Source organism: Camelus bactrianus, chromosome 28 (assembly GCF_048773025.1).
Source record: "Camelus bactrianus isolate YW-2024 breed Bactrian camel chromosome 28, ASM4877302v1, whole genome shotgun sequence".
NCBI lineage: Eukaryota > Metazoa > Chordata > Mammalia > Artiodactyla > Camelidae > Camelus > Camelus bactrianus.
This window is the reverse complement of record NC_133566.1, coordinates 12374168-12586199: the sequence shown is the minus strand read 5'-3', so window position 1 is coordinate 12586199 and position 212032 is coordinate 12374168. Positions and strand designations below refer to the sequence as shown.

Sequence of the window (212032 nt, the reverse complement as noted above, 5' to 3'; positions counted from 1 at the left end):
GACTGCAGGCAGCAAAAGTCTCCCCAACAGCAAAGTCTTAATTGAACAGAACTTCCTGCCTGTGTAACAGGAATGACATCAAGAGGAAAAGAAAGTAGTCCCGTGGGCGAAGAACCTTGTGAAAGAGAAAAGCATTTCCTCTCTTAAGACGCAGGGAAACTGAGGTTCACGCCCCAACTGGGCAAGCGTCCGAGACGCGGGGCCTCCCCACGGCGCCACGGCGCCCTGGCGCCCTCTGCTGGCCGCGCAGGCGATGCGCCCCATCCCGCCGCGCGGGGCCCCGCGCGCCTGGACCGGGGTTGGCAGCACCCCTGCGCGGAGAGCGCATCCCGGCAGGCGCCTGCGCAACCTGTCGCGGGGGTCAGGTCTTCCTCTGCTTAGGCTGTGGGAAAGGCTGAGATAGTGCCATTTGCTGCGTTTGTCACTGTGTTCCTAACCCGTGGGCTTCGGAGACCGCAGCCATCCGTCCACGAGTTGTGAAGGGGATCAGGCTGTCCTGCTGCCGACGTGCCCACAAGACCCGGGTCTAAGGTGCCGGTTCCGAAAAGTGGCCATGACGTCAGTCTGCCGGGACTCCAATCCCACTTCCACCGCCTGGATTGGTTTATTTATTTAAACACCTTTATTGTGGTGTGGTTTCTGTACAGTAAACCACACATATTTCAGACGTACAATGTGATGAACTTTGATAGATGTAGACACCCATGAAACCACCACCACAATCAAGACAGCTAACATTTCCATCACACCTCTAGAGATGCAAATTTTGCATTCCCATTACATCCCTTCCCACCCTCTGGTGATTTCTTAAGCCCGCAGGCAAGTCACAACGCCGTGCCTGTTTCTTCCTCTGTCAAAATGGGGTTAACAGAAGTGCCTGCTTTGTCGGATAACCCATAAGTGAAATGCTTCTTGGCAGCCAGTAAGACACCTGTGAACACCGGCCTTTATTATTATTACATTGTAATACCGATTATTTTTTACTCTGCTGTTTATTCTTACTGTAACTATTATTTTGCACGTATTTATGTTACTGCATTCACGATGACAGCTAACATTTACAGAGCACGCACAACACATCAGAATTTCTTCTACATGCTTTCTACTTACTGATTCATCCTCAGCTCTGTGAGGTGGGCACGCTGGGGCTTTCCATTCTGCACATGAAGGAAGAGGCATGGTCTGGTGCTGGAGCGGCTTCGGAGGCAGAGAACCTGGGTTCAAGGTAGCCAGTCTCTCTGTTCCATCAGTCCAGCGGTCCATCCCTAGAATCCAGTGAGAATAAACTTCCTTGATAGGGGGCTGGTAAGTATTAAACGCAGTATGTGGAAAGCATTTCGAGCCCTAGTTGGTATTTCTGTGAACATGGTAATCCCTAGATTCCTTATGTAACCGAGTTCGCATGTAGAGGAGCTTCACTTAAAGAAAAATATGATTCTATAAAAAAATGTAAGCTTACAAATTTAGAGAGTGCTCACATTTTTGCTTTTTCAACAAAAGAATAGAGTCCAGGGCTTATTTAAAAAGTGACTCTCAAACTTTATGTGAACCAAATTAAAAAAAAAACATGAAAACACAAAACACTGAAAAAAAATGTGTATAGATCAGAACAAAGTAAAAGAAGGGTATATTTTACTACATAATCATAAGTAAAATAGAAAAAACAGAATAAACTGAAAAAACGTGGGCAAGTGTATGAATGATAAGGGTTTCCCTCCTTAATGCTCATTAGAAAGAGGGCCAAAGGAATTGGTCAGGAAATTCACAAAATAAGGGCTAATTTGTTCACATGCCCAGTGAGTGAGGAAGTGTTAACCATCACAATCCCTTGGCACTGCCAGGTTAGGACACTGACGATGTGCCAGGCTCTGTGCTAACCTCCTTAAATCTGTTGCCTCGTTTATCCTCTCAAGGAGCCTATATGTTCTCCACTTTAAAAATGAAGACATTAGGATGGAAGTGATTAGGGAATCCATCCAGGGGTAACGCAGTTGGAAGAAATGACCCTGGAGACACATCACTGCTTCATGACGTTGTAGCGTCACCATTACATTTTGGACATTGTTAGGTTCCCAAAAGAGTCCTTGTGCTTTAGAGGTGATAGATATACTGAATAGATACTGAAGTATTTATGGATGAAACACTATGATGTCTGAGATTTGTTTCAAGAAATCCAGTGCAGGGAGACGGGGAGCACATGAGAGAATTGATGGAAACAGATGGAAGTGTTCCCGGGAGTGAAGGTCAGGGAGCCCATCACACCATTCCCCCTATTGTATAAATATGAAATTTTTCCCCAAAATAAGTTTGAATGTTAAAGTAGTTAAAAAGAAGCTTAAAAAACAATCCCAGCTAACTCTCAGACACTTGAGCAAGACTGTCTGTGAAAGAAAGACACTTTCCCCTTCTAGCAAGGGAAAAAGACATTTGATTTCCTTTTTGTTTTTGTTTTGTTTTCAAAATAAGCAGCCTTTTCTTTTCCTGATTATTTGCTCACTGGGCAAATTCATAAACACATGAAATTATTAAAAACAGTATTTACTAGCCTTTTGGTGTATACATGAATATTTACATAGAGTTGATCTTGTAATACAAGCCTAATTGTTCCCCAATAAAATACTGATCTATCAACATATCATGGACATGATTACAAGCCAATAAGCATAGAACTATATCTTTTTTATTGAGCTATAATTGGCAGATAACATTATATTATTTTCAGGTATGCAGCATAATGATTTAAAATTTGTATATATTGTAAAGTGATCATCTCTCATCATATGTAGTTACCATTTTCTACTTTTTTTTTCTTGTGATGAGAACTTTTAAGACCTACTTTGTTAGCAACTTTCAAATGCACAGTGCAGGATTGTCAACTATAGTCACCACCACTATTTTTAACAGCTGCATAGCATTCCACTGGATAGATGTATTATCCCCCCCCCTTTTTTTTTAACGAATCCTTGCTTTGTGAAGGTGCACTTTGGCAAATGTGGTGCATTCATCTGACAATTTGCCTTGGATAAATTACTGGAAATAGGATTTCCAGGTTAAGACATCTGATACATCTCTCCAAATTTCCCTCCAGAAAGCTTGTGGCTGTGACTCAGATCATGTTGGTTGAAGATGCCAGAGCATGCAGTGTTTATTCTAAGGTGTCCCAGTGGAGAATTACAAGCTTATGCTCCTATTTTGGTAATAGAAATGGAGAATTTCTTGTTTTGTACTTTTTTGTATGTTTCGAAGGAGATGATCAGCAGTGGGAACGTGGGGCACGGGGCACTGGTGAGATTGGCTTGTGGTTCCTCTTGTCCACGTTTGAGTTGAGAATCTGCACGATGGCTTCCAAGCAATCGGGATGATCTGACCCAATTTTATTTGTGTCTGTAGTCTGAGACTGTGGCCGATTTCGGTTCCACAGCTGCAGTGCTGGTCTCCCTGGGGGACTTTGCCCAGTGTGGCCCCCAGGAGACTCAGGGTAGCCCAGCATCGGGCAGGAGCCCCTCCCAGCACTGTCTCTGCCCTGCTTCTTGGGGTGTGGTCTGAACCAGAGAATCCAGAACGTGTGCTTTGCCTGGGTTCCTGGAAGCCCCCATCACACACACACACACACACACACACACACACACACACACACACACACACACTCCTGCTCCATCCTTCACCTTCCAAACCAAAGGTTTGAACACACACTACTGTATATAAAATAGATAAACAACAAGGACCTACTGTAGAGCACAGGGAACTATATCAAATTCCTTGTTTTAGTATATAATGGAAAAGAATCTGAAAACAAAAATTATATATGTGAGTATATTTGTAACTGAATTTGCTGTACACCTGGAAGTAACATTGTAAATCAACTACACTTCAATAAATTAAAAAGAAAAGAAAAGAAAAGAAACCCTGCAAACCACCAGCAGGCACACCCTAGACCCATAAAGCCAGTGACATCGCAGGCCGCCCACGAGGCGCCCGCTACTGCTCCAAGTGCCCTGCAGGGGGCGCCCTGGCATTTGTCTTCGATTTCAAAGGCTTTGTAAAGAATTGTAACCTAGGTTTGACATAGAGCAATAAAAATCGATGCTGACAATTCACGTTGGAGACAGACTCGCGCGCTGTTTCTACATTCCTCCCTCTTGCTTCAGAAACACAGAATATGATCCTTTAGAAACACAACTCACAGCCTTGGGCTTCTTACACCACTGGACGGGTAAGCGTTTTTGTTGGTGACTCTTCTAGAGATGTCCCACCGAGGAAGGAAAAGTGCACAAGGAAATCTCACCTTGTCATCCCGACCACTCTCTACGACTGTAGCAGCAGGTGGGAGACAGGTGTCCCCTGGTAACTGAGCTCATGAGTGCGGTACAAGCACGGTTTCCCCCAGCACTGAGCCCTCTTTCCCACCCGCTCCTTTAATGATAATTTGGTTAGACTTTAGAGCTTTGTAGTCACTTTGGTGCTTTGAAGTGTCTTTTGGGGTTTAGAGGATGCGCCTCTGGTCCAGGTTATGACTTCATCGTTTGATTCAGAGCTTTTCTCCTCCTCGTCCCCTCTGGGGGGAGATGGGAGCTAAGCCTCTGGTGGTTGGAGTGAAGGAGCTGGCGCGGTGAGAGGTGTCCATATTCCTGGCGGCAGCTGGGGGCAGCCCCTCCCAGGGGCATCTCAGCTGCTGCCCTAGTTCGCTGCCCACAGGACTGAGGTGATGGATGGTGAACCTTCACGTCCTACCGGTGGGGAGTTCACACCTGGCTACCCTTCCAGGCGGGAGAGATGTGGGGGCCTCCCACCACACACCTAGATGTTTGTGCTCTTCGTGCCGGCAGCTGCCCCCTCCGCTTCCTGCCGTGGTCCACCCTTAGGTCCGCAGGCACACTCGGGGTCCATCTTCCCACTGCTTGGGAGCCGGAAGCCCTGGTGGCGTGTGCACACGCGGGGGTGGGAGCACGTCCATTTCCTGCTCCACTTGGCAGTGCCCACCAAGCCACCTCTTCTTAAATTGACTCTTATCTAGTTCAGAGGCACAGGGGCCGTTCAGTAAATCCACCAGCCAAGTGGACATGTAGCAGGAATTGAAACCCAGTCCCTCTTCCTTGCTGGCACTCCAGGTTTTAGGAACAACTCTCTTGGGGTCACCCCCTCCAGGAGAGTGGAAAAGAAATAGGTTCTTTTCATGAACCAAACACTCCTACCAAAGGGACCCATGACTTCTCTTTAGACACAGAATGGTTGTCTGCGGGGGTGGGGGTGGGGGGGGTGCTGGTCGTGGGGTGGGGCGGTAGGACCAGCTCCTCTGTAGCATCCTTCCCTCTTGGTTGCCTGTGGCTGGAGCTGCGTGCACCTAGGTTCTGGGGAACCAAGCACGTTCTCTCCTCAGTCTCAGGCTCAACTGAAAATCAGGGCCGAGAGGAAAATTCCTGCTCAGATTCCTTTTTCAGCTCTTCAGACAAGGAAGACGGAAGGCTTCAGGTGACACGGCCGGCACACCGCGACCAGAGTTAGGGCCCCGATCTGGTGCTCTTCCCAGCATTGGCCAGGGAGCCGTGATGCTAGAGGCAGCCTCCACTCCCCTCTGTTCGCCCAGCTCTGACCCTGCACCCCTGTGAGTCAGTGTCCGGGAAAGAAAGGAGGTGGAAAGGGTGGAGCAAAGGCTGGGGGAGGCAGAGCCAGATTTGGAGTAGTCCTGACCTGGGTTGGAGCCGGCTTTAATGGGAGAGAGCTCTTAAGAGAGCAAGTGGGAGAGACAAAGCTCTTGAATGACAAGTGCCCGACTTTCAAATTACGGAAACTCAGAGCCGCAGAACTGCCTTTGGGGTCATGGCTCAGCAGCCTCGTGACCTCGGACAAATTGTTTATCAGAACTGAGCCCTGGTTTCCTCACCTGCACCAGGGGGACAATGTGTCTACACCGCAGTGCACTCCAAGTTAGATTTAGTGTATGTAACCAAACGGCAGAGGACCCTCAATAAGAGGTGTTATCCCTCCTTGCAAAATCATCAAAAGAAAAGTGGATTTTCATAAAAAACTCCCCAAAGTCCTATTTTTATATTAAAAAAAATTGGATCAGGAGGAAGATTTCTAAATGAGACATCTTGATAAATTTAACTTTCTTAAAATAAAGAAGATTCTCACGCACAATAACAGAGGAAAAATATCTGAAATATGAAAAGAACTTATAAATTTCAAAGAGAAAAAACAAATAGAAAAATGGGCAAATGATATATAAACCGGAAAACCAAAACAGGACAGGAAACCAAATGGCCCAGACACATAGGGAAACTCGGTGTCGCCAGCATGGAGGGAAGTGCGATATATTGTTTTATACCCATCAGATTAGCAAAACGCAAAGACTCTGACAATGTTGGCAAGATGCTGCCGTGAAGGGAGCGCTCCTCCACTGCTGACGATACTGCAAACTGGTCAGATGGCTGCGGAGAGCATTTGGCAACAGCAGCAAAGTGGACGATACTCAGAGCCATCCTAGGTATAGCCTAAAGAAATCCCCACGTACGTGAGCACAGACACGTGTGTAAGAAGACTTATTGATGCACTGTTTGTAAGAGAGAAAGTTTGGAAACTAAATATACTATTGGATAGAAGAACGTTTAAGCTGTGGTATGGATCGACTATTACTCACCTTTTAAAAAATGAATTTGAGGTACATGTATTAACAGGGGAAAACTTCAAAGCAATGTTGATGGGAAGTTTCATAAGATGACGCACAATATTAGCGATAGGGAGTAAAAATATAATAATGTACAAAACAGCACTGTGTATTATTTATGGATATGCACTGTTGTTATGAAGTTGTGAACGCAGCGGCTGCCCTAAGGGAAGAAGACAGTGACATGGGCGGGGTGGGCCACATCAGGTGCCTAGTTGTATCCATAAGTCTTTCATTTCTTAAAAAAGAAGAAAAGGAGAAGGAGGAGGCGGTCTGAAGCAAATGTTACAAACTCTAATCTGGGGATGCTGTGTGGTCGCTGCATATATGCTGATTGTATCATTCTCTGTATTTTTTTTTTTACATGTATGAAATGTGCTACAATTAGACCAACTTGAATGGATACTGAGTTTCAGCTACGGAAGGTGAACAAGTTCTGAGGACGGATGGGGGTGATGGCTGCACAACAGTGTCAGTGTACTTGGTGCCACAGAATGGTACACTTAAAAATGGTAAAAATCAGGTCATGTACATTTCACCACAATTTAGAACGTGAAATCGATCCGACTGCGTGTGGCCCTTGCGTTCCTGTGCTCCGTGGATGAAACAAAACAAAATCTCTTTGTTGTGAGATTATCATCATCTCATTCTCCCCTAGCTCTAATGCAAGATCCTTTGATTGTCACATGCCATTCTAGGCTTACACTTTGGGGAACAGCGTGTCACTGAGCACCACCAGATGCCTTTGATTCTACGTCCCAGATAACTCTCCTTATTGACTTAGGTGGTTTTTGATCCTGGATCTCAAGTAGACCTGGCTTCCCACATAGCTGGCTAGCTACCTAGTAAAATGTAGGGAGAAGCATCTTTCTTTTTCTCTTTTCTTCCAATGATTGATGTAGAGGTTACTTATATCACGCTGCGTGGATGGATTTAGATAAGGCATTAGGCAGCAATGCGTTGCCAAAATGAATCAGATTCTGATTATGGTGGTGACTTCGTGCCTTGGGTTTTGCTCTGGTTGTTTGAGGGAGTGGCTTTCTAGAACAGCTGTCTGAATTGTGCCTTTTGTTTTAGCTGGAACCGTGAGCTAGAATTAGTGGTGCGTGATGAATTTTCCCTTCCTTCTCTCTCTCTGTCTGTCTCTTTCTTTCTTTTCTCTCTGTCTCTGGTGTTGCTGCCTACCATGCACAGGATAGACTGCAGAAAATTAAAACAAAACAAATTCTGCTGATGATATGCCCTTGTTTCTTCTGGCCAGGAAGCCCTGATTCACTCACCACCTCACCACTATTACCATGTGTGAATTCACACGTGAAAAGGCAAGTCTGTTTACTCCAAGCTGTTCCCGGAACAAAAGAGTTTATCTATATTTACTCTCTTGCCTGGGCTCACTAATCAGATGCCTTCCTTTACAAAAATAAGGAAAACAAACAAAAATAACACCAACAAGCAAATATTGCAGAGGAGAAAGAGGAGCCCTAAGGTACCCGTTGGGGGAGTTCAAAGGGAAACCGCTGAAGATCAGAGAGGTCACTGCCGCTGGAAATAAGCACCACAGGCAGGGATCACAGAGTATTTTGAAGAAGAAAATAAGAAAATTTAGCCAAGGCCAAGGTAGGGAGCTGTTCTGCCTTAGAGATCTCAACAGAGGGACTACTTATAAAGACTTTTAAGAAAGGCTGTATTTTCAGTATCTTTATTCCTGTTTTCAAACAAAATACTGAAATCTGACTGACAAACAACTCCACACATCCCTTGTAATAAAACCCATTTTCTTGTTGCCATTATTGGGACTGTTACTAGACTCTCCCCCCAACCCTAACTTTTTCTTTTAATTGAAGTAGAGTCAGTTTACAATGCGGTGTCAATTTCTGATGCCCAGCATCATGTTTGAGTCTTACCTGCACATGCACATACTCCTTTTCATATTCTTTTTCATTAGTTTACTACAACATACTGAATATAGGTCCCTGTGCTGTACGGTAGAAACTTGTTGCTTATCTATTTTATATATAGTAGCTAGTATCTGCAAATCTGCAACTCCCAATTGATACCCCAATTTTTCTCCCCCACTTTTTTCTAACAGTTAATTCTGGACTAAAGCGATACTGTTGATTTCTGTATTTTTACTGTATAACTGGTCAGTGGCTATTAGTTTTAATCTTTTTTGGCAGATTCAATTATTTTTCCTTCATAGATGATTGTGACTGAAAATAGTAATAGACTTTTTCTCTTTCCATTATTTATGGTGCTTGTTTCTTTTTCTTGCCTAATTGTTAGAATGTCTAGAATTTTGTTTATTAATAGAAATGAGAGTAGATATGTCTCTTGTGTTTTACCTTTAGCTATGATATTGACTATTGTTAAAATTTTAAAACCCATTTTAGATTCAAATTGTTTTAAATTAAACTTTCAGGCCTAGTCACTAAAAATTTGTATCAGAAGGTGCTTGAATTTTATCAAGTCTTTGGCACATTAAGATGGGCCCTTTCTCCCCTGGCTTTTTGATGTGATTAAACATACTAATACATATCTTTGTATTAAACCATTTTTTTTGCAATCCTGAATACCCAGTGTAATCTTATTTGGTAATGTGTTACCTTTATCAAATTTTGTTTGGAATTTTCATTTATATTTGCAAGTGAATTTCATCTTTACTTTTTAAAACTCTGTGCCATGGAAATTTTGCTGGTTTTGTAACATGAATTGTGAAACTTTCCATCTTTCATTGGCTCTGGAAGTGTTGACACAGGCTGGTAACTGTTTCTGCCTGATAGGTTTGTATACCTTGTCCATCAAACTGTCTTGAGTACAGCGTCACTTTGGTGGTGATTCTTACAGTGTGTTTGTTATTTCGATCACATTTATTAATCAATTTGGTTTTAACATTTTTTCTTTAGTCTGTTTTGCTAATTTACAATTATCTAGAAATTGTGGACTCATCAAAATTTTAGAATTGATCATCCTAGAGAGACAAAAGATAATCTTTCTAAAAGCACTTCTGTCCTAAATGTACACACACTGTCGATCTTTGTTTCGGCTCTAACTTTGTTCTTTTGCTTTCATTTTTTTCCCTCCTGCCTTCTGAGGAGGCAGACATCCATCTCACCTTCTACCCCTCACACAGCTTGAATTTATCAATGCAAACATTTTCTCTTAGTCAATTAATTTCTCTTTTTTTAAATCTGTAAGTCTTTCTACCTTTCTTTTTCAAATTTATTTGTGACTATTGATTTTTTCCCCCTGAACTTCTCAGGATAAGTTCTTAATAACTTAATTCAAGTACTTTATCTTTAAGAAATAAAGAATTGCCCCCCCAATACAGGTTTGGCTGCTTCCCTGAAGTTTGATATGTGACAGTCTTCTGACTAATATTTAAGTTTTGATTTTTAAGTCTTTGCCCTATCAGTTTTATTAAGATCGAATTAACATACAGCCTTATATGTAATACAGACCTCTGGCCGGGCCGCTCATTACATAAGAAATAAATAAATATTCCCCGAATTTCGATTTCTTTCTTTTATGTAGAGACCACGAACAAAACTTCATGTTTATGCCTTTAAGCTTCTAACTGGACCACAACTGGCTGCTTTGCTGTCATTTTCTGCTCCTTTAACCTTGTCTGTGCTTTCTTAATTATCCCTGATACTCTTTTTCTAAAATTTACATTCTTGTGCAAAGCTACTATCCATTGCCTGTGAAAAAGTGTCCAAAATGAGTAAGAAGAGTGTCACTTGCATTTTAAAAAGACAGCTCCTTATGCTGGTAATCTGGGTTCTTTCTAATGTGACCCCATTGTACCCTGTTTTGTTTCAAATTCCACAGTCATCATTAGTTCTAGACCTTGTGGTAGCCACGGACAGAGCATGGGTGACTTGGGTTCAGATCCCAACCCAGGGACATGGTATCTGGGCGACCTGAGGGATACTGCTTGGCCTTCGCTTTCTGATAGGTGAGATGTAATAGTGCCCACCTGTGGCCGTGTTTTGGGATAAAAACAAGAGCCCGGGACACTGCAGGCTCTCACACTGTCGCTGCGGCTGTTTTTATCATCAGCACCAGTCCGGCCCCACGATGCCACAGACAATCTGTTCCTTTCTCCAGTCTGTGCCTCTGCTCGGTCCCCATCTCTGATGCGTCCCTCACCTGCCTGTGCATGCTGTCCCCCAGCATAGAGCTTCTGCTAGAATATGGTTCTCAACCTGAGGAGAGGGGATTTGCCCCAGGGGACATCTGGTAACATCTGGAGACATTTTTCCTCGTCATCACTGGAAGGATTTGGGTGGCTCCTGGTATCAAGTGAGTACAGGTCAGGAACATTGCCGAACATCCTACAATGTACAGGGCAGCGCCCCCAACCAGGATGCTCAGGAATTACCAGCCCAAATGTCAATCGCACTGAGGTTGCAAAATCCCCAGAGCCACCTGGGGATTTTCCTCCAGGTGTGGTCACCTGAGGATTCTGATGTGCCCTGTGGAAATCAGGCAGAATAAACCAGAAGGTTTAGCATAACCAGAATGTTTAGCATAACCGCCCTGGAATGGGATGAGGGCATCTCCTGAACGAAGCTGCTCTGGTTTCTCCAACCTCTATTGACTTGTCTTTGGTCTCATTGTACCAGCTGGCAGGATGGCTTCCAGGAACATTGCTGGTCTTTGATTGTCTCCTGTAGGAAGGGGAAGTGAAGGGAGACGCTTACCTGGGGCGTGAGCTGCTCTGTGAAAGTGAATCTGCTCTCCCTGCCCCTTCTGTGCACTGAGCCCTTTGGGATCCGAGGCCCCATCTGGGCAGCTCTCGGCAGTGAAGGGTTTGCACTTACAGAGCTGCTCATTGGTTGATGAGCACAAAAGAAATAACTCTTCATTTCACCAGTGGGACTGGTAAGATGGATTTAGTGACATGCAATTCAGACTTTCAAAACCACAAGTGGTGTGTTATCTCCTGAAAGCAGTAAATAACAAAGCAAAGCAAAAAAAAAAAAAAAAAAAAAAAAAAAAAATCCTGAAAAAACCCCTTTTGTCTCCTTTCTTAGAACATTTCCTTTCTCAGAAAAAAAAGGTGCCACAATCACTTTTTCTTGTAAAGTGGTAACTTAAAGCCACCCTGGGTCGCAATCGCTGATTCGGCTGGTCTCTACAAGACATTATATCTAAGGTGTAATTTCTTAGTTTTTTCACCCTCCTCCTCATCTTCTCCACGGCTCCCCCACCCACCACACACATATGCACGGTTATTCTTCTCTACGTGCTGAACAAACACAGTATTTTGCTGCTATTGGGGAGTGTTTTAATTTGCAAGCACACTTTTTCCTTTTCCCACAAGGAAATAGTTGCTTAACATGTACTATCAGAGCTGCGTTTCATTTAAAAGTGGGTTTTTGTGTCTTTCATTCCCCACTCATGTGAAGTTCATCTGTGGGAACCCGTATCCCTTTTCCCCTTTTCTTGTAAGGATAGGCTTAAAAAAATACAAGTTTTAAGATGAACAAGTGGTCATGAATTGATTTGCTAAGAGTGACTTCTCCATGGGATGGAAGAAAAATGATCATTCCGTCCACTCTGTGTTCTTAAATCGTCTGCAGACTTAGAATGAGATTTCAAATATAAATAAATATAAATACCTAGGGACTGTCAGTTCTCTGTCAGCAACTAGTTGGAAATGTACTTAATTTTCCACCTAAATGCATCATTTTCTTCTCCTTTATCTTTTGGATACATTTTCGTTTATCTTCCTTTCCTGGGTCAATTTAAGTTACGTCCCTTCCCTGGCCCTGAGTTTCCTCAAACCTAGAATGTGGGGTTTGGACTATGTTTCTGCAACCTGGCTTCCCAGATGAATCACCTGGAGAGCTTACAACAATACTCAGTGCCCTGCCCTCAGCCCCCGTTGATTCCAATGGTAGACAGGCATGAGACCCTCGGGCAGATTGCTTAGATTATTTCCAGCTTTAAAATTCTGTGCTCTGACAACACCCATTTTGGCGAGGCTGGTGAAATCGGCAAATCATTGATCTCAAATGGGATGATTAGGTTGGAATAGTTACAGATAGCAAAAAGTTTCAAAATGTACCTAACTGTTGACCCAGCAATTCTGTTTCTAGGCATTTATTCTTAAGAGAAAAATTATTTTGTACCAAATAATTAGTTACAAAGATATTGACTTCAGTGTGATATAAAAGAGAAAAATAAAGATCAACCTAATTGGGCTATGTTTAGATAGTGGTATGACCATTTGGCGGAAAACTGTGCAGACATTAAAAATAATAATTCTATAAAAATATTTTATACCATGAGAAAATGCTCATGAAACTAAGTGAGAAAGATAGGTAATAAAATAATCTGATTTGGGGTAAATCATTATACATATAATAACATTTGTAAGGTTATAGAGCAAAGTGATGACAATAGTCAACTTTGGGTGGTGGCATTAGAAGTAATTTTGATTTCTCTTCTTTTTATTTATTTGTATTTTTCTAATTTACCTATGGTCATTGTATACTATTGTTTTACTTTAAAATATTTCTTTCATCTGGCTCCTTCAGGATATACATGTTTCCTCCTTAAGGTCTGCCCTCTGCCTTCGTTTTACAAATTGCAACCCAATAGTGCTTAGCTACAAATCCAGATCTGAGTTTGCCAGGGGTACTGAGCTCAAACCAGCCTTATGAGTGGGCTCCGCTCTGTGTCTTGCTATCAGATCACCCAGAAATGGAGGAGACAGATTCCTAATCAAAATCACAGTTCAAACAAGAGCAACAAAAGTGCTCAATAGATGTGTGCTCGGGATGTGGGACCAAAACAGGACGTTCCCAGCTGAGGGGGATGCACAGAGCCTCCCCAGGCCAAGGGGCATTGGAGAACGAGGCTTTCCCCAGGTGGACACTGCTGCAGAGATGATGGAAACACACACTGGGATGTTCAAGTTCATGGCATATTTGGGAAAAGTAGAATATTTGGGTCTGAGTGTCAGATAGGGGGAAGAATATCAAAGAACTGAAAAAGAAATCCCGATCCTTACTGTACACTTGGGAATAGTGCAGTTAGGGAAAGGTGCTCCCTCCTCTGACCAGACTCAGGCTCAGCCCAGGCCAGGGAACTGGTTTGGTTGGATTTCAGTTTCCACCTGCTCCATCGACTGGGCACACTTGTGCAGTGCACAACCTGGGCAACTGTTCCCACAACAGCACTGGGAGGTAAGGATATAGAAGCTCAAAGAAGTCAGTAGTGTCTCCGAAACCCACAGCTGATTTGGAGCAGAGACATGCAGCCGAAGAGAAGACTCTTAGGCAATGAATTTGGACAGTATTGTAAGGACCCATCACTGGTTTTTGAGAAGGACACTGAATTGAGTACAGTAAGATTAGGACAAACATGGAGAATAATTAGGAAGCTAGTGCTATATTCCCGCTGAGTGGATGAAGGCCTGAGTCGGGCCGTGTCAGTGAGTGATGAACAAGCTGGATGGGCATAGTGTGTGTTGCGCAGGAGCTGGAGGGACTGGCAGGTAGGGTGACATTAGGAGGCGTGAGAAGAAGATCCGCCTAGATATGGGTCTCGACTGTCAGCCTTTGCTGAGTTGGAGTCGTGGGAATCCGTAAGAATCGCTGGAGAAAGAAGTGAGGGCAGATATTTGGAGCTTATGGGGAGAGAAGTTGGTGAAGAAACTTCGAAAGAGCCATCAAGGTGGCAAGAGGGAGACCAAGAGGGGAGTGAGGTGATTCAGAGGCCACGGTGGAGTTTCAAAAAGGAAGCGGTCACAGTGCCAAGTGGTCCCAGTGGAGGACAGAATGGCAGGTTTTCGGTTGCCTTTTAACTCGCAGCCCAAGTAGTTCTGCAGAATCAGACCTGAGTGTCCAAGGAGCAGGGTGCGGCGGGGGTGGGGTGTGAAGGCTGGAGCAGAGCCCTCTTCTAAGAACGTGGGCAGGGAAAGGAGGGGGAAGCAGTGTCATAGGAAACGAACATCAAAAGGCTTCAGGTATGGTGGGGAGCCTAGAACGTGGTAGAGACTGGGTGGAGGAAGTTGAGAGAGACAGATGCAAGACAGGGAAGAACCTTTAAGAGGTAAGACTGCATCCTGGGCTGGGGGTTGAGAGATCAGCACACAGATGGAGGGGCTCGCTATAGACACAGAGGCATCCTTCTTAGCAAGGAGGGAGAGTCTGGGTAGAGATCCCAGGAGCACTTGAGTTGGGAAAGAGATGGACATCAGATGCTGTCCATTTTCTCAGTGGCTAGGACGGGGGACCAGGGGCTCATAGCCAGAGGTTCCATGATGGGTGTTCAAGCCAAACAGAAGGTCTGAAGGATGCTACCATGGGGGCAGGAGGGAAGCGAGTTTTGGGTGAATAGAAGGGTCCATCGGCAGTAGGGCAGGCCTCCCACAGCAGTGGGATAACACACGTTTGTTGATTTGGTGAGAAGGGAAACTCTATCCCCTGCTAAAGAGAAACTTAAATGTTTCTCTCACGAGTGCATCTCCATGATATCACACAGTGTCTGGCCAGAGCAGGTGTTTGATAAATACCTATTTAATGCATAAACAGCTGCTCAGTAAAATAAGTGAGCCCCGCCAGCATCATCTGATAACCAGGGGGGAAAACAGCATTAGAGAAGATGCAGGGTCCACTGCCAAGTGCAAGTCCCTTTGTGCCCGTGAACTTCCCCTGGTCACTCTTGAAGGAATGAAGAGGGAGATACCATGCCTGGATGCACAGACACTTTCCACTTCCTCCGTTTGGTCAGTTTCCTCTCCTCCATCCAGTTTCCCAGGCACAGGGCAATCTTTCACAGGCCCAGACGATCCCTGTCACTCGGGGGGGGGGGTGCCTCCCCAGTAAAGGTGACCCTGGCCCGGAATGGTAGGTACACAGAACCTTCTCCGGCCCAGCTCAGCCGCAGTGTGAGGCCATCACCCCCGTCCCGTGCCTGTTCCTCATTCGAGGCTGGAGCTGCTTTTTTTTTTTTTTATTGAGTTATAGTCAGTTTACAATGTTGTGTCAAATTCCAGTGTAGAGCACAATTTTTCAGTTATACATGAACATACATATATTCGTTGTTGCATTCTTTTTTTTTTAACATTTTTTATTGATTTATAATCATTTTACAATGTTGTGTCAAATTCCAGTGTTCAGCACAATTTTTCAGTCATACATGGACATATACACACTCATTGTCACATTTTTTTTCTCTGTGAGCTACCATAACATTTTGTGTATATTTCCCTGTGCTATACAGTATAATCTTGTTTATCTATTCTACAATTTTGAAATCCCAGTCTATCCCTTCCCACCCTCCGCCCCTCTGGCAACCACAAGTCTGTATTCTCTGTCTATGAGTCTATTTCTGTCCTGTATTTACACTTTGTTTTTGTTTGTTTGTTTGTTTGTTTTTTAGATTCCACATATGAGCGATCTCATATGGTATTTTTCTTTCTCTTTCTGGCTTACTTCGCTTAGAATGACATTCTCCAGGAGCATCCATGTTGCTGCAAATGGTGTTATGTTGTCGGTTTTTATGGCTGAGTAGTATTCCATTGTATAAATATACCACATCTTCTTTATCCAGTCACCTGTTGATGGACATTTAGGCTGTTTCCATGTTTTGGCTATTGTAAATAGTGCTGCTGTGAACATTGGGGTGCAGGTGTCATCCTGAAGTAGGGTTCCTTCTGGATACAAGCCCAGGAGTGGGATTCCTGGGTCATACAGTAAGTCTATTCCTACTCTTTTGAGGAATCTGGAGCTGCTTTTTGAAACAAGATTTTCCCTTTCCCTTAATTTCCCAAGTTAAAAGGGAATTTAAACTTTCCCTTTAATTTCTCTTCTCCAATTTCATGCCAATCTATTCTCTTTGGCTTCATAATGACTCCTCCCACCCCACACTCATTTCTCCTCTGCTCTTTGAAGAAGCGTGAAGACCCTTTTCCCTGCCTGGAAACAATGTCTGTACTCTCTCTGGCTTCCGGCTGGGACATCTGTCTGGGGACCAGTGTTCTCAGCCACGTGGCTGATGCTCCTCTGAGCTCGTCCTGCACGAAAGTTCATGAATCTTGTTTCCAGTAATGGGTAGTCTCAGTTTTGCTCAGATTCCCTGTGCTGGGTTACACATTTCCGAGGCCACTTTTGGGGTGTTTTCCGAGTATCTGGAGTGGCCCTCACTGAGACTCTTCTAGAAATTGCCTCCTTATCTCAGCCTCTCCTCTGGATAAGGTGTCTGGCTTTCTCTCTAGCTCTCTGAACCCACAGTTCCACCCCCAGCCCTCTCCACCCTTCTGAACGCCTCTCAAGTCCATCACCTCCCCTGGTCCTTCTGAAGGCTGTGTTTTAGAATTTATGTCTTAGAATGGGCAGGAAAAAAAGGAAAAATTTTTTCTACTTCTTTTGCTGAAAAGCAAAAGTGACAGATACATTATGACACCTCAAAGTGACAACTTCAAACCCGGAGTGTTGAGAAACAGAGGCGAGTCCCTCTGAACCTGAGGCTCAGGAGCCCTGTCACTGTGTGAAGGAGGCTGTGCCTTCCCCTGCAGGCTGGGGGCTTGCTTCTGGGGCCCTGCTCCTTTGTTTCGCAGGTGTCCCCCTCCCGGTGCCGAAAGGCGGCAGTGGGCTGCCGGGAATGATTCTCTGGGATGGCGGATCTGTGATGTCTCTGCGGGCTTGTGGCCCATGGGAACGTGTGCAGCTTGGTGAAGACAAGGCAGGTTGGACCCCTGAAACTGCCCCTGTGGAGGCCAGCAGCAGGGCTGTCTCAGTGGAAAGTCAGGGCTTTGAAAGGTCACGCATGGCCAGCACCCCGGGCAGGCTTAGAAGAAACCACATCCTTCTCTGAATGAGACATCAATGTAGAATCAAGTAACCGCTCTGCCCCGGGCCCACAAATCGGACTGAGGTTGGATGGACCACAGCTGCTCTGTGACCTTGACCTTTCACATCTGGTAACAGGTGGCCACACCTGTATCAGTCAGCTCGGGCTCCATAACAAAACACCACAGACTGGGGAGTGCAAACAATGGGAATTTATTTTCTCTCAGTTCCAGAGGCCGCAAGTCCGAGGTCAAGGTGCTGGCAGGTTCAGTTTCTCCTGAGGCCTCTCTCCTTGGTGTGCAGGTGGCCGCCTTCCCGCTGTGTGTGCAGGTGGACTCTCCTCGGTGTGTACCCATCCCTGGCATCTCTCTTCTAGCAGGGACACCAGTCACAGGGGGTTAGGGCCCAGGCACGTGACCCGGTTTAACCTTAATTGCCCGCGGAAAGGCCGTATCTGCTGATACAACCATATTCTGAGTTATGGTGGGGGTGAGGACTCCAAACTGTGAGTTTTGGGAGAGACACGATTCAGCCAGAAAGCCACCCACAGTGAAGTCAAGAGTGCAGGCCTGAGGGTAGCAGGGAAACACCAGGCCCCTGATTCTGGGTTTATGGGATTTAAGCCGCCCTCCCCTGTGGCCCTGCCCCGCCTCGAGGACATTATGCTCAGTGAAATTAGCACAGAACTGTATGAAGCGCGTGGAGGAGTCAGATCCCCAGAGACAGAAGGTGGGGGGTGGGGGCCGGGGGTGGGGGCCACGGGCGGGGAAAGGATCGGGGATTATTGTTGAATGTGGACAGAATTTCTGTTTTGCAAGATGAAAACAGTTCTGGAGATGGAGGGGGAGCTGGTTGCGGCGCAGTGTGAAAGTACTTGGTGCTCCCAAGCCAAACCTCAAAGACGGTTTAAGGGGTAAATTCTCTGTTAGGTATATCTGATCACAGTAATAGGAAAGAGCGTGGGCGGAGGCGGGAGACCGGAGTGTCAGCCGGTCCCCTCCCCCGACCCCACATCATTATCTTACTTCGTTAAGCTGCAGGTGTCTGACCTGCATCACGGGGCGGGGGTGCTTCCCACTGCAGGATCGAAGGGGGCAGCGAAACTGAGGTTCCTGGCAAAGCCTCTGTCCTGTAGCAACATTCAGCCCGGGAGAGCTAACGACAGTGACAGCAATGGAAGGACAGAACATGCCATGTTCCAGGGGCTGGCGGGGTCTCCTTCGGAATGATTCGTTTCTGGATGGGGTTGCAGTCACCAGACACCCACCCTGGGCTCAGAGAGTTGGGCTCTATCACATCGGAACCTTTGGACCCGGGAGACTCCCCGCAGAGTGTGGAGGCGTCCCATTTCCAGCACTCTCGAAAAAGCCTGTTCCCTTGTCACACATGCAGCGGCAGGAAGGGCGTGCAGACCTCGGGGGACTCTGCCAGCCACGGCTGCTTTCTCAGCTCTGACCTCCACCGCCGCCCAGCGGGGTCCTCGCTCAGACCGCGCTGCCTGCCCGGGCAGTCCCGAGGCCGACCGTTCACTAGACCTTGACCTCGTGTCTGGATACACATGGCCCTTCCCAGGCGCCACAGTGATCCCAGACTGGGCCCAGTGAAGCCCCCCAGCCCTGGCTCTCCTGCCCACCTCACCCCCACCCTGTGCTTGAACACTTCCTGAGGCCCCGAGATGCTTCACTGTCCTGGACCTTGGCTGGCAATCCGATACCTCTCTGTGCCTCAGTCTCCTCTACCGCAGGGTGCTAATGACACCATAAGCTCAGAGCTGATTTTGGCATGCAGACGGGGGGAATAGATGTAAAGAGCTCAGCTCAGGGCCTAGCACGTAGAAAGGTCTCAATAAATGGCAGCCACTGTAACGGAGCCGTAGTACTGACTGCCACGTACAACACCCTCTCTTCCTACCGCCTCTTATTTTGGTAAGAGGTTGTGGATGTTCTTTGTGTTCAGCTAGTGCATTTCGCCACATTGTGCGCATTGATCTCAGCAGCTGCTCTGAGCACAGAGGAACGTTAGCCTCGCCCTCGGGATGTGGGACATTCAGGTGCAGCTGAAGAGACGACATCTTTGATTCTGTAGGAGATGGTTGTGGATCTTCTCAGCTCTGCTTGGAAGGTATGCGTCGTGGTTGTCACATGCTGATGTTACAGTGTATCAGCTGAACACCTGTCCTCGTATGACAGGCTTTCTGACCCGAAAAAGGGTAGTTGGAAGCCACTTGTCCAATTCCCCAGTTCCTAAAAAGACTACTTCCCAGTATGTGGTGATTGAAAGAGGGACATGAACGAAATCTACACTGTAACTTTTCTTCTTTATAAGCTGTCAGGTGAGTTTAAGTCAGCTGAAAGACTGACCTATGAGTAAATCTCTGGAACTGACTCTCGTTGAACACGAGGCAATGTGTTTAAAAGTGAGACATGGGCGGTCTTTCTGTCCATTCCCTCACAGCTGTCTATTAAGGGCTCTGCAGTGGTCGGCCTGATGCTTTGAGCCTGGGGGGGTCCCTCCGCCTTGGCTTAGGTCGGATGCCTGTCTGCGCACTCCGTGTGCAGATGGATGGCCCTTGTGGACAATTCTTGCTCCTGTAATCTGAGAGCAGGTGGGAGGCTGTGACCATGGCGTAGAGATTTGAGAGCCCACTGAGCCTTTCTGGGAGGGACTTCTGCTCCTCATTGGATGTCCCCTCGATTGGCTTTGCAACTCAATATGCAATTTTGCTTTTTGGTCCAAATTAGATCCTTAAATAATAGCACACTTTTCTTCATTAAAAAAATCCTTTCCAGTTATTATAGAAATACTACCCACTTCATCAGTTCAGTGGGGGCGGGGGGTGCTTGAGGCCACGGCGTTCCTCCGCCACACGGTCAGTGTTGGGAGTGGCCGCTGCTGCCAGGATGTGCTCATTGGCCTCCGAGGTGCCCTTTTGGGTTTGCCCTCCAGGCTCAGTGTTCGTTTTTCTCCAAGTACAACCTCTGTGCTGAGGACACTGGTCACAGCCTACACTCCCACCTAGACAGTCTTGCGCAGGGTCCCCACTGCCTCCCTACCTTGGAATCCCTGGGAGGAGTCTCTCCAACCGTAGAAACTTCAGGTTTCTGTGCAGCAAAGTCTGCTGCCTCATAGTGGTCGCCCTTCTACCATCGAAACAGAAGTGAACCTTTCGTGAGCACTGTATTCTCCTCTGAGGGCAGTGATCCCCAGCTCACCTGTTACCACATCCCTGAGGACATCCGCTGACCTTACAGAAGAGAAGAAGTTCTGTTCCAAGATAACAATTTCTCTTCCAGGCGAGATGGGGCTGGAAACTTCTCTGGGTTAAACAAATACATGAATAAAACCCAGGCTGTACCTGATTACACAAAAGGTAGCTACTATGTGTGATATTTTATTATGGTCCAAGCATACATTTTCTCACCTATCATTGCAATGATCTCAGGAAGTTGTAACAGTTGCCTCCACTTTATAGGAAACTGAGGTTTAGAGATGCTGCATGGCTTGCCCAGGATCACACGGCTGGTGCGCAGTCGGAGAGGTGCAGGCACAGGGGGTCTGGGCTCCAAGCCGCGGCTCTTATCTGCTGTGCTGGTTTGCCTTCCAGGTCCTCGCGCGGCTGGCTGGCTGAGGCCTGGGGTCCCTCGAGATGTTTCCTGTGAGATTCTGCAGGGGATTCTGTCTCTTGAGGTGACTGACGAGGTAGGTCAGGTTGCTAACTGTCCAGGGGATGTGATGTAACATAACGTGCATGGGTGGTGAACAGGTTTTTATTTAAAAAAAAAAATCTGAAAAGGAAGAAAAACCAATTGAGCTCTCAAAGAAGGTTGGATGTGTGTATGTGAAGTAGCTAACCTGGAATTTCTGGGTGCCCAAAACAGTGAGAGAAGCACTGTGGTCAGCTGGGCAGAGGGCGCTGCCTCCGGGGTCCCGCCCTGGGACTCCGAGGTTAAGAGCAGCTCCAGCTCTGGACATGTTAGTGGCCAGAGGGCTTTGTGTCTACGCTTATGTTCAGGGGCAGAGGTGATGTCACTGCCAGATGAAGTCAACTCCTATAAATGCCCTTCCCTAATAGGAATGGAAAAATCTTCCTTTCATTAAACAATATATATGAAATCAAATAGCCCCATGGGGTTTGATGTTCTTGTTCTATTTTTAGGGTACATGCATCATGAAATTCCTTTACCTGAAGGGGTTGCCAGTGCAACCAAAGGAATTTCTTCTCCTTTTTGTAGCTACATATTGTTCTGAAACATACCAACCTTCCTGGGGTTACTTTGTTGACAGACACTCTCTGGGACAGAGATGTGGTGGGTGGGGCATGCTGGGACCCCTTTCGGGGCTGCTCAGCTTGCCCCTCAGGGATCCATCTTACCCTGAAGACTTGGCCCCCACATCCCTTTGCCAACTTCCCAAGGGCACGTGCCATGACTGGTTTTTGTGTGGGTGTGTTCTCTGCTACTGTGAAACTCATCCAACAGCGTTTGAAAGATTCTACCCTGATCCATAGATCCGTCCAGATATTCATGGACCACCTCACCTGTCTTTAAGTGACGATTTCCCAAACATGCTATTGTCTCATCTTGCGTTTAGGAGAGAACCTCCTGGCAGTTGTTAACTCTGGGCTCCTCCAGGGCGGTCACCCAGTCTGCTCTCAGATCTTGAAGGTCTCCCGTTTTCAGTTGTCTCTGCAGTGAGAGCCCAGGTGATCTTTAGAAATAGGTCTGGCGCATTGCCCTTTCCCTCCGGCAAGTCTATTCTAGCCTTTGCGATCACAGTCGTCTCCTTCTTCCTCTCTTCTCCAACTCAATACTCTCATGTCCCCTTTCATCAAACAGACCAAAGTTCTAACACTACACCTGTTCTGACTACAGGGCTGACACTTTTGTTTTGATATATTTTTTTAAAGAACACCGTGTTTTTCTTAATGTCTCAGTCAACATTGTCCCTAGAGACAGTGCAAACCGTTTGGAATTTCCTTTAGGTTCTTGTTGAGGTTTTTGTTTCTTTATGTTGTTTTAATCTCAAGCCCAAAAGGCAGCAGACTTACTCTGTGATAAGGTCATCCATCCTTTTTATAAACATCCTCTGGTAACAGTCGCCTGCCCCAGGGGTTGATCCCGCAGCCCTGGATGGCTGAAATCCACAAACTTTATCAGAAATGGTGCAATCACCGGTCCAGAGTTAACATAAAGCTGTGGAGCAAAGAGAGTTCTTCCTCTGGGCTCGAGGGTTTGCGTCAGGCTTCCTGTACCCAAGAGGTAGTCCTGACAGCAACAACCCCTCCTAAACTTTATAAAGAGGAACAGAACGTGGGTGACGAACCTAGTGCTGCCGCCTCCCGCCCCTGCCCGTCCTGGTGATGACACTAGAACACACGTGCCCTGGGGCTTTCACAACTTCTCCTCCTGGCTGAGAAACAGAATAAAGGGGAGGAACATAGATGGGCGTCTGCCTAAAATCTCACCAACTGGTCATCCTCTGCTCTTTGCTTTCCAGCCCCTGGTGGTGTGGGGTGGGGAGTCTATGGTCTTTAGGCTCTTCAAGACCCATCCTTCATGCTGTTTTGGGAGCCTGCCAGCTCACACCCGGAGGTTTAGAGGTGAAATGAAATGCCACCAGCATTAGTCAAAGGGCTTGGTTTCTTCATGTTTGGCTTTGACTCTCAGATGTCGCGGTTGTCACCAGCTTGTCAGTTTCCCGGGTGACACGGTGTGTTTGGAAATGTTATCCCAGAGCCCTCCTCCTGGGTATGTTCTACATGGCTGATAAGGGGACCCTAAGGGACCCACAGCTCCCTGAGTGAGGAGGTTGGGTACAGAGAGAGATTTTTTTTCCTCCAAGGACACGGCGAGCACAGTGCCACACTTACCACTGAGGGAAAGATTTCATCCAGATGTGAGGATGTTCAGCAGCCGAAGACACTGAGAAAGACCTACAAAATAGTTGGCATCTTGGCAAGGCTGACCAGAGACCTTCTCCTTCTCTCTGGCATTTCCTTGTCTATGTCCCTTCCTCCAGACAAAGTAGACATTCCCTGTGACCTTTGGATGGCAACACCACGTGGGTCTAGAATGTACTGGGTCCTGGGCTCAGAGAACAGACAGTCCATCCTCTTTATTCACTGATTCCATATTTGTGAATTTGCCGACTTGGCTAAAATTTATCTGGATCCCCCAGAATCAACACTCACGATGCTTTTTCAGTCATTCACAGACACACACAGAGCAGCAAAAAACCTGAGTGCACGTTCTCATTTGGTATGGAATAGGTGATGCTCTGTCTTATCGCAGCTCTCATTCTGTAAGCAAAGGTCCTTTTCATGGTTTATTTGGTGACTTTTTTTTTTTTTGCATCTTTGAGGTTTTTTTTTTTGTTGATTTCATGACTCAAATTGACCCCAGGCTTAACCCTGCAGTGCTGTCTAACATCCCTAAGTGCAAGGAAGCCGGGATATGCTTTATGTGTGTGGATATAATAGTACGTGTGTTAGATCAGCTTCGTACAGGTGTGAGTTTAATGTTACTGGATCAACAATCTGTATTAACTAAGGTGTATTTAAGTAGAAACACATGAAAAATAAGATTATGTGTTGACTGGTTCATGAAAATGTTATGACCAATGGTTTGCAGAAACCTAAGCCCGTGTATCACCCAGGAGCAATGATCCGGTATTTGCAAATCAGTGTTGGTGGTGACATTATGGGACATAATTACTGTGAATAATGAGAATCAACTGTATTTGACTGGGATGTGAGTTGTAAAGGCTGGAATTTTCCCCCCTAAATTTTATAGGTATCAGTGGGGTTAGTGATATGATAATGCTACGAGCTTGGGGCATTTTGGGCAAATAGGATGCACGAAGGATAGGATTGGATGAAGTATGTTTTGGAGAGGTTTCCAGTAGAAAAGGACCAAATGGATGTTAAAGGCATCCGACTCCTCTGGCTGGGTATCAGAATAAAATGTGAGTAGAGAACGATTTGGATCTTTGGTGTTTAATTAAAGGTGAATTGACTTTAATTTCTCCTTGAGGTTTTAATCATGGAGGAGAATTTAAATTGGGGGCTTTTTGGTTGCTAGGATTGGGGCATTATTATATCGTCATTTGGGCTTGTTGTTCAGTTTCTGCTGGTTTATATGGATGTTGTATTGGGCATTGCTTAAGACCCGAAGGGGATTAAGCCCAGGAGTTTTTGCCGTCAGATGCAGATATGTGTTGAATGTCCTGGGCTGACCCACTGCAGAGCGGTGTGGCAAACTTGCACTTCTCTCTCCTGAGAAGGGAGGAGCGGTGGGTGCTTTCCTGAGGAAGAGCCTTGAAATGTGGAAGGTGGACTTCCTTAGTAACGACTGGTCCCGTCTCCCAGAGGGGATGGTCCCGCCCGAGGAGCTTGGAGGCTTGACAGCTAAGCCCAAGGGGCTCCGAGAGCTGACGCTTGGGGGCTGTGAGGTCTGCCTCCTCCCTCCTCCTGTCTCCCCGAGGGGCTCTGTTACGGACAAGCATGGGTAGTGTTTGCCTTTGAAGCAGCACCTGCTGAGGGGATGGAGTCCTTGCCCTGGAACTCTGTCAGGGCGGGCCACTCTGTACCCTCTTCTGTCCCCTCCTGCTTTCCCCGACTCTGTCACACAGCAGACACGTGCTCACCTTGCCCACATAATTGGGAGGGTGAATCAGGCTCTCATGGTTCCGAGGCTTGTGTTTAAGGAAGGAGGTCAGAGGTTCTGCTTTTCCCTCCAGTCCAGGTTTACTGTGAAAGCTGGCTGCACGTCTTGTCCATAGGAAGCGTGTGTGCATTATCAGTGGCTGGGGCCTGGCGAGGGTTAGGGTCCTGGAATCCCCATCAACAAGGAGCCCAGGGTGGAGCCGAGACTGCGATGTCAGAGGCATGATGATGATGGTGGGCCCAGGGGTCCTACGTCACTCGTCAAAGGGCTAGAGAACGAACTCGGTTCAACCTGCCTGTGGTTTAACTTGCAAAGCCTCTGAGCTGCAGAGGAAGTGATGCAGCTCCGACACAGCTGCTTGCTGCTTTGGATTCCCCAAGTGGGCGTCTGGTTTAGTGTTTCACGGATATCTGGGGCTGGTATCCTGCCCTGGACAGGGGGAAGACAGCGATGGGGCGAGGCCCTGACTCCTGGGCCTCAGAGGTGGGGCTGAGGGTTCAGCCTGAAGCGAGGACCTGAGGAGGCCAGGGGACCCTCCATCCTGGAGGTGCAGGGAGGCGTGTGGCCCTGCAGGACTGCAGCCTGACGTGTGCACACCCGGGCAGCTGCTTCCACCGGGGAACTCACTGTGCCTGGGGCAGGGAGGCTTCCGGATCTTCCTTGTTAGGGAAGAGAGAGTTTTCTACAGGCAAGGGTCTCAGTATGTCAGTTCCTCTCCAGGGCTGAGCCCATGACGGGGCAGACTCCTGGCTCGTAGCACAGGCTGAGTTGGAACAGATAGATGATGATTTCACGACCAACCTCTTCTCAAACACCTGTTAACACATAGCCAGGTGATAGGTAATTTTTACGTCTTCTCTGTATTTTCCACTTATGTATATATGATGCATTATATTATAAATTATAGGTATTGTATTTTATAATGTGCTATATTTTTATTATGCATTATGACATCTTATGGTTCATACTCATTTTCTACTTATTATTATTACATATATCATGTTTATATTCAGAAAAAGATTAATTTTAAAATAAATAGGGTGTAACATCTGGGATCCTGCAACAGGCAGAATTTCCATGAACTTCTGAAACATTTCACAGGCAATAGACATTTAGAACTAACGAGCTAAATTTTTCAGAGGAGGAGGAATGTTAAGGCTTTGCTCCACTCCACTGAAGTCACATCAGAACTGGGCACAGCCCTAGGCCCCAGGGCACGCGTATTGCTTCACCGTCATCACTTGCCGTCTCCGCACACACGGTGGGCTCCATCCCCTGACTCTCAGGTGAACCTCCGCTCCCCAGGTCGGTAGCTGTGCCTCTGCCGTTGCCGCACCACGAGTACTTGTCAATCCCACCCTAGTGGAATTTCAAAGCAATTTCATGGCTATGTAACTGGCTTTCATTGAAACCATCCCTTTGTATGTGTGGCACGTGTAGCAATGAACATTTCCTTCACGTGCAAGGTTGTTCCATGACATCTTTATTCCTGATCCCACCAGAACATATCAAAGCCTTCTAGGAAAATGACACCAGCAAAATGGCAGAGCAGGAGTTTTCTATTGTCCTTCCTTCAGAGAAGAACAATTTTGACAACCACTCATGGCTATGAGTGCCTGGTGGAAGTCTGTGAGTCCAGATTTTTTTCCTAATATACACACACAAAAGTCTGAGACTGGACACATGGAAGAGGGTCAGAGGAACAGCATCACTTTACCCACATTGCCCCTCCCCCAGGGCGGCACAAATCAGTGCCCAGAGAGGTCTTCCTGGCCCGTGATTTTTCCCAGGTGCATGAGCACTTGTTCTCTCAGCCCAGGATGCCCGCTTCTTCCCCCCTCACTCAGATTTCCGAGGTGTGCTGGGTGACAGAGGAGCAGCGAGCAGCTGGGACAGCAGCGGCCAGGGCTGGCAGAGGGCGTCAGAGGGACCAGAGCCAGCTGACCGCTCTGCAGGCTCCATGGGGAAGTCTGCCCAAGAGTCACTGGGAGTGCCTGACCAGCAGGTCCCCCCAGCTGGCCCTCAGACACCCCCAGAGCTCTGTGAGCCTCACTTACACGGGACCTCCCTTCCCCTGCCCAGTGGCCGGCTCCCTGTGCTAACTCTGAGGGCGGTGGGACGGGGCCTTAGCCGACAGCCAGCGGGCACACACAGGATGCTGGCTGGACTCTGCAGGAGCGGGACGAAGCACACAAACTGGGGCCCTTGGCACCAGCCGCGGGAAAGCAAAGGGGAAGCTGTCAGCACCTGACCTGACTGTGGAGGATGGATAGAAGGCGTGTAATGTTAACCCGGCCCCCGGACAAAAGGAAATGAGAGGTGTGGAGCAGGCATAGCCATAGAAGGTCTGAGAGAGCCTCCGAATTCCTAAAAGCGCTGACAGAAGGTGTTTATCTCCAGAAGCCAGTCAGTAAAGACTCGAGGAAGTGACTACTTCTTGAAATGCAAAGACAATAAAGCCAGACTTCAAGGAACATGAAATTCCAAGGAAACATGACACAATCAAAGGAACACAACAGTTTTCCAGTAACTGACTCCCAAGAAACAGCGAGCTGTGATTTTCCTGGCAAAGAACTCCAAACGGTTGCTTTTTGGAAACCCAGTGAGCCACAAGAAAACCCAGAAAGATTATTCAGTGAAGTCAGGAAAACAAAGCATGAACAAAACAAGAAGTTTACCAGGGAGATAGAAATCATAAAAAAGAACCAAACAATTTCCAGAGATGGAGAATACAATAAATGAAATGTAACAAAGAACTGTCTAAAAGATAACTAGCAGGGTAAAGGACAGAAACCAAAAACTCACAAGCAACAAAGGAGCAAAAGTTGAACTGTATCACCTTCTAAGACGTATTAGCAAAATCATATTTCATTTGGAATTTGTTTGAAATATCCCAACACTTTCCCTGGGATTAAAATACAGACCTACTTATATTCAGTCCAAAGCTCTAACCAAATGTTGCATCTGACCTGCAATTTGGGCTGCTAATTCTACCCACTAATAATGCCGATCATGGAACTCTTGCACTGAGTTTGGATTGCGTTTCAGAAGCCTTCTCAACGTGGTACTCCAGGGAACCATTGCCGAAGGACCGGAGTTGATGACAAATTGGAATCTGTTAGTCGTTCTTCGTTTTCTGCAGCCTTCCCCTTTCCATTTGAATCAGCTGACCACATTACAGGCCAATGAGTCGTAAGAAGAGGACTTTGAGAAACTTACCGGGGAGGTCGTCGAGTGGCACTTCGAGCCACACACATGGAACGTTGGATCTGGGTTATTGCTGTGAAGAGGGAGATGAATGGAAATCCGGGAGGATGCAGGCTGCGTGTGCACGTGGCCGGGATGAGTGCAGGGAGCAAGGAGGAAGCAAGAAGCAGGTGACATCAGAATGTGAGACGCAGGGAACTACAAATAGAGGAGAACCAATTCACAGGGATGACTTAATTTAACTTTGGGTGAGGTGGATTGTTTGCTTCAGCAACAAACTCACCTGCATTTGGCTTTCAGACAGTCAGAAATAAAAGCTTGGGCAGAGGAAGGAACAGGTGGGGCGAAGATGTGCGTCTGGGAAGCCGTCTACCAAGCAGGGTTGAAGGCCCAGGTGAGAGACGTTGTGAGTGGGGACAGTGAGCCTGTGAGGGAGAGAACTCAGACGGGGGGCTATGAGCGAGTCAGGAGAGGTACCCACGGGTCAGTGGTGGGGAGAGGAGGACAGCAAAATGAAACTCAGAGGAGAGTTTCTGGGAAGTACACGGCTGCTGAGAAACATAGAATGTAAACGTGGAGTTTGCTTCGTAAGTAAAGAGCGATTATAGAGGCAGAGCGATTAAAAGTGCCAACAGCAGTAGGAGAGAGATCTGACAAATCACTGACTGCATTCGACCGCACTGAGGTTATCAGTGAGCGGAGAGGGAAAGCCTCAGGGCTCTTCCCAGCCCCCTTTCAGACAAGCGTCTTCCCATCATTTCCCGTTATGCACCCATAATTCCATGGAGACAAGTCTTGTGCTGGACGATAATCACCTCCCCGCACTAGTTTGCTCAGACCTCTTCTCACCTGGCCTCTCGTCAGCATTTGGCACTGTTGACCCTCTCCTTTCTTGGACCCTTCTCTTTTTAGGGATTTTGGTGAGCAAGCCACTCTCAGCTTTCCATTAGCTCCCTGACTGTACTTCTGGGCACCTCTAGCCTCCTTTTTTCTCCATTGTTGCTCAGTGTTCAAGTTGCTCAAAGATTTATGCTCATCTCTTTTTTCTTCTCTCTTCATATGCTTTCTCCGACCCCACCTACATCTATGATTAAACTGCCACTGAAATAATGACTCGAATGTTTGTGTATTCAGTCCTAGTTTTTCTTTTGAGTCCATTTATTCAGCTGTTCACTTGACTTTCATTCAAGTGTCTCGAAGTCTCTCGCAACTCAACATTTCCCAAACCAAATTCGAGTTATCCTCCTCACACAGCAAAACAAGCAAGTGGTCCTCTTTTCTGTGCCACAGCTTAGTCAGGGGCACGGCCATCCACTCTGATGCACAGCCTGGAAAGCTCACTGCTTCCCTTCCATCCATCCTCTCACCAAGTCCTGCTAACGTTTACCTCTTAGTTACTTTTCTCCACCTCTGCTACCACCACCTTCGTCCAAGCTACCCTCACCTATCACCATGTCTACTGAAATCGCTTATTGCAGGTTTTGCTAATTTAAACGTTGCCCCCAAGCTCTTTGAGATGCCACCTATTGGGAAATAGGGTCCATGTTCTGGGCCCTTGAATCTGCGTGCACTTGGGACAGCACTGTCTGATGGGGAGCCATTAAAGTAGCCCTGTGTGACCTCAGAGCTGGGGCATGAGAGGCACACAGCTTTACCTTGCTTGCTGGAGCTCTCGGGCTGGCGACCTGAGGAGATGACACCACCATGCTGTTAGGAAGCCAAGCCACACAATGCGGTCACATGTGGGCACTTGGGTCGGCAGACCTCGTCTTCGTGTCCTCTCCGCCGTGGCCACACAAGTGAGTGAGCAAGCCTTTTGGACGATTCCAGTCTCTGGCCATCAACTCACCTCCGGCTTTTGCCTTCCCAGTGAGAGCCTCAGACATTACAGAGCGGCGCATGGTAGAGCCGTGTGCACCGCTGCTCACTCCGCCATGCTTGCGTGTCCCTCCCCATGGCCTGAACACGGTCCAGAAGCACTGGCTCCATCAGCATAATCAAAAGGTCGTTCTAAGCTGATAAACTGGGAGGTAGATTGCTGTGCAGTAACTGTACCTGAAACGCTCATCTCCACATCCCACTCATCTCCACATATTTCTAATTTCTTCCTGACCCTGCTGGGCCCAAGTAACCTCCCTACTTAAAACTCTTCTGTTGGGTCCCGTGGCTCAAAATGCTTCACGTGACCTGAGGACCCCACCGTACGCCCTGTTTGCCAGCCCCGTGGCCCTGCTTTCAGCTCTCGTGTTGGCTTGCTCCTCCTGCCGTAGGGCTTTGCACCGCTTCCTTTGCTTGCAATGCTTTCCCCTCCTCTCTGCGCCCTGTTCGTGGCCGTTCCTCCTGCAGGTCACGCATCCATGATGCTTCCTCAGAAGGACCTCCCTTGACGGCCCAGCTCTAGGTCAAATTTCCTTGTCGTATGTTTCCATAGACCCCTGCACCTCTCAGCCTGACAGGCGTCACCGCCAGGGATGTTGGACTTTATTTTGAAGGCAATAGGAAGCCACTGAATGATTTTCAGCAAAGGAATTGAAATATTAATCTGGCGATAGGACATAAAATATACTGAAATGAGAAGACCGAGTACGTTGTACATTTTTTGAGGGGGTATATATTTGATTGGCATCTGTTTCCTGCAACACACTCCCCTGGGGCAGGGATGCGTCTGTGTCTGCTCTCGGTGGTATTCTTGCTGCTTTGCGTGGGTCTGTGGTCTGTAATTCAGGGAACACTCAGTGTTTACACTTCTGGATGAATCAACAAAGCCAGGGGTTATTTACAAGGCCGATGCTTTTAGCCATTGTCGCCCACTGCCTAGCTTTAGGTCATGGGGCAGACAGGGAAATTCATTACAGATCTGTTCCTGAGGAAATGACAGTCTTGCTGGGAAACAGGATGGGCACGTTAATCCGTCTGTTATGAGACAGACTCTCTGCTGAGTGCTTCACATAAACTATGCCAACTATGCCTCGGAGAGAGACACGCTCTTCTCATTTTACAGATCAGAAAATGAAAGCTCAGGCAGGGTTTGAAACAAAGACTCTGCTTCTAATAACTGGCCTGAAAACATGAGATTTTTCTTGGGAAAAAATATTTTGGTAAGAACAAAAGTGGGAAATAAAGAAGGACCAGGTTTTCAGGCCAAGGCCTTGTGAGTTTATTTGGTCAACAGCAATGATCTACTAACTGATTTTTAGCAAGAGATGGCTGTAATCAAAGCTGATCGTTCAGTAACATGACTAGCTCTTCCACCATAAATAATTGGAAAGGTGGACATTACCTGCAGGAAAATTTAATCCAGGCTTTGAACAGCAGGCACTGTGCACTTTGAAAGAAGGAAAACTGTTTAGGTAACTTCACATCACTGGGGCTTTTTGCTTGGAGGCGTGATCCGAGCTATGGTGCAGGGCAACCACTGAGCTTGAGGGAGAACCGTCCAGCTCCCATCGAATCCTTAGAAACTGTGGCCCCGGCCACCAGCTTGACTGAAGTCCTATGAGGGACCTCAAGCCGGAGCCACCCTGTGAAGCCACTCCCTGGTTCCTGACCCCCAGGAGTCATATGAAGAAATAAATCAGATTCTTGTTGTTTTAAAAGTTTAAAATCAATTACGGAAGTTGGTTTCAGGAGAACTGGACAGGACATTGAAGAAAAACAATTTTAAGTAGATGACTAAAGTGACTTCCTGAAAACACATGCGTGAGGTCTCTGTGAAGTTACCTTCTTTTTCCCTCCACAAGCCTCTTCCGTTCCTAAGTCTAAATTTTCTTGGAATGCTTCAAAATATCTGGACTTGATCTCAGAAGATAATCTGCCGTGAACATTTACAGGACTGGAGAATTTGAGCTAATGATGTCCATGTTTCAATTTTTACCAGCCCCAGAGGAACTTCCGGAGTTGTAGCTTTTAGAAGATGTGGGGCCGTGAAGGAAAAGGTTGCCATTTATTTAAACAGGAGGAAAGAGCAGGATGAGGACCTACAGCTGGGCCTTTCCACTTACGCTCCTTCAGTGTTAGTGGGCGGGGCTGAGACCGAGACCCCGGGGAAGGAAGGCCAGCACACAGGGGAGTGTGGAGCGCACAGCCCACACGTCACACACCCACTGTGTCAGAAGCCAAGGCGTCTGTGTGAGACTCCAGGGAGCACAGGCCACTGCGAGAAGGCATCATGTCAGGATGAGAACACTTGTGATCAAGGCAAGTCTGCCCAAGGTCATGGAGCCCCTGCCCGAGGTCCAGCCTGGGCCTCGCCCTCTGCTCCCCTGAACCCTTGCCTTTCCTACTGCAGTGTCTGCGCTCTGGGTAGCCTCATGTGGGCCATCCCACTGCCCACAGAGACGTGTCCCCAGGAGGCCTCTCAGATGGCATCAAAGGCAGCGTTTGTCATCAACCATTGCTTTCTATGATAAAACACATCAGATACGTGGACAAAGATCTGTTGAATGTACAGAACGAACATGTGAAAGGGAAGATGTTTTACCTGATTAGGCTAAGGAAGGAGTGCTTTTAAGAACTGTGGAACAATTTCTAACCTAGAAAGTTGCCTCTGATAGTGGAAACCCAAGAGATAAACCAGAAGCAGCTTTCTGATTGCAAAAGGCCTAGTAAGCAGGGCTAGAAGTTCAATTTTTGAATAAAAGTCATTTCATACCAGCGAGCACCCCTGCCTTCCACCTCCTTGCTGATAGAGTCACAAAGGAAGTAGTGATAGACATGTTATTGTCAACTAGTGATTATCTACTGCTGCATAACAAACGACTCTAAAATGTGGGAGCCTAAGCGATGGACATTTCTTATCTCATGCATTTTTTTGAGAGTCAGGAATCTGAGGATGCCTTAGCTGGGGGGTTCCACTTCAGGGTCTCCTGAGACAGAGTGACCCTGAGATCATGAGCCCCAGGAATTAGCAGACATCACAGGGGGGACTCTGGGTTGTTAAAGAGTTGCAGAATTGGTAGTGGGTCGGAACCAAGTGTTCTAAGTCTCCAAGATGCAAGGAAGATCAGCTAACTTTTCTTTTTTGGCAAGTCACTGAGACTTTTGACATTTAAAAGCTTTACTTTAGGTTTGGGTCCAGAGCTAAGATGTCCACTCCATGGGGACAGAACCCACATTCAAACACACAGATAAGATCTTAAACACATCAGGCATATCTGACTGTCCTTTATGATTGGATTACCACATTCTGTTGATTCTTATTTTGTGGCTAGCTTTATTCCACTGATAAATTTAAAAAGCTAAAACTCCAATCTGTTTTTAGAAACAATAAACAGTACGCATATGTAAACTAAAAACGTGACGTATATTGTATATATGTATTTACATGCAATGTATATGTGCAGTCAAACTGAGTAATTCTACCTAATTAAACTGAAAAAGGAGGAAAAAAAGATCTTACACACACGTGTGGGCGTACCACGTACACACACACACACACACACACACACACACAAACAGACACACACACACAGACACACACACACACACAGCAAACACATTTCTACTCTTCCAGCCAGTCTGGTCTTCTCATTTCAGATGAATAAGTCTGGCCAGCTTTAATCTCTCCTTTCATGTCACTGAATGGTGAGTTGCCACAGTCTGCTCCTCAGCAAAGAACTATTTCCTTCCATCTGTTCTGGGGTTTAGGAGAATCACCTCCAAGTCGTTTTTAGTGGGTATGGCTGGCACCATCAAAGATCTTCGGGACTGAGGAGAGAGCCCTAAAGAGGCAAGCTGTGGTCCCTCCTGGGCTCCTCCAGGCTCCCCCTGCTAGTTGGGTGCTTCAGCAGGAATCTCTGGTTTCTGCATTTTGCAGAGCCCTTGCAGAGAGAGGGGTTATTAAAGAGAAACTTCCTGAAGCCCCCCATGGCTGCCGAGGCCCCTCTATCTTCCATCAGATGTTCCTTTCTTTATTACAAAAACGGGTGGACCTTGACAGATGTTGGCCCCGCTGGACTTTATGAAATGTCTTGAACTGTTAATGGAAACATTGAAAACATTAGTCACCCTGATAACAGTCAGTTATCTAAGTGCCAACGCTGAGAAAATCTTTGAAAGACAGATTGCACGGCAGAATTGGCTCAGGTTTCTAACCACTGTCCTGCTGCCTTAATGCTCATATGATGATAAGGGATATCGAGAGATCTGGATGTAGAGCAAAAACATAACTCAGCCACACCAGGAACTCCTGGGCTGGTGCTGAGCAGTGCAGAGAGGCAGGGCTCTCTGTTCCACTCTGTTCCAAAATTCCACTCTTGAAAAAAGGGTATACACTATAATTTCTCCATAACCTGCTCTGATTTTTAAAAATATTCAGATTGTTGCAAATGTCTAATTTCCACTCAAAAATTTCAAATTTGGAAAAATGCTACATTCATATCTGCCCCCTCCAATTTTTTGTAAAGCGTATGTCCTTTGAGATCAGTAGTGGGTCTCAGACATCTGTCCCGGAGTCCCATCTAATGTGGACACATCAACAGAACTGCTTGGTTTATTGTTTAAGTGTATTTTCTCCTGTTCTCCAGCCAGGGGGAAGAAATGATAGCTGACCCCGTGTAAAAGTATGCTCTGTGTAAAGATTGTGTAATAGATAACTGGGTTTTGCTGCAGAATTTCATCTTGTCTGTAAGGCAAACTTAGGTAAGAAGAAAAGATGGATTTGGCTCCCTTGGTGAGACTGGAATCTGGAAGCAACTATGAAAGAAAATACATTTTGAAGTTTTTTTTTTTAAAGTGAAGTTTTACAGCGGGTTGAGGATATGATAGGGCAGAGAGGTACCAGTGCTCATTACTGTGGTTGAGCCCCCGTACCGATTGTTCATTTACCATTGATAACAGTGCCCTTTGCACAACAGATTTGGAGAGGTTATGAAATATGCCCAAAGCCGCACTGTTAGGAAGAGGAAAACTTTGTATTGAAAGCTCCTGCTCTTCCTACTGTTACCAGAGAGTCCTTTGGCAGATGGTACATTTCGATCATTTGAAAGTCACCAACATTTTGTAAAAGAAAATCACATGATGATTAAAGTTGCTTTATTCAGAATTCTAATAGTTGCAACGTGTGTCCACAGACCTGTATTGCAAATGCCCAAGACTGGCCAGCTGGACACGTGGGAAGAGGCCAGTTATGGATGCTTTGGATTCTGGCTTTACCTTGAACAGGCTGTTGCCTCAAGTAAGGTAGTTAGTCAACCTCTCTGAGCCCCTGGTAAGCCTCTAAGGAGTGCAGGGGACAGCATGTCCAAAAAAATCCTTGCACACAGAGCCTGGCATTCACTTACCGGCAGCACCCAGAACGCATCAGAGTTTTCCAAACATTGACATCGGGACATCAACAGTAAAACTTGCTGTCAGAAATGTGCGCTGTTGTTCTCAGAGCTGCAGCTTTTGCAAAGTTGCAGCCATCAACTCACTATAAGGGCACTGAGTGACCCGTCACCTAGATGGAGTCGGGGAAGTTTTGCTGAGACTATCACCCACGGGGGAGATAAAATCGAGTTGAGAAAATGCGACCGTCTATGGAGAGAATGTTACAATTGGAAGCAGCTTCATCAGAGGTCTTTCAAGTAGGCGATGTGGTGAAAACCGAAGTTGGTATTTAACAGTGCACTTCATCGGTTTCAGCTTATCAGTGACTGGTTCCTGTGTCTGAACTGATAAGGAAAATGGGAGGTTTTTAAAGAAAGGTGCCTACTGCATTTAGCATAGAGTTATTAGAGAAGCTGTTTTTTGGGGTTAATAATCTTGGTTGGTAGAAAGTTGAGGAAGAAAGCTCTCAGTCAGCCTCACTGATGGTAAGTGCCTTTCTTTGTGTGTGTGTGTGTGTGTTGGGGGGGTGTTGAAAAATGTTTTATCTCAAAGCGAATGGAATATTAAAACAAAAATTTAGGTTAAAAATAATCATTGCTCTCAATTTTCTGTCTATGAAAAAGGCAGTATTACCAATGGGAAAGTCAAATTACAGACTGATAAAGTCTGTTGAAGTTTTGTTTGCATAACATGGAACTTTGACCTCTTGTATTGGAAAACAAATGGCGGAGGGTGTGGTGGGTTTGGAGGGTCCTTGTACAGTGCACGGTACATACAAAGTGCTCATATGCCAGCATTATTCTTGCTGGAATCCACCAAAACCCAGAGGTAGAATCTACTCAGATGATGGAAGCGGGAAAAGAGCTCAGGAAGTAGGGAGATGCTGAGTGAACGGGGCGAGGGAGACGGATGAGGTGCAGGGAAGAGGGGTCGGGCCCTCCAGGAGAAGGAAACCCAGGCTGGAAACGTGATGGGGATGAGGAGGTGGGCTGTGGGGGCCAGTCTGGTTTAGGGGAGGAAGGGAGTGAAGAACTAAGCTCACATGTGGCATTGGTGCCTCTGGTTAGTGGCTCCGTCCGTTTCCTTCCTCTCTCAAGGCTGCCCTGCAAAGTGTGAAGACTCAGGAGAGACAGAGCTGGTCCCCAAGGCCCTGCCTGCCGAGTGTCTGGGGCAGAGAAGTGGGAGTTGTGTTTCCTCCGGATGTAGCAGTTCTTGCACCTCCTTGATGCGCGACTCTAGGACACGCATCTAAGCTCTTGAGTTCTTGTATTCCTTGTAAAACCAGCATATCAGGACTAATGCCAAGTTCAGAGGGTGGTTTCAAAAGGTGACGTGGACATAAAGTGACAGCTCAGGACCTGTCTGACAGCAAACACTTAACGATGTCAGTCTTCATCACTGTCACTCATTTTCCCCTTTCCTGCTCTGGGGACGCCCATCTCTGTGCCCTACTGCCCGCCTGCCGTGGTTGCTGGTTTGAATGACAGAATCCCCAGCAGGACATCGGGTTCTCTCTGTTCTTGAACAGACCGTTTAGATGAAGAAATTGGTCCCAATGTGTTTTCTTAACTAGATGCCTCTGTGTCTGGAGATGTGGACCAACAGCTCAAACAGATCTGGGGTGTCTTTGGTTTTTAGATTCCTGCTTTTTCCAGAAGAACTCTTCGTCTATGTCCTTCAGTATTTGTCCTGTGATTATCAGGGTCTATATTTCTGTGCTCGGCCCTCCACATTTCCCAGTTTTCTGTGAGTGCAGAGATAGAAAACTGCAAAGGGGAAGGTCTTCAAAGTTTTGGGTGACATTGATATGCAAGGGGAAGGGCACCCTAGTGGCAGGAACACGATGCAGGGCAGTGTGGTGCTGGAACCGTGTGAGTGTGCACCTGTGTGCATGTGTGTGCCTGTCCTAGGGTCCCAGTTCAGGGTGGAGGGAAGGGCCCCTCTGGTCTGGAACAAAACATAACAGCAACCAAATCCAGTTCTCAGAAAGAGGAAGGAAAAGGGTTAGGCGGGTTGTCTGCATTCTAAACAGGCACTTAAAATTTTTAAAAATTCTGTCTGGTAAAAACCCTTACCATGAGCTCTACCATTTTAACAAATATTTACATGTACAATCCGGTAATTTTCACTGCCTGCACAATATTGTACCGTCGATCTCTAGAAATTATTCATCTTACGTAACTGAAACTATGTGTGGGTGTCCATCCTCTCTCCATTTCCTCCTCTCCAGGCCCCTGGAAACCACCATTCCACTCTTTGGTTTTGTGTATTTGTTTTAATATTTGATGCAAGTGGAATCGGGCAGTATTTGTCCTTCTCTGCCTGGCTTACTTCACTTAACACAGTGCCCCCCAGGCTCAGTCTGAATACCCTTCCGTCGTATACACGTATCAAGTAAGTGTGTAACTAACACTTTCTTTATCCACGCGTCTCTCGATGGACATTTAGGTTGTTTCCATGTCTTGGCTGTTGTCAGTAGTGCTGTAAGGAACACGAGAGCGCAGGTATCTCTTGGAGATTCTGATTTCAATTTTTTTGGATAAATACCCTGACGTGGGCGTGCTGGATCCCCTGGTATTTCTATCTTCAGCTTTTCCAGGAATCTTAATGTTTTCCATAGCAACTGTATCACTGTGCGTTCCCACCAACTGCACAAGGGTTCCAATTTCTCCACATCCTTGCCAACCCTTGTTATCTCGTGTTTCTTTGGTAATAGCTCTCCTGACAGGGCTGAGGTGGTATCTCACTGTGGTTTTGATTTGCATTTCCCTGATGATTAGGGAAGCCGAGCATCTTTTTATGCACCTGTTGTCCATCTGTATGTCTTCTTTGGAGAAATGTCTATTCAAGTCCTCTGACCATTTAAACATTGGGTTATTATTATCATTATTATTTGCTATTGAGTTGTATTGGTTCCTTATGTATCTTGGAAATCAATCCTTCATCAGATATATGACTCTGCCTTCCAATCCTTCATCAGATATATGACTCTGCCTTTTCACTCTGTTGACTGTTTCCACTGCTTCACGAGATCTTTTTAGTTTGATGTAGTCCCCCTGTCTATTTTTCTTTTGCTTTTTTATCTATTTTTCTATGCTTTTGGCTGCACGTCCATGAAATCATTGCCAAGACCAGTGTCACAAAGCTTTTACCCTATGTTTTCTTTTAGGAGCATTCCTAAGAACTGCGATCAAATACAGGGGAGAGCGGGGAAATGAGGTGACAAACAGTACTTGGCAAGGAGTGAGGAGGCGCTGGCTTGTCTGGGGCACGGTCTCCTTAGCACGCTTGTAATAACATAGCAGCAGCACCAACAATAACTATTTACTGAGAGTCTGCTGTATACCAGACCATGAGACAAGTGTTTGCTATGCACCATATCCTGTGGTTCCTGTGATCATTCTGTGAATTAGTGACAAAACTCAGACCTGGCTGACTCAAATCCTGTGCATTCAACTCCCATGTCATGTAATGCTGGTGAGAGCTTGGGCTCACTATGCAAGACTGAAAATGAGCATGAGAACAGTTGGGTGATGGAACCCCAGGTCCAAAGGGACAGGGCCCTGATGGAAAAGTACAAAATAAAGATGGTGTCCCCTTTCTTTGACAGTGTAATTGAGATTTAGACAAGAGCTATGACTTATTCCCAAGGTGGATGGATAACTTTGAATGTCAGCGACCGCAGACCCTATCCAAGACCACTTATGTCTTTTGACAACTTCTTCAAACATGGTTTAAGTGTGAACGTTAGGTGTCTGTTTCAGCCCACTCTTAGCTGGGGATTGAGACATCCTTACCCCTTCCTCTCAGAAGCCTTGTAGTCAAAGGGGCTTAGGGATCTACCTCTGCCCACTGGCGCCTCCACCCTCTTTGCTCCCCTGCACCCAACTAAAGCTCTGAGCGGGATGACTTGTCCCCGAGGAATGGGGTACATCTGATGTCACTCTCCCCACTCCTCACTCTCCCTGCCCACCTCCAGGACGATTGGTGCTGACTGAGCATTTTCTAAAAGTCCTCTTCACTCCGGCGTCTTGGGGGATCAGAACCTATCAGCTGCTTTCTGCTGGAAGGTTGGCTGAAAGAACTCCATACTGTGCACTGGTATTCGAATGTCCTTCAGTTCACCAACAGCAGTAACCTCAAACTCTAAAGAAAACCTTGACTCCCGTGTTCAGGAGGGGCACATTTCCCTGGGTTTCACTACTCGGTAGGAATGGTGAGCGCAGGTCCCCTGATAGATTCTGGGTTGGAATGTTCAAAATTCCTTTATCTTCATTTCAAAAAAAATATTTTTTGAGCATTGGGAGAAAGAATTTTTCCTCCAACAAGTCTCTGTTAGATCACTGCTGACAAAAACACCAATTTTTAAAAGGTACAGAGAAATGACTCAGAATAGGAATTCCTAAGAAACGAGCCTGATGCAAAGTGATTAAGCTTTTCAAAATGTGATCTACATTAAGCTTTATGAAACTAAGATATTTTAAATCATGCAACCAAACAAATAACCTCCGAATGGATTTGGCTCCTGCTGTCATAAGGGAGTATTTTGAGCAACTTAGAGGTTTAATTCAAGCATGGCTCCTGTGGGTTTGCTTTTCTGTTTCTCTGCCCTACAGTATATGTTTGTTGCCGCTTTAATTCTTTCTTTCTTTCAGTCTGTCAGTGATGGTTTGTGCCTCCAGCCTCTGGGTCAAATCCAGGAAAAATTTCTCCCACTTTCTATTTCTATTTTGACCTTTATAATAAAAGCATCCTTAAACTTGACATTCTTATAAAGAAAAAGATTCAATTCAGTAAAAAAAAAAATTACAAATTCATCCTCATGCTTATTCAACAAGAGACCATTCATTCATTTGTTCGTTCAGAAGGTATTTATTGAGGACCTGCCCTGGGGATACATCAGTGAACAGAACAGAAAGTCTGTGTGTGGTGAATAATAATTATGTAGTACATTAGAAGGTTATAAAAGCCATAGAAAAATAGAGCGAGGAGGTTGGGAATATAGGGCTGGTTGAGGTAAAAGGTAGATTCATTAAGGGGAAGGTGAGGGAGCTAGTCACACAGCAGCCTGGAGGAAGAGAATCTCAGATAGAGTAAGTAGCTCTGAGGTGAGGGCAAGCTTGGGGTGTTCAGGGAAGAAAGAAGAGAAGAGTGTGGAATGAAGGTGGGGGCACAGAAGGATGTGAATCAGAGAGGTGTGAGGGCTAGCAGACCACAGAGGGGGAATGACTAAAAGGATCATGCTGGTTTCTGCTTTGAAAACAGATCCTAAGAGGGCAAGGGAAGGCCCAAAGAGATGAATTTGGAAGTTTCTCAATAATCCAGGCAAAAGATGATGGTGGCCTGGACCACCAGTGAGGGCCATAAGCAGTGGTCACAGACTTGGCAAGTAGATTTAATGCGACTTTGCTGAAGGATTGAATGAGGGGTGTCAGTGAAAGAGGTTTAAGGAAACCGCCATGGATTTTGATCTGCGCAGCCGTGAAGATGGAGTTGCCATCCGCCGTGATGAGCGCTGTTGGAAGAGCAGGCTTTGGTATGAAGAGTAGAAATTGATCTTGACGGGTTAATTCTGACATGTCTAGGACACAGACAAGTGGAGACGTCACGTCGGCAGGAGCATGTCTGAGTCCAGAGTGCAGCGGGGAGAGTCTGGATGGCAGCTTTAACTTTGAGAGTGTCATCAGCCGTATAGAAGATGTGTACACCCTGGAGACTGGACCACATCACATGGGGTATGAGTGTGGACAGAGAAGAAAAGACGTTTGAGCTCTGAATCATGCAGTGGTGGGAAGAAGAGATGTGAGGAGAAGCCAGTGGCGTCCTGAAGAAAGATGAGGGAGGAAGTGTTCCACTGTGACAGACACTTCTCAGGGCTCAAGGAAAGGTGGAGACTGAGGACGGACACTGGCTTTAGCAATTATGTGGACGTAACTGGTGACATTGACAAAAGCATGGTGCCATTACAATCCTGACTAGTTATTAGAGTTTTATGGTTTCAGATCTTACATTTAAGTCTTTAACCCATTTGGATTTTATTTCTGTTTGTGGTCTAAGAAAGTGATTCAGTTTCATTCTTTGGCACGGAGCTGTCCAGTTTTCCCAACACCATTTATTGAAAGTACTGTCATCCCCACTGTATATTCTTGCCTGCCTTCTGTTAGATTGATTTGTTTTATCATTATATAAATCCTTTTTTTCTGTCTCTTGTCACAGTCTTTGTTCTATAGTCTATTTTGTCTGATATAAGCATTGTAGGGTCCACTTTGGTCTCTCATGCTCCTTTACGGTTAATCGAAGGCTCTCATCTCCTCGTCCCAGACAATCACTCATTAGCTTTACGGTTTTAGAACATTATGTAAATGAGATCATATAGTGTGCACCCTTTCACACCTAGCTTCTTTCACGCAGCATAATGTTTCTGAAATTCATTCGAATTGCACAGATCAGTAGTTCCTTCTTTTTAATTTCTGAGTAGCATTCCATCATATGAGTATAAAAGTTTATCCATGTACGTGGCGATGGTCGTCCAGAGTCTATGAGACTGATGTGAGTCTCTTTGTAGGCACACATTTTTTTTTTTTTTAATTTCATTTGGTTAAATCTTTCGGGGAAAAATTCCTGGGTCACATGATATTTCTTAGAAACTGCCAAGCCACTTTCCAAAGTCATTTACCATTTTACGTGCTGATCAGTAATGTGCTGGGGTCTCTTTGCACCACATTCTCACCAGCACTTGGTGTTGTCAGTCATTGTAATACTACACACGATGCTGGGTCTCCCTGTGATCTTAGTCACTTTTAAGTGATTTCTCTAATAAGTTACCTTGGAACATCTTTTTTTTTTTTTTTTTTTTTTTTGTATTTGTTCAACATTGATACATTTTCTCTTGTGAAATATCAGTTTAACTCTCTTCCTCATTTTTTAACAGGGCTATTTTGTCTTCTTTATACTGACTTGTAAAACTTATTTCTGAACTAGACACAAGTCCTTCATCAGATGTCTAAGCTGTGAGTTTTGGGTCTGAGACTTTGGTTTGACTTATTCCAATTGTAACGATGCCTTTGATATAACGGTTCTTAATTTTGATGAAGTTCAAGTTATTTCTTTTTCTTTCATGATTGATGATTTTTGTATTCTAGTCTAAAAAATATTTGTCCTACTCCAAGTTATTAAGGTTTTTCACTATGTAACTTTCTACATATATGATCCATTTTGATTTTATTTTTGTGTATCATGTGCGATAAAGATTTATTCCAGATAGATGGCCAATTTTTCCATCATCATTTGTTGAAAACACTGTGCTTTCCCCAGAGACTTATACTGATGCTTTTATGAAAAATCAACTTGCCTTACATGTGTGAGTCTATTTCTAGACTCCTTTGATCTTTTGCTCTATATATCTATCTTTATGCCAGCACCACACTGTTTCCATCATTGTGGCTTTATATTAAATCTTATAATCAAGTTGTATTAATTCTCCAGTTCTGTACTTATTTTTTAAAATAATATTTTGGCTCTTTTAAGTAATTTAAATTTCCATGTGAATCTTAGAATTCTCACAGATTTACAGATGATGATTCTAATGCCGGGGAAAATAAAGGCCACGCTGACCCCACGACAAAGGAAAGTGTCCATGAGATAAAGGCTGGCAAATGCTGAGCACAGCAACAGATGCTCTGGAATTAGCAGGGGGTAGATTATATGGTGGGCATAAGCTATTAGTCTCAGAGGGATCGTGGTTATAATTTAGTCGCTTCACATGGGCAAACAGTTAAGCTAGCTGGCTGGTTTCCCTGTGGCCAGCACCCTCACTCCCTCCTTCTGTCTGTCCTCAGACAGCGGTGCCCCTCCTGGCTTACTCAGCTGCTCACTCCTTTCTCACCCCTGGAGTTTCCACAGGGCCTTCCAAGGTGACTTCGTCCCCATCACACCATGAGGCTGGACAGGGAGGACAGGGTTTCAGGGGAGAGCTATAAAAGCATGGCAGAAAGTGTGCTCTCCTGTTCAGATTCATACATAAAACCTTTATTTTTCAGACTGAAAACTCCACCCCATAGTTGGTTGTGCTGGCTCATTCAATGAACACTTTTGGGCCCCTGCTTTGTACTGGGTGCCGTTCCAAGGATGTGAGCTAGTGATCAATGGACACAACTGACAGAAACATCTTTCCTTCTGGAGCTCGTATTCTAGCGGGGGAAACAGAACAGAAACAGTAAACACGGTGTGTAAGTAGAGTCTTAGGAGATGATGCGCGCCCTAGAGAAGGACCAGAGCAGGGCAAGGAGATGGGGAAAGAGGGAAAGATGGGCAATTCAAAATCAGCCAATCAGATACTAAACAAACGCTTGGGCACCAATGTCCATAATGGCATATTCACAATAGTCAAAGGCAGAGGCAACCCACATGCTCATGAATGAATGAATGGATAAACAAATTGTGGTATATTCAGACAGTAGAATATTACTCAGCCATTAAAAAGAATGAAGTGCTGATATATGCTTCAGCATAAGTGGACCTTGACTACATTATGCGAAATGAGCCAGGTACAAAGGGCACTTATTGTTTGATTGTATTTATATGAACTATTCAAAATAGGCAAGTCCATAGAGACAGAAGACAGGTGGATGGTTGCTAGGGACTAGGGGGAGGAGGGATGGGGTAGGTGACTACTGATGGCACAGGGTTTTAATTTGATGAAAATGTTTTAGGTCTAGATAGATTGTTGGTTTCACAACATTGTCAATGTATTGAATGCCACTGAATTGTCACTTTAAAATGATTAATTTTATGTGATGTGATGTGATTTAACCTCAATAAAAAAGTTCAGGAGCCAAAAAAAAAAAAAAAACATAGAGAAGAAAAGAAACTTGAGTAGTCAGGCTAAGCATTATTGAGAAGGTACCATAGGAGCACGGGCTTTGAGGAGGTGAGAAAGTCAGCCTTGTGCATCACTGGAAGGAGCCATCTAGACAGAAGGAAGGGCTAGTGCAGGGCAGGAACTGTCCTGGTACGTTCAAGGAGGGCACAGGATTGGAAAGGAGATGCCAGGTGGCCTCAGGTTGTGCGGACACCATAGTGGAGGTAAGGGTGTTGGCTTTTCCTCTGGAGGAAGTGGAAAGACATTGGAGGTATGTACGATTCAACTTAGGTTTTAACAGGCTCTCTGGAGCCTCTGTATTAAGGATAGTCTGCAGAAGGGCACGAGTGGAAGCGGGGACAACCATTAGAAGCTATTTTTAAAATCCAGGTGAGAGATGATGGTGGCTTGTTCAAGGGAGGTGGCGGTGGAGGTGGGAGGGAGTCCTCGCAGGTAGGATGTTCTTTCAAGGTGGAACCAATAGGATGTCCTGGTGGACTGCATGCCAGATGTGTGAGGAGGAGAAGAGTCAATCACATATGGAGAGTTTTAGCTTGGGTAACCGGGAGGATGGAGTGACCGTCATTGAGACAAGGGAGACTTAAAGGGGCAGGGAGGGGGGAGGGATGGAGGAGCTCAGCAGTCTAGTCCTGGATATAGATAGTCTTTGTTATTTCCAGTTTGTCCTTGAATATGTACCAATTGCTTTGAGTTTTTGAAGGGGAGAGTTGGGTGAGGCCAAAGGAAGGATGGAGGGAAGGAAAGGAGCACTGAGTGCTTGTTCTTGTGAGAATTACTGAGTGAGAACCTGACCCACTTTAAGTCACATAAATTTAACAGGACAAATATTTCCTGCTTTTCACATGGTTACTGTAAGACCAGGTCACCACTGGCCAGCCCTGCAATGTTAAGACATTCTATCTCAATTTAGCTATGACACCAGCCAAGAAGATGAATAAACCTCACAGGATATTTTCTAAGTTACAAAATATTTGGATGCTATGGTCCAAATGCAAGCCCCTAGATGTGACTCAGGCAAATAAAAGATAAAAGTTTTTGTGTTTTGTTTCTTAGTAGAAATTTCAGAGAATTAGATTATAAATAAGGATATGCAAGATTTCAAAAGTGTCACCCAAAAAACAGAAAAAAATGTATGGCCAAATTAGGTTAGATTAATTTTGAAAATGAAGAGAGCTTCTGCAGAAGCAGCCAGCAGGCACCGGAAGATTTCTGCTTAACTTGGCAGAATCCGTGGCCGCTCAGAATCTTTGTTTCAGGTATTTATTAAAAGCCTTGCCTTTCGCATATTGTCTTGCTAAGTTACTATCAACTTCTAGAGTTTGATGTTGGATGGTGTCGGCATGGTTAGAAGCCAGAAGGGTTTAGTTCTTGACAAAGAAGAGGCTTAAAGGAAATTAGAGTTGCTTATTCTGTTTTACCAGTCACAACCATAAGAAGGAAAGCTTCACTGCTCTAATCTCTCTCTCTTTTTTAGCTGATATTAGAAAAAAATAAAAGAAAGCCTTGGCTTTGAGGTTCAACAAGCCTGGTTTCAACCCCAGCCACAACTGGGTGAACTTGGTCGAATTATTTAACCAGTCTCATCCTTGGGTTTTTATTTTAATCTGTAAACTTTGAAGGATGCTGATGATAAGTCCCATGCAGTGTTGTATTTTGAATGAAGGGGCCTAATTGTTGAATGATTGACTGAGTTATTTTATAATAATATCTTTTATTTATCATAATAGCTAGACTTCATTAGATGTTTCTGCAAGATTTCACGATGATGATATTAAAACTCTAACTGAAACCTTATTTAAAACTAAGAAACCAAGGTAGCTGTGGCCTCGTCTAAATGAATAAATGCCCAAATTTAGTAAAAATTTTTAAAAGATGTTTTAGGATACAAAGTATAAGTTTGTACTCAAGTATAAGAATGTTCAGGTTGTATTATTTCATTTATCACAATGTTCTCTCGAGCTGACAGTGTCTGGGCACTGTACCAAGCTTGCCTGCTCCTGATTCTGTGGTCTCAGTGTCAAAACTCATGATCTTGATAATAAAAAGTTGACAACTAAATCAAGAATGGCAATGAACAGATCTAATCTCTCGAATGCACACCAGATGTCTCGTGGTAAATCTCCCAGCAGTGACAAGACTTTGCACCTCTTCCTCTGAGAGCACGTGACTGATGTCCGTGCAGACGGGGGTGGCTGCTCAGGCGCGTTGCCAGTCACAGTGCTGGGGGGAGGGTGAGTGTAGTCAACTGACTCCAAAAACCTTCTAGAACTTTGGCAGCAATCTCCTTTCTCAACCTTTCTCACCTGGTGGTGGTACGATTTAGTGATTAGTAATCTAACCTTTGGAGCCAACCTGCTTGGGTTCAAATTCTGGCTTCGCCTCTTAGCAGAATGTGACCGGACATATTGCTTGTCCTCTCAGTGCCTCAGCATCCTTGTCTGTAAAAGGGTGACCGTAAGAAGAGGCCTGCCTCCTTGGGTGTTTGTGAGCACGAAGGAGTTAATACGTGGAAGTCATTTAGCACTCTGTCTGGCATAGAGTGAGTTCCAGAGAAGGCTTAGCTTTTATTAGTATATCATTGTGCTGGTCTGGAATTAGTTCCTGAATCCTTCTGGGATGTGGTGAGTTTTAAAAGTGAGTTCAGTTTACTCATGCCTGAGTCATCCCAGCAATGCATAGCTGAAAGCAGATTTTTGCGGTGAACGTTTGTTTTACATGGACCCTGAGAGTTGAGAGTCCTGGTTTTCCTTGTCAATTCCCTTCAGGCAGCCTTCTTCCTCGAAGCCTCCCTCTATTTCTCTGAATTCCTTAGGAAAACTTCCTTTCTCCATCCAAACCTGCGAGCCCTGTAGGGACTTGCATCCGAGGAGTTGGAATCTGTTTTTGGATGAGACTGTGTCACATTCTGTACCTGAAACAGAACATTTGTGAGATCCTATGAAGTCCTGTTTGCTCCCACTTTGCCTTGGAAGCTCTCTGACAGCCTCCCTAACCCATGGCTGCCTAGCGAAGTGCCAAGGAGTATCTGGAAGGGCAGCATCAAGTTCCCAAGACTGCAAGATCGTTTAGAACTCAAAGTGCAGTAATATCGGGGTGATAAACAGCTAGCATTAGTCAGCTTGAGAAACTGATGCTAAAACGGGTGGAGATGATTTGAATACTTCTAAAGAATTATTCAATGTACTTTCATGTTTTAAATATTTATGAGCCAGAGTCAAGGGTTCTTGGTACATGATACATCAGCGTTTTTGAACAAGTCATGAATTTTGGCTAAAAACCAAATTTCGGGGTGGGTGGAGCGGCGAGTTGAAGGATGTCTTTGCGTGTCACCCCTTTGAAATAAAAGAGAGAGTGCGTGCACGTGAGGAGTCTGCAGGGAAGGAGCCACGAGAGCCGGACACTTCACAGCTCAGTCTTGACGTGGAGTTCGTTCCCTCTGCCCTTCATTTGGGTAAGCATCAGTTACTTATCTCAAATTTGTAGTAAAAACTTTTCCACACAAGGAATAAAAAAAGTGTCAACGATTCATGCTTAGAGGACACATGCTTTTCTGAAATATATTAAGGGTTGTTGTATTCATTCAGTATTTGTCAGTTTCTACATTGGTTTCATCCCTCCCTGGAATTTTTTAAGAAAAAAATGATATAGTTAAGTTATTCTTCTGCTGAGAGGGGGAAAAAAGGTATGCAATTATTTTTCACAGACTTTCGACTCTTCTTAGAAAGACTTTGTTGAATCCTGGGGACCAGCTGGGGCAGGGACAAATTTTAGAGGGTTTGGTGTAGTGTTTAGGGCAATTATTTGATGACTTTCCTGTATTCCCTAGTTGCTTTGTGATGACTATTTGCCTGTGTCCTTGAGCTGTGGGTCACGCAGCTGGTAGCCTATGTGGATGTCTGTGGTCTCAAATCAGTGTTTATAATATTGTGTTTTCTAGGGTCTGTTGAATTTTATGGTTTTATTTTTTTCAAAAATAGAAATTCATTTTCTTTCCTCTTAATGTAGCTTCTTTCAGTACATTCTCATGAGACTATGAAATAGCATGGCCATAGTAAGTCCTGCATGGTCCAAAGGTCCAGTAGGAATAAATGTGTCTGAAGCCTGCTCCCAAACATATTTATATATACTAAACACCTGTGAACGATTAATTCTCCTGGGGGGTATTGGGCAAGTAAAGTCATGGCTGTAAAAATTTTGCTTGTGATTTTGTATGATTTGTTTTTCAGAAGAGATACTGACAATTCTTTCCGACTATAAATCTTAGGGAGCACCATCAGCCACCTAGGGGAGAATTTCACCCTCCTGTGTCACAGATTCAATCCGAATCATCTCGAGAATCAGTTACCAACACTTGCTCTGGATGAAGAAACTGAGAATGAGAGTTTGGGTCTTGGCAGTTCTGATGGTTTTCATACCTTCCACGTCAGCTAAGTTCAGTAAGCATTGCTTTTGAACTGAAATTTACAATTCTTTACATTAAGTAATTCCAAGGACTTTTGCCTTGCTTTAAACTGCTTGCTGCCAGTTGCTCCAGCTGAATGGTAACTTGGAAAATTCATTTATGCTCTACAGTCATTCTTTATCACCAATCTATCAGGACAAATTCTTCATAACAAACATGGCATAATTTTAATTTTACGTATTCAAATACATCAAAATTTAACATGATTCTTGCACGTGGAGGCACTGTAAGCATTTGTTGACTGACAACATGCTTTGTGTAGGTAGACATGGCTGCTTCTCATTGGAGCAATGTGGGGGATTTAGCCCCAAATTAAGTCATTAACCTGTGGTACCCATTAGAATCATCATTCTAAGTGAAGTAAGCCATGAAGAGAAAGAAAAATACCATATGATATCACTCACAAGTGGAATCTAAAAATAGAAAACAGAAGACACTAATGAACTCATCTACAAAGCAGAAACAGACTCGCAGACATAGTGAACAATCTTATGGTTACTGGGGGAAAGGGGTGGGAAAGGATAAATTTGGGCGTTTGAGACTTGTAAATGTTAGCCACTATATTTAAAAATAGATGAAAAAACCCCCAAGTTTCTTCTGCACAGAACAGGGAACTATATTCAATATCTTGTAACAACCTTTAATGAAAAAGAATATGAAAACGAATATATATATGTGTATGTATAGGCATGGCTGGGACATTGTGCTGAACACCAGAAATCGACACATTGTAACTGACTGTACTTCGATTAAAAAAGAAAAGAATATTTCACAAAAGATCATAGCTCATTTACTTATTCTTTCTCAGTTAAAGTATCACCAAGTATGACCCGGTTTCTAAATTTAATCCTAGAAGAGGATATTTAGAATACAGAAATTATAATCTTTATATACGATCATTCCAGGATTTCATATCTATATAAAATATCTATATATATTTTTTTTTTTTTTTGCCATTTGCAGGCAAATCTTCTTGGGGCCTGGAAAATGAGGCTTTAATTGTGAGATGTCCCAGACAAGAAAAATCTCAATATCCTGTGGACTGGTATTACTCAAAAACCAACACAATTATTCCCACCCAGAGAAGAAACCGTGTAGTTGCCTCAGGGGAACGTCTGAAGTTTCTCCCAGCCGAAGTCAGCGATTCTGGATCTTATACTTGCATCATCAGGCGGTATTAGCCCTCTTAACCCTGCTCCCTTGTCTGAGTTGCCCTCACTTCCCTTCCCCATTCTACCTTTGTGGAACAATTGAATATATAAAGGGATTTGAAAAAAAGAGCACTTCTAGGAAAAACCCTCAGGTTGGGGTTTGGGTGATGGTGACTAACTGTTGGGATGATTAATTGCAGGGGTTAATTTTTAGCTCAGTTGGAAAAAGACCTAACTCTTTTAGTGACCAAGAGAATTGAGAGCAGTCGCTCATGTGGGGCTCCAGATCAGAACAGCCCAGCGCAAAACACAGGAACCTAGGAGCTGGGCATGTGGAGGTCTGCAGTGTGTGTCAGGGGCTGTTTCCCACTCTTGTCGATCCGAGGGGCAAGCCCCGGAGGGTAACGTGAGACTGTGTGCCTGCAGGTCACTTACCCTACGTGTAAACTGTCAAATGTCTGTGATTTTGTGCCTGTTTGGCACATCCAAGGTGTCAGGTGAACTGTCGAAAGGCAAGATGTGTATAGTTAGGTGCCTAGATTCTGAGATCAGACAGGGTTTGTTTCAAATTCATGGTCTGTCACTAGTTAGCTGTGTGTTGCCAGCAAGTTACTTCTCTATCTATAAACCCACTTTGAAGGACAGTTGTGAGACTAAAGTGAGGTAGTGTTACCACTACGAATGGTAACTCTTAATAAATACTCATTGTCTTTAATTATATTGGTTCTCCCTGGGCATTACAGCACAGACAGTATACAAAGAAACAGTGAGGAAGTCAGCTTTAGGGTTACTGTAAGAGTTATGTTTTATCTCAAATGTAACAAAAGTATTTAAAACCCTAAATTTCAGTGATTAATTTAAACTAAGAATCACTATAAAATAATAACAAGCATACATCACTTGTTTTAAGAAGAAAAGCAATATTAAGTAAAAGAGTTGCATGACGTTATTTCATAACGCTAAGTGATTTAAGAAAAGGTTTTTGGCTTATTTTAATAGTCCTACCTCCAATAAGACGGGATATGTGAATGTCACCATTTATAAGAAACCACCAGGTTGCAGTATTCCGGATTATCTGATGTATTCCACAACATCTGGGTCAGAAAAAAATTCCAAAATATATTGTCCGACAATTGACCTCTACAATTGGACGGCGCCTGTTGAGTGGTTTAGGGTAAGAGATGCGTGGGACACGGAGTAAAGTCACACGATGAATACAGACGTAAGGAGAGAATTATTGCATATGGACTGGAATTGTGTTTCAGAACTGTGCCCTTCTTCGAGGATCAAGGTACCAAGCACACAAGTCATATCTGCTGATTGACAACGCGACTCGCCAGGACACCGGTGATTATACGTGCAAATTTATGCACAATGAAAATGGTGTCAGTTACAGCGTGACAGCAACCAGGTCATTCACAGTTATCGGTAAGCTGCCAAGTTTAACAAACTGCAAAGCTTGAAGAAAGATAACATGAGAGATATTGAGCCCTTGTCGGTCTGCCTTTGCTTCATCCTCCTCCCCGAAATTCCTCTTGTCTCATCTTATCTCACATACTCACCACTATGACGCAAGAGATTTTCTAAATGCGCTATCAAGATTTAAGACAGTTTGGAGGGAAATTACTCTACGAATCCAAAGCTGTAACTGTTCTCTCCTCTATGGTTTCATTTTTCAAAGATTAAGTGAGCTGGGTGCTATTTGGAGAACAAGATTAACTCTCCTCCTCCCAACTTGTTGTCAGAGGTTCTGCAAATAGAAAAAAAACCAATCTATTTAGTCTCTATTGTAATTAACTGGATTAGAAGTTTAGTGAGAAGTTTTATGCAGAGATACGCAGATATCATTGGGTGGTTTCCAATCTTGATTTGCTGTGCATTCAACATCATCAGTGACCTCAAGTAGGTCATTTAATTCTAACTTCTTTCTTTCAAATTTACTTTATATTCTGTAAAAGTCCTGTCAAGGGGCAAGACTTCACAATCAAGCACGTCAAATCTCCAAGGAGTTGGGGGTCTGGTCTCCTCAGCATAGCTCGATCTGTGGATGCAGGTGAAGCGGCTCCTGAATGGGTGGTGGAGTTCTTAGGGCAGAGCAGCAGTGGAGAGAAGGTTTCCTGTGGGGTTTTTCCAACAGTGTTCCACTGCTGTAACACGGACGTGGCAGGCCGTACTTCTGTCAGTGCCTCTTGCTGCTTCACAGCAAAGCCCGCAGCGCTCCTTGATTACACTGTCCTGAAATAAGTGAGAATCAAAGGGTGCGGGAATGCAGCCTGGCCCCAGAAGACCCCCTTTCACTGTCTCTAGCCATCAGTGCCACGGGGATTAGAACCTCCTGAGACAGTGGGCCACGTGGGCGGAAAGGCGTGAGCAGAAGTGTGGACTTAACATATTTATCATTTTCATGAATCTTTGGAAATCTTCCCTTTAGCACGATGCTTGTTCTCCAGAACTGCAACTAATTTAATAGGTTGGACAGCCTTTCTTTTAATGATTGAAAAAGAGAATAAGAAATGACAAAAACCATCACAGGTTGTAAAAGGAAGTATTACTTGAATGTTTTTGTTACATTTGTGTGTGTGTGTGTGTGTGTGTGTGTGTATTTGTGGCCATGGGTCACTGGCAGAAAAATGTGAGAAACATCACTATGAAATAGGACAGAAATATGAAAATACAAGGTTTACAGTGATGACCACCAATTGCGCTCCTAGTATTTTTATTCTCTTTTCATCTTTAATTTCAGGTGAGCAAGGCTTTTCTCTGTTTCCAGTGATTATAGCCCCTTCACAAAATGAAACAAGGGAAGTGGAGATTGGTAAGAAAACTTGAATGCTGTCAGTGTTGCATGGAAAATCCTTCCATATGACCCCTGTTCTGAATTCCCCAAGCGGTGGGGTGGGGGGCGGGGGTTGCGGGTCAGGCCATTAGCATAGCAGATCTTGAGGATTAAATGAGACGTCATGTTTGGAAACACCCACCTCAGGCACTCGCTAATAGTAGGAGTACGTGGCCACAGCAATATTCAGCACTTCCATCTGTGCTGCACTTTGTAACTCACGCTGCCTTCACGTGTGCTGTCTCGTTTCCCTCTCACTTTTATCCAGGCGGTAGACAGTGTCCCCACTGTATGCTTGTGGACACTTTGGCTCAGATAGGACGCACCCAGGGGCGTGGACCATCAGTGACAGAGGGATGAGGAGCCAGACTTTATGCTCTGCCCATCTCTGCCTTTCCTGGCTCCCCACTAGAAGTGGGGTCCCACTCAAAGTTCTCAGCATGTAAAACGAGACCACGCTGACCACCTCAGGGTTGGTCCACGGATTTGCAGCACGTCCACAATCTTCCCTGCCTTTGCCCATGTGGTCCCTCCTTCTCATCCCTCAACACTATGCTCAGATTTCACCTTGTCTGTGAAATCCCCCACGCCAGCCTCCTTGCCTGCCAGAGGGCAGGATCAGAGCCACCGTCCGATCAGGTCCAGAGGCACCTGTGGCAGCCCTGCTCCCTGCACTGACCCTTCGCTCCGTGTTCCCGTGCCGCTTTGTCAGTCTTTCTGCTAGAGCACTGGACCACCTTGTGTTCTCATCGTTTGTTTATGGCACTGTCACCTTCCAAGGGACTCTGAACTCCTCATACCCCTCCAGACACTTGATTCTTTTTTTTAACGCCTTTATTGTGGCCTGGTTCCTGTACAGTAAACTACACATATTTCAGATGTACAATGTGATGAATTTTGATAGATGTATACACCAATGAAACCATCACCACAATCAAGACAGCTAACATTTCCATCACTCCCCAAGAGGTGCCAATTTTGGATTCTCAATTTATCCCTTCTCACCCCTTCGACCCCCTGGTAACCATAAGTTTGTTCTCTATGTCTCTGAGTCTGTTTCTGTTTTGTAGTTTAAGTTCATTTGTGTCCTTTTTTTTTTTTAAGTCCACATATAAGTGATATCATATGGCATTTTTCTTTCTCTTTTTGGCTTACTTCACTCAGAATGATGATCTTCAGGTCCATCCATGTTGTTGTAAATGGCATTATTATATTCTTTTTTATGGCTGAATAGTATTCCACACATATATGTATATGTGTATATATATATATGTATATATCCATCTTCTTTGTCCAGTCATCTGTCAATGGACATTTGGGTTGTTTCCATGTCTTGGCATATGCTTAATTCCTGACCCAGGAACTAAGGGCTCTGTAAGAGATGGCTGAATGTTGTCCCAAGGCAGGAAGCAGGTAGCCCTTAAGCTTTCAGTTCTGAAAGGAGGAAGTCTCAAGTTACAGCAGTGAGGATGGAGAGGGCTTTTACTGAACAATTAAACACTGGCATTGTAGTTGAGTCAGGTAAAAGGGTTTTACCCACTAAGGCATCTCTCTATAGAGAGATGAAGAGAATTCTGTAGGAGGAGAAAGGTGGGGAAGGGAGCAGTTAAAAAGAAATAGCAATTTAGAGTAAAGGGAAATCTTAGATTATAATGTAGTATCGGATAAACCTCTTTAGTTTCTGCTGCAGGGGAGAGGGGAGAGGGGAAAGGGAGCCGAGCTTCAGCCTGAGCTGTGGGATGAAGGTGATGGGAGACGGGGGAGGCAGAGAAGGTGCAGACGATGAGGGAGGGAAATGGGAGTCAACTCATGGCACCTCTAGGTGTTCGATGAGTGTTTTCACACTAAATTTAAATTTAAATTCATTGCACTTAAGTACTACTTGCAGAACTTAATTTTATTGATGCATTTCTTTCCTTCTCATCTAGGAAAACCAGCAAACATAACGTGTTCTGCCTGCTTTGGGAAAGGCTCTCAGATCATGGCTGAGGTCCTGTGGCAGGTGAACAGAAGCAAGGTTGCAAACTTTGGTGAAGCAAGAATCCAAGAGGAGCAAGGGCAAAATCAAAGGTATTTTAAAATTTCAGTTAAAGCATCCCCTCCCTTTCATGAAAGTTTGCAACTGCAGTGTAAGCACTGAAAGTAACAGGTTGCCTTTTTAGTTCTAGCAATGAGCTGACTTGTCTAAACACCGTTTTAAGAATAGCAAGTGTAAAAGAAGAGGATTTGTGGCTGAACTACAACTGTCTGGCCCTGAATTTCCACGGCTTGGCCGTGCACACCGTACGACTCAGGAGGAAAAATCCAAGTAAGGCGTGTTTCTGAGACTTTGGTCACCCAAGTTTGCTGTATCGACTATGAGCGGACATCATTTTCTTAGAGAAAAGCATGTTGAAGTGTGGTTCCAGGGGGACCCATCAAGACAACAGAGGGGTCCGGCTCATGAATCGTGCTTCTCCTCTTCAGAACACTGAGCACTTGTAGCCTGGTCTTCTTGGAACATTTCCGTCTGTCTGGTTACCTCTCTACGGGGTCTGCCTCCTCCTCCTCCTCCTCCTTCCCACTCCTCTTGTTGGTTCCTCCTCAACACCCATCTGCTTCCTTGGCCATCCTTCTGCTTTCTGATTCGTTAGCTCTCTGTCTCACTGTGTGGGAGGGAAAACACACCAACAGTGAGCTGTGAACGTGTCCTTTCGTTACGTTTTATAACTGTCGTTAACATAAACATGTTCCTTTTTATAATTTGTATTTTTTTTTGTCCTAAAGAACATGCATTTATTTTAGTGAGGCTGACAAAGTGGACTAAAAGTAAAGTGTGTAATTGCTGCCCATTCCAGTAAGAAAATCTTAGGAGCTGCTTTGTAATGATAGTTAAACAATTTAGGTGGAACTCAGGGGAAGTCTGGTAGCTCAGCCCATTGCTTTATTGTATCTGTTACTCAACACGCAACTGAGGTACCACCTCTTCTGAAGAGCCTTCCTTGACCACCAGTTTGGAATACATTGTCCTCTTCCTTCTGTGCATTCCTGCAGCATCCTGTCTCCATCACTGCACTCACCACACCCTGCTCTACGTGACTGTAAACGCCACGAGGGCAGGGATGGCATCTCACCCATCTGTGTGTCCTCAGGCTGTGGGGCAGTGCTGGGCACCAAGCATGTGCTCAATGAATACTTGCTGAATGAAAAAATGAACACACACCAGAGTTATCCAGGAAGGCTGTTTTTGTACACTTCCCTTTCTCTAGCTACAGGCTTCATGACACAATAAAACAATAACATACTTATGTTGGTTAAATCGAACAACTTTACTCACAGATTAGGAAGGGCAAATTAGTTGTGTTAGTTTGCAGTTTTATCTAAATCTAGCATGCTTTTACTGATTTCCTCCTATCTTGATGCAATAGCATATAATTAGGCAAATATGAAACTGACTACTCTTCAATGGATTAATTTCAGACCTATATATAATCTCTCAAAATGTAACATCCTCTTTTGCAAATATTCAGGGCTACAAGGAAGCGGCAGGTGGAGAGAAAGTCCTGTCTCTGGTGTAGGCAACAGGAAGATACACCGTAGGGAATGCAAAACAGAAACGAAGCCATCAGTCACTGTGGTTTTTATCGCCAGCACACCCAGACATCGTTACACCCGTCAGTGAGGACACGCTCCCACTCCCAGGGGCACGCTGGTCTTCTCCCAAACCTTCCATGTCTCACTGCACGCACTGATGGCAGCAAAAATAGTTTGACAAACATTTCCTTCCTGGCGCCTGTCAGTTCCCTCACTTGTTTGCTTGTCCAGGTAGAGACACCTCGTTTGTTAGATGGAGCATTTAGTCCAGTGGGATAAATGGTGGGGAGAAAAATTTGATATTTTAACACTTGTCACTCCAAGTGCCACTATGTAGAAATTACTCAGTGTGTCTGTCAGTGAGTCAAAGGGAGAGCTAAACTCCCAGACTATACCCCTCAGTGGGGGTGTAGCCCAGATTAATTTGGATAAACCCACAAAGGCACAATATGATTGGGAGAGATGAGAAGACAGACCACCAGTTTGATATGAGCGTTTAGTCTCTGCCTGAGGTGGTGCTTGGGATGTTCTTTGTTTTAATTCAAATTTAACCACCGGTTTGTAAGTTTTTATAAAACAAATGGCAACGTGACTACTGCCGATGATTTTAAATGCTGTCGTGTTTCTTGTGTCACCAGGATTCTGCCAGTTATAGCTGTGTCACCCCAGGACATGTGGATCGTGTTGAGATGTTATGTCAGGGCGACGTTCGTGGTGCTGGTGGGCACGGTGGACCCCGCAGGAAAGCGGAAGCCACGCCCCCCCCCCAGCTTTGTTTATCTCGTCCTTACGCCCACTCTGTGCTTACGTGCTCCTTTTATGAATGTTCTCCGGGTCCCTGTGCATTGGAATTGTTTTCACGTTACATGTACTTGGTGATTTCGCTTCTTTCAATTTATCTGCATTTGCTACCGTCCACCTATTTTTCTTCAAATCAACATGGTTACACTGTTTCAGCAACTGTGTAAATTAAACTCTTTTGTCACAGCTGCTCTTGAGGGTCACACCAAATTCCTTTATTTCTAATCACAGAATAAAAGAAACTACAGCATTGTCTTGAACTTTAAAAACAAAAACTCAAAAACGCTGTGTCCTCATGGTGTTAAATATTATTAAATACTTGATACCCATAATAATAATAAGAGTACACATTTATTCATTGCTCCCTACACACCAGGACCTGTTTCATTTTTTCCCATCTAATTTTTCATCTATTTTATCAAAACCCCAAGAGGAAGAGACTTTTTAGACATGAGGAAACTGGGGCAAAGAGAGGTTGGATTAGTGACCAAGTGCATCGTTACAGAGGCAGGATTCAAACGCAACCAGTGTTTCCTGTTTATAAGCACTTACAGAAAGTATTCAATGTTTGGCCATCACATACAGGAATTATTTATACGTTTATAAAGTCTCTAACATTTAGGAAGATACTGAACATCAACTGCCTTCAATGCCTTGGAATAGCGTCTTCTATTTGAAAGTAGCCAGTCGCATGTGTAACCACTTACCAACAACCTCCACAAGAAATACGGATGCCCAGTGTGCACCCAGACAGCCCTTTAAGTAAGAGTGGACTGGGGAGGAATCCTGCTGAAATAATTGACTTAGGGAGTATTTATCATTTAAACTGATGACAGCAGACATGGAGCTCGTGGCCAGTTTTCGGTGTTGAATGAGTTCAGCTTGGTCATTCTTGCCTTCCCCGTGCTGGAGACTCAGGGAGCCGAAGGAATGGATGGAGGAATTTGCAGATAGGGGCCGGTGATTTTCTCTGGCCAAACTGGCAGCCCAAGCTTTGAGACCAGATGAACATGAAAAGAGAAATATGTGGCCCAGTCTCACGTGAGAGCCCTCGCCCAGTTTTCTTTAAGTGGGACTGTTTTAAGATTGGAGAGTTAACAGTTCTTAAAGAAGGACGTAAACGTAAAGGAGCCATAAATCCTAGTGGTAAGCATGGTTCTCGCCTTCACTTTGTCTGTATCTGATACACGGAAGATGGGGCCACCTTGCACACATACGTTGTGAAGCAATGAGTAAGGATAAAGGCTCAGTGATGGCTAAATAACGTTCCCCAGAAGGGAAATCCAGGGTCTAATTAGGACCTAAAACCCAGTCATTTGACTTCATCAGCTACGCATTAGATTTACATGGCTCTTGTTTCTTACCTGCTCTCCTAAGTCACCAACCCCAGATGCAGTAAGTCCCCAAGACTTGTTGATTCTTCCTTCTCAATGCCGCCAACACCAGGCTTGTCTGTTCCTCTCTCATTATCACACGAGTCTGGACCCCACTCACCTCTCACCCCCAATACTGCAGAAACCTCTATCCCATTCAACTCTGAGTACCTGTGGTCCTTTTCTGCAGAGACTAACCCTCCACTGCCATCAGATTAATCTTGCTAAAAAACCATGCAACGCTCTTCATTGGCTCCCATGACCAGAATAGAGACAAACTGCTTCAGCTAGAGCTTCGAGTCTGATCAGAACCTAGTCCTGGATCCACTTTTCCACTTATATATTCCAGTAATTCCCCAAACTGGATTCTCCCCCTTCCTCAGAAAACTCCCTGCCATCTCTGACCTTGGGCTCAGAGCATCCTCTCTTGCCAAGAGTGCATTTCTTTTCCTGCAGCCACCTGAACCTTACTCATCCTCCAGGGGCCTCATCTTACAGGGAGCCTTCATTGCCCAGACCATCATGGAGTGAGCTCTCCTTCCTAAAAACTCTGCTCGCTAAAACTAATGCTTTCACTTCCTGTCTTAGTTAAGTTTACACGTGTCTCTGCATCTCTTATGCTTTGAAAATCTCCTACAATGCCTCGTCTTGTGCCTTGCACAGAATTGAGGCTCAGTAAACATTAATTTACTGATTCTTACAACAGCCATGTAAATTCCATGTGGGCACCCTTTGTATGAATCTCTTGTACTCCCAATGGAAGCCAGAATCCATGTTTTCGTTTATTTTCTTGTTTTAGTAATAATAGTGATCATTTTTCTCCTCCCTCTGTCTTTTGAATAGTCGACCAACAGAGCACCTACTACCTACTTGCAGGATTTGTCATATTATTATTGTTAATCAATGTCTTGGTGATAATTCTGAAAGTGTTCTGGATTGAGATTATTCTGCTCTGGAGAGACGTAGCTAGACCGTACAAAACTAGGAAAGGTAAGTGGCAAGTTTCAAGTTTTCTTCAAAAGGAAAGGTCCTATGATGGCTGTTGGTTACTTGTCTAATAACTTCTTAATAGCTATGCTTCTAAACCCAGGTTCCCTTTTGCTTGCTAGCATCTTACCAATAAACCTTTTCACATCCACTCACAGGACACTCTCCATCTTGTCTTGTCGTTTCTCTTGGTTCTGAGATTCATCTCAACAGCTCAAATTCACCCCCCCCTCCCCAGTAGGATTTCTATTCCTACTAAATCCCCAATAATAAAATCTGCTCCAACCCCAGAAAGGGCATTTTGGAAAATGTGTGTTGGCAAAACTTAATGGAAGTCAAAACATGAACAAAACTTTTTCCTGTTTTCCAGACGTGAGCAGGTGCACAGCATTCTTTCATTTGGCTGCAGATAAACTCTAGATTCTCCACGTGGGTCCCTCAACTAGAGATAATTGTCTGACCTGTGGGAAACTCAGATCGCTTAAACACTTCTACTCTCTTGCCACTGTTGGCCTTTGGCACTTTCACTTCCCCGGGAGAAATTCGCTTCTCCATGGGGAAGACAAAAGATGACGCTGAATTCTGTCCAACACAGCAGAAAGCCCCTTAATCCATGACTGTCAATACTTATTAATAAATTATCGATCAAACTTGATGATATGGTTGGGACTAAACTGGTCAGGCTCTTGCCTGTTCTCTGTTGTTCTGTCTGAGACAATAAGAAGGGGGACTTTGGGACCGAGACCGATTCCCTGATGACATTTGACAGCAGTGGACTGTTTTCAACATCTCTGGATCCCAGAATAATTGCGGGGATGAGATGCACTTGCCAATGACCACGAAGCTCCCTGAAGAACGTCCACCAAGACTCAGATGAGAAGTTTCTAGGGCTGAGTTGTAAAGTCGTGTTTCTTGTTCTCACTTTCAGATGGGAAGGTCTACGATGCTTATGTGATCTATCCACGGAACTGCAAAAGCGGTTCGGAGGGGGCCGGCTCTGTGGAGTACTTCGTGCACCAGATTCTGCCTGACGTTCTTGAAAATAAATGTGGCTACACGCTGTGCATCTATGGGAGGGACCTGCTCCCTGGAGAAGGTAAACTTATCACCATACATCAGGGACAGAAGTTCACTCTGCCCCTAGCTCACTCTATGTCCACGTCTAGGATAACTCACAGTTCCTTAGCCTCTCTAGAAGATTTGGAGGAGGACTTAAAACCCAGAGAAGTTTGTCCTAATACCCAGAGGCACTGGCTAAAATACTTGAAAGGACTCAGAAAGTCTTTGTGGTTTTCCTTATATGGGTGAAACGTCTGCGAACTTACATTCTCACAAAAACAAACAGAATCGTGTTTTCTGTTTCTTAATATTCCTAGCCGATTTCAAGTGCTTCTGACAGTTGGGTCACAATCCCAGCATTTCAGTGGTCATTCTCCTTTCTCTCCGTATTTACGTCAAGTACCTATGAACCGTCCTTCTAACCCTTCCCGGATTCCTGAGGGACCAAGAAGCATTTGGAATGTAAATGAGTCAGGGACATCGTGAGCATCAAGTCCTTCAACGTTAATGTTTAGGAGACTGAGTTTAAACTGGCATTCTTAGTGAATAGAGGGGTTCAAGTGACTACAGGATTAAAGGTCCACACGGCAGGCGAATCTGGTTTACCCTGCAATGTTTGGGTCACGTTAATGGCCTCGTACCAGCCTGGGAGACATACAAAGTGCACAGTTCAGGACAACGTAAGCAGAGTCTCCCTGGAGGTCCCCCTCTTCCTCAGCTCTCCCCACTGGTTACCTGTGCAAGCAGAGAGGACTCTCGTGGTGCTCAGATGCTCTCTGCATGTTCAACCTCTGCTCATGAGGCTGCAGGTGTTGGTGACATCACAGATGGTGACATGCAGACGGTGACATCATAGCAGGTGACCAATCTCATTTCTAGTTACAACCCTCCCCAGCCAAACATGAGTGCCAGGTTGCTGGCACTAAGCTTCTGTTGCCTTGATTGTGCTGTATTTCATTTGGAAAGATTTCCCACCTCCCCTCTCTCAAGTACGTCCTCTGAACTTGCTTCAACCAAAGTAAAACAAAATCCAATAAAACAACACCAAACTTCGCTCTTCCCTTAGAAAAAGTTCATGACGGGCTCATGCAGTGTACTTCTTCCCATGACAGTTACTTTCCATCTGTTCCTTCAAATCCACTCTGTACCCTTCTCTATCCAGTGGCTCTGCATGGCTGACCCTCATGGAATCCATCAGCCCCTTGCCCTCTGCTCCACGCTGGGTTTGGCTAATAAGAGACACTGGCAGGCGCTCAGAGGGCAGGACGCACCCCTGCCCAGTCCGGATGGGGTTGCCAGGGTAGCTGTGCACCTCTCCGCTGGAGCCCTGGCTCCTGTCGGCCAGCCCTCCTCAGCCACGACACAGCTTGGGCACCGTAACCGCTCCCTCCCGTTCACACGTGGTGGGTGGCCCTGGCTCCCCGGTATGCCCAGTTGTGGGGCTCTGCACCATTCCTCACTGATTTCCCTTGGCTCTGCCCACATCTTCACTAAAGTCTCTTTACTCAGTCCTTTCGAGTGTGCCATGCTTTCTCTTAGGATCCTGACTGACACAAGGTGTTTGTCTGGCACTGTTTGACATTCATTTCCTTACTGCCGACTTCGTCGATTGGCGGTCTTTAGCCACCACTCTGTAAGAACATCTTGAGTTGTTTTGTTCATGGTTGTGCCTCCTTAATCACGCTGGTACCTCCTTGCCCTGAGAACTGAGTGTTTTACATGTTCTCAGCCCACCCAGAAGTGAAGTGAGTCACAGTGAACCTGATGCTCTACAAACATTGACTTGATGAGGGAATCCGATCTTTCTTAAGATTTCTCTAGTCTGATCAAATCAGCTTCTAAAACTGAGACTATGGGAGGGGGCGTGGATTGGACCCAGGACTCCCTGGAGAATTAAGTCAATTCGGAGAAGCAAGGGTTCCTGAGTTTGTGCTCTTTGATATGAGAGTTAAAATTCTAAGTCCTTTTATAACATGGAAGCTAATATCCCAAGAAGATAGTATGTAGCTAATGAGCCTGAATTCCAAGTCTCCTGCTGAATCTCTCAATGTTCACCTTGAACTGAAGGACTCTGTTTAGTTAGGACCCGCCTGCCTGGGAAAGAGGAGGGCGTGGGGTTGATATTCTCACAGTGAAAGATGTAAGATGACACAACAAGTCCTCTATCCGTGTACACGCCCACCTTTCTGAATAAGCGACCTGATCAGTATCAGAATCTCACACCTGATTATAACAATAAGAGTTTTTCTTAAAGTTCAGAATATTTATGATCAAAGCATTAGACTTACAGACACAACACTGGGACACCCTGTCTGTGTCTTTTGTTCCTAGATGCAGCCACTGCCATGGAAACCTGCATCCAGCAGAGCAGGCGACACATCTTCATCCTGACTCCTGACATCGTGCACAGCAAGGAGTTTGCCTACGAGCGGGGGGTCGCCCTGCACAGCGCCCTCCTCCAGAACGACTCCAAGGCCATCCTGGTTGAGATGGAGGCTCTGTGCCCGCCCGGCGGACTGCAGCTGGAGGAGCTTCAGGACTCCCTCAAGCACCTCGTCAAAGTGCAGGGGACCCTCAAGTGGAGGGAGGACCACGTGGCCAACAAACGGTCCCTCAATTCCAAGTTCTGGAAGCACCTGAGGTACCACATGCCTGTGCCAAGCAAACCTCCAAGAAAGACTCCCAGCTAGGCATCCTTGAGAGCCCAGGGGCGGCGGCCCTTGCTCTGATGGCCAACATGCCTGGTTTTGTAGGTCTGAACCCCTCGCAGCTGGGTCACAGACACTGTACCCGATGTGTACCAGAGAAGTAAAAATGTCAAGGGTGTTCAGAGCTCAGGTTTCATGCACTAACTGTATTTCCATTTCCCTGACTCTGGGTGGATGTAAAATGTCCAGAGATTTTTATTCTCAGCCCCTCTCTCTCCACCGTATATTCTCTCCCCCATCTTCCTTGGCTGGTCCTTCTCCATCATGGCCCAACCTCTTCTCACTACCTCTTCCCCTCTCTCTCCTTATTCCTCATCAATATTTTACATGTTGAACATCAAACTGAAAGTTGTAGAGTTAAATTTTCAGGTAATCTTGAAGAACACTCAAATCCCCTCGAACAGAACATTGGTGCTAAGCTTTGTTCCAAACATGCTAGGATTTATTAGACATTATTTGACCAGATGCTTATGTTTTATTGTATCAATATTGCTAGTTTTGTTGGAGTTTCTTCCCCAGTTACTCGATTATCATTATGATCAGTTTTTTTTTACAATCTTTTTTTTCAGTTCTAAAATTTCTTTCATATATTTTTATTCTCTTTAGAGATTTTTTTTCTCACTGAAAAAGTTACAGAAGAACAGAAAGTATAATAGAAGAAAAATAACAAAAATTATTTGTGAATCCATCATCCTAAGATTATGACTTTTAAACATTTGGGTAAACTTGCATTTTTAAAAAATGTTAATTTGTAATTCAATGCACCATATATATAGCAGGGATCACACAATGTGTAGTCTTTACACTTTTATCTACTCAACATTATGATAAAAGCATTTGACGTGTCATTTAAATTTTAACATTTTGAAACACTCATAGTGTTCCATCTCATGGTTGTGCTGCAGGTGATGTGTCCAATTTACATGGTCATCATTATAAATGATTCTGCCATGGCCATGCCAGTACATATCTCCCAATTAAAGCAATTTTTTAAAAATTTGATAAACTTCGCTTGTTGTAATTTTTCTATGAAATGAGTAGCACATTTTGGCAGAACTGTTTTGGTAAAACTGAAGTTAATTTGCACAGCCAAGGCTACTCTCTTAAATTCCTTACCGTTCACATCCCTCTGGGGGCTCAGCCCATCAAAGCTAGGGCTGAGGCACCTACAGGCTGCGAGTCCTATCAGAACTCAGATTTTGCACGTGGCTGGAGATCCTACTCTCAACTGAGATGCTGTGTAAAGTGTGTGATTTCGTATTTAACTGCAAAAGGAGGCTGCGCTCCAGACCCTTGAGTGTCGTCTTGAACTCACTGCCGTTCAATTCCTTGTAGAATCTTACCTGGAAAGAAATCATCTTTCTGGAAGGTTGTCTAAAGGATCTGCAGTTATTTATGCCTCTCGATATCCTATAACGTAAATCTATACCCCCGGCCGCCCCAGGGTGCGGAGGGGCCGCCCCGGGGCGCTCACTCTCCGGCCCGCAGGTCGCCGGGTCACCGCCCACCGCCCGCGAGCTCCCGGGACCCGGGCGCGCCGCCGGGCCTGCAGCCCCCGCGGCCCCGGCGAGGCGCCGGATTTTCCAGCTGCGCGCCGTCGCCCCCGCCATCGAGCCGCTCCCGGAACCCAAGGGCGGGTCTCAGGGCGGAAGGAGCCGATACCCCGCGCGCCGCCAGGAGGGCGCACCCCGCCCCGGAGCGCCCCGGACCAGGAGCGCGCAGGACCCCAGCGCCCCCACCGAGGAGCATCCCCAGGCCGGGGAATCCCTGCCTCGGAGGGCCCGCAACCCGGAGCATCCCCACCGAAGAGCGTCGCCAGACTGGGAGGACCCCCGGCCCGGAGCATCTCAGACCCGGAACACCGCCCCGGCGCGGGCCCCGGAGCAGCGCCCCACCCGCAGCCGAGTTTCGCCAGACGCCTTTTCTCTCCGCATACTTTCTGTTCCTTTTTCTCGTTTTCTTTTTCTTTTTCAGCCTTCTCCAGTTGTCTTATCTGTTTCATCACACTTGCGGCTCCTCTCCTTTCTCGTTCCGCGGAGCTAGAGGGGCAGCGGTTGCTGCTTCTCACCTCCCTTCTCACCTCTGCCATCGCGCCCCGTGTGAAGGGGGGACAGCCGCCCCGCCCCAGCCCAGGGACGCCCGCCTGGAGGTAAGGGCAGACCTGCCTGCCACCACACCCCCTCCCACTGCCCCCTGCTGCCGGCCGGGGGGCGAGGGGCAACCCAGCCTCGGGGGCAGGGTGTGTGTGTGTGTGTGTGAGTGTGTGTTTGTGTGTGTGTACACGAAAAACTGGTGATTTCAGCGTCATCAACTTTCCCTGATAGTATAGTTTAGAGGTTAAAAACAGTCCTCCCCCCAATTTTTTTTCTTCTGGAAAGGTGAGAACAGCTAAGATAAGTGATGGTTTTCATGTATTAAACACTTAACTGGTGTCTGACACTGTATAGAAAACTTTAAGATGCATTATTGTCACTTACTCCTCCTACAGGCGGGATGAAGAATTCTTCCTGCAAGGAGGTAAACGCAAGCACAGAGATGTTCAGTGGTTTATCCAAGGGCATCCAGCTGCTGATCAATAGAGAGCAGACTCACACCCAGATTTTCTTGACTCCAAGCCTTTGCCTTGATCCGAGCTGCCTCCAGGAGTTGGAACCCCTTGGGCTGCATGACAGTTATCAGACAAATCCCCGCGGAGGAAGTCCGGTCAGAGATAGGCACCTGTCCCCGTATTACAGAGCGCTGTGCAGTGCGGGGATGGGGGCGGGGGGCACACTTCTCAATCCAAGGGTCTTGGATGGGCTGGGAGAAGGTAAATTTGGGGGAAACTGGGTTTGAGAGGTTCTGGGATAGTTGGAGAGCTTCCTTAAGCAGGCAAACATTGAGGCAGGTTGCAAGGACCGCGGGGACCTGGCAGCTGGAAGTGGGGAGGGTGGTTCCCCAGCACGACTAGCACAGGCATGCGGGGGGGGGGGTACAGGGGTAATGACAGCAGACATTTGTGTGACAAGGACTGTGAGACGCAGATGTCTCTCCTGGCCTTGAGAAACCTAATTCCACACAAATTCTTTTTCCCTTAGAGTGGAAGTGTGTGCGTGCGTGCACGCTTTGTGTCTGTGAGATGTCCAGGATCACCTTTCCCCTCTTTGCGTTTGGCTGTTTTGTCTCCTTAAGGGATGAATGAAACGCTGCAGAGAAAGAATTACGTTCAAAAACCACTGGTGCTGTGCGGCAGAAATTAAGGACACTTCATAAAAATCAGGGGGTGGCTGTAACTCAGTGTTACTGCGCGCTTTGCATGCACAGGTCTCGGAGTCAATCCCCAGTATCTCTATTAGAAAAATCCCAGTTAATTAGAAAGGAAGGGAGGGAGGGAGGAAGGAAGGAAGGAAGGACGAAAGGAAGGAGCCCTGCTGGTATGATTCTCATCAGCAGGTTCTCTTAGGAGGCGCTCAGTTACATGTCTGTAACGCTAATCAGAGTGAGGCGATCTCCATCTGTTAGTGTGTGAGTCAGTGTAATCCTCTGCAATTTGAACTTGAACATTTCATCTGATCGAGTCTCAGGCTCTTGATCAGAAAGAACTTTGAAGTGGCCTAACAACTCCTGAACTTCTGTGAACTGTTTTTTCTAGAGAGAGGTCACTTTTGTTCGGGGTAGGGTTTGTGAACGGAAGTCCGGCAGAGCGAGGGGCTCAGGAGCTGGACGTTTGGACGCTCGGGGAAGGGGTGGTGTTGGAACTGTGCAGCCCTGGGGGCAGAGAGAGTGGTCCTCTTGTATCTGACCCTTGCCCAAGGTCACACAGGTTTTGGAAGAGAATCTTTTTCATTAAGAGAAAACTTCATGCCATTGGGTGATTGAGGGTAAGTTTGTGAGTATTCTTTGTGTGTGTGTTTGTGTGTGTGTATGCATATGAACATATGTATCTACATATATACACATACACATATTCATGCACATATATTTATGTATCTTAACTATTAGGTATTGTTATTAAATGTATATTTAAGATATTTTAAATTTACTTTTCTTAAATTTAAAAAAATTTATTTCTTATTTATTTATTTTTTGAGGGGGGGAGGTAACTAGGTTTATTCATCTATTTGTTTTTAGAGGAGATACTGGGGATTGAACCCAGAGCCTTGTGCATGCTAAGCATGCGCTCTACCACTTGAGCTATACCCTTTCCTGCTAAAATTACTTTTAAGTATACAAATAAGTCCCCTAGATCAGGGTCTCCCTACCTTGGCTATATCTTGGGATCACCTAGAGGAGTTTACAAATCACCCAGGCTGTACTCCAGATGTCTGGGTGGAACCTAGCCACCATTGTTTTTTTCCAAGCTCCAGGTAAGAATGAGTGCCCCAGTTGTTAAAACATAACTTCTCAGGATGTTATGATTTAAGAAGCATGTCATAGGTAGAAGGTTGTCTTAATCTTTCCACGATGGATCAGATAATCACCTAAGACTCCAAACTGTATATATTTTATGAATTTAATGCATTCATCAATTCAGCAAAAAACAAACAAAAAAGCAAGCCTAAAATAATAATATGTCAGCTAGTGATAAGTGTTATGAGAGCAAAACAAAGCAAGCTGGGAGAGCAGAGACAGAGAAAGAGGGTGGTGTGCGTGTGTGTGTATTTGCCCTTGAGCAGATGTTAGATTTTCCATAAATTGCTCAGGAAAGCCCTGTACCTTATACCTACAGTATCAACCAACTTTAAAGGAAAGACAGGATTGTTTAACTAATGACAGAGAAATAAGTAGTAGCCATTTGGGGAAAATAAGTTAAGTTAGACCCTGTCATCATACCAAACAGCAAAATTAATTGTTAATGGATAAAAAAATGCAATGCAAAAAGCCCACTGAGCCATACAAATGAAGAAAACACAGGTAAGTATCTATCAGATTATTGAGGGGAAAGGAATGTTCTAAATGTGAAAGTTAAGGAAAAATCACAAAGCAAAAGAATGATAGGATTGACTTCATAAATGTAAAATCGTCCATCTGTGAAGACATCAAAAGAGGAATTGAAAAGGAAAACTAAACACGTTGGGGAAAACGCTGAACATTTAAGAACTGGACAAAAAGCATGAAGACAAGGAAATGAAATAGCTAAAATACATGATGAATATTTTACCTCATTTATACCAATAAAAAAGCAAACTGATAAACCATGAGATACCATTTTACCCATTTAAATGCCTAATTAGATTTAAAGACTGAGAATGCTCGGTGCTCATGTGGATGTGGTGGAGAGAGACTGTGCTGCGCTGCTGAGGGGGTGTGAATTCTTACAACATGTAAGAATGCATTTTCATGTTTAAAAATGTGTGCTTTGACTTATAGATTGTAGTAGCACCAAGAAGAGAGTAAGAAATGTAGACAGACAATAGCAGGTCAGACACTTGGCCACCTTCCCATCAGTTCTGGGAGCCAGTGTTGTTACCCCCTTTCATGGATAAAGAAATTGAACAGAGATGGTAAGTGACTGGCCCGATGCTATTCAGCTGGTAAGGAGTGCAGTGAGGATTCAGATCCAGCCAGTTTGGCTCCAAAAGCCATGCTCCAAAAACTGACTCGTAGCCTTACACGGGGAGGTGGCCAGGGGGGTTATTTTATAGTAAAATACGTCTTGTAAATTGAAATATCTGTATGAAAGAGTATTGCGTGGCAGGTAAGATGATGTTAACCAAGAGTATTTTGTGACATAAGAAAAAGCTGTTTGATTAAGTAGGAACTGCAAGATATGAAATTATTTAAATATTTTATTTGAAAATATATAGAAAAAAAAAATACAAGAAAGGACCAAAGTATGGTGCATGTTGAGATTATTTGCTTCTTTTCCATCTTCATTTTGTAAATGTCGTACAGTGGGCTTACAGTAATCTAGAAATCAGGAAAGCTTTTAAAGAAAGAAAGAGAGAAAGAAAGAGGAGGAGAAATTTTAAAATTACAGAAAGACCGAAAAAAATGGTATCAACCTCAAACATAACACTGAAAAAAAAACACACACACTAAAATTCCTACATGCAAGAAATGTAATATTTATATTCTCCAACATAATATCTATGACATTTCTCAGGATAACTTTTCCTTTAGAAATGAGTTCCATTATTTAATATCTTAATCTTTTAAATCCACAAGTACATTAAAAATTATATATATACACAGACACACACAGAGCAGTGCAAATATCAGCTAATCTGTATATTGGGATCTTAACATGTTTCATATTGAAACTGAGAGTTAACTCAGAAGAATGCTGAATTTCTCATAATAACTTTATCTCTTAGTAGACCCTGAAAATTAAAAAAAAAAAAACCAAAAAAACAGAAAAACCCCAACAGTGCCCTTTATAAGACTGTGTCGACCTCAACCAGAGGAAACGACACTTTTCATTTTACCCGAGGTAGGAGGATATAGTTAATAATAAAGTGTGTGTGTGTGCACGTGTGTGGGTGGGGGCTGATTTCAAACCACAGACATATTCTAATTTGGTGATGAATGGCTGGTACTTTCCATATGTACTTATCCCCTTTGTCTTTACATTATTGATTATTATCTCTTGGAAATTACATCAAATGCTTGGTGATGTTACTCACAAGGGTTGATGTAAATGGCTTGGCACCTCAGCTATTAAATGTTGTCAAGGGTCTGGGCACTAACCGTGCTCTGTTTTCATATGGGAGGTGAGTGACAGCTGTTGGGAGAATTACTGGGGGCTGAGAGGCTACCGTGCATCCAGGAAGCCTTCATAAATATATTTGCTCATTTAATCACTTAATACTTTTGGAGTTAGGCCTTCTTATCAACCCCATTTTGTTAATCAACAGACAGGCTTTGTGACTTCTAAGTATCTTGCCCAAGGTTGTGCAGCTTGTCAAGACTGAAGCAGGAATCCCAGCCCGGTTTTGTGCATCCCAGAAACCAAGCTCTTTCCATCCTGCTGTGCTTCCTCTGTCCAGTGGGGCTAGATGTTTGGTACACAAGGGACATGGGATTATTTATGAAATACTCAGACTCGGTGGCTGAGCCCCAATATATCCTTCTTACACTCTCTCTCAATTTGTAATTAGTAGAACAAGTGATGGTTTGGAGTAGGATCGAAATTCAGCAGATTTGAGTTCATTGAGTCGATGTAGATTAGGGATCTGGGTTGTAGAAAATCCCCATTTTGTGCCTCCATTTTCTAGAATAAACACTATGGTCACGTGAGTGTAAACTCGAGCACACACACACACAAACACACACCCCTATTCCTCTTTAACAAGCATTAACGAGTGCTTACTATGTGCAAGGCATTGACTTTGGTGCTACGGTGATGAACAAAACAGACTTAGTTCCTAACTTATGAAAAACTTAGTTCTGAAGAAAGGAGATCGATATTTTTTTAAAAAGGCAGCTGGCACACACACACACACACACACAATTCTACATGGGCAGACCGTTCATTCATAGGATGGATTTTCTGGAAACACTGTTGTCCCCCACCTTGACCTTGGAGGTAAGATTCAGTTGACCAGGACAAAAACACAGCAGACTCTGTTGTATTAGAAAAATTGCATTATTTAGGGATTTCCCAAATTTGTTGCCTTGAAATGTTAATCATTATACATGGTTGAAAGTACTAAAGAAAACTAGTGACTGGATTGAGGGATGTGAAAATTTGCTGGGCTGATTTTCAAAAGCTTGTTTGCCACAAGACTTTTTAAAACCTCCTTCATCAGACAGGTGTGCTTTTGTCTGAGATCCTTGGCTGAACTCGTCTTATTCTGTTTTCCAGAGAAACCATTGGAAGCAAATCCTAAACATGCATCGTACAGAAATACCTTTGGCACTTTTGGTGCTTACGTTTTTGGGCACTTCAGGTAAGTCACTGTAATCAGTCACAAACATACTCCGTTGGTAGTCTAGAGGGAATATCAGAGCTTTGCTTTTTTAGGTGGAGGTGACCACTGAAGATGCTGAATTTTTTAAAATTTGTGATTTAGAATTTTACTTTAGAAAGTTGCCAGCCATTTGGTACCCCTAGCCTAGAGAATAAAAGATTCATAGGAGTGGGGTCAAGGAAAGACTCGTATGGGGTCACTGATAAAGAAAAAGTTCAGCTCTGTGAGTTTACACAGAGAGAAGAGGATGTGAACACTTGCATCACGAAACTGTCTGAGCTGAAAATTTGCTTCATGCTGTTTGCAACCGAAGAGATCACAGCCATCTTTACTACTGAGTTTTAGAAAGTTTTGCACACTTAATTTCCGCCCCGGCATGAAGGCAAAGATCCACCTACTTATTTAGGTAATGAAGAAACGAGAATACCTTACAGATCTTAAAGAAAATATTCAAGTTAGAGGGAGCATATAAGAAAGAGATTGGGTGGACCAGGAAGGCAGGCAGAATTTGTATCAGGTGTCAGGTACCCATTTCAATTCATCAGCTGTCACTGCTTGGAGCTCATTCAGAAGGATCCTGAGGCCTGAGCAGGGATCTCTGAAGATGAGTTCCATGATTGATTGACAAGGTCCTCACAGGCTTTGGGAGGAGAAAGTAGGGGCACAATGATTGGTTTGTCGTGATCTACTGAATGGGAGAGGGAAGGCGTGAGCTCATATCCCACACATTGAGAATTACTGATGAAGAGATTACAGTTAGGTCACCGAAGCTTTCAAATAATTCAGGTCCAATATTGGGGAATAGGTACCTAATGGGTCTGTGTATTGCTGAGATCTGAACAGTGCAAAGCTACCCAGATGCTGAAGGAAAGAGGCAGATCTACTTTTCTTGTATGGAAGGACCTGTCCGAACAGGTGAGAGAGACCAAGGTGCCGGAATGTGTGCGTCACATGAAAGGGCCCCTTGCTCTATGGACATACACTGACAACCTTGCCCCCAAGTTACAGTAAAAACATGTTGCAGGCTTCAAAATAGCCATGCGACCTGTGCTGTAAGGAAGCTAAGGTCCCAGTTCTCTGTCCTTTGAGGTGTCTGAAAAGCACCTTTCATGCACGGTTCACTCTAGGCAGATGTGAGTTTTCCACGAGTCGGATTCATTTAGCCCTTGCTGAAGTTAGGTGGCCCTGTTACTGTCCTGACTCAAGACAATTCCAAACGCAGACATCACTGCAGAGAGGTTAGGTCCTCGTGCTCCATTCGGGTAAGATTGGGAGTGTGTGCTGGGCTGTCCCCGCCCTTTGAACTCCATTCATGTCTCTAATCAAAAACCATTTCGAATCAACAAAACCTGCAATGTTAAACATAAGATTAGACCTCTGAAGCCATTCGCTGCCTGGGGAGTGTGAACTTTCAACTGCCGACTGTGCGCCCTGGAGAGAAAGCATCCCAGACCAGGTTCCTTTACGCGATGACCACCTCAAAGAGGAATGAGTGCCTATGTCTGTACAAATTCGGGGGTTCATAGAAGCTTGTTAAAGATTGGCTCAAACCTGGAGGTCACCCAGACAGTCAACACTGTTAGAATGGATAAATAAATTGTCAAATACTAACACAATTGGATACCACATAACTATGAAAAAAAAGAACAAATCACCGCTACATGCAGCAACATGGATTCCCAACCTAGACAAACAGATGCATCAGTGGTCCAGACCAAAGGAGCGTGTAACGTATGATTTTTGTACTCTGTTATACGCATATTATGCCTCTAAAACAGGAAAATAAATTAAGTTCTTAATGAAGTACCGTGCTTTGGGGTGTCAGTGAAAACTAACACCCGCATTTACACATGTATCACACTTTCTAAGTTCAAGTCCTGAACTGTAAGATAGAGATTTCGTAACAACCACCAGACTCATTAACTCTTACGCTTCGAGGTAGGTTTGACATCCATGTTTTCAAAGAATTGCTTCTCCCGTTGGAGCCACTTCCTCTTTACGTTGTGGTTAACAACACTGAATTAAAACCAGACGGTTGCTTTGCAAAATAAACCCCAACCATAGAGAAGGCACGATCTCCATGCCCCCTGAGAACTGCTATGCCCAGCGTAAGGGTTCTCATTCTCATTCTCAAAATGCAGTCAAAGGAAGCTGCAGGAGGACAGGATACAGGGAAGGTCCACTCATGGTGACTTTGAGCTGTTGGAAGTGAAGGAGGAGGCAGGTGGTGACCCTGTGTAACCAGAAGGATCAGAGAAAAGTCCAAAGCCAGAGTTACCTGGGTTAGTTGAGAAAGAAGGAAGTGGGGAGAGAGAGAGAGAGATCAGAAAGGGGAAGTGACAGGTCCCCCGATTTGGAGTGAATCAATATGAATTTTTCATCAGTGTGAATTATATGAATGAATTCTTGATCACGCACATGGTAAGCTTGAGGGGTGCTGGACCTACACACGCATAGATGTACCGTTAACCATCCCCACATCTGCCTGGGGAGTGGCCAGGGAGACCGATTGAGAACGAGACCCATGAGACTTCTGATGATGCAGATGAAAAACTGAGGTCTCGAGGTTTCTTTTTTTTTTTTCCCATGGAGACTCCTCACTAGGGACGTTTTGGTGTAGGTGTGGCAACACTGTGACTCTGGTGGCTTTCCTTGAGAGGAAGATGTGATGTGGAACATTTTCTTTTAGAAGATTACAGTGCATTTATCTGTCTTCTAGCTTTGATAGGTTAAGTTATGTTTTGAAAGTGCCTCTGTGTTAGAAAGATTGACTGTTTCTTAGAGTTAGAAAGACAGATCCTAAAATAAAAGAACCCACAGAACTGAGACATTGCGATTTCTCAGGATGTCCTTACCAACCTGCTTCTTCACTTGGTGCATTAGGGAGGAAATTCACCTTTGTCATGCTGGGTTTGTTTTTTTTCTTGCACTTTGCTAATCTTTAGAAGGAACCTGTACTTCACGTCTGCACATTACTGCCTTCGAAGGGGAACCTTTCTATCTGAAATACTGCTCCTTTTCATCTGAGCGTGAGAACAAAACCACCGCCATAAAATGGTACAAAAATGAATCACATGGACTTGTTGAGCTGAACTCAAGTAGTTCACCCAGAATTATTCTGCATGATTATGTTTTGGAGTTTTGGCCCATTGAGCTGAATGACAGTGGATCGTACTCTTTCCGAATGGGGTGAGTACACCTTCTTGTTAGTATGTTTCACTACTGGACTTCGTTCAACAAATCAAGTCTCCACTAATTGGAAGGGTCAGATAATCCATGTGTTTTAGTCTCCTTACCCTTCCTACAACAGGAAATAAATACTTCATTGTTGAAAAATTAACTTAAACACTGCCCTTGTGTTTATGTTCTCAGTGATCCCAATGAAAGGAGATTACCTTAATATAATTTATGTTTAGGCGATCCTGGACAAAGATAAGTGAGGATTGAATGAAATTCATTTAAAAACTCAGCTGCTTCTGTTGTCTAGAGTCATGGTCAAAGGAAATTAATGGCTAGGGCTTCACAATGCTATAAATATGTAGTGAAAGGGATCAGTGTCAGCTTCGAGGGTGGTAACTTCAAGCTAGGGTGGTGGTTGGAATTGGTGTAGACACCTCCTAGCCCAGTTTCCAGGGCTTTGCTGAGAGCAGGTGGCAGTGCTGGTGAAGGGTACGTGTGTTTGTTAGCCCATCACAAACCTACAGCCGGGGACAGTGAGGGGGGCTTTGCACGGCCTTTTCAGGACATAACCCTAGATTCTTCCAGGATATTCACAGTCAAGAATCCTAAGTTCTGTGAAATGGTGGCAACAACTGAATCGTGTCAATGACTCTTACTGACCTTGGTTCTCTTCTTTATATTTTATTTGGTGAGATGAGGTAGGAGTAACTGTTGACAAGAAACCTTCTATGTGATGGACTATTAGCGAGAACACTGATGACACAGTGTTTATCTGGTACGTTTGTGATGTGTACGAATGTATGTATTTCTATAGACGTCTGAGACTCACCTGTAGAAAACAGCTCAGGGCCAGGTGAGGGGTGATGGTGAGCTGTCAGACATGGGAGTGAGTCCCGAGTGTTATCCATGGTGCCACTGAGAGCGCAGTGAGATAGCACAGTGAAACTTTGATATCACTCCTGTGGTTTTGCACAAATGAGATCATCTGGGTTTGTTTTTAGACATAGAAACTCCCAGGAGTCAGAGAGACATTCGAAAGTTCTTTTCCTTTAACCAGTGAATTTTATGTGAACTTTTAAGAGGGATGATTCCAGAAATGGGTCACCACTGGGTTTTTTCGCACTGAGGAGGAACGTGCACTCACAGCTGGTGCGGAGGAAGCACGTCTCCCTCGTCCTGACTGAAGAAAGGCGTGAGTTACGTGCACAGACTGTTCTGGGCAGAAAGAGCAGATGGAAGGCAAGCGCTGGTTATCTCTGAAGGTCCCTGGGAGACAGGTGGGGCTGGGGGGCATGAACTGTCCTTCTGTTACGGGAGGTGGAGAGCGCAGCCTGGATTGGGGAGAATACGGGGAGTCCTCAGGTGGAGGTAGGATGTCGGGGAGGCACGGACGGACCAGGAGGAGGACAGGGACGGCGGGGAGGCTCACAGCGCTGTGTGATGAGCGCTGAAGGTGACGGAGGCTGACAACTAACATGAGACTGCGGTGATGGTGGGAGCAGCAGCCTTGACAGCGGTTTCGAAAACAAATGCGACCCTTCATGGGAGTGAGTTGTTCTGGATGCCTGAGAGCATTGAAGATAGAAGCTTTTCAAGTACAGTGCAGCTGGTGAACAGTGTCTTGTGTTTGCACAGAGGGGGGTGTGTGTGTGTGTCCATGTGTATATGGTGTGTATGTGTTATGTGTCCGTGTGTGCATGTGTTCATGTATGTGTACATGTATGTATGGTGTGTATGTGTCCATGTGTGTGTACATGTGTGTACGTGTGTTCGTGTGTGTGTGTGTGTGTTTGTGCATCATTTGGGTGAGTGAGTCTTTGTAGTTTTGTGTGGGATTCATCAACGACCAGACCCTCCCCCTGGACGCCTTCCATTAGAAGTGTCATCCTATAATTCTTCAGGAATCCTCTACTGATAATCAAATGCCTTTGGAGACTGATGCTTTAAACCTGCAGTGACAATCACTTTGTCAGCAAATTTGTGTGGAAGTACAGTATTGTGCAAAGCACTCTTGGCCTTGAGGGCCAAACAGACGTGCATTTGCATCTGGTCCTTATTGTGAGCTGGGTGTGCGACCTTGGGAGAGTCATTTAACCTTGCCTGAAGATTAGCTTTCATATGGCATTTTTCTTTCTCTTTCTGGTGCACTTCACTTATGTTTCTATTTCTCATCAGAAGGAACTACAATGAAATGTATTCAAACTGACTTTTGCTCAGTGAGGCACTTCGGGGCCTAAAACAACTACTTGGAGGGCGGCCGCTCCAGACGGTTTACTCACCTAGTAAGAGGACTGGAACAAAGCACCATGAGAAATATAAAACCTGGTGCATATATACAAACTTTTGGAAAACACTGTAGCCCTCATGAAACCACCTCCACTCCCCCATCCTGGGTTAAGAGTCTTTGAACCTGACCGTCTCTAAAAATCGTTGATGTTTTAAACGTTGTTATCTTAAAATGTACATTATATATGGTCTGGTGGAGGCTTGTGTGTGTATGTACTTGTGTCTGTGTGTGAGTGTGTGTTGAGGACACCTCAGGTTTTTTTCATTCACTGCCCCCTGCTCACCTCCCATGACAGTTGTTAATTTTTTTTGCTGCCCTGAACCTAAAAGGAGCAGAACGGGATTTGGGCATCAATGAATGAGTCTCCTTACACAAAAATAAGGGAAATTTTTCACCGAATTGGTTACTAAAAGCTGGTATTTGCAAAGTCTCTGTATTCATCATAAAATATTTTTAAACCTTTATTTCCTAGGAATGATACTCACGACTGGAAATTAAATGTTGTTGGAAGAGGTAAACACAGCTGTTTTACTGAGAAACTAGTAATTAGTAAAGTTGTGGAAGTTAAGAAATCTTTGCACGTAGCTTGCGAACATAGTTACTATCAAAAACCGGTCAACAGAACGCTGTATAAGGTAATGTCTTTACATTTTTTAACTTACGACTTGATAGAAAAGACAAAATTCCAAAATGAGGGTCTGATGGCTGTGGAGCATTTTGGTCTCACGACATGCAAGCTGTGAACCCACGCAGCTCAGGTGGCCGCGTGGTCCACCCCACCCCGCATGGGGCGCAGCTTCCGCGCACGGCAGGTGTTCAATAAATGATAACGGCTTCCTCTCCCTTCCTTCGTTTTCCTTCCCTTTCAGGAAATTAATTTTTAGGAATGCTAGTTCATTTCCTCCTGCCACATATACTTAACATTTTAATTTCTATAGTGTGTTTGTTTCCTGAATATATATGAGTTTATGAAATTGGAAGATGAAAAAATGAATAATGAAGACAGCAGAGACCACTAAGCTGGAGGCTGGGGGTTCTTCTGTGTCAACATCTACCTTTAAAAAGTGGTGGTTTTCCTTTATCCACTAAAAATTATACTGTGACTATATCCCCACTTCTTTAAATATTCTCCTAAACATGAGATTCCGTTGTTTATACACTTGTATCGAATTGATTCCATTGTTATACACTTGTATCTAATTGATTCTGTTGTGTATATACTTGTATCTAACTGATTCCCTGTTATTGGACATTTGTTAGTTTCCTGCTTTTCAATATTATTTATAAGAGTAAAATAAATATCATTCTCCTAAGCCTTAGGGTGCATTATGATTTTATCTTTTAACCAAATCCATAAAAGTAGGATTGTTAGGTAAAAGGCAATGAGCATGTTTATAGCTTTGGATTTACACTGACAAACTGTTCTCCAGGGAGCGATACCAGTTGAAAATCCTTTTTTTTTTTTCATACCAGTACCATACAAGGATGAATACTTCAAAAAAATTTAAAAATCTGACATTCAAAATTTCTGTAACTCTGTTTCCCCATTTCTCTTCTCAATAATAAGTTAAACATTTTTATGTATTTATTGCATCCTAGTATTACTTCTTTTGTGAATTGTCTGTTTTCTTCAGTTGGTTTCTATGTGTTGAGTTGTCAGAGTGTGTTTAGATAACACTATGGAAATTATGTATACACAAGTTGTATTTGCACTCACGTGTGCAATACATAATATACATACGCTTACACACACATACAAGACACAAATTATGTTATTTCTATAGAAAATGTAACTCTGTTATGGAAACTCTACAGAGCTGTGAGAGAGGGTGGTCTGAACAGAAGACCTTGAGAAAGTTCAAGCTACTGATGGTGATTTCTTAGAAACCTTTGTTTGTACCTTTTGCTCGAACACTGTTTACTTGTGATTGGTCAAGGAGAGCTCTTACCCAAAATGTTCTCCAAACATCTGTGTCAGTCCTGAGCTGACTCTATTTCCTGTCAATGTGCGAATGTTTCACAGTACCTATAAATTTGTGAGGATCAGGGTACCAAGTTTTAAGAAATTCCTATATGCAGATATTTAAATTTAGAAAATGAGACGCATCAAGCATGTTTTTAGCTGGAAAATTAAGAGGAGCAAGGAAGCTATATCAGTAAACAATTGATTGGAATTAAAAATAAAGATATTTTTAGATGCCTTGGTCTTGACATTTTTAACATGCCTTGGAAAAACTAAGTCTGGGTCCAGAACATTTTGGTGTGTACAATTTTGTGGGCAGTAGGCGCTCCTTGGTTGATATTTACAGGAACAGGGTCACATGGTCGAGGCTGGCAGTTTAGTCGAGGTGAACAAACTTTGCTTCAGAACCTATCTGTGGGTCCCTGATGGCTGGATTGAAGAAGGTGGCTTTTTCGTTATGATTGATTCCTGTAAATGTGGAAGTTTGTCTTAGGGAGACATGTTTGTGTGTGCCTACACATTGGAGTATTCTCGATGCATTTCTTGTCAGTCCACTGTCGTCTGGTGGAGGACATCAAGGGAGTGGGTGGTCTGCCAGCTCTCTGAGTAATTCTGGTCCCACCCCCACCACCCACTCCCGGGATGGGTGGTCCCGAATACATGGAATTAGGCTCAAAGTGGTAAGAAATAGAGCTGTGTGGGAAGTTTTGACCCATGCAGGAATTTTTTTTGTTGTAGTGATTTTTTTCTCTCCCTCCTCCTCCTCCTCCTCCCTCTCTTTGTGTGAATAAGAGAGAGATTAAAAGAAAATGACGAAGGCAGCAACAGCGCTCCCCACGCTCCACTTCCCAGCATGTGTTAATAATGGTGACGCTAATTCCAGTAACAGGACTGTGTTTCATTGTTCCAGGAGAGGTGGTGCCAAGTCACTGGGACAGTCACTCAGAAACTGCTAGTGTTCAGTGTTTCCCACTTTCTTTAAAGATCTTTCACTTTAAAAATTTGAATTCTTGTAATACGATATTGCTTTTATTTAAACTATTTTACCTTGTTTTTTTAAAACACAGGACTGTCAAAAGATAGAGAACAGTAAAAACCCATTTTCAAAGAATGCAGAGTTTGAAGACCAAGGATACTATACCTGCGTGTTTTTCCTCCGTCACAATGGGAAACTATTTAACGTCACCAAAACCTTCAATATAACAATAGTTGGAGGTAAGAGAAATTTTAGAATTGGGACGAAACAAACGCATCTTAATAAAATGGGATCTCTTCTTTCTTCTAAAGCAGTATGAGAAGCCAGAGGCAACTTAGTGGGAGTTATAACCACATTACTAGTTCAAATATAAGGGTCAGAATCTTTGGCATCATCCACCACGCTGAATAATGTTGAGGGGGATCTAGAAACAAAAGTTTATCTAGGTGATCCTCCCATGCGTCAGCTCTCTTATTTGGTATTTGAACAAATTATGGAATCTTTTGTTATTAAGCATATGCTCACAGTCAACAAATATTTATTGATGGGTGTCTGTATTTAATAAACTGTACTGAGTGTTGGGAGGTAAGGGAAACAGGGAAATAGGAGATGTAATGAGTAGTATAGTGTTCTCAGAAATTTGAATACAGTCAGGAGAGGGGATAAGCCAGGTGGCAGCACCATAGTGTATGAAACTGGAGTCGTCTGTGAGGTGCTAAGGGTGCAGAGCTAGAACAGACGCAGGATGCCCTGAGCTGGTTCTTGGAGGCTGAGTGTGATGGATGGGCAGGTAAGGCGCGCAGGTGTGGCGGTGGAAAGGGGCCGTATGTTTTGGGATGATGACTTAGTCTGGTTGATCATGAACCCAGACCATATCTAATGGAAAAACTGAAGCCTGCATTTTAGGGTAACAGAGATCTTAGAAATAATTTAATTAAACCCCATACCGTGAAGATCTCCTTCATATGGCTCAGCCAATACTGGATCATTCAGTCTTTCCTCGGGAACTACCGTGGAAATTACTAACTCACACGATAGCTGGGACCAGGCTTTCGTGCCTGATTGTGGAGAAGTCTTCTGCTCCCATTGAGTCCAGCTATGCCTTCTTGTAGGTCCCACTCCCTGGTTTGCGTTTGCCTCCAGTAACTCCACAGATCAAGTCTGGTCCCTTCTGAAATGACCGCTCCTCTGAGTATCTGAGGACAGGTGGCTTGTCCACCCTTCACGTTCTTTCCCATCCTCCGGGAAAGTGTACCCTCCTGCAGTGACTCGTTCAACAGCATTGTGGGCTCATGGTTCCCAGAGATCCTTTATTTTAGCATCATTTTCCCTCTTCTTTCCAACTGCCTTACGGTTCTGGAGGTCAGAAGTCTGAAGTGAATTCACTGGGCTAAAGTTGAGGTTTCAGTAGGATTGCATTCCTTCTGGAGTTTCTGGAGGAGAACAGATTTCCTTGCCTTTTCCAACTTGTAGCTCTGTTATTACCATCCCCCGTTGCCGCCCCCCCAGGCCCCCTACTGCCCTACGTGCTAGTCTTCTGTCTTAACCACCCATCTTATTTTCCTTGTCTTCTTGGGGAACGCCACCTGTAACTTTCAGGACTCACCAAACGTCCCTCCTCCTCTGCTCTTGTTCTTACTTCTGGCTGCTGTCGGAATCGGATGGCATGCCCATTTCTGTCCCTAGACTGCGGAGCTCCTGGAAAGAAGGGATTCAACTTCCTCACCTTGACATCTCCCAAACTTACGGCTGGCACTTGGCACTTGGCCCTTAGTAGGTGCTCATTACATGTCTGCTGAGTGAAGTACAGGCTTACCTCATTTTATTGTGCTTTGCAGATATTGCCTGTTTTTTTAAAAAATGGAAGTCTTGTGGTGACTCAGTGTTGAGCAATTTGCTCTATCAGCACCACTTTTCCAACATTATTATTTTAAAATTGAGATATGTACATTGTTTTTTAGACATCATGCACACTTAATAGACTACCATACAGTGTAAACATAACTTTTATATGTCCTGGGAAACCAAAAAATCTGTGTGACTCACTTTATTGCGATGCTCGCTTTTATTGTGGTGGCCTGGATGGAACCCACGATACCTTCAAGGTGTGCCCGCGCTGAGACAGTGACAGTTTCTTCAGTCCTGCTTCATTCAACAAGGAATCTAGACTCTTCACCTTCGGGTTTGGTGAAGTTTGCCACCATTCTCTTATAATGTAGAGCTTAGAGTTGACGTTGGTAATCAGGAGGTGTCATGACCCCTGCTGAGGACAGCGGGACTCTGAGCGGCCACCTTGTCTGTGTTCAGCTGTGGTCATGGGTGCAACCCTCTCAGCTGTTGCGGGGTGAGCACTGCGCCTTGGACCACAGTCCACTCCATCCCAGCTGGCCTCCACCATTGTCCTCATCTCACGCTCTGGCTGATCTGCTGATGTCTCCTCCTACAGCTGACAGTCTCTGTGCCATTTTGATTCCGTGACAGCAGCTTCATAGGTAGACCTGGCATTCCAGGGGTGCACGCTGGGGTGTTTTCTTTCTTCTGTTACCTTAAATAGAACCGTGCCCTTCACTTTACACGAGTTTTGCAAACCCAGTGCTGCTCTGGTTCTCAGCATACACTTCCAGTTCTGGTACCCGGCATCCTCTCTTTAAGATGTCCTTTCCTAGTGATGTTCTTTTTACCACCTCTTCCCAAGACTCCCACCAACTTCTTGAGAAAAACGATTGATGAAGAGAAATACAGTTAGTAGAAATTTTCTCCATTACCCCAAACCACCTCCTGTCCCCTCATCCTGGGACCAACCCCTGCTCCTCAGTGCTCTCAGACCTCAGGGTTGGTTCTTTCTTTGGAGGCAGCCCAGCTCCTCCTGCCTGTGTGAATTCCAGGCTTGCTCAGAGGAGAGTCTCACCCTGGGGGAGCCTGGGAGGGCGTGGGTGCTGAGGGAGAGCCCCGAGTCCCCTTTTCCCCTCATGACCAGGCACTGTGCTTGCTGGGAGCCCCATGAGGGCTGCTCTGGACCTTACTGGCAAATGCCCCAGAAGCATGGATGTACTAGAAGGGAGAATCCAGGTGATGAAGAAAGTTTCCGATGCTGATAGGAAGAGCAAGAACGTGACTGTGTGGCGAGTAAACATGGGACTGCAGGGCTCTCAGGGTTCTGCACGTATTAGCCTCCTAGGTGGTGGGACAGCCCTCTGTGGGAGGCTGCCGGGGGCTGCTTACCTCCTAAGCTTTGCCAGATGGGGCTGAGATGGAGAATATTTATGTGCCCCTGGTCGAGGTTAGAAGTCACTTAGGAACAGAAGCAGAACTGAGCTCACAGGTGTGGACATCAAGCGGGGCTGGGGCTAGGGTGCGGCAAGTGAGGTTTTCAGGGCACAGAAGTGAAGGGGCGTCTCCTCTCACTGTCCTGCCAGGGGACGGTCTCCAGAGGCACCTGGGAGTGAGTGCCTTGCCTACTCAACCCAGGTCTTGACCTTGTACCCAATAAATCCATCATGAGGAGTTGAGGGCAGGTGGAAGGAAGAAAGGAAAGCAGAAAGGTGATTGATTCCCAGTGACTTTGCGTCTCCTGAGTCCTGCAAGTTTGGTTGCGCCCCTGGATGAACGTCATCTTCTGGCTTTTAGCTGCGGTGAGCAGAAGCCACAGACTGGCATTGAGGGAAGACCGAGTTCAGTGTGCTTTCTCCAACTAGGTGAGCTTTGAGTCGATGGACAATGAAACAACGAACAGTATTAGCTGCAACCATTATTTAATGAAAATATGATAAAGTAATAAGTGTAACAGGATGATTGTTAGAATTTTGGTCACATGGTATTATAAGTGTATTTACAACAAATGTTTTTGTCTTCGCAAAGCTCGATGCAACACTAATGCATTTTTCTTTCTTTCTTTCTTTTTTTCACTTTTAGATCGCAATAATATAATTCCAGTTCTTCATGGACCAAAGCTTACCCATGTTAAAGTGGAATTAGGTATATTTTGACATACGTATATTTTGCATATATGAAGGTGTAACTGAGTTTTCCAAGGTTAAATCTGGTTTCTTAATGATCAACATTATGTAACATATTCCATGTTTACTGAAGAACATTTCAAGAGCAGGAAAACCCTGTCATTGTTTGTTGCTATTTTTAGCAATAATGAAAATTAACAGTCTGTTCAAAAGATTATGGAAGTGCCCGTGATTTGTAGACTTGTGGTTTTAGTCACTTTGTATGTGACTTTAATAGCATCTGTGGGCATTTTTAATTACAAAAACTCATTAGAAATACTCTGGAGAAATGATTCAGACTTAATGTGTGGTTTGAATATTTGATTAATGAATTCACTTTGAATTAATTGACTGTACATTTAAGGTTTGTCTAGACAAGTCTTGCTGAATCAGTATGTCCCAGCTGCATAATTTCTTTCAAAAGAGAAAGGAAGGAAGGAAAAGAATAAATTCACAGATGCTAACCCAAGTATTGTATTAGGCGACAGAAGAATGCTATTTTATTAAATCCTCCAAGCAGCTCTGAGGGGTACTGTTCCCATTTTGTGGATGAAGTGACTGAAGCTCAGAAAGGTTAAGTTAATTCTCTGAAGTCAAACCATTGGAAAGTGGCAGAGCTGCGATTCAGGTCTCTTGAACTGTTTGCTGTTGATTATTGTTTGAACTTGTTGATCGTTTCCAAAGCTCACAGCCCTTGACCACAGCTGGTCACGGTCATGTGCATGGCCACATATGCCCAGTGTAACTCGGACACTTTGCCATTTGTATTTGTGGTTTGTCTGTTTCGTATGTTTATTGATGTCTGAACTTATATTTATTATTTTTTTTCTTCTCATTTTGGGCTTAATTTCCGCCTCATTTTTCTTCTGTTGACATGGAGAGTTAGAGAATCAGTTTCAATTATCCTCTCTTGTAGTATGGGCATTTTAAGATCTAAATTTCCCTCTGATCACTACTTTCGCTGTTCCCAACAAAACTGGTACGCCATATCCTCATAGTACTTCAGTTCAAAATATTAAACAAACCTCCCTTGTGATTTATTCTTTCATCTATGGATTACTTATGCGTCTTAATTTCCAAATATTTGAAGGATTTTCTAGCTATTTTTCTGATATCGATGTCCAGTTTAGTTTCATTATGGTCCAAAATAATACACTGAACAGCTATTTTTAAAATGTGTAATAACTTGCTTAAGGATCAGACTGTGGTGTATCTGGATGAATGTTCCAAGTACCTTTGAAACAAATGTGTATTCTGCAGATTTTGGGTTTATCATTCTATAAATGTCAGTTAGGTGAAGTTGGTTAATGGTATTGTTCAGATCATCAATATCCTTTCTCGTCTTCTGTGTGATTTCCCTGTTGCCAAGAGAGATGTTGGTATCTCCAGCGATGATGGTCAATTTGTCTGTATATCCTTTAGCTCTGTCTATTTTTGCTTTGCATATATTGAGGGTATCTTATGGGCACATATGAATTGATGCCTCTTGAACTGACACGTTAACATTGTGAAATTTCTCTCTTTATCTGTCATCATACATCTTTCTGTAATGCCTGCTCTCTCTCACATCCAAGAGACACGTCAGTTGTCTGCGGTTTGGGATTGGCATGCTTTATCCTTTCTCACACCCTTTTACTTTTAACATTTATTTGTCTTTATACATAACATGTGTCTCACACAAGCTGCCTGTGTTTGGATCGTTTGTGAAATCCAGTCTGTGTGGTGTCTGGTCCATTTACATTGAATGGCTTGCTAATACGGTTGGTGTGCAGCCTCTCATCTTGCTGTTTCCAGTTGTCTTATGGGATATTTGTTCCTTTTATTCTCCTTTCCTTTTAGATTAATGAAGTATTTCTCTTTATTTAATCTGCTTTGCGTACCTTTTGGTTATGCCATGTTGTATTCCTCGTACCAGCTCTCCTAAAGATGATAACGTCTCTCCTCATCTTCCTACAGCAGGACAAATGCACTTCTTAGTACGCTGACCATTTCACAAACACGTGAGAACCTTACAACAGGTCATTTCATCCATCCTCTTTGCTCACTTAATGCTATTGTTTTATGTATTTCTGTCCTCCACATGTGTCATAAAACTCACAAGAAATTGGCATTGTCATTGCTTTAAACAACCAAAATTATTATATATATATATACCCAAATGTTTGTCCTTTCTTGCACTGTTCATTTGTAAATGTATGTCCTTGCTTTAATCTGGGATAATTTTTCCTGAGAGTCAAAAATTCCCTTTGGTATTTCTTCTACTATGGCTATGCTGGCAATAAATTCTTTCAGAGATTGCTTACATGAAAGTATCTTTATTTACCTCCAATTTTGAAGATTTTTTTCAATAATTTCAGTAATTCTAGGTTGGCAGTTTTTTTCCTGTGCTTTAAAGATGCCCTTCTGTTTTTTGCTGGTTTCCATAGTTTTTATCCATTTTTTTCCCCTAGAAATTGCAGTGGGTGTGTTAGCCTGACTCTGCCTATTAAGTTAGATGTTGTAAAGAAAATCGACTGGCCACCCTAAGTTTTAATAATTGATTTAGACATAAACGTTTCAAAAGAAGCCAATTCATGTTTTGGTGATAACTTGTAATTACAACCTAATTTCTCTGCTTTATAAGTTTTTTTTTTAATTTAAAAATAAGTCATCTTTTTGAGATGCAGCACTATATTAACATTATATATTAGGATAATATATATTGACTATATTAATCCTAACCTTCGGGAAACCTGAGTTTCTAAAATCACAACATTGGTTGTCAACTTTTACCTAGGAAAAGACATACAGCTCAACTGCTCTGCTTTGATGAATGAAAAGGATAAGATTTATTGGAACAACTGGAAAGAAAATGAAAACGACCCTAATATACATGAAGAAGAAGGGCAGAGAATCCGGTATGGCTGTGCATCGTGTGCATGATGCTAGACAAAAATCACACTGTATCGTGTACACGTGAGATAAATACAACAGACTCCTGAGAGGCCGACAGGATGCTTGAGATGAATTTAACTTATAATCGTGGTTTACATATTTTATAACTATGATTCCTGGACTCTGGGTTGGTGAATTATGCAGAAATGTATTGCTGAGATCTAAACTAGAAAAAGAAGTAAGGCTTTTGAGCATCAGCTTACAAAAGCAGCTTTTGGTCAGTTGGGATCTGATGGAGACGGGGACTTCACCTTAGCGTCTTATAAAAGAGTGATCCCCTGGGGGCACAGTCTTCCGAATTGTGAAAATTGCGTTAAATGCTCTGTGTTTGCTAATGTGCCAGAGAAAAGGCCAGGTGGGGAGACTGGGACACAGCAAGTGACTCCGAGCCCCCTGTGTGCAGCAGGCGTGCCCAGCTGTGTTCCCTGTGTCGCCGTGACCCGTTGGGAGCCCAGGTGTTGCTGCGTACATCATCAGTGCCTTTTCCTGCTGGGGGGGCAGCCCCGACCGCAGGCGGGCCGTCTGCTGCCGCCGCTGCTCCAGACCCACACACGCGGGGATTTCGGGGATTGGTTTGCTGGGTGTGAGATGTGCTGACGTGGGGCTGCCTCCTGCCCTTTAGAGACAGCCCAGAGCTTCTTTTTAGAACATTCCTTACAGGGAGGAGCTTCCTTCCCTGAGGAATTTTGTCAAATACGGAAAAATCTCCAGAGACTGTTAGGTGTTAAGTGATGCCTTGAGAAAGCGCTGCTGTAAATGACCAGATGTCAGCCCTGTGCCATTCGTTGTCGGCAGATTGACGTTGATCATAGTAACTGTGGAGGCATCTTCCTGCCGGAGTCCATTAGTGGGAATTAGAAAGACAGTACGAACAGATAGAAAAAGCAAACAGGGCAGTGGTTAGCCAGATACCTGGGAGGCAGCGCTCATGCAAAAAGTTCCTATATTCTCCTGCTAAGGGATGTTCATGCTTGTTAAAACAGAACATTCTAAGCCTATGGGCCATTTAAATATTTTGGAATGACTCTGGATTATTACTGTCATTTTTAATGTGCTGATCCACTCAGGTTCCAGTGAGTAGGGGTCCTAAGGTGTCTGTCACCTTAGCTGCGCTTTTGAGGGTTTTCCCCTGCTTTTTATATATACATATTCTTGGTCATCATGCTGGAAGCTCTCAATTCTTGCTGACACTTGCCTACAAGTGCCTTACAGTGCGAGGTCTATGCCCTCGCCTGGGACCGGGCGCAGCTGGGTGGCATGGCTGTCTGGCTGTTGCATCTTATCCTCAGCGTCTGTCCTCCCTGCCCACCCCAGCTTTCTGCATTTTCCCCTCTTCTCCTCTATTTCCCCATCTTCTCATCTATCTCTTGTTAATCTTTGGAGTCACAGAAGACCAGCTCACCAAACTTATCAGAAATGGAGCTTAAGCTAAGCTAAGTCTTAATCACGGGTGCGTGAACGTCTTATGGCATCCGTTTAGGCTTCCCAGTGGCTTTTTGTGCCTTACTCCTGCATGTCTCATGGATGTTGGATCGCTGATGTTTCTGGGTTGGTAACTGCTGCACAGAATTATGTTCCAAAATGCATTTGAGATAGTTGGATGCCACAGTGGGTGCCATGTCCCGGCTGCTAGGGGCATGGCAGGTGAGAGACTGCCCCTGGGCGTGCTGGCTGACCCAGCTCCTTCAGATCCTGTCACCGGCAGGAGGCAGATGTCAGGAGCATTTACCTTGCATCAAGGACAGGACAGCTTGAATTCTTTTAGAAGAGAAAGAGAACCGGCTGCCTCTGGTGGTCTCGGTCATTTTTTGACACTCGCTGAACAGCTGAATTGGTATTTCTCATGTGCCTGGGGGAGGTGTCTGAGAATAGTGTTGTTTTTAAATTTATTTTATTTTTATTTTATTTTATTGAGTTATGGTCAGTTTACAGTGTTGTGTCAATTTCAAGTGCAGAGCTCAGTTTTTCAGTTATACGTGAACATACATATATTCACTGTCGCTTTCTTTTTCACCGTGAGCTACAAGATCTTGTATATATTTCCCTGTGCTGTTTAAATGCTGAACAAAATAAGAGGGGTCTTTAGGATTGCGAGGACAAACTTGGTATGAAACTGCATCTGTGCTGAAAGGCTTGCAGTCCTGTCACAATTGATGGAGACTCCACAGTGGGAGGAAGGCTGAGGAGCCAGGACAGCAGAACTAGGGGGAAACGCAGGCACCCCTCAGGGATGTTACATGTGCAGGTCCAGACCACGACAATAAAGCAAATACCACGGTAAAGCGTGTCACACAAATTTTTTGGCTTTCCAGCGCATGTAAAAGTGATGTTTACACTATACTGTAGTCTGTTAAGCGGACAATAACAGCATTATGTCTAAAAAAAAAAAGTACATTTCTTAACTAAAAATACTTTGTTACTAAAGAAATGTCAAAGCAATTAGAATAATAACAGCAAAGATAACTGATCACAGACCACCATAACAAATGCAATGATAATGAAAAAAATTGAAATATTAAGAATTACCAAAATGTGGGGGAGGGTGTAGCTCATGTGGTAGAGTGTATGCTTAGCATGTGTGAGGTCCTGGGTTCAATCCCCAGTACCTCCATTTAAAAAAAAAAAGAAAGAAAGAAATTAAAATAATAAGTAAATAAACCTAATTACCTCTCTCCCCTACCCCCCCCCCAAAAAAAACTAAAAGAAAAAAAAAATGTCAAAAAAAATTACCAACATGTGACTCGGAGACATGAAATGAGCAAATGCTATTGGAAAAATGATGCTGAAAGATCTGCTTGACACAGTTGCCACAAACCTTCAATCTATAAAAAGGGCAATGTCTGCGCAGTGCAGTGAAATGAACTGAATAAAATGATGTCTGCCTGTAATCGAGAGAGAGAATTTTTTTTTTGTATTTTCAATTTAGCATCACTACCTGCCAGGCATTTTAATATTAGGCAGGTCACAGTGCTGTCCCCAGATGATCTCAGGAGGGCTGAGACCCCCCAGGAAGCAGGGGGTTCCTCATGGCCCACTCTTGAAGAGAGCCCACCAGAAAGGGAAGGTTTCTGGGGGAAGGGAAAGACGACAGAGCGCTGTCTTTGTACAGAGGTATTTGCACATCCAAATTCCTGTCTCGTGGGTAATGTTGGCAATGACAGAGCTTGTTGCTAAATCATTTTCCTCTCTTACAGGACTTCAGAAGGCAAATTGCTTGCTTCAAAAGCCCTGATAATTAAGAATATTAATGAAAAAAATCTAAACCGTTCATATAGTTGCTCTGTGGTCGGCAAGGAAGGCATCGACACGAAAAGCTTCATCTTGTTGAAAAAAGGTGTGAGAAGTTTAATTTAATTTTACAATACAATTTTTACCACTTTTTGGAGACCTAGAATGTTACAGCTGAGAGACCCCATCAAAGGTCATCGTGTCCTCATTTTACACACCAGGAGCCCAGCCCCTGCGAGGCGAAGGAGGCACCCGGTGTCGCAGGCATCCCACAGCAGGGCCGGTGCTCAGCCCCCACTGGAATCCCCTGTGCCCCGATTCCAGGCAGAGAAGGAAAACCTCAACTTTATTCTTTTGTGCTCAGTCAGATTCCACTCCCAGGTAGAAACCAGGGGCCCAGAGCAAGGAGATAGGTGGAGCTCAGGGACAGATGCTGGCGGGTGTGGGGCACAAGGGAGGGAGTCCTGGCAGCTCTGGCAGAGCCTGAACAACCAGAGGAAGGTCTCCAACTTGGCGTAGGATGAGGCCAGTGGCCCAGGGAGTCGTTGCTGCCTCCACCCTACCTTAGCTGGTCACTGGGCACAGGGCACCCTTGGGTGTGGTCATTCATTCAACAAAAATTAACTGAAGCTTCCCTCCCTGGACTTGGCAAGCAGACATTTGATGGCTCTGATCTGTGGACCCAATTTTTCCGTGCCCTCCTGATGGAGTGCTCCATCCTCCTCCGAAACAGCACAACCCAAGGCTCAGGGGCAACTCAGAAGTGGCCGTGTCTGGGGCCCAAAAGCCAAACTTTCCAGTTGTTATTACTCATTATTGTTCATTTTCATGCTGGACCATCAATTCCCTGGATGTGCAGGGAAAGGTTAGGATCTGAGAGAGGCAGAGACAGAGACCCACAGACAGACAGAGACAAGCGCGCGCACACACACACACAGAGCAGTGGGGAGAGAGAGAGAGAGGAAGGCTGGGGTGGGGAGAGCTGTGTCTGACTTGGGTGAAAAACTAAAGGAGTGGACGAGAGAGGAGCTAAGGCCAGAGGCCACCCTGTTTAAGTCACCATTTGCAGCTCACCTGGAGCATCTGCTCTAAGGCTGTCACTCTACCACGTGCAGGAATAATAGCGAACATTCTTTATATGTTCTTATACAGCAGACTCTGTGCTGAGCTCTTACCATCACTTAACGTGATCTTCACAACAAACCTTTACAGGAGAAGAAACTGCCCCATGTCGCACAACTAGTAAAGAGATCAAAACTCAGACCTGATTAGCTCTGAAATCTCTGCTCTCACCCTCTGCAGGAATTGTCACAGGTGTCCCCTACCTTATGTGACTGTATGTGCCTCTGTCCAGCCCTTGTGAGGCAGAGGCTTTCAAATCCCTTCTTTTTGTTTGACCCCCTTGCCTTGCCTGGGTTTTCTGGTGAGTGCTGGCCGCTAGCCACCTCTCCCCTCCTGGATCGGGGCGTGGCCGCGCTCTCTGTCCTGGAAGCTTCTACCCTGATCGCTTCTCCTTCTGCTGGGCTCGCCAGCATTGCCTGGAGAACAGGCTCTTGCACTCCCCCATCACCCCTGGAGGAGTGTGCGGACCAGCCCGAGAGTGTGTATTCGTGGGGCACAATCACAGCTTTGCAGACCTTTCAAAGACGCAGGAGCCCCAGATCAGGGCATGGCTTTATTTGGAGTTCACTTTTTACATGACTATGCTTGCTTTCTTATGTCCCAGTAGTTAGTTTTACTGGAAAGACAATCCCTAAAATGGTGCTAAGATGGCAAGAGCTTTATGCATGTTTACATCTTTACCTAGAAATCCCTCTACCATTAGAATAGACTCTAGGAAAATAATAAAAATAATCAGAAATATATATATATATATATATATATATATATATATATATATATATATATATAACAGTTTATGCATAGGTTCATGGCAGAATTATGTATATTTGTAAAATAGATTGCAGTTGACCTGAATATTGGGATTTTATGAATTATAACTAAAGATCTAGAGAAATGCTCATAATATAATGTTAAGCAAATAAAGACTGATGAGCATATAATCCCAATGAAGTAAATATTTTCCCTAAAAAAAGAAAACCTATAAGGAAATATAGTGACATGTGGCCATTACCACATCGTGGGAAAGTTATTAAAAATTATTTTATCTTTTATACTCCTCCATGTTATCTCATGTTGTTCATAGTGACCAAAAACTGAATCAATCTAGGAAAGGTAATTTTTTTTCCCTCAAAGAACACTTCTCTATAAAACTATGTTACAATTCTCAGAGCTGAGCATTAGGCACTGTGTTAAACTAATTATGTGTAATATTTCATTGAATCTTCCTCCAAAACAGCAACCCTGTAAGTGAAGGAGAAAGCATGGTTAGCTTCATAGCTATACTGTGTATACAGATGGAGTTTCTAAGAGCTGAGGGTGCCAGTGACTTTCCCTAGGACACGAAATAGGCGAGGAAGCCCAGTTGGAGCCCAGATGACCTCAGTTCAGTGCTCACCCTCTCAAGACTCTGCACCTCCATGTATGTTCCCAGCCCCCAGCTGAGACTTAATGTTTGGGTTCCTCTACGTTTCATCCGAGTGTCCTGGCGTCCTGGAGATCTGACTTCCGCAGGCAGGGACAGACCCCTCACAGCGCCTTCATTTCAGGTCCCTGCATATCCTTGTACACATTTTTATTCTTCAAAAACTGCAGCAGGAAGATGACCCCCGGAGACTAAAGGCAGACATGCGGAATAACTCAGTAGGGCGTGTTGGGCAGACAAATGGATTCGTGTTAAAGGTGAAATCTGACAACCGCAGAGTCGTGGCGAAAGACACTGGTGAAATTTCTCTAATTTTTCCCCATTTTCTTTTTCTTTCTACAAGACGTGATTGACATCCCAGGCCACGTCTTCACTCGAGGAATGATCGTAGCTGTTTTGATCTCCGTGGTCATCGTGTGCCTAGTCACTGTGGGTGTCATTTATAGAGTTGACCTGGTTCTGTTTTATAGACATTTCACGCGAAGAGATGAAACCTTAACAGGTAACAAATGGCGTGATGCTGGGATTTCTTACTTTATGGTTTCATTAAGAAGCCAGATAAAGGAACACTTATCGTTACCTCATTTTGATTATATTGCTGACTTAGCGGGCGGTAGAAATTTTCCAGGAGATAAATTGATGTGAATGTATCAGCCATTATGAATGTTGTCTGTGCTACTTTTTCTTGTGTTCACTTATATGTTGCCAAAAATTATTCTTTAATTGTTTCATGCATGTATTCATGTCCTCCCGAATGCCCTTGTGAGATGCTTGAGCCCAGGGACTGTGTGTTTGAATGTCACTGCTCACACGCCATCTGGGCGCCTTAGATAGCCTGTGCCCTCCGTCAAGTTCATTTAAATTGACTTGAGTTGTTCGTCAGTTTAACCTGCAAAGGAGGATGCATGATGTACTTGCAAGAATCCTGAACTACATGCCAAACAACCTGCGTTCTAGCCCCCAAATCTGCCACTTTTTATCTACTGCTACTTATTTCTATCTGGTGACTCTATGTCTCAGTTTCCCTACTTTTAAAGGTGACTAGAAATCCTCAAGATTCAAAATAGTCACCAAATTAAAATAAAATCAACCTAACCCATTGCTCGTGTGTGTAGGACATACGTAGTTCAAAACATCAAAAGCGTTAGAATTTGCACATGTGCACTTGTCCCATGCCCGTGTTTCCCACCTCATCCCCCACTGCCAGTGTATCTTAACAAAGATGAACAGAGGATCTTATTTCACTCCTGTTTTTGAAAGACAAATCTTAAGCATGTTATGCACCCTGTTGAGAACCTTGCTTTACTGTACCTTGGACACTCTTCCATATTAGCTTATTAAGTCTCTCATTTTTTAGGGTTACACAGTGTTTTATTTCTGTGGCTTTATCACTGTTTATTTTGTCACTGTTTGATGGACACTTGGGTTGCTTATAAACTTTTCGTATTGCAGGAACGATGTGATGGAGAGCATTTGTACAACTATAGTTTCACAGGTGTGCAGTGTAACTAAAGGAAAAATTCCCTAAAGTGGGATTACTAGACATGCAGAGATGGATACAATTGTTATTTTGACAGACATTACCAATTTGTCCACTTGTATACTCCCTACCACCTTCAAAGGGTAGGAGTACATTTTTTTCTCATAGTCTTTCCCACAACCTTTGGGTATTTGCCAATCTGATCAGTATAATCTGAGCAGTGTCACAGGTCACCTTCATTTGCATTTTGCTTACTGTGCAAGAGTAGGAGCAACTTCTCGTGTGTTTAAGACTTGTTTGTATTTCCTTTCTCAAGGTGCCTGTTCATGTCCTTTGCCCATTTTTCTATTGGATTATTGCCTTTTTTTTTTTTTTTTGCTTGTTCATTTCTAGGAGCTATTTACGTTTTAGGGAGGTTAGCCCATTGTCTATAATATGAAAGGCAAATATTATCTCCAGGTCACTGATAGTGGTGAGCTTTTGACTTTGCTAATAATGGTGTGCTATGTGGAAGACTATGCAACCTGCAGGCATACCTTAGAGATGCTGCCGGTTCAGTGTCACCACAATAAAGCTAATATCACAATACAGTTAGTAACACTAATTTTTTGTTTTCCCAGTGCCTATTAAGTGAACAGTAGCATTATGTCTTAAAAAACGTATATACCTTAATTAAAAATACTTTATTGCTAAAAAATGCTAAACAGCATCTGAGCCTTTAGCAAGTCACAGTCTTTTTGTTGGGTCTCTTTTCGAGGGTCTTGTCTCAATGTTGATGGCTGCTGAGTGATCAGGGTGGTGGATGCTGAAGGTTGGGGCTGCTGTGGTAATTTTTATAAATAAGACAAGAGCGAAGTTTGCTGCATCAATTGACTCTTTCTTTCATGCACAATTGCTCAGTGCTGTTTGACAGCATTTTACCCACAGTAGAGCTTCCTCCAAAATTGCAGCCAATCCTTGAACTCTGCTGTTGCCCTCTCAACTATGTTTATGGAATATTCTAGGTCTTTTGTTATCCTGTCAGCAGTCCTCACAGCATCTTCACCAGGACTAGATTCCACCTCAAGAAAACATTCTGTTTGCTCATCCATTGAAAAGTTTAATCATGCAATCGGTCACATCTTCAGGGTCCGCTTCTAATTCCAGTTCTCTTGCGGTTTCCGTCACGTCTGCAGTGACTTCCTCCAAGAAGTCTTGAACCCTCATAGTCATTCATGAGGGTTGGAGTCAACTTCTTCCAAACTTCAGTTAATGTTGATGTTTTGACCTCTTTGCATGAATCACAAATGCTCTTAATGGGATCTACAATGGTGACTTCCCAGAAGGTTTTCAATAGACTTTGCCCAGATCCACGTGTATATCACAGTATAAACTTGACTGAATCGGCTTCTCAGTTTATTGCAATTAGTTACATCTTGATTATAAGAAAATGTACCTTTTTTAGAAGTGTACTTACTTATTTCTTAGATCTTGGCACCCATTTTAATCACTGACATAGTGAGTATGCTAATGGAATCACCGGCACTTACTTTTAATAATAAATAGCTATATTTCTCAATAACCTAAGAATTATCCAGGGAACCCACTTCCTGATTAAACTCAGAACTGGCTCTGTTTTTGGCCATTTTTTCTTACATTTGTTATGCACATTAATTCTGTAACATTTACTGAAATGTTTGCTCTTTCGTATGCATTCAGTTCTACAGAACAATTGCTTTAAACCAACGTAGGTTCTGAGTCGGACCCTGAGCCAGGTTGCTCTGGGTGGGACTGAAGCAGCTTTTCCCGGGAACAGAAAGGGTTGTTTTGAGAGCCTGGGTGCTGTTGAAGATACCGGATTGGGCTGTTGAACATAATGGTGTGACACCACAAAGAACATGGACTGAGAACAGTTTCATTTCCTATTCAGTGAATACAGGATCCAGTAATGTTTAATCTCCAACTCAGTAGCAAATTCATTAATCCCAATAACATACCCGAGCATAAATCTAACTCCTCTACCATCTCATTAGTTGTCATGGGATAAGGATAAACTGTTTCCCCACCACTTCCCCTCCTCCCTCTACCAACCCCAGTCAGCGTCTTGTCCGTCAAGATCACTCCTTATTCCCTGATCAAGTCATTTTGTTTGTTAGCTTTGTTTTGTTGACACTGTCTTGCATCTGCTAATGGGTTGTTTGTAAACTTTTTCAGGTTTTTGCATTTGTCTGCTCTGTCTTCTCAAGGAGATTAGATGAAGGTAGAAGACAGAAATGTCTATAATTTTTCAGTTACCCAGTCAGTAGAATGATCTTTGCTATTTAGGTAAACAGTCCCTTGAAGGTGTCCCTGTAGCCATTGAGTGCTGCTTCCTTATCAGGAATTAAATAGGAGTAGAAGTTATCATCAGTGAAAGCCTTTTAATAGACCAGAAGTTTTCCTCCTGACGTCTAGTATCATGTCATATTTTTAAACATCACAGCATGTGTTCCCGTAGCATGTTGTTGCAATCACTCCCATCGTTCCTTCCCACTCTCCAGTGTAAACACTCAGCTTAGCTTCCATCCTCACTTTCCAGGGGGTGGTTGTGGAGGTAGCACTGGGATGGTGGTAGAATTAAGTGATACAGATAGAAAAAGCCAAGGTGAGATTTTCTTTCTAATCCTGGACTGCAGGAATATTTGGGCTCCTTGGCCTTTCACTGTCTTTAAATTTCTTGAGTCCCATGGTCTGTATCTTGCTTTTCTCTTTGTCCCTTTCTCGTGTCAAGCAGTGGGAGTCTTAATGTACATGCTTAAAAAATTTTTGCTAATTGGTTGCTTGATAGCGTACAAGGTTCAAGGGTACTATTTTTGTTGTTGATCTGTAATAATAATTTGATTTATTCTTTGTTTTTGACAACTTAAAAAGTCAGAGGTAAAGAATAATGCATAAAAAAATCATGGAACCAAAGAATGTTTGAAGATCTTAAGAATTACTTAGTTTAAAATTCTCGTTTTATTTTTTAACAAAATATTTTATTCTTTTTTTTTCATTGAGGCATAATCAATACACAAAGAATTATGTATATTTGATGTGCACAGTTTGATGAGTTTGGACTTGAGGAGGCTATGTTTGCCTTTTCTTTTTCAGTGATTCCTTTCCCATTTTTCATGACTTCCACTGAAATCTGTACTTAAATAGACCTTGATTGACACACTCATTAAAAGAGTGAACCTTATCTCCTAGATGGGAAGACATACGACGCTTTTGTGTCTTACCTAAAAGAATGCCGGCCCGAGAACGGAGAGGAGCATGCCTTTGCTGTGGAGATTTTGCCCAGGGTGTTGGAGAAACATTTTGGGTATAAGTTATGCATATTTGAAAGGGATGTGATGCCTGGAGGAGGTAAGAAAGGGAATAGCAGATAGAAGATGAGTGCGGATCACTTTCTTTTTAAAAGGTGAACTGCTTAGCCTTACAAAAGGCTACCTGTGTGCTTAAAAAACAAACCAATGAACTTGTCTTCTAAACAAGAAATAACCACCTAAATCAATATGGTCAAATGTGAGAAAATGGGCGAACTACACTGCCTCCAATAACGGCCTCTCGAGGTCCTGGCCTGGGCCCTGGTCTCTTCACTTGACTTCAGAGTTCTCTGAATCTCTGGGGAAAGGAAGCGAGCATTCCATTTTCAGAACCAGATTCAGAATGATCATTATCATGAGGCATTTCTCTAGTAGTGCCCCAGAATAAGTAAGACTACCTTTTTCGATAATATTTTATACAGCAGAACCAGTTCCTAATTTAATACATGATCCTTTAGACTATGAATACAGGTTAATTCTTACCAGAAAAGGCTTCTTCTTTATTGTGTTGACATTGGTGAGAAAATTGAAGTAGCAGTTAGTAGGGGCATTGGCAAAGGATAAATAACAGGAGATTGGTGATTTGTACCATATTTTTGTTGTGAAATTCAATTTTTAAAATTAATATCTGAATACAGATGGCCATAACACATATACTGAAGTATATTACAGAAAATAAAAGAAATTTAGTAACATCACATGGTTTCTCTGAAGTCTTCCAGAGATTTGGAATCTGGTGCCAAATTATTTTGGAGACTGGTTTGTATTAAATGACTCCATTGTTACCATCATTCATTCATTCAGCCAGTGTTTACTGAGCGCCCTCCTTGTGCCAAACTCTCAGCTGGCCAGTGAGGATGAAGCAATGAATAAGAAACGGCTGTGTTTCTTCCCTCCTAGTTTACAAATTAGGAAGGGAAAATGTTACAAATTAGAGAGAGAAAATAGCCTACTTTTTAATAATCTTAAGTAACTTTTCAAAAGGAGCAATTTGCTGAATTATCAGATGCTTTCAACCCTGCGATATTTTTGTGTGTCACTTCTTGGTGTCTAAGGAGACGTTGTCACTTAGGAAGCATTTCTGCTTGGCTTTACATCAATTTTTATTATATTTCCATTATTTTCTAGGAGTCATTTTGAAAATAAATTTCTTCTTAGTTCTTAAATAAAAATAATGTTTGCATAGTCAATTGTAGTTAGTTTTGGTTAAAAACTCTATTTGAGAAGGGCTAGAGGTGGTCAGTCTATCTCCCATGGGTTGGGTCCGGCTGGCCGCCCTTATTAAAACAGCCCCACACTTAGGTCCCCGTGTTGTCTGTGGCTGTTTTTGAGCTACAACAGCAGAGTTGAGTATTTGTGACAGAGATGATAGGACCTGCAAGGCTAAAACATTTGCCATCTTCTCCTTTACAAAAAATGTTTATCAACCTTTGGTCTAGAATAATGGCAGGATTTAAAAAAAAAACCTTTAAATTCAAATTTCAGCATGTTCCTCCAGTGTGTAAAGAAACAAGATCGTGTAATGATTAGGAAGATACACTCCAGAACTAGACCACTTGGGTTCAGATTCTGGTTCTGCCATTCACTAGCTGTGTGACTTTGAGCAAGTTACTTAACAACTCTGTGCTTTGGCGTCCTCATCTGTAAAATGGGGGTGATAACAATGCTTTCTTCATAGGGTCATTATGATGATTAAATGAGTTAACATACATAAAATATTTAGAAGAAAGTGGGGCAAAGAGTGTTATTGTTGTGTAGCTAATTGCTTCTTTTTATAGGCATATAAAATTAAGAATTACAAACTTATGGTTACCAGTGGGGGAAGGGAGTGGGAAGGGATAATGGGAAGTTCAAGATTTGCAGATACTAACTACTATATATAAAATAGATACACAGCAAGTTTCTACTGGATAGCACAGTGAACTATATTCAATATCTTGTAGTAGCCTATAATGAAAAAGAATATGAAAACAAATATATGTATGTATGTGCATGGCTGAACTATTATGCTGTACACCAGAAATCCAGAAATTGATACAACATTGTAAACTGACTATACTTCAATTTAAAAAAAAGAATTAGTGATTTGTCTTAAAGAAAAACTTATTAGTGAAGTTGAGTTAACTAATACAAAGTAGGACTGTGCAAAATGACTTTTGTCTCATGCCCACCTTTCCAGTTCTCTTCAGTTAACCTGCCGCATCTTGCATTTCAGCTGCTGTTGAAGAAATCCACTCCTTAATAGAGAAGAGCCGCAGGCTGATCATTGTTCTGAGTAAAAGTTATATGTCCAACAGAGTCAGATATGAACTTGAAAGTGGACTCCATGCAGCACTGGTGGAAAGGAGAATTAAAATCATCTTAATTGAATTTACACCTGTCAGTGACTTTGCATTCTTGCCTCAATCCCTAAAGCTTTTGAAATCTCACAGAGTTCTGAAGTGGAAGGCTGACAAATCTGAGTCGTATAACTCACGGTTCTGGAAGAATCTTCTTTATCTGATGCCTGCAAAGACAGTCAAGCCGTGTAGAGATGAATCAGAAGTCTTGCCTGTGTTTTCACAGTCCTGATCTTCAGAAAAGCAAAGTGTCAGAAAGAAGCCTGGACCCCCTGGGCATTGAGTGTGTGAGACTGTTTACAACAAGGGGCATTATTCAAATATTAAACTCTGTTCTGTGAACGTCCTACTGACAGTTTGAAGATGAAACTTGTCATCAGGTTGCCAGGCTAAGACTAAATAAACATTGTGCTGTGGTCAAGGGCTCCCAGAAGACCCTGGATTCATGGAAATGGATCTCCTGTCTCTCTTTCTTCTGTAATGAGGTGCATGGGCTCTACTCTGTCCCATATTGAGCAACTGTGAGGCTGGACACAGAGCAAAATGCTTTATGCTTTATAATAAGGGCATATCTTTAGGAGTTTTAATACTAATAATTGAACTAAAGGGTTTTAAGTTCACGAAGTAGCATTTTTTATGAGCCAGGAGGTGACCCAAGAACTGGAATGGTGCCTTCACCCTCCCACGATGGCTACTACCTCTCAGCACCGTGGACAGTGCCCGGGATGTGGTTGAGAGCCAGCAGGGCTGCGTGCAGAGCGGGACTGAGGTGTGAGCTGCTGTAACAGAGCCCCAGCCTCAGGATGTGTTTACCGTCTCCTGGCCGCAGCTGCAGGTCCACGATTCTTGGAACCCCACTGGGGCACCGCCCAGGGCTTGCTCAGTTGGGCCTAGGTGTGGGAACTTCTTAAAAGGAACTCAACTTTTTATCTTTCATGTGAGACACAAATTATAATTCAGATAATTTTCTAGGTCTTTCAGAAATGGTCTAAAACATTTGTTGATTTTACACCAGTGTTTATATACAGGATGGGTGCAGATCAGCTTAGACATTGAACAGCAAACAATGATGGTTACTTGCTAGATTTTTAGAAGATTACAGATGTAAAAGTCCCTTTGGGTGGAGGCAGTGCAGTGAAGAGGATGAACTGTGCAACCAAGAGGCTTGAGCACGAATCCCAGGTTTACAACTTGCCTCTGTGACCTCTGGACGCTCTTCTAACTGATCTGTGCCTCAGTTTCCTCATCTGTAAAATTAGACTTTATAAGAGTTGTATGGGGGGCTCAATGAATAAATACAAATGAAGTACTTATCACAGTTCTGGGTACAGACTTCCCACCTGGAAGCGTTGGTGGTGCTATTTTTGTTATTATTATTAATTATTACTTAGCTCAGCTGTTTCGTGGTGGGCTGACATGGAGCCAGAGAGCAGGGAAGGGAAGGAGGTCTGGAGAGGGAGGCGGTGTTGACCCAAGGATGTTTGTTTATACAGAGAAGGGTGGAGGAGAAGCATAGCGGTGGGGCCAAAGCTATTCCTTCGGTGGACTTGTGCCGGGTTTGGCACTGGGAGACATGTCTCTGTCTGTTTAAAGTGAGTCCAGGACTCTGGGCCTCCTTGCTGGCCTCCGTGGCCATGGCTGCCCACGAGAGTCACTGAGCGAGGGACAAATGTCAGCCCTGCGGAGAAAGGCAAGAACTGGGAAAGCTGGGAAGGAAGGCAGGTTAGAACACACGGGTGCAGCATGGATGCTCCAGAAAAATGTAAAACAGCTGTAGTAGGTCTTGCTGTCGATCAAAGAGGAATGAAACATTCGTGAGATTTTCAGTGTGAGGATGTGGTCTAATCGTTTGTAGAGCTTGCAATTTTGGGTGCTCGTTGGACGGCTAAAAATAAGTAAACTAATTTAGTTACTAAGGTGTTTTGTATGTGAAAATGTAGGGTCCAGGGCAGTTTTACGGCTGCCATCATAGTCTTTAATACATGGAGTGACTTCCTTCTCTCTTTCGTTATGTATGCTTTTAATATATTAAATGTATTTTGTATTAAATGTGTACATTACATATATGCTTTGAAGCACATGAATGAACCATTGGTCTAGTGCCTTTATGTCTCTTGACATCTTTTTCACTTACTTTAGGATTTCAATCTCAGCACAGGTTCCCACTTGTTTTATGAAGCTATGGGTCACTCAGAATGAATGCTTACATCTATCTTTGTTTTTAGGTCAAATGACTTTGCACCTACCTTCTAAGTTTTACCTTCCATCTAGGAGTGAAAGAGGAATCTCTTTCAAAAGGCCATGCAGTGCCCAGCACGAGTATTCGTTCGTCACATGCCAGTTCATTCAGGTGCATATTTTAAAATTTGGGTGCAAACATTTCCAGCCAGGATCAGTAAATAACTTTTATTGATAGGATAGCATCATTTTCTTCTATAACTTCAGATGTCCTTAAACTGTGGAGTTCATTTCAGAGAACCAGCGAACAACCAGCTCTCTGAGGCGTTTAAAGAAACATCCCATTTATGTCTATTCTATACTGGAAGCATTTATTGAATTAGAGTTACACTCTCTTAAAGTAGAGAGAGATCTTATTGCCCACATATTCTAAACCCAGGAACCTGAGACACGGTAAGTCCAGGGCTTTGACCCAGGTGCACATCCAGCTCGTTTGATGAGGCTGGGGAAGAGAAGGGTACTGTCTCTTCTGTTTGGAATAAGCTATGGGTCATTCGGAATGAACGCTGAATTGCCTGTTGAGCAGTGAGGCTTGGAGGTGGCGGGCACTTTCCTGGGGAGCATCTGGTACCAGGAGGACCTAGAACAGTCTTGCAGAGAGAAAGCCGGGATGCTCAGGACTGTCTTGGAGGAGGACAAAAGAGTATGAGGGGTCTTCTAGGCTACTAGGTTAAGGATGGAGGGGGACTAGCACTCAATTACTCCACAAGTTGAATGTGTACACTTGACTGTGGCATCTGTTGAGATGCAGGGAGTTAGACCCCAACAGGTACTAGGAGCTCATCCCATATTGGTGCTGGGTGGTTGACCAGCTGGCTTACGAGGACTGTCCGGAGGACACAGAGAGAAGGAGCCTCCCTGCAGCTACCAACATGCTCGTCTGAACTGGGGACACTGCAAAACCAGTGCCCACTGCCGAGCTCAGTCATAGCTTTAAATACTCAGAGGAAATAGCCTGTCACCCTGGCAGGAGTGAGCACTGAGGGAGGAGACCCAGGGTTTGGGGGAAGCTGTCTTTCTGAGCAGAAGCTACTCTGAGAAACAGGCTCATAAGCCATGCAGGGCTCTTCAAAGAGTGGCCAAGCCACAGCTCTAACAGGAAACGGGATGTGTGCACTGTGGGCAGGACACTGAGTCTTTCCAGCCCCACCTGCGGGCCACAACGATAATGATCACAGTCCAGGCGGGAGCGCTGAGACCAACACCTACATTCCTGTGAAAGGCTTGTGAAAACCAGCTTTTATCTCTTTGCAGCCCAACTTGTGGTTGCACGTACCATCTGGGGAATGCAATTTACACAGCTGCTACAACTTGGTGTGCCAGTTTAATAACGAATGGCGGACGTGTGAAAACAGACTGTCTAATTGTGTTTCAGGGCCCTAGAGCTCCTCAGATGTGCCTCCCCGACCACCCTGGGCAGTGGGATGCCATGAGCGGCACACGTGTGCTGGGCCCCTGTCTTTCCCCACCTCCAGCTCCTTCCAAATACTCCAACCAGAGCAGCTTTGCTTTTCTCCATTTTTATGCTGAGATACCACTTAACAGTTTTATTTGGCAAAATCAAACACCTCTGAATAGGCCATGGTATAGATGTAATGAATGTAATCCTCTCTGGTCCTCTCTGGCTAGTATAAACAGATATGGTTACAAAATTGTTTAGAAAGGGGATGAAATAGACTCTTGGCTAATATTCCAAGGGTATCTTCCAAAGTCACCCCAAAATATTGGTCACATCAAAAAAGAGCTGCTGATTCTGCCATGGACAGGAAGAAGTCTGTGGAATCATTAAACTTCTGTTGCAGCCATTATGGAAAACAGTATGGAGATTCCTTAAAAAACTAAAAATAGACTTACCATAAGATCCAGCAATCCCACTCCTGGGCATGTATCTAGAGAAAACTCTAGCTTGATAAGATACATGCACCTCAGTGTTCATAGCAGCACTGTTTACAATAGTCCAGACATGGTAACAGCCTAAATGTCCATTGACAGATGACTGGATAAAGAAGTTGTGATATATTTATACAATGGAATACTACTAACCATAAAAAATAATTAAATAATGCCATTTGCAGCAACATGGATGGACCTGGAGATTGTTATTCTAAGTGAAGTAAGTCAGAAAGAGAAAGCTGAATATCATATGATATCACTAATATGAGGAATCAAAAAAAAAAGGACACAAATGAACTTATTTATAAAACAGAAATAGACTCACAGACATAGAAAACAAATTTATGGTTGCCAGGAGTGGGGAGAAGGGGAGGGATAAATTAGAAGTTTGGAATTTGCAGATACACACTACTATATGTAAAATAGATAAACAGCAAGGTCCTACCATACAGCACAGGGAACTATATTCAATATCTTGTAGTCACCTATAATGAAAAAAGAGTATATGTGTATAAAAATGCATGTGTGTATAACTAAATCACCATGTTGTGCACTAGAGACTAACACAACATTGTAAATCAACTATATTTCAATTAAAAATAATAATGATAAAGCTTCTACTGCAGATACCAGCTCCAGAACTGGTCTTCAGGCTAATTGTGAAGTTGTTGATGACTTTTTCAGGCCAAATGCTCCTGTGTACCTGAGTCCACCAGGAGACACTTAATTATTAATTTGATTTATCCCACAATATATACAATAGCCTCAGTTCCAGATATTGGGAACAAGACCGTTTTATCACTTGATAATATCCCATTAGAATGTAAAATCCAGTTGGTGTGTTCTAAAGTCATTTGAAAAGATTCCTCTTGATATAGTTTTGTTGGCTCAATATATAGTTAGATTTATTTCTTTTGTTGTGATTTTTAGGGATTCTTATTAAAATTTTATTTTGTTTTACAATCATGTGGAATAGTTGCATCCTTCTAAGAGCAAATCTGCAAAACAAGGTATATGTGGAGAAGTCTGGCTTCTGGTCCCCTCTCCCTGGAGAGTGTTTGCACCTTCCCCGTAGGCAGACCTTAGAAAAGGTGTCAATTTCTGGTGTACAGCACGACGTTTGTCATACATATACATACATACATTCACATAAATTCATCTTCATCTTCTTTTTCACTACATGTTATTACAAGATATTAAATATGGTTCCCTGTGCTACATAGTATGAACTTGTTGTTTATCTGTTTTCTTAATTGAGGTACAGCGGTTACAATGTGTCAATCTCTGGTGTGCAGCACAATGTCCCAGTTATGCACATACACTTTATGTAACCCTCCAGTCATGTGTAGAAACAGTCCTAGAGCCTCCCCGTGCTCAGATGCATCAGCCTTATCTTTACTAGAATATGAGCCTCTTGAGGGAGGGTGTTATCTATGCTTCACCAAGATGCTTTCTAGACAAAGCTCTTTCTGACCAGTGTGGTCTCAGAGTGGTCCAAGGTTCTAATTAAGTGATTTTTCTTGTTCCATCAAAGGAACCGTGGCAAATTATATTTTGAACTTTTCTTTTGATAAAGAGATACAAAGAAGCTGGTGGTTTTAGACTTTAATTAACTTCCTTGTCCGTATCAATCAATCATTGTTTCAAACAAACGGTGTTGGAGAGAGACTTTTTTCTTTTTCAGATTTAAAAAGTGAATCACACGGAAAGCTTTAGGTTATGAAGGTTACATTTTCGGGAGCTAGCTTTACAAAACGAAAAACAAAAACAAAAACCCCAAAACCTACAGTTGAGAAATTGAGTTGAGTGCTAATAATCTTTACAGGAAATTCCTGTAAAGGAAGTAGGCTTACTCACTCTTTCAACTAAACCTAGCCACAAACCTTATCTAGTCAAGGAGAGTGGGGAGAGTCTTAGATGCTTCATCGTTAGGTCATTTCCTTCTACTGTTAGAGGTCGTTAATTTGATTTTCCTGATGTGACCATGGATATAACAACGTCAGTGGTCATTTACAAAATACTGAAGACTTTCCTTTTTTCTCCAGATATAACTCACCATCTCCAAACTTGCATGAGTTAAGCAGCTGGGGTACCTTTTCCAGTTATCTCACTGATAGGAACAGACCTCTTTGAAAATGGATATTCTCACATGTTCTTCAGACAGAAAAGCCGGCAGTCACTGAAATAAAGACTTGAAGTTCCTTCCTCTTTTTCAATGTCGTAAGAAACAGGAAATAAAGGTAAGACAATGGTACTTTTTTTTTTTCACTAGCTTTCCTAACCAGCAAATATAAGTTAAGAAAAGAGCTTAAATAATTTTCAAAATGTATTGCTAACACAATTCCTTTCCAGGAATCTAATAGTAGATATGCTATCTAACAAGCAAAATGTACATCTCCAGCTATGTGGAGACTTCACTTTATTTAAAAACTGGTGGCTATTAAGTAAACCTACCTACAGGGCTGTTAACATTTTGTGGGAAAGGTGAAGAGGAGACAGATTTGAATTTGAGTGCTTATCTTGACTTGACTGCAAGATCTTTGAGAGCAGGAGCTGCACACTTGATACTCTGTAATTCCTAGACAATGGGACACAGAGCTGCCATGGATCATGCAAGAGCCACAATAATATTAGTTGAATTAAACAGTTGCTACGTGTTCATGTGTTCTCTGTGTGTAGCCACCGCTGATCCTGTGGGAAACTGTCTTTGACAGTGAGCCCCCACCACCTGTGCCTCAGATTCCCTTGCCTTCTGCAGAATTGTCCTCTTTTTCTCCTTCTCCCATCCAAAATCTTAATTCATCATCAACCAAATATAGTTGAAGGTAGAGTCTTGACCATCTGATTGAAGGAATCTTCAATCTCGGACAAAAGAAACATGGCTCTCAAAAAGCAGGTATGGAAAATAGGGTGGAGCAGAGGCCTTTCAGATACCTGAAGTCACCCTGTTGGGCTCTCGTCCTGTCCGGTGAGATGACAGCATGTGGTGAATAGGAAAATGAGAGTCATTGAGACCCTCTACATGTGAACACGGATTCCTCTTCTAATACTTTTAAGGTGTGTGATGATCATCAATGGTGGGGACCACTCTTGAAGCAATATGAAACTTGTCTGTCCATCAGTGAAACAAGAAGGATGATTCCCTCACTCTTTCAAGTAAAGCTAACCACAGATCTTATCTAGCCGAGGTGGTCACATCCTCCTGAGTGTGACCAGAACGTACGTAAGAAAGCAGGGCCCCATAATATTCAGTGCCACCTCTCCATTGTTTTACTCCCATGAACAGACATTCGGCAGCCTGGTTTGATTAAGTTGCCCAATGCTTGATAAATGCTCGATAAATGCACACTGTGTGATTCTTTGTGATTCATGGAAGTGTTTCAGTGATGGTGCAATAAAAGACGTCACATAGACATTGAATGGTCTCAAAGAGGTAAATGTTGACAACTAATATCTATTGTGTTATCCCACATAGATGGGGTTTCCAGAATGGACTTGTTCTTGTGTTGCTCAGTAGCCAACAGTGCTGGCAATAACCACTCTAACTCAGCACAGACCCACCCCCTCCAGCTCTCGTCTCGTCCCTGGGCAGGGCTTCCCGGGGATGCTTCCTGGATCCCAGTGATTTCCAACATTCTTTTCCTGGAGAACCTGATTTAATATGATTTGCAGAGCCCAGATATCTGCATTTATAATAAGTGTTCCAGGTGATTTTTGGAAGGAAGATAATTTGAAAAACATGGTCCCACAGACAAAGCCGAGCCTAGAAACAGCCCCAGGCAGCCTGACGTCTAGGCGGGCAAGTGACTGCGTCGCGGACAGAGAGCATCTGGCCACTCAAGGTTGGGACTTGAGACTTCTGGGTGTCATGGTAACTGATTTTCTATAGGCTTGGTGATTCAAACATGGAATCACAGAATGTAAGAGCTGAGATGATCTTGGCAGTCACAAAGTCCCATGGTTCTCATGTCAGGGAGCTTTAAAACGTGCAGATTTCCCAGCTTTATCCCCAGAAGTTTGGATCCTCTTCCTCTAAGGAGAAGGAACAACTGATAACAGTCGAAATGATTTATTTTGTAGATAAGAAAACTGAAGTGCAGAGAGAAGCCAAGTGTCTTAACTAGAGTCACACAGCGAATCAATGGTTACACCCAGGCTGATGCACACTTGTTGTGACTCCTCCTGAACTGTTTTGCATTTATTTGGACAGCAGATTATGATTTATACATGAAGCTTTGTCCTAGGATTCGGGGATAGATAGGATTTCTGTAACAGGAGCCCTGCTCTTAAGAAGCTCTGACCTTAGTGGGAGTGTAAATGGGATAACAATTAATGCCACGGTGTAAATAAATTCTGAGCAAGGACTTCCTGAACCCCTGTTGTGAGCCAGTGCCTGTTCCTGGTGACAGGAGACAGCACGCGGGCTGTAAAGACGGACTCGGTCCCGGCTGGCAAGGAGCTCCGATTCTAGTTGGGGGAGAAGTTTTCGAAACAAGGTATTTTCAGACCATAATGTGTGCTAAGATGAAGTAATATCAACTGAGTAATAAGAGAGATGGTTGCTGGCTGGCACAGTGATGAGTAAGGACGGAGGAATTCCCTCACGCAGGTGGTCAGGGAAGGTCTTGGTCCTTCTGGGGATGGAAGGCCAGACGAGACATGAGACAGCCAGTCAAGTCATACGGGGGTTTGAATTGGAGAGTCCAGGCAGGCCCACATGGTGCTTTGGAATGGAGCCTCACGGGCGGTGGGGCTGGTGAGGTTATTAGCACCGAGATGACGTCCACAGGCTTGTGTTTTAGGAAGATGCTTCTGGTAGCTGGAAATGGGGACACCGTTCCCTCAGGGGCTTTGTGGGGAAAGGAAGCGAAAGTGGGGGTGGGGGGCCAACCGCACCTTGACAGGCAGTTGCTTATCCTGTCTTGTTCCTTGATCAACGTCTTGGCAAGAAGAACCACCAGCCGTCGTCAACTGGTGTAAGTAATGCAGGGACTCCAGGCCTGTCCCCAGCGCTCTCCGAGGCCCCCTGCCCCTCTGTGGAGCTGCTTCTTCCCCGAGCATGCTCCCCTCTCAGCAGGTCAGCAGCCAAGAGGAAACATCCTGCACTTCTGGCCCCACCTGGGCAAACTGGTCTGGAGAGACGTCCCACCGTACACGACTCCATCCACCTCCATCCAAGATAATGTCTTGTGGCTTTCTGGGTTCATCTTCATAGAAGTCCATCCACGACTCTCTCCTCACTCTCGCTTATATTTGACCTGCTACCCTGCCAGCTCCTTCTTCATGGTGGGCTCATGTCACACACGAGGAAACACCTCCAGCCTTCCATGCTGTGCAGTGTAGCGTTCGGATGGTGTGGCTCGTCCCCAGTCCCCACGTCCCTTCCCTGACACCCTCGCCCCCATCAGGGCAGCCCTCCATCACCTCAACCCCTCTGCACACACTGGTCTGATCTATCAGTGGCCAAATCCAGTGGAAACCATCCAGTCCTTTCCAGGCCCCACTTCTCTGCAGCTTCTGACATCAACATCTAGCCTTCTCTCCAAACGTTCTCTGTGTTTCGTGTCATGGTGGGCTCTGTGTTCTGTTTCTTTTCTTCATTTTCGGTTTATCCTTGTAAACTTACCCTTGGCCCTGACCCACCCTTGCAGGCTGGTGCTCCTCAGGGAAGTCTGTCTGCCCTTTCCTTGTAGTTTCCAGACTCCTGTGGCTTGAACTTCCCGTGCTCCAGACCCCTCCTGGAGCCCCGCCTGGCTGCCCTTGGAATGCTCCATTTGCACCTCCAAAGGCACCTCAAGTTCAATGTTTCTGTCAGGGAAACATAGTGACTCATAAATAGTTTATAAATATTAAAATTACTCCCTTCTCCTGCATCTGAAGATGTTGGAGACATGGTGTGTGTGTCAGTGTCTAAAGGGTTGAAAGTGAAGAATTTATAAGATGAAGAAAGCCAAGTACTTATTTGTGAGAAAAGATGGAGATTCCTGGAGAGAAGTGTCCTGGGAAAGTCTGGGCGGAGGGAGCGGTTGCAGGAATGGCCAGTGAGCACATGGAAGAGTGGGGAGAGGAACCTGCATGACTGGTTAGATATGGAGAGAAAGAGGAGGGAGGGGAACTGAGAGACAGAGAGACAGACACAGAGACAGAGGTTGAGAGAAGAAAGATTGATTTTGTCAGCTGTCCAAGAAACAGAAGTGTTGTGGGAAGAAGACTTTTAAAGAGAACTTTCTGAGTGGCCACGTGATGCTCAGTAAAACTTTCCTCTCTCTTCCTTCCCTTCCCTTTCCTTCCCTTCCCTTCCCTTCCCTTCCCTTCCCTTCCCTTCCCTTCCCTTCCCTTCCCTTCCCTTCCCTTCCCTTCCCTTCCCTTCCCTTCCCTTCCCTTCCCTTCCCTTTCCTTTCCTTTCCTTTCCTTTCCTTTCCTTTCCTTTCCTTTCCTTTCCTTTCCTTCCTTCCTTCCTTCCTTCCTTCCTTCCTTCCTTCCTTCCCTCCTTCCTTCCTTCCTTCCCTTCCTTCCTTCCTTTCCTTCCATTCTTTCTTTCTTCCTTTCCTTCCGTTCATTTTTTCTTCCTTTCTTTCTTTCTTTCTTTCTTTCTTTTCTTTCTTTCTTTCTTTCTTTCTTTCTTTCTTTCTTTCTTTCTTTCTTTCTTTCTTTCTTTCTTTCTTTCTTTTCTTTAATCTTCCTCCCTTCCTCCCTCCCTCCCTCCTTCTCTTTCTCTTCCCTTTCCTTCCCTCTTTAATTTTTTCTTTTCTGTTATCACTGCATTTGTTTGTCGTTGCATTTTCCTGTCACTGTTTATTTGCTTACTTGTGTTGACAAAGACTCTTTTCCTCATCAAATTTTAATCAAGCTCCTTGAGACCTCTTCTCAGGTGGGCCTCGACCTCGGCCTTCACCCTGACTGGTCTGCCCAGTCCAGTCTTAGCAGGGAATTTTGCGTAGTCATCCTCTCATCCTTGTTATTTGATACCTCATCTCCCACCTTTGCTATTTAAGTCCTTAATCTGTCATTAGCAAGGATCTTGTTGGACGCTTCAGTCAGAATTCTCCTACTCTTGACGTCTTCGCTTTGTGGTTTCCCACCCTCTGAGGCTCACCCTCTTGGTCAACTACAAATCCTCGCCGGTCCTTGTTGTGTTCTGAGTTGAGCTTGGTTTCTCTCCCCTGTTGGAATAGCCTTGAACAAAGTCTTCCTCACTGTTTTAACAAGTGTCAGAGTAACTTTTTCTTTAACATGGTTTTCCACACTATGACTGACCCTTGAGCGCAGAGGCAATACCGTTTGTTTTATCCCCTGCACCGCTGGCCCCCCACCACTTAAAGTGCCTAAGGCAGTACAGGAGTGTTCCAGGAGAAATTTTTAGCTGCAGTTTGGGGGTTAAGTTCCTTTATTCCTATAACCCCAAGAATAAAACATAGATTATTTTTATAATAGTGATAATAGTTCAGAACTCTGAGAAGCAGATACAACTGTTCTATAGTGAAATTATCAATATTTTTGGCTCAAAGGTTAAATAATAATCAAATGTTACCCACTGCTGTGGTCTGAGTGTTTGTGCCCCCTCCTTTCAGTTTATATGTTGAAATTCTAACCCCGAAGTTAATGATATTAGGAGGTGAGAACTTCAAGGGGTACTTAGGTCAGGAGGGAGAAGCCCTCATGAATAGGATTTAGTGCCTTGTCAAAGAGACCCCAAAGAGATGGGTAGCCCCTTCCACCGCGTGAGGACGTAACGCTGGGTGCTGGTTGTAAACCAGGAGGCGGGCCCTCACCGGGAGGCGTCTGTGCTGCTGCCTTGACCGTGGGCTTCCCAGACTCCAGAACTGTGAGAAGTAAATTTCTGCTGTTTATAAGCCACCCAGTCTTTGGTCTTCTGTTACGGCAGCCTGAACAAACCAGGACTCCCACCCAGCATCCTCATCTCTCATCTCTTCTAAATGGTTTGAAGGCTCCAACAGCCACCCCATCAACAAAGGAGATAAAACCACAGACAGGACCTCGTTCTCTGACTTGGGGTGACCTTCTTCCCCTTTTATACGTCAGAGAACTGGTAGAAACACCGTCCAGTGACAACTTCCCCTGTTTTATTTGGTGGTGGGGGGACACAAAGAGTCAAACAGCCCCTATTTGCTAACAGTTATGGCAAAGTAGCAGCATAGACGTACTCGGTCTGACATATTCATTCAACTTGGATCACCTTTTGGGGAAAAATTTTTATGTAACTCTTTCCAAATTACTCACAAAAATATATGTACTAGGTCAGAACTTCAAGAAAAGGAAGAAAAGGGTATTCCATGAAGAAATGGTGCCCAAAGAACACACCACGTGGAGCACACCTGCAAAAGGTACCGTGAGCCTGAGATGGTCCCCCCTTTAGTTGTGTAAGAAGTGACATGTGCAGGGGCTGCCACACACCGTTGGAAATATCACTCACGTGTGGACATGGGAGGGCTCGTCGGGGTAGGACCTGCCCTTTCAAAGCTTCCTGTGTGACTTGCGTTTTGATTGCTGGTTCTGATTTCTTCATTTCCCATTTCTTGATTTGCAGAAATGAAGAAGATCCTCAGGGTGGAGCTCTGAGTTACGAGGCCCTCTCCTCTGGGACCAGAACAAACGTACTGAAGTGATGACAGGACCTGGGGAGAAGAATGCTTTATTTGGGCTGGATGCTTCTCTGGCTTGTCGCGTCAGGGAGACTGGAAGGACCTGACATCTCAGGTAGGGTTTTCTACTTTTCATGTTAACGTTGTGGGTCTTACAGTCAAGCTCAAAAGGGACAGGTATTCTGATACATCAGCATGACATAATCATACAGAGCATTTCCTTTCTACTATCAAGATGGGGGTGGGAGGAGAAATTACTGGGGTGAACAGGTTTTGGTTGATGCCAGGCATTGTTGGGGAGCCCAGTTACTGTAGCTGGCTGTTCAGTGGAAACAGATGAGGAATGAAAGGTGAGTTGGCCATCTTTAACAGGAAATCTGTGTTGCTACCGGTGATGCTGAAGTCCAGGGCGAGTTAGAATATGAACTTCTCTTCCCCACAAAATGGGAACAGTGAATAAGAAAGACACCCCAGGCAGATTAATCCCTGGTTAAACCAAGTGCTCTTTGCAAATACAAGTTACAATTTCATCTTCTAATGTGTTTCTGTGTTGCTTTGTGTGTCGTGGTTTTCAGACTGCTCCACCAAAACGCTTCCTAGGACATACACTGCAAGATGTGGGGAAGAGTTTGTCTTATTTTGTGATTTGCCAGAGCCATGGAAATCCCACTCCTACTACAGAAGTCAACTCTCACCAACCCAAGGCTCTGATCACCTGCCCTGCAGTGGTAGTAAGAACTTGTCCGATGTCCAATGGTATCTACAACCTCAGAATGGAGGTCCACTAGTAGAAATTACTCAAAACTATCCTCACATCAACAAGGACAGGAGAACCCTTCATTTTTTGACCACAGGGATGAAGGATGCTGGGTCATATACTTGTAGACCTAGGATTAGGTATGTCTCAAATGCATTCCTATCTGAAAACATTCCCAAATACTTTGTTATCTGGATATAACAAGGACCTTGTTCACAGGACCTTGTTAACTCTCCTAGGAGCCCCCAGGACGAGGCCTGTTGTGTCAAGATGATCTTAGAAGTTAAACCCAAGACAAACATATCCTGTGGGAGCCCCGTGTCATATAAGCAAAGCCTTCTTCTCGGCAGCATGGACTCCATTCGCTGCCCCGGTCTCAGCCACCAAAGTGATGCACAGAGTCCAGAGGTGACCTGGTACCAGGTAGGAATGACCTCTCCAAAGCTGATGCCAGGGTATGGTTTTTATAGTAACGTCCCCATACGTAGTTGATAGAAACATGTGCTTGAATCTGAGGCCGAGAGCTTCCCAGCGACTGGCCTTGCGCCTGTGAAGACCCGACTTTCTAGAGCGATCTTTCCCCTAGGAAGCTGCAGGCTCTGACACTCTGATTATTAGAACTATCCTTTAATCAGTGCCAGAAACATTTCTAAAATTCAAGTATATTACACGCGAGGCCGAGACATAAGCTTGCAAACCCCTGCTCATGCAGAAGACCAGATTCATTCATTTTCACTTGGCTGAGGCAAAAGGAACGCCCAACGAGTATGCCTTGAAGGGCTTCTGAAAAAAGCAGGAGGTTGGAATACTTTCCAAAGAGGATACATCTGGGAAGACAGTGAAGGCAAATACAGGGTGGCCTGGGTGACAGGTGTCTTGCACAGGTGAGACGTTGGGGAGTGAGACGTTGGGGAGGGAGTGCCGTGCTAAGAGAAAAAGGGAACAGAAGAAGCTGGGAAAAGACAAGTTTCAAAATGATTCTTACTTATGAACCACATGTCAGTAAACTTCAAAACAAAAACATTTCACGTTTTCATCATGTTTTGCAAGTTTTCTAAGTCCTGCCAGATACGGGTGCTGCGTAAGGATCTCTTCCAAAGTCACCCCGTGTCTGGGAACAGAATTTAAATTACCTCCTACACGTGTAAGAATTGTTTGACATCCAGTGTTTTGCTTTAAAAAAAATGCAAACCTTTAAATTGACTTCCAAATACATCTGTTTGTTTATATAAAAATATCATTTTAAATTCCCACTGACCAAAGTCAAGAAAGTGGTCCATGTTTACCTGTAGGCTTTCTGTGCTCCAAGACTCAACATTCAGGGGCTCAGGGGGTGAAATTACTGGGGTGTGAAGACGTGTCCTCACCTGATTCTCTTGAGATTCAGTGACCACAGGTGAGCAGGTGCTATTACGTCCACTTAGAAATAAGCATACCTGGAGGGGGAGTGAGGTGCTTAAGGCCTCATCTTTGAATTTTAAAATGACACTGAAAATACGCTGCAGTCAATAAAATCTGAATTTCAGAAACACGTTAATTTCATAACCTCTAAAATGAGGTTAGTAAGAGTCAGTGGCTTTGTTCATTATTTTCAGTTCTCTCTTAAGAACAAAACTTCCCATGGTTCAAAAGTATTTGTAGTCTGGATGGCAGATATCTTGCGACGTCAGGGTAGGCTGTTCCCAGCCCAGGAAAGAAGGCTCGTTATTTAAAATGAAAATGCATTCGAATTTTCAGTGATTGTGTCCCTGAAATGGAAGCTGTTTTCACTTTCTGACATGCACAAGCCACACAGGAGTTGCCAGCTGTCTGCAGACACTGCTCTTGTGACCTGAACCCTAATGTGGTATGACATTCGCAAAAGGAAGCTGTAGTTCACTTCCCTGGGGCCTTGACTGCAAACATCAAGGTGTCTTTAATGGTGACCAGGCATGTGTCTCAAACAATGGCTGTTGTGAAAATTGTACCTTCTGACTCCAATTTGGACAGTTCATCATTTAGGTTATGTTTCATGAATTGCGTGTGTGTGTGCACGTGTGTACACACACACACACACACACACAGACACACATACACACAGGATCCTGGAAAGTCACAGACCTCATGGCAGCAGGGTGTCACTAAAAGCGATGACACTGGGCAGGAAATAATACCCAGGGTTCCTTTCCTTTGTGCTAAACCCCAGGTACTCAGGTGGTGGGTGCGTCTCCCCCAATTATCTCAGAGCAGATGACACTAACACTGGCTGAGAAGATGAAAACACAGTGTTACTGAATGAATTCAGAGGAAATTGTGGGCCAGGGACACACCTGCCAGCTGTAAAGAACATCCAAGTGAAATAAGCCCCATGGGCTGGAGTCTCTGGAGATTCTTAACTGAAATATTTAATGATCAGGAAGTCAGAATGAAAGTTAATTATCTGTTCTTTCTCATAATTTATAAAAATATAATGAAAAATAGCTTTGGCATAAGACTTCATCTTAAAGAGAGGCCACTGCATTCACCAGAGGGTATTTTGTGTTCTTTAAGCGAATCTTTGACATGAGGCAAAGTTATAATGCAGGGGAATGGAAGACGTTCCCCTGCAAGGGCCTGGGGCCCTGAGCTGTGTGTGTCTGTGGCACTGCCGTGACCTGCTGTCTGTAGGACTGTGCCCCGAGTGACTTTTCCATTGGTGGTTTGAGACAGCCTCAGTCATACACCACAGTGCTGACGTGGCTGCCAGGTCATCTCGGAGCCCTGTGTTCCATGGAATTTTTGCACATAGACCTGCCACTTCTTCTCGTTTCCTTTGGCCTCGTTCTCATAGTAACTGTTGGCATTCTGTGAGTCCGGTGACGTGGAGAACTGGTGAAGGTGGTGAGACTGGCTAGACCAAAGGTTAATGCGATTCCAGGTAGAGAAGAGGTAAAGATGGCTTAGGTTCGATTTTTAACAACAGTTTCCAAGGTCCATAGATGAGCCACTGTCCTCAGTGTGAAATTTCAGAACTCTCATAACCCTAGACAACTGCCCAACAGCTGTCCAACGCCGCCGTCCACATGTCATCACACGCGTCATTTTCCTTTAGGACTCACTCTCTTTATTTGCGGTCACACTGATAGATGCTCCTCCTTCCATCCTGTGTTCAGGACTGACTCACAGCTGAGCAAAAGAAAGAATTTCCCGTGCAGCCCCATGGGCACCTCTCTTTCCTACTAGGGTCATTTGTGATTGTGTTATTAGAATGGGTTTCCCATCACTCCTGGCACAAATTCCTTCCCCCATCTCTTTTCCTTGATGTTTTGGCCGAGTTCCATCTCATAAAGTCGTGATGATACATACTAAGCCATGCTTATTCTTTCATAAAGAAAAAATCAGGTCCACTTTGTTATTACTCATTCTCCCTCTGGCCCTTGAGTTCTGGTGACAAGCCTGTATCCTCTCCTCTGCATCACCTTCTTGTGTGATTGATGACACACACCCACTCCAATTTCTGTTCTTTGGATGTTTTTACCATGTTCTCTAGAGTTTACCCCAGGCTCTGAAGATTTATTTGAAGATACTCTTGTTCCTTGAGATCAGCTGATAGACATTCAACCTGCTCTGTCCCACTTCTTGGCCTTGTCTGACTTCCTATCTGCAGCTGCCCCGCCCTGACCAGTTCTGACCCTCTTCTCAGACTCCTTGCCAACTGACTGGAAATTCTCTCTGAGGCCACAGGAACCACACCAGAGACTTGGAGTAGGGGAATTCCTGCTTCTTCGAGTCAGCGGGCAAAGTGGAAGGGAAATTCCTCAATCAAAACATGAAACTCAGAGTCAGAAAAACTTAGATTGATTTTTCAGGCCTCTCACAAGCTCTATGACATAGAGCCAAACACAAACTTCAGAACCTCTGTTTCTCATCTGTGAAATGGAAGATGTAGAATCTATGCCAGCCAAATCAGAGAACACTTTGAGCATAGGAGATAACGCATGAGAAAGAACTTTGTAATCTGGGTAGGTAATTGGTTTTTATCATTTTGTTAGTTTTGTCGTTTATCTCTTTTATTTCAACTACAGTGGTGAGAGACATGCCTCTGGTACTTAGTGGGAAATTGGAAGTGCTACATGGAGGTTAGCAGCTACAGGGTTAATGACACAGTCATACTCCGTCATTGGATAAATATTACCGAGCCCGTACCATGTCCTAGCCCCTCCCAATACAGAGGTGATCAAGATAGTCCTCGCTTAAATGTACAGGAGCCTCCCTACTTGGCTGCCAGTCATGGTTCTAAAAATGTCAGCTCATGTGACTCTCATGCTTCAAAACCTTTCTTCCAATTGCACCTGCATTTACTCACCCATCATTTACAAAGACCTTGCTATTGCTGGCCTGCTCACTGCCTCCTGAGGACACGAAGAGCAAACACAGCCACGTGCATCAGCCCTCCCACCGTGGCCTTGTTTCCCACACACGTGCTTTGCTTCAAGTGCTCCTAAAATGTCAATCAGTTTCATTGATTCCTACATGTTCTTTGAGGCTCTGATTAGACTGGGGGGAGCATCCCTGCCACCTGTGAGCTAAGCCAGCGACACCTGTGTGCTTCGTACTCCGGCTCACGGCTCAGACTTGAGCTCTTGGACAGAACGCACTGAAAGCAGGGGCTACGTTTGTTCCGCCCAGTGCGACCAGGACCTGCCACGTGTCTTGACACAAAGGCTGCCCTCCACAACCGCAGAGGAGACACCCACTCACTGCACTAGCATAGAAGGGCTGCGCTCATGACGGAGGTCATGCTCGCTGCTTTGGGAGCAGGCGTGGCTGAGCCTGCTCGCGCAGCGCCTGGTAACTTGTCTCCTTGAGAATGACCTTGCATGAATGGGAGCTGGGGAATGAGCGGCTGCCTACCCGGTGGGGAAGAATGATGGGAGATGGTGACTGCGTGGACTGAGGGAGAACAGGGTCGTGTAGGGAATGACAAGTGGGCAGAGGGACGGCAGCAGGAAATGAGTCTGGGAAGCAATGGCAAGACCAGGCCGTGAAGGATTTTGAACTTCATCCTCCAGGCAAAGAGATGCCACTGAGAAATTCTAAGAAAGAGAGAGAAACGTCATCGTTGTATTTTAGTTCTCAACTTGGGGTCTGCTCTGAGTTGACTCAATTGTTCCTCAGTCATCGGCTCGTCTTTATCAAATTTAAGTACATCTGTTCAGCTGCTACTTAATGTTTTTGATTTAAATTTTATTCTTTTATGAGAGTTAAATGTATTTAAAGAGGAAACTTTATATTGGCCCCATACACAGGAAATCTATGTCAATTTCCAGAAATACAAATATATATGCTTTTAAAAAATTCATTTAGCTATCATTCACTTAGAACTCCAGGAGCTTTCTAGAACATTCTCAGAGGCCTGAGTCATGCCTTGGGAAATACCAGGTTAAACAACTCTTGGTGGGCTGATCTGATTTGGTGTCTTGATTGCCACACATAAAGGAATTGTCTTTGAAAATGCCTCTGATTTCAAGGAAGAATCCAACAGATATGGTTTGTGAGCAGAATCTTTTTATAGCTTGGGGTTTTATGCTCTGCGACGTCCTTATAGTAGACTGGCCTTCCCTTCCCTGGTCCAAACCCATGAAGTTTTTCTATAGGTGAGTTTAACGTCAAGAGCAATTATCCAGTTAAAGAACGTTATTTAATGTTCTTGTCTCTTGGGTTAGAATGGAAAACTACTCCCTGAAGAAAGGCGCAGCCCAATCGAAGTGGATGAAATCTACGACTACCACCAGGGCACGTACGTGTGTGATTACACCCGGTCGGATAATGCAAGTTCATGGACAGTCAGGGCTGTTGTCCAAGTGAAGACCATTGGTGAGTGAGATCGTGGTTGCAGTATTTGAGATTTCAACCCCAGCTACCTAATTTAAGTTATCGTCCTTGGCTTCGTGGTGTTTTTCCTTTTTCGGGAGGGAACAAAGGGGACAGCCATACCTAGTGGTAAAGACTGGAATGCTGGTGAACATCAGTTTTTCCATTAATCTAGATTCCATCCTTCAAGGAAGGCCTAGTTCTGAATCATGGTCAAGCTGTCACAAGCTGGGCTTCCCACGCCTCGATCCCTGGTTGGTTTTTGTGATAAATTCAAAAAACAAGACTAAATATTCATGCACAAAAATAAGCAATGTTAACCATTTCACACATTGTAACTAATGATTTTTAAAAATATTAAATAGTTCACACCCAGAACTGTGACACCCACGTACCTACCACCAGCTTTAACAGTGGTTTTTCCACAGGCTAAAGTCTCACTTTTTCTTTAACGAAACAAAACATTACAGATACGGTTTGAGGCTGATGCCCTCAGCCCTTCCCACTTCCTCTTTTCACAAACGTGGTCCTCCCTTAGCTTATTTTCTTTCTGTTTATGTTCTTATGTGTTTTCCCCATATGTATGTGTCCATTAATGAAACAGAATATTGTTTTATGTCATAAAACGTGCCTTGTGTGATAAACACATATGGTATTATTCTTAGGTATTGCCTTGTCAGTTTGCACCCCCATCAGCAATGACCAGATTCCCATTGCTCCCAAATCATACTTGGTGGTTTCAGACCTTCTGACTGGTGTCAAGTCGGGGGATCCCTTTTTCCATCCGTACCAGCTTACATTTCCCCGACCACCAACGAAGCTGAATACCTTGTCATATGTTTACTGGCCCACTGGGTTTATTCTTCTGTGACTTGTCCAGTTTTGGTCTTGTCTTTCCCTTGGGTCATTCTTATTAGATTTACAAATGTTAGCGTGGATAAACTCTACAATGTAATTAATTTAAGCATGGCCTGTATCAAAACATAACCATATAGAATGATTGACTTAGCTCTTAGTATATTAATTTATCTTACTTCCTCTTCTTTCATTGAAAGATGCAAACCGCATGGAGCACGCTGAGACCAAGTCAGGCCCCCCTGCCTACTTCCTGGCCCTGCTCCCCATGACTTCAGATCTCAGCAATTTAAATTTGTATTAGACTGTTTCTTAGACCAGAAATTAGACCACAAACACCCCACGAGGACCACTTGCCCCCTCCAAGTGTGACGGCCCTTTTACTCAGACAGGATTACTCACCCCCTCAAATTTTCAGTAGCAGAATCTGCTTTTCTCCCTCTCAGAGGACGCCTTGTCACGCCGGTCATGTCATTTTCAATCAAGCCTTCTCTGTCATCATTCCTGTCTTCCCCATTTATTTACTCACTCATTCTTTCATGCATTCACTCTTACACAATTGTTTGTTGAACATCTGACACACGTCAGGCCCCGGCACTAAGGGTGTACGAAGGAACACCTGGATGCTTTCACTGGCCTCTGGGAACGCACCATCCCGTGGGGCATCACAATTCAGCGTGATGAACAGGAGAGAGAGGGAAGAAGTGGGCACGTGGGGGCCCCACCACACCCAAGCCTGAGTAGACCGAGTCCAAGTGAGAACCCAGAGGTGAGGCACGCTAGCCCAGTGGAGGTGGGAAAGATGCTGTTCCAGGCAGAAGGAACAGCATAGCTAATTTCCAGGAGATGAGAGAGCATGGGGCATTTCAGAAAGAAAGAGGTCAGGTGAGCATGAGTTTCTGGAAGCAGAACAAAAATTACACGGTTCCAGTAACTTTGGACTTTATCCGAGAAACAGTGGGGAGCCATTGAGGGTTCTAAGTGGGAGAGTGTCATGAACAGACCTGGACTTGAGATGGATCACTCTGCCTGTTGTGTAGAAAATGGATTTGGGGGCGCAACAATGAAGGCAGGGAGAAGCACAAGGAGGCTACCGAGGGTCAAGCAGGCAATTGCTGATGGTGGCCTGAACCAGGAGTGACCGGGCAGCAGGCGGGGAGGGGATTCAGGGAAGTAAACAAACTCAAGAAATATTTAGGAAGTTACGCATGAAAGGATTTGGGAACTGGGAGTGAGGAAGAGGGAAAAGGATGAGAACCAGGTGTTAAGTTGGGCTGCTCGGTGGGCTTTCCGTAACACACGGAGCGAGGACAGGGTGGGGTGGGTGGAAAAGGAGGGACAGGACAGATCAGGGCAGACACGCAAGGGCTGCTGAAGGGCGCGGGTGGGGGAGCAGCAGGCTTGACTCATGTTCTTAAAGGATGTCTCTGGTCCCTCCTCTTTTTAACACCTTTATTGCGGTATGATTCTTGTAAACGACACATGCTTCAGAGGTACACTTTGATGAATTTCAGCAGAGGTCTACAGCCTTGACACCACCACCACCATCAAGACAGCTACCATTCCCCTCCCTCCCCGAGAGGTGGTGACTCTTTGAGCAGACTTCGCAGAGGTGATTAGAAATGGCTTTATTTGAGCGTTAATGGGACATGTTGATGGATTTTACTGTGGAAGATAAAAGAAAGAGGGAAATCAAACTTGGTTTAGCTTTCTGGCCTGGATGAGTTGGTAACTGCTGGAACCATGTAAGGGAGATAGAAAAAAAATGAAAAGAAGAATTCTCAGTGGAAGAAACTCAGTGGTAGGCCAGAGAGGACTTGAAGTCATCAAGCCATAGTGACAAGTGGGGATTGGCTAAACCAGTCCTGAGACTCGAGGGCCAGAGCTGCGATCGTGAGGGTGGCCGGCACACACACAGCCGAGGGGAAGGGGTCACGTGCGCAGTGAGCACAGAGAGGAGGGAGCTGGAACTGAGGCTGGGGGCTTCCAGCACCTGGGGACGTGGGGGGAAGAGCAGCCCACAGGAGATGGAGCAGGTGTGTGAGGACCCAGAACTGTCCCAGGGCTCCGCGGTCACGTGTCCCAAGGAGGAGGGAGTGATGCCTGGGAACGGGTCGTGGGATTTGGGAAGAGGGAGGTCGTCATCTTATCAGCAAGTGGGAGCCAGAGGAAGGGTGGGGAGGAGAGCGGAGGAGGAAGTGAAATTGGTGATGCGGGAGAGAGAGCATTTCAGGGGCGGAGACCTGTCGTAGGGGAGAGGCCTGGAGAGCGAGCTGCCCGGCAGGGAGCGGGGGGTCGAAGGAAGACAGCGAGGACAGAACTGGAGGGGCACCGACTTCACAAGGGGCGCAGACGAGGAGGGGCACACAGCCCCAGGGTGAAAAGTCAGGAGAAGGTTCCCCCGAGAGCGTGCCCAGCAGCCTCCAGTGCCACTGAGCTGGAAAGCGGATTAAAGACTCAGCGGTGCCCGGTGGACCTGGGTGCAAGGAGGTCCCTGGTGACTTTGGCCAAAGCAGTCTCAGTGGCGTGATGGGGGCAGAAGTCAGACTCCACAGGAGGTGAGGGGAGGGGGGACACAAGAACTTGGCTGGGAAGGAAGGGGGCAAGGCAGGGTTGTGAGCGGAAGGGTTTCTCCTCTTTTTTAAGATGAAGAGACTGAGCGTGGATAAATGCTGATGGGGAGAAGGACAGAGAGAAAGCCAAAGATACAGGAGGAAGGTGTAACTGAAGGAAGGGGTTCCCCAAGAAGTGAGAGAGGATGATGTGCCGGCAGACATGATGGATTTTCCTTTCTTAGGAAATGGGCCTTTCAGGACGGTGTTTGACTGTGGAGGCACAGTTGAAAGTCTGTGGTGGGAAGTCGAGGGATGAAAGATTCAGGGAGGGCTGAGCTCACCTTTATTTTGAAACAAACCGTGGATATGAGGATGGAGAGGTGGAGTCCGATCTGGTTACCTGTGCCTTTTGTCAAGTGGGTTCTCTTTCTTGGATTACTTAGCCAGATGGCACTGAAAAGCAATCTTGAAGGAAAAGAAAGACAGAGATGGGGGTTCAAGTCTGCAACCGGTGAGCAGTACTGGTGTGGAAGAAAACGTACTTGTGCGGATGTGGGTTTGTCAAGGACTCACATTTTGCCAGCAGCTGGTGCCTGATGTCAGAGTCACTTTTGAAGGCACGCTTTTCACATGGAAATAAACCTCTAGCCTTGTGAATTCTGGATAAAATATGAAGAAGAAGGTCTAAAACATCTAGATCAAAATGTGAGCATGTTCTCAAGTCTTCAGCACTCAGCCCTTCAGATTTCCCAATGCGAATAATGCTTTCTGTTTGCTTCTTTTAGTGAAGAACACTAATCTCAAGCCAGATATTCTGGACCCCGTCAAGGACACACTGGAAGCCGAACTGGGTAAGGTGGGTGGTATGACTGCCCCTCCCCCGATGACTTTGACATTGACTGGTGTTGTGACCTGATGCAGTGACCTAATCTTTCGAAGCCTCAGTTTATAAATCTGTAACTGGGCAGAATAGAGCTGACCTCAGCAGCTTGCACTGAGAAATACAGGATGCTGTATGTTAGGTGACTGGTGTGCTGGGCACGATTGATAGATCTGAGGTTCTTCCTGACTCCACCCGAAAAGGGAGGTTAGGTCCATTGGTTAAGTCTATACATGTAACTTAGGTAGCCTTAACCTTTGTGAGTACAGGGTTTGGTTTGGACTTTAAGGTACCTGTGAGACAATACTACAAATCCTGCTCAGATAAGTTGTATTCCAAAGCAATGTCTTTGGGGTAGAGGGGACAAGTCACTTTCTGTGGTCCCCTTTCGTTCTGTCAGCTTCGGTAACATCTGCATCTCCCCACACAGCCGAATAAGAACTGCCCTATTTAAAACCAAGTGCTGGTTGTTTCAGTAAAATGTGTTCTTTTAAATGTTAATAAGATATTTATTCTGGCAGCAAGAAATGGAAAAAAAAAGAGAGATTATGGTAAGTGACCACTAGGTGGCGGTAGCGGCGTATCCTGATTATAGAAAGAAATAATTACGATACGGGGAACGTCGCAAGAAGGCAAGGAAGGAGGGAGAAAACTAATTAATTCAAAAATAGCCAAGTTACCTGTCGTATCAGTGAATTTTAAAGTCTTATCGTGGAGGAAGCATTATTTAGGTGCAACGATAAATTTTCAAACGGAGTCTCTAATCGTTTCACGGTTAAAATGTTGAGTGGGAGGCAGAGGAAATGGGCAGAAAGCGGGTAGTGGAGTCACATGCGCGCCCGTCCATAGTGCATCGTTCAAAATACAGCTGAAAACTGAAATAACTTCTCTAAACCACATGCTACCGAAACCCCAGGATTACCATTTAACAGGCAAACACGGGTTAGTAAAATATTCTTTATCGACACACCTTGTACGACCTGAACAGCAGCATTGGGAGCCTGGTCACAGAAACTGCTCGTTTTCCTGGTGTTTCCCCTTAAACCACATCAGAATCCTCAGTGCTATGACCATGCTAGCCTTCGTTTTAAGAAATACAGTCTTAGGTTTGAGAGCTTCAGTGTTGCCTGGTAGAGACAAACATCCCTGAGTGACAGACAGACAGACAGATGTCTGGGTCTTTCTGGCACAGCCGCTTCACCTGTGAGCCTGCCGGCCTCCGAGGTGGGGTGTCCCTCCTGCGCGGGGCAGAGCGTTCTCACCCGCTTCCTTCCTTCTTCTGTGACCCCTTCACTTTCAGGAAAGCCTTTAACTCTTAACTGCACAGCACGATTTGGCTTCGAAATAAACTTTAAACCTGTGATAAGATGGTACATCAAAGATTCTGAGCAGGAGTGGGAAGTCCCAGTGCCTGAGGAGAAAAGGTAAGAAGAAAATTAGCGAATTAAGTTTTTTTTTTTTTTTTTTGCAACTCACACTGATGCTCTCACCTTTAGAAACCTCTAAAATGTACACAGATAGCTGACTGAACACACGGAGCTGACAGTGTAGACAGCAGCTCCAACTAGCGGTGCACATAAAAGTGCAGAAATACCAAGGGTGGGTTAATTTTCAATGTGGGGCCACATGCAGTTTGGGACAGGACCATAGACTGAAATATGTCAGTTGTCTTGAAGCTCAGTTTGACACACCAAGCCAACGAGCAGACAGACACACCGACCCAGGCTGCTTGTGTAGACATGGCGTGTCCCACAAATGGGACCACTCCAAATACTGCAAACGGGCGTCAGTCTATGTTACTAGGTGGCTGTGATGTTTTCTCTCCTTTCCCAGTGTTAAATCCACCCTAAAGGATGAAATCATAGAGCGCGTTTTCTTCTTGAAAGAAGTTACTCAGCGTGATCTCCGCAGGACATTCACCTGCTTTGCCCAGAACTCCATTGGGAACACTACCCATTCCGTCCAACTAAAAGAAAAGAAAGGAGGTGAGCCTGGGAGGTTGCTGAGAATGCGCACAACTGCTTTGACCTGCGAGGAGGGGAGCTGCCCTGGGGGTAGTCATGGTGATGGTAGCCTGCCGCTCACATCCACCAGCCGCCAGACAGGGTTCTAAGTAAGCACTTTGCTTGCACTGATTCATTCAACACCTTGACCAAAGCCACACACCTGGTGGGCTTCACATCAGCGATCCAGGGCTGGTCCTCTTAACTAATCCTCCGTTGATGGGAGCTGTCTACCATTCATTCATTCTGCAAAGACCTACAGAGCATGTCCTGTGTGGCAGGTATTGCGCTAAGGCCTCGCTCCCTTTTCTGTTTTCCTCTCGTGGCTTCCAAATCCAGAGAATGTGATGGCCCAGTGTTGGAGAGTGGAGGGGAGGAAGTAACCTTGCTCAGTTTCAGAGTGATATTGTAGATCATAGTGATTTTAAAGCTGGAGTGGAAATTCCTGGGAAGGAATAGATTTAAATTTCTTTTGAGAAGATGATCAGGGATGAAGGGGGATCATTCATTCATTCCATTAGTAGAGATTATAGAACAAGCAGGGTTTGAATGTTTGGGAGGCTTAAATAAGCCACACTTGATGGCTGGTCCCTCATGGATGCTCCATGGGGTTGGGCAGAAATTCCCGCATGTTAGCTACCGCAGAGGTGAGCACCTGAGTCAGATGTGTTTCTGGGTCTCAGGAAGTTTAGTCTTCAACGGGGTCGATAACATGTGAAAATAACTTACAACGTGCAGTGAGAGTGAGGCACGTGGGTTGCCTGGAAGTTTACGGGGGAGAATAAGCTAAAGTGACTTCCAGCAGTTTGTCCGGCCAGCCGGAGACTGCCCCTCTCCCCGCGTTCTCTCGGGTTCGTTTTGAGATCGTTCCTCCAAGATGTAATTTAGGATGTTTCTAGATTCAAGAGAAATGTTTTCAATAGCAGTGATTTTGATAAAAATAACGGGGTCGGAAAAGGTACAGGGCCAGCCCCCAGAGCTGGCCTGGCCACGGTCATTGATGGTGGGGTGGGGGTCGCTGCCTCTGCCTCCGCTCACGGCCGCCCTGTCCCCCCCAGTGCTGTTCCTCTACATCCTCCTCGGCACCGTCACGTCCCTGGCGGGCGCGCTGGCCGCAGGCGCGCTCCTCTGCAGGTACTGGATCGAGCTGGTGCTGCTGTACCGAACCTACCAGAGCACGGACGAGACCCTCGGGGGTGAGAAGACCCAGCTCGCCTGGCCTCTGACTTTGCCCCTGGAACTGACAGAGGGGGAGGGAGGGCTTGAGACGTGGGTGTTCCCTGATTCATGAAGTCACGCCCCTCAGCATCTGAGATCTTCCTGCGGGTCTGGTGGCTTCCCACCCGGGAGGGAGGAAGCCCAGTGGAGGAACAATTTCTTTTCATCCCAGTCGCCAGGAACATTGCGGATGGTGTGACTGCAGGACACGTTGGACTTGAGGGCAGTCCCTCGGCTCACCAGCCTAGAGCCACAGGACGGATGACTTGACCTCCCCGCATCCTAGTTTTCTCTGCTGTGAAGCAAGCCCTAATCCCAGTCGCAGTGGGTGCTTGTGAGCTCACTGAGTCAGACACGAGGGGCGCTTAGAGCAGGCCCAGCAGGTGCACGCCCGCTCTGACGGTCTGAGGACCGAGTGCTGCCAGGCACCCGGATTCGCTGCTGTCACTGTCACACACACCATACCAGCCAGGTGGAGACATGGATCCTGTGCCCCAAAGGGCACTGATCATGGGTGTTAGGGTTAGAGACGGACCCAGGCAGTTTGGTTTAAAGCCCCCAGTAGCTATTCCTCTTCTGCATCTCCTCTTGGAGATGGTGGAAATGTCCTTAAAAGCATGGAGTTGGGTAAAATGCAAGCACTATTACCATCCATGAAGTATTGGTCAATGTTCTCATGAGGCGGGATAACAGTGGACTCTTTACATTCACTTCTTTAGACTAGAGAGCTGCCTGTGTGTCTTTCTAGTCCCGGAGGGCTCTAAGGTTAGGTGGGACGCTTGCGGTTTTAGTGAGTGATTCTACTGCTTTGGAAGGAGCAGAATCCCTCCCGTTGGACTCCGGGGACATGCACGTCCCTGGCTGGGACGCCCCGAGCACGCCCAAGGTTTTCCCACACGAGGATCTCAGCGAAGAGCTCAAAGATTGCTGGGAAAAGGACAACGGAGAAATGCATCAATCACACTTTTCTTTAGACCAATTATTGAGAAATATATCCTAGAAGTCCTTAAGCCAAGAGTGTTTCCAAGTTACATTTTAAACAGCTTTTTAGCTTTTTTGAATTGAGCAAATTATCTAATCCCTGTCTTAACTGTTCCCCTAGACAACTTCATACTTCTTTTACCAAAATGCTACCTATCTTAAGATTCCTGGGCTTGTGCAGAAGACTCCATCAACTGTGAAGCATTTGAAATGTGTCCTCTCTCGCTTCTCTTTGCACAGACAGCGTCTTCGTAACCTGACAGGGAGGCAGAACCCAGTGACTCAGTGCACTCTGTGTCCACTCTAATGTTTTTCAGCCACAAAGACCTTTTCCTTTGACTGTCCCAAGTTTTAGAGAGACATAGAAAGTCAGAATGGTGGAGATCACCTCCTTCTCCCATTCCCAAATATTATTTCTAGAGAAATCTAATGCTTTCACATTATAGAAAAATCCTAGTTTGCTGGAGTGTCACAGAGATGTGGGGGTTAAAGATCAAGGTGACCACGGTGTGTCACACAGCTCAGCTGCATGGCAGGTACCTGCTGGCCACGCCCCCAGAGCGGCCTCCTCCCCACCTGGGCAGCGAGGAGCTTCGTGGCCCAGCCTCCCGGGCCCCACCCTCTGGCATCCTCTTCTCTTGACTCCAGATCACCTCCACTCCCTCTTCCTTTTTCGCTGCTGGCATTTCCACCCGCGAAGGCATCTCCTCGGGTCCACGTTGAACAACCTGCCAAGCTGCAGCAGTAACCAGCCCTGCTGTTCACGGCTCTGTAATGATACAATTTGCCAGGCGTGGTGCGAAATGTTCGAGGCTGAGACAACTGTGCCCAGCTCCTGAGCCCACGGGTCCACTTCTGAGATTTTTCTACGACTTCCAGTTCATTCTTTAGCGCATCCCAGAATCCATGTGCATTTGAAATAGTTGACTCGACAGAGGCATATGAAACCTTAAAAATATTCCCAAATAAGTTCCAAAATGTAGTTTTCTACCTAGAAGGGAGAGGGATGAACATTTATCTTGTGCTATAAGGCAGACTCTGAGCTCTTCCCACACGTTATCCCAGGCCACCCTGATAGCAGCCGGCCAGGAAGTTATTATTATCTCATCTGACACATGGGGACTCAGATACATGTGCCCTCAGCCCGCGCATGCGCTGGGTCTTCGCCGGGCTTTGCTCACTGGATATTAGCACGCGGGGATGGAGCGGGCTCTGCTTTGATGTGCAACTGAGACAGAAACAATGAGGATGCAAAGAAAGCCCAGAGGAACTCCAGGGCCCTGTGATTTAATCAGGGGAGGCCCAGCTGTTTGATCGGACCTCAGGGGAACATGCAGGGGAGCCCCATCGATTAGACCCCGATTCTGGGTAGACAGTCAGTGCCACTCAGCAGTGTGGATCTGAAATGCACACAGACACTGCTTTTTGTTTGTTAAGTCAGTTCAGTAGGGTCCCAAATCGTGATTCTTACCCGTCTGCCATCTGGTTCGGGGGGTGCAGGTACGCCACGGGAGTAAAACCGGTGCCCGTGCCTTACAGTTTCTGTTGCTCCTCTTCCGCAGATAAAAAGGAGTTTGATGCTTTCGTATCTTATGCGAAACTGAGCTCTTTGGAGAGTGAGGCCACTCCGTCTCTGAGCGAGGAAGATCTGGCTCTGAATCTATTCCCTGAAGTTTTGGAAAACAAGTATGGATACACCTTGTGTTTGCTTGAAAGAGACGTGGTCCCAGGAGGAGGTAGGTTCTGAATGCCGACGGAAAGCACAGAACAAGGAGGGGCACACGCAGGCAATATCTGCGTTTTCCTGTGACTCTTTCTGGTGGATGATTTATTTCTGGAAGTTTCCAAGGGTGACAACACAGAGAAGTGTGTGCTGCAGAGACAAATGCCATCATTAAAACAAGCCTTCTTCAGAAAAAAAAAAAAAAAAAAAATATATATATATATATATATATAAGTGCCCAGGGAACCTTCCAGAATGAAGATACCTTTTTTTGGTTCCTCTGCAGGAAGTCGGAAACAGTCCCCCAAAGTCCCTTTCTGGGACTCTCCCCGCCACAGCCTCGGCTCTGGGCCCAGAAGACTCCCTGGGCCTGGCCCTGGGCATCCATCAGATGTGCAGACCCCATCCTGTCCTGCTCATCTGCTCTGCCACAGGTGCCCCCACCCAGGAGCCTGGGACATTCCACATCCCTCTCTTATCCCAGCCAACCTTGTTCCAACGAGCTTTGCCCCTAGAGGAACTGACAATTTGAGGAGACAGGACACAGGGGAGGAAGGTGAAACTGAGAGTCACCAGACACCAGAGTTTGTCTTCAGCTGTTGGTAGAGTTGATCTGGTTGGAGTGATGGAGAAAAGCAGGCCTCCTTTCCTCGTGGTCTAAGAATGTGTATTGCAAGGAACCGTTTGGAGGGATCTGGGAGATTCAGGGTTATTGTGACTAAAAGTTTAACAATAACAATTGCAAATAACTAAATTCTTTGTCCCCAGCGTATGCAGAAGACATTGTGAGCATGATCAAGAAAAGTAGGAGAGGAGTATTTATCTTGAGCCCCAACTATGTCAACGGACCCAGGATCTTTGAACTACAAGCAGCGGTGAATCTCGCCTTGGACGACCAAACACTGAAACTGATTTTAATTAAGTTCTCTCCCTTCCAAGAGCCAGAGTGTCTACCTCATCTAGTGAAAAAAGCTCTCAGGGTTTTGCCCACAGTCACATGGAGGGGCTTAAAATCGGTCCCTCCCAATTCCAGGTTCTGGACCCAAATGCGCTATCATATGCCCGTGAAAAGCTCTAAAGGATTCACATGGGACCAGCTCAGAATTATTCCAAGAATTTTTTCTCTGGAAAAGACTCAGGAAAACAAAAGCCACTGGGAGGAGCTCCCAGCCTAGAGGATGGGGGGATGAGCCCCGGACCCCCCTCCCCCACCATCCCAGGCGAGGAGAGCCCTGGGCCCCTCCCCCAGATCCCAGGTGAGCAGAGACATCGATGAACAGAACACACGGCACGGACCAGGCTGATAGTAAGTGAGAAGAGTTCTTCCAGCCCTGAGGGGGCTTGGCAGCCCTGGAAAGACACTGGAGCTATGGTGGCAGCCTCTGATTCCTTGGACTGGACAGAGGGAGAGCGAATTCTCCAGATTCTTATACACACTCAGCCCGTGAGGCTCCTAAGATTTCCCTGGTCATCTATGTGGAATCAGCAGATACAGCCCCTTGGCTTTGTGGCTCTGGACTGTCATGTCTGCTAAGTATTGTACACATAACTTTATGTATCTTTGCAATCAAATAAATATTACTTTATTAGAAACTAATGGTTTAAGCTTTGCCAGGAGCTTCTCTGTGAAGAAGAATCCCTTGAGGACTGGTAAGAGTCTGGGAAATAAATGTGTACACTGGTGAAAAGACAGCAAGACTGGGGTTTGAGCGGAGCTGAAGACTGAGCCGCTTGCTTGTGCAGGCTGGAGCCCCCTGTGTGTGCCTCCTGGCCCACTGGTCTCATTGAGCTCCTCCAAAGTGATGGGCAGGAGGCAGGAGTACCGAGCAGTGGTTCCGGATGGACCACGCTCCGTTTATTCTCCTGAGTGTGCCTGCCCCATCGGAGTTCAAGCTGCAGTTAACATACTGTTCTGGTCATATGTGAATGTATAACCTTTGTGTTCTCTCTTCCCCAAGAGAATGGGATGACCCAACCTGAGCAACATAGAAAAGCAGTTTCTGGACTCATTTGCCCATAATGTGTCGCATCCACTGGTATGAATGTGATGCGGGCTTGGAGCGGCTTAAGGCCCTGTCATCTGGCCTCTGCTGGGTGCCCGTGTGAAGGCTTCAGGGCTCTGTTTTCACAGAGGCACCCACATCATAAGAACCACTGTGGCTTTGGCACCGAGCACCATCCTTGTTGGGAATTTCAGTGATAAAGTTAAAGATGAGTTAAAGGGTATAAATTATTCCTGGAGGAAGTTTCTTGTGGGGAGGCTCATTGCAGGGCCTCAGAAGGGAGAAATCCACACTGTCATTGTGTCATTGTGTTTTGGTGAAGACCAGAATCCCTGGTTTTCCTGCCAACCGCTCTCAAAGATCTAAGACTCAGAAACCTCTCTTGGCCAGTTTATCCAGGTTTATTTTATTCTAAAATAAGTATTGCTGTAAGTGATCTATCCAGAGGTCCAGAGGCTTGTTCCTAGCTTAGACAAATCTCAGACTGACCCTGAGATTTGTGCATACACACACACACAAGGGACTATCTCAGAAGTCTCACATTTACAGAGCACGCCCTTCCAGGTGAGGGGGGACCCTGAAGGTGATGGCAAGCAGCCAGGGTAAAGGTTTATTAGTGTTTCTTACATGTAAATTGATCAGAAGAGTGGACAATGGAAACAGATGTTCTACAGACAGGAGACTGATGGTAATTAAACAACTGATCTCTGTGCAATACAACGAGAAAGAATATTTCTTCCCACCGCACTTTCTAAATAAGGCATCCATACATTCCAGTTCCTGTTTCATACCTGTTGCCCAGGTATAATTTTCAAAGTCCAAGTATAATTTTGCCTTCTGAAATTTTGTCTTACTTTGGACGATGATCGTCTTACCTCTAACACACATCACAGAATAGCCCTTGCTGACTCTGGATGGCATCTCAGGCAGATCTCACAGCTGTCCTGGTCTCTTCTGGGTTTTGGTACCCATATTTACTAAATAAACTACTTCCAGGTAAGATGGAATAAACATACAACCGCCTCCCTTTTCCATTCATTGTAGCTATAAAATTTGAATAAAATGCATAGAAAAACCAGCAGCTGAAGAATCTGAAAAGTACATCAAAGCAGGAAGATTGGAGAAGACAAGAATTCAAAGTTCCATGATTTTATTTTCCTCTAATATCTCTTGGCTTAGACTCAGCACGCTCTGAAACCCAGAAGAGGGGCATTAGTGATGACAGAAAGCATTCCACAAAAAGCCCTCTAGTGCTGCCTGGAAGGCTGGGAAGGGAGTTTCCTAACATTCCCGTATTTTTTCCTTTTTTTGTTCCTTTACATTTTATCCCCGTGCAATCCTGAGACGGTGGCAGCGGGGCCAACAAAAGCAGAGGCAAGAGGGGCCTTCAAGGGCCTGCATCTCTGCCAAAGAGGAATTGTCCATTTTGATACAAGGGGCTGTGGCCTCAAGGGAGCGTGACAAATCTCTATTGATTTTTTTTTTCTTTTGGTCTCTCTTTCCTCTTACCATTTGGCTGGGAGATGGGAGCAGTGGAAGGGAGTGCACTGCAGAGTGCAGTATGTCAAGTGCCAACATTCTTGCCAGAGGACTGCGAAGAGGAGGGTAAGAGGCCTGCAGAGCTGGGAAGTACCTTGGAGATGCAGACAGAGAGCGGATCAGGGAAGCAAACCCATAAAATTGCTTGCAAAACTCCTGGGCTCATCCCCAAGCTGCATATGGGTGAAGTTGACTTTAAACAGAATACCGTAAACTCTGAGAATTCAACTATAAGATAGACTGCTTCCTGAGTCCCAGGGACAAGTCTAAATAGAACTGAAGGACAGTGAAACGGAATTGATGTTGAAACCACAAGGCTGGTTAGAATTTTAGACTTGGATCCAACTGGGTCAGTTGCCTACTCAATCAAAATAGCATTCTACATAGGGTTTCCACAAGATCCAGAGTTGCATGATACAATATTTAAAATGTTCAGGATACAATCCATTGAAAGAAAAAAATTATAGCATTTTCTGATGGAACTTTTTACGTTTGTAGACATAAGTCAACTACAACACGAAAGGGAGAGGGTAGGGGACCTCACATGGTGGTGAGGTAGCTACACACCACTTGAAGTGGTGAAACATTGCTTCTAAGAAGAGAGTGAAAGCTCATGTATGCTATATTTTAATCCCTTGGGCAACCACTGAAACAAACAAATGAAAAACAAATATTGTTTAAACATAACAGATAAATCAAAATGGACTAATAAAAGTGCTTAAATAACCCAAAAGAAGGAAGGAAAAGGAAAACAGAGAAACAAAAAACTGGGGAAATAAACAGAAATTAAATAATAAAATGATATACATAAATTCAAACATATCAATAATTATATTAAATGTAAAATGTATAAACATAGTAATTAAAAGACCAAGATTATTAGAACACATTTTTAAGTGACAACTATATTCTCTCTACAATAAACACATTTCAGATATAATGATATAAGTAGATTGAAAGTAAAAGGTATCTGATTTTGCTCCACTGATCTGTTACTTTACCAATATCACGTTGTATTGGTGGTTGTAATTTATATTGATTTATAGAATTGAACAGTGTAATTTCTCCAACTTTATTTTCTTTTCCAAATGGCTTTGATTATTCCAGGACATTTACCTTTCCATTAAAATTTTAGAATCAGTGTTCTCCTAGCAACTAAAAACTCTTCTTGGATATTGATTGAAATTGTGTTAAGCGTCTAAATCAATTTGAAGAGAATTGTCGATTTGAGACTATGTTGTGGATTTGTCTATTTCTTCGTTTAGTTCTGTCAGTTTTTGCTTTCTGTATTTGGAAGCCTGGATGTTAGGTACGTACATGTTGAAGCCCAGTTAGGGGAGAAGGCTGGAAATCTCCGCTGGCCTGTGAGATCACCCCACATCTCATTAGCCTGTATCTGCCACTTCCATTTAACCAATTCTTCTGGGCCATCAGAGGAAGCCTCTCCCCAGTGGCAGCTCACGTTAACCACCCACCGTAGTGAGAGTCAGTGTTCCTCCAAACCCAATGTCAAAGTCACCCTAAAGGAAAAATACTTTTGTTAAGGAAAGAAAGTAAAAGAGGAGGAGAGATTTCAGAAGGAAGAGAAGGACACACTAGGTATTTTTTAGCACAAGGGATGGTGGCTGTGGAGGGGGAAAGGGAGGTGACAGCTCCTGAAACAGAGAAGAAAGCATGAGGAAGGCACAGTTGCTAGTTCACCACGTTAGTCTGGGATCAGCCAGCCTTGTGACTCGTTTTCTGAACAGTTGTGACTGGTGATGATGTGGAGGTAGAGGAAGATGACGCATTTCATTTCGAATCCCCTGCTGTCTTACTTTGGCCAGTTAATTCATTCATTTAGAGGATGTTGCAGAAAGGACATTGCTTAGGAATTATGGCAACTATAAAGGGATAGAAGACTGATGCCCATATAGAGTTTATAATCTTTTTGAAGTAAAGTCAATCTAAAATTCATCTAGGACCTACCGTGTACCAAGCATTTTCCTCTCTGTCATATGTTATGTCACTTAATCTTCAAACCATCCTTAAGATGGTCCTCCTCATAGTCATTGTCATTGTCATTTTCATCACAGATAAGGCAGCTGAGGCTTGGAAGTGTGCAGGACATGCCCAGGACCACACAACTTCAAGTTTCTCCCTCTATAGAATCCCTGTTTCCACCCCATCCAACTGCACCACCATGGTGCCTCCCTTCTCCTCCTCCTCATCGGGAATATCCCAGAGTTGAGGACACCCTTCCATGGCACCCTCTGTTTCTCTCTGAGTAACAGAAGTTTGACTTTGGGGAGCAGAGACAGAGCTCAGCTTTCCTGTCCTGAAAGCAGGGTCAAAGCTCTTGACTTCACTCCAGCTTGGGTTGCAGGCTTTCAATTTAGGGGTATGATGGACCAGAACTTCGTCCAAGGCCATCCAACCTAATTGCTAGCTGTGGGCTTGGAAAGCAAGTCATGTTTCTGGACAGCACTGACCAATTCCCTATCACTGCTTTCTTCTTCTCTTTTCTTCCTAAAAAAAGAATTCAATTTGAGCCCCAGCAACGTAACAAGAGCTCAGGGGCAAGCAACAGATACTTGAGTTCCAGAAGTGTCATGTGGATCCTTTCCAGGGAAGTCAGTTACTACCACACACTATGGGAAGGAAGAAAAGACATGCTGATCATTTTGTTTCAAACTGTTCTCGGGGAGACGATTCTCCAGTTCATCGTGAGCAGGCAAAGAATAGTATGTTTTGTTCTTTTGGAACTTCTCAAAGACAAAAGTTGCTTTGGGAAACTGAGGGTAAAAAGGAAGACAACCAACCCCCTAAAACTCTGCTTCCAGCTGTGCACAGCTGGAGTCCTGGGTGATGGGAGAATCCCCTGCTAAGTGCGTCACCCCTTAATTAGTCTCATGAGGGTGGACCGGATTTGGTCACTTAAATTATAAGGGATCCACTGGGGAGAGGATGACAGGTCATTCCTTCCCCACCCTGGACTCTATGAGTAGACGGGTTTAGAAGGGCAGATGACAAGGACCACAAGGATTCTTGGGACCTGGCCCCAAAGAGGGTCAGAGCAGGTCAGGTTTCTGCTGCCAATACAATTACCTGGATAATTAGACCAAAACCTTTCAATAATTTGGTAGTCTGCTGCTGACCGAAAATTCCAGAAGAAATCCTTTAATGCTCTGCTTTGCAAGTCAGAGCTGGGTTTTCCTTCCTTCACATTCACACTCTCTTTTTCTATGTACAAGTCTAGGCAGGTAAGTGTTCAGCTGCCTATGGTGCTCTGATGCCTCGGGAATCAGTCCTGCCCAAGGAATTACTGTTAACTGGTGATTATCATTTGGATCTTATTACAATGTAGACACATCAGGAAGAATTTGTTTCAATTAAGCTATAAGGATAGAAATTAAAAGGCTCCTTATCAATTGCCCTGACACCCCGCACCCACAAATGTCTACATCCCCTTGGTTCTAGTCAGGAAAACCTGCACAATGTAAACGTGTTCTTGAAACATCACCTTCACTTCCTGAGTCAACACTTTTTCCTACTTCTTATCCCCAGGACATATGACAACAATTTTTCATGTTTGTTCAATGAAGGAAGGCCCTCCTCATCTTCATCCCACCTTCTCCCCCTTTTCTTACATTCTGACTTAGTGCTTCTTTTGTGCCAGGCACTGTTCTGAGCACTTTATGAATATCAACTCATTTGGTCCACAGAACACTTGTTTTTGTTTTTTTTCTTACATTATCCATGAGGAAACCTAGGCACAGAAAGGTTAGGTAACTTTCCCAAGGTCACACAGCGAGTAAATGGGAGAGCTGGGGTTTGAACCTGGGTCACCTGGCTCTAGCACCTGTGTCCTCAACCACCACAGTATTGCTTCATTCAGAAGCTTCCTAGAAATACAGCTTTTCTAGCAACGCTTCTTCATGTTGCCTCCCTTAATTTTGATTCTTTGATGGAAATGAGTTTGCTGTGAAGTTTTAAAGGAAGAGTTTAATTTTTCCAGGTGGTGGAACACACGAGGTTGGTGTGAAAAACTTCTCATTTCAATGTGGATATTGCAACGTCTATCAATCAAGTGTAGCCCCTTTGTGCCAGGCACTGCACTGGGCACTGCAAACTCCAAGGTCAGCCCAACAGCCCTGCTTTGATGAGCTCACCGTCTGGTGGGAGACGTTCAAGACAAACCCTCTTCCAAAGTGGGAGGAGGCGAGATGCTTCTGCCATGCATCCTAAAGGACCAGAATGTATTTAAGGGCAGTGATGGGAGAGAGAATGGGGTTACTTTAATCTGAGGGAGCTGCCTTTACAACAAACAGGCCATTATAACACAATTCTTTAAAATGAAAAGATTGGATGTGCCACTGAATTTTTCAAAACCAGTTTCAAAACCAGTCATGGAACTGGTTTCTCTGATTTTTTTTTTTTTTTAATACCACGTAAAGTTCATGGAGAGCTGGAACTTCATACTTTGAATTATTGCTCATGGAGGCCAGTTTTCCTCCTCCTCCTCCCTCATTTATAAAGACCATATGGTGGAGTTTTCCATGACAGTCCTGGTCTACACTTACATCTGGCGTAATTATCAATAGCTGTTCTTGACTCTTAAAAGTGCCTTGGTGTCGATGAGAATTACCTTGGTCACCTTAACCAAGGTCCGCCAAGGTGTTGTACTGCGGCCGCCCACTAGGTGTCAGCAGCGTGGCCTCCATGGAACGCAGGGAAAGCATTTCATTACCAAAGTCACATCTGAGCAAATAATTAAGTGTAGTTCAAGAGCTACCTGCAGCCTTGGCTATTCAAAACAGGTGAGCGAGCAGGGAGAGGAGAGAAGGAGCAAGTGCAGGACTGGTGGCTCCCTTCCTGGGGTCTGGTAGAAAGGGAAGGATTCCATTCCCTTCTCTGGTATTACCTGGAATGAGCACCGTGGTACCCTTTTCAATTTTCGCCCACAAGAGGAAACCAGTGCGCAGTGAAGTGAGGAAACAGCTTTGAGTGAAGAGGTGTTTTTCCTTCATAAATTGCTCTTCAAATTGTGATCGGATGAACGTCGCACAGGTAGCTTTCTCGAGTCTATTGAACGACTGGGTGCTTTTGAGCCCGAGGCTGAGTTGTCTGAACACAAATGCTTCAAAGATGATTTGAAAACATCGATACTCAGAACTCAGTGACACACCTGGACTCTTCCTGGAAGGACCTACAGACTGCACGTCTAATACCTGTGACCCAGGTGGGCGTCACCGCTCCCTGGGAACCCTCCTCACTTCAGAAGGGAGGCACTCGCAGGTGCACAGGGGAGGAGAAGCCCACAGCATGGGTTTTCAGCTGCGTGTGCCTTTCAGGCCCTGGAATTGGTTGCTCTTGCTGGTGGCCCTTAAGTGTTCCAGAGCATCCTCTGATTTGAACGAATCCACAAATTCCTCCGCCCAGCATGACCTGAATGTGCGGTTTGCTGCTGCCAGCTTTGAGCCAGCTGAGACGATCTCTGTTTTCTCTCTGGATTATGACTACGTGCAAATTCCTTATGAGGTCACCCTCTGGATACTTCTAGCATCCCTTGCAAAAATAGGTAAGGCCCCAAACACCCACCTGGTTTGTGGAGTTGTTTCCCACCTGAGACAATGTGTGTGTAAATGCCTTTTAGGGGGTGGGCTTGGTGGATTTAACCGTGACTGCTCTTACATCAAAAATGCTGTCTCCTTGAGTCAAGGGAAAGTCCAGACTGATTTTTCTCAAGGCACTTAATGCTTCAGAATTGTGCTTTGAAATTTAAGAGCCTACCTCTGGGCTCTGGGTTGCTTTGATTTCCTCTCATTTCAGGGTGACAACCATGTGACATTATTTGGCATGTAAAAATCTTGAGCTCTACGCTTTAAGAAATGTAGAGCCAAACATATAGACCTTGGAATGATGCCCACTGGAAATTTCAGGAACCACATAATGATTCTTCTGTAAAATGTGCTTCCTTCATTCTTGGCCATGGAGCTACAGGCTCCATCAAAGACCTCTATTGTTGATTCTTTAAAAATGGCATGTGCTCCTTGCAAATTAGCCGAAAGCAAGAAACAAGACAACCACGGGCAACTCATATCACTCCGTGATGGGATATGGGAGCATATGAGATGGGATCTGTCCATACAGTCTTGATTTACACCCGCCAAATGCAGCTCGTGGAGTTCCTCTGGTTTCCTTTGTGACATAAAGTGGATTCAAGTTAATGGGTTAAATTCTAACCAGGGTTCTTTGTGCCCAAAAGCCATGTGATGGTTTCCACTCTGTGACCATTTACTCTTCAACTTCACCCTCTCGTATCCTTGAAACCAGCTATTCCAGAAACTGCTACCACTGTCTCACCTGTCAAACAGAGCGTCTCCTTGGGCCTCGGTCGTGAACTTTGTTATTTGAGTGGATAGGTTGCCTCACTGAGGTTGAACCTGTGAAACGAGTTGATACTGATTTATATTTTCCTTCAGAATGGCTGCAAGATGTGGGTTGAGTCATGAGATCAGGCACTTAAGTCCTTGGCATCAGGGTGGCGGGCTCTGTCTCCTCACCTAACTCCCTCCCTGGGGATGTTGGGGGCCCTGGCAAGTTCACTGGGTGCCCTTCCTGACTGCTGTTCATTTAGAGCTAGTCAGGTGTGAAGATAGAATGAAATCGTTAGCCTGAAGGACCCTCGTGAGTTTGTCAAATGACTAAATGACATTATTTAGTCTCATGTTATTTCTAAGAGGGTTTTACATTCTTTCTAAGAAATGCTCAAGTGAAAATGGCTTTTCGAAGGGACACTATTCTTCGTACAGAGCTAGGGGTCTAACATCTTTCAGGCAACCACATGGATGCTGAGAACATCCCAAGTGATCTTATGTGGGTCTAGAGTTTTCCTTTGTAAAAATGCCAGAGACGCTGGTCCCACCCACTTCTCTTTTCCTTTTCACAATAATGGGTGAAGTGGGTCTGGAGTCAGAAAATTAGATCTGCCACTGACCAGCTAGTCGCTCTGTCTTTCTAAATCTCAGTATGTTCACCTGTGAAATGATTTCTGAGATCTCTCTTTGGTGCAAACAAGGATTTTCGAATGGGAAAGAGGCTTCCATTCTGTGTCAGTAAACATCTCAATACAGAAAGGACATATCTTGCTTGGTTTTATATTAGCATAGGACTCGGATTGTTCTTTAGAGGTATATGTCCCCAGACTCACTATGTCCACAGCCTCAGAACTCCTGTGAGGACACTGTTGCTCATAGGACTGCTGATTAAATGTCCTTGATTTTCCTGTTGATGCAATTCAACATACGTTAAAAAAAGAAAACTGAAGTAGGTTTTCAGTGGAATCACGCTGATTCAAGTACAATTTCCTATTTGCTAGTCTTTAAGAATTTAGGTTATTTTTATATTGTATGTGAAATGAAGGTCATATTTATGTATACCATGTGCCAAGTACTGGGCTTGTAGTTTTATATATGGTACCTCATTCACCTGGGGCAAATAATAATAATAATAATTATAATAATGCTAATGCTAATCACATAAAACTTTAACACTTAAGGTATCATGTAGATTTTTTAGATTTTTTATCATATATTTTGAGTCAAAATAGAATTAATAATCATTAGTATTATCATTCATTCTTTTTTTTAGAATGAATTTTTATATAAAAAAATTTTTAATTTTTTTTTCTTAGTGGAGGTACTGGGGATTGAACCCAGGACCTTGTGCATGCTATGTATATGCTCTACCACTGAGCTGTACCCTTCCGCATCATTTGTTCTTTTATTCAGTCATTCTATCAAGACACATTTATTGAGCATACAGGCAGTATGTGGGGTTGACTGTGGTCCCTGGCCTGAAGGGGGAAGATGAGTAAATCTGACACTACCCGGTAGGTACTTCGACAGAAAAACAGCACAGCTCTCTCCAGTCCTTTTCAAACACCCAACTATGTGTGTTACCAAAGAACAGTATTACAGAACAAAGAAAACACGAAGGATTTGTGGTTTATCTTGCAGTTCAGTTCCCACTCTGAGAACATCATAGAAAGACGATTCTTGAATCTTTGGGCAGAACGGAACTGTAGGGCCATCTTTGAGTTTCACGCAGGACTTTGTTATTCGTGGCCATTTAAGTTCCAGGCGCTAGAACTGTGAAATCTCAAAGTGACTAACTCTGCTGTCCCTCCTGAACGGGGAGCGGAGGAATTGTGAAATGTGAAATTCACATCGTGCTTCCCTTCAAGGGCCCGGCTTACAGGTTGAAGGCTCTTCCTGCTACCCGGGCGTCAGCGCCACTCAGCCTAAGGCAGGTGACGCTGGATTCATTTCAGGAAGCTCGGTTCCTGGAAGCAGGACCAGACCAGGGAGACGCGGGGCCTGAGAAAATCACACTCTGGGCTCTTCGCCTACTTTACATATTCAAAAAGTTAAATGTTAAAATCAGCACTAGCTGAAGGAAGAGGAAGAGGAAGAAGAGGAGGAGGAGGAAGTTGTCCTCAGGAGGAGGGGAGCGCAGGACTCCAGAAGGAAGCCTAAAGCTGGTTGTGAAGCCATTGGGCTGGGCATGCGGTTTGGAACAACATTTCTTGGTACCAGTTACACTATTGTATTAGCCCGGGGGTGGGGAAGTTCAAAGCTCTGGTCAGGGAAACCCACGTGCTCTTTGGATGGCTGAACCTAAAAGTTCCTAAGGAGACATTCAATGGCCCCCCAAGACAATAGACTAGACTAGACTTTAACCTTGACTTTCAGGCACTCCATGGTTTGGCTGAAAAGCATCTTGCAACTCTTCTCCCAATACTCTTCCCAGTTCAAATTTACTCCAGCCAAATGGGCAACTTAGCGAATGTCAGAAATATCTTGCTGGGCCATTCTTGGCTCTCCCCTCTTTCTCCTGGAGGTCTCCCCACCTAAGACATCTTCACCTCTGTTGTCCGACTGTGGAAGGCCCAGCCGTCCTCCACCAACCTGTTTGGCATCTCCTTCTCATGCAACAGCTTCTCTGATGAACATCAGACCTGTTCATTCATTCATTTATATACTTTTAGATTCTTTCGGCAAGTAGACAAGCTTATGGACAAGATGCCTTCATCATCCTTGGGGAGATGTAAAGATATGTGCTATTCTGCCTGAGTTTGAGGAGATTAGAGATTCGTAGGGAAGAAAAGTCGCAGACTACAAATGGTAGAAAGGGACCACTGTTGTTAGGCACAGAGGAAGTGTTCTAATAATTCAGAGGAGGATACATTATTCCCTTGGGAAGAGGTGGGGAAAAGCTCAACCTCAAGGACTGAGTACCACCAAACAGGTTGAACAAAAGGACGACCCAGGCAGCAACAACGGTATCTAGAGATGAAAAAGGAGGCCTTCAGGGTGAAAAGGCATGAGGTTGGCTGTGATGTAAGACGTAAGAAGACAGTGCAGGGTGTGTGGGATCTGGACTCAGGGAAACCCCTCAGGGGGTCTGCTGTGCCTGGATCCCTTGTCATGTTCCTTAATATATTCAATACGCATTTCATTGTATACGGAAACATTATATTTTATCTCCTTATTTGTTAATGTCTTCTTTCTTAAAATTTGGCCAACAGTTGGAGTTGTAGAAAATGTTCAGTCCGACACCTCACAGAGCTTTCAGTGGGTTGGTCTTGGCACAGGGATGCTTCACAAATAATCTTGGTTTAAATTCTGTAAGATGCTGGGAGCCTTCAGAGTCTTAGGTGGGGAACGAGACTGTCAGATGCAGGGGTTGCAGAAGAGTCCTCTGGCAGCATGGGCAGCATGGGATGGACTGGGAGGTAGGAGGGAGCTGGGAGATAGGGAGGACAATGCAGGAAGCAGGAGGAGAAATGAGGAAGCACTCAGTAAAAGCAGTGGCTGGGAGTGGAGAGGAGGAGGCAGGCTTTCCGGGCAGTTGATGGGAGGCTAACTGATGCAATGGGTTGCTGATAGCATGAAGGGGCAAAGGTGATGAAGGGGGAGTCCTGAGAACGTGACTTGATTTCCTCATAAGTGGTTGACTGGGTGGCAGTGTCATTGTTTAATAAAGGAGAAAAATGAAGACTTTTCCTATTTATGTATTTGTTTGGTGAATAAGGCAGTGAGGTCAGGCAAGCTTGGAACAAGCTGGGGTGTAGGTGGCTGGGATCGACTCTGCAGAAGCTTCAAAAGTGGGTTCTGCATGAGAGCAGGAGCATTCGACACTCAAATGGTGGTTTGGTGCAGCCACTATGGAAAACAGTATGGAGATTCCTTAAAAAAACTGAAAATAGACTTACCATATGACCCAATCCCACTCCTGGGCATGTATCCAGGGGGCACTCTAATTTGAAAAGACTCCACCCACCCAATGTTCACAGCAGCACTATTTACAATAGCCAAGACATGGAAACAACCTACATGCCCATTGACAGATGACTGGATAAAGAAGTTGTGGTATATTTATATAATGGAATACTAGTCAGCCATAAAAAATAATAAAATGCCATTTGCAGCAACGTGGATGGACCTGGAGATCATCATTCTAAGTGAAGTAAGCCAGAAAGAGAAAGAAAAATACCATGTGATAGCACTTGTATGTGGAATCTAAAAAAATAACACAAATGAACTTATTTACAAAACAGAGACAGACTCATAGACAGCGAACAAACTTAATGATTACCAAGGAGAAAGGGGGTGGAGAGGGATAAATTGGGAGCTTGGGATTTGCAGATACAAACTACTATATATAAAATAGATGAACAACAAGGACCTACTGTACAGCACAGGAAACTATACTCAGTATCTTGTTATAGCCTATAATGAAAAAGAATATGAAAAGGAAAAAATATATATATATGAATCACTATGCTGTACACCAGAAATTAACACCACATTGTAAACCAACTATATACGTTTTTAGTTTAAAAATTTTTATTGAAGTACAGTCAATTACAATGTATAGTTTAATTTAAAAAAAAAAAGAGAGAGAGAGAAGTGTTCCACTCTCTCATGCCCCTTGGGATGGGGAAAGGAGGAAGGAGGGAGCAGAGGGTGCGGGAGACTGAGGCCGATTCCGGACCTCGCACAGGGAAGGTGAAGCACCTGACCTTGTCCAGCGCCCGGCACTCCTGCGGCCCCTGGTACAGGAAGACGCTGAGTCTGGGAAGGGCCCTGGCCCCCAGTACGGGAGGCCGCGGGGGCTGGGAAGGGCGTGCTCCCCGCCCACCTGTAACCGCGGCTCGTGCTCTCCGCAGGCTTCCACCTGCACCCCAGGCTGCCCAGCCTCGTGCCCGAGAGCTGCCTGCTCATCGCGGTGGGGGCGCTGGTGGGCGCCATCATCTTCGGCACCGACCACAAGTCGCCGCCAGTCATGGACTCGAGCATCTACTTCCTGTACCTGCTGCCGCCCATCGTCCTGGAGGGCGGCTACTTCATGCCCACGCGGCCCTTCTTCGAGAACGTCGGCTCCGTCCTGTGGTGGTCGGGGCTGGGGGCCCTGATCAGCGCCTTCGGCGTCGGCCTGTCGCTGCACCTGGTCTGCCGGGTGCCGGCCTTCGGCCTGGGCGACGTCACTTTGCTGCAGAGCCTGCTGTTCGGGAGCCTGGTCTCGGCCGTGGACCCGGTGGCCGTGCTGGCCGTGCTGGAGGAGGCGCGCGTGAACGAGCCGCTGTACATGATGATCTTCGGGGAGGCCCTGCTCAACGACGGCATCAGTGTGGTGAGGCCGCGCCCGGGGCTGCGGTCGCGGGGGGCCGTGGGGGGCCCCGGGAACTGGGGAGTGGGGCCGGGGCCCAGCGGGACGGAGCTGGCCAGGGCCGCGTGGTCCTCCTCTCTGGGTCTGCGCGGTGCCCACGATCGCTCAGCACCGTGTGCCATCCGCCAACTTCTTCAAGGAGAGAAAAAGGAGCGAGAACGTGTGTTTCTCTCGTTAACACGGTTTTGCACTCAGCCCGCAGAAACCGTTCCTCGAGGCTCTTCTGCATTCTCACACTACGACAAGCAGTGTTTTTATTTCCTCAGTCACCAGACCTCATCCTCATTCCCTTATATACTTTTTTTTTTTTTTTAACTTTTAATGCTGCTTTAGATGGTGCAGTTAAAAGAGGCTTAGGGAGAGAGATGACGGAGGATATGCAAAAATGCGTGGGCTCCTGCACTGGTCTCAGGTGCACGACTCACATGGAGAGTGTGATGGGGGGCACTGTGGCTTGGCTGTCCTTCCCGAGAGAAGCAGAGAAGGATTTCCAGGCCAGATCTGTGCACAGCATTAAGGCCCAGAAGGTGTCTTTGTCTGGAGGTGCTGGACTCTTCCAGGCTGGCTGTTGCGTTGCTGGGTTTCATTGTATGACTTCAAGGCTTCCCCGGGGGTTATTCTATGCGATATTATATATGCTTTGATATACTTCTCATTTTTACCTTTATATCACATCATGTTAAGTAATACTAGAATGCCTTCTCAGTATAAAAGACTCAAACAGTACAGAATCATACAGCATAAAACACGGAAGCCTCTGACACTTTCCTCACCCTCCACGCGAGAGGCTGCCGGGTCTGCATCCTGGACCCATATATTTACATACCCGGATGCGGACGTATCAGCTTCTACGTAAACGGGGTGGGCTTACATCACGTGTGCGGCTTAGATGTAACACCTTGGAACACTTCCACTGCTACGGAGGACTCCGTAGGTTAGGTTTATGGTGATTTATTGCACCATTTCATGGTGGGTGGATATTTAGGTCGTTGCCGATTTTTTATTTTAAAAAAACAATGTTGCAATGAGTATTCTTGGTTCGGCATACGTCTGTTTTTGCATGTGTGAGTATTTTTATCGGATAGATTCTTGGAAGTGAGATTTCTGGGTTAAAAAGTGGGCACCCTTAAACACTGGAGAGAGGCTGCTGTTTTATTTTTTTATTTTTTATTTTTTGTTGTTTACTTACTTACTTATTTATTTATTTATTATGTTAAAACTTTTTTTATTGAGTTATAGTCATTCTACAACGTTGTGTCAAATTCCACCGTAGACCACAATTTTTCAGTTATACATGAACATACATATATTCATTGTCACATTTTTTTTTCGCTGTGAGTTACTACAAGATCGTATATATATTTCCCTGTGCTCTACAGTATAATCTGGTTTATCTATTCTACATATGCCTGTCAGTTACTACAAATTTTGAAGTCCCAGTCTATCCCTTCCCACTCCCCTCCCCTTTGGCAAGTACAAGTTTGTAGTCTACGTCTATGAGTCTGTTTCTGTTTTGTATTTATGTTCTTTCCTTTTTTTTTTTTGAAAATCATAAGGAATTTTTATTAATGTAGATTATACCTACTGATATTTACCATATTAGAAATTAAAAAAGAAATTTAAAAAATGTTAATATACTTAAACCCATTACATGTTAACATAAACAGCATAATTTATGAAAATGTATTTTTCAAAGCAAAAGATTAGTGAAAAGAGCAACATTGTTTTATATTTTTGCCATTCTTTCAAATGTGTGGCTTAAAAGAGATTGCTATATTCTTACATGTTACTTCAGTTGATCTGTTGTGATACTTTTTTTTAAACATTTTTTATTGCATTATAGTCATTTTACAATGTTGTGTCAAATTCCAGTGTAGAGCACAATTTTTCAGTTATACATGAACATACATACATTCGTTGTCACATTCTCTTTTGCTGTGAGCCACCACAAGATCCTGTATATACTTCCCTGTGCTACACAGTACAATCTTGTTTATCTATTCTACATTTTGAAATCCCAGTCTGCCCCTTCCCACCCTCATCCCCCTGGCAACCACAAGTTTGAATTCTATGTCTATGAGTTTGTTTCTGTTTTGCATTTATGCTTTTGTGTGTGTGTGTGTGTGTGTGTGTGTGTTTTTTTAGATTCCATATATGAGTGATCTCATATGGTATTTTTCTTTCTCTTTCTGGCTTACTTCACTTACAATGACATTCTCCAGCAACATCCATGTTGCTGCAAATGGCGTTATGTTGTCAGTTTTTATGGCTGAATAGTATTCCATTGTATACATATACCACAGCTTCTTTATCCAGTCATCTGTTGATGGACATTTAGGCTGTTTCCATGTCTTGGCTATTGTAGATAGTGCTTCTATGAACATTGGGATGCAGGTGTCTTTTTGAATTAGGGTTCCTTCTGGATATACGCCCAGGAGCGGGATTCCTGGGTCACATGGCAAGTCTATTATACAGCTCCTGTTCATTCAGCTGATGGTGGGATTCACACGCAAGAGTTATGCAGTGACACTGACACTAAACAGAGAACATGAGTAACAGTGTATTGTTAGTCACTTATACTCACAGCCCTTGTAGAGGAGGACCCCGCCCACCTGGCAGGGCCACGTGGGTGCTGTACTCCAGAACAGAGCAGGAGGAAGGAGTGAAAGGATAGGGTACCTCCTGGCTCCTACGGGATGATGTGATTGACTTATTTTGAATAATCCCATTGGCTGGCAGGGGACTGGTCCCCAACACTCAGGGACATGCAAATACTGTGCCTGGTCCCTTGATAAAAAAGGAGAGTTATTTAGCTGGGGGACCTTACTGTGGGGTCAGATTGGGGAGGGGAACTTGCAGGTAGGTCATTCAGAACCAGCCCAGTTGTACCAAATAAAATACTGAATCTTAATTTTACTTTTTACATACACAGCTGCCATGATTTTTCGGAAATCTTGTGGGCTTACTTTCCTTACACAGTGCATAGTTCCTTGTATTATTGTCAACAAGGGACATTGCTTTCTTAATGTTTTCCTTTCTGATGAGCAGAAAAGGATTACACATGTTTGTTGTCATTTGCACGATGATATTAAGCACCTTTTCAACAATTGTGGACGATTAGTGTTTCTTATGCTGTAAATCGGAAGTTCATGCCTTTTCAGGGTTGCCAGACTTTCAAAAAAAAAAAAAAATACAGCAAACCCGTTAAATTTGAATTTTATACAAACAACGGATGATCTTTTTCTAAGTATGTTCCAAGTATTCTATGCAAATATTGCTTCTTGGTCATTTTTCATTGAGACCACTTGCTGTTTTTTTTCTTTTTTAATTAACTTATAGGAACACATTAAATTATCTACAATTTAAACTTTTGAATGTTGCATTAAAAGGAAATATTTTCAGGAGGAGGGGTAAGAGTTCAGTGGTAGAGCAGGAGGTCCTGGGTTCAATCCCCAGTCCCTCTATTAAAATAAAAAAATAAAAATAAAAAGCAAATACTTTCTCCTATTCTGTCACTTAATTTTTTTGAAATCATGTTATCTTCTATCTTATAAAAGTTTTAAATGTTTATGTAGTCAAGCCTACTAACTCTTTTATTGCCTCTGGGTTTTCTGTTTTGCTTCCAGAGAGTGTGCCTCCCCGAGGAACTCACAGCTATTTCTCTTCTTACATAAAAATTATTTAAATTTTATTCATTTCTTAAATAAATTATTTAGAATTTAAGTCTTAAATAATAACTTAAGAATTAGAGTAATAACTAAATTATTATTTCACTCTTAAATAAAATTTATTTAATTCATCTGGCACATGATATTTTATCGTGAGGACTTCATGTGAAAATAGATGGTCCAGGGGTCAGGTGGGGAAAAGGGTCTTGACCAGTTAAACCAAGATAACCCAAGTGGATTCGCTAAGCGAAGGAGACCCACACTTGGAGTCAGTAAGCCATTTATTTATTCATAATGAGAAACTCTAACTGTTGGGCAAGATGCTGCACTCATCAGGCCTGCACATTCTTTCCTGCTGGTCCAGCATCACAAAAAGCCACACTGTCTGCAAGTTGTCAGGGGAGCCTGGACTCCGGATGGCCATTTGATCCAGACATCTCATTCCTCAGCGTGTGGCCCTCAAGCCATGTGCCTCAGAATCACCCAGGTGGGCTTGACGAGACTTCGGATGCCCAAACCCTGTCCCAGAGCTCCCGACCCACGGTCCCCGGGGACGGAGCCTGGGAATCTGTAGTTTTAACGAGTACTTCCGACAAGGGCTGACGTTCATTACCTGTAGGCGGTGAGAAGCTGACATATTCTGGTGTAAAACAATGATACGTCCAGAGCAAGGGCTGCACCCCTCTCCTCAGACTGGGCTGGGTCACCTCCGAGGTCTCCTTGCTGCCATGCATTCTTTCTTTAGATGCTGTCAGTGTTTTTCGGTTTTGTTACAATGGAGTAAGTGTCCTTGGCTGGGAACCGATCCCATCTCCCAAGGGGGCCCCTCTGAGATGCTTCCGTCTCACTGTACATCTCTGGGGACAATCTCCTTTCACTCCCATCTACATTTTTTGGGGTCCCTGCTTACTGCAACCCTCTGATAGCAATGCTCTTGAAGGTGCTTTTCTGTGATAACATCAAGGCCATTGTGAGGCAGTGATCCCACCTTCCCTTCCTAAATCATTAGAGAGGCTTAGAAATGACTTTCTAAATGCCATGTTATTTAATTTCCACCAAACACACTATTTCTTGAGACAACCTGCAGAAGTTCTCGCCGAGACTTCGTCTTTATCAATTGCCGGTGAAAGCATTTGCCTCTGCTGCCCCTCTGGTGCCGGCCCTCAACTTGAAACTCTGACTTCAGCCTGAATTGTCTCTAGATTTTACATCGAGAGCCCGTCACAGTTTGGTTTCTGGTTGGAGTTTCTTTGTTAACAACATCTGTTTGCCTTTCCCCAAGTTTAATTGTTTCCACTTGGACTTTTTTTTTTTCATGATCATTTGAAAATAAAATGACCATTTTTGGCTGACCAGAGTGTCTGATGAGGGCACGGCCGTGGCCCCCACGAGGCGAAGCTGCTGTTGTGTTGGCTCCGGGGGGAGCTGCCCACACGTCACCCCGGGTCACTCTGTGGTCACCCACAGCACAGTGATATTAAGTGTGCGCTGGGGCGCTTCTGTGTCCCTGCGTGAAACCGGAGAAGCTCGGGGCCGGATTTAGAAGGCAGTTTGAGAGCAACTGGTATTTAATGCAGTCCAGTTGTATTTTGAGCCAAGGGCCTTGAACTCACCCTCTCATTGAGGAGGGAGCCTTGCCGGGGGCAGTCACAAGCGTGCTTTTTCAGCAGAAAGTCTGAGTCATCTAGAGAGAGACCTGTGATTTGTGGGTTACATGTGACAACTCTGCAGATCCTTATCCACGAAAGGGCTGCCTCTCGCTAAAGAGGAAATGTTCTAGAACTGCCGAAAGAGTGATGGACACGATCCCCCAGGGCTGTTGTCCACTTATTTCTCCCTCTTGCTGAATATTTTGGGGTATGACTCTAATCATGAAAACTTCCTTGGTGGTGAGGGAAGGGACCAGAGGCAAAACTTTTATAGCTTTAAAATAATTACGAGCACCCCCAGTTGAATCTCGTGGCAACATCACAGCAGGAAAAAGGATGCAGCCACCATAGCCAGGACCTGCATGGGGTCACTTTTACCTTGACTATTTTATTAAATCCTTAGATTTTACCGTGAGGCATGAATTCATAACCACATCTCACAGATGAAGCAAATCAGCAAGGGAAGTGAAATAAATTGAACAGGGCATCCCGCTGGCCATGATGGGCTGGACGTGGGTGCACAGGTCTGTCTCTTCCCAACCTCTTGTCTTTTATTTTTTGCCATTTGAATTTTCAGCTCACGGCGCTGGGCAGGACAGGGGAGAACCCGTATATTATCAATAAAGAGACTGAACTCATGTCTAATTAAAAGTGAATCCAGGGCTTTTTCTCCAAAACAGAGTTGCCTTGTTTGGCTGAGTTCACTGTGGCTCCAGGAAAGATGCTGGTGGTCTCTGTGCTTTGCTCCTGGAAGACTGGGAGGAGGCTGTTACTTAGCTCCTGGGGTCAAGCCTTTAGTACAGTGCGTGCTCAGATGCAGTGAGCAGTTCATGCATGCAGGCTATTGTCCTGTATCAAACCAACTTATGGACATGCGTTCTGGTTGGCTCCCTTTCAACAGGCAGTTGGTTTTAAATCTGGCACAGCTTCATTTATTGTAGGCAATTGGTTCTTATATTTGTATTCCTCCCTGATTTTCCTGCATCAGTTTGCTGAATAAGGAACAAGGCAATGGCACCAAGGTCTCTATCACCTCCCGTCTCCCTCCGAACATCTCCCCTCCTCCAGCTCCTCTGAGAGGTCCAGAAGGCCAGGGCTGAGAGTTGAGCCCAGGCGGCCTGGCTCCCGGTGCCTCTGCTCCTAACTTCTCCTCCATACTGTCCCTTCACCCCCTCCCCCCACTTTATTTTTCTCCAGTTTTCTCTCCTTCCTCTAGTGATGTCTTGGTTTGAGTTCTTGCTGCCACTGTAGTCCGTCCCCTAGGTACGCAGTGGGTGAGAGAGAGGTGGAGGGAGGCACATGGAAGTTTCTAAGCATAAACCTTGGACCAGTCACACTGGTGACATTTCATGTACTTTTCCTTCCTCGAGCTTTATAACAACCCCAGGCGGCAGGGATCATTGTCCCCAGTTTGGAAAGAACAGTGCCTAGGGGTTAAGGGAGAGAACCACCCCAACCCCAGATGTCTGTCAACTGAAAAAATGCACAAGATGAGAGCTGTGAGTTAAGTTTTATTTGGGGCAAACTGAGGACCACAGCCTGGGAGACAGTGTCTCAGGGAGCTCCGAGGAGCTGCTCCGAGGAGGGCTGGGGGAGGCCAGCGTGTATGAGACTTTGGTGAAGGGGGCACGTGCAGTCACGCACGCATTTTGGCAGAAGGTTGCTGCTCGTTGCAAGGAGCAGGTGTCTCCCTGAATGATTTTAGTGCTCTTCTACGTATGAGAAGTGCAAGAAACTGGGCTCATAAAATCTCCTCCAGAAAATACCAGACTATCTGCAGGCCTTTGCTGCCTCTAATATGTCAGTTTTCCCTGAGCCCAGAGCGCCTGTTTCCTGATCTCCGCCCTGAGCCCCGTTCAGGGTGTGCTGAAGGTCAGCGACTGCGGTGGCCGGTGGCCTCATCCTTGTGGAACAGAAGGCAAGCGACCATTTTTGGTCTCATCTCTGTACTGGCTCATCCTTGGTCCTTTGAACCTCTCCAGTGAATTACCAGACCTCCAGGGCTGAAGGTTTTTCATGGTTATTTTTATTATGAGAACACAGACTGTCAGAGCAGTCATGTATTGAGTGTAATTTATCCTCTGCAGCTCAGTATCCAACAGACACAGTGAAAAGCTGTCCTCTGCTGTCCTGGGCGCTCCTAGCCTCAACCCACCCTTCTCTTCCACCTGCCTCTTCCCTTTTACAGTAAACCGGTAATCTGGCAAGTGAAATGTATCTCTGAGTTCTGTGAGCTCTTCTCACAAATTCATGGAACCCAAGGAGGGGGCGGTTGGAGCCTGATCTGTAGCTGGTGGGTCAGAAGCACCGATGACAGCCTGGACTTGCAGCTGGCATCTGAAATGGGGGCAGGGAGCTGTCTGTGGGGCTGAGCCCTCCCCCTGTGGCACCTGACTACCTCCAAGTAGGTGGTGTCAGAATTGAGTTCATTACTTGGTGGTGTGAGAGAAAAGCGCACACATCGGAACTGTTGTCAGAGTCAGGGAGTTATTAATAGAAATCACCTCCCTGAGCACTTCGGAGCCACAGGCCTCCCCCGCCCCCCGCACCCTGAGTGATGCTGCATCATGTTGCCCAACTGTCTGGACTTGGCGGTCTCAGCTTTTCCGTGAGAAGGGCTGTGCACTGACCTGGACAGACTCTTCAGGGAGGAGAGGAAGGCATCGTGGTCTTGTCCTCTTTTTATCTCCTTAGTCACATTTTTTTGCAGATTCCTAGGGTAGGAGGTGAGAGGTGCCTTTCCAGGTACACGGTCTCCTCTGGCCATGGATGTGGGGAGCTCAGTGTAGGAGGGGGCGTGAATCTGACAGGGTGTGTGATCTCGAGCATGTGACTCTATCCTTTTGTGCCTCAGTTTCCTCACGTGTAAGATGGGAACAAGTAGTCTGACCTCAGAGGGGTGCTTTTGAGGAGGGGTGGGTATGAGACATGGGGACACTGGGCCCCTAGGAGGTGAGGAATCAGGGTCCCGGTGCCCTTCCCGGGCCCCAGAGGAGGTTCCACACAAGAAAGTCAAGCTGCTTGGTGTCTGTCCCCCTGGAAATGGGGATCCGGCCTCAACCTGAGACAGACAGGGCCACGCGGCCGTGGCTGGGCGGCTTTAGGCGCCTGGGCAGCGAGCGTCACCCGCTGCCAGGACTCAGCACGTGGACCTGAGCTGTGCCGTCTCCCCCAGGGCTGCTTCTGACCCAGGCGGCAGGGCAGGTGTCTGGTGACCACTCAGCCGGGACCCAGGCATTTTCCTTTTCAGACCTGGCTCCCATCAAAGCACCTGAGGCCTGCTTGGTGAGCTTCTGCTCAGCCCACAGCCACCGTGGTGGTGAGAGATGGTGCTGGCTGTGGGGGCCTGTGGTGTGTGTGTGTGTGGAGGGGCTGCAACACATACAATAGCTTGGGATGCACTTGGACCAGGGTGGGGAAGTGGGAGGAGCTTGGAGAAATGAGGGGTAGAGGGCAGCCCATGTTGGTCCCAGCAAACCTGGATGTTGGAGGGGTCAAAAGTTCACCAACAGAGGAGGCGAATTTGAGTCTACACTTCCCCAACTGGGAGACACCTTTACCTCTGCATGTCCGGGGTCTAAGGTGCAGGGGGCTCTTATTAACCAGCAGCCTGGAAAGTCTGTTCCTCAGGCCCCTGTTTCTAATTCAGAGATGCGCAGCGGCAGGGCCGGGTGGGAGGGGGACATTCAACCCTGTGTCCCCTGGAATGCCGGAATGCCTCCAATTTGATGCAGAAACACTGGTTTGGTTCATTTTCTTCTGGATGAAGATGCAGAGTGATTGAAGTCTGGGTGCCACGAACTGGGTTTCCAGCAGCCTGTGCTGTGAGCCACGGACAGGCGAGGTGACCTCAGTCCAGCTCACAAGCGCAGGATGAAGGAGCCCTCGCTCGTCGTCGGGGCCTTCCCTCATCAGGGGGCAGGGCCAAGCGGCTGCGGAAATGGATTTGGAAAAGAAACACTTAGGGAGAATAGCAAACTCTTTATAAACGTTTAGGAAATGATCAGAATGATGGCAGAAAAGCATGTGGAAGCAGATCCTTCAACGCCGTGGCACCATGCTCTGTCCCCTAGTGCTGCGAGTCAGTGCTGGAGAAGCAAGGAGCCCTTTCCCCGCCTCGGCAGAGCCACAAGCCAGGAGCCTGGGACCTGATTCTTTTCATTTGTAGATTATTCTTCCTGTGCAACTGTGGACCTGCTTCTTCTGGATTTTCTTTTAATTGAAGTATAGTCGATTTGCAATGTTGTGTTAGTTTATGGTGTACAGCATAGTGATTCAGTTACACATACATACATATATTCCTTTTCATATCGTTTTGCACTATAGGCTGTTACAAGGTATTGAATATAGTTCCCTGTGCTCTACAGTAGGACCTTTCTGTGTATCTATTTTATATATAATAGTGTGTATTTTTTATACCCCTTTCAAACTCTAGGAGATTACATAATACATTAATAGAAATCACTGACTTGGGAGAGCTACCTAGGACCCAAACAGCCAAGAGAGTTTCCCAGTTCAGTGGCTTTCAGGAGACGCCCCCACCCCCCACAGCACGCCTACCTGCATTCTCAGAGGTGCGTCAGCTGTGTTGGGCTTTGCTGTGGAAAACCACATGCTCAGGATCATTTGAGGAGTCCTGAGAGCTGGCTGGTTGACAGCTGGTTTCCCTGTAGCTTCCTCAATGATTATGTAAAACGAACAGGATCGGGCAGAACCTGTTGTGCAGCTAACATCACATCCAGGGGAGGGTCCGGAGACGGAATGCTGATTCTGGCTCCAGGCTGCGGTTTCCCTAGCTCTCCCCTTGTCACCCTGGGTCAGCTTCGGTTGTGAGTGAGTGTTAGACCGTCTGGTCCACTCTCGCTGTACCTCCCAGAAGCTGTGGTTGCTACAGCGCATAACTGGGCAGAGGGTTTCACTCAGGCTATGTCATGGTCCCCAGTCCACGGACACACTTCTCAAGGGTCTGTCGACTCCTGTTCTTGAATGAGAGGTCTCTGGGTAGAAGTCCTCTTAGCCACCAAGGCTATCAGCAAGGCACTGAGGATCTGAACACCATCAACACCTTGTTCCAACTGACAGTTATAGAAGACTGTGCCCAGCAACTGCAGAGTACACATTCCTTTCAAGTTCATACACCATGTTCATCAAAATGACCATGTATTTGACCATAAAAGATGCCTCAATAAATTTAGATCAGGATCAAAGCAACATATCAGTCTCAACATTTCTATTTATTATGCAAGAAGAAAAAAGCATAAAGACAAAAATCACTAAGGACATAGTGTATATGTCTCTATTTGTAGATAACATGATGGTTTATGTAAAAAAAAAAATCCCAAGGAATATATAAAACAATGACTAGAATTAATAAGTCAGTTTGGCAAGGTCATGGGATGTAAGGCTAGCACACAAAAATCAGAACACTTTAATACAGTCGTGGCAAACAACTTTAAATACTGGTGGCAGGAGGTAATGTTCAAATTCCATTTATAAGTCCTGTCAAAATGAAAACGCTTAGAAGTTCAAAAAAGTTGAGCAAGGCTGTTTCACTGAATATTATAGAACATTGTAGAAGACCCAAACAATATCATGTTTGTTAACAGAAAACTCAATATTAAGAGGGCAGTTTTCTCCCCACTGATCTGTAGATTTAATAAACTCCCAGTAAAATCCCAGAAGACTTTTTTTTTTTTTTTGGTAGAAATGGACCATCTGTTACCAAAATCTGATTAGAAATCCAAATGACAGAATACATAAAGGAATTTTTAAAAAGAGGAACAAAGTTAGAAGACTTATTTGAAGACTGGCTATGATGCTACAAAAATTACAGTAAAGAAGCAAAATTACAATATTGATTAAACAATAGATGTGACCTTGTGGAAGAGAATAGAGAGTCTGAAATAGTCACACATACATGGCCAATTGATTTTTGGCCACAGGGCCAAAGCAGTTCAATGGAAAAGGATGTGGAGCTGAAACAACTGGATAGCCATGTGGGAAAAGATGCAAGTTACCCCTTAACTCAAATCAAATTCAAAAATTACCACAGTATAAAAGCTAAAATTAGAAATCTCCCAGAAGAAAACGTAGGAAAAAAATCTTTACAATGTTGGAGTAGGCAAAGGACAGAAAGGCATAAACAACAAAAGAAAAAAGGTAATAAACTGGTTTTTATCAAAAGAACAAATTTGGTTGGCTGTAAAATGGGGGGATCCCACACCCCCCCCTTCAGTTTGATAATTTGCTAGAACAGCTCACAGAACTCAGGGGAGCAGTTTGCTTTCTATTACCAGTTTATTAGAAAGAATGTAACTCGGAACAGCCAAGTGGAAGGGATGCTGATGGCGAGGTACCTGGGAAGGTACTGAGCCTCCGTGCCTTCTCCGAGTGCACCACCCTCCTAGCACCAACCTGGAAGTGTGCTTTTAAAACTTTTTTTTATTAATTTTATGCAAGTTTTTTTCCTTTAATGGAAGTACTGGGGATTGAACCCAGGACCTCACACATGCTAAGCATGCACTCTACTACTGAGCTATAACCCAGTTTCTGAAGTGTTCTGAACCCCGTTGTTTAGGGCTCTTCTGGAGGTTCCATCATGCAGGCATGGTTGATTATGGTCTTGGCTGTTAAAGTCAAGCTCCAGCCCCTCTCCCCTCTCTGGAGGTTAGGGGGTGGAGGGTGAAAGTTACAACCCTTTAATCACGTGGGGAGTTCCTCGGGCAACCAGTTCACCTCCAGAAGATACCTGGGACCCAGGCAAGAGTCACCCCATTAGCATAAACTCAGTTGTGGCTGAAAAAGGCTCATTACAAATAAAAGATATTCTCCACACTCTTATTACTCAGGAAATTACAAGGCTTTTAGGAACTCTGTGCCGGGTACCAGGGACAAAGACAAAATATATATTCTTATCACATCCCAGTTAAGTGAAGAGGGTAAATCTATCTCGTTTTCCGTTAGTGCCGGGGACATATTCGAGATTCAGCGCTGGCTGAGTTTTCCCCTCCAATATGTAAAAAACACACACACATGCTTGCGATTTGAAGTAAGTCCAAAGAAAATCTTTCACAACTGTAATGACACTCAGAGCCGTATAATTTGAAAGATAAGAACTGTTTTTCGTGCAGTCGTATTGATTGTGTCTGGAAGTGTAGTCTTCTTAATTATAGGCACCACTTTAGCTTCTGAAATGGCTATGGCCTCTCTCTGGCAGCACACATTGGTGTCCGGGGACAGGGCTGGCCCAGCTGACTTTCCCAGGCCCTAGGAACTGACCGGGTAGTCACTGGGTAGCCACTTAGAATCTGGAGAGCTATGCAAAAGAGTTCTCTTTGGGGGGGGCGGGGAGGAGGCCCTGGGCAAACAACAGACCACCCCCCACAGGGCAGGCGGGGAGCGGGCACCAGCAGGCAGTGGCACTGGGCAGTGGGAGCCTGGGAGCCCTGACCCAGCATGGCCCTGGGGGGCAGAGGGCCTTCCGGGGGGGGGGGGCTGCATGGCCGGGGAGAGGGGAGGGTTCACAGAGGGCTGGACCCCTGGCTGCAAAGGGCCGTGGTGGGGCTTTTTGTTTCCTGTGCCAAGAGGTCTGTGAACAGGTTAGCAGTCAGGTGGAGGCTGCAAGGTTGCGGAGGGACCACTTCCAGGACGTGTGGCTCTGGCAGGCTCCACCGGAAGTACTCCTGCCGCCAGGGCTGACCCTCATCCCTCCCACCGGAAGTTGCAGGAAGCCCCTTCCCCCTGCAGTGCCGTTCAGCGCCCTCTACCGAGAGAGCAGAGCAAGGCGCTTCTCACTTTAAAGGAGAAATCAAGGAATTCCATCGTTTATTACGGAGCCCATGTTGAAGGGTGCATTTGGAGCGGAGACCGACTGATGATGGCACAGAGAGCTTAGTAAAGAGTCCGGCACGTAGTAGGTGCTCAGTGATTGAAAACCGTGAATATTATACTTCCTACTCAGCGAAACTGAATACATTTAAATTATTTGGAATGCATTTAAAAGTTAGGCAGCCGTGCTGATATTCCTTGTGACGTGCTTTATTGTGGCGTATTATTTAACTAGACACAAAGTTAAGAGTCTGCGTGTGAAATATTTCTCATTCCTAACTCATGATTTTTTTTTTCATTTTCTTTTTGTCTAGGTCTTATATAATATATTAATCGCCTTCACAAAGATGCACAAATTTGAAGACATAGAGCCTGTGGACATTCTGGCCGGATGCGCCCGGTTCGTTGTTGTGGGGGTGGGGGGGGTCTTCTTCGGTGTCGTCTTTGGATTCATTTCTGCGTTCATCACGCGTTTCACTGAGAACATCTCGGCGATTGAACCCCTCATCGTCTTCATGTTCAGCTACTTGTCCTACTTGGTTGCTGAGACCCTGTATCTCTCTGGCATCCTGGCGTGAGTACCAACCAGGGACCAACTGTCATGCCGTAGAGAAGTTAGGACCACGTCCTGTGGACCAGCATCTGGGGAAAGCCTGACTCCTAGCACGTGGCAGAAGTCAGGATTTTTGAATTTTTGTGAAATCCGATTCAGGTCCTTTGCCAAACAAATGTTCTCTCCAGCTTTTGTGTGTGCTCTGTTCTGGTGATTTGCCTGAGGAAGGCGTAGCAATTATGAGGTCAGTGTATAATGCTCAGAAAAGCTGATGGCAGTGAAGAGCTGGGAGAAGCTCAAGGTTAAAATCTCACTTCAGTCATTATTTTTTTCTCCTTGAAAAGTGCATGATTTTAAAGTTAAAGGGAAGCATGCCACGAGGCTCTGGCTTCTACTGATTCCCTCAGATCACATCACAGCTTCAGGACTGGTCAGTGTGGAATGAAACTAGGCAGATGGGGTGAGAATAGAAATTCAGATTTTTTTTTCCCAAATGAAAATGATTTTGAAATGCTTATTCTTGGGTCAGTCTTGGGATGAGGCCTTTCATCTTGGCTTGTTATTTCTGAATGTGCTGCTTTCTTGATGACATTATCCTCATACTTAGCTCGTTGGGCAGAATTTTATTCGATAGAAGAACTTATTTTAATTAAACACCATAGTGTAAAGTCTAGGCACTCATCATTCTCCCACCTTAAATGTAAACAAACAGCTAAGACAGGACAAAAGCCTTTCTTTCCCTCCAGACTTGCTAAGTAGCTCCATAACAAAAAGATTTTAAATAAAAATTTTCTCATTAAACTTTTGTAGGAAATGGAATGATATGACGGGACTCACTGAATTATTCTTTCTAGGTACCTGCCCTGGATTTATTGTGGTTCAAGGCAGGTGAAGTAGAGAGTAAGAGGTGAGGCTGACAAAGCCCTTGATGGAGGAGGTGGAGACAGAAACTTGCGGCTGGTGCCTGAGTTGTGTGCCATTTTGTTTTGGGAAAACCTTGCCAGACACACTCACCTTGTGCAGACTCCTTAAGGTGGGAGAAGACGAAGAAAGCAAGTCTGTGGGAAATCTGCAGGCAGAGAGAGGGATGGAGACGATGTTCTCTCTGGGTAGAAACAGGATTCGTGTATCCAGCCAGCACTCGTAGGGAGGATGGTTCAGTGAGGGGCAAAGCCCTGTGGCTTCTCTCTGAGACTCCACTCCTTTTGCAGAATCACAGCCTGTGCGGTGACGATGAAAAAGTATGTGGAAGAGAACGTGTCCCAGAAATCCTACACGACCATCAAGTACTTCATGAAGATGCTCAGCAGCGTGAGCGAGACGCTCATCTTCATCTTCATGGGCGTGTCCACCGTCGGCAAGAACCACGAGTGGAACTGGGCGTTCGTCTGCTTCACCCTGGCCTTCTGCCAGATCTGGAGGGCCATCAGTAAGACACGGCAGGGCCCGGGGGCCTCTGGCCTGCCTCTTTTTTAATTTTTCTTATTCCTTCCTGCAAGGTTAAAACATGGGCGGCGAGGTGATGCTAGCTGGTTTTACTGGTCACGGGGGTTTGGGTACCTGGCAGCGACCAGGAATGTTCTCTGTTTGCTTCCTTAATCAGTTCTGAGTAATTAGTGGCTGATAAGCTTCTGCAGTGAACCTAAGCTGGGCAGGAGCACATTTCTTTCTTTCTTTCTTTTTTTTTCAAATCAAAGCAAGAACTTTCACATCTACACATTTAAATATAACTCAGTATCTTTATCCCTTGCTCTTCACTTCTTTGCCAGTTTGCACCCCCTTGTACCTCAAATCAGATATAAGTTATACTCTGTGGGCTTTCCTTTACACTCTTATTACAAGAAAAGTGAGCTCTCATAAACTGTAGTCTACATAAGGCAAGTGCTGTTAGAAGACAGTCCCTAAATGATACAGGTAGTTTTAGCCAAGGGTTCAGTGTGATGCACAGAAAACAAAGGAAATGAATCTCTAGTTTTGAAAAGTGCTTAGTATTAATCATGTATTAATTATTATTAAGTATTAATAATTAGTTAGTAATTAGTAAAAGCAACTCTACAATATGAGTGGTATCACCTCTATAAAATATGCCTAATTTAAACATGAAATGTCTTGAATGGCTTTTGATTTATCTTGTACATTTGTTTCTGGAGCTAGAGAGAATGCCAAGTACTGAACTACAAGATATACTTTACCTTTTGACTAGAAGCAATTGTATTTTTAAATGATTTTGACCAACATTTGAAGCTTTTTTTAAATTTGACTTTGATCATTATTTTCAAGCCAATTACTCAGAGAGAAATTAGGAGAAATGGCAGAGAACTCATCTTGAGCATATCAATTCTAAATTTAGAATGGTTTTTAGGATCTAGGAAAGGATAATAAGAATGTAGAAATATTTAAGATATTCATAAAATTAACTCTGAATGTATTGGGTGTCCCGGGGAGAAAAGAATTAAGGATCCTGTGATATATATTTGTAATCTCACACCAAGTCCCAGTATCATTGCTAATAACTGTTTGACCTTAAGCAGACAGCCAACTACTCAACATTTTCCCCACCACAAAATGGCGGGTGTGGACACATTTCTCAGGTCCCTTCAGTTCTAATACTGTAGGGATTGCCAGGGGAGTAGAGTTGAGGTCAAGAGAAGTATCACTTCAGAGCGTCAGCCCAGCCAACAAGAATAGAGAGCATATAGGGGTTCACGCTGTGGTGGCCTCATCATGGTTGACCCTTGGTGACCATCTCATCTTCTAGCTGAGGGACTTGATGGACCAGCTCCCAAGAGAATGGCTGACTTGGCCACATGACAGTGAGGGACAGAGCCAGGTGTCAGAGTCCAGCTGTCCCCTGCCCAGCCTGACTCATCAGAGCTAAGGATAGTTCCCACTCATGAAGACTGATAACATTATGAGGACTTGCTTCCTGTTATTTATAGGCATTAAATTTGTTAAATCTTACACCCACCTTTTGAGGTAAATACTGTCACGACCTCCACAAAACAGGTCTCTGGAAAGATGACAGTCCTTTGCCCAAGGTCACATAACTAGCTTGTGGAGGGCCTGGGGCCAACACAGCAAAATGAGAAAAATTAAATGTTACTGTCTCCTGCGCTGCCCACGTGCCTGTTATCAGGGGATCCTCACTGTGACGTCTGTGTGATCAGCAGCCACATGAGGATTCCAAGAGCTGCATCATTCTGCAGTGAGACCTCTTGTTGAATCAGTCAGAGCTTCAGTGAAGGGACCTTTCTCACCGGGAGCCACTCCGTTGGCGGCAGCTCAGCCGGGCAGGCTGCTCGGGGCTGGAGAACCCAGGTGGTAGAAGCCACCTTCACGTGCCCAGCAAGCTCTCCCGCCGCCCACCTCCCCCTTACTGACAACAGGAAGTCCCCCGGGAACCTGCGCCAACTTCCTTTCTTGTTCTCGTTGAGCCTCAAGAAGAACCAAACCACCTACAAAAGATTTGCTCCCCTGGTAGACACCCCAGCCCCTGCGAGGGCTCCCCTCGCCTGTCAGGTCGCCGAGGTCCTCTGATGACTCAGTGAGAGTCTGAGCTGATCAGAATGTTTTCATCTTCCAAGTGCTGCTTTGGCTTTATGTTGGTTTTCAAGGGCAGAGAAAAATTTATGAAAATAAGTTAGAAAATATATGCCACTTCTTCAACCAAAAGTATTAATATTTATTATCCTAAACACACACACACACACACACACACACAAGCATGCTTGGAAGCTACCAGGGAAGACTTCCAGCGTGAAGCCCTACTGCGTTTTCTAAGCCGTTCTGCTGGGGACGGGCGATCGTGGGTGTGCTGGGGTTAGACTGCCTTGATCTGAGGGCACGTGCACACGGCTTGGGCTCACCAGGCTGCTGTAGCTCCATCGCTCGTGGCCCTCTGCTCTAACACGTATTTCCCCCTTTCTAGGCGTGTTTGCTCTCTTCTATGTCAGTAACCAGTTTCGGACTTTCCCCTTCTCCATCAAGGACCAGTGCATCATTTTCTACAGTGGTGTCCGAGGAGCTGGAAGTTTTTCACTTGCGTTTTTGCTTCCTCTGTCTCTTTTTCCTAGGAAGAAAATGTTCGTCACTGCTACTCTAGTAGTTATATATTTTACTGTGTTTATTCAGGTTGGTAGAGTTCTTCATATTTGACATAAGTAGAGTCTTCTCAGGATTATGTATTAAATTTGTTTAATTTAACCAAGAAAGGGACACTTTATCTGATTTTCAGGCATGCCCTCAATATCCAATCTAAATTCCCAAATATTTCTAGATCATGTTTTTGGTCATCCTGTAACCTTTCAACGTTGTTGCCTTTTAATCAATAGAACATACTCATCAAAACATTCCCTGACAGGTGAATGACAGCTGCTCTAATGTGGATTGCTGACAGTGAGATTCCAGTTAGTCGTCAGTAGCACATGCTTTTATTTTAGCTGAGTTATCTCTCAGCAAACCAATGAGAGGTTGTTTTAAGGAAATAAACTAAATTCCTGCTTTAAAATACAGACTAAGGGCTATTTTCATTGCACAGCTTAAAAGAATTAAGTAAGAATGAAAGTAAACACTGGGGCATTTATCCAGCAGGAACTAGTACGAAACGAAGACATAGAAGTTGGAAGTTCTAATCGTTTTGCTATAGTGAGAACCTTCGTTATAATAGACCCCTTTATTTTGCTATTTACGATCCAGGGAATCACAATTGGGCCTCTGGTCAGGTACCTGGATGTTAGAAAGACCAATAAAAAAGAATCCATCAATGAAGAACTTCATACCCGTGTAAGTCATCTCTTGGCCATAATTAATAAGTTATTGGTAGACAAAAACTATGAAGAGATTGCACTCATTCCTAAATTCCTATAAACAATTTGGAGAAAACAAATGTAGTATAATTGACTTGGATGGTGAAGTGTAAATACTGAGACAAAATGATCAGATGAGGCACACAGTTACATTTGGTTGATATTTGTTACTAGTATCATAGAAGGTATCTGTAGAGCTGTATTTTCAGAAACTGTATATATTAATTGTGAAATTAAAAGTAACAGTTAATTATTAAGCTTTACATCCATGTGATTTCAAATTTCCTAGATCATTCTGGAAAAATGTTATTCAAAGCGAATGGCGGGTACCTTGTTCTCATTACAAGTTATGTGCTTTAATAAGGAGCTTATCTGCAGAGGCTTTGAGTCACGAGAATGAGCTGCATTACTGGGAAAGGCATGAGTTTCAGTTATGTGAACAGAGTGATAGAAAAGAAGATAGACTCTGGGAAAGTCAAGCCTCTTTTGTTTTCCAAGGTGGTTCAGTGTTAACGTCTCTCCAGCAATCATGTTTCCGTTTGTTTTGGCAGTTGATGGATCACCTGAAGGCTGGGATTGAAGATGTGTGTGGACAATGGAGCCACTACCAAGTGAGAGACAAGTAAGGAGGCTGAGGGTCTCATCATCGAGGGAGGATGCATGGGACATGGGCCACCTCAGGAGGTTCCATTGGAAGCTGACATCAAATTAGAAGGAATCCCAAGGAAGGGGACCAGGAAGATAAAGGGCCTGGGAGCCAGGCCCTACAAGAAGCCTCGGAGGTCCTGGGAACGCCCAGCCTGGGAGTGGAGGCTCCCAGGCAGAGGAGGCTGTAGACTCAGGCCAGGCTGCTTCAGACAAAACTAGCAGGACTGACAGGTGGAAATTAGAGATGCCAGGTTCAAGTTTAAAACAAGGATAAGTTTCCCGGCGATAAGAGATGCTCGCCTGGGGAGTGAGAGGCTTCCTGAGGCTGCAGAGGGAGTTGGTGACTCATCAGGGACCCTGGGGAAGAGAGTCCCCCATCACAGCGGTGGCTGCAGTGGAAGATCCTGAAGGCTCCTTCCCACGTCAGGATTCTCGCGGATGCCGAAGCCCCTCTTCCCTGTCGTGTCTCACATTCAGAACGCAGTCTCTTCTCGATTTGGTTACAGCCCCATGTCTTAATGACGTGGCTCTGAGGAGAGTTTGATGGCTGACGGGGAAGATGAGTCTCCTGGAGTTGTGCACAGCCACTAGGAGCACGCAGGAGTTAGCAGTAGTTGAGTGAGCCAGACCGAGACATTTCCTCTCCAGGGCTTTGCCAGCGAACTGAAGTTGTGATGCCGAGAGAGACTAGATCTTTAAAAGTCTGGCTCTTGTCGGGTGGTGGCACCAAAAAGGGAAAATGACAGCTTTTGGGTTGGCTTTTTAAAATATAAGGTAGAAAGAAGGAGAGTTTTATCTCCTCTGAGTGTTAAAGTAGAATTTAAATTACGTGTCTATTCCCTGATCTAGAATTTAGGCCATTGGTTTTTTTAAGTCCAAATCCCAGAGTCACCCCAATGAAACATCGTTCAGTATTCTCCCATTTAGCCAAATCTGTAGCTAATTTTCTTAACACTAAGGCAGATGTTAAGAGCAGGAAGGAACACTCGGTGCCTTCCTCACAATGTCGTGGACGGGGCCCTCGGGGAGGAAAGAGAGAAGCAACCTGAACAGATAATTATGGTCAACAAAGCATCATGTCATAACAGGGGCAAATGCATAGAATGATAACAATACAGCAAATGGGAGTGAGTTTTGAAAATAAAGGAATTCTCCAGGCAAAGAAGACGGGAACACCTGCCACACAGGAGCAGCCGCGGCAGTGCATTTCCATCTGCAAAGGGAAGGAGGAGCGTGTCGTGGTTTGGATGCGGTCAGAGAGGTGACAAGGGGAGACAAGGAAGGACAGAAGTGCTTTTACGGCGCGCAGTGCGACGGAGCTCTGCACAGCCATTACTGCGATGAAATTCGACTTGACCTTTAAAACTCACATCCAGAGGCTTTTACGTAGGAGAGCGGCGTGACCACGCGTGGCTTTTGGAAAGCAAGCTACAGCAGCGATATGGAAGCTGGGTTAGAAGGAGTACAGTGAGGAATTATCTCTCACGTCTCTCCTTGACAGCCCTGTGTTATCACTGCTGTTCTCATTTTAAAGACAAGGAAACCGACTCTGAGAGGGCAGTTAACCTATTCTGTGGCGGAACCTTGATTTGAGTTCAGGTCTGGTTTTAAAGCCTTTTGTTTTGAACCACAGAGCTTTCAGGCTAGTGAGGATCAGGAGCTTGCAGAAGGGGTCCTAGGACCCTTCTCAGGTAGGCGTGGTGGCTGACTGAGGCGTAGGGAAGGGAGAGGAGGGAAGTGCCAATGAGAGTGGCCGTCGGATCTCCAGGTGGGGATCCTGGCTGCTGACACGGCTGTGGTTAAATTACAGACTGTAGAAGAAGGTTGAGAGTTAAAGAACAGATTCTGCTTAAGATGCCTCAAATATTTATTCTGCCCTCTTTGGGAATTTAGTCCCAAGTTTACGAGGACATCGTGGCTGCTGATAAAGTTTGTGAGTGGTTGGTGAGTATTTGGTACCCAAAGCCGTGGGTGTGGGTGAGAGGACTACAGGCGTGTGAATGGGGAGCTTCCTGAGGACAGGACCCTGAGAAGCTCCCATGCCTGCGGGGCAGGTGAGGAAGAGGAAGGAGCAGAGGAGACCCAGAGGGAGTCCTGAGGGGGGATGGAGTGAAGCAGGTGGCTGACGGGACCAGGGCAACAGCAACCGCTGGCCGAGAACGGCACAGGTTCAAGGTGAGCTCAGGCGAAGGGTGTCAGAGAAGTCCTGATGGTTGGCGGACCAGTTGCAGTGGAGTGAGGAGTAGACAGGAGCAACATCCCCTCATGAAGAAAGGCAGAAAACGAGCAGGCGAGGGCGTGATCCAGTTGGAGCCAGGGCGGGCCTGGTATGAGCCAAACACAGATCGTGGAGCTCAGGGCATCACTGCCTTCCAAACCCAGAGGAGCTTTGATGGATGAAGGGTCCCCCCACCTCACTGACCAGGACACCGATCACCAGAGCAGAAGCCACCAGCCCAGGAAGTGAAACAGGCAGACACATCACTCTCTGCTTGTAGAATGACTGCAGGGGTTGAAAATTCCTTCCCCCAACAAAGGGCCGATCTGAAGACACCATCTGCTCTGTGTAGCTCAGGCCAGTGGATTGGCCGGAGGTCTGCTGCCATAGTTAGTTGTCACCAGGTCCACTCTATGCAGATGCTCCGTCATCCGGACTGTCAGGGTATCTGAGGGTTCTCCCCGCAGCCCCGCCTGATTGGCAGGGTGCAAAACGATCTCCAGCATAATGGGCACAACTACTGCAGCTACCCGGCCGTTTACACTTACTGGGTTCTGGCTGGACAGGCCAGCATGAGTGTAAGCGCAGCTGTCACTGTTACGAGCTGTTAGACCGGGACACGTGTTCACAAGCTCCAGCCCCCTTATTTCTCCTCTGACAGTGGGAGCTGGCCTGGCCGGGCCTCCCCTGCTCCCTACTTAATGCACAGTTTTCGCCCTGATTACAGCTTGTCCCTTCCTTTTGTTTGGTTGATTTTCAATGTATTCAGGCCACTAGGGCGTCATTTTTTTATTTAAAAAAATACATACATTCTATGATTTTTTTTTAATGGGTTCCAAGTCTAATAATTCCAGGCACAGTCCTGGTGTTTTTCAGAATAAAGTTAAGTGGTAGTTTGTTTTAAGAAAAATACACTCTTACGTAACATGTACAGAGGTGAAAGATTTCCAAAATGTTGGTTTTCATTTCTTTAGGTTTAAGAAGTTCGATCATAAGTATTTGCGGAAAATCCTAATCCGAAAGAACCTGCCCAAATCGAGCATTGTTTCCTTGTACAAGAAGCTGGAAGTGAAACAAGCCATCGAGATGGCCGAGACTGGGGTTCTGAGTTCTGCAGGCTTTTCCGTCCCCCGTCCGTAAGTCACACTTGCCCCTTGATCTCGACTGTCACCGTCAGAATTACAAGGGGCACTAAAATCCACTGTTCTGTTTAAAGATAATACCAGCAGTGAAGGGACAGATATATGACAAAGGAAAAAATTTAAAAATATGATCCAAATCTTGGCATTTTGCGGCTGGGTCCATACTCAATCTGTTTCACCTCGTTTCTGAAAATTTCCTTCTGGTAGAATTACCTACTATAGTTGAATGACATCTGTCCTCAGGAGGGAGGGGCAAGTGAGTGTATGGAACGTTTATAGCCTATTTTACAAGTCTTTTTCTGGCTCGTCCTATTCGACACGTCTGCCCTTTAACCCCGGCTCATTTGGTTGGTTCTGTAATCCTACCCTTGCCTTTCTCCCATAAGTCAGTTCTCTCCCTGCCTCGCGTGAAGAGAGACCAGGTTGGCATCCTGCAATGCTGACTTGGACTTGGGGATGGGGTGTGGTGATGGGTGGGCTGTCTGAAGAGGAGGCGGCGTTTGTAACTGCGTCTAAGGTAAAACTGTGTGTAGTTGTGAGATTGCCTGAGCTGTGTGAGACCAGCTTGGCATAGGAGCAGAGGGGACTGGCTTCCTGTGGAGCAGAGGGCCCTCGGGAGTTGGCGAAGAGGTGGGGTGCAGGGAGGGGTAGGACCAGTGTCTACACCCATCACTACAAGATGATTCCTTTGAAGCCTGATGCTTCCATTGGAACATTTGGAAACCAGTTGTCCCAAGAGCTGGCAGAACATTTTCTAAAGCTGCTTTAACTCTCTGCCACTTAACTAGAACCCCTTCAATGTCCTAAGAATTTATTCGCCCCCCCACTCCCCAAAGATGCCTAGTTTTCTTCCAAGAAGCAGTTTATGAATTAGAGGAATTAGTCACTATATATATACAGTGGTGAGTGGTCCATGAGTATTTGGTACCCAAAGCCGTGGGCGTGGGTGAGAGGCGTATGAACGAGGAGCTTCCTGAGGACAGGAATATACTTATATTTATATATATTTTTATATAAATATATATATATTTAGCATAAAGGGACACTCGCTCCTCCATCGTGGCCTCTTGAGAAGATCATGAGCTTCAGTGATCTCACGTTTGAAAAGCGCACTGAGAGAAGCACTAAGAGTAGATGGCCGTGAAGTTGTCACTGATGCCCGAGTGTTATTTCCCAGCCCTGACTTGCCAATGAGTCAGAAACACTGTCACCTTTCCTATGGGGGAAAAATCCCAGCCTGGGAAAAAAATCTAAAGTGTTGTCCCTGAGGGCATCTCCGCATAAACAGAAAGCTTTCTGCCTCATTTCTCAGTGGGGCTGTGTCTGCAGTTTGTTTGTTTGCTTTCTGGCTGCCCCTTAACGTGGCTTTAAGGAAGCTTCTGACACTCACACGGGATGTGCGAGCAAATACTTGTTGGTGATGCCGTGCTCAGCCACGTTAGAGCCGAGACAGAAAGTAAAACGGGGAATGTGATCTCTGCATTGACTTTCATTTTCTACCATATTGAATTCAAATCCCATGTCCCTTGATTACTGAACTTTTGGGCACCCCCTTCCCGAAGGTAGTGCCTCAGTTGCCTTCCTAGGTCCAGCCCCATTCCTCGGGCATCTGTTCTGTGCCATGGGGGAGAGGGGGCTGTGAAAGGAGACAGCCCCTGCCCACGGAGCTCACCCCCAGAGCAGGGTCATGGAGTTAATAAAATAGCTCCCCCCGACCCAGGACCACAAAGGCCAGGAGCCATGAGAGTGGCAGAGGGAACCTCACCTGGTCCCCAGGTGTTCGACCTGCTCACTGAAGGATGAATGGAGTGAACTCAGTGCTCAGCAGGAGGGCCGGACCTGGACGGGCCCAGGCAGTTTAGACCATTAGGAACTTCCCCAAATGTTTGCTTGCTAGTTAGGTGAGCACCGGGTCTAGGAATGCAAGGACGCTTATCTCAAATGAGAATCAGTCTCTCATGTGTTAAAACACATTTTGAATCTCTGTCTTGCATCGCCTTGGTTGCAAGCAGGAGCCCCAGCTCCTGACCTCAAGGCAGTTTCAAGCCAGCTTTCTCTGGAGGATGTCCTTGTGTTGAGTCAATTACTTTTCAGACATTTATTCAGAATTACTAAGAGAGCCTTCCAGGCTAGAGACATTTTTTTTTTCCTCCTATAACCAGGTAGTTCACTGAGGTAGGAGAGGGGATTTTTTAAACTGATGTTTAATACAAGTTTAGTATTTAAATCGCATTTATTTGATCTCATCAGAAAACTGTTGGACGTCAAGCAAAAAGGAATTCCTCTCTTAAGATCAAAGCAGCTAATTTTTTAAAAAACAAACCTTCATACAATAATAGGAAAAAGAAGTGTGCACTCAGCTCGCTCTTTGTTATTCTGTATGAGTTGGTAACAACAAGACGCACATACATTTTTTTCTTTAGAAGTTTAAACGATTGTTCTATGAGAGGTTCAGATTTCCAAACCCTGGGGCCTTCAGAACACTCCCTCTCTGACACACTGAGGTGATGCTGATTTCATGGACTTCCGTTGCTTTTACATATGTTATTTAATTTGACTTTTAGAACACCGCTGTGGAGGAGGTAGACTATGTCCTTGGATGATCATTTTAAATATGAGGCACCTCCTTTCACCAGTAAACAGTCAGTGCTTCGAAATGTCAGTGGGTAGACACTCGAGCTGATGAACAAATATTGGCTTAATTGTAAAGAGATATTAAACTATTTGTAATAAATGGATAGGCATAACACACTGCAGCTCTGCAATTTCAGAATATTGTATTTAACCCCCCCCCATAACTGTAATGTCATTTATAAAAGGACACGAATTAATTTATGGGCGTTTAAGAATTTTTGAATTGATCGCATGCTGGCAGGTACAAGGATACAGCCGTGCACTCTTACACCAAAGACTCTGCAATGAAGATTGCAATGCCATTTTCACATCCACGGTGGAGCCGTGCCCTGTGCGGGGCAGGGCCCACTCTCCACTTATCCTGCGTGTTGGTCATCTTGGTGAGCTTTCTCAGAAGACGCACGGTGGCCACACACAGAGGAGAACCACTGGGTACCACTGTTTACTTAGTGGGCCTTCCATCCGTCAGTCCAGCATACATTTCCTGGATTTCATCTATAAAGCTACTCAAAGAGGGTGGATGCATCTAAATGAATCAGGACCTATTTGATCCTATGGGAATGCATACCACAGCATGAATGTAGCGTCTACTAGATTTCTGTCGATCTTGCTGTGTTTAGAACTGAAACCTTTTATTACATGATTATAGCATCTGATTTAAAAAAAAAAAAAGGTTAAGAGAAATAGGAACCCTTCATTCAAATAGATTTTGATTCAGATTTTCCAGTTTGATTTTAATGACCACGAAGTTACTACGGGACTTATTTAAGGTGACAGAGACTTCCTTTATGGATAATGAGTGAGCATTCCCGTGACAAGTCTTTCAGGTTACAGTCTTTTGACCTGGAAGTTACTAATAGTCAGTTTTTCTAAGGACTGTATCTTTCCTGTGCTCATGGTATGATCTTTTCAGGGATGACTTTGCTAAGGAAAGATCAGGTGGGGAAGTCTGCCTATCACCCTGCCAAGTCAGTCATTCCTCCTTATAATTTTATAGCTGCAGCTTCTCAGCATGGGTCGGGGGGAGGCCATGCCTCTGCGTTCCTTGTGTGGCACGTCCAGCCAGCAGCCAGAATGGACTTTTAATTAAGTCTGGTCCTTCCCAAAGTGGCCAGTTATAAACTGGGGAGGGTTCCAAGTCAGATCTGCTCTCTCAGGTTGAACTCTACCATTTCCCTTACTGATGGGTTTTTCCTATGTGGTCACTTTATTATGAACACAGAAGTTAGAACTGTTTGATTAGCTGTTTCTGTTTAGCAATAGAGTCCTTCCACCATGATATGAAGGAATGTGTTCAGACTGTGGGAACGTGTGGGTGTATCTAAATCAGAACAAATTCTATTTGAAGGGCATTTAAACAGTTAGGTTGAAATAGCCCGATAATAATGTTTAAATCACTAAGGGTGGTCCGCGAATATCAGCGATGTTGACATTTTCTGCTCTGAGATATGGAAGCCGAGTTCAGTGATTCTGTAGCGAGGGCATTAGTCAGCCTACAGAGAGCATGGCTAAGTCAGTGCTGGCGCACTGTGATCTCCACCACGCAAGCCCTTAAACGTCTTTTACCAGCTGTATGTGACTTACAGAATAGCCTTGCTATTTATAGCGCTCTTGCTAATATTTGGGGGGAAAAGTACTTAAAAAGTGGCCTGTATTCGAACTAATAACTACTAGTCTCTGCGATCAACTATCCCAAGACCTTTGCAAGCAGATATTTGCACATCAGTGCACGTGTGCATTTCGAAGAGCTGCATCTAGAAAGGAAAAAAAAATCGCCACTCTGTGAAGGTTTATACCAAGATGTTAAGGGAGGTGGTGGTACTAAAATATGGGTTTATTTTCTGTACTTTGCTCTTTTCTGTTCTTATGTTCTGCAGTGAATACATATTAATTCATACGATACGTTTTTAGAAACTGCCACCACTAGGCTGCAATGATTGAAATCAAATATGTGCGTCACGTGAGAATTCTGCACATAGCGATGTCATGACTGAAATCCTCAGAGGACAATTGTGCATTGACTGCTAAACTGGCCATGACTTGGGTTTTGAGCCCTTTCGGGGGTGGGGGGTGGCTCTTGGTGAAGGAAGCCATGGGAGCTGGTCAGTGAGGAGGCAGCAAGCGGTCAACTGCTTCTAGAATCCCAGCGTGTCCAACGTCTCTGAGCTGGCCTGGTTTTCACAGTGGAAATGGTCCAAATTCTCCTTGTAAAATACGGTTTTTGTTTCTTACCATTATTATTTAACCAAAGATAAAATCCCTAAAGGGACAATTGCAAGATAAATGTACTCATGAAATTAAAGTACTGCATAGATTAGAGCTACTCAAAGTGTGAGGACTGGATGGTGGTGTCCCTGAGCCTTGAAGGAGGAGTCTTATTTCTGTTGAATCAAACTGTGAAACATTCGGTTTACACTCTGCAGTATCTTTTTCAAAATTTATTTTCTAATCATTGATTTTTAGTGGGTTTTTTCCCCCCAAAACATGTCTGTTCATACTCGATATGGAGGAAAAAAAATAACAGGTTTATCACCACTTTCAACCTTTTTTAAAAATGAGTTAGAATAATTCCTACATAAAAGCTAAAGGCAAAGGAACCATATTAAGTCAAGACACATGTGCTAATGTTTTCTATGAACTTACTAGGACGAAGGGAGGGTTATATAAAAACAGGGGTTCTGGAATTAGAAATCCTAAAAGTAGATTTATATTGATGCTTTTGTGGTCCTCTTGCCACGATGGAAGATTAATGCTTGGCTTCCCTCCATGATGTTTCCAGGGCCCAGAGGATACAGGAAACCAAAAGACTCTCCCCTGAAGATGTGAAGTCCATGAGGGACATTCTGACACACAACATGTACCAAGTCCGACAGAGGGTGTGTATAAAGGCTTGTCCCTATGCCTGTCCTCGGAACCAGTCCCTCGGGAATCAGTTCTTGGTCACTTTGTCCTCTCAAAGAATCCTTCTCGCTGAACAATTTCTCTCTGCTTAGTGTGGAGAACAGAAAGTTAATTGTTATGTTTCTGCGATGGAACTGGCACCGTGGTGCACAGAGAAATGCAAGTCCGGCTGCCGGCCCTAGGGGTCAGCCTGCCCCAGCCCTGCGGTCCCGGGCTCCCCAGAACCAGACAGAACCGGGCACGGACAAGTGGTGGAGCTCGCCCACCACGGGAGAAGGACGGCATCAGGCTGCCGGGGACAGCGGAGCTGTCGCCGCGCGATTGGCTGTAACAGAGCTCAGAAAACCGAGATGCTTTAATTAGGACACGGAAACTACAGTGTTGAAAGCCTAAAAGAAAAAGGACCCATTAGACATATTATTTTTCAGTTTTGGAAAAAGGTGTGGGAACTAGTCCAAAGTGTGCAGAAAGAACATTTCGGGGGAGTCCTCCTGGGCCTGATTGAATCAAATGGTGTTTAAACTTGGGTCCTCTAATTAGGAGGTATTTAAGTTTGAGGGGTCAATGGAACATTCTAGTTCCTGAGTAGGATTATAAGTGAATTCACTGTGAGGGTCTCGGTTTTTGTGACTATGTCATGGGACCCAAAAAATCATCTAATCAAAGGTCCCCATTCTCAAGAAGGAGACGCCAAGGTTGGCGGAGCTGTTTTATTTGACTTGTTTAAGGTCACAAACCAAATACAAGTTAAGCACCCGGGTCTTCCACCTGCCTCCCCGCTGATTTTTCCATGACTCCAGCCTCACACGACCCAGGGAAAGGGCCAGTTCTCCAGCTCGCGTTTCGGAAAGGTCAGTGATTAGGAGGCATGTGTCAGCAGAAGGTTCTGCACCTGCTGAAGGAACCCAGGTCAGCGTCAGTCACAGACGTTTCGAGTGAATCCGGCAGCTTTCAAATCGTTCCAAGTGAAAGTGTCTCAGTAAGACTAGCACGTTCTGCCTTGTATAAGTAGTTAGGAACGTCCTGGTTGAAGAATGCCGGTCAGCTGAGTGAGGACCAGAGCCCGAAGGTGCCTGGCACCCAGTCTCTCCCATGTTGGTGGAGGATGCCTTTAAGGAAAGTCCAGAAATAGAAATTCTGAGACTCTAACCCAGTCTACAATGAGGTTAACTGCCCAGTCTGTTTTTTTTTTTTTTTTTCTTTTCTGCAGATTTCCTGATAGTCATCTTTCTTCTTCTTTGCTAAACGCCTATTCAGTCTGCCCTCCAGGTTTCTCCCTTCTGACCTGTGCCGGCTTCTCCTTCCTTGTCCCCAGTGAGCCAGTAGGTCCTGGGAAGTCCCAGGGGGAGAACACACAATAACCGGAGGGGAGCGCCACCTCTGAGATGGCTTTTGCTTCCACTTCTGTTACTCAGGAGAGTGGGACTCACCAGTCCGGGCCTTTCTGTCTTTCCCTCTGCACCCTGTCTTTATGTAGGTCCTGGACCCCCTCTCCTCCGCCGTGATCCTCTTGCTCTCTTGAAGGGAAAAACCCTCCAAAGATGCAACCCAGAAGAACTGTCTGCCTGCTTCATTGCTAGCAGGAAATGTACACTTTTGATTGTCACAAAGGGTGACACCTACAGTCCTCTAGCCTGGGTGGTAGGTCACGAGGCCCCGCACGGTGTGGGTCGAGTGGTCGGGACATTTCTCAGTCCACATCTTGGAAGAGGCCACCCTGGGAGTCAGGAGTCACTTCAAGGCAAGGCTGGCAGGAGTGCAGGGTTCGATTCTGGGGGATCCTAATACCTGGTCCATCTGAAACGGTGCTGGTCCTACTGATCTGTTGTACCCGAGAGGGCTCCGGCCACTCTGGTTGGAAGCCACACTCCTCAACATGAGCAGTGGGAGGTCTTCCCTTGGGGGGAGGTTGAGGATTGACCTCTGGAGCTTCTCAGGAGGGCAGTCAGTGGAAGCCCTCAGGAACACGGTGGGGAGGGAGATTGAGAAACACTCTTCCTAAACTTACAAGTGAAGAAACGGGTCCCAACCCAGACCCAAGGTAAGTCAGAGACTGACGGGCAGTCCTAAATGATCGGTCTCACTCAGAATTTCTACGTACTTCTGAAACTTCAGTTTTCTTCAGCAAATATTAAACGCACATCTGGAATGCACACCTTTCTCCTGTAGAGCTGCGGTTTTAGCGGGAAATACAGGCGTGAAACAATCACCAGCTCCTTCACTGAAGGGCAGACGTGGAGGAAGGGGCGGGAAGATACTTGCATGTACAGGACCTGCCACCCCCCCGCAGACAGGCCCATCAGGCAGCTCATGGTGATGCGCCACGAGGCCCAGTGGAAGAAAAAAATGCCTAAATATTCCTTGAAGTATAGCCTCCCTTCAAGCTAAGGTGTGGGGAATTCCCACTAGCAATGCATAAACACACACACATACATATAGGTACATGTATGTGTAAACACACACGCACACACTGAATTTTATTTTGCATGAATTGAACATTGAGTTTTCCTTGGAATTTTAGATGCTTAATTTTTTAATGTTATGGTAGTGTCGTCTATAATTCTTAAGTATCTTTAAGAAGAATTTTTATTCTTGAATATCTCATTCTTTAATATTCTTTAATGGCAGCTTGCAGCATCCCCGAGATCATGTGCACCCCGCCTGAGAGACTCTTGGCCTGGAGGGTTGTCCCCAGATCTTCCTGCACCCCAGTCTCATCCTTTACCATACTTTGAATAAAGTGCTTCATTTTCCTATGATAACAGATTCCCAGCTCTACTCCTCTGGGGTCCCCTCTGACCTCCACCCCACGCTGCCTCACGGCTCTGTCTTTTCCCTCTTCCAGGAGCGAACGCCCACACGTCTTTCAACACTCAGCTCAGTGCAGCAGCGCACCTTCCCCCCTGGACCAAATAAGGTGCCTTCTGCCTGTACTCCAGCTCTCCCTGTGGACCCCGATTTCTTACTGCTTAACCTGCACACATAACAGTATGGGCTCATTTGTTTGACTCCAGCAGTAGGTTGTAAGCCTTTTGAAGACCATAATTTGTAATTTTTAAAGCCCTGTGCTTACCATGGCACACAGAGCAGTTGCTCTCTTGCCGTTGAACTGAAAACCCTTATTGAAGCATCCATGAACCCGCGTGACAGCGCCCGCAGCCCTGATCCTGCTACCCTGGGACCCGCTGACCCAGGGGAGACAGGATACTCGCATTGGTGAGAGAAGGGAGAAAGACATTCCAGTTAAGCTCTTTGCAGACACCTGAGGACCGATGTTGGTCTGTGGTTCCAAACAGATTTCCACTGGCCTGGGGAGGACAAGGGAGACATTTTTCATAAAACTAAGTTGATTCAGTTTGGAAAACTCTTTTCTTTCTCTGAGATGATGGCCTTTCTCCTGTGTTGACTAAGAGACGTCCTCTTTTTCGAACTGATGATGGTGATCCTAATCGGTTGATTATTCGAATGTATTGTGAATTGGCAAAATTTAAAAAGTAACCGGCATATAGAAATTTCCAAAGTAGTTTTGACATTTTCCTGACCCGTTAAATCTGAACACTCAGTAACCACTGGTCTAGAATAACAAACATGACCTGAGAAAGAAAGTGTGGGTGTGGGACAGCCGAAGTCCGTGGGTACCTCGGGGAGGCAGGGGTGGGTCACTGCGAGGGTCTCAGAGGGACAGTACAGATGGAGGACACTGCCGGGCGAGCCAGAGGCAGAGCTCTGTCCTGACGGGTGGACCCTGGCACACACTTTTCCTCCGGGGCCCCACCTTGCCCCTGTGACTGAGGCAGGAGCTCCGAGGACCTCCATGTGGCCTTTCTGCTCTGCTTGTCTGTGTGTCATCTCCCTGGTCTCCTGTGGCTGAAAGTTGTCCTGGAGAGGTCTGCACGTATTTGACGTCCCCTTTCTGTCCACAGACCTTGTCCTACAACAAATACAACCTCAAGCCCCAAACAAGCGAGAAGCAGGCTAAAGAGATTCTGATCCGCCGTCAGAACACCCTGAGGGAGAGCGTGAGGAAGGGCCACAGCCTGCCCTGGGGGAAGCCGGTAAGAGGGGGGCGGACTCACTGAGATCTGGCGACGACCCTCAGGCGACGACCAGCGGTATTTAAACAACCCAATGAAACCATGACCTTGTTGCCAGAGAAAGACAAAACTAAGGGGGCTCAGGACACCAGACACCTGCCTGTCTGGGTCCAGGGCATCTGTCCACAGGGTACGTGGCAGCAAGTCTGCCCCCCAGGTTGGGTCAGTGACTGAACGCACTCCCTGGGCTGGGAGGCCAGACCGGACCCATGGTGGCCAGGTACTGGGCCGTCCAGGGAAGCTTCTGTGGCTGGGGGCCCGGGCTCCAAGAAGCTCGTGTCTCTCCCAGGGAGGAATCTGTTCTTGCCAAGACTCCTGGGCCCTCTCTCCATCTCCTTGCTGTGCCTCTGAACTATTCCACCAGCGGCCCTGCAGTGCCGTCTTACTGGGACTTCTGGATGGAGCTCGGGTCTGGAGTGGACCCTCATCTCTTCCCTAATCTTAGTGGGGCTGTGGAGTCACTTGGAGAGGTGTCTATTTTATCACCGTCTATTTTATTTTAGGGGGAAAGGGAATCTGTTGAAGCCTGAAGCATTTCCCTCAAACTAAAGTGAGTGAGTCAGTGGTGCAAATGTGATGCTCCAGGGCGGGGCGTGTCCTCAGCTCCGCCCACCGTGGGTGGCACTCATCTGCGCAGCTAACTCTGCTTTTATGTCTACTTCTCACCCTCAGGCTGGGACCAAAAACATCCACTACCTCTCCTTCCCCTACAGCGATCCTCAGCCGGCAGGACGAGACGCCAGGGTTGCTGACTGCACAGGTAACCTGCGAGCCTGGCTTCTCCTTTCTGTAAAGACTCAGATTTTCAGGCTTGTGGGCCAGAAGGCAAAATCAGGATGGTCACGTGGGTACCTGTATGACAAGAAAAAGAGAAAATAAATGTTTTATTCATTGAATTCGGACCTTTAGCTATGAACACTGAAATTTGAAATGCATATAATTTTTACTTATCATGAGATATTCTTTTAATTTTTTACAGCCATTTAAAAATGTAACACTCATTCATAGCTCAGGGGCCATATAAAAAGGTGCGTTGGGGTGGGTCTACGTGGAGGCCATCATTCGTTGACCCCTGTCTTAGAGAAGCATGAAATGGCACTTTTTTGAAGTTGTTGGATTCACCCACGGCTTATAAATACTAGCAGAATTCTCCAAAGTTGGCTAAATTTTCCTAAAATAATTTCTCCAGATTTACTGACTGGATATTTCCTTCCATTTTGTCATCCTTTCCTAGGTAACAGTGACAGTGACTCAGAATTCCCATCCAGCCCGTTCTACACACCCCCCCGAACAGGGTGGCTTCAGGAAAGACGAGGGACCCAAGAAATAATCCCGATGAAGAGCTTGCCCAGAGGAGGGAAGCCGCCCAGCTTTGGTTCTCAAAGAAAGACGAGCAGAGACGAGCACGTGGGCGGGGGCGGGAGGGCGGCTTTAAGGCCCAAGCCGCTGTGTCACACGGTGCATGAGGAGCGTGACTCTGGGGAGGACAGTGAGGAGGGGGCCTCAGCAGGCGGGTCCCAATGGTCAGCTGAGCACCGACCCAGCCGGGGACACCACAGGTCCCACAGCCCTTTGCTCCGAAGAAAGTAGCGTCGTGGTCCCCGGGGATTATTCTGAGCACTGGGAGCAAACGGGCAGGTGCCGCCAGGTCCTAGCGGGCACACTTCGTAGATGAATTCGCTGCAAGCGATGGATGTCAGTCACCCCAGGATTATCCCCTAAGTGTGTCATTCATGTAATTTATTGAGATGCAAGCATGATCGGGCAGTAATTCCCTTCGACTCCATGCGTGTGTAACTTCTAATCAAGTTAGAACCAGGGGGAGCTTTGGAAACGACCTGGCCAGACCCCCCCCACCCCAACCGTGCTTACAAATGAGCACGCCTTGCCCGGGTCACAGGGTGAGTCCCTGCCTTCTCAGCTCGTTGTCCTCCATCCCAAGGGAATACATTCGGTTTTGATTTTGGTATGCACGATGCAATGATGACCTTTCCGGGGCGAGGTAAAATCTGTCATCACATTCCTGCATTTAATCAGTAGCAGTTGTAGACAGATGCAGTACACACTACAGGATGAATCTGGGGTCTTGCGGTCTGTTTTGTCACTGGAATGCTTATTTTAGAAACAAGCATTAGAAACGAAACAGCCATAAACACGCTTTAATAGCAACGACAAAAACCACAGGCATTTACTATATGTGCGTTTGTAGGGGGTGACATCTTTCTCTAGGGTCTGAGACTCATTTCCAGTTTAATTTTCCGCCTTCATCATCCCCTAGACTTGACCTTGAGCCTCACACGCCAGCTCGCCCGCTTTGTGCCTGACTTCCTTCCTCTCTCTTCCCCTTCTCTCTTTCTGGCCACCCACAGGTGAGCAAGACTTTATTAGTGCCACTGATTGTGCCACGTAAGTAATCCATAATCACCAGTTATCCAGGCAGCCCTTGTCACCTGCCGCAATCCCCAACTGATTTACCCCTGTGCGTCTTTAAGGGCCACGATCCGGCGCATCCCAGGAGTCCGCAGGCCTGACTTGATCCCCTTCCGTCTCGGGGCGCCCACGCCACGCTGCACGTGTCCCAGACAGAGCGCATCTGGGAGTTACACTTACACACGCGCTCACGAGCCTGCCGTGGCCTAAAGAACAAGGAGGGTGGTTTGTTCATTTAAAATCTCGTCCATTTATCCGTGGTGTTTCTTGTCTCTTGGCTCATCTTTTCCTATGTTTTTTGCTTTTATCAATTTGCTCTCCTAGACATTACAGGGCCTCGTACATACACGGCAGATTATCTATAAACATTACTGCAAGCAGGACATCTCAGAGTTGGAAAGGACATTAGAGAAGATGTTGTCAGACATTCTTATTTTCCAGGTGACAAAAAATGAGGTCCTGAGAAGCTGCCTGGTGCCGGTTCAGGGTTTGCATTCCCCTGAAGGACACGCCTTGCCCTCTGGTACAATCCGTGGCCACAGGAACTGACGAAGGGCTCTCACTGTCCCCGATTCCTGTTCCGTAAATGGCTTTCCCTCGGGTTCCTGTGGTAGACGCGGTGATCAAAGAAGCCCACTGGTCTCTCTTCTTCTGCATCTGCGATGTAAGACTGCCTCTAAGTTGTCTAAATATTTTGATTTTAGTAACTATTGCATAAATAGTAATCAGCCCAAAGGGATAGAAGCACACATAAAACCTCAGAATTTCGGAGGTTTTCTTTTTGTTTATGTGAACAAGCAGTCAAAGAAACAGAAAAACCATACGCCCCATGAGAGGGCGTCCGTGCATCACCCTCCATAGACTCTGAATGGAGATACAGAGACAGAGGGCTTGCCTGACATCACCTTTCCAAAGCCACAGGCAGAGCGGATTCTTGAGAACCCTCCACGTCCCTTCCTCTCCCATCACAACTGAAATCCAGGCTGCAGAGGCCCCTTCCTAGAGCAGCTGGCAAAGTGTAAGATCAGTGGACTCCATCTAACTCTGCTGTTTTCCTCTGAGATGCTGGCGCTGTGGGGAGAGGAGTGGTGAGATTTAGTGGGTCGATTGGAGCTCACCTCTTGGATCGGTAGAAGCCATGACAGAGGTGTCCTCCCCAAGGCCATCTGCTCACCTAGACGCTGTCCGGCCAGGGCTGCAAGGTCTGGGAAGTGGGCCTGGAGCTCCTTCCCTGAGAGGTGTGAGAGGCTGAGGGCCCCAGTGATCCAGGGAGCTCCGGCAGACCCGGAGAGCTCATGGTGGAGATGGCCTCTCTGTTTAGTCATCCGGGATGGGGGTCGGTTGTGGGGTGTAATAGGTGCCCCAGGCCCTTGAGCATCAATGTTGCTTGATGAGTTTTCCCAACAGGCACCAAGCACCACAGGCGAGAAAGTCGAGTCCCTCTTGAGTGTTGAGAGAGGTCTGGTCCTTGCTCCCTCCTCAGTGCCGGGAGGGGGTGGACACCCGTGAGGGTCTCCCCCGCCTGGCTGCTGGCTCGCTGAGCAGCACACCTTCTCAATCAGGGCGGAATCTGCTGTTGCATCTTTAGCCTCAAAAAAAATCGACACAATCACAGAATCCCATTTCTCTCCATAAGTTGTTTGTTTATTTTGCTTTGTTTTTGACTTTCTCAAACCTATTCATAGCAAAAGGGTCATGGAAGGTAGGGCTGGAATCCCCCCGCCATTCAGTGGTAGAACCCCCCCCCCCCATGGGCGGTGACTCCTGCGGCCAGTGTGTGGCAGAGCTCAGGCCTTCAGCCCACGGTACTGGGCTCAGCCTGCACGGAAACTTCTAGAATGCTCCTCACCTATCAAGGTGCCTGCCCCTCAAATCATTCGGCTTTTTAAATCAATATAGTTAGTTCAGAGCTCAGGCTTTGCAGTCAGACCACTTTTAGCTGTGGGACCACCCTGGGCAAACCTCACTGTCTTCCCTGTGCTGAAACTTACCGATTGATAAAATAAGGCAATAATTTTATCTACCGTGATCATAGAGTGATCGAGAAGGTGAACTGGGAGAACAGTGGCTCAGGGCTTGTTTTATAGTAAGGACGTGATCACTCACAGCTCTAACTGTTTAGGCTAAAATAGATGAACCCATGAGGGAGGACATGCACTGATTTACTCATAAGAGACACTCAGACCTTTCTGAGAGGCAGTTTGATTGACAGAACAGAGGATACTTAGGGGCACCAAGAAAAGGACGAGACAGAATTACAGGCAATGGAAAACCGTGAGTACAGCTCGACCCCGTGGAGTCTCCACCCAGCATCCGTCAACCAACAGCAAAACCAGAGACAGAGTCTGGAATACGGATGCATGTTTTTCAAGCAAAGCTGGTGTATGTCGGTGTCCTTACTTCAGGATGACTGCATTTTCTTGCTTTGGGAACAGGTACCCTGGTGTCCAATTCTAATCATGGTTTTTTTCCCCAAGAGACAGTGAGTTTAGAAGCCCCATCTTTGTATGTCACAATAAGCATCCAGTGAGAAATGGAAACCTCTTTGTTGGGGAAATACTCCTGGGCTGTAATTCTTCAGCTTGGAATCTCTGATTCGGGGACCTACCCTCCAGAAAAGTGCTTCTCTTATCTTGTGAACATTAACTACAGAGATAAGTGTTCTAGAATTTTAAGCACAGGAAAAAACTAGTTTCTAGTATGTTTCATAACTTTCTAAAGTTTGGAAAGGTAATTTTTAATAAATAAAATCCATGAATGTGTTGATTCTGTCTTAAGTTTTTCCAAGTATATTTTATCCACAAATAATACAGGTGGTTTCTTGTAGTTTTTAATTTTTTTTTTCTAGGTAAACTCTGTCAAGTATCTTATTTCTAACTTCCCCTGAGAAAACCCAGCCATGCAGACAGAAAGCTTCCCCTTAGAACATCAGTCACTGTTAATTGTTACTTGGGCCACAAGCCAAGGGAAATAAAAGAGATGCCTGGCTCAGGGCTAGTCACTCCGCTGATTAGCGAGAGATATGCTGGTTCATCTGCGCACAATATTAGATTTAACAGATTCTTTTTCTTTCTGAGATTCTGTAACCAGTTTCCAAGACAGGGTACTCAAGAAGAGTGACAGGTTAGAAGTCACAGTTTCCATCCCGCCGGCCTCTTACTCAAAAACTGGAACCGTGGTGTAAACTGAACCAAGAGGGTCACTGCTCTGTTTCCAGGCAGCGTCATGCAGATCTCGAATCACAACGGGTGGCCCCCAAAGGAAGGCATGCTCTCTGTGTGCTGGGAAATCAGACTCAAACAGAGCCGGACTCCGAGGCCGCATTTACAGGGTGCTTCCTGCAACCAGGCACTATCCAGAATGCGTCCTGTGCGTAGATGCAGCATCACCCCATCTTAAGTGAAAGGTTACACGTTTAGAGGGATTAAATGACTGGTCCAAGGAAGACCTTGGAAACCAGGTCTGTCTGGTTTAAAACCACTGACCTGAACTTACTCCCTGAGAAGGACTGGGAATTTGCTCAGTGACTCAGATCCACATGGAGTTATGTGTCTCACTCGGGGAAAATCCAATGGGAAGAGACAGAAGAACTTGGTCCTGCCAAAAAAACCCCATTGCTTTAAAGGGAAATAATTACAGTGGAAGATGATGTGATTTTGAAAATCTGATTTTACAAACTTACCAGATGATCTAGAAATGAGATGACAAGCGAGACTGATCATTTGTGATGTTAAGATTATTTTTTTAAGACAAATAAAATGTTGTGTGAGTGATTTTAAACTGAGTTGTTTTTTTGAATGTTAATCATATGTTGTTTCCAAAGACCTTTGTTCTTGGTTTCCAACTGAGACCCCCCCCCCAGACAATCACCAGTCCTGGGCAGCTCCGCACTACGGGGCTGTGCGATTTACATACTATGGAAGCATCAACCAGAAACCCACTGAAAAGATGGAGGAGGATAACGGGGAATGACTTCAGTGACACATTGATAATATTGCAAGAGGAACATATATTCTTGGTAGCTGGACCATTTATTGAAAACGTACTATTAGCCTCGCTTTTTACTAAGAACTGTAGGACACATTTTAAAAAATTTAATTTCCATAACAATTTTATGAAATCGTTATTGTGATTGTTATCCCTACTTTATTTTTTAATTAATTTTTTTATTGAAGTAGAGTTGATTTACAATGTTGTGTTAATTTCTGGTGCACAGCATTGTGATTCAGTGTATATACACACACACACACACACACATGTTCTTTTTCATTATAGGTCATTACAAGATTTTGAATACAGTTCCCTATGCTATATACTAAGAGCTTGTAGTTTTTCTATTCTCCATGTAGTAATTAGTATCTGCAAATCCCAGACTCCAAATTTATCCCACCCCACTCCCTCTCCCCTTTGGTAACTAAGTTTGTTTTTACTGACTATGAGTCTGTTTCTGTTTTGTAAATAAGTTTGTGTCATTTTTTTAGATTCCACATATAAGTGATATATGATATCTGTCTTTCTCTGATGGACTGACTTCAATTAGTGTGACCATCTCTAGTTTTATCCCCACTTTACAGATGAAGAAACTGAGTCTCACAAAAGCTTTCCATAGAGACACAGAGCTGGTCCACGTTTCCATCAAGGACACACGGATGGTGGGATGTCTGCATTTGGCGCTGTCTGACCCCAAAGCCACTACCTCTGTCCACCAAGCTCTAGTCACAGCCTGCTGGCTGGTGTAAAGACTATACTGAATAACCTAAAAAGGTGGATACGCCTTATGCCACCACCATGTGCATCCTTAAGACCACTTCACTAAACCAAGTAAGAGTTTTGGTCTCGCTTAGGCACTGCTGCCACCGCCACAAGTTTCCTTTCGCTTTTACCTGATGTCGAAGTGCTAACTGATGCTAACAGTGGCTGTAGCCAGATCATAGATTCAAGAATCTGCGTCTTGGATTAAGTACAGTGAAGTGAGACCAGGAATTATCCTTTAAGCAATTTCTTAGTTCAACATTTTTATTCCTATTGGAATGTTATCTTTGAACTAGTGGAAATACTAGAAATAGAGCCAGTTAGAAACTTTTAAAATAAGGGGTCACCTGGCACCTCTGCCCTGGACCAGTTTAAAAGGAAGGAACGCCCCACAGCGTTTCATTTATTTTGCTTCCTTACAGGAATTTTTCTGGGTAACCAAGAGCAAGTGAAACTTGGGTCCTGGGTTTCGCTGGTGTCCTGTTTCACCGCTGAAGGCTGCCCTTGTTTTGAGTTTGTGCTGGTCCTGGACCTGGTTCAGAATGCAGCCCTGTTATCTAACTATGCCATCTTTAAAAGGGGTTCTGTGTATGGGGAGGGGGTGTGTCCCCAAAGTTATAAATGCAGAAGTTAAAAAAAAGTCAGAAAGAGGAAAGGAAGATAAAGTTTCTGTCCTCCAAAGAGAGGATATTCTTGAAACAAGAGGACAAAAGACGGGTCCTCTCACCCAGGGCTCCGCCCACGGGAAAGTCACAGGGGCAGGGCAGGACGAGCCAGCAGTCTTACTGAGCACAGGGTTTAGCAAACAATGCCTGCTGTCCTCCACCCACACCCCTGGAGCTGAATTTCAAGTTCCAAGTTTAGACAATACCGCTGGAATTCCTGCAGGTTCACTCTGCAGCATGCGAGCCTTCGGGCAGCTCTCTCTGCTAAAAAAATATCTGGACAAACACTGCAGGCACGAACATGAATGCTTGAAAAGTAAAATGCATCTATGGCGAGTTGGGGTAATTCATTCAGGCAGAGTGAGAGAACGTGGGGGTGGGTGTAGTTCAGCGTAGAGCGCGTGCCTAGCGTGCACGGGGTCCTGGGTTCAATCCCCAGTCCCTCCATTAAATAAATAAATAAACCTAATTGTCCCCCCCCACCAAAAAAAATAAAATAAAATAAAAGAATGACAGAGCAAAAGCTCTTTGAAGAGGACCTTGGAGGCAGGTTAGGAGTTGGCATAATGATTTGAGGAGGAAGGATGAGTTCGGTGGAGGAGAAGGGTACGACCGTGATCACATTACAACATTAGCGCCTTCCTGGGAAGATCTGGGAAGTGAGATACCCATATGGGCTTTAAAAAGCTATGACATAGTCCTGGGATTTAAAAGACCTCACATGTGTGCAGCACAGATCTAAGAGGGCCCCAGTCACCTCGGTCTGTCTTTAAATTTTTGCACAAGCAGAAAGTAAAGGCTAATGAAGGCTTGTAAACTGTACGAGCATTGAAGGCATGAGGCAACAAACACATAGAGCTACTGGAAGATTTACTACCTTACAGTATTTTAGGGAAATTTATGACCAGTTACCACTAAGCTAACAGAGCAGAGACGTCAGTGACTGCATGATACAAGACATAGAAACAGCCACAACAAAAATCCCTGTGGGGAAGTGGGGAGGATATGTTCAGCGTTGCCATATTATGCTATCTGAAAAGTCCACTTTTTAACAAAAAAATTATGAGACTTGCAAAGAAACAGGAAAGTTTGGCCCATACCCTGGGAAATAAAGCAGGTAGTCAAAATTATTCCCCAGGTGACTCTAATGCTGAACTTGCAAGATGAAGACTTTTAAATCAGCTAATATAAGTATGTTCAAAAGGTGAAAGAAACTATGCCTAAAGAATTAAAGGGATGAGTGGAAATGATGTCTCACCAAGTACAGGATATCAATAAAGCAACAGTAGGTTTTTTTTTTTTTTTTGAGAACTAAAAAGAAATTCTGGAGTTGATATTTACAATAGCCAAGACATGGAAACAATCTAAATGTCCATTAACAGATGACTGGATAAAGAAGTTGTGGTATATGTACACAATGGAATACTACTCAGCCATAAAAAAGAATAAAATAATGCCTTTTGCAGCAACATGAATGGACCTGAAGACTGTCATACTAAGTGAAGTAAGCCAGAAAAAGAAAGAAAAATACCATATGATATCACTTATATGTGGAATCTGAAAAAAAAAAAAAAAGCCAAGCGAACTTATTTATAAAACAGAAAGAGACTCACAGGCACAGAAAACAAATTTTGGTCGCCAGAGGGGAAGGAGGGCAGGAAGGGATAAATTGGGAGTTTGATATTTGCAAATATTAACTACTATATATAAAAATAAGTAAAAACCAAATTTCTTCTTCTGTATATAGCACAGGGAACTATATTCAATATCTTGTAGTAACCTATAATGAAAAAGGATATGAAAATGAATATATGTATGTATATGTATGACTGAAATGTTATCCTGTACACCAGATATTGACACAACATTGTAAACTGACAATACATCAATTAAAAATTAAAAGCAGAGAAACAACCAAAAAAAAAAAAAAGAAATTCTAGAGTTGAAAAGTACAAGTAACTAAAATGAAAAATTCACTAAAGAGATCCAACAGTAGATTTGAGCTTTTAGAAGAAAAAAAATCATTAAACTTGAAAGGATTGTGAGCCACATGCTAGTGCAATTTATTTCTTTTTTATTTATAAAAAGACCTTTATTTATAAAATGCTGGTCTTGTGAAACCCAATATTAGATGTGGTGGGTAGCATTCTAAGGTGGCTCCTGTGGTTGGCCAGCTGACTTCTGACCCCCCAAAAATGTCTGTATGCTAACTCTAGGAAACTTACAGGATGAAAGGAATTTTGCAAATATACTAGCTTAAGGATTTGGAGATTATCCTGGATAACCCAAGTGGGTCCAATGTAATCCCAAGAATTCTTATAAAAGGAGGCAGCAAGGTGAGAAGGCAGAGAAGATGCTAAGAGGAAGGAAGTAGAGATTGGAGTGATGTGGTCAAGAGCTAAGGAGTGCCAGAGACCTCTAGGAGGCAGAAGAGACAAGCAACAGATTCTCCCTGGAGCCTCCGGAAGGAGCCCAGCCCTGCTGACGCCTTGGTTTGCTGACGCCTTGGTCATAGGACATATTTCATACTTCTCACCTCAAGTACTGAAAGAGAATAAACTTGTGTTGCTTTAAGCCGCTGCATGTGTGGTACTTGGTTATAGCATCAATAGTAAAGTAACCAAGCCCCTAAGATTTGCTGTTGGTGAACACACCCCGCCCAGGGAATTGGATAGATTTTACACCTGGGGTTTGGTTCTGAGCTATGGCGCAGTTGACTTTAGATTATCTGGGTGGGGCTTATCTAATCACCTTTAAAAGCAGAGAGTTTTCTCAGGCTGGTCACAGAAAGGAAGCCAGAGAGAGGAAAAGCCTTAGAGGCAATCAACTAAGGTGAAGTTCTCCATTGCTGCCTTGAAGATGGAGGGGCCATGGAGTGAGGAATATATTGACGTCTAGGAGCTGAGAGTGGTCCCTGGCTGGCAGGGAAACATGAACCTCCGTGCTACAACTGCAAGGAGCTGAATTCTGCATCATCATCATCATCATCATAATGTGATAATAATACGCTTGGATGCAAACTTTCCCCAGAGCCTCTAGACAAGAACTCAACTTAGTGTGTTTATATATTTTTCAGTAAATATTGAATAAATTAAGAAATAAATAAATACCTGCCAGCTAGATTTCTTGATCTGTGGCCTGCTATACTGCACAACAATGATACAAGTTTTGCTATTGTTTTTCTGGAGTGTAAAATTAGTGTTTGAGATATAGCAACTCCTCAATTAATGGTAATTATTATTTTGAAGTAGAATGAATACTATTGTTTTATAGGAAAATAACTTGCACAAGACTACCTCGTTAATGAAAATATGGGATATTGGTGATAAAAATACAGATTCTGTAGTCAGAATATTTGTAACTGAAAATAGGGTTTTGTCTCCTCCAGCTGTGTGACCCCGAGCAAGTTACTGTACTTTTCTGTGCCTCAGTCTCCTTATCTACGAAATGGGGGGTAATAATGGTTAATATCTACTTTATAAGATCGCAGTGAGTTTTTTAGATTCTACTTAAGGACCCTGAAACAGTGTCTGTCACATGGCAGACACTCAAATGCTATTTACTAATTTTACAAAAGGCCAATTCATTTGATCTTATATGGCTTCTCCAACTGGGTTTTCTTTTCTGGTGTTTCTCCAAATCCGTGAAATACACAGGGTCCATTAACCAGTCTGCCACTGAATTACTAGCTGCTTGAGGGCAATTATCAAGTCTTACTTATTTTTAATTCTCCATTCTTTATTTCGCCTGGTAGGGTACCTAGCCCATTCAGCACAGTGATTTTCATCTTTACATTAAACAAACTCAGATTAAAAAAAAAAGTCCCACATATCAAGTTCTTACTCCATCCGTGTTATTTAAATATAAGAATTTTGTGAGTTTTCTGAGAGCCTGTTTGGTTTGGTACAAGATAAGGAAACGAACTTGAGTTTCTCCGAAACTTAGATACCTCATACAAAGGAGAGTATGGAAACCAAGAAGTAGTAATGGTAAATATGACTCAGAAAGAGAGGTAACGAATCATACTCAGAAAATGCAGCAATTCATCCCTGCACAGACCAGTAACAGGGAAAACAGAGGTTGAGTACAGGGTAGGGAAGTGTTTGTTGAAGGAGGATGGGGGAAAAGTGAGAGCAGTGTTTTTGATATTAATGTGAGGTTAATAGTACTTAATGCCTTGGTATTTTGCAAATAATTCAATTACACACAACCTTTGTGGAGTGTAAATGAGGAGTACCTTTGGCCAAATTTTATGAAAGCTTCCTCAGATCTATTTACCTCATGGCTGCTAAGGCTTATTTTAAAGCAGTATGCTGAGTGAGAGATGCAGCAAGAATTGCAAAGATCAAATGTGGGGGAAAATGGCAAGAAAAAGAGGCAAAGTGTTTGTTTGGGGGAGTTGATACAGACCGGTGGTTAAAAGTGTAGCTCTGGAGTCCAACTACCTGGACTTTTTTTTAATATATATTTTTATTGAAGTCTAGTCAGTTTACAATGTTGTGTCAATTTCTGGTGCATTGCATCATGTTTCAGTCATACGTGAACATACACATATTCATTTTCATATTCTTTTCTCCATTAGTTGCTACAAAATATTGAATACAGTTCCCTGTGCTATACAGTATAAACTTGTTGTTTGTCTCTTTTATATATATTAGTTAGTATCTGCAAATCTTGAACTCCCAATTTATCCCTTCCCACCCCTTCCCTCCCTGGTAACCATAAGTTTGTTTTCTATGTCTGTGAATCTGTTTCTGTTTTGTAAGTAAGTTCATTTGTCTTTTTTTTTTTTTTTAAGATTCCACCTATAAGTGATATCACATGATATTTGTTAAATTTATACTATTGGAAGACTTTCCAACTCTTTGTGTAGTGACGTTGTGTTGGTAATTTGAAAGCTGGCCATGGTGTTAGCGTTTATCCCTGAAATTTATTGAGGCTTTGTTTATGATCCAGCATATTATCAATCTTGGTGAAACGTCCATGTGCGCTTGAAAATAATGTATATTCTGCATTTGCTGGATGTCTTGCTCAAAAACCTGTCCCTCTTTCCCGTATACCCTTTACACATTTATGATAGCTGTATGAAAGTCCACGTCTGCCAGTTCTAGCATCAGAGTCATCCATGGTTCTGCTTCCCCTGATTTTTTTTTCCTGATTGAGAGTCGTGGTTTTCTGCCTCCTCATATGTCTAATAGTTGGATATTCAGGATTATATGTGGTAGACATTTTGTATATTGTTAGCTTTCTCCAGATAATACTGAGCTTTATTCTGGCAGGCAATTTTCTACTGCCTCACAGGGATTCTGTGGATGGTTTGGCTTTAGACTGGCTGAGTGAATTATCTTCAGTGTTCACTTGTCAGATTACAGAAATTTCTTATCAGTGAGAAATTTGTCTTATGAATGATGCTTACATCCTATCACATTTTTATAGGATTTTGATCTTTCACTTTTTAATGTAGTAAATTATATTGATTTTCTCATATTAAACCAACTGTACATGCTTCTAGTAAACCCACCTTATTGTTATATATTCGTTTTTTAAATGTTGATGGATTTTTATTGCTAATATTTTGTTTGGGATTTTTATATTTGTGTTCATCATTGAACACTATATATATATGGTATAAAACATATATAATTTTATCTTATACATAGCAGGAAGCATAACAGTGGACTATATTTATTTTCACAAATATATTTTTCTTTTTTTTCATGTTAAAGTTTTTAGTTTATTAATCCTCTCATGAAAAACCTGCATATTCACCATATATACAGTCACTGCAGAATCTTCACTCCTTCTGTTGCCCAGTCTTCAGCTCACTCCTTTTTGCCAGCACCAGCGCTGGCCTTTGCAGCCCCCCTGACTTTCCTCATCTTGTTCTTCCATTGCTTTTGCTGTTTCCTTGAGGTCTTTTTCTTCTCCTACAGACCATGTCTTGCAAGCCTGTGTTTGGGTTCATTTTTCTTCACGTAATCCAAGGAATCGTAAATCATGCCGAAGCCAATTGTTTTGCCACCACCAAAATGAGTTCTGAATCCGAGTACAAGGATGACGTCTGGCGTGGTCTTGTACATTTTGGCTAGTTTTTCCCTAATTTCTGTCTTAGGTACTATTGCCTTTTCAGGGTGAAGGGCATCGATGACCATTTGTTTCTGCTGAAGTAGTCAGTTGGTCACGAACTTCCTGGTCTGGATAGTTACTGTGTCATTCACGATGGCAGCTGACCTTCAAGCAGCCAGAGAGGAAAAGAGCACAAACATATTTTTCAATATCAAGCTATGAGCTTTCCCCTTCTCTGTCAGCCATACCAGCCCAAATCCAATCTGAATCTGAAACTCACGGTTCAGTTGAACTATTCTAACTCTTTCATGGATTTGGTCTCTAATTCTTCTATACAAAAACAAATCATTTCATCCCTTCTGTAACAATTGAATTTTGTTATGCTTTTTCAGCATCATAACACTTCCTACCTGGTATGTCAGGGTATTTGATTATTTCCTTCCCAGGACCGGGGTCATCTGGAAGAAGAGACCTTTGTTGAGAAGCGTTGCAGTCTCTCCCACACGTCTGGGCCAAAGCAGGTGCTCAGAACTTGTGGGATGGGCTGGTCCTGTGTCCTGCTCTGAGTGCTTCTCATTCCAATGCGCTTGTTCTTTGTGGCCTGAACTCACTTTCTTTGCCTACGTAGATTCCAGGATACCCTCTTGCTTTTCTCTGTGTATTTGAAATAATGGTGATCGTGATGCTAATGATAATAATTTAACTGGTACAAAGCCAGAATGGCTTGTTCTGTCCTCAATTCTCATCCCACCACGAACTTGGAGTCAAAGATATAATAGTCCATCAGTAAAACCACGAACTGCCAAACAATTTAGTTCTTCACTTTTCTCCCCTGCAAAGGCCAAATATGAAGAACATTTAAAGACAAAGACCTTAAAACACTTTAAAAATCACTTTAATGTCTCTCTTACTCTTAGGGCCTGTTGCAGTGGTGCTTCAAGTCACCCTTTTATCTAATGTTCCCAAGAGGTTCCAAACCCATTCATCCTGCAAGGTCTAGGCTCTTTTCTCATGCTTTCTCTCTTTCTTCCTGCACCTAATCTTTCTTCTCTGCAACAAGCTGCCCCCTTTTTAAAGTCCCGCATCCCCTACCTTTACTGCAGGAGCCAATTGGATAAGGGTGGGATGACTAAGAGAGGCCCAAGTGTCATTAGTCAAGGATAGTTTTTCCCAGCAGTCAAGGGTAGGCAGAGAAGCTGTGAACTTCTTATTTTACAACTTTCTGTCCTCTCACACTACAAATGATCAACCACCTATTATATTTTTGAAACTTAATTTTCACACAAATCTAATTCTCATGGTAACTCTGGGAACTAAGCCAGACCTTTAATGGTATATGGACTGAAAAACTAGGGTGAACACAAGATTAAAATTAAAATAATACTAATTACAAAATATGTGTAAGGACCTGCAGCAGAATTATTATTTCTCTCCTTAATACGACCTTGATCAGTTTTCTTTTGAAGTATCAAATGTCACATTAACAGAACAAAGCTTCTCTCTGTTTTGAAGCTCTGTTTTTCCTGGTGTCCTAAGCATGTGACAAGTCTCCCTTCTGGGCTGTGCATCTCTGGGAGGTAGTTATGCTTCCATTTAACAAATAAATGAACTAAAGATCAGAGCAGTTATTGCCTGCCCAAGATCACACAAGTTGGAACCAAGGTTAGTTCAGTCATTTGAGATGAAGCTTTAATTTTTATTTTTTGCTAGAGTTCGGGTGGATTGGTTGGTGGATTGTTTGGTGGATTGATGCTGTTTGTTACCTTTCATTCTGCGCTGCAAGTAACCGGAATTCATCTAGCCATTGAGGTCCATCCCATCTTTGGACATCTCCCGATCTCTACTTTTCTGATTATATGAGCAATAAGTTTTCACTCCCATGGGCACCTCCCATCACCTCTCTGGCTTTTCAGAATATAGCAAATCCTTGCTGTGAAACCCAACAACAGGCAATTCTGGTTTCTGAGCTTCATTATAATGTGGTTCCTGCATCCATTTCTGGCGACAGCAAGAATTGTAGTGGGGAAGAACGAGGGCTGAAATGACCAGTTAAGAGAGCATGGGAAACCCACTCCGCTCTTAGCAAAGGCGCTCTCTGGTTTATTGTCTGCATACAATAAACTGTTCCAGTGACTCAGCCTCAAACAGCTCCCTCAGCAGCCTCTCAACACTGCTCTCAACTTAATTTCAGTATTAACAGACTGACTGAATACTGTGATCAGACTCATGAGAGGAGAGTCAAAATTCAAGCAGGCATCACTTAATACCAGTAAGAGAGAGGAAGAAGGAAAAGAATGGAGATTTCATCAGGTCTAAAGAACTTCAGAGTTAAATGAAAAAATAGTATGCATCTTAAGATCCAAATATACAATCTAATTAACACTCTGTGCTATGGGGCAACTTCTGAGAATCTTTCCCAAATAATTTGTCCTTATATAATTAGTTATAGGTCTGGGACTGCCCAGCTATCTCCTTTGAATAACGAAATCATTGACCCAGCCACCACAAATAGGGTCAGGTACAGCCCATTAGCATTGGGTGCAAGGATCAGTCATGTCCTACCTGAAATCCCTGGGCATCGAGAAACCCACCAAGTTGAGAAGGCACCCCCTAAAATTCTATAGGAAATTCACCAAATTGTGTGAAATGCCATGGTGGATAAATATCTTTCGATGGTGCGAAGACTTAAAACTAAACAGAGAAAACATTTGTGAGATCTAATCTGGGGTATTGATATCTCGCATGTTTGCTGCTTTGTGTACTTGTATTGTTTGAGATTTTAAACTGATAGAGACAACAGAAAACAGGCCTTAAATTCCAATTTAAAATGAATCCTTAAGCAACCGAAATAGTCCCATGATTTTTAAATAGGCATCTCAGCAAGATTCCAAATCGCAATGGAAAGAGAATTCAAGATTCTCAGTAACTGTAAAGTTTGAGTCATCACATGTGGACTGACCTTAAGTGCTTAGAGAAATAACTGAATATTTGAATTTGAAATTTGTAACATTAGTAAATTTATTGTCAACCTTTTAAAAGCAAAGTAAACCTCCAAATAGCTTTTCCTTGTGCTATACTGCCCTGCAGGGCACCAAAACACAAATATTTAACGTGAACTAATCTCTTGCTAAGCTTTCTGCCTGTTTGCTTTTCCATTTGGCTCTTCTTCAAACCCTCCTAGGAAATGCCTTCAGGCTTGGGGATGGCCGTGTGGAGCTGAGGACAGAATCATTAGGTGACACTCGGAGATCACGTGTCAGCCCTGCCAGGCTCTAAGTTAGGGGAGAACCAGAGGAAGCTTGGGAGTCACTGGAAAAGTTTTCAAGAGACTTCAGATGACCCCCGGCAACGATTTGGAGAACACCAACTTTTAGCCCCAAGGACGCGTTGTACCTGCCCCTCCACCGGAGGAATCCTCTCCCAACGTTTGGTCCGGTTATCTTCAAGGATAAGGGATGAAGACCCAGAATGTGTTTCTGAGACTACCTTTTGTTATTCCGTGCTTGCTGGGGTTTTGTCTTTCCCGGAGGGTGAGTTCCCTGGCACAATGGCCCACTCCCTGCTCTATGCGGGATGCTTTCGCTGGCAAAAGAACTGAGGCTGAAATCTGAGATTGGCTTTATGGGTAAGGTTCCTGTTTGTTCAAAGCCACCTCCTATCTTTCCCCTCTGAAGCCACCAAAGAAAACTCTGGAGATCCTGGAGTGACCCTTAATTAGCTCAGTGCGGGGAGGAGACCCAGGGAGCTGAAATAGAACGCCTTCCTTTTTCTCTACGGCAAATACAGTCTGGCTGAAAAGCTTTTTATGGATTAATCAGTTCGCCCCAGTTTGATCTGCTCTCTGGGTAAAGTGAAACAGTCTTTCCTCTGCTCCTTTCAGACCAGGGGCCAGACTTGGAGCAAGTGTTTCCTTTAGTTCCAGGAGCTATGCTCCTGGTAGCCCTTGACGTCACCTTCCAATGGCTGCTCCCTTCAAGTGGAAACCAGCAGGGCTGGTCCCGGGAAGTGATGGAGGGGGCAATTTTGTCTGGAGAGATCCAGCCCCTTGTTGCTGGGAGTACGCCTCCCTCCTCCGGGGCTTCGTCCTCCCCTCTCCTTACTTTATCAAAGTGCTACCTTCCTGGGAAAGTTCTGAATGAGCATCTGGCATTTTAGTATTTGCCTTTCATTTGAGAAAAATGAATTTCACCATCAAAGTGGTTGAAAAGGAAAGTGATTGAGAGAGAGATACTTCCCTCCCACTCCAAAAACAGAAATACTGTGTGTTCAGATCTGCATACAAACACAAACCAGAACAAAAAGTGGTCGGAACCAATGCTTTAGCTGAACTTGAATTGACTTGAAGTGACCACTTTAAACCCAACTTATTGCAATAAAAACCAGAAAGCACTTATGAGTGTCTCTGTAAATTTAGTTGAAAAGAATATGAAAATGTGCCATTTTGTTTTTGCTGTACATTTCTAGATTGCCTTTTTTTTTTTTTTTTTTTTTTTTTGGAGGTCTTCCAGTAGAGGCAATTGGATAAGTTGAAAGTTTAAAAGGTTAGTTTCTGGACATTAGGACACACTAAATATTTTCTTAAGAACAAGGGTAATTGCACATAAAAACAGCACTTGCTTGTCATACAAACATTTCATCTTAATGATTCTCAGACTTTTATTGTGCTTAAGTCACCTGGGGAATTAGTTCAAAGCACAAGTACTTTCCCTCCCATCTCCCCCAACGTTATCCACTAGGTCTGTACAGTGCCCAGGCACCTGCATTTTCAGAAATACCCAAAGTGTCCAATCGTGGGTAAACCAGAAGGTTTCATTTAACCTGAAGGACCATGGAGCTCACCTTCTTTCTTGGCCTTGACTATGAAGCCTCCCACAGCCCTTCCTCCTCACCTCACCTGCTCTGCCCCTTCCCCTGGGAGCTCAGCTCTGTGCACCATGCATGGAATCCCCGGACCTTGTAAGATCAAAATGGTACAGGAGGTTTCAAACGAGGCAGAATAAATAGGTAACTGTCTGCTCATCCGGAAAATCAAAAACTCCCCAGTAAGACCCCAAACACAGAAGGGCAGACCGTTTGGTGCCATCGGGATCAAGCGGGCCCAGCCTCTTAACTTCAAAGTCACTGAAAAACACGTGCGTTGGAGCAACACACCTGGCCTGGTCTTCTGAAGAAAACGTCCTAGCTTGGAGAAGATGGTTTTAGGAAGGTAAATATATTACCTAACAAACTATGGATTAAATATAGACAACTTCTTATAGCAAATGAATCATGGAAAAGGTTTTAAGAACATTCTTGAGACATTTATGCATGTGGGATACATGAAGAAATAATTAAGAAAAGTCAAGTGTGTTCAGACTCTTTGACTAATGCATAGAAAATGTATGACTTCCAGTATAAGAACTTGATAAATAAGCTCTGTATTTACATTTGGTTCTAGAACTTTTAAAATTTTATTTTTCTCTCATGGTGCTTAAAGGTAACATTACAAATATCATGTATTATATTAATATAACTTGGTTGCTGTTAATTAGGGTATGATTTTTTTTAAAGCTCTTTAATTATTTTCAAATCATTTTTCCAACATTTTCTGCCACTTGATGTGGTCTCAGCAGTGGACAGATAGACCAGCTGCATGTGTATCTTTACCAGTATAACACACGACAATTTTTAAAATAAGGTAATAGAGGAACTTCGCTATTGCTTTCGAGAGCTTTCGCTATAAATGAAGTTGAACCATTTTCAATTTACATACTCATTTGTATTTTACCTTCACGTACTTTGTCCATAACGTAGTGGGAAAGATTTTAGTAGTTTTCATGCATTAGAAATAATCACCACGGAGCTCAAGAAACTAAGTTTTTAAAATGATTAAAAAAAAAAACAGTTATTATCCTGCAGTTAGTGTTCACATGGCTTAAAGCTCACCTCAGTGAAAAGAGTAATTTCACTTAAGGAAGAAGTGAGAATAAAGCCCTGTACCTTTCCTTGTTGGGGTGAGAACCCCTGATTATTCTCTTTAACAGTCGGCACCTGTTATCAATTACAGAGCAGGGCGGAGCCGGACAGACAGTTTCTGTTCCAGACTGAACTGACAGGAAAGGGAGGCCTCTGGTCTGGTGATCACAAAGCTAATCAAACTGGATTCCTCTCTCTGCCTCACATCTGTTTGCTTATCTAACCAGGCAAAAGTGCTTAACCACACAGAAAAAAGGTCTTCTACTGTATCGACATGAAACTCACTTCGCATGACCCACAGACGATGGTTGGCAGCCTTCAGAAGGGCACCAGCTCAGCCCATGGTGGGATATTGCTCCAGGATCTTGCTTCAGACGTGGAAGATCCCCCTAACCATGAAACCACTGACTCACATAACTCCATTTCCTCAAAAGGACCCACAGCATCAGCTCTATGTAGTCCATGCATATTTTTTTTAACAAAGAACCAAGTGACCCTTCATTTGTCAAGCAGCTTCCATGAAATGGATTTTTTCTTAAATCATTTATAAAATCTCATTGTCAGTGACGATGTAAAATCTCATCATTGGGACAAGAACCCCAGTTTGGTGACCACAGCCGAAGCCTTCCTACGGCAGGGGTTCTCCACCTTGGCTGCACACTGGACTCTCCTGGGGTCTTTGAAAGATGCTAGTGGCTGTCCCCACCCCCCAGTTGGCCTGGGGGTGGGGGTTCTAAAACACCCTCAAGAAAGCTTGGGAACCCCTCAGCACTCCAGGGGGAGGAGAATGGATGGGGTTTGACTCTTCCCTGTTGTAGGGACAGCCATTCATGAAAGATGGAAAATAACATATGAATTTGTTTTTCACAGGAAGAGACGCATGATGATTTTCTGGTTTGCTTATTTGCTTGTTTGAAGAAATGCCTACAAGGTATTTTGAAATGTAGAAAAGATTAAAAGGATGCAAATTAACCGAATCTTTTTTCAAAAGTAGTTCTTCACATTTGTGACTTCACATAAACGCTGCTTTACATTAAATACGGTGCCAACCAGGTGTAAACAGGATATTGGTGCTTTTGCAAGTAATCTGGCCCACATTCACTGTTTCAGTGTGTTTAACTCTCTTCTTCCTCCTCCACGTTCCCAGGCAGTTCAGACCACCTCCTTTACACCCCTCTTTATCCCTACTGCCTGGTGGCAGGTCCCATCCAATGCATGATTGTTGACTGACTGACTGACTGACTGCACTTTTCTATTGTTTGGGGAGCTGGAGAGACTGTTATTAGTAGCAGTGCCACAGTGACCTCTCTTGATGAAACCAGAAAGTGCAGTGAGAGAAACTCCAGAAAGGAGTCTGTTGGAGGTTGAAACATGAGCTGGTCCCAGCCTCAGACAGGGCTCTGCTACCCAACGTGCAGGAACTTAGGGCAGATGGAAGGAAGACCAGCTCTGTGCTCTGCGGGTCAGCCCAGAATTTTTCTGAACCCCTTGTCTGATTCTGTCTCTCTGTGGCCATGTTCCAGAGGCACAAACTTAAATTCACTCTTTTAAATGATTTTCCCAGTTTTGCATCATTCAAAGAATGAAGCATTTCAGACGGTGCCTTGATTTTTCAGGAGCCATCCAAGGCACTCTAACCTAGGCAGTTTAAAAACTCCGTACCACATTTTAGAAGAAAAAAAAAAATCACAATGCTTTAGATTAGTTTTTGAAAACTGTTCTTTTAATTTTTAATACTGTTCTTTTAATTTTTAATGTGTTCCTATTCTTTGTGTACTGATGCGCAGAGCCATCGATCCAGTACCCCGTCTCTAACACCCCCACTTCCCACACTTTCCTAGTGCTTGGTGTAAACTAAGGAAGAGGAAATGGAAGATTTCCCTGCCTGCCTTGATGACATGGTCAAGGTGATAGCCTTTCTAAGCCATTTAAGAAATTAAATACAAGACAACTTAATCCTATGGAAGAAGTAAAAAGGGAACATTCTGCCCTCAAATCACAGCCTTCTGCTGTGGGGAGGTCAGCCAGAAAAGGGTTAATTTGAAAACCCAGGCTCTCAAGTGTTCCAGTTTTAACCTTTGCTCTGGCTGAATCCTTTAACTTTCTGCCCAATAAACTCGACTTTCAGATGAGACCACAAGTAAAGCATCCCATACAGACAGCATTCTATTTCCCCATCCAGAAAGAAGGTATAAAATGCTTATCTGCTTACTGATAACTTTGAGGCTAAGAAAGAAACAGGAAGGGGGGAGAGTACAGCTCAAGTGGTAGAGCTCATGCTGAGCATGCACAAGGTCCTGGGTTCAATCCCCAGCACCTCCTCTAAAAATAAGTAAATAAACCTAGTTACCCCCCAAAAAATTAAGAAAAAAAAAAAAAAAAGAAAGAAACCAGAGATAGAGTATTTATTTGACTGGAAATGCTATATTAATACAAATGTTATTTGAACAAAAGGATGATTTCAGAGGCAGTGAAAAGGAAAGCATACACAAGACACCAGGTGAAGAATTCAAACACCTTTCCTGCGTGCAGAATGAAAACACACAGCTCTTCACTGCATCGCTGCCGTGGGGGCTTCAGTCCCAGGACCACCGTCAAAGTGGGCCACGTTATAGATCTCCTCACAGCAACAAGTAAACCTTGAGTCGCCAGACCACTTTAGATGGAATTCAAAACAAAGAATTCTGTATCAAATGATCAAACTATTTTTGTAAGACTGCAGGTTTAGTCTGTTTATTTTTCTTCACACACCCTGTCCCCAAGGCTTTTGAAGAGAGCTAAAACTGATACAAAACCCGAGAAGATAGCAATAATAAAGTCGAAGGAACGAAAGAAAGGAAAGTAAAGATGGGGCCAGGAAATGGAGCAGAAAGAAGGTAAAAACATGCATGAGCCAGGTGACTAGGTGCTCCCTTACACTTGCATGGACCACAAGTACATCTCTGAGACTCCCAGCAGCCAAGGTGAGAAAAGCATCCTCATCAAGGGCTCCTGTGCAGACCCTCTAAGACGAAAAACAAACGTACTGCATGGAAGACAGGGAAAAAAAAAAACACTTATGCTTGGTTTTTGCAAAAAAAAAATGAAACTACACGCTTGAATGAACAATGTTCTCAACAACATAGTAATACAAAGTTTCCTAGGGCTTTTCCTTAAATTACTCCTCAGGATGCAGTGCCCAGTTTAACTCGAGTTCCAGATAAACTAGGGAGACATACTCCCGCAAAACAATTATTCATTGTTTAACTCTGATACAAATTCAGCGGGCACCCTGTACATGATTTGCGAAATCTGGCAACCCTGGGTAAAAGCCTCATGCAGAACTGCAAATCCCTAAGTTCCTGCATGTTTATGGTATTGATCAAAATATCTGAGAGCGGGCAGGGACCAGCAGCAGGAGGGTCAGTGCTGGGGCTTAGTGATCGTGAGTATCCAGGGGAAAATCGTCCCAGAAACTCAGAAATTAAAACATTTGCTGGGAAAGCCCTTCTTGGGGTAGTTGAGAATTACAGGAGCTTTTATTTTAAAATGAGTATAAATCTACTATATCAGCAGGTCCCTACTGCTCACCTACGATTTTTTGAAAACGAATGTTTTTGATTGTTTATTTTTTATGTTTTGTTTTGTATCATACAAAATGATTGGACACTGACATAGATTAATACCTTAACAGAGAGCTTCCAATCAATATAACGGGACACGAGAACCTAGTGAGATGTTTCAAATGCACTTTAAAGCATGAGTTGCTGATATAAAGGCATTTGACAAAAATGACATTGCACACGATTTTTAAGTGTTTTTGACCTTGAATGCACTAGAGCTGGCTATGTATGAAATAAATCTCAAAGACGTTTCTAAACACTATTGACTAACCAGTATCACATTTTAATAAATGTGATGAATTTAGATGCTTAGGAAGAAAATGCCATCACCAAAGCCATCTGGGTCCCCCCGCCCCCTTCTTTTTTCTGGATGGGCTGCCCCTGTTACGGCGAGTTGTTGACATCAGGGAGGACACATGTAGCTCCTTTATTCATTTAATAACTTACTGTATTAATTGTAGTCTGCAAAAAAGCGAGAATTGTATGCTCTCAGTGTAACTACTTAAAAACACACAGTCAAGACGGGAGACTGAATTTTCTCTTTCTTCACATTCAACTCAAAAAATACTCTTCAAGATAGTTTTCCAAATCTGCCTTCGACACTTTTGTATCTGTAGTAACAAAATTCACTCCCAATACTTTAGAATTCAAAATCGATCACTGATTCGACATTCGAGAATTTTAGTGAACTCACAAAACAATGGCGAGTTTAAAATTTCTTGATGTTTGTGAATCTGTGATGCTACCTACGAGTCAATGAAGAATTCAGTTTTTCCAGGTTGATTAGTGCCAAGCTTCTTTATAAAACTATGGGAAAGTTGCTCATCAATGAGTTCATCGAATCAGTTCATCAACAAAGCAATTTCTTCTAATTAAGTTTGTACGGAGTCTTAGGTAGAAAATAAAGTTGATCTCTCAGATCAGCAGTGCCTTGGGACAAAAAAAGGAATTAGCAGTCTGACTAGGGATCTGAAAGCCCGTGAAAGTCCTTGACCCACCTTGGCTGGTTCTGATGTTTCAGTCAGCTCATTTCTCTGATTCCAGTTTTCAAGTTTCCAACGTGGAGCTTCCTGCCAGTAAACATCGTGTATGTTATAACATTTAATTTACACACTTAATACTCAGTGTTATGGTTTTTGTGGATTTTGTAATAACCTCTGCTCGCTTAAAGAATTTGATCCTTCTTTTACCAATTACTTCAGGTACTTTCTTGAGTAAAAGATAAATATTGGATATTCAGCTTACAAACATATGCGATGTAAAAATCTCTTTTTTTAATTTAATTGAAAAAGTATGACAATTCATGTTTTAAAAACACTAAATAGGATTTAGGATTCACAATGAAAGGTTTCTTTACTACTCCAAACCCAGGGGTCCCTACCCAGAGGCAAAGCTGATTGGCGGTTTCTTGTGGAGCCTTTAAGAACATGTCCATGGATCATATAAACATAGATGTTACAGATGCCCTTCCTTCACCCAATCTTTTTTTTTTAAACATATTTACTTTAACAAATGTGTTCACAACTTGCTTTTTTAACACAAAAGACTCTTTGAAGATCTTTCTGTATCTACCCAGTTTTTAAAAGCTGTGTATTGTTTCATTGTTTGGGGGCCCCAGAATGTACCTGACAACGCTTCTACTGATGAACACTTCATTTAAATTGTCTTCTGCTGTATAAACAACATTGCCAGGATCACCCTTATAAATCCATTTTGCAGGTAGGTGTTCGGATAGCTGTGGATTAAAGCCTCAGAAAGTCAATTGTGAATTCAAAGAGATTTCACAGTTTTAAGTTCGTTAGAAATTGCCAATTGCCCCCTAAATAAATGAAATCCATTCACATGCCAACCCACAGAATAGGAGACCACTTTCCAGCGCCCTCAGGAACAGTACTCGCCATGGATATTTTAATCTTAGAGGTCTTTTAATCCGATGGGTGAGGGAAATTACACCTCCTTACTGTATGGATTTGAATGCATTAATTATGAATGAAGTTGCAGTTGACGTTTGTCCATTTGGGGCTGCCCCGCAGCCCTCCCTGACCGCCAGTCCTTTTCCACACTTCCCACTCACCAAGGATCGTTCTTGGGAGCACTGTGCCTTCCTGTGTCGTCAGATGAGGCGGTAGAATCAGATCTCTCTTTGGAAACTGTGGGGTGCAAATCCTCCCTACTCCCCATTCATCAAAGCAGGGGGTCCCATGTGGGAAAGAGTCCTTTGGACAGTTGAACCATCTGGGGGACTCTGATACTTGAGAGCACGACCCAAGGGTGAGGGCACTGGTTGAAGCCACAGCCATTGGCGTGGCAGCGGCTCTGTGAGTGTGTGGTGCCTGCGCCGTGACCTTGGCTGTGGTTCTTGCCACACCGTGCTCTGTGGGCGTTATCTGGTTTGGAACATAAGCTGTGATTGCCCTGAGCCCCAGATATCTTTCCAGGGCATTCACTTCCTCTTTGAGAAAATCAAAGTGTTCCTTCTGCTTATAACCGGGGACACTGCCACCATCATACAGAGGTTCACTGTAATATTTCACTAAACTGCAAAGCCCTTAAATAGAGTCTTTCCAGTGCATGAAAATGATTTGATAATTGATTTATATACAACTTCCTCAGGAATTGTACTAAGTATCTATGGTACTCAGCAAAGTAAAGGAGGAATTACCAGTTCTCATTAAGGATTGGGGATTATTTTAAACAAAAATATTACACCACAGTATAAACTGGGAATGGAGTACACACACACACACACACACACACACACACACACACACACACACACACACACACACACACATAATGGTGTTTAGGGTTTAGAACATGGAACAGACTGCTGGGAACTAAAGCTTGTTGATCTCTGGGTGCCAAGATTATAGTTAAAAAAAACAATAATAAAATAAAGACTTGGCCCTAAATATACTTTCATTTCATGTCATTAACCAGTGTACAGGATCAGAAGATGTCATTCCAAAAAAGGCTACTTTGGTATAAGAATTATTTTGAACTGAAGGCAAAAATCGATTCCAAAGCAGCGACAAGGAAGTTACACTAGACAGAAGTGAGCTGCCTGGGGTAAGATCGCTTTCCTTTGGGGGACGGGAGGCGTCTATCAGGCAGATGCCCTAACTGGTGCTGGTGAGCTGACTCCTGATTGGCTGGTTTAAGATTCCACTTCTGGAGGAGATGAAATTATAATTAAGTCTCGGTTTGGAGACAAGGGGCTTAGAGAAGTGACTCCATTTGGGGCTGTTGTCTTCCCTTCAGCACCTGGGAGGTATGCCGGAGGCATTGTCTTACAGTTAGCAGTCAGTGTGAATCTGAGTGCAGTAGAGACTTGAGGGCTGGTGGTCAGTTTACATAGCACAAGGGTTGTCAGATTTCAACAGCGGGGAGAGGGGGGAGATGCTCACGGAAAATACAAGAATAAGAAGACAGAACGATAAAGGATGTCAATCCACAGCTCAGTGATGAACGCGCGGACAGGTCTTGCCAGGGAGCCTTAGAATGTGCCTCCACGGCCAAGGGAGGAGGAAGTGAGGACCCTGCTTGTACGGAGGGAGAGATCGACTCACCAAGAGCAATCGGATGATCAGCACAGCGACTTCTTGACAAGACCCAAGAGGAGGAGACTTGAAGAACAAAATGTAGATGGGAACTGAGGGCCCCTTCAGAGGGGAAAGAGAAAAAGCTGGGTAAGGAAGGAATAAATGGTTAATCCACAGTGGTTGAGAGAGTTCCTGCTGCTGGTGGCTTCTCTCCTTCATTTCTTTTTTAAGGGAGACTAGAGTGGTGTGGGGAGGGGGGGAATCACCATTCCTAAGGGAAGCAGAGAAGTTTTGGGGAAAAAAACAATACAAATTGGGAGAGAAAACACAAGAAAACCTAGCTGTCCTGGCGGCACCATAAAGTGTCCGGGAGCGCTGGGACATGTCCCAGACCCTCATGGCTGTGCTGTGTTGTGCCACGTGTGGGCGCCCGCGCAGAGGAAGCAGACGTTTGGCTCAATCCAGCGAAGAGTCTGCCAGGTGTAGTGCCTGCCGCAGGGGCAGTGGAGCAAGGGATTTGAAGATACTCTGTTTATTTTGTGCAAAGCTGATCCCTTATTTTGTAATTTTAAGGTTTTCTTAGAACTGATTGAAAAATTCAGAATTTTAGTCATTTTTGAGGCATCTCAAAAATAATCACCTCTTTAGTCAACAGTAAAGAAATAAGAATGGGTTTTCCCACGACAATGCGTGCTGTCAATCTCTGGTTGAAATTCTTACGTTTATTTTTGGGTGACTTCCATGGACACAGTGAATTTATTAGTTTTTCTTATTCTCTATGTCCAAGTACCTATGAGCATATCCTACACAGTGATATGCTAATTTACCACGATACTCCCAAAATTTTTGAAAAAAGTTTATACTGATCAAGATTTTATATTGTAACCATCTAACTAGAAAACATACCCTTAAAGAGGCAAAATTTCAACCTCAGCCTTTCAGATCGAAGCACAGCCACACCTGATGACGTCTTCCCCCATTTCCTGGAGCACAGACATATCTCAGGATAGAAACACACTGAGATGTTGGTGGGAAACCCGGGGAAGCCACTACATTCACAAATTATGATGAAGCCTCTTGTGATCAACAAGTCATGGGCTGTTTAAATGGGAGCGATCTAGTTATAAAAGGTGGGCGCAGGTACTGCTAAAAGAATGTAGGTCTAATTACAGAGACAATTACATGATCTAATAAAAAAATTATAGAAATAGGCTCTTGTCTTCTTGTCATAGCCTAATAGAGGAACTGGTTTTACAGCTTTGTTTGGTGTCTGCGAATTCAACAACAGATCTCAAGAACAGGTTTATAAGAACTGGTTCTTAAATAGTAAGGCCTGGATTACACTGTAGGCACATTTTTCGAAAGTAAACTAACTCTTACCTTGAGTTGAATATACACAAGGTGACTGAGCCAAAGATTCCATACATTTTGGTTGTCTTCATAATCTACGACTCAGGCAGGCAGGGAGCCAGACCAGTTGTTAAAAATGACTTAAATAGAAGCCAAATATTTTGTTCTTAAGCTTGTGAATACAGTAACCACTATTTTTGGGTCAATGGACATATCCTTCCTCTTTTTTCTTGAAGTCTAATTTCCAGGTTTCCCTTGTTGTTTTGTACAAGCCAGCTCCTAGAATATCTTCTCTCTGGGACCACAGCTAATGATGTCAATGATGTGCAGAAGTGGGGTGTAATCAGAGAGAGCACTCTCTGAGTGGCTGAAATGTGGTGAAACCTTGGAGCAGGTTAGAGTTAGGCTGGACTATGAAGGAAAGAAGCACATCTCCTTGTTTAGATGTGGGAAAGTTACGGGGATGGAGTCAGTTAGACAGACAGACAGAAGACGTACTGGTAGGGCAAGCTGGAAATTGACATATTATCAGCAGATGGAATCATTTAATTCTCTACACATGGCATCAAACTGAGATGCCTGCGTATGCATGCGTACATATGCGTGTGTGCACGTGTGTGTGAAAGGAGAGAGAGAGAGAAGGAAGGGGAGGAGAGGAAGGAAGAGGAAGGAGGAAGGGGAGGAGGAAGGTTATAGACACACCGTGAGAAAAACGCGTGAAAAGCACAGGGCAGGGTCGGTCCCTGCCCACCCTAAGGGATCATATTAGTTTCCCTGCCCTCCTTCGTGAAAATTTATAAAAACAAAACACAGAAACATACAGGATCGATTGAAAAATCAGTAAATTTAAAAACGTGTGCTCTGCATTGAAATACAATTCATAACAGGAACAAAACATAAAATGAGAGCATCGTATAGGAATGAGGAGTGAATGTCTTTATCGGGGTAGCATTGGAGGTCAGCTCTCCATCAGAAAAACTAAATGGAAAAGAGAGCTAATTACACAGGTAATTTAGAAAGAAAAAAAAAAGCATGGTAATAGACATGATCATTTTGTTCCTTCTACTTCATCGTTCCAGATAACTTAAAAATTTTCCACTTGTCCATAGACAGGTACCCAAAGTTTAAAAACTAGTGAGGACATCATTAAGTGAGTAAATAGAGAACAAGAAAGAAGCTAGGTTGAGATTTCTTTTCTAATTTGCTTTCCTCCTACCAACCACTATGGAGATTTGTATCACAGCTGACCTTTGTTTGTAAGCTTGACCACGTGGGGACAGTTCCGCTGAGTCACTGAAGGCTCCTTTTCTGCAGCTGTTTTCCTAAGAGGAGCAGGCAAGGTTGTGGGCGTCTAGAAAAGACAGCATGCCAGGCAGCAGGTGCTGGTGTCAGTTCCCTGCTGAGACTCCAGGCCGCGGCCGAGCGAGGGGGGTGTGTGTGTGCATGTTGCAAAAGTTTCTTGAGTTTAGACTGATTTGGTTCCAGCTTCTGAGTGAGCCTGGATTCTCATGGCAAATCCACAAAGAATCTTCCACAATTCTTTCTTTGCTGTAGATCAGGAGGATGGACCACGCTCTTCTGCATATTTTGGGATCCGAAACATCATTTGAATTTCTCTTCTGCCCTTCGCGAACGCTCTCTCCCTAAATCCCATTTGCCTTGATAAAAATAAGCCACTTCAAGATGACCACCTAGGACTGTGGAATCTCATTATGTTTGAACAGCATCTGTGATCGTGTTTCATTCAATGAGTATCATGGTGGACGCCACACATGTACATGAAAAATGTCCCAGTCAATTCCAGATGGATACCTGGAAACATTTAAGGTTCAGTAACCTTTTTGGACCATCAGGCTACCTGGTCTATTAAACTGAACGGCAGGAGGTCAAGCTGTGAGTTACGGGGTTAGAATTCCTTAGTGGCATGTGGCACTGATCTTTCAGGGCATCATCTGGGACCTCATTCATCCTCTTCCCCTGTAAATGCCAGAGTTGGAATGGAAAAGATTGTGTATGTGTGTGTGTGTGTGTGTGTGTGTATGTGTGAGTTTCCCCCATAAGAGGAAGACCCAGCTCTTTCTTTTTCCGCCTCTTCTTTTTCCAGTGAGATGCCCAGAGACTCATGTAGGAGAGGAGAGGAATTGAACATGTCATTCCTTAGAAGTGGCCCGTGGACGTTTTCCTTCTACTATTTCGTATGGTGGAGACCGTCACACCCTCTACAACTACTACTGAAAAGGCATCTGAGCCCTTCCTGTGTCAGTGAAGGGCTCCAGTTCACAAGCCTGGATCATCTGGTTTGTACCCATGATGTAACCACAAAACACAGACATCTGGGAAACCAGTGTCCCAGGTCAGCATCAGTCTTCACAGGCCTGAAGTGCCTCCTCCCAGATGGTTACAGTTCACGCAATGTACTCTTTTTTAATTTTAATTTTATTTATTTATTTATTTATTTATATTTATTTTTAACACCTTTATTGTTGTATGGTTCCTGTACAGCAAATGACACATATTTCACAGAAGTACAATGTAATGAATTTTGATAGATGTAGACACCCGTGAAACTACCACCACAATCCAGAGAGCTATCATTTCCATCACTCCCCCAGAGGTGCAAATTTAGAATTCCCAATATATCCCTTCCCATCTCCTGTACCCACTGGTAACCATAAGTTTGTTCCCTATGTCTGTGAGTCTGTTTCTGTTTTGTAGATAAGTTCATTTGTGCAATTTTTTTTTTTTTAGATTCCACATATAAGCAATATCATATGGCATGTGTCTCTCTCTTTCTGGCTTACTTCACTTAGAATGACAATCTCCAAGTCCATCTATGTTGCAGCAAATGGCATTGTTTTATTCTTTTTTATCGCTGAGTAGTATTCCATTGTATAAATATATCACATCTTCTTTATCCAGTCATCTGTCAATGGACATTTAGTTTGCTTCCGTGTCTTGGCTGTTGTAAATAGTGCTGCTATGAACATTGGGGTGCCTGTGTCTTTTTGAATTCTATTTTTCTCTGGGCATATGCCCAGGAGTGGGATTGCTGGATCATACGGTTAAGCCTATTTTTAGTTTTTTAAGGAACCTCCATACTGTCCTCCATAGTGGCTGCACCAAATTACATTCCCACCAACAGTGTTGGGGGGATTTCCTTTCTCTTTGTATCTTCTCTGGCATTTATCATTTGAAGACTTTTTCATGATGGCCATTCTGACTGGTGTGAGGTGATACCTCATTGTAGTTTTGACCTGCATTTCTCTAACAGTTAGTAATATCAGTCAATGTATTCTTAACAAATTGCTGTTGGAAGTCCTTTCTGCTACCCCTTAACTTCAAGGACTACAGGGTTCTTGGATAACTGAACCATTAACTCCTTAGCTTAGTGACGATGTTGAAGTTTTCAAGCTAGAAATGAACCCAAAGAGGCACAGATTTAATCTAGAAATCATGCCTGAAAAGGCCTCAACTTAAACCTAAATAGACCTAGAATTAAGCCTAGTAGAGCTAAAATTAAGGTTTTGTTTGTAGAGCCAGTAGGATCTAGCCATCCTTGATGTGCAGGGAACCTACAGAGTCAAGGTGAATGGCAGGTTGAGTTCACAATCTAGACTGGTGCTTGGGCCAGTCATACCCTCCACCTCCATTCTTTTTATCTCCTTCTGATTGTTTCCATTAATGCCTAAGTAATTAGAAAAATAGAAGTAAGATTACAAGTTAATTTGGAATCATTGACCATTTAAGTCCCTCGGATCTATTAAGACAAAGAATTCCGTTTCCTGTCCACCATCGCGAAGGAGTTGTATTTCCACCACTTCAGACTGGCATGCAAGTGGAATGAGGCCTAGTCTGAATACACATTCTTATGATGCCCTGGGATTCCTGCAGGATCCAAGTGTTAGTGACCAATATTGATGGTTGTTAGGCACTGCACCATGTGACACGGAGAATCTTGGGGCTGGCAGGGACCTCCAAGGACCATGCAGGAAGGATAGTCAATGTTCTTTAGTGTGTACTCTTTGCAGATCTGGACAGGTATCTACATACACATTTTCACAATCCAAGCTGACAGCAGCTCTCTAAAGCAGACATGATTACTTTGACTTCATAAATGAGGAAATAGGGAAATTGAGTCTGGGAGGCTGCAGGAATGTGCCCACCCTGAGACCCACACAAGCACCCGGCACACCATGACAGCTCCTGTGTTTTCCTTGCCATCCATCCATTTGTATGTGTGTATCACTTTTTTCTCAACTAATTCTGGGATTAAAAAAAAAAAGATGTTCACATTTACAAAGTTAAAGAAGAATTCAAGACAAAAATATAAGTATAAAATTGAAGCTGAATCATCAAAGGAAGGGTGACAATAAGAAGCACGAATAATAAGTCTAATAATCGGTCAGTTATTCCAGGAAAGGGAACATTTATAGATGGATGATTTTACTTCCTCGGTAGAGCCCTCAGGGAGCCCCGCTGTGGTGTGGAATGTCATTTCCAGGGCCAGCAGTTCAGCAAATTTGAGTCACTGATGTTGATACAGCCTTTCATAAAGGAATGACTCTCTGGGTGTTTATAGGCTGCCTGTTTTATTGGACATATACCTTCACAATACAGTTGGAGGATAATGCCATTATATGATTAGTATCATCATTATTTCTAATACAGCAAACAACATACCTGCTAGTTGGTCTAAATTATAAATCATCTCTTCGAAGCTATTGCAGTGTTTTCCATAAAATTAAATTTGTACTCTAACCTAGAAGAACACGGGACATATTAAATGCACGTCATAAAATAGGCATTTAAAAGTTCTTAAAGAGTCACACTTTCTTGATATTTGAAACACGATTTGTGTAGAAGTTGTGTCAGGTGTCTTTGCCAACAGTGCACGGAAATGACCTCAATTCTCCAAGCCCAGAATGAGCCAACTGGTCTCTCCCTGGGACCGTGGCATAAACAGGAAATGTGTACTGTTTTCTTTTTTTTTTTTTTTTAACATTTTTTATTGATTTATAATCATTTTACAATGTTGTGTTAAATTCCAGTGTTCAGCACAATTTTTCAGTCATTCATGGACATATACACAATCATTGTCACATTTTTTTCTCTGTGAGTTATCATAACATTTTGTGTATATTTCCCTGTGCTATACAGTGTAATCTTGTTTATCTATTCTACAATTTTGAAATCCCAGTCTATCCCTTCCCACCCTTGTACTGTTTTCTAAAAGTATAAAAAGTGAAAACGGAAATAACATGTCAGCCAAGTTAGAAGTTAACGTATAGCGTGGTTCTGCATTAACTTCCAATTTGCCTTCCAGAAGGGAGCGAGCGGACCCCTTCCATGAGGGGATGTCTTTGTCCTGGTTGCCTACCGTCCTGATTTTATGTCTATCAGGTTCATTCATTTTGTACCCCCTACTGTCATAATAAATTTGAGCTCTAATTTTTTTTAAATAAATTTAAGATTTAAAACACAAGGGTTTGACTCACCTGGTCCATTTCATGAGGCTCCACCATGCTGTGGTCAGTCTGACCTGGGAGATCAAGAAAGCAGTCCTGGGACTCAGGCAGCCCATAGGGAGGTTGACTGCTGTAACAGTTTCATTTTAGAAGGGTTGGAGAGGTTACATTTTTTTTCTAATTGAAGTATAGTTGATTTACAACGTTGTGTTAGTTTCAGGTGTACAGCAAAGTGATTCAATTATATATATACATTATATATATATAATACACATATATATTTCTTTTTCAGATTCTTTTCCATTATAGGGTATTACAAGATACTGAATATAGTTCCCTGGGCTATAAAGTAGGTCCTCGTTGATTATCTGTTTTATATATAGTAGTGTGTACATGTTAATCCCAAACTCCCAATTTATCCTCTCCGCCATTTTGGAAAGGTCACGTTTGAAGAGGTTTCGCTTTCTGAAGGCAGCTCTGCATGAGCCCCGTTGGAAAGGGTGACGCAGAGCAGGGCGATGACGCAGTTGCTGCTCACCTGAATCGCTGTGTGTAGCTGCTCTCACACTTTCCATCGAGGTTCTCACATACATTGATCCTTTTCTTCCCTTTCAGTTTAGTCAACTGACATCTCAAACTGGAGCTCTGCTGACACCCAGCTTGCGACAAGAAGAGAGAAGAGGGAACGTCCTCCTTGGGGTGTCAGTGGGGCTGTGTTCTGCTGAGTCTCTGGCTCTGGGATCAGAATGGCATCGTCTGAAACTCAGGACTGCAGTGACTCTGCCCGAATATGCTCACCTCACTGCAGCCTTTCTCGAGATGACCTCGGTCCTTTGCCCAACAACAATGGACTTGGACTGTGGGCAAACTTAGTGACACACCAAACAGCGTTGCTTTGAAGAACTTTGCTAATCACATGAAAAAGGAAAGGATATTCTGGAAAACCCATCAATCGCTTGAAAAAGACTGGTTCCATGACTACCTTCAAAGCAGTAGCTTGGGAGTAACTGTCTTGGGTGTTCCATGTGGTCATTTTCACCTAAGGAGGGAAGCCATGAGGGGGACAGTCACAACTGGAGAGGGTGCTCCCAGGGCTCAAGCAGAAGCAGCCAGTTCCAAGCAAGAACTTGTGTATTCTGGGGCTCAATTTCCTTTCCCTTATCTGGATACTTTCAAGAATGAGAAAAATACGTAGGAAAGACTAATCAGTTTAGAAGAAACTGCAGGGGGGCAAACATTTGATGGAACGACAAACAGAAGGAAACAAAACACTCTGAGAATTAAGTAGGAAATAACCAGAAAGCAAATCCATGCCCTTGGCTGATTTTGTTTTTCACTCATTCAAACACGGGCTGAGTGTTTACTATGTGCAGCGACATCTCTACCAGCCCCATGACTCAGTTGCCATGACATCTGCTCCGTCAGAGCTCACATTCCAGAGAGGACCACACACATCAGTGGATGGGACAGTGGGGTGTAGGTGTCGTGAATGAATCCAGGGATTAGAGCCATAGGTTACCTGGTAAGCAGCTAATTAAGGGCTGTCTTATGTCATCTGCAAGGATTTCTCTCCTTATAATAGTCCTCAGAATTCCAGAATTGGCTAAACTCCCTGAGCAATGTCCATGACTCAGGAGGAAGTAGGTT

At 44.5% G+C, this 212032-nt stretch overlaps 4 protein-coding genes and 1 pseudogene across 9 annotated transcripts; 4 read left to right on the top strand and 1 right to left on the bottom strand.

Moving 5' to 3' along the window:
• The first annotated feature begins 20963 nt into the window (after positions 1–20963).
• Positions 20964–64485, top strand: IL1RL1 (interleukin 1 receptor like 1). Of its 5 annotated transcripts, none has more exons than XM_074354417.1 (12): positions 36079–36133; positions 47876–47980; positions 48794–48965; positions 49955–50165; positions 51142–51316; positions 51408–51570; positions 52886–52957; positions 54907–55048; positions 55141–55286; positions 59569–59715; positions 60641–60808; positions 63103–64485. In XM_074354417.1, exons 3-12 carry the CDS (start codon positions 48890–48892, stop codon positions 63459–63461), a joined length of 1659 nt encoding a protein of 552 aa, XP_074210518.1. In that variant the 5' UTR covers positions 36079–36133; positions 47876–47980; positions 48794–48889; the 3' UTR covers positions 63462–64485. The 5 variants fall into 5 exon arrangements, with proteins under 5 accessions (XP_074210520.1, XP_045375626.1, XP_074210519.1 ...); XM_045519668.2 differs by having other exon boundaries at positions 48756–48965; XM_074354419.1 differs by lacking the exons at positions 36079–36133; positions 47876–47980 and adding an exon at positions 20964–21168.
• A 446-nt stretch (positions 64486–64931) lies between these two features.
• Positions 64932–101712, top strand: IL18R1 (interleukin 18 receptor 1). Of its 2 annotated transcripts, none has more exons than XM_010959090.3 (11): positions 64932–65628; positions 71266–71350; positions 74317–74560; positions 77311–77473; positions 79869–80016; positions 83690–83752; positions 86549–86669; positions 89901–90040; positions 92823–92981; positions 97167–97325; positions 99501–101712. In XM_010959090.3, exons 2-11 carry the CDS (start codon positions 71293–71295, stop codon positions 99854–99856), a joined length of 1611 nt encoding a protein of 536 aa, XP_010957392.1. In that variant the 5' UTR covers positions 64932–65628; positions 71266–71292; the 3' UTR covers positions 99857–101712. The 2 variants fall into 2 exon arrangements, with proteins under 2 accessions (XP_010957392.1, XP_074210517.1); XM_074354416.1 differs by lacking the exon at positions 64932–65628 and adding an exon at positions 66443–67339.
• Positions 101713–105633: 3921 nt separating this feature from the next.
• Positions 105634–130740, top strand: IL18RAP (interleukin 18 receptor accessory protein). The gene is given in 13 exon segments (XM_010959091.3): positions 105634–105995; positions 112014–112100; positions 112304–112473; positions 112934–113255; positions 113355–113538; positions 118800–118950; positions 123143–123208; positions 124538–124661; positions 125071–125222; positions 126299–126436; positions 129002–129175; positions 129931–130286; positions 130288–130740. Coding segments are annotated over 11 exon segments (1872 nt in total). The 5' UTR covers positions 105634–105995; positions 112014–112100; positions 112304–112403; the 3' UTR covers positions 130423–130740.
• A 6698-nt stretch (positions 130741–137438) lies between these two features.
• On the top strand, positions 137439–178333 carry SLC9A4 (solute carrier family 9 member A4). Its single transcript, XM_074354531.1, has 12 exons — positions 137439–138264; positions 143920–144383; positions 157878–158137; positions 159328–159545; positions 162045–162247; positions 162812–162898; positions 163473–163543; positions 166762–166923; positions 172343–172439; positions 176388–176519; positions 177231–177318; positions 177793–178333. The coding sequence occupies exons 1-12, from the start codon at positions 138009–138011 to the stop codon at positions 178146–178148; spliced, it is 2394 nt and encodes a 797-aa protein (XP_074210632.1). The 5' UTR covers positions 137439–138008; the 3' UTR covers positions 178149–178333.
• Positions 178334–190218: 11885 nt separating this feature from the next.
• LOC105072290 (small ribosomal subunit protein eS24 pseudogene) lies at positions 190219–193050 on the bottom strand (annotated as a pseudogene).
• Between the last annotated feature and the right edge of the window lie 18982 nt (positions 193051–212032).

Excerpts from the sequence above, each read along its gene's own strand:
- IL1RL1 (XM_074354419.1), top strand. The coding sequence starts at position 48,890 with ATGAAGAAACTGAGAATGAGAGTTTGGGTCTTGGCAGTTCTGATGGTT. Across the intron at positions 55,049-55,140 it reads GAGCAAGGGCAAAATCAAAG|TTCTAGCAATGAGCTGACTT; the intron begins GTATTTTAAAAT and ends TTGCCTTTTTAG. Across the intron at positions 60,809-63,102 it reads GGACCTGCTCCCTGGAGAAG|ATGCAGCCACTGCCATGGAA; the intron begins GTAAACTTATCA and ends TTTTGTTCCTAG.
- IL18R1 (XM_010959090.3), top strand. The coding sequence starts at position 71,293 with ATGCATCGTACAGAAATACCTTTGGCACTTTTGGTGCTTACGTTTTTG. Across the intron at positions 80,017-83,689 it reads CAATATAACAATAGTTGGAG|ATCGCAATAATATAATTCCA; the intron begins GTAAGAGAAATT and ends TTTCACTTTTAG. Across the intron at positions 92,982-97,166 it reads AAGAGATGAAACCTTAACAG|ATGGGAAGACATACGACGCT; the intron begins GTAACAAATGGC and ends CTTATCTCCTAG.
- SLC9A4 (XM_074354531.1), top strand. The coding sequence starts at position 138,009 with ATGGGTTTTCAGCTGCGTGTGCCTTTCAGGCCCTGGAATTGGTTGCTC. Across the intron at positions 144,384-157,877 it reads TCAACGACGGCATCAGTGTG|GTCTTATATAATATATTAAT; the intron begins GTGAGGCCGCGC and ends CTTTTTGTCTAG. Across the intron at positions 177,319-177,792 it reads CAGGGTTGCTGACTGCACAG|GTAACAGTGACAGTGACTCA; the intron begins GTAACCTGCGAG and ends ATCCTTTCCTAG.